Below are 288,358 nucleotides of genomic sequence, written 5' to 3'. Positions count from 1 at the left end.
GTACCATTATACAAGGCACTGGTGAGATCTCATCTGGAATACTGTGTGCAATTCTGGTCTCCCATGTTTAAGAAAGATTAATTCAAGCTGGAACAGGTACAAAGAAAGGCTACTAGGATGATCTGAGGAATGGAAAACCTACCTTATGAGAAGAGACCCAAAGAGCTTGGCTTGATTAGCTTAACCAATAGAAGGTTGAGGGGAGATATGATTGCTCTCTATAAATACATCCGAGGGATAAATACCAGGGAGAGAGAGGAGTTATTAAAGTTAAGCATCAATGTGGACCCCAGAGCAAATGCATATAAACTGGCCATCAACAAGTTTAGGCTTGAAATTAGGTGAAGGTTTCTAATAATCAGAGGAGTGAAGTTCTGGAGCAACCTCCCAAGGGGAGCAGTGGGGGCAAAAACCTAACTGGCTTCAAGAATAAGTTTGATAAGTTTATGGAGGGGATGGTATGATAGGACTGCTTACAATGGCGTGTGGTCCACTGGTGACTGCCTGTAGCAAAAATCCCCAATGGCTGGAGTCAGGACACTAGATGGAGAGGGCTCTGAGTTACTACAGAGAATTCTTTTCCAGATAGCTGCCTGGTGGGTCACATGGTCAGGGTTTAACTGATCACCATATTTGGGGTCAGGAAGGAATTTTCTCCTGGGTCAGACTGGCAGAGACAGTGGGGCAAGGCGTTTGCCTTCTTCTGCAGCGGGGGGCATGGGGTCACTTGCAGATTTAAACTAGTGTAAATGGTGAATTTTCTGTAACTTGATTTTAAACCTTTAAACCATGATTTGAGGACTTCAATAACCGAGCCAGAGGTTAGGGGCATAGGCGCCGACTCCATGGGTGCTCCAGCCCGGAATACCCGTGGGAAAAAATGGTGGGTGCTCAGCCAGATCCCCACCACCACCCACAGTGCCTCCCGCCTGCCGGCAGCCCCACTGATCAGCTGTTCCATGGTGTGCAGGAGGCACTGAGGGGAGGGAGAGGAGTGAGGGCGAGGTGTGCTCGGGGGAGGAACGGGGCGGTAAGAGGCAGGCAGGGGTATGGGGGAAGGGGTGGAGTGGGGCAGGGTGGGCCCGGGAGGAGGCGGTGTGGGGGGTTTGGGGAAGGGGTGGAGTGGGGCAGGGTGGGCCCGGGAGGAGGCGGTGTGGGGGCTTGGGGAAGGGGTGGAGTGGGGGCAGGGGCTGGGGCAGAGCCAGGGGGGTTGAGCATCCTCTGGCACATTAGAAAGTTAGCGTCGCTGGTTATGGGTCTATTACCGGAGTGGGTGGGTGAGGTTCTGTGGCCTGAAATGTGCAGGAGGTCAGACTAGATGGTCATGATGGTCCCTTCTGACTTTAGTAAGAGAATCTGAATAAGAATATACATTACAATTTTCAGTCGAACCAGTGTCCCATAAGTGACTTGCCACAAGATGTCAAAATATGTTAATATTAGAGCTGAGTGGGTCTAATATGTATTTAATTTTCTCTCTTGGTATAGGAAGTAGATACAATGCTCCTGTCAGATATTTCTAAGTTATTATCTGCAAAAACACTAGAGTTTTCAGTTGTTTAAGTAGCCCTTGGAATCATGGATAAAGTTGAGACCCTCCCCCCAAATCTGAAATGGCACCCCTGTGGGCAGGCACAGAATTGCCCACCCCACCTCATGTGTGGCCCCATTGGCCTGACTGGAGCCACCACCACCCCAATATAGAAGTCAAACTGCACCTATGCCTCAGCCCGTCATTAAGGCAGGGATTACCCAGCACAGGAGCTAGCTGCCTGGAGGGCTCTCACTGGTACAGGTCTGGTGCCTGTTAGAAGTGGTTGCAACAGTATATTGTAGATTAAGAGATTAAGAGACTAGCAGAAGCAAATTACATAGTAAGGTCATAACCTTAGTCACCCCCACATAACCTGGGTGAAACTTCTTGTTTTGTAATAACAAGCCCAGTGCTGAAAATGGCATTAGAGAAAAGATAGGCCAAAAGGCTGAGTGGTAAACAAATGAAAGCATTTAGTCCCAGAACCATAGTGGAAGTTATACTGATCCAGGGAAGCTATTCAACAGGGCAGAGTCAGCAGGGGAGAGAGGGCACTTACACCATCTGCAGTTTGACTGTATAATGGCGTAGAAAGGAGGCTAATGCTAGATACAGGGAAAGGCACAAGGTCTGTGAGAGAGGCTAGAACAAATCAATGGAGGATTTTACATAAATTTAAACTGAACCCTAAAACAGATGTGGGGCAGTGGAAGTATTTGCAGATGACATGTGGTCCTTTGGTGATTATTTTAGTTAGTTTGTTTTGGTTTTATTTTAGTGTAAATATACTATGATGTTATAGAGCAGAAACAGTGGCAATACTCATCATATAAACTTCAGGCGGGTGTATTATTACAGAGAAGAACCTCTACCTTCCCTACTTTTGGAAGAGTTCCACTGAATTAAATAGTACACTTGTGCCAGAATATATCCTGAAAAATGTAGGGGTGATATAATCAGGAAAATGACAAGAAATTATAATTAGCACGGTGCCATGGAAACATTTCCATCCTTCTTTTAAATGACTATAAAATATTATAGTCCTGTGACCGCCCATCTCCACTCCATCCAACCCCAGCCTGAACAGAATGGATAATCAAGTTCTCAGTGTTCCAAGAGCACTGCCAAGTGTTTCCTTTTAAATATTCCCAACTGGCTCCTTTTAAAAATATATACAATTAAAAGTAAACCAAGACTTGAATTGCTATAAGGGTCAACGTAATGTTGAAAGGATTATACTAATTGCTTTTACCTTTCTTTTCTCCAGGATGGGGTTCCTCACCAGAGTCCTTCATTTCTACTTAATTTCTTTCTTATTCAATGAGGAGGATGGATTCTTCAATCAAGATTATACTACCTCTGGCTCCAAATTTTCTAACTACTGTACTCCTATTTAAACCTTTCATCTATATCTGAATTACAGGCTCCAAAAACTGCAAGAGTCCTTGATTTCTAACATAACATTATTGAAAAAATAATCAGAAAAGACTTTGAAAGGTTTGGTGCTCTGGAAGTTTTAGACATTTCCTACAATCAGATTCAGGAAATTGAATCTGGTGCCTTTGAGACTCTATTCAACTGTATTTCTGTAAATCTTTCATTTAACAACCAGTTGCATGAAATTCCTTATCTTGCATCTCACCTAAATTCTTACAAATACATGAAACCCCAGATTTTCCACATTATAAATATTTTGAAAGATCATCAGAGACTGCTTTGAAGTCTTCTGTGTCAGCAGAAGGGCTGTAATATTCCAAAGGTTCATCTGGCTTGTTAAATGTTCATTCCAAGTTCAGATGAAGCGTACGGGACTTTCAAAGACTAGATAAAAACATTACTGTGTTTCCACCTTCTATGATATGGCATGCTTTCTGTCGAATGCCAAAATATGGAGTGCAAACTGTAAACTGTCTGAGGAAGATCTGACACGAAAAAATGGATGCCAGTCTTTGCAAAGATCAGCTGGACAGTATTTTAGAGCTGAACATTAGTCACAACAATCTGGAAATTGATCTCTTGTCACTTTTTATCCTTTTTCTTCCAATGGAAAATGTACAGTCTATTGATGCTAGTTACAACAAAATAACAATTAGCAATGTAGATATTGGAAACATTTATCATTTCACATCCAGCAAGCTTTTGTTTTTAAATATCAGTAACAATCCCATAAACAATTTAGATACTATGTGTCTCCCTTCAATAATTGAGATAATTGATTTGTTTTTCACAAGCATAAATCAAATAGCAAAAGTTTTGGTGCAAAATTGTTTGATTAAGAAAAGATATATATTCAGGGAAATCAGTTCATCTATACTACTGATCCAGACAGCTCTGGAACAGTTGTAGACAAAACTGAACCTGGAAGTATACATATTGCTGCAATTTCATATATTAGAAGACAAGAAGGTACACCTATAGAAAGCCTGCCAGAGAAAGTAAATCATTTAGAAATGTCAAACTGTTCTATTGTAGAACTCTCAATAATTTGTCAGTAATGTGCAAGAATTGCTATTTTTAGACCTTAGTAATAACCCCATTTCTAAATTTCCTGACTTATCAACCTCTCTGCAGCATCTGGATTTAAGCAACAGTGACATTAAAATAATACTACCTAGTTTTAAATCTATATCCAATTTAACAGTGTTTAAAATTAAAAATAATAAAATAACAGGTCTTTTTCCTGAATATTTCCCACTAGCTTTAACTGAATGTGATATTAGTAAAAATAAATTTAAAATGTTGTCTTTAAATGAAACTCTGAAGAAAGTTGAATCTCTTAACCTTTCTGGAAATCTAATAACCCAAATAGATCCTACCAGTCCAATTATTTTGCTCACTAGTCTAGACATCAGTCAAAATTTAGTATCAGAGATTTCAGATCGTCTTGGAAAATTTCTTCCAATATTGAAATATTTTAATTTATCTAGGAATAAGATCTCATTTCTACAAAGTAGGTTGCTTCCAGAATCTTTGATTAAGTTAGAAATTAGCAACAATGCCATTACTACAATAGTGGAAGACATTTTGGGGCGTTTGACAAAATTCAATGTTTTAACTGTTCAAGGGAAACATTTTTTCTGTAACTGTGACTTGCACTGGTTTGTGAATACATATATCCATAGACCAAATCTGAGAAAATCTAAGATGCAGCTTTCCACCAGATAAAAGGAGTGCATTGTTCCATTGTTGTTCAAATGACTATTACAGCTTGTACAGCCATATTGTCTATGTCAGTAATAACAGACTTATCTGGCATTTTGATGGACCCTGGAATGGACCCTGGAAAAATGGGCTGGAATTGGTGCATGGTGAAAAGGAAACAAGGCGAAAAGAGGCCAGAAAATAAGTTGTATGATGCCTTCATTTCATACAGTGAAAATGACACAAGTTGGACTAAAGAGAATTTTCTGGAAAAACTAGAAATGAATGGGTTTAAAACATGTTACCATGAGAGAGATTTCAAACTGGGGCATCTGGTACTTGGTAATATTTTCTATTGCATAGAGAATAGCCATAAGGTCCTTTTTGTTCCCCCCCCCCCCCCCAGCTTTGTAAACAGCTGCTGGTGTCAATATGAACTGGATTTTCCTGAACAGCAGGTCCTGAATGAAAATCAAGGTTCTCTCATTATGGTTGTGTTGGAAGACCTCATATCCAACAGTGTGTCACAGAAATTCAGCAAACTCAGAAAACTGTTGAAAAGGAAAACCCATTTAAAATGGAGCCCAGAGGAACACAAAGAGAAAATATTCTGGCACCAGCTCACAGCTGCCTTAAAAACATCCAACGACCCACTTGTTTTGAAAACAGATAATGGACTGACACAAGATATGTACGAGATGGAATGTGACTATTAGAATACATTAAGCTTGTGATGTAACATTTGCAGTCAAATAAGGCATATTTGCATATTTAATTTCAGCAACGCTTTCCATTTACAAAATAGGAATTAAATTTATAAACTGATCAGTCCAATGAGAGATTATTAAGCAGTTTGTGCCATGTACATTCATTTCATCTTGAAAAGAAGCTATCATGTGGAATACCAAGGCTTTGATATTATCAGACAAAGTCATGATTTCCTAGAGTTTGATAGTCTACAATTTTAAACCTCGTCAGTGGGGGTTCAGGAAATATAGTGGACATCACCAAAGAGAAACTTGAGTCATATCATATGCTCTAAATATCTTTTCAAAATCTCTGGTGAACTAGTCAAAAATAATGTGGTTAAAAGGCACAGATGTGGTTAACATTATGGAGATCTAATATTGCTCATGATGAGAAAAGACAGAACAGAAAACAAAGGTCATAACACAACATTCTTGTGATTCAGACTGACCAATGTGTTGCAGTTCAGAAACCAACACATTTGCAATCACTCCCAAACCTGGCAGTGACCACTCTGAAAACTGCTTCTGGAGACAAAAGAAAAAAAAATCACAATAAATAGTATGTAGTAATTGAATAGCACTTCACATCTATGGTTTGCAAAATCCTTTACAGAAGTGAGGACTTTTTAGTGTAAAAGACTCTGTTAATACAAACCATTGGGGAAAGAAATTCCTAGTCCATGTTGTGTTGCAAGCCCTTATTCAATGGCTAAATTATTGGGATATAACAGAGTTTAGATATTACAGTGATGGGTACTATAGAATATCCATTGACAACTAGATGCATGTATGTACAGATACCCCTAAGGTATCTAACCAGACACTCAAGAAAGTACCAAGAAGAAAAAGTCTCTAACCCATGACCATGCAGGCAAGAGAAGGCCAAGAGAGAGCAATGCTCTGCAGCTAATGGAGAAATATTAGTGATGGACAGAGTGACTCAGACTACCTCATCTTAGGGCAGAGACATGGAGAAATTCCAGCTGGCATCAGGGATCAGCACCACATTGTAACTAGGACCAAAAAAGCCTGTAGAAGACACCAAATTAACTCACTGATTTTACATGCTTTTTGTTTTTTAACCTCATCCTTGCCAGATCATGAGTGATCAGGAAAGGAATAAGAAATGCTACTCTTAGGCCTGGTCTACCCTACATAGATAGGTCGACATAAACGACCTTGCACTGATCTAGTTGTGCATGCGTCTATGCTTAAATTGGTCTCCCACTGAAGTAAGCTCTCCATTATGCCGACATAGTAACACTACCTCCCCGAGTGGTGTCGAGCTGTGGCTGATATACTGAGGCTTATGCAGCGCAAATGTAGACAATCCATTACCTATGGAGACCGGAAGCCCCCCACACCCTTTAAAAACCTGATGGGGTCTAAATTAGCTGTTACCACTCAAGAAAGAGATCTTGGAGTCATTGAAGATAGTTCTCTGAAATCATCCACTCAATGTGCCGCGGCAGTCAAAAAAGTGAACAGAATGTGGGAATCATCAAGAAAGGGATAGATAATAAGACAGAAAATATCATATTGCCTCTATATAAATCCATGGTATGCCCACACCTTGAATACTGCGTGCAGATGTGGTCACCCCATCTCAAAAAAGATATATTAGAATTGGAAAAGGTTCAGAAAAGGGCAACAAAAATTATTATGGGTACAGAATAGCTTCCGTATGAGGAGAGATTAATAAGACTGGGACTTTTCAGCTTGGAAAAGAGGCGACTAAGGGGGGATATGATAGAGGTCTACACAATCATGAGTGGTATAGAGAAAGTAAATAAGGAAGTGTTATTTACTCCTTCTCATAATACAAGAACAAGGGGCCCCCAAATGAAATTAATAGGTAGCAGATTTAAAACAAACACAAGAAAGTATTTTTTCACACAACGCACTGTCAGCCTCTGGATCTCCTTGCCAGAGGGTGTTGTGAAAGCCAATACTATAACAGGGTTCAAAAGGGAGCTAGATTGAGTCATGGAAGATAGGTCCACCAATGGCTATTAGCCAGGATGGGCAGGAATGTTGTCCCTAGCCTCTGTTTGCCAGAAGCTTGGATTGGGTGACAGGGCATGGATCACTTGATGATAACCTGTCTGTTCATTCCCTTTGGGGCACCTGCCATTGGCCACTGTCAGAGGACAGGATACTGGGCTTGATGGACCTTTGGTCTGACCCAGTATGGCCATTCTTATATTCTTATGTAGAAACATGTTTTTGTTTCATCTACATTAAAAATTAAATATAACACTGGTTTCAACACCAAGTCAGTAACCTACTGCTGGCAACTGTTCTCAGCTTTGAGTCAATGTTCTAGTGTAGATGGGACTTGCATGCCATTTATTTCTTGCATTTATAAAGCTTGATAGTCCAATGTTTCCATCATGAATGACAGACCTCAAGTAGTCCATAAACGAATGTTGAAGTTGTCCACAGAAAAGACAGCTCTGGTCTATCTGACTAAGTAATTTACATGTGTTTTTTTATAAGACAGCCTCAGTGTTGCTAAAAGCCAGAAGTACTCCTATTGTGAGGCTACTCCACCAGTGGGCATGATTCTCCAATCACTACCAACAGTATAAAATCAGGAGTAATTCTGAGTTATTCAAGAGCAGAAATAGTAACCTTATGTATTAACGACAAGTGAATACAACCAGCCAAATTTAGCCTGGTGTGAGTTATGAGCAGGTACATTGACTCAATGGCAGTTGCTCCTTCTTACCCCTGAGCTGGATTTGAACCATTAGCTTTAGAGTTCTGAGATTTTAAAAGGAAATGGTATTTACATAAGTAATTTTCACAATTATGAGCTATACATTCCCAGCTTTGGAAACTGTCCATTTTCTAACATTTATAATAGCTATTTGCTAAACTCCTCTCAGCTAGGATTTCAACCAAAATGTTCTTGGGCAAGAACATGGAGTGACTTATTTTCAATCGTATTAGCTAGCAAAGTTATAATTAAATAAATTCTGCCTTAATTAAAATCTGTTTGATTAATCAGAAATATTCTGTGGCTACATAGATTTGACTGTGCCCAGGCTTCCAAGAATAGCATCTCTTCTTCTCCCCATCTAGATTTCCTACCTTAGGACTATCTGTTTACACATACCCAGTCTATCCCATTACAACACTACATTCTCTCTGTCCAGGAAAGCAAGTTGGATATGAAACTGCAGCCAGATTAAATAACTAAGTCCCACCAGGGCTGTTCGTATAGCTCCCTCTCTGCTGCAGTTTACACTTCACTGCACTTAAAGTGCTGGGCTGTGTCAGTCTTCAATGGCTTTAGATTTAAAGCTTAGGTTTGGTTCTTAGGTCAAAGGCTCCAAGCTAGATAGATGTGCATGTATTTAAACACTCAATACTGTTTGTGGCTTTCACTGAACCTATGGATTTTCTCATAGTTTCTCTTGCTCTGTCTTTGTAAAGATTCCACCTCAACATGCATACAGACGTCACTGTCATCGATGGATAGAGAACCCAGGACCTTCAGACCTGTGATCTTCAGTTTAGAAATTGCTATCTTAGTTCTACTGTAAAGAGGCCACACATAGCGCTGAAGTGACAAGCCTTCGCTAATAACTTCTTGACCTCATGTACGTACAGTATTTCCAATAATTAGCAAAAAGAACAGGCACGACTGCTACTCTGAATCCAATAATTAGATGACACGTAAGCTTTTATAGTGCAGAAATGAAAAATATATACAGAGAGAGACTATTGCATCAATCACCCTAGTGGGTGAAGAAATTAATCGTTACCACTGGAAGTCAAGACCTGCAAAAACTGCTGCAATATCATAACCTTTTGTAAAATTATAAACTATAATTATGCTCATGTAAACAAGCATAGGTCATCTGGCAGTCACCACTGATTTTGTCCATTACTCCCACAAGCTCCTTTGTGTTTTCGTCCATGCCATCTCATGCATAAAACACCCTGCTCAAACTATTATTGTTAGTGATTTATTTATGGTACTAGGTTCTTTTCAATCAAGTAGGTATGGGCCCTGCCCCTAAGAGCTCACAGTCTAAGGAGACAATGGGGTTAGAGGAAGAAGAGCAACCAACTGCTATTTTTCTTTACCAATAGCTGAGCAGCTATTAGCAGATGGAAAATTAATTCTACATTTCCTCTTATGTGACCATTTCTACTCGGGAGCCCTAAAAGGATTACCAAAGGACCATTTGGTAATAAATATCCAACAATTTGTGATATTTGGTTACTAACTGCATCCCAATACTCTCTAATGACTGGACAAATCCCCTATACATGCATAAAATCTCTTCTTTCACCACAATTTCTCCAGCATTTAGTCCCATTCAATCTATTTATATTTTTAAACCTGACTGGCGTGAGGTACCATTGATGTAGTATCTTAAAAACATTTTCTTTTATTGTGCTACAGCCTGAGGTTGCCTAGAATACTTAGGCCTGGTCTACACTGGGGTGGGGGTGGGGAATTGATCTAAGTGAATAACTTACGTGAAACACTTACGTGAATAACGTAGCTGAAGTCGACGTACTTAGATCTACTCACCGCGGTGTCTTCACTGCGGTGAGTCGACTGCTGCCATTCCCCCGTTGACTCTGCCTGTGCCTCTCGTGGCAGTGGAGTATAGGAGATGACGGGAGAGCGCTCAGGGGTCGATTTATCGTCTCTAGACTAGACGCGATAAATCGACCCCCACTGGGTCGATCACTGCCCGCCGCTCTGGCGGGTAGTATAGACATACCCTTAGTTCACCCTGTTTAATAGGTCTAAACAAAGTATCTGCACTCATTCTTGTTCTTTTTGTATGCCATATATATTCAAACAACATGCTCTGTATTCCCACTAGTGTTTTATCTGGGATACTCACAGAAAGATTTTGAAACAAGAGATCCTTGGCACAATGTTCACTTTGACTGTAACTAGTCTTCCCAACCAAGAAATTATATACTTCCCAAGCACTCCAGATCTTTTTCCATTTGCTGAAGTGTGGTTTGATATTTAAATCGTAGATTTTTAAATCATAGATATTTAAATTCTATGTTGTTTGTAATTTGAATTCCCAGGTACCTCATAGAATTTGTTGCCCGTTTGTATCCAAATGTTTTCTGGAGGAGTGACTTTTCAGCATTTGGCAAATTTATAGCTAGTATTTCAGATTTGGCATAATTTACTTAAATCCAGAAACTTTCCAGTGTTTTAAAAATATCCTTAAAACAAGTTTTTTGCTTTGAATTGGAAGCATACTTAATACCCATTGTTACTACTAACCCTAAGTCCCACCAGGGCTGTTAGTATAGCTCCCAATTGTACCCTTCAACAATATAAATCATCCTTGCTTATTCTTAAATTGATTTTTAATCTGAAAAGGTATGTGTTTAGCAAATCTGCCCACTCCTCTTTTCTTTTGCTGAACCAAAAAATATCTGTTGAAATCAATTACCTTTAACACCTGTAATCTGCCCTTCCTGAAAATGAGTTTCTTGACGTAAAATAGTTTGAGGGTGGATTTTTTTAAAATTCTACCAAGGCTATTTTTCCAATTATTTAGCCCTTTCACATTCAAAGACCTTACTTTAAAAGGAAGAGCCATTGAGAGTAACTATTTAGCTTCCTGAAAAATTTGAAATTACTGTGATTCTTTAGTTGTTTGATGGGAACCTAATAGCTTTCTTTGACAGGGTAACAAGCCTTGTGGATGGGGGAGTGGGGGAAGTGGTAGACATGGTATATCTTGACTTTAATAAGGCTTTTGATACTGTCTCACATGACCTTCTCATAAACAAACTAGGGAAATACAATTTAGATGGAGCTACTATACAGTGGGTGCATAACTGGTTGGAAAACCGTTCTCAGAGAATAGTTATCAGTGGTTCACAGTCAAGCTGGAAGGGCATATTGAGTGGGGTCCCGCAGGGATCAGTTCTGGGTCCTGTTCTGTTCAATATCTTTATCAATGATTTAAATAATGGCATAGAGAGTACACTTATAAAGTTTGCGGACGATACCAAGCTGGGAGGGGTTGCAAGTGCTTTGGAGGATAGGATTAAAATTCAAAATGATCTGGATAAACTGGAGAAATGGTCTGAAGTAAATAGGATAAAATTTAATAAGGACAAATGCAAAGTACTCCACTTAGGAAGGATCAAATCAGTTGCACACATGCAAAATGGGAAATGATGCCTAGGAAGGAGTACTGCATAAAGGGATCTGGGAGGTCATAGTGGATCACAAGCTAAATGAGTCAAAAGTGTAACACTGTTGCAAAAAAAGTGAACATCCTTCTGGGATGTATTAACAGGAGCGTTGTAAGCAAGACACAAGAAATAATTCTTCCACTCTACTACACACTCATAAGGCCTCAATTGGAGTATTGTGTTCAGTTCTGGGGACTACATTTCAGGAAAGAAATTGGAAGTCCAGAGAAGAGCAACAAAAATGATTAAAGATGTAGAAAACATGACCTATGGGGGAAGATTGAAAACATTGGGTTTGTTTAGTCTGGAGAAGAGAAGACTGAGGGGGGACATGATAACAGTTTTCAAGTACATAAAAGGTTGTTATAAGGAGGAGGGCAAAAAAATGTTCTTCTTAACCTCCGAGGATAGGACAAAAGCAATGGGCTTAAATTGCAGCAAGATAGGTTTAGGTTGGACATTAGGAAAAACTTCCTGTCAGCGTAGTTAAGCATTAGAATAAATTGCCTAGGGAGGTGGTGGAATCTCCATCATTGAATATTTTTAAGAGCAGATTAGACAAATAGTTCTCAGGGTTGGTCTAGATAATACTTAGGCCTAACTTGAGTGCACGGGACTGGACTAGAAGACCTCTCAAGGTCCCTTCCCCTACAAGTCTATGAACCTTTTGTTTCTAATTATGTCGCATTCATGATTGTGTGCCTGAATATAGCTTTGTTTCTGTTTGTAAACCTCCATCTATTTCTTGTATTAATCCCCCCCCCCAGCCTCCTCAGTCCCCTCCCCTCTCCTGCATTCCCTTTATTCTAAATCCACAAATGAAATACCACTTTAACATATAAAACAGTCCCCAAATGACTGTGCTTTGTTAAACCGTTAGGCTAACAGAAAACAGATATTATTGATCATCCCAAATTAAGCAAATGTCATACTATTTTCTTGATAACAATAACATAGTTATTGTTCAGCTGTTCATTCCTGATGACTCCCGAGAAGTCCCTTCTGGTTAGCTTTAGATTACTCCTCAGGTATCTGATTTCCCTTATTCACCTTCACTTCTGCCATTGCCATTATGGTATATAAAGTCTTTTGTCTTTTCTTTTCATTTCTTCTTTTTCCTGGGTTTCACCATTTCCCAAGAGTTTTTCAGTAGCTTATCTCTAGTTACTACCTCTGGAGAGATTTCTTGTATGTCTGAGATTTTGATTACTATCATAAGCAACTGGGTTGTATTTTTTCCTTGTTTAAAGTTTCTTACTGTATAATGCTGATTTTGGAAGCTGAATGAGAATTTAAATCGGAATCCCCATTTCTAGCAGCTATCTGCCCTCCTCAGCATTGCTGTAATTTCCTCTAGCTCTCTTCAATTTTTTAAGGTTAGGGCAGAGAGATGATGGAAAATGTGCAGCTTATAGCCTTTGAGTATGAACTTTGAATGCTCTCTGGCTTTTTTCATAATTAAATTTTTCTGTTGCTAATTTCACAATTAGGTCTCTGAGTTTTTTATTATTATTATGAAGCCCAGGCAGGGGGAGCAGTGCCCTGTGCGCTCTCTCCACTTTTACGTCTCCCAGAGAGCTTAGATGTAACAACTCTACAATTAAAGTTTTTACATATCAGATTGGGTTTCCTTCTTCAGCGTTTTCAGGCAGACCCTTAATTCTGATGTTGTTCCTTCTTGATCTGTTTTCCATATTGTCCAATTTAAGCTGTGTCTCTCCCTCTCTGCTCCCTCAGTGCCATGTGGTTCTGTAGCTCTGTTTCTCTCTCACTTGCTTTTCTTAGGCCTGGTCTACACCGGGAAGGGGGGGGGGGGGAATTGATCTAAGTTACGCAACTTCAGCTATCTGAATAACGTAGCTGAAGTCAACGTGCTTAGACCTACTCACCGCGGTGTCTTCACTGCGGTGAGTTGACTGCTGCCGCTCCCCCGTTGACTCTGCCTGTGCCTCTCATGGTGATGGAGTACAGGCGTCGACAGGAGAGCGCTCGGGGGTCGATTTGTTGCATCTAGACTAGACGCGATAAATCGACACCTGCTGGATCGATCACTGCCCACCGATTCAGCAGGTAGTATAGACATACCCTTAGGCCAGTGACTCGCTCTTCCAATTCAGCAACTTCCTTCTTTATTGCAAGAAGCTTGATCGTCAGATCATCTCTCATGCCTTAAACTCAGAGATCATCTCCAGAATGCCTGCTTTGGTTGCCATTTGATTTTCTTCAGCTCTGGCATTTCTGTCTAATTTGGCTGCCATGAGTTCACTTGGAGTCTGAGAGATTTCTCCATGCTGTGAGCCAGAAACAGTCTTCTTAGTGAGTTATCTTTTTAAATTTTCAGAATTCCTTGGAGAATCCATCCTCTGCAACTGTATGGTCTGTTTTTGTGGGGAGTTTAGTAGGTTTGGGAGTGTGGGGGCTGATGGAGGCAAATTGCTTTGCTATCCCCTCAAAGCTCAGGCTTCAGACAGCCATGTTATTTTGGCTCCCTGATAGTCTCCTCTCTAGATCTATTTTTACCATGCAGTCTATGAGAAATTGTCAAATTATAACCACTAGGTAGATGACCAGTAAGGATTTATTTTATAGTTTATAAAATAAATTAATCGACCGAAAATCATCTGGCTGTGCACATATCTGATTAATATTATTGTTTTCCTCCTCCTTTCTCCTATATATTTGTTACAGAGTATCCCATCTCAAACAATAATCAGCATCAGATGCGACAGAGGAAGGTGAAGTAACCCCACAGTAAGGATAATCTGCCCCCCATGAAGGTCTCATCCTAATCCCTAAATCAGAAAATGTTTTAAACCCCAAAGCAGGAGGTTTTATATCCCTTCCAAAATTTCTTGGCATTAACAATTATAACTCTGGGTATTCTTATTACCCATATAAATGTCCAATCCCTCTCTGAATCTTGGTAGAGTCTTGGTCTCAATGACATTATGCAGCTATGAGTTCTCCAGTCTAATTCTGTGTTATAATAAAAGGACATGCCACCTTTCAGTTTCATCTTCTTGTGTTAGCAGACAGGGAGAACAATAGCTCCAGATCTACCTTCTCTAAACCATTCAGTATTTTATATACTTTAATCATGTCCTCTCTTATTCATCTCCATTCTTTTCAATCTCTTAAAGATGCCCCCCTAACCATTCACATGTTGCATCTTGTCTCAGTTAGACTGCCACTTTTATGAAGTAAGCAAGTTTTATTCTGTGTACAGTGTCCAGCATAATGGTGTCCTGATTTGATGGGGCCAGTTAGCTACTACTATAGTACAAATAAATAAGATTACTAGAGATCTTCTTATTTTGTGATCTTCTAATGACTCCTGATACTTAAATTAAGGAATCACTTCAATGAAATTACAGCAACATAATAGATTTTCTATTTACCACATCCATACAGCTCCACAAAATGCTTTGTTATTTAATATTATGTAGGACAACTCAAATTGGACAGTGTTCTTATTGCAATTAAAAGTTCAGAAATGCTACATTTTATTATCTGATACTGCAAACATTTAAAAATATTAGGAATACAAAGTTACATCAGCAGTTAACTTAAGAAAAAACATTATAAAATATTTTTAAAAAATTTCAATCCCTTTCTCACTTTACTCATCACACAAATATTGAATACATTTACTTTTATGAGCAAAGTGATCATAACCCTTAGTCATGTTATGGAGCTCACATGATTCAAAGCAAATACATAATTTGAGGAGCATAAACAAACAAACCACCTTAAAACCTGATCTAACAATCCTTGCACACCCAAAACTCTCACTGACTTCAGAGGGAGGTTTGGATGTACCAGGAATGCAGAACAGGAGATGTGCAAGTGAAGTACATATAGGACCCAATCCTACATCCATTTCTCAGAGTCGGGGCCCAGTACTAATGTCCTTTCTCAAGTAAAGCTTTCATTTAGTGCAATCAGTGTGGTGTTTGAGTGAGAGCTGCAGGATCAAGTTCATAACATCATATCTACCTCAAAAAATTATGGGGCATCATGCTAAGGAGTAATCCAAAGACAGAAAAAAAACAAACGTGAGACATTTTAGTTAGTTATATTTTATCATCACTTTAGCGAGGACCATATTATTCATTCACAGAGAAAAATATCTGGGTAGGGAGAAAAGAACCATTGAAATTATTTCAACTTTACATTTGTTTAGATTGCTTACTGCAAGAAATTATGTCATGTTTAAATTACTGATTATTACACTTTATTTTCTTTAAACTAAGAAAATTGTTCATTAAAGTGACATTCTTCAAAAGAAACACTGTAAAATAGTTTAGTTTCTAAAAAAGCCAGCTAAAACAATTCACATTACTATGAAAGGATGTTTTTCTATTTCTAAATAATAAATCATTTCCCTGGAACCGAACAATGTAATTTTGTTCATTAAAGATGCCAACTTTTTCAAATTTGGGTGGCTAAAATGAAGCACCTAAACTTGTAAGTGGGTTAATTATTTCAGAGCTCCTGAGCTCCTGCTGAAGTCTATAGGAGTTCAGAGTGTTCAGCACTTTTGAAATACAGACCACTTATTTAAGTGACTGACGTTAAGAACACCAATCTGAAAATCTTGGCTGCAGATTTAATAGCAAAAACTTTTTTAAAACTAAAACCATTCTGTTTCAATAGGGATTTCTACAACACATAATACAATAAAACTAATTATCAGCATTATAAAAATATTTAACTTCTATATTTTGTTGCTTATGTAGGGCTGTAGATAAAATGCAGAAGTAGACAAATAATCTGACTTTAAGGTAAATAATTCATCACTAGATTGTTTTAAATGTTTTAGTAGATAAGAAAATCTGAAAAAAGAGTAGTAATATTATGATTACTTGGTAAATCTGTTTTTTCCAGATATTAGTAATTTCTACCCACATTTGATGGCTATGTCAGATTTTAATCTGCCAAATATATAAAGTCATAGACAAAAAACAAACAACAACACTGCTCCTCAGGTAACAGTTTGTAAAGTAGAAAATTACATAGGCTATTGCATTAGCAATAAATGCCAGCACTGTGATATTGCAATAGTCATTTGTATCCTCAAGTGAAACTTATAATTTAGGCATTGCAAGTTAACTTTTATCCGTTGAAAATCATTTCTCCATATACCACTAAAATGGAATTATATGACACCAATGTCTACAATAAAGGTATAACAAAAATTAAGATTACCATATAACAAGGCACAATGCCTCTTGCAAGGATCATTCCAAATATACTGCCATTTATAACTAACCAGGAGTGAAATCCTGATCCCACTGAAGTCAGTGAGAATTTTCCATTGACTTCAATAGAGCCAGGATTTCACATTAGAACCATAGAAAAATTTACTCAGTCTGGCACTTGTTATAGGAATATTATTCATTCTTTCAACTCCTGCAGTAAAACAAACTTTATACTTAAATTATCAAGATAAATCCTTAAGCATCCACCCAATTCACTGGAAACATGGTTTTCTACGTTCTTAAAAATACAGCAAATATATAACAAACCATAATGTTGGCAAAATCTGTTTTCTTTACATACTTTGCCACATGATGTAATTAAACCTACACTTTCAACACTTACAGTGTTCAGCATAAAATTTAGTAACAAAAACACCCTAATATAACTATTCCAAGTACAAATCTAAAATATGCCCTTTTTATTAATGGAAAATCATACAATTTCAAGAAAATATTGTGGAAACAGTATTCTACTGCTTAGTTCAACTCTAAATAAACTGAATATTAACAATAATAGTAATTTATAAATTGGCAACTGTATAGCAAAATCAGATATAATACTATACCTTTGAGTTTAGAATAATCATGAATAAAAACAAACAAGGGGAGACAGACAACCAGATGAAGTGTGGACAAGTTTCTCTGACATCATCCTCCAAGTTAAACAGAGGGGACAGGAATCTGTTTAGCTGAAGTGCTGTCATAATCTTGCACCAAGTCATTAGTGGTATGATAATGCATGGCAATATAGGATTTGGCAAATCCAAAAGTAGACTTTACTGGCTGTAAGCTATTTGGGGTGCTCACTTCCTGGGAAGGGCTGCTGTTATAGATGCTGTAATAAGGTTCAATGCGGGTATTCATGGGGGTTGAGCTGCTCTGTGCATAGTGCTGATGTCCAACAGAAGCCTTGGGACTCAACACACTTTCCTTAGAATGACTAGGACCACAAGCTTGATCCACAAACTTTTTCTGAGGTTTTGGAGACAACATGTATGCCGAATTGGTTTCATGATGGGATGACTTGTTTCTGTTGACTTCCAAGCTCCCTTTGCCCATGGCTCGAAGCCTTGTCTTCTGCTTGCAGCAGAAAAAACCAAAGGCTAAATATTGGAGACACCAAAGGACTCTCCTCCTAAGTCCAGCACTGTTCCGGGAATATATAAAAGGATTTAATCCAGATTTGAAAAAAATGAGGGTAAATCCACACAACTCAAACTGGTAGAGGATGAAACCACCATTACTGGACAGCACATCCTGCACCAAGAAGATCCCCAAGGGGAGACAGCAAACTAAGACAGAGAGGACAATGACCACACATGTCACCACTGCTTTGGAGTCTTTAGCTGTGGACAAATTGACTGCAGACACCAGTTGGAGTCTGGTGGCTGCTGGAGCTGGCAGCTGGCTGAGATTCTTACTGTAGCCATGGGTCTGAACATGCTGCAACTTGTTGTAGTTCTGGTTCATGTACAAAGCAGGCACAGCACACTGCACCCCATCCACCCCTCCTGAAGCAGGAGGTCCAATGAAAGGCTGGGGTCTGGAGGCATCTACTGTGATGATGGGGGGACATTTCCTCACTTGGGCATTTCTCCTCAATGCCTGGGCTATCATGATATAGGAGACTGAGACCACAGCTACACAGCAAATGAAATCACTGACATACAAGTAGAGGATGATCTTCCCTTCGCCACTGATCAGGCTGGACATGGGGAGACAGAGGCGGGATTTACGGGTTCTCAGGGTGGCCAAGGTAGCCAGGGTGAAGCTGGTGGCCCACAAGAGCAAGGTGAGCAGTAGAGTGCAAGGGAAGGAGGCAGTTCGGTTGGGCTGCTTCCCCAGCACCATCCGCAGCCGGTGCAGGGCAATCACAGCCACTGTCTTGAGAGACATGATGATGAAACCAGAGCTGGTGAGGTGGAAAGTGAAGCAGAAAGCATCAGGAACACCATTCATAGAGTTGAAAAACAGGACAAAAGCAAACATGGGGGCAGTTACCCCACAAATGAAGAGGTCGCAGAAGGACAAGTTGAGGATCATAAAGTCAAAGTTAGTCCTGAATTTCCTGAAGGCTGGGTCGAAGAAGGACAAGAAGACAATGAGGTTGCCATAGGACCCCAGGCAGAAGATGATGGCCAGCAGAAAGGTGCAGGTGACCAGCGTGGCTGTGTGGATGATCTCCTGGAGATCCCCCTGGAAAGAGGAAGAGGTGGAATTCCCACTGAGAGAGTGCAGCAGCTGTAGCGAGGTGTTGAAAGGATCCAGGCGCTTTTGTTCAGCCCAGTCCTGCAGCCTGTCTGTCAGATTCATCTTCACAAAAATAAACACACTGCCGCCCCCAAAAGGGGAGTCCAGTGCCTCAACTCAGAGGTTTGGGGCAAGGTGAGTCCATGGTGGATGAAGCCTGTACAGCCAAAGAAAAAAAAGTCAGAGCACAGAGATTAGCCCACAAAAGAGTATGAGTCACTGAATCACAGATGTTAGGAATGAGAGGGACCTAACAGGACACACACCTCATCCCCTTGGAGCTGAGGCAGGGCTTTCCCTAAAGTACAGGAGCCCTCCCAGTCAATAAGGCATTTACAGAGACGGGCCCAGGGCCAGAGACAGACCCCAGTCCCTGCACGCAGGGCAGACCTTCCCCGCCCGGTAAAAGAAGGCAAAGGCCCCAGTCAGAGCCGGCCCCTCCCCCCACCCCCCAGGCTCCCTGGTGAACAGGGCCATGCCCACCCCACAGCACCACAAACACAGCCCCGCTGCCTCCCCCCGCTCCCGCAGCGCGGGTACAGACCCGGAGCCACTGGGGCAGGGGCAGCGCTGCCCCGCTTGCCCCCCCCCCCGGGAAAGGGAGTCGCTGAGCCTAGGGGGGCGCCGGGTCCGGGGGAGGGGGCGGCGCGGCCGGCTCCTGGCGGGTGGCCCCGGACTCCCCAGCCGGGGCCAGGCAGGAGCAGCCGGTAGGATGCACGCAGGGCCCCTGGCGCGCCCGGCACCGCAGCCTCCCTGCTGGCCCCGGCGCTCCCTCCTCCGCAGGTGCCGCGCACCGCTGTGTGCGCCCCACCCCCCTGCCCAGTTGTTTTCTCCTCCCAGATGTGAGCCCCCCCCCCCGCCAGCGGAGCCCGTCTGCGGCCCCCCGGGCGCCGCCATCCGGGCAGCCAGGCGCGGGGACTCGGGGCCGGTTAGCGCCCGCCCCCGCGGAGCCCCCTTACCTCGCTGCTTGCGGCGGCGCTGGCCTGGCCCCGGGCGGTCCGGCTCTCTGGCGAGCGCGGGGCGGGAGTCTTCCCCGGCTGGGCTGGGGGATAGGCGGCTGCTGAAGTCATCGCCGACGTGCGGGAGCGGATCAATCCCCTCACTGCCACCTGCAGCCAGAGCTCGGCCGCGCGCTGCACCCCAAGGCACGCACACACTGCATCCCCACCGCACACTTCAGTGCACAACTGCACCACAACCACATTCTGCACCCACACTGCACCACAACCACACACTGCATGCACACTGCAATGCACACACTGCACCACAACCACATACTGCATCCCCACCGCACCACAACCACATACTGCATCCACCTTGCACCACAACCCCACACTTCACCCCAACACACACTGCAATGCACACACTGTAGTACCCCCACCGCACACTGCAATACACACTGCACCACAACCACACTCCGCACTTCCACTGCACCCCACTACACACTGCACCGCACTGCACCACACATTGTAACACACCCGCACAGTGCAACACCACCACACATTGCGATGCACACTGTACCACAACTATACACGGCACCCCCACGGCATGCGCACACATGCTGCAACACACATACTGCACCATCACCATATATTGCATCACACACTGCACACTACCACATGCATAGTGCACCATCACTATATGCTGCACCACCATTGCACACACACTGCAACACAACTGTGTGTGCATACATGCATGCATACTGCACCCCACAACTGTACCTGCACATATGCATACTGCACCACAACAGTGCACACATTGCAACACAACCACACATTGCAACACCACAGCACACACTGGTACACCCAGTGTGTGTCAACCACACACAGATCTACAAATGCAGCAACCCAGCCTCACAGAGCCACACAGACGTACACTGCCATATACAGAAAGACAACCACACACAGCCCCATCACCCCACAACACAGCCCTGCAACCCAGTAATACAAGAGAGAGGCACTGTCACAAGACACTGTAACATAACCATACAACACACAATTACACACAAACATGAGAGAGGCATCATCATCACACAAAACTACCACACACAGCAGCATAACATACAAATAGTAACACAGAAGAAGCACTGCTACCACACACACAAACACAAACACACAACAAAATACATCTCCCGACCACACAGTGTGTGACAGCAACACACACACACTGCTGGTGACATGGCAATGCATAAAATGCTACAGCAACAAAGTCTTAGAGCCACACACTATGTCAGAGTCATAGCAGCACTCTCTTATCCACATACAAGCCATGACTATACTAGACCCTATGGCTGCCTCCAGACTGGCAATTTTGGGGGAAAGCATGCCTGTCCTGTGGATAGTGAGCTCTGCGTGCTGACACTGTCTCCTTGTTACATGGCTGTACAGCAGCCAAGCAACAAGGGGCCCCAACCCTGGATTGGGAATCCTAGGCACTACTGTAATACAAAATAAAATAATAATAACAGTGAGAGTGCTAGTGTAGGTTGCCTGCTACCATTGGAAGCACGCTGTCATGTAATCCTACAGCTCTAGATGCCATAGTGTTAAAAATGGGCCAGATGACACTACGGATTCCACTGCTGCTACAAACCAGTGAAGAGCTCCGGTCTGAATTTTGTCATTATAGATTCAGCCCTAGCGTAGCCAGGACAAAAGTGTCTTCGCAGTGTTGCCAACTCGGGTGATTTTTTTTCCCAGAGTGATGGGATTTTTCTTAGAACTGGGCTAATCTTGTGATGAGGCAAGACACTCCAGCCCTCTAGCAAATCTGAGCCTGAGTGGCTGCCCATTCCACTTGCCTGCCGCCTGGGAAAATCAGAGTTGCTGAAGGCAGAGCAGTCTCTCCCCCTTCCCCATCCCTAAAGCCACTTGAAGCCATTCACAAAGGGATGGGGAGGGGGAAGAAGGGAGCAAGAGAGTCTGGCAGCTCAGGGCAGCTCCATTTCCTCCTGCCCCCCCCCCCTCATCCTGTGAGCAATAAGGATGGGATGGTGCATCTGCTCCTCCCCCTCTCCATCCCTCTGGGGAGAGGCACAGGGGGTGAAGAGCCCCATGGAGGTCCCCCCCCTCATCCTGGAAAGGGGAGATGGGACCCAACTTGCAGCCCCTCCCCCAGCCCCGGAGAGGAAGATGAAGAACCCTAGGCGGAGCAGAGGTGAGGCTGGGCAGGGTTGAGGTGAGAGCTCTGTCAGCAGAGGCCAAAATCCCCTTACCCAATATATCTGGCAGTGTGGGCAGCACTAATTGTCTCTCACACATGGGATGGGCAGGAGTTGTTCAAAAATCAAAAGACAGACCAAAAACCCCACAATATAGTAATTTAAAAAAATCTCATAAATTTGGGGTCCAATCTCATGACTGTTTGGGGTCCAACTCATAATTTGTGATCTCTTGTGCATGGCAATAGTGAACCTTGACACCTGGTTTCAGCACTGGGCAGCTTCCTAGTCTTGATATAGCTACCATGTCCCAACAACTCAGTGGCACACCAAGAATCAAATACTCTGTTGCCTTGGCATGTGCTACAAATGGAAAGGGGGAAAAGACCTGCTAGGAACAGATTTAAAAATTTTATTAAAGTGAATGTTTAAAATTAAATAGACACAAGTTAAGAGGGAAGGTACTGTACATCTGGGGTCAGGCTTCGGTTATGGGGGGTACAGGTATCGTTTGCAAGGATGAAAAGATACATACATATTAGTACAACTGGCATCTGCTAGGGTGGGTGTGTCACTGCAAAAGGGGCTTTTAGGGGTATGTCTGCAGAAAAAGGTTTGGTCTTAACCTGTGTTAGCTGAGTTGGGTTAAAATAGCAGTGAAGACACAGCAACTCAGCTTTTAACTCAGTTTAGCAGCTCAAGTTAAACCCAATGGGGCAGCTGCTAACCTGAGTTAAAAGCTGAGTTGCTGTGTCCTTGCTGCTATTTGAACGCAAGTTAGCTAACCTGAGTTAAGAATGCACCTCTTCTCAGGGCCGGCTCTAGGTCTTTTGCTGCCCCAAGCAAAAAAAATTTTGGCTGCCCCCCACCCCCTACCAGTGCCCTCTCCCACCCGCACCCCCTGCCGCCCCAGCCCTGGGCTCTCTCTCCCCCCCCACCCGCACCCCCTGCACCCCAGCGCTGGGCTTTCCCTCCCACCCCACCCGCAACCTCTGCCGCCCCAGTCCTGGGCTCTCCACCCCACCTCACCGGCACCCCCTGCCGCCCCAGCCCTGGGCTCCCCCCACCAGTGCTGACTCCACCCACTCCCCGCTCGCCTCCAGCCGGTCTGGCGCTGGCAGGGTCGGGATAAGCAGCGGGGCTTCCGGGCCGTGCCTCAGCCCAGGGTCCCTCCAGCCGGGGCTCCCGCCTCCAGGACTGGCCGGGACCCAGGAGGGCAGAGCTGGGGGGACCGCCCCGGCAGGGAGCTGAGGAGCTGGGGCAGGGCAGCCCCAGATGGAGCGGAGCGCCAGAGAGCGGGACGCAGGCGCCGCACAGCAGCGCCCCGCCCTCTATGGCCCCGCTGCTGCAGCCCCTGGGCGGCTCGGGCCGCTTCGCCCAGCCCCAGCTGCGGCGCTGCAGGGGCGGTCACCCTGTGGCACCTGCAGGCAGCTCCGTGCGCCCCGTGGGGCGGACCCCAACCATAGTGTCCCCTGCTCGGAGCCCGCCTGGCCCAGCCACAAGGTGTGGGCGCTGCTCCCCCGCAGCTAGTGGCGCGAACCGCAGCGGCCCCGGGGCACCCCCAGTGCACGATGTACTGCTGCTGCTGCCAGGGCTGGTTCTAGGCTTTTGCCTCCCGAAGCAAAAAAAAAAAAAAAAGATGGCCGGAATGCCGCCCCTGAAAATGTGCCGCCCCAAGCACGTGCTTGGTTTGCTGGTGCCTAGAGCCGGCCCTGCCTCTTCTGCAGTGCAGACATACCCAAAGTGTCTGCCCAGGATGAGGCTCTGCTGCATGTTTGGGGTTTTAGCCTATAGCAGAGGTGGCCAACCTGTGGCTCCAGAGCCACATGCGGCTCTTCAGAAGTTAATGTGCAGCTCCTTGTATAGGCACCAACTCGCGGGCTGGAGCTACAGGCACCAACTTTCCAATGTGCCGGGAGGTGCTCACTGCTCAACCCCTGGCTCTGCCACAGGCCCTGCCCCCATTCCACCCCTTCCCGCCCCCTCCCCTGAGCCTGCAGTGCTCTCGCTCCTCCCCTGCCCCCCCCCCAAGCCTCCTGCATGCCACAAAACAGCTGATCAGGAGGTGCGGGGAGGGAGGGGGAGGCGCTGATCGGTGGGGCTGCCGTGGGCGGGAGGTGCTGGGAGCAGGGAGGGGTGGGAGCTGATGCGGGGCTGCTGTTGTATTACTGGGGCTCTTTGGCAATGTACATTGGTAAATTCTAGCTCCTTCTCAGGCTCAGGTTGGCCACCCCGGCCAATAGGAATGAACCTATTGGATACCTTCCCTCCAGCCAGGCTGAGTTGGAGGGAAAGGCATGGAAAGTGCTGTATTTTACTGTGTTTAATCTCCAGCCAGCGGAGGGCTCCATAATACAGGTGAACAGGAAAAAGAAATAACAGCCAGGGGTCAGAGGGCAGCAGGCTCAGGAGGATGCCAGCTAATCAGAGGCAGTGTGAGAGCTGGAGCAGCTGGCTAGTGGCTGTAGCCTCAGAGCTGGGACATAGGTACTGGAACTAGGAATGCTGGGGTGCTGCTGAACCTCGTGGCTTGAAGTGGTTTCCTTCATATACAGAGTTTACAATTTGGTTCAATGGCTCTCAGCAGCTTCCCTATACAAATTGTCCAGCACCTCTGAACTGGGAAGAGAAGCAAAGCTGGGACTGATAGGGGCAAGCTGGGTAGGGAAGCAACTTGTTGCTGGCAGTTGTAGTGGCAGCAGCATGCAAGCAGAAGGCATGGGATGGGCAGCAGGAGGAGGAAAGTGTAGAGCAGGGGTTCTCAAACTGGGGGTCTGGAGGTTATTACATGGGGGATCATGAGCTGTCAGCCTCCACCCCAAACCCCCTTTGCCTCCAGCATTTTTAATGGTGTTAAATATATTTTAAAGTGTTTTTAATTTATAAGGGGGGGTTGCACTCAGAGGCTTGCTATGTGAAAGGGGTTACCAGTACAAAAGTTTGAGAGCCACTGGTGTAGAGGGCCCCAATGAGACCCTGTTCCAGTTACAGCCCTGTACTGGGAGCTGGGCTAGGCTAGAAACCATGGGTTGATTTTTTGTTGTAACCGTTGACATCACTGGGGTATTTACACTTCTTCCTTTTGCTAACCCAGCCAAGTAACCCCGTTACTTATTTGAACTATTTGAGTGTCAATGGGGACCCTTGAGAGCTGGAACCTAGAGAGCCTGGTGCTCAGAGCACCTGCAGCACTTGCCTCTGAGCTCATGGTACACAGAGGAGTTAGCAACCCCCTGCAGCAAAGTGGGTGGGCTACACGCTGTCCATTACCATTACTATCTGCAAGTTTCTACATAGCATGATACACTCTCTCTTCTTGCGGACAGGGCTAAGCAGGTTTCTTGCTTGCTTTCTGACAGAAAGTCTCCTGTTGTTTCTAATAGTCTGTGAGAACACTTCTCTAACATTCCTGTGTATTTTGGACACTGGAGTAAAAAAGGTTTCAGAGTAGCACCCGTGTTAGTCTGTATCCGCAAAAAGAACAGGAGTACTTATGGCACCTTAGAGACTAACAAATTTATTTGAGCATAAGCTTTTGTGGGCTACAGCCCACTTCTTTGGATGCATAGAATGGAACATATATTGAGGAGATATATATACACATACAGAGAGCATGAAAAGGTGGGAGTTGTCTTACCAACTCTGAGAGGCCAATTAACTAAGAGAAAAAACTTTTGAAGTGATAATCAAGATAGCCCAGTACAGACAGTTTGATAAGAAGTGTGAAGATACTTACATGGGGAGCAGGGCCAGCTCCAGGCACCAGCTTAACAAGCAGGTGCTTGGGGCGGCCAAGGGAGAGGGGCGGCACCTGCGGCAATTCGGGGGCGGCAGGTCCCTCACTCCCTCTAGGAGCGAAGGACCTGCCGCTGAACTGCTGCCGCCGATTGCCACTTTTTGTTGTTGTTGTTGTTGTTGCTTGGGGTGGCAGAAATGCTGGAGCCGGCCCTGATGGGGAGATAGATTCAATGTTTGTAATGGCTCAGCCATTCCCAGTCTCTATTCAAGCCTAATTTGGTTGTATCTAGTTTGCATATCAATTGAAGTTCAGCAGTTTCTCGTTGGAGTCTGTTTTTGAAGCTTTTCTGTTGCAAAATTGCCACCTTCAGGTCTGTTACTGAGTGACCAGACTGGTTAAAGTGTTCTCCTACTGGTTTTTGAATGTTATGATTCCTGATGTCAGATTTGTGTCCATTTATTCTTTTGCGTAGAGACTGTCCGGTTTGGCCAATGTACATGGCAGAGGGGCATTGCTGGCACATGATGGCATATATCACATTGGTAGATGTGCAGGTGAACGAACCCCTGATGGTATGGCTGATGTGATTAGGTCCTATGAGGATGTCACTTGAATAGATATGTGGACAGAGTTGGCATCGGGCTTTGTTGCAAGGATAGGTTCCTGGGTTAGTGTTTTTGTTCAGTGGTGTGTGGTTGCTGGTGAGTATTTGCTTCAGGTTGGGGGGTTGTCTGTAAGCGAGGACAGGTCTGTCTCCCAAGATCTGTGAGAGTGAGGGATCATCTTTCAGGATAGGTTGTAGATCTTTGGTGATGCGCTGGAGAGGTCTCTTTCCCTTTCAATCTCTTCTCTGTCACTTTGATCAGTTGTTCCCCTCCAGACCTGTACTGCATTGGTTTCCCCCAGTTTCCATCTCTAGTTTGTGTTCCCTGATTGTCAGGCTGACCATATTTTCCCAAAAGGAAAATGGGACACAGCGCGGGGCTGGCCTGAGCCCCCCCTCTTCTCTCCACATGCGGGCCTGGCCCGGGCCCGAGTCCAAGCCACTCTCCTGAGCTCTCCCTCCTGTGTGGGGCTGCCCTGGCCCATGCTGCTCTCCAGAGCTCTCCCTCCCACGTGGAGTTGGCATTGCCAATTGCCCCTCCACATGTTCCTCTGCACCCCACTTTTTTGACAAAACTGTGCATTTGTGCGGTTTTCTCTTGTAACTGATGATCAGTTGGCAAGAGCAAACAGGACAAATGCCCAGTTTTGCAAAAAAAAAAAGTCAGGACAGCCGGCTGGGACAGAGCTTAAAAAAGGGACTGTCCAGGACAAGACGGGATGTACAGTCACCCTACTGATCGTGTACCTGGTGAGAGTCTGGCTCAGGGCTTGCACGATTCACTGTGGTGATGCAGTGTGGCAGTTCTGGCAGGGATCTGTAGCAACTTAGATGTTTGTTTTTGATCTTTTCTTCCCAGTGACTCATATATTGTTGTCTCCATGTCAGCATCATAGCAACAGTCAAACATACAGCCTCACACAGAATGTCTACCTCAGCCACACACAGACACACACACACAGAGTCTCTGTCAAAGATCTCCCGGCTCACACAGAGGGCAGCTCCATAATTCAGGGCTGCTTGTGAGGTTTAATGAGGCATGTGCCATAGAATGCAATGCAGGCTGCATATCAGTTGCCAAGGAAACTCACAGGATGTACATCCTAGAAGTTTTCCTGTGGGGAAAGACGAATCAGTTAAAGCAGCCTGGGGAAGTTTTGCTTGGAGTGAAATCAAAGTCCCAGGCTCATCTGGAGAGTAGAATAATGGCTGGATATTTAGTTTGAAGGCTCATTTGTCCCTGAGCAGTGGTCAGGCTGTGGGAGGACTGCTGAGCATACAACACAATAGCATCTACAGTTCTCAGGCTACATGTTGTGGGTAACAGAACCCTTATTTCTGATTGTAGTTAAGGTTGTGGTTCCTTAGAGCATGACTATTCACACTGATGGGCCAAAGTAACTGGCTAGTTGGGGTTTTGGGGGTTATCACATGCACCAACTCATGAGCACTAAAAAGAGAGGTGAGACCCTCCGCTCATTGTGTTAAAACAATTCTGCTGATGTTTTAAACCAGGATGAGGAGACAATACTGGGCATGCCTGACCTCAGAGCAGCACTTCCCTTTTCCCTTCTCTTTTCTTGTATCCTTAATGTAGGAACTGTTTTTCATAATGGAAGGATACTGTAACAAAGCAGCCTTTGGCGGGACACTATTGAGAGTATCAATTCAGGACAAATTGCTTAGAGCGGGGCAGTCACAGCCCAAGGCTGGGGGTCCTGTGCACACCAAACCAGCCAAACAGAGAGGACTTCGGTTTTACCCCACTGGCTAAAGGTTTATTCATAAAAAGAAAGAAATATAGATGAGAGCTAAAATTGGTCAAAGTAATCAATTACATACAACAATGGCAAAGTTCTTGGTTCAGGCTTGTAGCAGTGATGGAATAAACTGCAGGCTCAAATCAAATCTCTGGAGTACATCCACAGCTTAGATGGGTCATTCAGTCCTTTGTTCAGAGCTTCAGTGTAGCAAAGTTCCTCCAGAGGTAAGAAGCAGGTTTGAAGACAAGATGGAGGGGATGCAGCTGCCTTTTATAGTCTCTTGCCATGCGGCCTGTGCTTCCTTTGTTTCAAACACAAGCTGCCCAGCATATGGCTTGAGAGCCTCAGAGTTCTCTCCATAGGCATGTCCCTACATGCCTTGCTGAATCATAAGGTGTATCTGTCTTCTCTCAATGGGTCAATTGTATAGCTGGTGGTCCTTAATGGGCCATCAAGCAGGCTAGGCAGTGCTGATATCAAACTGTCTGGGGTGTCACCCAGAAGCATAGCACAAGTTTGAAATACAGACAGTATAGAGCCAATACTTATAACTTTAAATACAAAAATGATACATGCATACAGATAGCATAATCATAACCAGCAAATCATAACCTTTTCATAGACACCTTACTTGACCTCCTTTGTAAAAGATTTGGTGCAACTATAGGACCTTGGTTGCAACAATGATCTATACGGTCACAATTTATGTCAATAACGTCACAGATACATTTTCCCAAATTGATTTTTAACCATTTCCTCCTCCTTTTCTTGGGTCACTGAGCCCTAGACTCTAACAGCAGGAAGTTCAACAGGGTACCAGTAGATAAGGTATTGATACAACTTCCAGGCAGCTGAAGGGCTTCAGTCTTGTGCTTTCCAACACACAATGTAGCCTGCTAACTCTTGTTCTGGTGTGGCTCTATTCCGTGTTATTTTAGTGTGGTGTTTCCAGCATACAAGTATCAGTTCTTATTGTATTTGCATGTGATGGTTGAATTCTACTTTCAAGCCTGGCTCAATTTTCTTTTCCTGTTTGGTGTGTCTAGCACACATTTACTTTGTAAAGACCTATAAGAGTTTTATCTGTTTCACCCCAACTTGCAGAGACCAGTTCATTTACTAGAAGAACAGTAATATAACAACATCTAATATTGTTTTCAAAACACTGTACTCAGTATTATTAGAGATCTACTGAGAAGGCTCCTCAGCCCTGTGTAAACAGTTAAAAAAGGATAAGCTGGTAGCAATGAAAATGTAATGGATTTTGCTGTCTGTATAAAGAAGCACTACCCTGTGCTGTGTGGCCACTTGATGGGCTAGTAATTAGAAGCTGTCTCCCCCTTGCAGGCTCTCAGACTCCCTCATTCTGAGGTGGGAATAGAATAGCAAAGTTTGGGGCCAGGATTATCTGACATGTTGGATCCCACATCCTCAAGTGCATACATGCTGGTATACAATCATGGACACACCAATGCTGTCACCAGTGCAGACCACAGAGCTGTCTTGAGAGAGAGAACTTCAGCCTCCAACCTCCCAATAGTTATTGCAGAAAGGGAGGCAAGCTGCTTGTTCCTTTCAAGGCTAGCTATCAGTTTCCATCAAGCTATGTTTTCAGGGCTCTTGTGAGGAAAAAGGCTAGAAATGTCCTTTCTTTAAAAAATGAAAGCAGAAATTGTCTGTTCTATTTCTAGCCGTTCTCACTCTGCTCCACGGCTATTCTCAGATACTCACATGCCTACACAAAGGTGTCCACTCAACACCAGACACCACATCGACAAATCGAGATTGGATTTATTTTAAAAGATATGCTCTAGGAATTATTTTGCAGAAGTTCTATTACCAGTGTTATACAAGAGGTCAGACAAGATAATCACAATTTGTCCCTGGGAATCTATGAATATTCAAATCCATTCACTGGTTCCCCCTGAATTTCCCCCACCCCTGCCAAAATTATCAGAATGATCATGTCTCCAACAGTCACTTTCACCATCTTGAGAAGCAGTCAGGTTGCAAAGGCCATACATGTTCTCTCGTGTAGTCCATCAGTTTGACTATGATGTTTTCATGCTCTCTCTTTTTGTGGATTCTGGAATGATTCTGAAGTCCAAAGTGTGATGCGTATGCTTGTGAGTAGATCGGGCAGACAAAGTCATTGGTGAGCATCTTGGTAGCTACTGCAGTGGTATGATGCTTTTCTCTTGCAGCTAACAATCGATTATTTCTGTCCTCTTCAAAGGCTTGGAAAGCTCTGAGTGTTGTGTGTCGCGATACTAATCTATTTGACACAGCCTTTCCGAGATCATCCAGTTTTATTGTATCAAAGTGTATGATGTTCTTGATGCTGTCCTTGTAGCGCTTTCTGGGGTGGCCTTGATTCCGATTTCCTTGTGCCAATTTTCCATAGAAAATTTTTCTGGGGAGTCAATGTTCAGGGAGCCTAAAGATGTGTACAACCCAGCGTAGTTGGGCTTTTATCAGCATGGCCTCGATGCGTGTGGCATTTGACTTTTGGAGAACCTCATGGCTGGTAATTTTGTCTTGCCAGTGGATCCCCATAATGGCAGAGACTGCATGTGGAAGGCCTCTAGCTGTTCTAAAAAGTTTTAAAATACTTTCATCCCCATGTGTCAAGACCTGAAGAGAAAGTGTTGGAATGGGAACCAGCAGCAGCACATGGAATGCTAACTTCTCCATGAATCTGTTCCATTTTTTCAGATCAATAGTGAGAGGAAAGCCATCTTTTGAATGTCAGTGGGGCTTGTGGTCCAAAGTCACGTAAGTTATGTCTACACTTAGGGCGGCATGTAGAATATGGACACAGCATGCCCCGCTATCATGGGTATAAATAGCAGTGTAGCTGGGGGAGGCACTACTTAGTGAGTCCTGACACGCCTGAACCCTGTGGGTATGTAGCCTACACAGCTCTCTACACACCCAACCAGTGCCTCCGCCGTCTACACTGTTATTTTTAGCAGTATAGTGTCCCACTTCTGGAGTCTTGCCTCACTGCAGTGAAATGCTCTGGAAGGAGAAGACAATGGGGAAAGGCTCCAGCAGCCAGTGCCTTTCCCCGCTGCCTCCCCCATGCTAGAACCTTTCACTACCACATGTAGCTACACACCACAGTGTGGATGCAACCTGCTTTTCACTGTGGTATGTAGCTACATGTACCCTACATGCCTCCACAAGGGTAGACACGGCCTTAGATACGTTTGAAAATAACAACTTCTCATCTTTAACAAAGAATCCATCTCTGCTCTGTGCAGTGTCTTGAGAAAGAGATGTACAAGGGGACTACTTGTGTGAGCAATCACTACTCAGCTTGAATAAAGGTTACAAATTTGGGACCCTGATGTTTGTGAAGTGCTTTGAAAGTCTCAGATGGAAGGTGCTATAGGATTAACTAATTAAGATTATAATTATTAAATAATCAAGATCATAATGATTGTAATTCTATTGAATTAGAAGTGATTCTTTAGTCCTCCAGATTAAAATTCAGCTGGACCCACTGTTTTATTGCTTTTCTGTTTCTAAACAGACCCAGTAAGGAATCCTATAACTTATGTAACTAAAAAACCCAACCAAACTTGTAATGGCTTGGCCATCAGCTGGTTGAAAACATAAGAACAGCTGTGCTGGGTCAGACCAAAGGCCCAGTATCCTGTCTTCCAACAGGGGCCAGTGCCACATGCTTCAGTTTATCAAGTGATCCATCCCATTGTCCAGTCCCAGCTTCCAGCAGTCAGAGGCTTAGGGACACCCAGAGCATGGTATTGCATCCCTGACCATCTTGGCTGATTGCTATTGATGGACATATTCCCTATGAATTTATCTAATTATTTTTTAAACTCAGTAATGCCTTTGGCCTTCACAATATCCCCTGGCAACAAGTTCCACAAGTTGACTGTGTGTTATGGGATGAAGTACTTCCTTATGTTTGTTTTAAACCTGCTGCCTATTATTTTCATTGGGTGATCCCTGGTTCTTCTGTTATGTGAAGGGATAAATAACACTTCCTTATTCACTTTCTCCACATCATCCATATGTTTATAGACCTGTATCATATCCCACCTTAGTCATCTCTTTTCTAAGTTGAACAGCCCCAGTCTTTTTCATTTCTCCTCATATGGAAGCTGCTTCATGCCTCTAATCATTTTTGTTGCCCTATTTCCAATTCTAATATATCTTTTTGAGATGGGGCAACCAGAACTGCATTCAGTATTCAAGGTGTGGGCATAACATGTACAAGGGTATAACATGTACTAGGAGGATGGTGAAGCACTGGAACGGGTTACCTAGGGAGATGGTGGAATCTCCATCCTTAGAGGTTTTTAAGGCCTTGCTTGACAAAGCCCTGGCTAGGATGAATGGTGTTGGTCCTGCTTTAAGCAGGGGGTTGGACTAGATGACCTCCTGAGGTCTTTTCCAACCCTAATCTTCTATGATTCTATAACAAGGATTTATATAGTGTCGTTATGATATCGTCTGTCTTATTATCTATCCCTTTCCTCTGTTGTACATTGAGCAAATGTTTTCAAAGCACTATCCACAATGACTCCAAGATGTCTTTCTTGAGTGGTAACAGCTAATTTAGCCCCCCGCATTTTGTATGTATAAATTGGGATTATGTTTTCCAATATGCATTACTTTGCATTTATCAACAGTGAATTTCATCTGCCATTTTGTTGCCCAGTAGCTCAGTTTTGTGAAATCACTGTGTACCTCTTCACAATCAGCTTTGGACTTAACTATTTTGAGTAAGTTAGTATCGTCTGCAGACTTTGCCACCTCACTGTTTACCCCTTTTTCCAGATCATTTATGAATATGTTGAACAACACTAGTCCCAGTACAGATTCCTGGGGGCACCGCTATTTACCTCTCTCCATTCTGAAAAGGGACCATTTATTCCTACCCTTTGTTTCCTATCTTGTAACCACTTACTGCTCCTCGAGAGGACTTTCTCTCTTATCCCATTACTGCCTACTTTCCTTAAGAGCTTTTGGTGAGGGACCTTGTCAAAGGCTTTCTGAAAGTCCACATACTGTCTACACCCATGTCCACACGTTTGTTGACTCCCTCAAAGAAAACTAATAGATTGGTGAGGCATGATTTCCTTTTACAAAAGCCATGTTGACTCTTCCAACACACTGTGTTCATCTATGTGTCTAATAATTCTATTCTTTACTATAGATTCAACCAATTTGCCTGGTACTGAAGTTTGGCTTTCTGGCCTTTAATTTCTAAGCTTGCCTCTGGAGCCTTTTTAAAAAATCAGAGTTACATTAGCTATCCACCCAGTCATCTGGTACAGAGGCTGATTTAAGTGATAGATGACATACCGCAGGTAGTTGTTCTGCAATTTCATATTTGAGTTCCTTCAGAACTCTTGGGTGAATACCATCTGGTCCTGGTGACTTATTACTGTTTAATTTATCCCAAAACATCCTTTATTGCAGGGGTGGGCAAACTACAGCCCTGGGGGCCACATCCAGTCCTCCAGCCATTTTAATCTGGCCCTCGAGCTCCTGACGGGGAGTGGGGTCTGGGGCTAACCTCGCTCCAGCTCTCTAGCCGGGGAGCGGGATTGGGGATTTGCCCCACTCCACGCGGCTCCAGGAAGCAGCGGCATGTCCCCCCTCCGGCTCCTACACATAGGGGCAGCCAGGGGGCTCCACACGCTGCCCCCACCCCAAGTGCTGATCCTACAGCTCCCATTGGCCGGGAACCACGTGGAGTGGGGCAAATCCCACTGGGGGGACATGCCGCTGCTTCTGGGAGCTGCTTGAGATAAGCGCCAGCCAGAGCCTGTACCGCTGACCCCCTCCCATGCCCCAACCCCCTGCCCCAGCTCTGATCCCCCTCCCGACCCAGCCCGGAGCAACCTCCTGCACCCCCAATGCCTCCTCCCCAGCCCCACCCCAGAGCCCGCACCCCTAGCTGGAGCCCTCACCTCTTCCCCACCCCCCCCGCCGCACCCCAACCCCTGCCCCAGCCCGGAGACCCCTCCTGCACCCTGAGCTCCTCAATTCTGGCCCCACCCCACCCCCCCAGCCAGAGCCCTCACCCCTCCCACACCCCAACCCCCAATTTCGTGAGCATTCATGGCCCGCCATAAAATTTCCATACCCAGATGTGGCCCTCAGGCCAAAAAGTTTGCCCACCCCTGCTCTATTGACACCTCCATCTGGGACAATTCCTCAGATTTGTCACCTAAAAAGAATGTCTCAAGTGTGGGAATCTCCCTCACATCTTCTTAAGTGAAGACCGATGCAAATAATTCACTTAGCTTCTACGCAATGGCCTTGTTTTCCTTGAGGGCTCCTTTAGCACCTGGATTGTCCAGTGGACCCACTGGTTGTTTGGCTGGCTTCCCACTTCTGATATATTTAAACAAAAATTGCTGTTAGTTTTTGTGTCTTTTCCTAGTTGCTCTTCAAATTTTTTTTGTCCTGCTTAATTATTCTTTTACACTTGACTCGCCAGAGTGTATATTCCTCTGTATTTTCCTCAATAGGATTTGACTTCCAATTGTTCAAAGATGTCTTTTTGTCTCTAATGGCCTCTTTTACCCTGCTGGGTTTTTATTTTTTTTATTTTTTTTGGTCCTGTAGGGGCTCAGTGTGGGGGCCCTCCCACTCCGGGTCCTCGGGAGGCCACCCCACCTCACTACGTCACTGATCCATCGGCCACTGTGGGGAACGAAGCGGTCTCCACTCGCAGCTGGGGCCCAGGCCTGTGCTCAGGCTGGGAAGGAAACAAACAGTCAATGAGCCTCAGCCCTGGATCAAGGCGGGGCAGCAAAGAGTCCGAGGCTCAGGTCTGTGTGCAGGCTGAGCGGCAAATAAGCTATCAGTTAGCCCAGGCCCTGGATCAGGCGGGACAGCAAAGAGTCTGAGGCTCAGGCTTCTGGCCTGCGGAAGGGGAGACTGCCACACATGGGTTGGGGTGGCTGGGGGGACGCAGGCCCACCCACTCCACTGTGTCCCGGCCCAGGGCACTACCAGTGACAAAGCACTTTGTCACTGGGTCAGCGGGGATCCACGTCGCAACACGCTGACTCACCCTCTGTCACTGTTGCAGCCAGACAGGGGTCTGCTACCCCGGGCCACTTCCATACTCCCCTTCTTGGTGTACCTGTTGTTTTGAGCAGGGGTCGAGGTTGACGGTGGCTTCCAGGACCATGAGCAAGTCTTTGGGGGTCTGGTCCGTCGGTGGTCCTGACCAGTCATCTTCTCCTCCGGGGTCAGGTCTGATGACGGTCTGGGCTGCCCGGTCCAGTTGTCTGCTTCCTCCAGGTCTGAATCAGCTAGCGGCCCCGGTGGCCCATGCCAGTCCTCTGCTCCCTCGTCACCCTCCGCTGCTTCCCAGCTAGGGAGGCAACAGGAGGCGTCTGGTCTCTCCGGTGGTTGCCTCCCTACTGAGCTTTCTGAGCCGCCTTTTATACTTCCTGCCCCTCCGTCCCACTTCCTGGGGGAGGGGCAACTAGGCTCTGGTTCCTCCCACCAGGGTTCAGTGCAGGGGCCCTCCTACTCCGGGTCCTTGGGAGGCCACCCCACCTCACTACACCACCACCCCACTTAAGTCCAGCTCCCGAGCTTCGGGGCTGGACAGAAAGTCCGCATTAGCATTCTGTTTCCCCACACAGTATCGGATAGTGAAGGCATACTGCTGCAATGTGAGGTACCATCTCATCAGCTGAGCGTTGGTAGTTTTCATGGTACCCAACCACTTTAGGGGCTCATGATCGGTTACACTGCTCTACAGCCAAAATGCTTCTGAAATAAATGTAGTCAAACGTTACTAATTCTGGGTCACTGAGAACGAAAATGATGCTTAAAATTGTTGATTGGCTCTAGTTTTCAAGATATGCTATTGGGTCAGTATATACGACCCTTGACTTGGGAATGGCGGAGGATAAGTGAGTTATAAAGGGAAGGGATCTCAATTTAAACCAGAAATGACTAAAATACATCTTTGACTGGATCTATGAATAAATCTATGACTGGGTTTGGACAGTACTTGCTTTTTAGGCAAAACAATGAATGATGCAATCTGAAGCTGGTATTGCGTCATACATGATATGAATTGCATCATGTTATTCCTAGAAGTCATGGATGATGCAATCATAACGAAGCTTACATCACTCTGCTGAACAAATTGCCCTATATCAGCTCTAGAAATCATACAGTGTCGTGCTCTCTTATTTGTCAGTGTTTGATTTTGTAAAGGGACACATTTCTGTTTAGCCAAAGTGAGCAGAGATGCCTCGTATTTGTGTGACCAGTGCAGATAACTTCTGCTATGTTTGTGGTGAAGTGACTTTTGCATCACAAAAGCGCAGTATAACCACTATGGTTAAGAAAGCCTCTCACCTTTATTTTGGCTGCAAAATTGGAGATCAGGACAAGAGGTGGGCCCCACACATATGCTGCAACACTTGTGCAACAAATCTTCGCCAGTGGTTGAACAGGAAAAGGAAATCTATGCCTTTTGCAGTGCCAATCATTTGGAGAGAGCCAACAGATCATACCAGCAATTGTTACTTCTGCATGGTGCCTCCAGTTGGGAAAGGTGTGTCAAAGAAGAAAAAGTGGACTGTGCATTATCCAAACATTCCATCAGCTATACGCCCAGTACCCCACGGAGAAGGACTGCCGGTTCCTGATGCACCAGAATCATTCTCACTTGAGTCAGACGAGGAAGAGGAAGAGGATGAAACTTCTGGTCCTGAACCATCAATGTCACAGGACCCACATTTTCTCCCATCCTCCTCCTCTGAACCACACCTCATAACACAAGGTGAACTGAATGACCTTGTCAGGGATTTGGAACTACCCAAGAGTAAGGCAGAGCTGTTGGGCTCCAGACTACAGCAGTGGAATCTCCTGGCAGGTGATGTTAGGGTTTCCATGTTCCGTGACCGTCAAAAGGATCTTGTCCCATTCTTCTTCATGGAAGGTGATCTTGTAGCCTGCAACAACATCGATGGTGTGATGGCAGCCCTCAACATCGTTCACGATCCAGATGAGTGGAGACTGTTCATTGATTCATCGAAGACGAGTCTTAAAGCTGTTTTACTGCATAATGGCAATGTTTTGCCATCAATTCCAGTTGGTCATGCAGTCCATATGAAGGAAACCTATGACAACATGAAACACCTTTTGAGGTGCATAAACTATGACCAACATCAGTGGCAGCTTTGTGGCGATTTGAAGGTTGTTGCTCTCTTGCTTGTCTGCAGACTGGATACACAAAGTACTGCTGTTTTCTCTGCGAATGGGATAGTCGTGCAAGAGATTCCCACTACATCAAGAAAGATTGGCCACTCAGACAGTCATTGGAGCCTGGGAGGAAAAGTGTTCAGCATCCACCACTTGTTGAATCAAGGAAGATTTTGTTACCACCCTTACACATCAAGCTGGGTCTGATGAAGAACTTTGTCAAGGCCATTGACAAAACACAAGCAGCTTTCAAGTACCTCCGTGGAAAATTTCCAAGGTTAAGTGAAGCTAAGATAAAGGAAGGTGTCTTTGTTGGTCCTCAGATTCGTGAACTTCTTCGAGATGATGCATTTGACCATGCACTGCGTGGCAAGGAAAAGACGGCCTGGAAAGCCTTCCAGTTAGTGGCAATAAATTTTCTCGGAAACAACAAGGCAGACAACTACAGGTTGTTGGTGGAAAACCTCCTCAAGGCATATAAAAGCCTTGGTTGCAACATGTCACTAAAGATACATTTTTTGCACTCTCATCTAAATTTTTTCCCACCGAACTGCGGAGCAGTGAGCGACGAGCACGGCGAGCGATTTCACCAGGACATTGCAACAATGGAGAAATGCTATCAGGGCAAACAGAGCCCATCAATGCTTGCAGACTATTGCTGGACAGTGACAAGAGATGCTCCATTTAATGAATACAAGAGACAAGCCAAGAAGCGCCGAGTAGACACTGAATAGGACTAAACTATGTACAGAATAGTTTTTTGCCTTTTGTTTCATAATAAATTTTATTTATATAACCCTTTTGCTGATTTTTAAAGTGTTACATAAACAGGACAGGTGAAATATTATCATGTAAAGCAACCATAAACACATGAAAAGACCTAGGTTTACAATTTATGATTAAAACTCTACTATCTACACAATACACATAGACCTAAAATGTAAAAACTTAAATATCTTAGAAACAGTAGCCAATCAGTTGTTTTAATTGTCATATTTGAATTCAGCACATCAAAATACATAATAAATAGCACATTTTATCTCTGAAGCAGACGATTTCTCAAAAATTGTAGACCAGTGTTATCAGAATGAAGGGTTTCCCGAAAAGGTAGTATCTGAGGGCCTCAATCGCCCATTTGATGGTGAGGGCCTCCTTTTCTATAACCGCATAGTGGCATTCTCTGGGGAAGAGCTTCCGGCTAATGTAGAGGACAGGGTGCTCTTCCCCATCCATCTCCTGGGAAAAGACTGCCCATAGCCCCATCTCTGAAGCATCTGTCTGGACCAGGAACTCTTGGTCAAAATCGGGGCTGAATAGTACAGGTTCCCGACACAGGCTCTCCTTGAGGGTTTGGAACACCTCTTCGCATTCCACCAACCATCGTACTCGATGTGGGCTGTCCTTAGTTAAAAGGGCCATGAGGGGAGCCGCGATGGATGCAAACTGGGAGATGAAGCATCGATAGTATCCCACTATGCCCAAAAACTGCCGTACCTGCCGCTTTGTAATTGGCACTGGGCAGGCCTGCAGGGCTTGGACCTTCCCTACGAGGGGCCGTACAAGGCCTTGTCCTAGGATATATCCCAGGTAGGTAGTTTCCTGCCATCCAATCCGACATTTCTTCGGGTTGGCCGTGAGGTCTGCTATCCGAATGGTCCACAGGACTGCCACTACCCAGAGTAAGTGTTCTTCCCAATGGTGACAATAGATAACAATTGTCATCTAGGTAAGCAGCCGCATAGGCTATATGTGGACTCAGGAGGTGATCCATCATGCGCTGAAAGGTAGCCGGGGCCCCACGGAGGCCGAAAGGCATCCGAACAAATTGATACAGTTCCGTCGGAGTGGTGAACGCCATCTTCTCTCTGGAACGCAGGTCCAGGGGGATCTGCCAATACCCTTATGTGAGATCAAGTGTGATGATGTAATTGGCGGTTCCAAGATGGTTGAGGAGCTCATCAATCCAGGGCATTGGATAAGCATCAAACTTCGAGATTACATTTACCTTCCAAAAGTTGATACAGAAGCGATGGCTCCATTCAGGTTTTGGGACCAGTACAATGGGGCTGCGTCACTCACTTAGTGACCGCTCGATGACTCCCAATTCTACCATCGTTTGGGTCTCCTTTTCCACAATCTCTCGCATCTGCCATGGGAGGGGGCGGGTCGCTTCTCAGACCACCTGTCCCGGGTTGTCTGGATTGTGTGCAGTATGACGGTAGTCTGGCCAGGGCACTGAGCTTGTTTCTGCTGATCAGCTGACAGCGTGTCACCCAATTGAGGCTCCTCTGTTTTGTCCAACTCAGACACTTGGGGCCCTAGGGCTGGTTCGGGTGGGTAGGGACTATTAGCAATCCTTCCCGGGCATGCCAGGGTTTCAAGAGGTTCACATGGTACACCTGTTTCTTCTTCCTCTGGTCGGGCTGGTGAACCTCGTAGGTGACAGGCCCCACCTGACAGACAATTTCGTACGGGCCTTGCCTCTGAGCCAGGAGCTTCGACTCTTCTGATGGGAGGAGTAGAAGTTCCCAGTCCCCGAGCGCAAAGCTTCTTGTTCATGCCCTGTGGTTATAGCACCGCTCCTGGATCCCTGGGGCCGCCTGAAGATTTTCTCGGGCGAGGGTCCTGGCTTGGTCAAGCCAGTCTCGCAATTGCAGTACATATTGGAGGAGCCCCTAGGAGGTTGAGGGGGTGTATTCCCAGGCCTCTCTCATCAGATCCAGTACCCTGCAGGGCTGGCGTCTATACAAGAGTTCAAAGGTGGAGAACTTGGTGGACGACTGGGGTACCTCGCGGATGGCCAGGAGCAATGGCGGAAGTAGCTGGTCCCACTGTTGCAGTTCTCTAGGAGGAAATTTCCTCAGCATTGTCTTGAGCGTTCTATTAAAGCGCTCAACGAGAAGCCTTAAAAAATAACATTAGTGCGACAAAGTAGTGTGGGCAACATTTTCAAACAGGGAGACAAAGCTGTTAATAACTTTTCCTGCATGGTGATTCCCCAGGCTGCAAAAGCACTCTGTTTTGCATGGACCTGCTCAGAGCCTGAGAAGCACACAGTGTACAGATTGGCTGAGACAGTGCCTTTCAGGAGTCCCCTCACCAACAGAGGAGGAGGAATCAATACTCCGTAGTCAGATTAAGACAAAGGGTATTTCTACATTTAAAACGCTACAGCTGCGCCGCTGCAATGCTTCCGTGTAGACACTACCCTATGCTGACGGGAGGTCTTCTCCTGTTGGCGTAGGTAATCTACCTCCCCGAAAGTAGCTAGGTCAATGGTAGAATTCTTTTGTCAGCCTAGTGTTCTCTACACTGGGTTTGGTTGGTATAGGTACATCTCTCAGGGGTATGGATTTTTCACACCTCGGAGAGACTTAGCTCTACTGAAGTAAATTCCTAGTGTAGACTAGGTCTAAGAAATGGCTTTACAAATATGAAAAGCAGGAACTTCACTGAGGGCCTGGAAGTCTTTTCGTTGACTTCAAGTGGGCATTGGCCAGGAGCTAACTACTAAGAGAACTGTTCTAAATGAGTGAACTTTTTCAGGTAGTGAGAAAGGGCCAGATTCTGACACATTTACTGACCAGTGCCTCACTCCACCAATAATTCCCCCAACGTCAATGAAACGACTTGTAGAGTAAGGTGCTATCTCATGTAAGGATACCAGAATCTGGCACCAAGACCTCAGTTAAGTACGTGCAATTAAGTACATGCTTGACTTTAAGTGTACGAGTAGTCCCTATGATGAGGTGTTCACCTCCCCTCCCTCCCCCCCAAAGGGATGAAGGTGGCTCAGAAGGAGCTAATTAACCTAGTAGACTGGACCTGGGGGAGACTTAGGCTTGACTGACAAGCACTAATTGAAGCTGGAGCCCATCTGGGCAGGAGCTTGTCTAAAGCCAGGACATGGGAATAGAAGTGGCTACAGCATGGAGGTCTGCAGTCACGCTCTGGACCTGGTGAAGAGAGAAAGAGAAAACCCAGTGGGGGAGTGGAAGCCCTGGGATCTTGACCTAAGGAAGGGTTTACCCACAGGGGTGGTGGAGAAGAAAACCTGCAGAGGGTGGAGTAGGAAGACGGACACGGCAGAGGATTGAGACAGTGCAAGCCTTGGCTGACAATTGTAGGGTCCCTGGGCTGGAACCTGGAGTAGTAGGCGTGCCTGGGTTCCCCTAACAGCCTCTGGAAAAGTGGCACAATCTTGAACGGGAAGACTGCCTGGAATGGCATCCAGACAGCTAGTCCAGTGAAACTTTGTTACCTTGTAAGGGGAAAACTACGTAGTAACCTGGCCATAGGGCTGAGTCACGAAGAGGAAGCACTGTGATTCCTAGAGAGCAAGAGGGGCCACGTCGTGAGCAAGCGAGTGAAGGAAGAAGGCGTCCAAATGGGCAGAGCTAATTCCCAGACACAGCCACTGGGGGATGCCAGAGGAGGGAATAGATCTCTCCCCTCCCACATTACAGTTCCATTGAAGTCAAGTAGTCACATGCTTAAAGCTAAACACACACTTAAGTGCTTCACCGAATTGGGTCCTATGTGAACAAATATTATGATAAAATCAAACCAACCCTCCCCCCGCCCAAAGGTGGAGCATATTTCCAAAATGTGTTCTATATTAATTACACTGTAGTACAGTATTTAAACTTCAGAATACCCTGTAGTGTATTTAATAAAAAGAATGAAATCTCAAATAATATGAAATGTCATTGCAGAATCTGCTATTACATCTTTACTGTGAGCTGGAAATTAGCCAAAGGGTGGATTGGTGAGGGTGCACTTGACAGCATTCAGTATTAATACTTTGCATTTCTTTAGCACTTTTCATGCAAAGATGTCAGAGCACTTTACAAACATGAATGCAATCAGCCTCCCACAACCCCATGAAGAAAGTTCATTATCCAAGGTTACCAATGGAGAAAATGTATCTAGATTGCTTAAAAAAATACCTCAGAAAACTGAATACAGTGTCTCCCCCATCTCTCTGTATCCACCTATTGTTGTCGCTTGTCTTATATGTACATTTTGAGCTCTTCATCTTTTTGTTCTGTTTTGTACAGCGCCTAGCACAGTGGGGTCTTGGTCCATGACCTGGGCTCCTAGGTGTTACCCCAGGACAACTAATAAACACAAATAGTATCTCATCCTTTGAATGCTACATTAATCTACTTGCCATTCACAAAACCTCGTGGTCAGTTTTCAAAGGTCTCTCAATTTTTAGGTGCCCAATTACACACACTGAAATGGGCTTTATTTGCAGGAAATGCTCAGCACCTGCCCTCTGAAAATAGGCCCCCTCAAGGGATCTCAAGTTAGGCATTCAAAAATTACAGCACCGAAAGTCATTAGTCACTGAAAACATATGGCAGTAATACACACTAGATATTAACCAACCTGACTGGACAAGGCAGAGAGGTGCTGTGAAACTGCTGTAGTGCAAGGACTCCTGCTTTATGTATTGGTATTGCATGCATTGTACTGGTTTTGTATGAATTTGTTATCCATCACTGGAAAAAGCCCAGACAAATACATAAAAGCATTGCAGTGCTTGGAATATGCAACAAAACAGCAACACAGTAAAGTTGCACTGACAGTTTGAAAGCTCATCTGAGATACATGTAGATTTATTTTTAAAACATTTCTTTATAAAACCGAGAATACGGCAAATATTTTTGTTCAATAAACTTATGACTCAGTTCACTAGCCTGGCCAATGCACGTACTAGGCTAAATTCTCTTTCAGCTATTTTTCTATTGAAATTAATTATAGGGCTGTTCAGCAATGAGATGTCAGTCTCCTCCCGGAAAGGGCCACTGGCCTAGCCATTGTCATTAAAAGAATGAGAGAATCTTCTGGCCTAGACACTTGTTTCATGTTGCTGTTATCAAGATATGCAGAATGGGGTTGCCCAAAGCATCAGTTGTGTCTTATTGCTTCAGATTATGCTTTTCTCAGCTGTCCTGTCTCTTGTTGATGTTCCTTGATCATGGTTCATTTATCTTCCTTGGGTGAAATCCTGGCCTCACTGAAGGCACTGGGAGTTTTGTCACTGACTTCAATGGAGCCATGATTTCACCCCTTAAGTTTAGCTATAGACCTCAGAGAACACATTATTGTATAATTAAACACAACTGAAAAATCATTCTCTGATCTTTTACTAAATGCAGGAGGGAGTTACTGCAAAGTGATTAATATTGTTCAGTTTGAGTGAGAAACTCTTTCAGAGCCATTTAGCATGCTTGGGGACTAACAGGATGATTCTGATAAATGCAAGACCAGGGGTTGTTTGTGCAAAACTTACAGCAGAGTGTGAATATTTTTGGTGCTGCTCAAATAACTTTTTAAAACATTTCTTCTGCTATTATTCTTACAACAGCATGGAGAAAACAGCTGGGTCACAGGGTAGGGCCCACTATCTGGAGTTAGCAGACCTGGGTTCTGTTTCTGAATGTGCTATTGACTTACTATGTGACCTTTTGTAAGTTATGGAAACCCTCTGTGCCTCAGTTTCCCCATCTGAAAAGTGGAAATGATAACTTGCCCTTCTTTGCAAAGTACTTTAAGATCTAGGGATGGAAAGGTCTGTATAAGTGCTAAATATGATTACTGGTCATATTTTCAAACTTGGGTGCCTACAATCAGGCTCCTGAATTCCCATTTGGGCACCTACATAAATGGGTTGAGAAAAGGCTGCTCAGCACTTTGAAAATCAGGTTATTTATTTTGGGTAGGGGTTTTCCAAAGTGCTTAAGAGCACAAGTCTCATTGACTTCCTTAGTCACTTAGGCATTTCTGAACATCCAGCCCAGAGATGCCAAAATATGGACTTAGGAGCTCAGTTTTAGAAACCGTAGTTAGAAATTTTTTGACCATTAGAGGTGATAGTGAAGGGTTAAAGTTTTGTGAACTGGACACTTTCTCAAAAGGAAAATGTGTTTCGCTAAAGGTAATAAATTAATTAAAATGGAAGATCGCAGAGGAGAGAGATTTTTTTCCAGTACTATAGTTACCAAAATGTAGAAATATACCTCTCTGGGCACAGCGCAAATGTTTCTAGTAGAAGTGTGGCAGCCTTTTAAAAATTTAAGTAGAAGGTTATGTGTTCAAATACTCTTTTTAATATCAGTCACCAAAATAAAACAAGCAGAGCACAGGACTATTGTACATAGACTGCTGAGCTGCTATGAATATTACACAATGTGGCATGCACTAGATAAAAGGGTCATTAGAACTCAGGTCTTGTATTTAGGAAGTGAAGAGATGAATTGAGGCAAAAAGGATCTCCATGGGAACAAGAAACAACACTGCACAATCCTTTTACATTGGCAACCTAAGTCTCTCTCTAGTCCTCCCCTTTTAAAGAGAATGGCTGACAGCAAAATCAATTCATGTCTGTGAGACAGGAAACATGATAGCAATAATTTTTGCAGCATCTTTCATGAGACATTTGGATACAAACTCATTCTTTACAGCATTCTTAGAACATCCCTTGAAAATAAGCGTTTCTAAAATATAACTGTCTTTAATCCTAACATTACTAAACTTCACACAAACCCCCTTTGGTAAACTACTACTCTAAGAAACTCGATCCCCACGGCAGCTTTTCCAATGCAAGGCCAAGTCCTGTGAATATTTTCTGCACAAGGCTGGGTATTATTTTTTAAAATAATTGTAAATATCATTCCTCTTTATAACAGAGTGTGAGTGTTTCACAACTTTACTAAAAGAGCTCTAGACTGGTGCTGAAAAATATAAATGAAAGTGAAGATAAATTAGCTCACCACTTGTAGAATGAAATTAGAATATCAGGGTTGGAAGGGACCTCAGGAGGACATCTAGTCCAACCCCCTGCTCAAAGCAGGACCACTCCCCAACTATTTTTTTTGCCCCAGATCTCCAAATGGCCCCCTCAAGGATTGAACTCACAACCCTGAGTTTAGCAGGCCAATGCTCAAACCACTGAACTATCCCTCCCCGCTAAGAATAGGTATATCTCCATAGATTATATTACGAAAAGGGGAGAGGGGAGTTTTTTTTTTAAATTGATAAACTGCTATGAAAAGATTATTACAGAAGTTTAAATAAACTGGGATTCTATCAGAGAGGCAGTAGAACCAGGCTGAGTTAATTTGGAACCTACATAAGCAAAACAATGACCAATTGCACCTGGAGAAAAGGGATATAGGGGAAAAGTACATGAGAAAAATCTGGGTCTGCATTAGAAAAATCCACTGACATGAGCAGCTCCCTTGGCCATATTGCTGAAACTATAAATGTTATTTCGATCCTAAGTTCTGTCATCTTCATTGAACTGTTCAGCCTCTTGAAGTTTAACATGGCCCAAACTCTACTTCCGTTTATTTATAGTAAGAAAAAAGCTGGGCAGAGTCCTGAGGATCTCTCTTCAGACAGACAGAGACAGCTTCTCTTACTTCTCAGTCTAAGTGGTGCGCTATCTCTGGTAGTATAGTTTGAAATTTGGCAACATCCCTTGACACTGAGTAGACTATGAAGGAGATTGGTGCTCCAGAGAATAACATGCTGCAGTGTGTCCAGTATCCACCTGCCTGAAGTTGAACAGAACTAGGCAGATGAGTAGTGGGCCTCCCAGGCCTATTTCTGAACAAAGGGCCCAGGTGCATTCATATTGAGGGGAAAGTAGGACCTATTCCTTGACCAGGGCTCCCCTGTTGCTTCAGATCTTATCCCTGAAATAAGAGAAATCCCTTCTCTGGTACCTTTTCTGTGGGTAGTGATGAAAGGAGCTCCTGCCTGTGCACAAGGGCTTGTAGTCCTTGAATTTTGCCAGAGGGTGGCATAAATACCTTGGCTTGTCTGTGCTTGTCTGCCTGATAGAGCTGCGTGGGTGAGGTTCTGTGGGCTGCAATGCGCAGGAGGTCAGACTAGATCATGAGGGTCCCTTCTGGCCTTAAAGTCTATGAGCTCTTCCCCAAAAAGGATTCAGCCAGAGAATTCTGAGGCACAGAGGAATTGCTGTCAAGTAATGAGAGTCACTGTCCAAAGTTTTAGAGTTGGTGCCTGGTACTCTAACTTCCATGGCTCTCTCACTGGCTGCATCATAGAGTCTATCACAGACTTCAGAGAGAAATTGTTTATAGCATTGATATGAATTTGACATGATTGCAGATGTGGAGGCTTTTGTGTCATTGCGTCAGAACAATGTGGCTGTAGTGAAACGTGGTTGCCAGGGAGGCTTTAGAGTCCACTTCAAAGTCCCTTTTATCTTCTTTACTGTGGGGTTTTGGGGGAAGAATCCACCTCAGCTGGGATGTTCAAGTCAGGGCAGGCAGGGAGCAGTTGTGGCAGAGAACCTCTTCTGCAGATCCTGAGAGGGTCTCCTTGCAGATGGAGCAATTCAGATTTCTGCTTGCTCTGTTTAGCATGCTCCACCATGGTTGGGAGGAGACATAGAAGGTACTCTGGAGAGCAAAACCCAAGAAACTTCTGTCCCCTAAGGGAGAGCAGAGACCAGGGGAAAAGACGTTGCTTGCTACTGCCTGAACAATCAGCTTTAAAAGCTAGAATGGCAATGAGAAGGTGGGAGCACTGAAACAATCACTCAGAATCTGGCTTAAGTGCAGAAGGGCCATGCCCCACAAACAAGTGAACTGCCTCCAGTATCTGAGAGAAGAGGCACAATCTAAATGTCTCAGACTGGGGGATATGTTGGGATTCAAAGTAATATTATATGGCTGAAATTGGTGGAAGCTAGTTAGAAATATGTTGGTGATTATTAGCTTTGGAATATCTTATTTATCATAGAATCATAGAATATCAGGGTTGGAAGGGACCTCAGGAGGTCATCTAGTCCAACCCCTTGCTCAAAGCAGGACCAATCTAGTTGGGGTTGGTCCTGCTTTGAGCAAGGAGTTGGACTAGATGACTTCCTAAGGTCGCTTCCAACCCTAAGCTTCTTTATGTTGCTTGAGGGAAGCCACAAAAGAAAATTTTAGCAATGAACAAAGATGGTACCCCATGGCCTGGTCTACACTACGACTTTAATTCGGATTTAGCTGCTTTAAATCGAATTAACGCTGGACCCGTCCACACAACGAAGCCATTTAATTCGAATTAAAGAGCCCTTTAATTCGATTTCTGTACTCCTCCTCGACGAGAGGAGTAGCGTCAAAATTGGTATTGTCAATCCGAATTAAGGTTAGTGTGGCCGCAATTCGATGTTATTGGCCTCCAGGAGCTATCCCACAGTGCACCATTGTGACCGCTCTGGACAGCAATCTGAACTCGGATGCGCTGGCCAGGTGGACAGGAAAAGCCCCGGGAACATTTGAATTTCATTTCCTGTTTGAACAGCGTGGAGAGCACAGGTGACCACAGAGAGCTCATCAGCACAGGTAACCATGCAGGCTGATAATCGAAAAAGAGCACCAGCATGGACCGTACAGGAGGTACTGGATTTGATCGCTATATGGGGAGAGGATTCAGTGCTAGCAGAACTTCGTTCGAAAAGACGAAATGCCAAAACAAGGGCATGATGGAGAGAGGCCACAATAGGGACTCAGATCAGTGCCGCGTGAAAGTCAAGGAGCTCAGACAAGCCTATCAAAAAGCAAAGGAGGCAAACGGTCGCTCCGGGTCAGAGCCGCGGACATGCCGCTTCTACGCCGAGCTAAATGCATTTCTAGGGGGGGCCGCCACCACTACCCCACCTCTGACTGTGGATTCCGAGATGGGGATAATCTCATCAGGTACACCTGATGATTCCGCGAAAGGGAAAGAGGAGGAGGAGGAGGACGAGCTGGCAGAGAGCACCCAGCTCTCTGTTCTCCCCAACAGCCAGGATCTGTTTCTCACCCTGACTGAAGTACCCTCCCGAGCCTCCCAAGCCAGTAGCCAAGACCATGACCCCATGGAAGGGACCTCAGGTGAGTTTACCTTTTAAAATATAAAACATGGTTTAAAAGCAAGCATTTTTAATGATTAATTTGCCCTGAGCACTTGGGATGCATTCGCAGCCAGTACAGCTACTGGAAAAGTCTGTTAACATGTCTGGGGATGGAGCGGAAATCCTCCAGGGACATCTCCATGAAGCTCTCCTGGAGGTACTCCAAAAGCCTTGCCACAAGGTTTCTGGGCAGTGCAGCCTTATTCCGTCCTCCATGGTAGGACACTTGACCACGCCATGCTAGTAGCAAGTAATCTGGTATCATTGCATGACAAAGCCTGGCAGCGTATGGTCCCAGTGTTTGCTGGCATTCAAGCAACATCCGTTCTTTATCTTGCTGTGTAATCCTCAGGAGAGTGATATCGCTTAGGGTAACCTGGTTGAAATACGGGAATTTAATTAAGGGGACAGAGGTGGCCGTTCCTACTGGGCTGTTTGCCTGTGGCTGAAAAGAAATCCTTCTCTGCATTTAGCCAAGTGCAAAGGGGGGGGGGGGGAAGGATTGGCCCAGAGCTTTTCGCGTTTTGCTAGCAGGGATCTTCCCTGATACCAGCCACGCGGTGGGGGGAGGGATAAAGCACTCATCCCAGAGAATTCATGGCGGGTTGGGGGGGGTGTTAGTTTGGTTCCTGCAGGGATCTTCCCTGATACCAGCCACGCGGTGGGGGGAGGGATAAAGCACTCATCCCAGACAATTGGATGGTGGGGGGGTGTTAGCTTGTTTTCTGCTGCTGAAGGTTAACAGGAAAACTGCAGCACAACGGGCTTTGCTTGGTATGTGGGAAAGCAGGGCGCAGAAGCCTAAAGACAGTGGCTTACCATGGCAGCATGCAAGCTGAATTCTGTTGCCCGGACCTGCGTCTGTGATCTCTAGCAGCAAAGCCACAGGCACTCAATATTAAGAGGCAAAATGCGACCTTGCACAGAAATCACATGTGCTATGTAATGTGAATAGTATTTGTCACCGTGAAAGAGTATAAGCATTGTTCTGAAAAATGTATCTTTTAAAAAAATTCTCTCCTTTTTTCACTCCCTCCAGCAGCTGCAAATGTTTCAAGCCTCCCTCCTCCTTCCCGAAGGCTATCCCAGATAAGGCGTCGGAAAAAGAAGACGCGAGACGAGATGTTTGCAGAAATCATGCAATCCACCAGGAGTGAAAGAGCTCATCTGAATGAGTGGAAGGAGACGGTTTGCAAGTATAGGAAAGAAGCCAGTGAACATGAGGACAGAAGGGACCAACGTGAGGAGAGGAGAGACGCTCGAGATGAGAGGTGGCGTCAGGAAGATCAGAGGAGGCAGGATGCAACGCTGGGGCTGCTGCGTGAGCAAACAGATATGCTCCGGCGTCTGGTGGAGCTTCAGGAACGGCTGCTGGAGAACAGAGTGCCGCTACATCCCCTGTATAACCCCCCTACCTCCTCACCATGTTCCATAGCCTCCTCACCCAGACGTGTAAGAACACGGGGGGGGGGGGGAGGCTCCGTACACCCTCCCATTCCACCCCAGTGGACAGCCCAAGCAAAAGGCTGCCATTTTTTTAACCTCTTTTTAGTGGGCTTTTCCTTCCCGCTGATCCTCCTCCCAAACCCCACTCAGGTTCTCTCCCTCTTTTTATAATCAATTAATAAAGAATAAATGATTTTTAAACAATAGTGACTTTATTTCCTTTGAAAGCAAGCTGGGGGAAGGGGGAGGGTGGGTTCCTTACAGAGAATGAGTCAATAAAGGGGGCGGGTTTTCATGAAGGATAAACAAACAGAAATTTCACACTGTAGCCTGGCCAGTCATGAAACTGGTTTTCAAAGCTTCCCTAATGCGCAGCGCTTCCTGGTGTGCTCTTCTAATCACCCTGGTGTCTGGCTGCGCATAATCAGCAGCCAGGCGATTTGCCTCAGCCTCCCACCCTGCCATAAAGGTCTCCCCCTTGCTCTCACAGAGATTGTGAAGCACACAGCAAGCAGTAATAACAATGGGGATATTGGTTTGGCTGAGGTCTGAGCGAGTCAGTAAGGATCGCCAGCGACCTTTTAAACGGCCAAATGCACATTCTACCACCATTCTGCACTTGCTCAGCCTGTAGTTGAACAACTCCTGACTCCTGTCCAGGCTGTCTGTGTATGGCTTCATGAGCCATGGCAATAAGGGGTAGGCTGGATCCCCAAGAATAACAATTGGCATTTCAACATCCCCAACGGTTATTTTCTGGTCCGGAAAGTAAGTCCCTTGCTGCAGCCGTTTAAACAGATTGGTGATCCTGAAGACGCGAGCGTCATGAACCCTTCCCGGCCAGCCCACATGGATGTTGGTGAAACGTCCCTTGTGATCCACAAGTGCTTGCAGCACCATTGAAAAGTACCCCTTGCGGTTTATGTAGTGGGTACCCTGTTGCTCCGGTGCCAAGATAGGAATATGGGTTCCATCTATCGCCCCACCACAGTTAGGGAATCCCATTGCAGCAAAGCCATCCACTATGACCTGCACATTTCCCAGAGTCACTACCTTTCGTAGCAGCACCTCCGTGATTGCTTTGGCTACTTGCATCACAGCAGCCCCCACAGTAGATTTGCCCACTCCAAATTGATTACCGACTGACCGGTAGCTGTCTGGCGTTGCAAGCTTCCACAGGGCTATCGCCACTCGCTTCTCAACTGTGAGGGCTGCTCTCATCTTGGTATTCTGGCGCTTCAGGGCAGGGGAAAGCAAGTCACAAAGTTCCATGAAAGTGCCCTTACGCATGCGAAAGTTTCTCAGCCACTGGGAATTGTCCCACACCTGCAACACTATGCGGTCCCACCAGTCTGTGCTTGTTTCCCGGGCCCAGAATCGGCGTTCCAAGCCTATAACCTGGCCCATTAACATCATAATCTCCAAAGCACCAGGGCCCGCGGTCTGAGAGAATTCACAGTCCATGTCCATGTCCTCATCACGCTTGTCGCTGCGCTACAGTTGCCGCCTCCTCCTCCTCGCCTCTTTTTTCTGGTCCTGGGTAAGCATAAACTCCACGAGAACGTGCGAGGTGTTTACAATGTTCATGACTGCGTTCTGGAGCTGAGCGGGATCCATGCTTGCTGCGGTATGGAGTCTGCAGAGTTCACTCAGGAAAAAAGGCGCGAAATGGTTGTCTGCCGTTGCTTTCAGGGAGGGAGGGGGAGGCTGTACCCAGAACCACCTGCGACAATGTTTTTTGCCCCATCATGCACTGGGGTCTCAACCCAGAATTCCAAGAGGGGGTGGAGACTGCAGGAACTATGGGATAGCTATGGGAAAGCTACCCACAATGCAACGCTCTGGAAATCGATGCTAGTACGGTAGCTTGGACGCACACCACCGAATTAATGTGCCTAGTGTGGCCGAATACATTCGAATTTATAAAATTGGTTTCCTAAATTCGAATTATATAAATTCGGATTAATCCCGTAGTGTAGACATACCCCATGAAATGGTTCCATAATCTAATGTTTTGGCAAAACATATTGTAGTTAATCATTGGCTGCGTGTGTGTGTGTTCTTTCTGTGTGCTGTCCCAGCTCTGCGCAGATAGCCGACACAGCAGACCTTGATCAAACTTCCCACAAAGATCACAGACCTGTTTCAGTAGCGAAGGTGCCTGGCCAGGTTTATTGTCAACAAAGCACGGTCCTATAGACACTATAGAACCACTAAGACATGTATGCCTATTACAATGGACCAGCTCAGTGAATGGCAGGACTTTCCAGTCCCCCCTTGGCCAGCCAAAGACACCCCCACTGAGATCTCTCTTTATACACTGATACTACCAAGTTATGTATTGCCCCTCTGACATAATTAGTTACCACCTTTTACCTTGTATATGTTGGTTTGATCAAAACATCTCTATCCATCACCCTGTTACCCTGACTTTATCTTTAAGAGGGGTCAGTGTATCCTTGTATCATCTTCCGGAAGTGTGTTTACACCATAACCTTGTATTAGGGTGTTCTGGTACTACCCTTCTGGAATGTATTTGCATGAGTGTCCTGTGCCTAGTACTTTTTAGGAATGTCTTTGTTTTTGCAATGCCAGCCCTGTTCTTGCCAGGTTCTGTGAACTTGCAAGCAGGCTTGTTTTGTAACAGGGTCTGACTTCTGCTCACAATCTGACTTTTGCTAACTGCTCTATACCAGCAAGGCTTGACCACTACTGTAGTTCAGGCCTCATGTTTTAGGCTCTCTTTGTACTAGACATATCATGCCCCAACCCTAGGACAGAACAAAATTAATCTGAGCCATGGAAGAAATAGTTAAAAGACAAATTTGTTTGCACAATCACAAGCACATTTTTATCCCAGGGAATTTTCAAGTTGAGCAATTTACTACGGATTTGCAGAGCTCACCTATGATGGCCAGTGCTAGTTGCTTATTAGCCACAATACAGTTACTATTATCTTTGAAGCACAGGGTCATATTCTCAGCTCCCTTTTTATCCCAGTTCCATAATCTGGCTACAGTTTGCCATCTGAGAATGGGAACTGATGTAAAGCTGGTGGGTCTGGCTCCTATGTCAATTGCCCTAAACCCAGCATAGGGGGCATAGCAGAGCTCGCTGCTTTCCTACATCAATTCTCAGCTAAGGTGTTGTCCTTTAAATAGCCTAGCTTATTACATGTGCTTTCTACAATCTTTAGTGCTTTCAAAGTTAATTTTTATGCTACTGGAGAGATCTGAATTTCTTTGACTTTAGACAGCTGTCTGACTAGTGAATTCACTGTTGTGAAGGTAAAGCCTTTGGCCCTCGTCTCATCAGAATTCACAAGCTAAGGAGGGTCAGGCATCATTAGCACATCAATGCAAGGACAAAAGAAAACCTAAGGTCCTACTGGAGTAGGGACTGGTCATTCAACAAGTGGCATTCTTCCCTCTGCAGCAGTACCGATTGAATATCTCAAGTAAGGTATTAAGGGAAATTTGATGTTGAGATGCTATTTCCAGGAAATGTCATAAAACAGAGGTTGTTTCCACCTGTGGTTAAGTATTCCTAAAGAACATTTCTCAATAGAATGGTGTTGATCTCAGTATCTTGACCAACTTCCATGTGTGTGATTACCTTGTGCCCACTTAAAATTATACCCACATTTCAAATGAATGCAGTATTATTCACTTGCTGTCTTTAACAGTGATGCTGTGTGATGTTAGAACAGATGCTATGTTCTATCCCTGAGGTAGTGCATTTCAATGATGGGTAAAGAGACTATTGTTTATACACAACATTTTAAAATGGCAACCTACAGGCTGCACTACATAAAAAACCTGAATTCACTTGAATTCCACAATGCATACAGATCTGATACAAAAACCCCATAGAAATTGGAGTAGACAATCCTACATTAGACTCAAAGTAGTGAACTTCTGCTCAAGAAAGACAAAAAATGCAGATGTTACAAACAATCCATTTATTGGGTTTTAAACTAGGTACACAATTGAAATAATTTTGGCACTACGCTATACAGTGGTTACATCTGTGTGCTGACACTTAGTAAATACTGTACTAGGAACACTGCTGTGCTTTAAAATTGTATTGAGTCACTCAATCAGCAGGTAGATATTTCAAAATGTATTGTAGTGTTCCTGTAAGGAAGACTGTACAGGTTGTGTGAAAGATGAAACACAGCAACTTGTGAACTATTTCATTGTAGGAGGTACCTTGCATTCTGTAATCTTATCACATCAAAACATGTGATGTTAGCATTTAGAGATGGCCACAAATGTTGCATTAAAATCCTCATCAGATGTAGTCATGAGATAAATGAAAACTAAAACAAAATAAAATTTCTGCCTTTTAAACAAGGAACGATATTTTGCTAAAGAAAATAATTTAAAAAACACTAATGGCATTTGATTTGATACAAAAGCCAGAAGCACTACAGTATTAACATTGAAGAGTGAATTTTTACAAATTAATCTCACAATGATGTTATGTAAAAGGTTGCAAACTGTACAATGTCTTCCCAAAGCAATGCCTCTACAATTTATACAGTCTTTTACATCTATGTAACACATATTAAACATGTCGTTAAATAGCCAATAGATATCAGTCTCTGAACAAAGTTGCAGGCAAAAAACCAAAACCAAAAACAGAACTTTCACAATCTTAGCAGTCTTCCATTTAAGCAAGGTATGCTTCTCCAAATAGCGACTAATAGTCTTTTTAATGAGAATATTCTGTTAAAAAAATTCAGTGCTTTTACACACTGTACATACTCTTCAGTCTCTGAATTAAAACATTGCTTGATAGCAAAAAATTAATATCTATGGGCTCTATTCATCTGAAAAGATCCACAGCCTTCCACCCTTAGGAAGCTGCAGATGGTCATGGGTTTAAGTTGTGCACCTGGTCAGATTACCTGCTAAAACTTGGCCAGACCATGGAAATTGCCCCACTTTCCATAGTACTGATCTCAGCTGCAGAGGACAGAATGGATATTTACATTTCCATAGAAGGTAAGATTTAAAAGGGTAGTCCAACTCTCAGCTGGATTAAATGGTATAGAGTTTGTCACCTAACGGGGACTTGAATGCAAGCAGTGAAAAAAAATCCTTTGAGAAAAATAGGTTCCTGGCCTCTTGTCATGGGAGTAGGTGGGTTTGAGGTTCATAGGTACCAGCTCCTGCAGGTTGATCAGATAAAAAATGTCAACCCAAACTGGAGCACTTCCCTTAGAATGTTCAGACTTGCAGTCGTGTGTGCGCTGCAAATCCACTGATGTAAAAAATGACTGGGCACATGGAATAAGAAAGAAAAAGGAGGAGATGGGAAGAGATGGGTGGTGTAAGCCAGTGAGTAGAGAGTGAAGGTGGTAAGGTTGTATAATGCAGGCCCATGACATTATGCTTTGAAACAAGTAATGATCTGGCTCCGCAGATGCAGTAATGGAAGAACGCAGGGCTCCCATAGCTACTCCCTGTGGAGTTGTTATTCGTGATGAATAGAGCTCTGTTAGGACCTAATATTTGTATTTAAAAATGGTTTTGATTAGGCATCACGATTTCCAAGACTAAAAGTTCCATACACAATAAATTAGTTTTGAGTTTCCTTTATTTTTGCAGAAATGTTTCTAGGTCCTCATTTTTTCCAAGAAGAACCTGAAATAGAAATAATTAAAAACAAGATTATATCTTCATCCATGTTCTCATGATACTACAGAAAATGATGATTAAAAAATTCCCTTGCAGGCTGACACAGTGGTCCAGTCACGTCACAACACATAGCATTCCCCTGCAAGAGATCAGGGTTCAAATTCAAGTCTGATTCCTTGTTCTGCAGATCAACAAGGACCAGGAACACCGTGAATGTGGTATGCTCAGTCTCAAGGTACCTTGTGTCTCTCTAGTGATGCTCCTCTGACAGAAATGCAGAGGGCAGTTTATGGGCTGAGAAAGTTTGGGAGCAAAGGGAGTGTTGATAAAGCTTCTTTTCTTCTGAAGTCCTAGCCTTTTAGTTTACTTTATTCAAACAAAAATAAGGGAATACACAATAAAGATAAACAGCAGGTCACTAAAAGCGGAGTTTTCAACCAATAGAAGATACCCCACTGAGCACTGATAGTGACTTTGTTTGGAGGGAACGCTTTTCCTTGGATCTAGGACCTTTTCCTTCACTTTGACTGGATGGCTAGAGTGGATATCATAAAATGGCAATGTTTTCTAATTAAACCAAAATAAACACAGCCTTACCTATTTAAGCATAATAGCATGGTGATACTAAGAGGTCTGTAAGGACAAGCAGCTGGTCATCAGTGAACTGCTGTTTGTGCTCCTGCCAGTTGTCATGGTGTGTCCTCCGGAAATTGGACAGTGTTTTCTTTACTGTCATCTGTATAGCAGGCAACAAAAAATTAGATCTGTATTAATTTTTGATATATTTTTAAAACTGTTTCACATCTGTGGAAAGGGGATAACAAATATTCAGATGTAAGAGAGGGTTACTCACCTTGGGCAGGAACTGAGGTTCTTTGAGATGTGAATCCCTGTGGGTGCTCCACTTTAGGTGATTGTGCGCCCTGCGCCTCTAGTCGGAGAATTTCGACAGAAATCTTGGCTGGGCCGCACATGCACTCTCCCTGTCTCGTGCCTACAGCGGCAATTAACTAGTGCTGTGCAGCCCCCTAACCCCCCAGTTCCTTCTCTACCGCAGAGGAATTAATTGGAACTCCGAAGTAGAGGGGAGGAGGATGGGTAGTGGAACACTCACAAGGACAACCATCTCAAAGAACCTGTTACTGCACAAGGTGAGTAACCCTCTCTTCTTCAAGTGGAATCCCTGTGGGTGCGCCACTTTAGGTGACTGTAGAGCAGTTCCCCTCAGGGGAAAAGAGGGAAATCGGAGCTAGGTCTGAATGGATAATAAGACGGTGTGTCCCAGCCGAGTGTCAGAGGCTGAGACCTGATCGATGATGTAGTGTTGAATGAATGTGTAAGGAGATGTCCAAGTAGCTGCATTGCATATGTCGGTAATAGGCACATCGTGCAGGAAGGCAACCGATGTGGCTACTTATCTTGTGGAGTGTGTTCTAACCTTGAGGGGGATTGTAGGTCATGTTGTCATTAACAGAGCTGAATGCAATCTGAAATCCATCTGGAAAGTCTCTGCTTAGAGATGGGTTTGCCTTTGGAGCAGTCCGAGGTGGAGAGGAACAATTTAGGAGTTTTCCTGAATGATTTGGTCTGTTCGAGATAAAAGGCTAGCGCCCTTCTAATGTCCAGGGTGTGGAAAATCGCTTCTTGCCTGTCCTTGTGAGGTTTAGGGAAGAGCGTGAGAAGATGGATAGGCTGATTGATTTGGAAGGAAGAAAGGACTTTAGGCAAAAATTTGGGGTGAGGTCAGAGTGACCTTGTTTTTGAAAAAAACCAAAACAAAACATATAGGGTGGTCCAGCCATAAGAGCAGAAATTTCTCCCATGCGATGGTGACTATGAAGGCCATCTTCATGGAAAGGTGTAGAAGAGAACATGTGGCCAAGGGTTTGAATAGGGCGATTGTGAGAGATCGAAGCACTACAGTCAGATCCTACGGGGGCGCTGGGGCTCTGAGTTCTGGGTAGAGGCTGCACATTCCCTGGAGGAATCTTTTGGTAATTGGGTGAGCAAAGACTGAAACACTGTCCACTTCGTCATGGAATGTTGTAATGGCTGCCAAATGCACCTGCAGTGAACTAACTAAAAGGCCAGATTTCTTCAGGTACAGCATGTAGTCCATTACCACTGGTATGGGAGAGGTGGTGGCGTCGATTTGTTTGTTTAGGCACCACATGTGGAATCTCTTCCATTTATGTAGGTATGTAGCCCGTGCAGTGGGCCGCCTTCTGTTTAGCAGGATGTTTTTAACATCCTCAGAACAAGTTATCTCCTTGCCATGGAACTATTGAGGAGCCAGGATATGAGATGGGGCGACTCCAGGTTTGGATGCAGAGTCTGACCCGCGTCCTAAGAGAGGAGATTTGGAAGAAGTGGAAGGAGACACGGGGGCATGACAACATCGGTTTCAGGTATGGGTACCAGGTTTGTCTGGGTCATACTGGTGCCATCAGGATGACTTTGGCTTGATCGATTCTGATCTTGTTCAGGATGCTGGACAGCAATGGGATGGGAGGAAAAGCATACAGGAGGGGTACATGCCACGGAATGAAAAGTGTGTCACCTGATCCCAGACCCACTCTGGGACTGGACATTTGCTGTTTCGTTTTGTGGCGAATAGGTCTATCGCGAGGAACCCCTATAGTTGCAATGTGATCTGGATCACGCAGGTGTTGATTGCCCACTCGTGGTCATTCGAGAACCTTTGACTTAATGTGTTGGCTGTGATATTCGGAGACTCCGGCAGGTAGGTGGCTGATATGGTGACTTTGTGTTGTATGCACCATGTCTAGAGTTTTATGGCCTCCATACATAGGGAGTGTGATCTTACTCCTCCCTGTTTATTTATGTAGAACATGCAGGCTACATTGTCCATCATGATCTGTATGTTTTTGTCTTTGATCAGAGGCATGAAATGTGCACAGGTATTGCGAATTGCGCGTAATTCCAGTACATTGATGTGGAGTGTTGATTAGGAAGGAGACCATCTTCCCTGTACTGTGAGCTTGCCTAGTTGGGCACCCCACCCCAGTAGAGAGGCATACGTTGTGATTATCAATTCGGGAGGAGGCTGAAGGAAAGAGACACCTGCGCAGATGTTGTGTGGGTGAGTCCACCATTGTAGTGAGTCCTTGACCTTCATTGGCATACTCAGAAGTCTGTTCAAATTGTGTTTGTGTGGTGTGAATACCATCTTGAGCCAACACTGCAAGAGCGCATGTGAATTCTGGCATGTTTCACCACGTATGTGGTCACTGCCATGTGATCTAGTAGCTGAAGACAGGTCCTGGCCAATATCCTTGGGCTGTGCACCAAGGTATTGATGAGGTTCGTTAGAGCGGTGAATCTCTGAAGAGGTAATGATGCTGTTGCTTCTAGAGAATTTAGACGATTAAATCCAGTTTCTGGACTGGCGTTAATGTGGAATTTTGGACGTTTATTTGTAGGCTGAGACTGGTGAAGAGTGACATTGTCTGGTGCGTGACTGTGATGGCTTCTGCCCAAGTGTGAGCCTTGATTAGACAGTCGTCTGAGTAGGGGTAGATCATGACCCCGTGCTTGCGAAGGTGGGCTGCCGCCACAGCAAGGACTTTGGAAAATACTCAGGGGGCTGTGGAGAGGCCAAAGGGTAGTATTGTATATTGGAAATGGCCCTGTCCTAGTACAAACCGAAGAAATTTCCTGTGCATAGGGCGTATAGAAATGGGAAAATATGCATCTTTCAGGTTGAGGGCTGCAAACCAATCCCCTTGTTCCAGTGCTGGAATGATTGTAGCTAACATAACTATCCTGAATGTTGTGTTCTGACGAATTTGTTTAGCTTCCTGAGATCGAGGATGGGTCTCCATCCTCCAGACTTCTTTCGGGTTAAAAAATAATGAGAATAGAATCATAGAACTGGAAGAGACCTCGAGAGGTCTAGTCCAGTCCACTGCACTTGTGGCAGGACTAAGTATTATCTAGACCATTCCTGACAGGTGACCATTCCTGACAGGTAGAAGCCCTTCCCTCTGTGATGTACCAGAACTATCTACTGCGCCCAGTTGTAGGAGATGCTCCTCTTCCTGTCTCAGGAAAGGCTCGTGAGAGGGATACCTGAAGAGGGACAGGATGGAAGGGTAAGTAGGAGGGATGGAGAGGAACTGGAGGGCATAGCCAGGCTTGATGGTTTCCAGTACCCATCTATCGGAAGTGATGGTTCGCCGGTTTGGATAGAACGGTATTAGACGATTGGTAAAGGGATGGTTGGTGGGAGGTAGTGTTGGCAGCAAAAGTTGGGGGGAGGTCTGGTAAGCCCTTGACCAAGCCTTCAAATCTGCTGTTTAGAGGTTGATTGTTGAGATGTGGTGGGTTGGGAGGAGCTTAGTCTGTGTCTGGATGGTCTCTATCTACGCCTCTGGTTATTGTATTGTCTTGGCTGCTGTGTGTACGATGGTCCTTGCCGCCGTGTCAGTAGAGTCCAAAGAGGCTTGGAGGGCAATTCTAGCCAAGAGCGGAAATGAGCGATGTAAACTGCTCTCTTTTGTCCTCTGGTATGTAGTCAATAAAGTCAGAAAATTTGGAATAGTTTGTATGGTCATAATTTGCCATAAGTGCTTCATAATCAGCGATCCGGAAGTGCAGTGTTGCTGATGAATAGGCCTCGTGGCTGAGTAAGTCCAATCTTTTCCCCTCTTTACCATAAGGGGTGGCTCTAGAGTAATGCTGTTTGCCCCGTTTGTTGACTGCATCTATTACCAATGAATTTGTCTGAGGGCGTGTGAATAGAGATTCCATCCTTTTTGAAGGGATGTAATATTGTTTGTCCGCTCTCTTACATGTGGGTGGGATGATAGCAGGGGTCTGCCAGATGTTTGTGGCAGGTTCCATGATTGCTGAGTTAATCTGAAGGGCAATGTTGGAGCAAATGATGTGTGAAATATATCCAAGCGCTTGTGACGCGACTTGGAGATCTCCTCTAGGGTTATCTGGAGTGTCTCTGCTATACTTTTGAAGAGCTCCTGGAAATTCCTGAAATCATCTCCAGCAGTAGGCGTAAGGGGCATAATAGTCTCACCCAGTGACAATGAAGTGCAGGTGGCAGGAGCTGCCTCCTGAACTAAAACGTCTTCCCTTTCCTCAACGCTCTGTTTGGGAGGGGCAGCTGGTGGCACTGTAGACTGTGGTGAAGAGTGCCTATGTACCTCTGTGGTGCCACTTAGGGATCTGGGGTAAAACGGTCTATTATCTGCCCATGGGTCCCAGAATGCCCACTGAAATGGGAAGGGCATAGGTGGGGGCTTCCAGGGGTAAGCATACCACCCGTGAAATTCAGACCTTGGCAGAGGCTAAGGGCGTTCCTGATGTGCGGACTGAACACTGCCTTGCATAAGTGAAGAGTGTTGGGAGGAGAAAACTTCCCATCTTCTTCATCTTCATCCTCCTCGCTAGAGAAAGGAGGAGCGGCTGTAATTGGTGGAGTGAGTGGTAGCAAAAGTACCGAAGAAGTATCGGTACTGAGGAGAGATGATTCTGGTACTGGGGCAATTGTCAGGTCCTTCGGAGCAAGAAACTCTTGAGGCTGTGGTACCGATGAAGGTACCTGTGTGAAAGGTGGTACAGAGAATAGTGGGAGTACCAGGAGGAAAGGAACCGACAGCAAGCATGCTGAGGATGGCGTGGCAATCTGCGGTGCAGTGTCTGTGCTATTGAACATAGGGCCAGCAGGTGGCGCTATTGCCTTTTGTACTGAAAAATTGCTTGGTACTGAGCGCTTTGTCTGTGCTGACGGTGCCAAGGTGGAGGAGGTGGTCTTCTGTCTGCCCTCCTTCTTAGAGCCTGCCTGCTTAGTGACTGCGGCTCTGATGGTACTGGAAATCCCTGCTGACTCAAAGGTACTAAGCCGCGGCATGTTCGGTACCGATGTGGTGGATGGAGCTGGGGAACGTTTCCTCTTTGACGTGGTCTTGGTAGGGGGAGTGTTAGCTCTCCTCTTTCCACGTCCTTTAGGAGATAGGTCCCTTCCTTTCAGGATGGAGGAGGGGGGTCTATCAGAAGCTGCCTGCGATGACAGGGAGGCAGGAGAAGTTTGCGAGCCCGGGTCTGAGGCGGGACGAAGAGACTTCTCCATTAGGATAAGTTTCAGTTTAAGATCCCTCACTTTCCTTGTCCGGGTCTTAAGATTGTGGCAATGGGTGCATTTCTGGGGCACATAAGTTTTCCCCAGGCACCAGACACACTGTGAGTGATCATCAGAAAGCGGAATTGCCTCGTGACAAGAGAGGCAGCGTTTAAAGCCAGGCGACCCTGGCATTCTGAGGAAAAATAATGTCCCTTAAGAGGACGAAAGGAAATTTAAAAAAAAAATCTTTAACGGGGAGAAAAAGAAATAAAGGGTTCTTAACCAACTAACCTAACTACACTAAGCTACTTGACTAATCTAATTCAACTACATCTGAAGTAAAAGCGAGAGAGCGCACTGCTGGAGCTCCAACTCGGACCAAGGGCGGCTGAGAAGGAACTGGTGGGTGAAAGGGCTGCACAGCACTAGTTAATTGCCACTGCAGGCGCGAGACGGCGAGAGTGCATCTGCGGCCCAGCCAGGTACTGCTATTGAAATTCTCTGACTAGAGGCGCAGGGCGCACAATCACCTAAAGTGGAGCTCTCACAGGGACTCCACTTGAAGAAGAACAGGTAGTTCTATATTTTGATGACACCTAAACTAGCATTAGTATACGTTTAGACAATTGGGAAGTCTGGAATGGACCCCCAAAAATTCATCCAGTCCAGATCTGTAAGACTTTAGAATTTACAACTAGTTTTAAATTCTAATATCTCTAGATCAATGTTGTCAAGGCTCTTACGTATGGTGAAACAACCTTTGCTAGTTGTTTTTTTGTTTTGTTTTGCAAACTTTGGAGCCCTATGATACATTCTTATTACTCTTGATCAAAATGGTTTTCTTCCCTCCTCTCAATTTTCAGTCTTGTTGATGCTACTGTAGGGGCTCAGGCTCTACTGGATTTTTCAGTGCTGGACAGACAGATGGTAAAAGGCTTAAACAATAATTTTTGTTCAGTCACATACAACTTGCAAAGTGGGTGGAGATCAAACTTTTAGGGTCACATTCCAGAGATATTTATCTTTATTCCAGCGATATCGTTATTTTGCCTTTGAGGTGCACCAAATGAGATATATTAAATGATAATAGGATCGTCTCCTATTATTATTTAATAGATCTCATTTGGTGCACCTCAAAGGCAAAATAATTATATACACTCTCCAGATTTAATTTTTGTAATCCAGTAAAAGTCAGCCCTAGCAGAACTGGTTAGCTCTTTCCAGGAAATTCCCCTCCATAAAGTTTAAACACTATAGTTAATAACAGTAGTATAGTTGGAGTGCTAGCAACAGCTACAGTAACTCCTCGCTTAACATTGTAGTTATGTTCCTGAAAAATGCGACTTTAAGCAAATGATGTTAAGCGAATCCAATTTCCCCATAAGAATTAATGTAAATAAGGGGGGGTTAGGTTCCAGGGAAATTGTTTTTACCAGACAAAAAACTATATATTATATAGATATACACACAGTATACATTTTAAACAAACAATTTAATACTGTACACAGCAATGATGATTGTGAAGCTTGGTTGAGGTGGTGAAGTCAGAGGGTGGGATATTTCCCAGGGAATGCCTTGCTGCTAAATGATGAACTAGCACTCAGCTGAGCCCTCAAGGGTTAACACATTGTTGTTAATGTAGCCTCTCATCAAGGCAGCACGAACACGAGGGAGGGGAGACAGCACAGCAGACAGAGACAGACACACACCGTGTGTGTGTGTGTGTGTGTGTGTGTGTGTGTGTGTGTGTGTGTGTGTGTGTGTGTGTGTGAGAGAGAGAGAGAGAGAGATGCACACTGCCCCTTTAAGTAAGCTGACCCACTCTTAAGTGCATTGTCTTTTTAAGTGGATCAGGAAGTTGAGACAGCAGCTGCTGCCCCAAGCTCTCTCTGTCTCTCTCTGTCCGTGTCCCCTCCCTGCTCTGTATGGAGAGGGGGTAAAGCAGGGTGCAGGAGCAGGGTGACACCCTGACATTAGCCCCCCTTCCTCCCCTGCGCAGGAAGCAGGAGTCTCTGGGAGGAGCTCCAAGGCAGAGGGCAGGAGCAGCACATGGCAGTGGGGGGAGGGACAGCTGAACTGCCGATTGATAGCCTGCTGGGTGGCTGCAGCACAAGGAACTTAGGAGAGCGGGGAGCTGATAGGGGGGCTGCCGGTCCACCCTGGTTACAAGCCCCCACCAGCTACCTGCAACAGGCTGCTCTTCCTGCAAGCAGTGGACAAAGCAGGCGGCTGCCAAACGACGTTAGAAGGGAGCATTGCACAACTTTAAACGAGCATGTTCCCTAATTGATCAGCAACGTAACAACGAAACAACGTTAACTGGGACGACTTTAAGTGAGGAGTTACTGTACAGGCAAAGATGCTTAAGTATTTCCATTCAAAGCCCCTTTTTTGAGTTGCTCATAAAAGTTTCCAGTACTTTCATCTATCAGGCTGCAATTTTATAGGCCCTGGTGTCTACCCAATGATTTTGTTTGCCTTTTTTTTTTTTTTGTTTAGTTTGTGTAAAAACTCTGTTAGTCATTTTTGAGTACAAGGAGAGTAAGGGAATTTCCCCATTATAAATAAAACTCTCTCAGCTTTCTACTTAATTTATTTTTGGCTCTAGTGTAGAAATGACTGAGGCAGAAATAGAAATATGGCAAGGAATTGGCATGCTTTCATAAGGTGCCTTTGAGTTAAAGCAGGTTTGGATTTAGCAAAGTTATGAACTTTTGAAGAAAAAATGTCACATTGTGACACATATTCCTTCAGTGTCTTTCTTCAGGAAGCTAATGTAAGGATGATAGACATGTTTTAGATTAAACAGAAAAAAATAAATAGAATCAGACTATTTTTACCTCAATAGGCTGAGGATCATTAAGGTGGGCACTGAGGTCCATCAGAAGCTGGGGCATCCAAGTTGGTACATCATAAGGGCTTGACAAAATACATGCACTAAGTCCAAGCACACCAGCATGGCGCTTAACCAAGTCTGCAATGAAAAGACCGTAATATACATGTGGCAGGATACAAATCTCTCAAAGTATGTTTCCATAACACAGCCAGACTTGAAACTTCACTTTCAGTAATTCCAGCTATTTTTAACTTATGAAAAGTACTAAAATAAATACACATTAAACGTAAGTTGTCATGAGCAGTAAAGTGCAACTAACATCCATACTAGGGGAATTCTTAATGTCCACCTCTTCTATCCATTACAGGCTCTTGTGAAGAATCAAAAAGGAGAGGTTATTTACCAGTTCAAGGGCTGCCTCTGCATATCTACACTCAGTGGACTAAAAAATGCCTACATCAGTTTTCTGTAACTTTCTGGTAAACTGTTCCTATTGGGGCTCATGTAAATACAGTCCAATGCCACTGAAAGTTCTAGGGAGGGCAAGCTCTAACTTAGTTCCTTTCTCCGGTGCCTCACAGGTGAAGGTGGATGAGGAGTGTGACTGCTAAGACAACCCTCAAAGAACTACACTTACTGGTAAAATAACCACTTCCTCTTTGACGAGTCTCTGAATACATGTACTTTCATGGAGACTGGTAAGCAGTACACCCTAGGTATAAGAATAAACCACAAAAACCTATTAATCTAGCCATATAACCCTGCTCTGTAGTAGTATATTGTTATTTAACATTTGTACTGTATCAGCACCCAAAATACCTAATTGGGATTGGGACCCCATTGTGTTAGGAGCAATATAAACATACAGGAAAAAAGTCAAATGTATAAACAAAAATATTTTGTCATGATGGTTTATAAACATTTAAGTATTATAAATATTTGCATACACATCAGATCTGTTTCTTTATGTATATTGCTTGAAGATTCCTCCTTAACTGCACGGCCTATTCTAGCCATCTGAGTTGTCTAAGGATGATGTAAATAAAGTAACTGAACCAGTTTTTTAATTTAGAGTTTGCTTCTCTGAGGCAGTGTCTTTACCTGCAGAAGGAATGGTATCCACCACTGTGCCAAGGTCTCGCTTTCTCTTTTTTGGTAGTCTTGTCTTGCAGAGCTGTTCAAAGTGAGTCTGCACAGGGCTATCCATAGTGAGGAAGTTGCACTGTAGCAGACCACTCAGTGTGGTAGCAGCCATTTCTCTCACCTACGAGCAGAAACATCAGCTACATCAATTACTACAGCAAACATTCATGGCTGACTTTTATTACTGCCCTTTGGACTTATCAGTTAGATTACGTTGCCATACTGTGCTTGAGAAAGGTCTTTCAAGTTTTTATCACCTCATCTTAGTAGGCCATTAAATACAATTAGTATATTAAAGTGTCACATATAAAGCAATAACCAATATTCATTTACAATTTTAAAACTGTCTTTACACAGGTAGACAAAATTAGTGATCCACGACTGCAGCAAACAATAAAATTTCAGTGTCAAACTTGTGTTGTAAGCTAAAACAGCAACTGATTTTGAATTTTGAAAAATAGTCATGTGTGATAAATATATAATCCAGAACAATTTATAATAATGCTACTGTGATTTTATAGAAAATATATAAATAATACAAGTATTATAGAGATACCTGCTTTCTCCATTAATGAAATCGGTACACTAAGGTCAGTTTACACAGGGGAAAGTATACCTTTATGCAAAGTGTTTCATTTCTTTCCTTGCTACATATGAAACCTTTATAATCCACAGCATAGGATGAACATCTTGGAGGTGTGCAATTTTAAGAATTTTTATATTCATGATATCCATTATCCTAGTTGAATCTTGGGAAATTTACCAGGCCCCCCTGTATTAAGACTGAATTACCACAATACTCTTCATAATGCTGTAACTCTTGCTGATATTTATAAGCAATGTTGGGTTATTAGGCAATAATATCATGTCAGTAGTGTGCAGTCACTGACTCAGTTCTGTAGCCTTCCAGTATTTATTTTACTGCCTTGAGCCTTGGTCAATCCATCAGTAAACTGGCTTGTAAAAATAGATACGATAGAGACATGCACCGCTCTTTTGTAACTAAGTTACCAAAAGTACAAGCCAAATCAATTTCAACTAATTATCCACAAATTCACAATGCTACTATCTTTTTTATAATTTCACCGGGTTTAATTATATTTGAAGACAATTAAATTACTGTTTGCTTACAAAAACAGCTACGCCTACTCAGTGTTACTACATCACTCCTAACAGGCTATTAAAATCAGTGAAACACACACACAAAATTAATAAATTGTAGAAACACAGGTTCTGCCTTGTCATCTCAAATTTGGTCCTGTCATAATAGGCCCATTGCTATTAAAAACCAAGGTGTATGGGCTGACCATAAGAACATTTTAACATTTAAAAATCTGAAAGCCCAATTAGCTTATTAAAATGTTGGCAGCAGTTGCCTCATTTACTGATAAGTACATACTGTTACACTTACACTAAACAGAACGCACATCTATCTAGAGTACAAACACCTACCAACGCTCTGAATCCAATGTAGCAGATTATAATAAATTATATCCTTGAACATAATGTTCTGAACCTCCACAAAGCAATAAAGTATAGCAGCAAGTGCTGTAATAATTAAACATAGTAAGTTAACAATAGGCTCTTGAGACTTCCTTCTATTTACATTTCCACAGCATATTATTCAAATGTGATCCTTGTTATTAATAGTGTAAAGTATGAAGTGAAATAGTCTGCCAGTACTGTTTATCAGCAATTTATGAGCCTCTTAAGGACTAAGCTATTAAATGAAACATGAAGTGCTAATGCAAGTCCCAGAATAGGTGGAAGCCTGGCTGTAAAGTGAGCAGGCTCACTAGGTAACTAATCATTTACATCACTGTTCACTGTATTAGAATCCATTTTCAATATTGTCAAATCAATCTTACTAATGGTAATATTTTGCTGCAAGAAACACCTAGAAACAAAGTCCTTAAAAATTACATTAATAAGGTATAATTTTATACATATATACTGCAATACCCATTAACATCTCACATAGTTAAGGATTTATAAGCCATCAGGCCTATATGATGATCTAAAAGCTACAGAGTAGAAACATATTCAGTGGAATACTTTCCCATGCATCAGGATTTTCTAACTACACTTTTTTGTAGAGGAGTCAAACTGTAGCAGTTGGCTTTCTTGTTCTAAAAGTAAGTAATAAGTGTTTAATGACATACTGAAAATTAGAACAAAAAATTCAGACCACAATGTAAAGTTTTAGTGAAGTACTCTCAATGCTCTATTTGCTGTAAGAAGCTAGGACACTCAAGTTTCTTAAAAGGGAAATTGTAATAAAAAGATTTTAAGCCGTACATTTCACTATATACTTTTACAGTATATAAAGTACAAAAAAAGAAGCAAAGTATGAAGCTGCCATTTTGACAGTTTCCTAAAGCAGATCAGGACTGAGAAAATTTAAATCCCATTAAAAACACTATAAATTAGATTCAATGTTGTCTTACAGTAAATTATGTACTTTTTATATGTTTTGGTTCATTTAACAGCTGTTTTAACATTGACTCCATGAACAACTAACGAAACATCTTAACCCTTTAAGGGACCATTTACCCAGACTAGATGTTTCAATTTCACAGATTTTAATACCAGAATGGATAAGTTATGAACAAACTAGGCAGCTGCCTAGGGCAGCATATTCTGCCTAGGGAAACCAGGGCCAACCTGATGGCACTGCAACACCGCATGTCAGGTTACAATGCCATTAACTCAAATTTGGCCTAGCTGTCCCTCCGTCCCGATGGAGGTGCGTCTGGGCTCACTGCACACACCCCTACCCCAGTTGAGAACTTCTGTTCTAGGGAATAGGGGATGGCAGACTGAACTTTTGCCTAGGCCGGCAGACTGTCTTGAGAAGTCTTTAAAAATGGACCATGATACTGATCTAGTTTGAAACACAGGCAGTAGAACTCCAAACGCTAATTCACATATCAAGCCTAATTACCTGTGGTTGAACTAAAATCAGTTGAAAATTACAATTAAGGACTTCAAGGGATAGATAATCTACCACATCCCTTGATAAGATGTTCCAGTGGTTCATTGCCCTCACTGAAAAATCTGTGCTGAATTTCCAGGTTTTTTTTTTTTAAGCTAACTTCAGCTTTCTAGTCACTAGATTTTTTTTTTTAAAATACCTTTGTCTGCTAGATTAAAGAATCCAGATATTTTCTCCTTGTAGGTACTTTGAGACCATGATCAAGTCATGTTTAAGCTTCTCTTAAATAAACTATAGACTGAGGTCCTTTAGCTTCTCATTGTAAGTTGTATTTTCCAGACCTCAAATAATTCTTGTAGCTCTTCCCTGAATCCTTTTCAACTTTTCCCAACATCCTTTTTAAGTGTGGACACCAGAAGTGGATATAGTATTTCAGTAGTGGTCTCATCAACGCTACAGGCAATATCACCTCCCTACTTCTACTCTATATTTCTCCAAGGATCCTTCCAAGGATCATGAGCCATGGTATTACACTAGAGTTTATGTTCCTTTGGTCATCTACCATGATACCTAAAAAAGATATGGTGGATGAGGTAATATCTTTTATTGGACCAACTTCTGTTGGTGGAAGGGACAAGCTTTCAAGTTTCACAGAGAGACCATCTCGGGCCTTGTCTGCACTACAGAGTTTTGTCGACGCAAGTTAAGCCGACAATCAAAATGGGTATAATTAAATTGCTTGTGCATGTTCACACTATGCTCCTTCTGTCAGCAGAGTGCATCCACACTTGGTACTGCAGCATCGACAAGGAGAGCAGTGCACGGTCCTACTTGACACCTTCTGCAGCTGGGAGTTGTGGGACGGCGGAGTGGATCGTCTCATGATGCAGTTCTTTCTGTCCCTGCATTCATGGGCTTCCGACTGCATTTTGCGGCATTTTTCAATGGCCTGTTTATTGTGCACCCGCCATCTTTGTGTGAAAGGATGGATCCCGCACCACTCTCTACTGTTGTGGTCACTGTTATGAATACACTGAAGATGGTCATGCAGTATATCATAAGCACCCAATCTGAACAGGAATCAGAGTTGCCTGACCTGCTGTGTGTCATGGAAAGAACCACCACCAGATTACTTCTGGCATTCACGGAGCAGCTGAACACAGTGGACTGTGGAATGCGTCTTTGGCAGACTAAAAAGTACACTCGTGCTGCCTTTAAGGCAGGTTATACCAAAACGAGGAAAACATTCCCATGGTCATAGCAGCCTGCTGATGGTCCATAATATTTGTGAGGCTAAGGGTGAAAAGTTTCCCCCGGAATGGAGCAGACAGATACCAGCGCTATTAGAGGGGCACAACCGGGGGCTATTCGAATCAGGGAGGTTTTGAGGCGATATTTTGATAATGAGCCCTAGTAATGTAAGTCTTTCTATACAGCACTCTGCCATGCTTTGTTAACTTGCTGACTTGCATGAAAATTGTGATGATTCCTGACTGGGATTTGTAGTCAGCAAATGATCACCACTATGTATTATTACCAACAGCAACCACCACATGTCGGAGACAAATAAAGATTGGTTATCTTTCAGAGAGTTTGTTTTTATTAAATACCAATTAACAACACACATGAAAGGCTTGGTGGGAAGGCAGATAACAATGAAGGGCAGTATAGACTTTCATAGCTGTGTGTAAGTCCAGCTATCATTTTGGAAGCTGACCGATGGGGGTGGCATGAATGGGGTACTGAGATGTTCCAGGAAGTTGCAAGGGAGGAGTTTGGGGAGGGCATGGAAAGCAGTTCTGTATCGACTGAGGTGGGAGGGAAGCATGCATGTGTTCTGCCTGGAGAGTGATTAGGGACTTCAACATCTCTGTTTGCTCCTCCATCACTTTTATCATCCACTCCTGGTCCTTTACAATGCACTCCTCACTCTCCTTTCTGTCCTGCCTTTCCATTTTAAATTTTTCCTTCAGGGTCTCTCTCCACTCCCTGCGTTCTCTTTTTATGGCTTCTGAGGATTGAAGCACCTCTTGGATCATGTCCTCCCTGCTCCGCCTTGGTCACTTCCTTATCTGGCAGAGGCGCTCTGCCGATTTGTGAATGTCACATCTGTGTATTGTTTCTTGTGCTTCTACAGAAGTATGATTGTTAGTTCACACACAGCAAAGAATCATTATAGTAAAATACACCTCTCTTAACATATCAATCACTTTCTCACTGTCCCTGGGTGGAGAAGAGGTCCTGGCTCACCATGGTACTAGACAACCCTGTCAACTGTCCCATCTTGTCGTCCAACTCGACCCCCTTGTCCACCACTTTGTCCTTAGGGTTGAGTCTGCTGTCCGCTGTCTCCAGCCCCCCCCCCCCCCCCCCCCCCGTATCCCCAGGTCTCTTGGCAATGAAGGTGGGGTCGCTGCCAAGGTGACACCCGCTCCTTATAGAAGCGGCAGGCCTTCGGTGCAGCACCAGAGCGATGGTTTGCCTCCCTTGCCTTCTGGTACACCTGCCTCAGCTACTTTATCTTCACACAGCACTGATGCGTGTCCCGTTCGTAGCTCTTATCCAACAAGCCACGAGAAATCTGCCCATAGGTATCAAAGTTCCTATGACTGGAGCGGAGCTGGGACTGCACAGCCTCCTCTCCCCACAGTGCCAGCAAATCCAGCAATTCAGGTGTGCTCCAAGCGGGAGAGCATTTGCTTCATGGAGCTGTCCAACACCAAGCAAACAGGAAGTGGAATTTCAAAAATTCCCTGGCCTTTAAAGGGGGAGGGGCGGATGCCTATGTACCTGGGTGTAGGGCAGCAGAGTTCGAACTGCTGATGAGAGTGGTCAGGTTAGGCATTGTGGGATATCTTCTGGAGGTCATTTACAGCGACATAACCAAGTGGGGTATCTACACTGGCACTTTGTTGATGTAACTTTGTCGCAAAAAGTTCTACGCCTCTTGTCAAGGTGGTTTTATTTTGTGGGCAAAACAAGAGAGTTTTGTCAGCAGAAGTAGCACTGTAGTGTGCATACCTCCACTGCTTTGACGACAAAACCTGACTTTTGTCAACAGAACTGTGTAGTATAGACAAAGCCTGGGACATGGGTTTTATGGCCCATTACAACAACTTGCATCTGAAGAAGTGAGGTTCTTACCCACGAAAGCTTATGCTCCCAATACTTCTGTTAGTCTTAAAGGTGCCACAGGACCCTCTGTTGCTTTTTACAGATTCAGACTAACACGGCTACCCCTCTGATACAACAACTTGTAACACACCCTGCTGCCTATGTACCCGCCATTGTCCTGCAACTGCAGAGGTGTTAATTGCCCATTTCATTTTAAGTGGTCATCTACAAAGTGCTTATGCTAAGTCTGTCCCACCTTGCATTTAGCTTGGACATGCTAGATTCCTTTTCCAGATCTGAGGAAGAGCTCTATGAAGCCTGAAAGTTTGTCCCTTCAAGCAACAGAAGTTGGTCCAAAAAAAGATATTACCTCATCCACCTTGTCTCTCTCATGTCCTGGGACCAACACAGCTACCACAAAACTGCAAACATGAGGGCTGGGCTGAGAACTGTGGAAGTGATTCCTGAGGAACCCATCAGAAATACTAGAAATTTAAAAAGTCCATTAAGAGAGAGGCAAAAGAAGTGGCGGGGAAAACCATAAATTTTAGCATTTTTACTTACAATAACCTGAAAATCCATTTCAGAACTAAGAACTTGTCTGTCACGTTTCAGCCCAGAACAGAGAGACAAGGTATACAGACTATTAGAAATGAGGTTCTATACTGAAATCACCTTCTCATTAAACATAACACAATGAAAGCAATGCTATGGTAATTACTGAAACATACTGGAACTTGCCAATTCTTATAGTGAAAAAGCAAGATTACTGCTACAGTAAAGTAAGGTTTCCATGGTAACAACATGATTGCAAAAGATTATTACACAAAATAGCTTTTGCTGATTTCTACCTCAGCAGTTCAAGGACATATGTTTTATCTAATTATTTGCAAATCTATTTAACTATTAAAAGTGAACAGCAATTTTTGTAAATTATGTAAACGTGGGATTATGTGATGAATGCCTTGATTAGTAAGGATAACAAGTTATATAGGCTCACAGCTCTTGTTTAACTGTAATACTATAACATGTAGTGACATCGAAGAGACCTGCTGGAGAATGGAGCCAGTGCACTGGGAGCAGAGGGTTAAAGTGCTGTTCTTTAAATACAAGGTGCAATCTCGCACAATTTGAAATATTAATTCTATATTTATGTTTTAAAAATTACTTGCAATTCACCTTTCACAGCTTAGATTTTCATAATAGTGAGACTTTTGACCCCATTTTAAACAGATTTTACACAAGAGCATCCTCTTGCCCTTCCAGGAAGAGAAACATGTTACATGAAAATGAACTTTTAGTTAGGCATTATGGATAAGTTGTTCTTTGCAAATAAGAGACAGAACGAAGTGGTATTTGGGGACCAGAGGTGAAAGGGCTGAAACATTAACATTTCTCACTATGATTCTGCACTGTAAATTATATATTACACATCACCCATGTGATTTCATAGAACGCTTTTTAATATATCCAATACATTATTGGTATAATGTTAATTTAAAAAGCTTTATTGAGAGGAAGAATTTCACAAATTAGAAGCCCTGCTGATAAACATTTGTGGTTCCCATGAACACTCTTTGTAATGCACCTCACATTCATGCCCACTAGTGCTCTCAAGAGCACACATACATTAAAATCACCATTTGAGTTTGACTTTCTTTGATTTGTGCATCCTGAGCATTAGTAGTTTCCTAGAAGCCAAATTTCTCAACATTTCTAATACACAGAATACTGCTTTGATGGTCAGAATACTTATGGCCTATCTGTTCTCCAATGAGATGCTATGTTTTCTCAAATCAACATCTGGCTTTTAAGCTGGATGCATTTAAGTTACTTAGGAACTTGAAAAAAAACGGTTACTAACTTTCTGTAACTGTTGTTCTTCAAGATGTGTTGCTCATGTCCATTCCAATGTAGGTGTCTACTCGCTCCGAACACCACTGCCGGAAAGTTTTCCCCTCAGTGGTTTCGGTTGGGTTGGCTCTGGTGCCCCCTGGAGTCACACCTCATATTGGTGGTATATAGGGTCCCACCGACCTGCTGCCTCCTCAGTTCCTTCTTGCCAGCTAACTCCAACAAAAGGGTGGGGGGGGAGGGGAGGTTTGGAATGGACATGAGCAACACATCTCGAAGAACAGTAGTTACAGAAGGCTAATAACCGTTTTTTCTAGAGTGCTTGCTCATGTCCATTCCAATGTAGGTGACTCCCAAGCAGCTGCACCAGTGGAAAGTTTGGAGTTCATTGGCACACTGACTGTAACACTGCTTGGCCAAAACCCACATTGTCTTTAGCTTGCTGGGTGATGGCATAGTGGGATGCAAAAGTGTGGACTGACGACTATGTTGCTGCCCTACAGATGTCCTGAATCAGAACTTGGGCCACGAACGCAGCCGATGATGCTTGAGGCTCTTGTAGAAAGGGCTGTCAGTGGAGGAGCTGGGACCTTTGCTAGGTTGTAGCATGTGCGGATACAGGAAGTGATCTACGATGAGATTCTGTGTGCTGAGACTGGCCGGCCTTTCACTCTGCAATGGCTATAAAGAGCTGAGTGGATTTCCAAAAGGGTTTAGTCCTTTCTATGTAAAACGCTAGTGCATGCCTAACATCCAGCACATGGAGTGTCTGTTCCTCCCTGTTAGCATGTGGCTTCTTATAACGAATAGGATAGGAAGATATCCTGGTTACTATGGAATTGTGAGACCACCTTTGGCAGGAAGGTCGCGTGGGGCCGCAGCTGCATCTTGTCCTTGAAAAAGACTGTGTATGGTGGTTCTGAAGTAAGGGCTTGGATCTCTGAGACCCTTCTGGCTGAAGTAATGGTGGCCAGGGAGGACACCTTCCAGAACAGATAGAGCAGAGAGCACATTGCCAGCAGTTCAAATGTAGTAGAACCCCTGACCCCCTTAGCTCCGGTGGAACCTCTTCCACTGCTCCCACCCTTAGAAGCGACTGCACCTTCTGGGCCAGAAGTGGCTTGTGAGAAGGTCCTTGAAGAGGGACGGGAAGGGAGAGTGGGAAGGAGGTGAACAATTGACTTGAAGGGTATATCCCAGTTCTATCGTGCGTAGCACCCAGAGCTTTGAGGTAATGCGGGCCCACGCCTGATAGAAGCACCCCTGTAATCCTAACCGGTCCACAAATATAGGAGAAATCAGATCCACACATTGTCCTGGTACATCCCATCAAAAGTCCTGCTTAGACCCCGCAGATTGTCTCGGGAGGGCGCAGGGAAGGGGGGCGTGGGAGGAGGAAGAGGGAGGCAGGCACCGGGGCAGACTAGGACTGGGACAGAGGACTTCTCTTATAGCCTCTACTCCATCTCCTGCTATAGTCTTGTCTCTGCTGTGGTTGGTAGAAGTGGGCTGCTGATTGGGGCTTAGAGTGCTTCCTGGCAGGAGCCGGTATATGCAACCCCAGGGATTTCAGGGTGGCTCTGGAGTCTTTCAGACTATGCAACTTCAAGTCCATTTGCTCAGAAAAGAGCAACTTGCCTTCAAATGGAAGGTCCTGCACAGTCTGCTGCACCTCACAGGGCAACCCCAAGGATTGAAGCCATGAGCTTCTTCTCATGATCACAGCTGAAGCCATGGATTGGGTTGAAGAGTCTGCCACATCCAAAGCTGCCTGAAGGTGACTTCCTTGCCACCGATTTCCCCTCTAAATTTAGGGCTGAGAACTCGCCTCATGACTCCTGAGGCAAAAGCTCCTTGAATTTCACTATTGCACTCCAGGAGTTGAAATCATATTGGCTCAGGAGGGCTTGCTGAGCTGGAGGCCGCCAGTTGAGTACACCTTCCTGCCAAAAAGGTCTAGTTTTTTGGCATCTTTGGCCTTGGGAGTCGGCCCTTGCTGCTCACGCTCATTTACCACTGAAACAACCAACGAGCCCGGTGGGGCATGTATGTACAGAAATTCGTACCCTTTGGGAGGGACAAAGTACTTTCTCTCCATCCTCTTTGCAGTAGGTTGGAGGAATACAGGAGTCTGCCATAAGGCCTTGATGGGGTCCAAAATGGTATCGTTCCAAGGCAGAGCCACCCACGATGGCCCTGAAGCTGCTAAGATGTCTACCAGGGCATGGAAAGATTCAGAGATCTGCTCCACCGGGATACGCTCCTGAGGAGCTCCTGGTATACCCTGTAGTGGTCCTGGGAAGGCGCCATACTCATACAACTCATTGGGGGAGGAGGAGGAGGATGCCTGTATCGGTAGGGGCCTTGTTCCTTGCCCTCTGCAGTGGCTGGGTCCTGTGGTGCTGGGTTTTGCAGTTCGGTACCATGCTTGGCACCAATGCTTGGTCCTTGCTCCAAGGTAGGTGGTGCGGGAGCTCTTAACTCTGATACAACAGAGTTGGACCTCTGGGACTGTGGACCCTGGACTGGCTGAAAAGTCCAGAGATTCCAGAATGGCCACTATAGTGGCATCTACCACTGCACTGGTGGCCAGGATGTTGGCGGGATACTCTGACTCATCTCAGCCATTGGGTATTGCCGATTGGAGTGGTGTCTGCTCCTGTGGGAGAACGATGCCAGGAGGGAGGTGACTGATGCTGTGACATGGCCGGCTTGCCCTTTGATGGCACCTGGGGTCTCGGTGCTGCAGTGTCCCTCGCCTCTGGTGCTGCTAGTGTTAGCTACCAAATGGTGGGAGGTGGGAGATCATGGTACTGGGACTGACGTTAACTCCCTCACTGTCTCAAACGCCTCCGGTGTGGATGGTAGCGCCAGGGGTGTCGAACTCCAATGACTCACTCTTGGCGGAGAGTCCAAAGGTGCTGGATTCAATGGCGCCCTTCCTGGGCTGGAGTCAACAGTACTTTACGCACCGCTGGTGTCTCCGAATGGCCAGGCACGAGTCGCACTCTGTCAGCATCAATATGCCCTGCAGACCTTGAGGTTGGGGAATGCTCCCAGGCCAGTTTCTCTCTGATTCTTACTCGGCATTGGTGATGGAGAGCAGTGTCGAGAGTCCTGTGCCAGAGTTGTCTTCCTTGGCACTGGAGAGGAGTGTCAATGCTAGGAGTCCCAGCCCATAGTGGAATGGCACTGTATTTCCCTTAGAGACGACAGGGCACTTCATACTGAAGTGAAAGTATTCAGTGTTGGGTCAACATGACTCAGCTCTGAAGGGGGACCAAGCGCTGCCTCTATAAGGAGGAACTTGATTCTAGTGTCCCTGTCCTTCTTCATTCTGGGTCTGAAGCTCTTGCAAATCCTACAACTCTCCTGAACATGAACCTCCCCTAGACACTTGAGGCAGCTGGAATGCAAGTCACTAACCAGCATCGGCTTATGGCAAGACACACAAGCTTGAACCACGGGGACCGAGGCATACCCGGTGCCGGGGAAGGGCTAACCCCGCTAAGCGGGGTCTGCTACTAACTAACTGAAACTCAAGATAAAGAACTATTTATATATAATCAACAAAGTCAACTGTGAGAGGTACTTGCAGGAAAAACGCAAGGACAAGCAGCAGTTCCAGCGACTGTCATGGGCAGTAAGAAGGAACTGAGGGTGTGGACAGGCCCTATATACCAGTGATATGAGGGCGCGACTCCAGGAGGCACCAGAGCTGACAAAACGGATACCACTGAGAGAAAAACTTTCCAGCAGCGGTGCTCGGGGTGAGCATACACCTAATTGGAATGGACATGAGCAAGCACTTGAAGAAGAAAGATTAATTTTGAGTCTGAACATTCAGTCCTTTGACCAGATTTGACTCAGGCCTGGTCTACAATACAAACTTAGGTCGACATAAGCTGTGTTAAGTCGATCTAATAATTTATGTCTACACTACCCAGTCCCTTTCGCCGACCTAAGGGGCCCATAAAATCAACTTCTGTGCTCCACCTCTGTGAGAGGCGTAGTGCTTGATTCGACATCCACGCGTCGACATGGAGATAGCGTAGACACTGCGTTGTGTAATTTGAATGAATTGGCTTCCAGGAGTTAAAGCCCCAGGAACTTTTGAATTTTCATTTCCTGTTTGATCAGCATGGAGAGATCGTGTGGAGAGCTCCTGGAGACTCAAGGCCGCAAATGCACTTCAGCATGGAGTACACAGGGGATGGTGGATCTTATTGCTGTGTGGGAAGAAGAGTCTGTGCAGGCAGAGCTCCGATCCAGCAGAAGAAATGCTAACATCTATGCCAAGATTGCGCGGAGCATGGGAGAGAAGGGCTACACCAGGGAAATGCAGCAGTACTGCGTGAAAATAAAGGAGCTTCGACAAGCGTACCAGAAGTCAAGGGAGATGAACAGTCATTCTAGTTCTTCCCCACAGACATGCTGCTTTTATGAGGAGCTGCACGCGATTCTCAGCAGCGACCCCATCACTACCCCAAAACGCTCCGTGGATACCTCCCAGGAGCCCCACGCGACCTCAAGCAACAACGAGGAGGACATTGTTGACAGGGAAGTGGAGGAGGAGGAGGAGAATGTGAGGCAGGCAAGTGGAGGATCTATTCTCCCTGATGGCCAAGAATGTTTTTAACCCTGGAGCCCATTCCTTCACAGGACCAAATGGCAGAGCATGATACCAGGGAAGGCAACCCTGGTGACTACACATTGCCAATCAAACTGTAGGGGTTACATGCTATTATTTTTTATGTTTAATCTGAACAAAAAAGTAGGTGTAGTGGGTATCGGTGGCCACTCCAGCTATGCAGAGAGTGCTCTCTGAAAAAGACTGTTTGTGTGCAGGGGGATGGCCCGGGAATCCTCCATGGAGATCTCTAGGAAGCTTTCATGGAGGTACTGTACTCTGCAATCCTTTGCAGAAGGTTTCTGGGAAAGGCTGCCTTATTTCATCCACCACGGTAGGACACTTTCCCACGCCACTCCAGTATTAACTCTGCTGGCATCATTGCAGCACACAGCATTGCAGCATAAGGACCAGGTTTGTACCCAGACGATTGCAGCATCTGCTCCCTTGCCACCTCTGTTACCCTCAGGAAAGTGATATCGCATAGGGTCACCGAGGGGAAACGGGGGAAGTTTTCAATGCTAGCCCTTAAGCGCAAACAATTCAACAAGTAATTCACTATCCCTCCTCCCACCCCCTCGGTGAAATCTGGTTCACACAACAATGCTTTCCCAAATGTGCTGTGGTTGTGGTTGGAAGGGATCACCACGTATTGCAAGCAGCATTGGGGGGAAAAAAGGGTGTGTGTGGTGGCTTCCTGTTTGTCTCCCTTCCCCCCGGTGTCGCTTTTGTAAAAAACAAACTATTTGGGGAGCTTTACACTGGTGCCTGTCCTCAAGCACCATCCAGGTTGCTAAGGGAAAGGAGACTTTTCTCAAGTTCGACCCTGTGATCCCAAGGATGTGTCACAAAAGCAGCTGCACAAGACCTCTCGCCCATTCCTCATGGCCGTACTCACCATGGCTAGAGCAGCAAACCGACTCTTGCAAGAGCTAGCAGTTGTGATTACATTGTGGCTTGCAGTGAAGTGTACTGAGGGGTATTTTTTTAATAAAAAAAAATTAACCTTGCACCAGAAACTATGTATGCATTGTCAATACTACCCTTGTGCTTTGCATTCCTTGCAGCTGAAACCTTGTCCATCGGCGCATCCTCCACACCATGACAAAGACTTTCCCAGATTACAAGGCAGAAAAAGAAGACTTGGGAGGACATGTTCAATGAGTTAATGCGCGCCTCTGAGAGTGACAAGACGGAGCTCAGAGCGTGGACGATTACACTGTCTGAGAACCTGGACATGGACAGGGAGGACAGGAGAGCATGCAGGGAACAAGAGTGTGTCACACAGAAAGAGATGCTGCAGATTAAGGAGGAGCAATCAGACATGTTGAGGTTCAAGAAAGGCAGATGGATGCTAGAGTCCCTATGCTGAACTTGCTGCCATCAGCGCCCAGGTCTACATCCTCCTCCCCAAACCGTCCTATGAGGCGGGAGGGGTGGGGAATTCGGTATCCGTGGCACTCAACACCAGGGGAGGGTACAAGGATCAGAAGGCGCCCATTCCCACACCTTTGATTGTTATTGCAGTGCATCTGTAAGCAAGCTTTCCTTGTTTCTCCCCCCCCCCCCCAGTGTTATCAGCCCTTTTGCCCAGGTTATCTTACTTTTCTTAGCTGTCTCTCTGTGTTTGGGTGCATAATAAAACTTAACGGATTGACGAGAAAAAGCTCTTTCTTCATTCAACACACAGTGGTTGGTGGGGGTGGAGTTTACAGGGGAGAAAATGCAATGGATGGGACAGTCTGGTAAGAAACAACATAGATAAGTGTCACATTATTCTGGCTCATTGCTGAAACTGGTTTTCAAAGCCTCATGGAGACGCAAAGCCCCTCGATGTGCTCTTCTTATTGCCCTGGTGTCTGGCTGCTCAAAATTGGCTGCCAGGCAATCTGCCTCAACCCCCACCCCGGCAGAAACTTTTCTCACTTTGTTTCACAGATATTATGGAGCACGTAGCAGGCAGCAATAACAATGGGGATATTGCTTTCACTGAGGTCTAACCTAGTAAGCAAACAACACCAGTGACCTTTAAATGTCCAAAGGCACATTTGATCACCATTCTGTACTTGCTCAGCCTATGGTTGAATCGGTCCTTATCACTGTCCAAGCTGCCTGTGTATGGCTTCATAAGCCATGGGAGTAAGGACTAGGCTGGATCTCCCAGGATCACGATTGGCATTTCAACATCACCAATGGTTATTTTGCAGTCTGGAAAGAAAGTCTCTGCTTGCAATTTTCTGAACAGATCTGTGTTCCTAAAGATAAGTGCGTCATGCACCTTTCCCGACTATCCCATGTTGAAGTCGGTGAAAGCACCCGTGATCCACCAGCTCTTGTAACACCATTGAGAAGTCCCCCTTTCAGCTTATGTACTCTTTGGGAAGGTGGTCTGGCGCCAACATAGGGATATGCATTCTGTCTATCACCCCACCGCGGTTAGGGAACCCCATTGTGGAAAAACGATCCACTAAATCCTGCATGTTGCCCAGAGTCACTATCTTTCTTAGCAGAAGTCTGTTAATGGCCCTGCAAACTTGGATCACAACAGATCACTCGGTAGATTTATCCACTCCAAATTGATGCCCCACTGACTGGTAGCAGTCTGGCATTGCAAGTTTCCACACAGCTATCGCCATTCGCTTCTCCACTGTCAGAGCAACTCTCATTTTAGTATTGCTGCGCTTCAGGGCTGACGAAAGCTCTTCACACAGTTCCTGGAACGTGGCCTTACACAATCGAAAGTTCTGCAGCCACTGCTTGTCTTCCCATAGCTGCATAACAATGCGGCCCCACCAGTCAGTGCTTGTTTCCTGGGTCCAGAAATGGCACTCAATCCTGTCAAGGTGTTGCGTGACTGTCACCAGCAACTGTGAATTGCTCCGCTCTATGTCTTCCAGCAGGGCTGGTTGCGTGGCATCACACTGCTCCGCGTGGCGGCTCCTATATCGGCTATGTAAATACTGCATGATAAGGCGCAAGGTGTTTGTAATGCTCACAACAACAGTGTACAACTGAGCAGGGTCTATGCTTATCGTGCTATGGCATCCGCGCGGGTAACCCAGGCTTGCGAAAAAGGTTTGGTTTGTTTGCCGCTGATTTCAGGGAGGGACGTAAGTGCAGCATGGGAGGCTAATGCCATGTTCCCATAACCAACTGCACCAATGTTTTGGTCTCATAAGGCATTGCAAGCCCAACCCAAAATTCCACTTAGCTATGTACACTGTTGGATAGCTACCCACAGTGCAGCGCTCCGTGCGTTGATACAAACCCTGCTAGTGAGGATGCACTCCACCGACACAATGAGCGTAGTGCTGACACGCAAGATCAACTTGCTTAAATCAGAGGCTCGATGTCAACTTAACTTTGAAGTGTAGACATGGCCTCAGTCCGACTATACTTCTGGAAAATCCTAGTAACACTGATAATTTCTCAAAGACACAAAACTAAAAATTACTTCAATAGTGGTGATAAATGGAAGATATTTAAAGTGTATTTCTACTCTGAAAATAAACTTTATAAAAAGGCCATTGTGAAGTTATGTTTCTATATTTCAGTGGCTTCCATTTAAAAGTAAAAAAATGTTTTTTCTAACAGTCAGTCCTGCAGACTCAACCTAGAATCTGAGTCAGGCTTGGGTTTTTTGTTTTTGTTTTTTAAATTACTCATGCATCACATCAGTAATAACAGTTCTGCAAGACAAATTCTGCCCTCAAATGTGTGCAACTCCATTGTCTTCAAATTATATCTGTGCTACTCTATTGAAGACATTCAGAACTGAGGGCAGAATTTGGTTCTGCAATAGGAACTTACTTCTGATGTATGAGCCTAGACAGAGTCCAGTTCACTTGCTCATAATACTGCAGAGCCAGGATTGCCAACTTAAGTCAAATGTAGTAAAAACTTACTTTTGTCACTATAATCAGCTGATGTGAATGAATACACACAGGTACATCAAGGAGTCCAGTGGCACCTTAAAGACTAACAGATTTATTTGGGCATAAGCTTTCGTAGGTAAAAAACCTCACTTCTTCAGATGCACGAAAGCTTATGCCCAAATAAATCTGTTAGTCTTTAAGGTGCCACCGGACTCCTTGTTGTTTTTGTGGATACAGACTAACACGGCTACCCCCTGATACTACACACAGGAACCACCTGCTGAGTAAGAAAGTGTTATTTTTACATACTCCGATTTTAGAGTAGAAATGCATTTTAAATGTGAAGGCTGGGTTTTCTCCTCATACCCATGATGTCCTTAGTACTGTAATGATACTATCTCTGTTCCAATTGTATTTAAAACAGGACAGAAATCATTGTGAGGCTTGTGCCATTTTATTATTGCTAATGAAAAGCCTTCTGGAATAATTTTGTTTTCCTGTTGAAAGTAGAATTTTTTATAGAATACAAGTCTATACAAGTTAGCATTTTAAATATATATTCAAGAAACTAAACAAATGCATTTTCTATTACTGCTAAATATGGAAAACTTTCTATTCTTTGTATGAAGTTACACAGCAAGAGGCAAGAAACTAGATATATAAAGATAAATATAAAAAAATTCAGTTCTGCTTCTTTTATTCACATTCAATGTCTTTCACTGAAAGTCAAAATACACGGGAATAGGTATAACTTCATTTTTACCTCAAGCTGTTCATCTTCCAAAAGTTTTATAACCAACCATCTTATGTCATTGACTGCTTCTTCATTGTTGAGGAAGATAAAGAGGTTATAAAATACCATAGTTTGGAGGTAGGTCAGTATTGTGTACTTAGCATGCCAAGAACTGCTTCTTGCTGTCTGTAAAGCAACAAAGATTAAACAGTTAGAATTAAAAACAAGGTCATGTAGACAAGCCATTTGATTTACTCTAAATATTGTCATATACCATTACTTAAACCTTTTGTGCTACTGTAGCAAGTTACTCATAAAAGTTGTTTCCCTCCTTACAGTTAGCTTTGTTTTGTTTATGTTCTTTTAAGCTAAATTTCAAAAGCATCTAAATACTTAATATTTGTAGTACTGGATATATAACTGAGAAACTAAATAGATCACTCCTTCTGATTTGTTCATGACCTCAGATACCAGCCTTTTCTAAGTGGCCAAAAAGGTTAGTTATGCTCAACTTTGCATTGCAATTGTCTGTATAGTGGACTTTAACTATGAAAAAAATGCTTGTTACTGACAAAAGATGTAAGCAATGGGTGAAAGTTGAACTAGTACCACCACTTTGACTGCATCCATTGCTTACACCCATTTTCAGCAATGGGTGATTTTTCTAGAGTAGATGAAGGTTGAAAGATTCAAGGAAAAAAATCTATTTGCTCAATTTTTTTTACTTTGTGCATTTGATAGCACTTTGTATACAATCAGTTTCTCCATTTCTCTGTATAGTCTGTTTTCCTTTTCATTTGTGTGGGTCTTTCACAAAGTTATAAGTGGGACAGACATACATTTTAGCAGAAAAATACCATTGTAAAACCACAAAAAATAGGAGGGGGATCCAAGAGAACATGCTGCATTCTGAAACTACATTTTAACTTGTTTTTGAGATAGACGTCATCAACTGGAAATCTGTTCTAAGGCTGCGAGTCTGCCACAGAGATCCCCAGAGCCCTCCCCCAGCACCAGCAGTGCCCCCAGAGCCCCCCAAGATTAAGTCAGGGGTATATAATACAAGTCATGGACACGTCACGGGGCCGTGAATTTTTGTTTATTGCCCGTGACCAGTCCATGACTTTTACTAAAAATACCCATGACTAAATCTTAGCCTTAACTATGTCCCTTTCAAAGTGACATTTTTATTTTAAGTCGACTTATTACTAAACCCTTACTTATTTTTATTTCTTAAAATAAATTTTACACCCCATCTGGGTCAAATAGTTGACAAGTAAAAAAAATAAAACTGGGAACAGAGCTTTTTTGTGATAGTATTCTGTTAAAACAAAATGTGAAACATTCATAACATTCATGTGTTTTCCCCTTACAGGATTTATACTCATAGGAACCTAAATGTAAATTTAATATTTTTCTGCTTAAGATAACTATACTTTCAAACACTGGGTATAATTTTTAGTGAACAAACAATCCTTTCTTTATAAAGAGTTCAATGCTTTATTAGTATGTATTTCTGCTTGGCAAAAACAAACAAACAAACCTGGAAGCTGATACAAAAGCCAATTTACAAAGTTAATTCTGTTCCAGATTATTGTTCCTGATGACCAAACACTAACACGGAATTTATTACAAAGCAAAAGCAGTAAGCAGTCTCATTAGTGCTGCCTTTTTGGCTGGTGTACAGCGAATTACTGTACTGCAATCAAGAGTTTAACTAAGTACTTAAACATTCATCATGATTTTGGTGAGATGTATGCCACTTCAATATAGAAATGAACGAATAAAGTAGTTATACTGGCAACAGTATCACTATACAGACTCAAAGAATATAAGCAACAAATCATTTCAAAAACCGCAGAAGACCTTTGTACATGTAGCACTGTCAGGAAATAAGAAATACTTTGTTTCATAATTGTTAACTCAAGTTACCTTGTATGAATAACAAGCGCAACAGGTTTTAAAGTGATGTGCATTCATTTAAACAACGTAGATCAGACTCACTTGTTTTAGCACCTGGAGTACCAAAGGCACTTGTTGAGGATATAACAATCCCTGAGACATTAGTGATAAACACATCTTAGCATCTCTTTTGAGTTCATCATAGCTATTGTCATTTTCTACTGGTGCAATCTACAAAATAAGAAAACAGAAAGAATTAAATATTTGTTGCTAAAAAAAAAAAAAATCCTGAAAAAAAAAAAAAAGATTAAAACTTCTTTGCATGAAATTAATATGTTATCCAAGGGGGAAAATATTTGTTTTAATAAGTCAGTGGTAAAGATTAAAACTGGGTCAGTCATCAAGGGTCCTATTTACTTCAGTGTGTGTCTAGAAAAAAGTTTAAAATTTCTATATTTTAACATGTACAATTTATCTACCTATAAATGCTCAAGTGGTCTAAATTTGTTAAGTAAGGTAAATGAGTGTCTTTAAGGTGTTAGGCAAAAGTTTGAAAAAATGTTTTTAACATTCCAAGGAAGGATATAAAGTAGATGGCTGTTTAACAGAGTTTTTTCCATACCCAACTAAGTTTCTCTTTCATATCCTCTAAGCCAGTCCAGACACTTGGGTATAATTCCGCCCTGCCAGTAGATAATCACACAAGAACTTTTTGTTCAGGTCACCACCGGTATAAGAAGGGTTTGCTAGCCCACAGAGGTCAGCTGTTGCTGTCTCCAGCAGTAGAGAAGTCCTTTGCGGGTTGATAGAGGAAAGATGAGGAAAAATGGACCTGAGACTACAGAACTCTCTCAGTCTGGGTCACCCACAGTGTGTGGTTTTCCCTTTTAGGCTGTCTGCTGAGAGGTTCAACATGTCCTACTCCCACCTCTAGGAACTCAAACTCCTCAGATACCAGGCTGTTTCCCTCAGAGGCTCTCTCCTTTTCCTTTGTACAAGGTTTGGAATGAAAATAATGGCTGAATTTGAAAACTGCTGGTTGCAGTACCATTGGCTAAACAACAGATGCACTAATAATTCATTTGATTGAGAAAAGATGACAATGTTTTAAAGGTTGTTCTTACATGTGGAGGATATCTTTCACTGAAGATCTCTGACACAGAAGAAGTTATTCACCTTACGCAGTAACGATGATTCTTCGAGACATGTGTCCTTATGGGTGCTCCACTGTAGGTGTGTCTGCGTCCCTGCATTGCTGATTGGAGAACTTTGGTTGCAGTATCCATTGGGTGTGCTGCGCCACGAGCTAGCCAGCATGTGGGGGGTAACTGTCCTCAGTTCCTTCTTTACCATGGAGTCATAACAAGAACGCCGAAGCATAGGGGAGAAGGGCGGGTTGTGGAGCACCCATAGGGGGACACATCTTCGAAGAACCATCATTACTGCACCAGGTGAGTAACTTCTTCAAGTAGTGTCCCTATGGGTGCTCCAGTGCAGGTGACTCCTGAGCAGTACCCCTTTTCGAGGGCTGGGACTTCAGAGTGGGATCAGTTAGAGATGACAAGTACTGTGGAGCCAAACATGGCATCAGAGGCAGAATCCAAAGTGATTGCATAGTGTTCTGCAAGGTGTGGCCTGACGTCCATGTCTCCGCTCTGCAGATTTCTGAGACAGGGACATCCTTGAAAAAAGCAACAAATGAGGAGATCGATCTTGTGGAATATGTCCGGATCAAGTGAGTGAGTGAGTGTGTCAGTCACATTACGAATTTGGTAGCACTGTCTGATGCAATTAGAGACCCACTTACAGAGTCTTTGGGCTGATCCTGCTGAGCTCTTGGATCTTTCCACCACAGAGAGGAAAAGTCATGGGGATTTCCTGAAGGCTTTGTAGAATGCTAGAGCTCTCCTAACATCTAAGGTATGTAGTATAGCCTCCCTTATTGTCTTGGTGAGGCTTGCAGTAGACGATTGTAAGGTGGATTGACTGATTCATGTGAAAAGGGGAGGTTACCTTAGGGATGAATTTTGGATGTGGCCTGAGTGTAACCTTGTCTGGAAAGAATACTGTGTAGGGGGGATGCGCCATCAAAGCTGCTATCTCCCTTATTCTTCTAACTGAGGTAACTGCTATCAGGAAGGCTGTTTTCACTGATAGGTACATTAGCGAACAGGTGGCTGTGACGGGTTCGATCACAGAAACCCCCTTGGGACTGTCACCTGATATGCTGAGACTACCTCTGAGCCCATTTTCTCTGCCAGTTCGGGCCTCCAGAACCCTGCCTTGTTGAGCCAGACATGCCAGTCTGCTCCAACACAGACCCAGGGTCTGAACCACACGCCCCAAAGGTGCAGACTTAATTGAAAACAGCTTAAGAAGTACTCCTGTCTCCAGCACCCGGACCCCCAGCTCCCAATGGGATCCAAACCCCAAATGAATCTGTTTTACTCTGTATAAAGTTTATACAGGGTAAACTCAAATTGTCCGCCCTCTATAACACTGATAGCGAGATATGCACAGCTGTTTGCTCCCCCAGGTATTAATTACTTACTCTGGGTTAATTAATAAGCAAAAGTGATTTTATTAAGCATAAAAAGTAGGATTTAAGTGGTTCCAAGTAATACAGACAGAACAAAGTAAGTTACCAAGCAAAATAAAACAAAACATGTAAATCTAAGCCTAATACATTAAAAAACTGATTACAGATAAAATCTCACCCTCAGAGATGTTCCAATAAGCTTCTTTAACAGACTGGACTCCTTCCTAGTCTGGGCCCAATCCTTTCCCCTGGTACAGTTCTTGTTAGCTCCAGCTCAGGTGGTAACTAGGGAATTTCTCATGACTTGAACCTCCTTTGTTCTGTTCCACCCCTTTATATAGCTTTGGCACAAGTCGGGAATCTTTTGTCTCTCTCGGTCCCCACCCCTCCTTCTAAATGGAAAAGCACCAGCTTTAAGATGGATTCCAGAACCAGGTGACATGGTCACATGTCCTGAGAGACCCCAAGCCTTCATTGCTCCTGGCCTGACTCACAGGAAGGGTTGCAAGTAAACAGAGCCATTTACAACCAATTGTCCTAGTTGATAGGAGCCATCAAGATTCCAAACCACCATTAATGGCCCACACTTTGCATAATTACAATAGGACCTCAGAGTTATATTTCATATTTGTAGTTTCAGATACAAGAATGATACATTTATACAAATAGGATGATAACATTCAGTAGATTATAAGCTTTGTAATGATACCTCACAAGAGACTTTTTGCATGAAGCATATTCTAGTTACATTATATTCACACACACTAGCATATTTTCATAAAATCATATGGAGTGCAACGTCACAGTGGCCATGGGTTCAAAGGGGGGCCTAGTCAGCCCTTTCAGTACCAGGTTTAGGTCCCAAGAGGGGGTAGGAGTCGAGATTGAGGGAAGAAGTTTATTATACCCTTAAGGAACCTTTTAGTGGTTGGGTGCGATTGGGTACCCTTCTATGGGTTGTTGAAAAGCTGTGACAGCTGCTAGATGGACCCTAAGAGAGCTTAGGGACAATACTGACTTTAAGGGTCATGTGGAGGACTTTCTACTGTGTATTAGAACCTCTTGTACTTCCTCTGAGCATCAACTTTCTAGATGCTGGAACCATGCAGGAGCCATGCTTTGAGGCAGAGAATCCCAAAGTAGAGATGTAGGGTACACCCTTTATTTTGCGAGAGGAGATGTAAAATGGTTGGAAGGGAGATTGGAAGGCACATCACGAGCTGTGTCAGGTAAGGTACCAGGTCTGTCTTAGCCAAGTAGGAGTAATCAGGAACATGAGCTTAGTCCCTTTGGCAGTAGAGGAAATAGAGGAAAGGCATAAAGAGTGACAGGGTAGAGTGTTGTAGAGAGGGTAGAAAGGTGAAGTGGATGGAGTACCTGGATTGGACAATCTCTAGGACCCATCTGTTCAATGTTATGCGTTTCCAGGCACTTTGGAACCCTGACAAATGGTGGCCAAATGGGTGCATGGTCGTAGACAGTAGTGGGGAGTGGTCTTGTGGTGCCTCGACCTGCCCATCAAAAGTGGTGCTGAGAGGCAGGGGCTGGGTTGAAGATTGTGGACCAGACGGCTTATGTTTTGGGAATTTTCCCTTTTTTCTTTGTGGCTCATAATGGTGCTGTGATGGGAATTGAGATGAATAAGGTCTGTGTTGGGATTGGGGGCTAAAAGATCTCTTTTGTCCCAGCATGTAGAGTCTCAGCGACCTGAGGGTGGCCCTGGAATCCTTTAAGGTGTGGAGGGAGGTGTTGGTCTCTCAGCGAAGAGCTTCACGTCCTCCACTGTGGTCTGCACCTCCTTCGGGAATACCGATAAGTGGAGCCATGACACCTGTCTCATCACCACAGCAGTGGATCTGGCTGCCATGTCGGCGGCATTGAGGGCCAACTGCAGTGATGTTTTTGCCACCAGTTGTGACTCCTGAATGATGGCCTTGAAGGATTCCCGATGACTCTCTGGCAACTTATCAATAAAGTCATTCAGTTTATTGTAATTTGTGTAATTGTATTTTGCCATGAGTGCCTGGTAATTGGCAATATGAAACTGTAAAGTGGCCGAGGAAAAAACGGTTACCTACCTTTTCGTAACTGTTGTCCTTCGAGATGTGTTGCTCATGTCCATTCCATTCTAGATGTGTGCACACCCACAGTCACAGCTGTCGGAGACTTTTGCCTGAGCGGTATTCGTAGGGTCAGCTGTGGTGCCCTCTGGACTGCCACGCTCATGCGTCAGTATATCAGGTGCTGATGGCCCTTCGCCCTCTTAGTTCCCTCTTGCCGGCAACTCTGACAGAGGGGGCAGGAGGGCGGGTAATGGAATGGACATGAGCAACACATCTCAAAAGAACAACAGTTACGAAAAGGTGGGTTACCATTTTTTCTTCTTAGAGTGCTTGCTCATATCAATTCCATTTCAGGTGACTCACAAGCAGTATCCTCGGAGGTGGGCTTGGAGTTCACAGATGTGCGATTTGTAATACTACTCTACCAAAGTCGGTGTCATCTCGGGCTTGCTGGGTAAGTGCATAGTGAGATGTGAACTTGTGACTGGACAACCAGGTGGCAGCCCTGTAGATATCTGGAATTGGCAAATGGGCCAGGAAGGCCGTCGCCGAGGCTTGCGCTGTAGATGAGTGGGTGATTAGAATCGCTTGTGGAGGCACTTTTGCCTGATCATAGCAAAATCGGTTTGGTCCTTTCGATGTAGAAAGATAGCGCTCTCCTGATGTCCAGGGAGTGCAACCTATATTCCTCCTCAGACTTATGAGGCTTTGGGAAGAAAACTAGCAAAAATATGTCCCGGCTCGTGTGAAACCACCTTGGGCAGGAAAGCCAGATGAGGCTGCAGCTGGACCTTGTCCTTGAAAATTACCAAATAGGGCTGCTCCGAGGTAAGTGCCCTAATCTTGGAGACCCTTCGGGCAGAAGTTATCGCCACCAGGAATGTCACCTTCCAGGAGAGTAGAAGAAGGGAACAGGATGCCAAGGGCTTGAAGAGAGCTCTCATGAGCTGCATGGGCACCAGATTCAGGTCCCACCAAGGGACGGGGTTCCGGACCTGAGGGTAGAGTTGCTCCAGACCTTTCAAGAAATGGACAGTCATGTTATGAGCGAAGACCGACCTGCCCTGGAATGGAGGGTGAAAGGCTGATATGGTGGCCAAGAGGACCTTAACTGATGAAAGGGCTAAGCCCTGGAGCTTGAGATGCATAAGGTAGTCCAAGATTGCCTGTAGTGAGGTCTGTTCAGGCCTAACCATTGGGCCTAGGCCCAGCACGTGAATCATTTCCATTTGGCCAGGTAGGTTGCTCTAGTGGAGGGCTTTCTACTATCCAGTAGGCCCTGCTGGACACGGGTCGAGCACTCCTGCTCTTTAGCATTCAACCATGCAGCAACCAAGCTGTTAGGTACAGCGCTGCTAGATTCGGGTGCAGGAGCCTGCTGTGATTCTGGAATAGGAGATCCAGCCAGAGGGGCAGCTGCAGCGGGGTCATTACCGACAGATCCATCAGCGTGCTGAACCAGTGTTGGCGAGGCCAAGCCAGGGCTATCAGGATAACTTTGGCCTTGTCCTGCTTGATCTTCATGAGGACTCTGTGGGAAAGCGTACATCAGAGCCCCCAACCACGGGAGTAAGAAGGCGTCCAACACCGAGCCCATCGATCCCCTGAAATGAGCAGAACAGGTGGGATTTCCTGTTCTGGTGAGTTGCAAATAAATCCACCTGGGGAAATCTCCACTTTCGGAAGATCCTGCTGACCATTTCGGGGTGGAGTGACCATTCGTGGCGAGATGAGAAGGCTCTGCTGAGGTGATCTGCTAATATGTTCCTGGTACGGGGGAGGTTTGCTGCCACAAGATGAATGGCATGTTGCACACAGAAGTCCCAGAGCCAGAGGGCTTCCTGGCAAAGGGCTGACGACCTGGCTCTCCTGTGCTTGTTGATCTAAAACATCATGGCGGTGGTGTCTGTCAGGACTTGAACCACCTTACCTTGTAAGTGGGACTGAAAAGCCTGACAGGCCAAGCGAACTGCTCTGAGCTCCCTGACATTTATGTGAGGGGAGCGGTTGACCCCCAACCAGCGGCCTTGTGTACTGAGCTTGTCCAGGTGGGCTCCCCAGCCCAGGTCTGAGGTGTTGGAAACCAGAGTTAGCGATGGGGACGGGGCAGGGGTCCGAAGCCAGGAACTGCGCCTCATGATCACTGCTGAGGTTACCACCCTGGTCGCCAAATCGACTGCATCCCATGCCATTTGGGGGGGGGGGGGGAACACCGATCTGCTGTTGTACCCTCCTCAACAAGGGCCCCGAATTCTTGGGACACATCCTGGGGCATGGAGTCCTTAAACTTATGGAGGGAGTCCGATAAATTAAAGCTATATCTCCCCAAAAGAGCCTAGTGGTTTGTGACTCTGAACTCGAGACTGGCCGTTGAATAAATTTTTCTCTCGAAAAGGTCCAGTCTCTTGGCCTCCTTATTTTTGGGGGTGGAACTAGATTGCCCTTACTTGTCTTTCGCGTTGGCCGCAAAAATGACCAATGACCCCCGGGGCGGGTGAGTGTACAAGTATTCGAACCCCTTCGCTGGGATAAAATACTTCTTTTCAGCCCTCTTGAAAGTGGGTGGCTCTGGAGAACAGCGGTCTTCACTCGCCTTCCGGGAGGCTCTCCTGGCTGGCTTGCCCTCGAAGGGAGCCTTTGCCAGGTCCATCGCCCCCTCTGGTGCTGGCTGTGTTGGGAGAGTCCTTTGCTATCTGGGCACTGGGAGGACGTTGACTCCGCCATAAGTCTGGGTCCCCTAGTGCTCCCCAGAGTTGGTGGCGGATCCCTTGGGGGGGCGATATGAGGTCCCCGTGGCTCTGGTGTGGGCAGGCGGCCCGAACACGGCCCTTTCCCCAATGCCCCTTGGTCCTTCTTGCTTGGTGCCAGGTCCCGCTTTTTTAGACTTCTTTTTGGGCACCGATGAAGGGAAGCGGTGCCGGGTAGAGCCTGGTGTGTGTGTGTGTGTGTGTGGGGGGGTGCACTACGCACCAAGGCCGAAGTGCTGGGAGTTTCATCTGGCTGGGGTGGCTCCAAGGCTGGGAAGAGAGCAGCCTCCATGAGGAGGGCCCTCAAACGAATGTCATGCTCTGTGTGTGTCCTGGGACGAAAGTTCTTACAGATACAACACTTTTCTTTTACGTGGGATTCCCCCAGGCACTTCAGACAGCTGCCATGTGAGTCACTAACAGGCATAGGCCTATTACAGTCAGCGCAGGGCTTAAAACCCGGTGACTGGGGCATGCCCCGCCTGGGCAAGGTCCCTACTGGGACCTTAACTTCCTAACTATAGTACATAACAGCTACTTACTAACTAACTAAAATAAACAAAACTATTTACAGCTGTAACCCACAAAGTCAGAAAGGTAAAGAAATTGCTGACCATTTGCAAGGCAAGGGAGAGAGGCGCTCTGACCAACCACCACGGGCGGTAAGAAGGAACTGAGAGGGCGTAGGGCTGGTGGCGCCCAATATACCGATGCATGAGTGTGGCACTCCAGAGGGCGCCACAGCCAATTCTACAGATACCGCTAAGACAAAAGTCTCCAACAACTGTGCACGTAGGCGCGCACACACCTAGAATGGAATTGACATGAGCAAGCACTCGAAGAAGAATACACCTTCCTGCCAAAGAGATCGAGGAGCTTCCAGTCCCTGTCATAAGGTATTGCCCTGGAATTATGTTGTCGGCCACAAGAGATTACGGCATCCACCATGATGGAATTGGGTGGCAGGTGGGAGAAAAAGAACTCTGATTCCTTTGTGAGGACATATTTCTTGTCCGCACTTTTGCAAGTCGGGGCTACCAATGCCAGGGTTTGCCACACATTTTTAGCCAGGTCTAAAATGGCTTCATTGATTGGGAGGGCGCTCTTCAAGGAGGATGAAGAGTGGAAGATACTGACGAGCTGATGGTGTCTTTGACCTCCTCCAGTGGTATGTGGGGGGTATCCGCTACTCTTTTTGCCAGCTCCAGGAACAGATGGTAGTTGTCTGCCATGTACAGTGGTGAAGGCATGACCGCTTCGTCTGGGAAAGAGGAGGACATGGCTGTAGGCGTTACCTTCTCCTCTGTGTCCCCTTCTTGTTCCTGTGTTTCCCGAGGCTCTGAGGCCCTCGAAGCTGTGGCCGAAGGAGCATGCCTGGAGGATTGTTGGGCAATGCTTGAAGCTCATGAGGCAGGCAGTTGTGCTTCCCAAAGGGCCCAGTATGGCCATTTTGGTGGCATGGGGCCTGGTGGAGGTGCCCATTGGTGGCCGTACCAAGATGGTGGTAGTGTCATCTGTGGGTACATTCCTGGATCCTGTTGATAGTGGGTCTCATACGGAGCTTGCGAGGAGTACTGTGAAACCTCCTCAGGCTAATTATCCAACCCCTCACTTGACAGTGGAGGGACATGGCATGATTGTGGGGATATGCCCCATGCTCGGCAAAGGCTCAGCCTTGTGACATTGGTACAGAGGGGCATAGAATTGGGTGTCTGTATCATTCCCAGGTCACTGACCTGGGGAAATTCTGCTGGAACCTATCATCCTGATGTCGGTATAGATGGAGACCTCGTTTGTACCTGTCTCCCTGGTGCTGTGTGGGTTGTTGTCGCTGGTGGTACCAATGTTGACTTGCGTACCAGGAGCATCTTCCTAGGATGTTTGCCCTTGTCGGTATCGAAGATTCGGTGCCTGTGCCCAAACGGTTCATGGGCCTGTCAGCAGTACTGGATAATGATGGTCACCATGAGGCATGGGTGCCGGATTGTGGTATTGGTGCCGGTGGTGCCAAGGATACTGAGCGAGATGGCGAATGCTTTCAGCTATTCCTAGGCTTGCTGAGGGGACGTCCCACTCTCTTTTTTGACTTGTGAGAGGAGTCCCCAGTCTGTTTCTTTGCCCCATTATCTTTCAAAGTCAAAGGTTAAGGGGAAGAATCACGCCTGCCGGAAGGTAGGGGTCAGAGAGTTGCCTCCATAAAGATAATTTTTGGGCAAAGCTCTCTGTCCTTGTGGGACCTCTGCCAGAACGCTTTTGTTGGATATGGCCCTCACTGAGGCAACAGATGCACTGGGAGTGCTTGTCCGCAACCGGGACTGCCTCACTGTAAGTGCGGCACTTCTTTAAGCCCAGAGAGCTTGGCATAGCCTTGTCCAGGGGGGTCCCCGACACCGGGGGTTGACAAAAGAACGAAGTCCTTTCTTCTTCTTCTTTTAGGCAATGGCCAAATAAACAGTAGATGGAGGAAAAGAAACAAAAGAGGCTTCAAAGGAAGCTAAAAATTATCAATTGTAAAAGAGTTAATGATCCACAAATGGACAGCTAAAGCTCTGTCTCTAGCCAGGGCAGTTGAGAAGGAAAGGAAGACTGTTAGCCCCTGAGCTCTGGCTAGCCTTGTGGCACAGTATGAGGTGAGGCAGCACATGTGCTGGCCCAATAGACACTGCTACCAAAGTTCTCTGATCAGCAGTGCAGGGACGCAGACACATCTACAGTGGAGAACCCATAGGGACACTACTCGAAGAACTCCAGGGCTAGCATTGAGTTAGAAGAAAAGTTAAACTGGAAATATTAGCAATATATTTTTGTATCAGTAACCCTTTTGCGTGTTTTGGGGACATATGCTATTTTTAGATAACTAGCTGATCTGACATATTATTAAAGTAAGAATGACTCTTCCCTCAAAGGTAACCTGTACTGTAAACTGAAATGGATGCTATTCTGCCTTGCTAAGTTCTTATGATGGGCCGATACAGAACACAAGGGATCCTGAACTCCCAGTTGATTAAATGAAATGTGAGCGAGAGTGTGTGGTTTTAAAAAAAGGTACAAACTGACAAAATTTGTAACCAAGGATTAAAGTAATAAAAAGTTTGCCTAAGCAAAGTTTCAAATTTTTTCCATTGCCGTAGAACTACAGTAGCCTTTGATCGTAATGTAAATTTGACAGGATTTTTTAAAAAGACTCTTTGTCTAATTTACATTCAGTATGCTGGAATTAATGATGAATCCCTCGTGAATTCTAAATTGAATGAAATTTGCTGTTCTTTTTCATAGCCTTAACAGTTGTGAAAAAGTAACACTTTGTTGCTTTTTGTGAAGAAACTGTTTTCTATTAATTGAATTTGATCTTATAACTATAGGGGCTGTTTCCACCACTGGAGAGAAAAAAATGTGATGATAGTGATATTCCAAGTCTAAAGGTACTTGTGTCTATTCACAGTGACTTATGTCTCCACAGTTAGGACAGAAAATTCTGTTTGATTTGGGGATGTGCAGAAGAAAGAGGGAAAAGGGAACAATTAATAAACCAAGCCACACTTAATTGAGAAAGCAATCAGTTTGCAAATCTGTATTCTTATGATTCAGGATAAGAGCTACTCACTACAGAGAATTACAGACAGGCTGGACAGTATAATCTAGAGAAAGCCTGCTAAGAAAATAAGGTTCCTTACATCAACTTCACATTTTAGGCCGAAAGGCCAACTGCTGTGAAAAGCAAGCTGTCCCATTCTATGCAGTGGTGGTGAAATGAGCTGTCTCAACTTATGGATGGTAGAAGGACTACAGGAGCCCACCAAGACCTACAGAATAATTCCATCTTTGAAAAAGTAAGATTCTCACACCTGCTAACACTATGGTCTTGGAGTAACGGCAGAAAAAAACAGTTTAAGTGACTACACTCTGTAAACTTTTAGAACACTGCAGCTAAACAGCACTGCATAAAGAGTTTCTGAAGTATGAAACTGAATAGTGGTCTGCTGGACACTGCACTACCATCATAGGACCTAATCACATCAGCCACGCCATCAGGGGCTCGTTCACCTGCACATCTACCAACGTGATATATGCCATCATGTGCCAGCAATGCCCCTTTGCCATATACATTGGCCAAACCGGACAGTCTCTACGCAAAAGAATAAATGGACACAAATCTGACATCAGGAATCATAACATTCCAAAACCAGTGGGAGAACACTTCAACCTCTCTAACCACTCAGCGACAGACTTGAAGGTGGCAATTTTGCAACAAAAAAACTTCAAAAACAGACTCCAAAGAGAGACTGCTGAACTTGAATTAATATGCAAATTAGATACAATTAACTTAGGTTTGAACAGAGACTGGGAATGCTGTGGGTCATTACACTAATTGAATCTATTTCCCCATGTTACGTATCCTCACACCTTCTATGGGTCATCTTGATTATCACTTCAAAAGTTTTTTTTCTCCTGCTGATGATAGCTCATCTCAATTGATTGGCCTCTTACAGTTGGTATGGCTACTTCCACCTTTTCATGTTCTCTGTATGTATAAATATCTTCTTGCTGTATGTTCCAGTCTATGCATCCGATGAAGTGGGCTGTAGCCCACGAAAGCTTATGCTCAAATAAATTTGTTAGTCTCTAAGGTGCCACAAGTACTCCTGTTCTTTTTGCACTACTTCCTTTACCAAGTGTCCCCATAATGTCTCCGCATTCAGAAACTCTGGCCAAGTTCTGCCTGTTCATTGTAAGAGCATACACCTGAAAAATATCTGCATCTCTCTGCCACTCTCTCAGCATTTTGAAACAGCTCAGGATTCCTCCATAAGATCAGTCATATATTTCTATGTGCAAGAATGGGAGGATGTATCAGAAAAAGGCTAGAAAAAGGCACATAAGCAAAGGAGGATGTTAGGGCAGAATTTGGCCATCCATATATATGCATAGTTTTCTATTTTAAAAAACATTTAAAAAAATCAATTGTAACATTGTTTTTTATTCATTTATTTTTATAACCTGTTTTTAAACCAAATGTGACTAAAAAGCTCAGTAATTAAAATGGGTACCTTGAAAAACAAAGGTAAGAGTTGGAGTTGTTCTGTGACAGCTGTGGAGAAGGACCGACCTGCACTTGCCATCAACCACTTCAGGACTGTTTATAAAAAGACAGAAATACTTATTGAATAACAAGGTCAACAAGCAAAATGACAAATGTATGGGCCAAATTCACTACTGGCATATCCCACCAGATTTCCACTGAGGTCAGTGAAGTTGCATCAACAGTAAGTTTGGCCCTGTGTTCTTATGTTAGAGCCCGTGAGTTTTCATTAGAATAATTATTATTCAAGATATTGTCATGTAATTTGGACTAAGTTATACATTAACACAGTCCAATCTACAAGAGGTGCAGACACCTCTTTAGTATAAAGCAAATGTAACAAAGGCACATTGTAAGTAAGCCATTTGCAGCACTCAATCATAATTCTGCGCAGCCAAACATATTGTCTGTTTCCACAAGTTAAATTCAGTAACTCACTGGTTTTCAAGAGTTTAATGCCCTGAGTTCGCTCATCTTGTTCACCAACTCCATTCTCTTCCATAACATGGTTCTGAATTTCTTCATCCACTTCCATAAGAGGTTTGAGTTTTTCAAGTATTCGTGTAGTGAACTCATGGACATGAGGAGACTTTGTTGGAGCAGTATTTGGCAAGGAAACATCTATCATGAATATGTAGGTCAAAACACTAAAAATAAATAACAAAGAAACCAGTTAAATGTGTTCAGTGGCTATTTGCTGCATTTTACTAGTTGAAATTTAATACTTTTCTGAAATTTAAAATTTCTTCCTGTAGACCACATAAAATAAATAAAACCAAATGCTATCTGAAACAGAATGCAATATCATTGTGATCCAGATCTTTGCCTCAATTTAAGGCATTACACCATAAGAGTACAATGCACCAAGACAAATAACCTCAGTACACTGAGCTGCTTCACTATATATACACACATCTAAACCTCAGTGAGAACATGAGGAAAACTATGAATTGAGGGCTTAAGAACTGTTTTCACTTAATATGAGAGAGAGAGAGAGAGAGAGAGAATCAAGGGGGGAAAATGCTATGGCTTCTACTTTTAATGAATTCCACATTTGTCATCTTTGACAATGTCTATCTATGGCATTTGGAATCTTATTTGGCGTGTCGGTAACTTGATATCCTGTAGTAGAATTATTTTTCTTATTTCTGACAAACATGCTATTTTGCATACTGTACATGAAAAGATATGCTGTTTACTTATAACTCTTTCCTGAAGGTTGCAAACTGTGTGGACACACAAAATGAATCATACAATAATAAATGGTTAAAAAAAACTGGGCATGTTTAGTCTTGAGAAACAGACTGAGGAGAAACCTGATAACAATCTTCAAATATGTTAAGGGCTGTTCTAAAAAGATGGTGATCAATTGTTCTCCATGTCCATTGAAGGCAGGAAAAGAAATAATCACCATAATCTGCAGCACAGGAGTTTTAAGTAGATATTGGGAAAACTTTCTAATCATAAGGATAGTTAAGCACTGGAATAAGCTTCCAAGGGAAGATGTGGAATCCCTGTGATTGGAGGTTTCTAAGGACAGGTTCGTCAAATACCTGTCATGTATAGTCTAGGACTGTGTATTTGGTTCTGTTTCACCATGTGGAGCTGACTAGATGACCTCTCAAGGTACCTTCCAGCCCTACATTGCTATGATTCTAGATTATTCTATGACTATAAATATTTCTAGAAAAACCCACTCTAGCACATCTGAGACCCATTATTCATTAGTTATAGGTTCTATTTGTTACAATTTAATAGACTTTCACTTAGGAGCCTAGGTGGTTTTGAAAATTTTACCCATTTGGTCTGGCAGGGGTTGGGTACAGTTCATTTGTTTCTAGAGCTTTAGCGCTCTTCCAGTGTGAAAATGAGAGGTCACATGAAATAACAGGATGAGAATCAAGACATCACCTTATGTTTACAAAAAGTGCCTTTTAAATAGCAATTTATGGGTATATTATTTTTTGGAAGGTATTATTTATTTGTATTCTCATAGTACACACATATATTCACATACCTAGGAAGACTGTCACCATCCAAAGAAAATAAATAATACTTGAGTATTCAATGCATATGAACAGAACAAAGAAAGTTCTTCAGAAGAGAACACTAACCTTCCTATTCTTTCTCTGACATTTTTGTAAACCTGGGTGAGTTTAGGTTCCAAGTACTTTAGTAACCTGTGCAACAGCTCTGGTACTCTCCATTCTTGCTGTGCAAGGCCACCTTGCAATACGTAGAGTCGGCTAGAAATTGGAACATGAAGGCTTTAGTTAGGTTTACTGTATTGACAACTGCAACTTATTTTTTCCAAGTCTTGTTTTTAATGATTTACATAAATCCATGAACTACACATACACAAGAGTATAAAAGCTTTTCAATCAGAAAATAAGAGTAACTATTACAATACTGCTGTTATGTCAATACCATAGTTCCACAATAGTTCTGGTTCTCCGACTTATTTAAATCGGCCCCCCTTCTGTGTGTCTGTAGTCATTTATGCCCCTCCCCACCCCCACTACATATATTGCCACCCAACTCTGAAGGCAGAGTGGAGAGCAGCGGCTGCTGGTCAAATGCCCAGCTGTGAAGGCAGCTACATGCCAACAGCAGCACAGAAGTAAGGGTGGCAATGTGAAAAGTGCTATTGACAAATATCACTTTTCACAGCAGACTTAGAAGGGTGCAGCAGTGCAGAATTAAGGGAGGAAATGTGAAAAGTGATATTTGTCAATATCACTGTTAATAGCAGACTTAGCATCCCATTGCCACCCTTCTGTGCTGCTGCCGCCGCCGCTCCAGGGCTGACCTCTTTATCATTGCCTCCCGGGTGTGCACGGCCCTTCTGCATGAGCCCCAGCCACCAGGGGCTGACAGCCAGAGCTCTTTTAAAAAAAAAAGCAGCACACAGCTAGCACCTCCCTTGACACATTCAGGAGATGCGCTCCATAGTTTGAGAATTGCTGTCCTAACTGAATCCAATTAATCATAGTGATGTGCTTTAAGCAATGTTTTCCCCCTCGGGGCCCTACTGTACCCATGGGGAACTAAGGATAGGAGGGGGAGGGGCATGCACAAGGAACTATAACTAAGACAGATTCTTGTGTGGGATGTGCAAGTATAGGATTAGACTCTTGTGCCCTTCCACCTTGCAGTGGCCAATCACAATATACTCTGAGTGAACTTTATCCACATCTCTTACATTTGTTCATGCTTTACCCATCAACTCTAAAGCAGTTTGAAAGTAACATTTTACCATGCATCTACAAATGATCCTCCTTCACCACTCAAAGGAGACTCCAACAACAGCTCAAATAACCAGTGCAGTTTCCGAGGATCTCTGCTCTCCTGATAAAGAAAGTTACAAATCAGTAACTGGAATACAGAGGAATTCGGTGATTCTACTTTAAGCCATTTAAACAGAAAGACAATTAAATATTTGTATTAAATGTTCTTTAGGTTCCTAAGTATGTATTATTACATAAGTGAAGACAGTGTTTTGCTTTTCTCAAAATTAGGGTCCAATCCAAGAAAAATAAAATCAGGATCATAGAGATATATGGCATTCTAATCATGTGTAGTAATACAAATATTTATTACAAATTGCTTGGTAAATTACAGTGATTTTAAAATGGTGTTATTTTAATTTCTATGACATTTTAAAGGATGTAATCTAGTTATGAAAAACTATTAACATTTAGTGTAGAGAAATCTTACTGGATATAAGGTCTGGTCTACACTAGAAAAAAAAGGTTACATACCTTTTCGTAACTGTTGTTCTTCGAGATGTGTTGCTCATGTTCATTCCATTCTAGGTATGTGTGCGTTCATGTGCACAGTCGTCTGAGATTTTTGCCTTAGCAGTATCTGTAGGATCAGCTGTAGTGCCCTCTTAAGTGCTGTGCTCATGTGTTGGTATTTTAGGTGCTGCCAACCCTACACCCTCTCAGTTCCTTCTTGCTGGCAACTCCGACAGAGGGTCAGGAGAGCAGATAATGGAATGGACGTGAGCAATACATCTCAAAGAACAACAGTTACGAAAAGGTAGGTAACCGTTTTTTATTTTTCGAGTGCTTGCTCTTGTCGCTTCCATTCTAGGTGACTCACATGCAGTATCCTCGGAGGTGGGCTTGGAGTTCACAGTCTAGTGACTTGCAGTACTGCTCAACCGAAGTCAGCATTGTCCTAGGCCTGCTGGGTAAATGCGTAATGGGATGTGAACATGTGGACAGATGACCGTCTGAATGCCCTACAGCTGTCCTGGATAGGCACTTGGGCTAGGAAAGCTGCCGAGGAGGCTTGCGCCCTGGTTGAATGGGTGGTTACGATTTTCGGAGGTGATCAGAACAGCAGTGAATACAGGCAGTGATACAAGAAGAAATTTGAGTGGACACTGGATGACCTTTCATCCTGTCGGCCACCGCGACGAACAATTGTGTCGACTTGCGGAATGGCTTGGGTCCTTTCAATGTAGAAGGCTAGCGCCCTCCTAACATCTCGGGAATGCAATCTACGCTCCTCTTCCGACTTATGCGACTTTGGAAAAAAGACAGGTAAGTAAAAGTCCTGGCCCGTATGCAACTGCGAGACCACCTTGGGAAGGAAAGCCAGGTGTGGCCACAGCTGGACCTTGTCTTTGTAGAAGACCGTATAGGGTGGCTCCAAGGTAAGAGCCCTAATCTTGGAGACCCGGTGGGCGGATGTTATCGTAACTAGGAATGCAACCACCCAGGACAGGAGAAGAAGAGAGCAGGAAGCCAGAGGCTCGAAGGGGGGTCCCGTGAGCCAAGATTCAGGTCCCATGGTGGAATGGGGTCCCTGACATGCGAGTAGAGGCGCTTGAGGCCCTTGAGGAACTTGGCAGTCATGTCCTGGGCGAAAACTGACCTACCCTTGAGCAGCAGACGGAAGGCCAAAATAGTGGCCAAGTGGACCTTGACAGATGAAAGGGACAGGCCTTGGAGCTTGAGATGCAGAAGGTAGTCCAGGATCAACCGCAGCAAAGCCTGCTCGGGCCAAATAACTTTATCCAAGGTCCAACAAGCGAACCGCTTCCAGATAGAAAGCCCTCCAGCAGAGCAACCTGTTGCACAACAGGACCTGCTGGACAGAGACCGAGCACTTTTGCTCCTCCGCATTTAACCATGCAGCAGCCACCCCGCCAGGTGCAGCGCCACCAGATTCGGACGCAGAAGACTGCTGTGGTTTTGGGGCAGCAGGTCCGGCCTGAGCGGCAGCTGTAACAGAACAGCCACCAGGAAGTCCAGCAGCATGCCGAACCTAAGCTGGCGCTATGAGGATCGCCTTCACCCTGTCCTGCTTGATTTTCATGAGAACTCTGTGAATCAGTGGCACCGGAGGGAAGGCGTACAACAGAGGAGGACCACAGGAGCAGAAAACTGTCCGACAGGGAGCCTCTGTCAATTCCCAGAATTGAGCAGAAAGCGTGGCATTTCCTGTTCTGCCTGAATGAAACAGATCCACCTGGGGAGTTCCCCACCTCTGGAAGATGAAGCTGGCCAATTCCGGATGGAGGGACCATTTGTGGCGAGACGAGAAGGTCCTGCTGAGGCGATCTGCTAAAGCGGTTCCTGGCCCCGGGGAGGTGTGCCGCTGCGTGATGGATGCCATGTTGTACACAGTAGTTCCAGAGCCTGAGGCCTTCCTGGCAAAGAGCAGACGACCTGGCCCTGCCTTGCTTGTTGATACAAAACATAGCCGCTGTATTGTCCATCAGGACCTGGACCACCTTGCTTTTTATGTGAGGTAGGAAGGCTTGACAGGCCACGCGAACCGCTCTGAGCATCCTGACATTGATGCGTAGGGAGCGTTTGTGACTTGACCAATGACCTTCCATGTTGAGATCTCTCAGGTGGGCTCCCTACGCCAGGTCTGAGGCATCGGAGACAAAGGGTCACCGATGGCGACAGAGCCGCGAAGGGAACCCTCTCTAACACTGATGCAGGATTCTACCACCATGTGAATGACAACAGTACGTAGTCCAGGACCCTGACCACACAGTGCATGCTGTGTCTGTTGGGGACGAGACCAACGCCAGCCATGCCAGTAGGAGCCCGAGGCGGAGCCGTGCATGCCGGACCATGTAAATGCAGGCTGCCATGTGGCCCAACTATCATAGGCACATGTGAGCGGTGGTGAGAGGGTGGGCTTGTATGCACGAGATCAGGTCCGCCATGGCTTGGAACTGAGCTTTGGGGAGGAAGATTCTGGCCTGAGTAGAGTAGAGGACCATTCCAATGAACTCTACACGTTGTACAGGCATTAAGGTCGATTTTTTTCTCATTTTTCATGAGGTTTCATGAGCCTCAGGTCGCAACAGGTGGAGCAAACCAGATTGAGATGCCACCGCATCTGATTCCGGAACCGGCTTTTTACTAGCCAGTTGTCGAGGTACGGATACATTTGCACCCTTCAGCGCCTCAGGTAGGCGGTCACTGGTGCTACGCGCTTTGCAAACACTCTCGGGGCTGACCAGAAACTGAAGGGCAGCGAATTGAAAATGGTAGTGGCCCAACCCAAAACAGAGGACACGCCTGTGCCCCGGGAAAATGGAAATATGCTTCCCTCAAGTCCAGTCTCCCGGATCCAGGGAGGGAATAATGGAGGACAGCGAGACCATGCAAAACTTTAACTTCTTGAGAGACTTGTTGAGGCAGTGCAGGTCCAGAATGGGTCTGAGGCCCCTTTTGCTTTGGGATTAGGAAATAGCGGGACAAGAACCCTTTCCCCCTCATGTCTGGAGGGATCTCCAGGTGTAGGAGGCTCTCAACTTCCTGAAAGAGGAGTTGCTCATGAAACGAGTCCCTAAAGAGGGACGGGGTAGGGGAGTGGGAGGGAGAGTTGGCCACGAACTGCAGGGTTAAGCCTGAAGATATTATGTCAAGCACCCAATGGTCTGAGGTCAGCCGTGACCAGGCTGACTGGAAGGGGTGCAGGAAGTTGAGCAAAGAGCAGGGGGGTGGATTCTGGGGAGTGACTGGGGCGCTGTCCTTGCGTGCATCCTCAAAACACCAGTTTTTGGCTTCCTTGGGCTCTAGAACAACTAGGTTGGGCGAGGAATGGGAAGACGAAGGGTGACACCATTGAAATCCTTTGTCTCTATCCTTCTTCCTGTAGAAGCTGGACTGGGGGACACTCCAGGACCTCGATGGAGGCGGTGGGTGACGGAATGGCTTTCTAGCCTTCTGAGGGGTGTGAAAGCCCAAGAAACGGAGGGTGGCACGTGAGTGTAAGACCATGGAGCCATGCGTCAGTCAGCTCCCTCAAATGGAAGGTCCTGAAGGATACTCTGCATCTCCTGGGACAGCCCAGAGGATTGTAATCACGAGCTGAGCCTCATGACCACCGCGGAGACGATTACCTGATCGCCGAGTCTGTAGCGTCTCAGGTGATCTGGAGGGTGCCTCTCGCCACTGCTTTGCCCTCATCCACCAAGACGGCGAACTCCTGGGCTTGGTCCTTTGGGAGGCCCTCCTTGAACATGCTGATGGAGTCCCACAGGTTGAAGTTGTACCTGCCTAGTTGTACCCTGATGGTTAGACACCTGAAATTGCAGACTGGCGGTCGAATAATTTTTCTTGCCAAACAAGTCCAGCCACTTGGTGTCTTTATTTTTCAGTATGCCACTTGCCGGTCCCTTTTGTTGCCAGCAGACACAACCAGGGATCCCCCCTGGAGGGTGGGTGGCAGGTATTCAACCCCCTTTGCAGGGACATAGTACTTCTCTTCCGCCTTTTGGAGGTAGGCGGGATGGAAGACGGGGGTCTGCCAAATAGACTTGGCAATTTTAAGGACCCCTGGGTGGACGGGCAACGCGACCCAGGCCGGGGTAGAGGAGGGTATAACATTAAAGAGGTCGTCGGACCCCTCTGCTAGCTCCACGACCTCCAAGTAGGTTGGCAGCAACCATTTTGAGCAGGGCCTGGTGCTCCATGACTTCATCGGGGGGGGGGGGGGAGCGCGCTGCTGGTTTGCGAGGGGCCCGCCATTGCTCCGTCCAGAGAAGATGAAGATGACTGCACAGCAGGGGGAGGTGCAGCTTCCCCTTGCTCACCTGGGGATGGCTCCTTGGGTGTCGGTGCCTGCTGTGTCGCCCCCACGTCGGATTCTGCACCGTGCTCCGACTTGGGTGCCGGCTATGCCGGGGCAGCTTGTCCGATGCGGTCTGGGAGGAACGGTGGGAGTACGGGACCGGCATAACAGGTACACCCCACGGGTTCCAGTACTGCCACTGAGCGGGCCATTGCCCCTGCCTCCACACCGCTGCTGGAGGAGCCGCACCGGTCTCATGGGCCGGTGGCAATTTGCCTTTTATAGGCGAGGGGCGGAACTCCCCTTCAGGCTCGGACCATTGCCCTTCCGCTGACCAGGGCGGAGCTGTAGATGCCTGAGTCTGCCAACTGACTCTTGTTGACGATCGGTAAGTACAGGGCGAGGACCAGTGCCTGCCTGAAGAGCAGTACTGGCAAGCCGGAGACCAGTGCCGTGACCGGGAATGATCCTGCACTGGGGGGATCGACACCTGGGAGACCGCCTAGGCCATGGTTATCTGCACTGTGGCGAACTCTGGTGGGAGACCTGACGGCACTATGGGTACCGGGATCAGTGTCACAACTCAGGTGTCCTGTGCCTTGTAGGTGGTGATCTTGGCAGCACGGACCTTTGTCTTCTAACTGGGGACCGAGGCTGCGGTGCCGGGGATACAGTGATGGGGACCGATGTCTGCAGTCCGGGGATCGGGGACGCTCCACTGCTTTAGGGGGCAGTTCCATAACCGGCTTGCCCGTAGATGCTGGGGCATTCGCCAGGTCCATCACCTTGGTTGGTGTCTGCGGTGCCGGTCAGCCTACTTGCTCTTTGGCTGCCGGGCCCGCTTCGGGCAAAGATGACCCTACTAGGGGCCGGAACCTATTACTGCTCCCAGGAGTCGGAGGCGGGTCCCTGGCTGGACTAGGGGGGCCGACTGCAACGGTACTCCCGAGCAGCTCCGGGGCAGGCACGTGGCCTAACACAGGTCCTTTGCCCAAAGCCCCCTTTTTCTGCGGTGCCAATGGGCCTGTCGACTTCAACCACTTCTTAGGCACTGGGGAGGGGGAATGGTGCCGGGCGGGTTCCGGTGCTGTGAGGCGTTGCGCGCCAGTGCCAAGGTGCTGGGATGGAGTCCGACCAAGAGGGCTCCGAGGTAGGATGAAGCGTAGCCTCCATGAGAAGGACCCTCAAGCGGATATCCCGCTCCTTCTGAGTTCGAGGGCGAAAGCTTTTGCAGATCCTGCACATATCCTTTCTGTGGGACTCCCCCAAACACTTTAAACAGCTCTTGTGGGGGTCACTAATGGGCGTCAGCCGGCTGCACAATGAACATGGCTTAAAGCCTGGAGAATGGAGCATGCCCCGCTCCAAGGTGAAGTCCCAGCCGGGACTCTAACTCCTAAACAACTACTTTAACACTTAACTTACAGGTCTAAGTACCTATCAACTGACAACGAAGGAGACAACAATGGACTGTAAGAACCACTAAAGCTCTTGTGATGCAAGACAAGGCGCTCTGACCAACTGTCATGGGCGGTAAGAAGGAACTGAAAGGGCGTAGGGCTGACAGTGATTAATATACCAATGCATGAGCACGGCACTCAAGAGGGAGCTGCATCCGACCCTACGGATACCGCTAAGGCAAAAATCTCAGACGACTGTGCACATGGGCACGCACACACCTAGAATGGAATTGACATGAGCAAGCACTCAAAGAAGAATTAAGTCAGCTTAACTACGTTGCTCAGAGGTGTGAAAAATCCATACCTCTGAGTGGCGGCGTTAAGCAGACCTACCCCCCCTTGTAGAGAGTGCTAGGTTAATGGAAGAATTCTTCTGTCAACCTAGCTACTGCCTCTTGGGGAGGTGGATTACTACACTGTCGGAAGAACCCCCTCCCGTCGTTGAGGACAGCCTCTACACCGGTGGTTCGCAACCTTTCCAGACTACTGTACCCTTTTCAGGAGTCTGATTTGTCTTGCGTACCCCCAAGTTTCACCTCACTTAAAAACTACTTGCTTACAAAATCAGACATAAAAATACAAAAGTGTTCACAGCACACTATTACTGAAAAATTGCTTACTTTCTCATTTTTACCATATCATTATAAAATAAATCAATTGTAATATAAATATTGTGCTTACATTTCAGCGTATAGTATATAGAACAGTATAAAACAAGTCATTGCCTGTATGAAATTTTAGTTTGTACTGAATTTGCTAGTGCGTTTTATGTAGCCTGTTGTAAAACTACGCAAATATCTAGATGAGTTGATGTATCCCCTGGAAGACCTCTCCGTACCCCCAAGGGTACATGTACCCTGGTTGAGAACCACTGCTCTACACTGAAGTGGTGCAGCTATGTTGCTGTAGCATTTCAAGTGTAGACAAGCCCTTAAAGGTCAATAGGCCACCCTATATATGTTAATCTGCATCTATATATTTTCCAGATCCTTTTCAATACGCACGATTAAACTTTGCACTTTTTATTTTATAAACTGAGGACAGTTCTGTGGTCTGAGCTTCAAAAGGAGATCAAGGAAAATTCAGCACTAATGGTAAAAGATTTTACAGTAAGTGCAGAGATTAATGTAATCGACAGCTAGTTCTTACCTAGCTATCACAAAACTAGAAAGCAGATGAAAGTGTGAACTATACTTCCAGAAGAAAAAGCATCCACAATTGTGAATGAGAAAATGTATTTTACTGTTTTCTGTAGGACTTCAAGGATTAGTATGTAATGCAATTTTTAGGTTGTATTTACTACTCTGAATTTAATCCTAATACAATAAATCTAAATATTTTTCTTCATAAAATTCTTGTTTACATATTACCAAAAATGTGTGTGTTCAATTTATTTTAACACGAATAACGAGCAAAGCTAAGAAATATGGAGAACTTACACAGGAAGTTGCTATACATGTTCCCCAATCATTATATGTTTCCACGGTAATATTGGATAAAGCTGTTCGAAGTAGTGGGCACAAAAGCTTCCAAAGTTTCTCTACCTACTCAACAGAAAAGCAAAGGTGAGATTATGGATTTTGCCATGTATGGTTCCTACTTAACTTCTATAACTCCCAACCCCTCAAAGAGAAATTTGCTTCTTACAGTAGCTCAACATTATTCGAATCCTGAAAAAAATTACCAGGAAAGGCAACAATTCAAACTGCCAACATCTCTTTCTACTTTATTTACAGGGTGCTCTGAACTACTGCTCAGTCAAGTTCACACATATGCGGCCTCTTGGGTTATTTCAGTTTAAGTACAATACTACTACAGGATTGCACACTTTGTTGTTTCTGCAGGCTAAGTGCTTTGCGCACACCAGGGACTCTTTGCTTTCATCTAGTCTCTCCCCACGTTCCTTGTGTGCCACCCTCCCATCCCCTTCTATTTCTGCAATCACCCACCCCATCCTCCATGCCGGGTCTCTGTGTGCCCCCCATTCTCACCCCATGTCCTCCCATGCCAAAGGTTCTGTGTGTTCCCCAATCCCTCGTTCCCTCCTGTGCCAGGGGCTCTGTGTTATCCCCATTCACTCCATTCTCTGCACCATTCTTATTCTTTTCTCTCCCTTCCATCTTTTCTCTTTCAGGATGTCTACATTTTAAAACTGTATTGGGAAGATGGGCAGAGCTGAGATGGGGTTTTTGTTACACTGAAAGGTGTTATTGGCTGCCATCAACGAGTTCTTTGATCTATAGACAATTATTTACTCCTGGGAGAATTCTGCACCACTACGCAACGTAGAATTTTGCAGAAATGAATGTTGTGCACACAGATTCATCCCCCCCCAAATGCAGAGATGTTGGCCGCCACTAGGGGCCGCTGGACCTGGCACAGCCCAACTTGCAAACAGAAGACAAGGCCGGGGGAGCGGGAGGGGCCAGAAAGAGAGCCAGAGGATTCCCAGCAGCTGCAGGACTTAGCATGCCCTGAAGGAAGGAGGCGGTGGCATGCAGGAAACGCCGTATAAACCCAGGACCCAGCATCAGGTTGTCTCTGGGCTCCTGCCCCTGGGCTCTGGGGAGTAGGGGGTACATGAGAATGTCTGGGCTGGAGGGGGCCCACAGCTGGGCTCTGGGGTAGGGGATGTGAGTGCCTGGGCTGGGGGGGGGGGGGGGGGGAGGAGGCTGCAGCTGGTCTCTGGAGGGCAGAGGGTGAGTGTCTGGGCTGGGGGGGGGGGGGTGTGGCTGGGCTTTGGGAGGGGAGGTGTGAGTTTATGGGCTGGAGGCCCCCGCAGCTGGCCTCTGGGGGGGTAGGGGATGTGAGTGTCTGGGCCAGGGAGGGCCCCATGGCTGGGCTCTGGGGGAGGGGGGATGAGTATCTGGCCCCCTGGCTGGGCTCTGTGGGGGAGGGGGCAGAGAAACAGGAACTGGGTTGTCGTAGGGGTTTCTTTAACTCTATTTCTAGGGGAATTTTTGTGTGTGTCTGTATTGTTACAAACATACTTGCTGACAGGTATTTTGAAATAAATTACTAAAATAATTGAAACTGGTGTGATTATACAGCTTTATTTTGACAAATTAAATTTGCAGAATTTTAAAACCTTGTGTGCAGAATTTTCAATTTTTTGGTGCAGAATTCCCCCAGGAGTAACAATTACACAGGTGGTTAAAGCTGCTGGGTCTACTAACCAGATGACAGAGGCTCTGTGTATTCCCCCATTTCCACCTTCTGGTTTTCCAATTTTCACCAAAATCAATACAGTTCTGCCCATTGATGCCCAGACTATTCCCTGAGTGAGGTAATATCTTTTATTGGACCAACTTGTGTTGGTGAGTGAGACAAGCTTTCAAGCTAAACAAAGCTCTTTTTCAGGTCCAGACCTCAAAAGCTTGTCGCTCTCATCAACAGAAGTTGGTCCAATAAAAGATATTACCTCACCCACCTTATCTCTCTGATATCCTGGGACAAACACGCTACAACTACACTACACAGAATATTCCCTGAAATTTTAAAATTGATTGAATGTGGCACTCAAAAGTTGTCTAAACCAGTGATACTCAGACCTCAGTGGTTCAGGAGCCAAATTAGCAATCAACATTACCCAAAAGAGTCACAGTAGTGTGAATACACTGTTTCATTTACTATAGTACTATATATTAATATTTAAGCAGTATGCCAGGGGAATTATTTAGTTTATATATATAAATATTATTCTCACAGCAAAATGACTGACCAACTAATATTATTTCATCAACTACAAGTGGTTAATAACATAGCAATAGCATCCCAATTAGTTAACAACTTAGATTGGTTAATAATTAAATCACACAGTGTTTTAATATCACGTGCTGCAAAGAACCGCAGGAGATCCATTAAAGAGCCACTTGTGGCTCAGGTGCCTCAGCCTAAGTACCACTGCTCTAAACAGAGATATGCCACCAAATTAAGTGTAAAGCCTCACAAGCTCAGCCAAACCCCCAAATTCAGATCTGCAAAGTGTTTTGGGAAGCAGTTTGTATGAGGTGCCATAGAGGGGAACTATAACAGCAGCAGCAATACATTGCATTTCCACGTATATTCTGTTCAAAGATCTCAAAGTGCTCACCAAACTTTAGTGAATTAAGCCTCACAATATTTTTGATGTAGGGTAGGGAAGTGTTATTTCCATGAGGAAATTGAGGAAGTCAAATCACTTGCCCAAGGTCATACAGCTAATCCCTGGAAATCACTCAGTGCAAGAGGCAGCAATAGAACCCAGATCTCCTGACTTATAATTGTGAGATATAATTCCTAATGTTTCCAGCTGACATATATAAACTGTAGCAAGTAGTCCCAAGAATGTGATTTGCCATGAGATCAGCCTTCAAGGCAAATCTTCTTCCATTATCTTGTGGATGAAATTATCTTACATTTATTTGGTGCCTTTCATCCCAAAGCACTCTGAAATGTAGTCACCTATGTAAGGAGCAAAATCTAGAATGTATATTTTGTTGAGTACAACATTTCTGAATTAAGAGACTTGAATTACCTTTTCAACAATCTCTTAATTTCTTAAATACTTCAAGACTGTTAACGACTCATTTTCTCTATTACTAGATGGTTTTGAGGTTTGGGTGTACTTCAAGAGGTTTTACTTGTTTAGTACACTTTCTAGAGATTGATCAGTTGATTCAAGATATAACAACTCAATATTCTACATATTGTTTTGGAGCACAAAGGAAAATCCCAACAAATGACAGGGCACTTTTGTAGTCTCCCGTCTCAGATACTTTATTCCAGTGTTTGCAACACAGTACTCTTAATTTTTTTTTAATGCAGTAATAAGCAATGTATGGCTAATTATGTTAAAATTCATTTAAGTCCTTGTCTACATTACAAAATTTCGTTGGCAAAAGTTATGCCGCTTTAATTAAAACCGCTGTTGCATGTCCACACTAGCCCCTTGTGTCAGCAGAGTGCATCCACACTAGCTGCTCTTGCTTTGACACAGAGGGCAGTGCACTGTGGTAGCTATCCCACTATACAACTGGCCACAGGGTGCTTTGGGAAGAGTTGCATTGCCTCATGGGGCAGGTTCAGCATTACAGGATGCAGGTTTCTCAATCCCATCGTTCCCTTCCAGGGGCATCCTGGTAGACTGTCAGTTGCTTTTTCAACTGAAGTATGTAGGTGAGGGAAAGGAGAGTGGTGTGCCTGGGGCAAGGGAGACAGCAGGCTGACCAACCTATCCTGAGGCAGGGGGACACCCCGCCACGTCAGCCCCCGGCTCTGCAACAGTCTTTCCCAAAGCAGCCCACTCTGCCTGCCTGACTATGGTTCTGTGATTCCCTCAGTTCTCTCACAGCCTCCTCAGATGTCCTGGGGAACATTAAAGCAGCACAGCAGTCCTCTCCTCCCCCAGCCCATCCCCACCTTGCTCCCTGCAGCAGCAGTCGGCCTGCCGCTGTGTTCCTAGTGCAGGGCAGAACAGGAGCTTTCCAATGATTTGCTCTTTGTTCCCCAAGTGGAGCAGCACGCTCAGCTGTTAGATATTTCCTGGAGCTTTGAAAGGGGAGGGGCGCGTGCCTGCAGCACAGCAGAGATCAAAACAGTGAGCAGAGTAGTCACGGCAGGCATTGTGGGATACTGGGGAAAGCCAGTTCTGTCAACAAAACAGCAATGTCTACACTGACACTTTATCTTATTGCTTTAACTTTGCTGCAAAAGGTTTTATGTTGAGGTGATTTTGTTTTGCCGCCAAAAGTAGCATTGTAGTGTGTACGCCTCCCCTGTTTTGTAGGCAAAAGGCAGCTTTTGCCGACAAAACTTTGTAGTGTAGACAAGGCCTAACTCTCGATGTGAGACAAAAGTTTAAAGTTAACTTGCAGAAGTGCAGATTCAAATTCTAGGAAACCTAAAAATACATTCAGCACTACAGCAAGATGAATTTTTTTGAAAAATAGCTTATTCACACAAAAATGAAATGTCAGATGACCTATGACTGTGAATTTGACTGATCAATTTCAGCTGGGGAAAAGTTTTTCAGCAAAGAGAGAGTCTGTCCTTTGACACCTTTAGCCCAGTGGTTAGGGACAGGGCCGACCTTAGCGAGGGTGACTGCTCAGGGTGCCTTGGTAGGGTGGCTGTCAAGAGAGTGTCACAATAACAGCCCCCTGCCACTCTGATCCTCACAGCCGCAGCCCACGGTCCACCTCCAGCCTCGCTCTGCCCCCAACCCCTGCACCTCCAATCTGGCCGCCTCCTGCCCAGCTCCTCCCCCAGCTTTGGTCTGCCTCCATCCCCCGCTCCGCCTGCACCCCTGCTTTGCCCTCATCCCTTGCTCTGCCTGCACCTCCACTCCACGTCCTCACGCACTCCCAGCTCTGCCTACAGCACTGGTCCACCCCCATCCCCCGCTCCACTCCCAGCTTTGCCTCCAGCTGGGGCCGGTCCACCTGCACCTCCACTCCACCCCCAGCCGAGCTCCACTCCCCCGCCTCACTAAGGGTGTGATTTAGGTAATGCAGGCCCTGATCAGGGCACTTGGCTGGGATGTGGAAGACCCATGTCTGATGTCTGAACCCCTAATTCTGGAGCAGGGACTGGAACAAAGATCTGCCCCCTCAATGCCCCCACCTTACCTGAGCATCCTAACCACCAGGCTATGGGACTGTTGTTCTTAATCTCTCCCGTTGAAGTTGTTCCACTTTGTAGAAACACTTAAATATTCACTGGGAAGAGAGAGAGAGCAACTCTATAGCCTGATGATTAAGGCAGTCACCTAGGAGGTAGGAGTTGTGGATTTAATTCCCTCCTCTGAATCAGGCACAAAAGATTTGAATCCACATCTACAAAGTGTAACAGCTTCAACAATAGAGAATAAAAGCAACACACCTATAGCTTGGTTGTTAGGATGCTCATCTGAGACATTTGTGGAATCTGAGTTCAAATCCCTGCTCCAGAGTGGATTCAAACCTAGATCTCCCACATCCCAGGCAGTGCCCAAACCACTGGGCTATAGGTTATAAAGGAACAACCTCTGACCCATGAAGTTTGCAGGCCCAAAATGGACTTTTCCAAATTCTGAATTATTTTCAGAACCACACTGAATATTTTCCCCCGACTTTTCCACTTTCTGGCTGAACTGAAAAATCACCCAGCTCTATTCAGCACATTATTTTTCTTTGACATTTTAAAATGCCATTTACTCTGAAAAGTGAAGCTGGTACCTTCTAATTCATGTTTGCTCTGTGTATCCAAAGTTATTTCTGTTTATTTTAACAACAAATAAATCAGTGCTTATTTCAGTATTACTGAACCAACACAGCTAAGATTCAGCGACCTGGATTTTATTCTACCTTGCACATCAATGGCAATGTCTAAAGCTATGTATGAATGTATATATTTATGGAAAAGTTCAAGGCTATGGTTTTGTGCAAGTGTCAATGAGTATAATCAGCAAACTATGTAGTTGCATAGGTGTAAATGAAGTACTTAATCTGGCCTGCAGAATCTTCATTACTGCTGATGATGCATTATATGGAAAGAACATGTTGACTTTCAGATCTCGGACTGAGTTTACAGGGCTGGAAGTTACAAAAAAAATATTTTTTCTTGCATACTGAGCACATTTAAATATGGAAATCACTGAGACCCAATAAACTTGGGATTCTCCAATACTATGTGAAGAGAGTCACTTTTCAGAGTAGAAATGCATTTTTAAGGTAGGGGATGTGAAAGTTAGTTTTTAAGTAATATGCTGAAAGACCTTCAACTTGGTCATTCAGTTGATGAGCACATGCTGATTAAACAACTGGAACCGATTCCTTTACTTTTGCAGATCACTTAAAAATGTTACGTACACACCTTTTCAAATGTCCAGTGTTTAGAGCCTCTTATCAGACCAGCTATAATCTCAGCTACACATCGTTGGGTACTTTCATGAGAGTCTGCTACCAGATGTTCCAAGTGGGGCTTTAGAACTGGCAAGAAGGCATCATCAAAGTTTCTGAATATGCCCTGTTAAACAAGATTACACTTAAAAATGTTTCACTTAAAATATTTTTAACCTTTAACATTGCATGCAATTTATATTAATATTCCCAGGCTAATAAGAGCACCAGCTTGTATTGCTACTGTCACTGAAAAACTAGTAATGTTAATTCTGTATGGAATATTCCTTTTCCTATTTATTGTCCCAAACACCTCAGAATTTGGACCCACCTACTGCTGTAGCAGATACAATATACAAACATGGATAGTACACATACATGATGCATCATTTTGAGTTGCACAAGTTTTTAATTATTTAACCAAATGTATATATATTAACATAGTGTTATTAGTCATAGAATCATAGAATATCAGGGTTGGAAGGGACCTCAGGAGGTCATCTAGTCCAACCCCCTGCTCAAAGCAGGACCAATCCCCAACTAAATCATCCCAGCCAGGGCTTTGTCAAGCCTGACCTTAAAAACCTCTAAGGAAGGAGATTCCACCATCTCCATAGGTAACCCATTCCAGTGCTTCACCACCCTCCTAGTGAAAAAGTTTTTCCTAATATCCAATCTAAACCTCCCCCACTGCAACTTGAGACCATTACTCCTGGTTCTGTCATCTGTTATCACTGAGAACAGTCTAGATCCATCCTCTTTGGAACCCCCTTCAGGTAGTTGAAAGCAGCTATCAAATCCCCCTTATTCTTCTCTTCTGCAGACTAAACAATCCCAGTTCCCTCAGCCTCTCCTCATAAGTCATGTGCTCCAGCCTCCTAATCATTTTTGTTACCCTCCGCTGGACTCTTTCCAATTTCCCCTTTTATAGTGTGGGGTCCAAAATTGGATGCAGTACTCCAGATAAGGCCTCACCAATGCCGAATAGAGGGGAATGATCACGTCTCTTGATCTGCTGACAATGCCCCTACTTATACAGCCCAAACCGCAGTTAGCCTTCTTGGCAACAAGGGCACACTGTTGACTCATATCCAGCTTCTCGTCCACTGTAACCCCTAGGTCCTTTTCTGCAGAACTGCTGCCTAGCCATTCGGTCCCTAGTCTGTAGCAGTATATGGGATTCTTCCGTCCTAAGCGCAGGACTCTGCACTTGTCCTTGTTGAACCTCATCAGATTTCTTTTGGCCCATTCCTCTAATTTGTCTAGGTTCCTCTGTATCCTATCCCTACCCTCCAGCGTATCTACCATTCCTCCCAGTTTAGTGTCATCTGCAAACTTGCTGAGGGTGCAATCCAAGCGATCCTCCAGATCATTAAGGAAGATATTGAACAAAACCAGCCCCAGGATCGACCCTTGGGGCACTCCGCTTGATACCGGCTGCCAACTAGACATGGAGCCATTGATCTTAACAATATTTTTTCCGTAAGAAACATAGAAGATTGAGAAACAAATTTAAAGTTTAAGTATATAGTTAGGTAATGTTTCTCATATGTTCAAAATAGAATTATCCCCAAGTGTATATACCCTCTCTCTATCACCACTATTAGGGAAAAATATATTTGGAGAATTCAGAAGACAGTATACTGAGGTTGGTCATAGTGGTGCTTAGGGCATACCTTCTCTCAACAGTTAATAACAGTGATTACCTGGGTCATTGAATGCAATGCTTTTCACACTGATTTGATAATTATCTATAAAAGGGAAGTAACTTATCCATAAAAATCTAGTTACCTTAAAGAGGCAAAATCTGCGAGGATTAAATTTGTCTTTTCCTTTTCTGTCTTCTAGAGATAGAAACTTTATTAACTGCTCAACAAATTTTGGATCGGAAAAGTGATCATATATGATTTGTTCTGCCTGTAAAAGAAAACAGTGATAAGCCTTAGTTTTAATTCAATTAACTACCACAATGATAAGAGTCTCATTTGGGAGGAAAAAATCTTTCCAAGTCCTTATTCTTATTTTTGTTTTATACTTTTGCCAAATCAGGAGTCAAAATCATGCATGCAGTCTCCATTTCCCCCAAACAAGCATTAGGTCAACATCTTAGTGCCAAGAGGCTTTTACTCCTATAGTGATGTTGGGCCATCTTTCCTTCCACTAACATAATGCCTTCAAAGCAGCCATTTCCAATGGCACTGACTATGGAGCACCAGCTCTGTACTCATGACCACTCTCCTGATCACTTCAAAATCTTTATCATCATTTCATGAATCACTTATTAGAGAAACTATGAGGCACTGACACGGTCGCATTTTTAAGCAAAATGTATCCCAACTAATCTGAAAATTGGGTCCCCTGTATAGCAATTTTCCATAGTATTTTTTAAAATTTATTTTGGTTTCACACATTCAGTCATTTCTCATTTTTATTCTTTCCCCTCAAAGAAGCTCCAATTCAGTAAGGCACTTGAGAATACCCTTACCTTTAAGCATGTGAGTCCAAATTAAGTCAGTGGGATTACTCACGTTTAAAATTGTGTCCACATACTGCATACACCTGGAAGTCAAATTCTATATTCCTATTTTATATGCCTCTACAAATCCAGGCTATGCCTGACTGGAAAGGATTAAAACGTCTCAGAAATATTTTTTTTCATAATGCATATACTGCTGTGAACCCACTACATAATTCTAGGTGCCCCTACTTTTTTTTAAAAAATAGGCACCAACACCATCTATGGTAGAATATTACAAATCTAAATAAAACGACAATGTCATCAGTAATTCAATCAAGTCTCTGCATTCCAAGGGAACTCCACCAGTCCACACCAGCAAGTACATCAAACACCACAATGTGGCAGAGGCATCAAAGGCAACTGATTGACTTTTAGATTATCTGATCTTTGCTCGATATCAGGAGGAGATCAACCACCAAAACTAGCAGACTGGAAGGATCAAGATGATGGTACTGCAAGGCAGCTCTAGGACTCACTAACCTTTCTCAAAAGAGGAAGATTAGAGATGGCACAACAGCTGCAAAAATATATATTTGGTTACATGAATTAAAAACAAATTGTAAGGCTTATTTAGCATGATAATGATAGACTAAGAAACTTTAGTTTCAGATAAGAGTAATGATTGTGAAAGGGCTGGACTGATAGCGTCTGAGGCAGAAATCCTATTTATCTACAGAACAGGAATAGCAGGCCTTCCCACACCATGTTGCCATTATGCATCAATCCTGTTCTGGAAGAGCCACCTTTAGGGTAGAAAGTTCAGTGTCCATACTCGCCTCCTTGCTGACACTATCAACTAGAATCAGTAAAATTGGTAATTAGTAGGGCGGTCAAACGATTAAAAATATTAATCACAATTAATTGCGAGATTAAAATAAATCGTGATTAATTGCAGTTTTAATTTCACTATTAAACAATAACAGAATATCACTTAAATATGGGGGGAAAGCGTGTGTGTGAGAGAGACTGTGTGTGTGTGTTGGGTGAACATGTGAGAGAGAGAAAGCGTGTGTTGGGGGAGTGTGTATGTGGGTGAAAGACAAACTGTGTGTGAGAGAAACAGTGTGTGTGTGTGTTGAGGGATTCTGTGAGAGACAGAGTTTGTGTGTGTTGGGGGAAGTGAGTGTGTTCAGCACAATGTCTTTTTAAGCAGAGCACTCCCCAGGCTGAACGCTTATTCAGACAGCAGCAGCTGCCAGCAGCTCCCACTCCTGACCCAGAGGCTCCCTGTCACCCCACCCCAGCTTAGCAGAGACCGGGTACATGGGCAGGAAGATGGGGACACCCCAACATCACCCTTCCCCACTCTGCACAGCAGACTCCCAGTGCCAAGCACCTTGGGGGTGGGGAGTAGGAGCAGCGGTGGCTGCAGAGCAGAGCAGTGGGGGGAGGAGGGGCACCCCTGCTCCAGAGGCGCCCCAGGTGCCCTGGGCAGTGGCCCAGCCTGCCCACCCGTAAGGCCAGCAGCAGCAGCAGCCAGGCTCCCCGTGTTCCCCGGCCCCAGATCAGCAGCAAACGGGTACACAGGGACACCCAGACATCAGCCCACTCCCCACTCCTCTGCTCTGTGCAGCACGCAGGTTCCCGGTCTGGAGCAGCTTGGCCAGTGGCAGCTCCATGGGGGAGGGAAGGAGGAGGTGGGAGCAGCAGTGGAGCAGGGCGGCAGGAGAAGAGGGCAGGCAGCAGCGCCCCCCCTGAGCATGGCGCCCTGGTGTGTGATTAACACATTAATTTGTTTTGAGTTAACTGCATGCATTAACCATGATTAATTGACAGCCCTAGTAATTAGCCATTCAATGTGGCCATCAACTTATTTCAAACCTTATCTTGATGACTGTTCAGTGCTCTGATGACTTAAGTCACAAATAATCTGTGCTAGTCTTGAAACAGAACAACCCAGACTTTCAAAAGAGCTTAAAAAAAATCCTAGCATGCTTACCTCTAACAACTCCTCTCTCCTCCTCCCAAGCTTTGGTTGTTGCTCAGCAGAAGCATAAACTACCATATTTCTAAATATTAGAGGAAATATATATTAGCATACTTCCCAAATAAATGAAAGAACAGAAAACAATTACGTTAATTCTCTACATTTTATATACTGATATCAAATTAAATGTGTTGACTAGAACACCAAAATCTAAAGCAAATTTCTTCTTTCTTGCCACCACTATTTGGGGTTGGTGACACTTATAGCCTTCTTCCAAAATACATGATTGTACACCAAGCTGTTGTGCAGATTGATCTCTTTGACAGCCGCTGATATCCAGCGTCTTTGGTCTCCCCTTTGGGCATCACAATCCACAATCACTGCAAGAGCCATCCTACTGATATAACACTCTGGTCTCTGTTGGGTATGCCTATACCAATGTATAATAGCCTTCCTAAACTCGTCTTCAGTTGGAGCAACCCACATTAGGCCCTCTTACAACCTCGTTCTGTTCCCTATCATGAAGTGTCCAACCATTGGACCATCCTGACATCTTAAATTTCCATGGTGGAGAGCATACTGATTTCTTTTCTTGTGACTGGATAAGTCTCTCTTCTGTACATTAAGACAGGTCAAATACAGTTTTATACACTTTAACGGCATCTTTTTGTCACAGAGAACTGGAGTCAGCTTCCACCATTTGCACCATACAGCTTTAGTGTAATGCTGGGCATCACTTGAGGGCACTATTGCCAACAACAAGTAATCCTAGGTATTTAAATTGTTTCACTCTTCTAATCTCTCTGCCTGCGATATCCTCTATGGTGAGTCTTTCTCCCTCATTCATGATACCCTCAGTCTTACCGACATTGGCACTAAGCCCTGCCTGCTCAAAACTATGCTGTCACTGTTCAAAACTGGCTTGCCAGGTCTCACAATCTTCCGCACATATTACCAAGTCATCAGCAAACATCATGTTCCAAGGTGGTTCCCTTTGTATATTCTCATCACATCCGTAACAAACTGCAAATAAAAAGGGGCTCAATGCTGACGCTCAGCGTAGGCCAATGTTTACTGGAAATTCTCTACGGTAGCCCCATTTAGTTTTGACTAGAGTAATCATTCCATCATACATATCCTGGTGTTGATGGACATATCTTTCTGGCACACCTCTGTCACAAACTTTTCTCTAATCAGATGAATGTATGCCTGCTTCAAGTCCACAAAGATCATACCCAGTTGCTGTCTCTTTTCTCTGAACTTCTCCATGAGCATTCATAGAGCAAATATGTCACTAATTGTGTCCTTCTCAGCATGAATCCATACTGACCCTTTCACATTTCAACCATTCCATGTACACGCTTTTCAGTAATGTTCTCCTATACTTTCATAGCATGTGACATAAGCTTAATTTGATGACAATCATAAACACCTCTCAAACCTAGTGTTAAAAAAGGGCATTATTGGGGCAAATTTAGACCCCCAATATTTTTGTAATGATTGACTGTAAAACAAGCTGTTACAAAATCCAAGACTAAGAGATGCAATTCCAACAGAAATAGTTAAACAAAAATATTCCCCACAATGTTTGCAGCACACAAAAGCTCACATCACAATTGGCTGGAAACTGATTTGCAATAAACATGGAAATGGAGACTATTTTCATTGTCCACGCCAGGAGAAGTGCAAAAAAAATTTCAGTTTTAATTATAGTTAAGAAAATTCAAAATATTATTTTTGATCTAATAGTGTCCCTTTAACTTCAACAGTATTAGTCAAACTTTCTGTTTTTCTTATACAATTTTGCCCACAGTACACATAATTTAATAGTACTCACTGAGGCCAGGTATAGTATCCCCAGTGTGTTTTCTCCACAAAACAACATGACTCCCAAGCTTGTTTAGTCTTTGGTAAACTTTCACTATCGAAATGCAGCCACTGGTTATCAGGTCTGTCACCAGCCTGAATGCTGGAAGGCTTGGGGACTCCACCTATTTTTAAAGATGAATTAATGTTATATCAGATTTGCTCACAAGCCCATACTTGTTAACATACCCACACGTTTATAATTTACTGTCAGCTTTTTCATGAGAGAGCCATTTCAAGAGTTTGTGTGTCACTTGTAAACATTCCTCCAGATGAAATTTGCCACAGAAGTTTAACAATACCTTTGTACAAACAGGACCTGCTAAACTAGAGTTTTTAGTTCTGTTCTAACTAGAGCTAACTGAGTGGAAATTAAGTGGAATTAGCTAACACAATTGTAAATGCAAATATAGACACTCCATGGCTAGGAACAAGTGTTGTCCTGGATAGGGTTGCTACCTCTGAGATACAAAAACAACAGGACATCCAGGATGATCCTGAGCCCATAAAACTGAACAGCTAGTAGTGTGTACTGAGTACCCTTGCAGACTGCCCGGAACTTCTACATAAAAAAAAAAAAAAAAAAAAGAGATCGATTATCCTTAGTCATGAAGCACATACTTGTGCTTACAATCATATCAGTTAACCAGAGTTACAACACAACCAAGAAGTCTAGTCTAGACAGGACCAATATCTGTAAAGCTTGTTTGGGTGTTTAGTTCAAAAGACAAACATATTTTCTTTCAAATACTTCTTTGATTGCTGCTCATCCTCCAGCAGTTCTGCTTACATTTATCTTCCAGCTTCCAGTTCATTTTCCATATCTTGTTTTTGGGAAGGTTTTGGTCACAGGTGGTGCAATACAGAAAGGGATAAGCATGTAGTTTGAAGTAGGGAGTCAACTTGTTAGCACATCAATTTTTTAAACCAAGAAAATTTGTTACAAAGATACTATTAAATCACAAGATTTACAACTTTAACTAAATGAAGAACAGATTTGATTTTTCCTTCATGTGTGGTGTACTATGAAGCACCATTGAGAGGAGCCAAAACGGCACACTGAAATCCTGTAGTGAAAATGACTTAAACAACACTTGAGCCTATGAGTCTTGTTTAAGGGACAGGTGAAGTTTTCTGCCTGTTCCTATTTGTAATGCATGCATGCACAAAAAGGGAAAGAACTTCCTGAACTCAGGTTTAAAATGTTTACCTTTACAATAACTGAATGTTGGGTTCATAGGACCCATGGAACCAAGAAAAGTCATCTGTCACACTGACAAATACAGAAATAATATAAAAAGAATGTTATTTAATATTTGTTTATACATAGTGTTCATCATAATCTGGATGATAAAAGGAGTAAGGAATGAACAGAAAGCAGAGGCACCTAATGGTATATGCAAGTGTGATCTTGTTCTCATTCGAGTGAATTGCAAGGCTCCCACTGTCTTCAAAGGGAGAAGGATCAGGCCCTGTGTCTATATATAAAATGTGTACACATACACAACCCTCCCTACAACCAGCTGAATAAACTACAAGTACACATCTACTTGTTAGATGTGAATACATTTTGTTTTAAAGATAAGTGAAAAATGTTTTAGTTAGGTTACCCATTTTGTTTATACCACAATAACAGAGAACATGTGTTTTCTATTGGTAAGGTAGGTGGGAAAATATATTTCCTGAAAGCTTCAGGATAAATTTAGGATCTGAAATCTCTTATTAAACACTTACTGACTTCATAAGGGCAGATGGACACCTTTTTGTGGGTTCTCTTCAACTGCTTGAGGATGCCAGCAACAGCTGAGATAGCCATCTAAAAAGGAGAATGAGGATTAATTCATCCATTTCACATTTTCAGTGCAAGGATTTGTCTAGTCATTCACATCATAGTCACTCATTCTCCCAAGTAAATGGTGAATGGCACTCCCTTTAAAGTCAGTCAACATCATCATGTGGCACTTAGTCATACCAGCAGATGAAATTACTTCCTCCACAGCCATCTCAGCCCCCTCATTACAGAGAACACAAGACCTAAATTCCCTCTAAGCTGCACAGCCGCACAGCAGCCCATTAAGCGCCGCGCAGGCGCTCAGGGCTGCAGCGGGGAGAGATGCCTCTCCCTCAGCTCCCGGACCTGCCACAGTGGAGAGAGGCGCCCCTTCCCCAGCCCCAACCCAGCCCAACCCTGGAGCTGCCATGGCGGCAAGAGGCGGGGAGAAGACATTCTCCCCCAGCCCCGGAGCTGCCGGGGGAGATGCGCCTATCCCGCAGCCCCAGCCCTGGAGCTGCTGCAGAGGGGAGAGGCGCCTCTCCCCCCCAGCCCAGGTGCTACTGCGGGGAGAGAGAGCTGCAGGGAGTCCTCTCTCCCTACCATAGCCCTGGGGCAGCCTGCACCCCAAGCCCTGGCCCCACCCCAGAGCCCACACCCCCAGCCGGAGCCCTCACTCCCCCCGCCCCACACCCCAACCCCTTGCCCCTGCCCAGAGACGACTCCTGCATCTCAAACCCCTCATCCCCAGCTGGAGCCCTCACTTCCCCACACCCCAACCCTCTGCCCCAGCCCTGAGCCCCTCATCCCCAGCCCCAGCCCCACCCCAGAGCTCTCACCCCCCAACTCTCTGCCCCAGCCCTGGGCCCCCTCCCACACTCCGAACCCCTGGGCCCCATCCCCGCCACATGAATTTTGTTATGTGGACCAATATGGAGGTGATGTGTCACACATCACCTCCATACTGGTCCACATAACAAAATTCATTCTGCACATGCGTGGGAAAAAATTAGAGGGAACACTGCATGAGACACAGAATTAAACCTCTTTCGCATGGCATGCCACAGCACGAAGCCTGCCATCTAGTTTCCTCTTCTCCCCAACCCCCACAATGCTGAAAGTGTTTCCAAGTCTCACTGACAAGCAGGATAAACAAAATTAATAGTGCAAATTTTTGCTCATCTAAAAGCCCTCAGATCAATTGCCATTGTCATAGGACTCCCAAGATCATATGCAATTTGGGGGATGGACATTTGTGTGTGTAAACAGGGCCCTGCTCCCTAACTGGAGCCTCTAAATAACAAACAACAACAACAAACATTTGATCAGGGATTGGAAAAGCAAGAGAAATTGTAATCAATTTGCCATCTTTACCTTGCGAACCACTATTGCATCGTGGTTGAGACACTGCACAAAGAATCTTATGGCATGGACAGGCAGTACCCTATCATCCCTCAGGAGGAGAGACAGAAAGCCAATGCCTATGTGTTCAAACTTCCAGGGGCTAAAAAACAACATATACAATGAATAGTGGAGTGCTGCATGTAACACTGTTGTCCAAAAAAGGTTATAAAAATATACCTAAAATAAAAAAAAACATCTGTTAAGCAGGTGTATCTAACCACCATAAAACTAATGTTCTATTCTACAACCTCACTATACGGGCCTCAGTCTTATTAAAAGAAGGCCCCTCTACATCACTTGGGGAGAGAAAATGGGCCTTAAAGTTGGTGCAAACTACATCCATGTAAAGGCTCTTTACACTGTTAGACTGGTGTAAAATTACCTTAATGCAACTGAGAATTAGACCTCACATATCTTTATTTAGTTGGTAGTATTTTAAAAATAAATTACCTGGTTAACAGTAATTTAAAAGTACTTGAACTTCATTGCCATCTTTATGCTAGACAAATAATTGAACTCAGAAATTGTTAGGAATGGACAGAGATATTGAAAACAACTACTATTAATTACTATAAGGCTACATTCACGTATAATACAGGCATCAGATGGATGACAGCAATGCAGGATTCCTCATGTTGACCTGATACTTCCCTGTTCAATTGGGAGGGAGAGTTGAACATCCCTACAAATGGCCCTTCTGTCCCTATATCCATGCCAATTGATGTTGATTCTTGTCCATTAGAAGTAGGCCAAGGCCAAATATGTTTCATGTATGAGATGTCAGACAGTACAACTTTCTGATCACTACTGATCTAAACTGCATTTTAACCAGTCCTGTACGGGTAAGGCTGCATATGTTATTTCCAGTCATCTAAGCTATCTATTTTACTGTGCATTTTTTTAATTCAGAAAAACTAGCACAAAAAAAAGTTCAGAGAAAGGCAAACTTACAGATTTCTTTGATTCACACAATTTAACAGCATGCTGATCAAATTTTCATAGTTTCTGAAAAAACAAAAGTAAAATGAGTATATAGACTTGAAGTGTACTGTCAACAACTAGACATCATGGAGAGAAGTGTTTAAAAGAATCTTTATATAAACAAAATAAGGCATTATATTTTCTCTTCATTCGCACAATGGATATAAATAGCACAGACAATGTCTAGTAATTAAATTAACACTGCAAATACTGTGTATATGTCATGTTAATTTTTTGAGAGGAACGGATGGAGGGGAGAGAATCGGTGTTGAGTCAAGGGAGGAATATTACGGTGATTCCTCCACACTGTGTCTTTGTCTAGACTAGGATTTCAAGGTGTGATGTTGGATCATGCTAGTCAGCTAAGTCTAATTAAAACCCTCAAAAACTCGAGTCAAGACATGGCAAGCTATACTTTAGCATATGCTAAAAGGGTTGAGTTTAAGTTTTAACTTGCCTTGACTTGACTAGAAGTTTAGGTTTTGGAGTAAGCTAACTAACGTGATCCAACGTAGTACAGACGCTCCCTGACTTACGCAAGCGTTCCGTAACACCTTGCCTAAGTTGAATTTTGCATAAGTCAGGAACGTATACCCAACAATAAGGGGGGAAAAAAAAGCTTACGGAACTTTTTCCGTAAGTGCGGATTTGCGTAAACTGGATTTGCGTAACCCGGGGAGCATCTGTACCTTTACATTTTTGTTCAGATAAGGCAGCTAGTTTGCCCAGCTGAGTGGCATTTTCTACACTGTGTTTTGGAGGTGTGAAAATCAGGGTACCATGTCCTTAGAATGCACCAGTTGGTCTCTATCTAATTAGATAAAGTTGAATATCATCAAAATATTCAAGTCTCAGTTTTTTACATTACTGATAAGCTCACAAGTTCTGATTCATCTTCACACAGACTAGTAGAAACCAGGAATAACTCCACTGGGGTCAACAGAGTTTCCTGCCTAGAGAAAAGAATCAGGAGTACAGAGCCTCATTTTTTATGTATGTACTTTATAATCTGCCTGGATATACACTATGCTTTGCCATGCCAATAAAAGGTTCTCTATTTTAGATTCTTCAGTATTGTCTGGCCACTTTGCAAAGTGGCCAGATTCTGGCTGTAAATGGCCTATGGACAATTCCCCATGCGAAGGGGAACTTTCTGCTGGTGTGTAAATCCTTGATGATGAGGATTCCTTGCCAGACCCCAGCCCTGGCTTAAAGCCATGCCGGGGGAGGTACAGGACATACTGGGAGTGGGCCAGCGCCAGATGCTGGACCAATGCACAATCAAGAGTTGTAATCAGCTTCCTACTAGCCACTTTTCCCTTGCATCAGGGAGAAATGAGCTCTACAACTGTTTTCTTCTCTTATGTCCCTTCATTTAACAACTCCCTTTTTTACTTAATACTCTTCTAGTACTTTTTAGTGAAAAATTTATGCCACCTATCTCACCCATTCAGAGTCCTCTGTGCCCAACCAGATTTGTTCCAGCCTTCCCCTCTCCAACCCAGCTAATCTTTCCATACTAAGAAATCAAGTCTTTCTCCCTATCCTCTCAAATCAGGGGAAAATCTTGTCTTATCTGTGAATTTCTATTCTAGGGCTCTCCTTGGCAGAAAAAAATTGGATATAATACAATCCCCTCCAAGGAAGGGTCAGACTGTAGAACATGGAATGTCCTAGAATGAAAATTCACAGGTAAGGCCGACTTTTCCCTCTCTCAGTTCCCTCCATGTCAAATAATCTTCCCAGTGGGATGTAGAAAACAGTAAGTCATCCCTAGGGGGAAGGGTTCAATTTACCCATGCAGGATTGAAAAGGAACATAAGAGTTACTAGGGAACCCTGTTCTGTAACACCCTTCCACCAAATGCTGCCTCAGCAAGGATGAGTATGTTGACTACAGTGTTTGAAAAAATGTGGATGGAAGGTCCTGTAGTAGCTTTATAGACCTTCTCGTAAGATGTGTGTGATCTTTCAAAAAAATCATTGCTTTTTCCACAGAGTGAGTAGTACATGGTAATGAGGAGTTGTACCTCAGGCTCCAAATGCCTCCACTATATAAACCTTTATTCTTATGTAGGCTTTTTTCACCTCTAACTTATGAATTTTACTTCCTTAGGATGTTTGGCTTCATCCAGGATAACAATACCACTTCCTATTAAATAAGGAAGATTGCTGTTACATTGGGGACGGAGGTGTGGTTAGTTCACAGAACTACCATGTTTGATATAGCATATAACTGAGACTTCATTGAGAGCACACCAAGCTCCAAAACCTCCTTCGTACCAGGAGGGGGCAAGTAGGCAAAATACTTTCAGGGAGAGGAAGAAGAGACCTACCAACTGTGAAGATGAAAGGCAGTTTTATTAGGATTTGTAGCATGCAGCTCAAGATCATGAAAGGAATCTGTGTTTTGACTGAGGACTGGTAAGAATGGTGGTCCTCAGCCATCTGTTATGTGCTGATGAGGAGAGATTCTCATGGGTTTCTTTACAGTGCAATATGCCTGAAGTCACTGACTTGTCCACATGTCCACTGGTCAGGCTATCTTGTAAAAACACCAGAATATCCTTAGCTTTAGCAGACTTTCCCCTGATGCGTGCCTCTTGTAACATCAACATCTAAACCTCAAGTGATATACAGACATAATCTGTGAATCTCCTCCAAGATGCTAGGAGGATGTTTATCACTTTCTCAGAAAGAATGACTGATTCCTTTCCAGGTGATGGGTTAGGCAGCACTGGATTTTGATTCAGTATCAGCCCCCCATTGCGTGTGTGTGAAGTTTGAGAGGAGGTTCCCATTATGTTTAAATTGGGTCTGAAAACCAAGGCCTGAGAGTTAATGAGAAGGCAGTTACAATTACTGTGGTCTTGCTCCTTCACAATCTGCTTTACCATCTTTACTATCGGGGCAGAGGGGAGAGCATAAAGGAGGCCATTTAGCCCACTTCTGAGATAAGGGGACCACAACCTACACTTTGGTGTCTCTCTTTCTCACATAGCACCTCTTGATATTCCAACTGGACTGGGATGCAAATAGGGCTATCAATAGACTTCCAAACTGGCCTGCAATACACTGAAAGGCTAACTGATCTAGATGGCATTCCCTTGGTTCTTCATGTGTCTTGGTGAGCTGGCCAACACTGACTTTCCTTCTTGGTACAGAACTTTGAGTAACAGAGTAGGGGCTTATGTCCAGGACATGAACAAGGCTACTCCTCTAAATAGTGCTGAACATTTAACTTCTTAGCAACTGTACACAAATACCATGTTTCTGAAGAATCATCTGCTGGAAATGGAAGAGTGAGCTTGATGGTCCATAGTATGAGACAATGCCGGTTTATTTTAATTTACTTTGGGGAAATGATAAATATTATCTCAAGCATCCTTTTTCTGAGTCGTTCACTCCCAGATGAGGGCACACCCTGAAATGCCCCTTAGAGGAAATCTGGGTGAGGGATGTTGCAAGGGGGAATCTTCCCAGACTCAGGAAACCCAAAAATCAAGAGCAGCTTTTGGAGTTGGATTGTTTTCCAACAAATCATGGCCTTATATAGCAAAAGCCTCCTCCTAATGTGCAGGAACCTGCAAGAGCAGCAGCTTCAAAGGGAACACTTGCTGAGATGAGGTAGATTGAAGATTCTCTCACTGGAACAAGGGAGGGACCAATTCCCTTGTCTAAAGCCTCAGTTACTGCTTTGTCTCTATGCTCTCCAAAGAGCTTACCAACAAAACATTTAGAAGGATAATAGCGTTAGCCTGCAATTCCAATCTCTTTGAGTGGAGCCATAGCTGTCTTCCCAACACATATTTGGAAGTTCTGAATGTGCAGCAAACAACAGTCAGGGGAAGCATTAGTTCCATAAAAGCTGCTACGGAAATCTAGTTTAAGGTATATTTTATGTATGGGTTTTTTTGTTTTGTTTTGTTTTTTGGGGTGGGGGTTATCTACCCTCCCAAATGAACACAGAACTGCACAATCAGACTGCAGCTAATAGTCCCAGTGCTGACCTTGCTATATCTAAGTTTAGTCTGAGTAATAACCTTATTCTCATCTGTGGGTTTGCAATGCTCCCTCAGCTGGTATGATGATACCCTTTACTTAGGAGGTTGCAGCAGGCTTCACCTTAGGCAGATTAAGTTCTTTTACTTTTTAGTTACAAATCTTGATAGGGAATTTCCATTCCACCTTAATCACACCTTCATAAACAAGGCAAGAACAATTACACAGACCAATTACAATTGCTATTCAATTTTTACACGAGGGTATTCTGCGCCAAACAATTAAAAATTCTGTGCACAATACTTTAAAATTCTGCAAGTTTTATTTGTCAAATAAATGTGGAGGCTCCAGCATGGTATTGGGGAGTACAGGCCACTGGCTGCACAGAGGTAGGAGATCACTCTGCAGCTCCCCCCCTGGAACATGGCTCAGCAGTGAGGCTGTACCCAACCCTGACACAGCGCAAGGACCGAGCCTGCCCCAGAAACACCCCCAGGGCCCTGCCCCTCTGTGCCAACTGCACCAGGTGTGGACAGGCAGGCTCAGCAAGGCAGGATCCAAGTGTAGTAGAGGGGCTTAGTGTGGGGGGATCCAGGTGTGGGTTGAGAGGATTCTGTGTGGGGCAATCTGGGTACGGGAGGCGATCTGGATGCACAGGGGCTTGTTAGGGGGTTCTGGGTGCAACGGTAATGGGACTCTGCAGGGGGGTCCAGGTGAAGGTGGCTGGGGCTCAGCGGTGCAGGGTCTGGGTGTGTGGGGGGGATAGATCTCGGCAGGGGAGTCTGGGTGTGGGGGGATTCAGTGGGGAGATCCAGATGCTGGGGGAGTGGGGCTCACTGGGGTGGGGATCCAGGTGCAGCTGGTTGCGCTTGGTGGAGTGGGGATCCAGGTGCGGGTAGCTTGTTGGGGTCATCCAGGTGCAGGGGGAGTGGGGCTCTGCAGGGGGGATCTGGGTATGAGGGGATCTGGATGCACAGAGGTTGCCCATATGGGGGAGAAGCTCCCCATACAGTGATCCCTCCCCCTGCAGCTGAGGACAGATGGGTGGGGAGTTTGCAGAGCTTCTTGCTGCCTGTGGAGAAATCTGAGGGTGGGTCTGACCTGGCCCCAGATGCCGTGCAGGGGAAGAGGAAGTCCTGTTCTCCCCAACCCAACCAGGACTAGCAGATGAGCCCGGTGCAGGGTAGGAGCCAGCAGTCGGGTCTTCCCCAGTCCCGCCCCCTGTGCCACAGTGATTTACCTCTCCGCTGGCAGCCCTGGGCACCCAAAACATGACTGCTCTTGTGCTTTCCCTTTGCTTCCCCATCAGAAAGTCATTTTTCTGCAGGGAAGCAAAGAAATCTGCAGGGGACATGAATTCTTCGCATGCACAGTGGCGCAGAATTCCCCCAGGAGTAAACTTTGCGGGGTTTGAGGGTTTTTTGGATTTTTCATTTTCTAAAAACATAAGCACCTGTTAAGTTAGATCTCTGTTCATGCTAAACTCTGGGAAGCTTAGCTGGGCAGCTAGAGAGTGGCGGCTGCTGGCCAGGAGCCCATCTCTGATGGAAGAGCCGCCGCCAGCAGCAGTACAGAAGTAAGGGTGGCATGGTATGGCATTGCCACCCTTACTTCTGCGCTGCTGCTGGCAGGGCACTGCCTTCAGAGCTGGGTGCCTGGCCAGCAGCCACCGCTCTCCGGCCGCCCAGCTCTGAAGGCAGTGCAGAAGAAAGGTGAGCATGGGGTGAGACCAGATTTCACGGTCCGTGAAGCGTTTTTCATGGCTGTGAATTTGGTGATACTCATTGGTATCAAATGTTCAAGGAGCTGCCCACTTTCATGGCAGCTGAGCCCTTGCAGGTAAAACAGCTTGTGGGAAGGGGGATGCTTTGCAGCCTTCTCAACCATCTCTACATGAACCTTACTTACACGCTGGCTGGGAACAGGAATTTCTTCCTTGGGATTACTAAGGGTGTCTCTTACCCGAAGATTCAAGAGGCTCCAGTGAACCTTTCGTGCTTGCTCTGAAAGCTGTGGGAAATGCAACCCTCATTCCTAGGAGAGAGCTGAGGGGAGAGAGGAGCAAGGGGGAGAGGAGTTTGAAAAAAAAAAATTATCCCCAGTTACATGCCACTGATTCTGGCCTCATCTCAGTGAAGGGAGCTTCCATGTGGCCTACTCAACTGTCTCACTGTGGACCTTGCCAACATGCCAGCTGGGAGCTGGGTTCCTGAGGCGTTCTGTCTCCCATTTCTGAGAGGGTTTGTCCTTCAAACCCTCCTCAGAAAGCCAAAAAAAAAAAAAAATGTTGGGACTAGATTTTGAGGTTTTTATCCTCAAAACTGCTAAATCAATGAAGAAACAGAGCATTTAGTTAAAATTTTTTTACAAATCCTGTGACATCTCCGCTACAAAGGGAGTCCTGGAGCCTGCAGTGTGTGCTTCTTGGAGGCATCTTCCTGAGGGGAGAACCTTAGCCCAGGTCCTGAGCAAAGATCTGGTCTGCTCCCAGTTGCCGTGGAGACAGGGAACACTCCGTCATTAAGGTTGTCTGACATGGAGGGACTGGGAAATTGTTTCTATTATTCCAACCCCTCCATACCACACTGCCCCCAAGCCTCCACTCTATATGAATTTCCAAACCAGATGTCAACATCATTGCTTTAAGTCTGATCCATTCCTTCTCTTCTGTCTATTGCAGCAATTATTTCCGGGGGAATTCTAAGCCATTGCGCATGCACATAATTCATGTGGCACACATAATTTTTCCCCCCCACAGAAAATAACTTCTGCCTGAAAGTTGCTGCAGTTATGCCTTTTGGCCACCAGGGGCTGCTGTGGTGCTAGAACAGAGCAGCTGCTCCCAGATAAGGAAGAGAAGAGGCTGCCTTCCTGGCAGTGCCCTGCCGGTGGGGCCAGCTCAGGAGAAAGGAGATATGGGGGGACAGACAAAATGGGGCACAAGGGGCAGCTGGGGGGGGTCACAGACTGGGGTTCATAACTGCTAATGGGGAAGGGCAGACTGGGAGTGGAGGCACAGAGCCACAGGGGGACAGGGGAGGGGCTGCAGGGCCACATGTGGGAAGGAGAGAGAGAGAGAGGACTGGCTGAAAGGGTGCAGGGCCACATGGGGGAAAGGGGTGGCTGAGTAGGGGCACAGGGACACATGGGGATGGGACTGGCTGAGGGGGTGCAGGGACACATGGAGACGGGGTGCAGAGACACATGGGGTGGCTGAATGGGGGTGCAGGGCCACATGGGAATGGGGGTGAGTGGGTGTCTGAGTGGGGTTGGAGGGACACATGGGACGGGGGAAGAGGGTACAAGGACACATAAGGGTGCAGGATCACATGGGGACAGGGGCAGATGTGCCTGACTGAATGGGAGAGGCTAGGGGTCAGCCAGGGTCTGCATGAGGGAGGCTCCCTAACAATCCCTCCCCAGCCCACTCAAGAAACCTGTTCCATACTTCTCACACCCACACCCAACAACCCTCCAGGTTCACTCCCAGCTCCTTCCCTCTCCCTCAACTCCTCCTTTACCCCTGACTCCCCCAAGCCTTCGCACTGCTTCTGAGAGGGGCGGGAAATAAGGTTCTGTATTGTAGTTTAAATGAATTATTCAAAGTTCTGCATTAATATGCCTAGTAAGGAATCTATTTGTCAAAAAACATTTCCTGAATCTTTTTTGTTGTCTGTATTGTTATAGACATACTTGCTGACAACTTTTTTGAAATAAATTACCAAAGTAATTGAAACTGGTGTGATTATATTGTGTTATTTTGATATGCAGAATTTTAAAATATTATGCGCAGAATTTTGTATTTTTTGGCACAGAATTCCCCCAGAAGTAAGCAATATTCCCTAATTACTGTGTTGTCTCATACTCAGGCACACTGCTGCCTTTTCTGTTTCAGCTTCGCTGTTGCTGTTATTGGTGAGCACCCTCTTGAAGACCTCACGGAAGGGGTACACCAACACAAACACAGTTAAAGTGACTGAAAACAAAGCAGTCAAATGCACAAAGTAAAGCAATTGAAAAAAATGTTTTCATTGGTCTGAAGTATTGTTATCTTAATAAGTACTTGTAACTATAACGGATACAAAATATTGAGATGAAGTGCCATTTTGTGAACACACTACTGGAAAGTGCTGAGGCACTATGGTGATGAGAATATGGAATATTCCATTCTATATAGGTTCTCATACAAGCCAATGATGTCCCTTCCAATACAGTTAAGGATTACTGAAAGACAGCTGCAATAAGAAATTAAAAAGATGCAATAATGGAAGGAAAGATGGTTGGAGTTCAGTGTCACTTTTAGGCTAACGTATTAAAAAACAAGATTATGAAGAAGAGATTACTTTTAAACAGCTTCATTTTTGCTAGAGAAAACCTTACACACAGATGTCACAAATAATTATTTCTTATTAGCCTCAAAACTCAGAAGCAAAATAGCACATCCTCTTAGAATATTACATTTAATGTACAATTTTAGATTAAATTTACATCATCGCTCATGAACTGTATATGTTTATCGACTAAAAACTATTATTCACTACAACTTCTGTAGTTACTGAAGTCCACATAGACCAATCTAACTTACTGCAAGGCCTCAGCATTCTTTTCTTTCTGTCGTTGAATTCCTAACTGAATCTCTTCTGAACTAAGCATCATCCCGCTGGCGCTTGGGTTTTTTGCCTTTTGCATTAGAATGGCTATCTCAACACATTTCTCTGGAACCTGTTGAGAGAGAAGGGAAATATCTCTAACTGAATAGCAGCCAAAGAATGTTAGCCATCCTTTTGGAAAAGGAGACTCCCAGAGAGGCAGTCAAATGAAGTGCACATACCGTCCCTTCCACATAGATATGAATAAGCCTCCCTTTATATTTTACAAAATTCCCTAGAGAGGCAATCCAGGTTGCTCCTTTGTTATTTGACAGGAATCGCTGCTCCCAGTAGTCTTGTTATGATAAGATGGAGGAAAATTAAGTAGTTTTAAAATACTGATAGAGCTATGATTACATGTCTATATTTTAAGGCATGGAGTAAACCATGCACAAACTCTGATTTTATGGTTAAACAAAAATGCTAAAATATTTATGGTAATGGTTTCCGTCCCCATGTTTCACTTAGTAAGTAAATTTAGTATAGTGTAAGTTGTTAGACTAACAACAGAACAGATACAACACAAGTACTGACAGTGCAAGCTTCCCCACACTGTCCTGCAAGTGCACAGCAACCTTGATTAGGCGGGACCACACCTGACAAGAGCTAAAAAGATCAGTTATTTTTCATTCCCATTGCATAACTGGCCTCTAAAATTTGGGGGGGGGGGGGGGGGGGGAGGGAGGGGAGCAGTGTCAAATTCTAATAATCTTAAAATGAAATCTATAATATTCCAGTCTTTTAGATATATTTGTCTATATTCCTGCATACTGGAAATCAGAATGAAATCAATATATTAATATTAGTAGTCAAAGCTAACCCAAAACATGTAAAATTTATTAAACGACTGACTTATTTTATCAAATATAAGTCAAACAGCCTCCGAATGTGATATTAGCTTTTAAGTGATTTTTTTGCTTACTGAAAAGTCCAATCCAATTGTTTCATACTGTCTGTGGATCTTTTCTGCTAGGTCATCAAAGAGTCTCACTATAGATGGCTTTTCCAGAGACATAGCTTTGCTAAGTCCAGAGGAAACAATTGCTGGCCAAGTCTGTACAATACAGTCCCAATCATGAAGATTTGCCAGGCATACTCCACTGTGGTTTCCAAGAAGACAATACAAGGCACCCTATAGTAAACAAGAGTTGTAATACTAAAAGTTACATAAAGCAGTCATTCATATAGAATAAAAATTAGTTGCTCTATATTTTACCAATTATTAAATTGTAACACGAACTGAGATTAAACCATCCAGTTTATCACTAATATATACAAAATATTCCACGCAATTCTTGACATATTAAATATTTGTTTTAGTAGTGTGTGCAAGTAGTGCAGACTAAATGGATTTCTCTTTCATAGAATGGTTGTGAGGGAACTATTTCCACAGAACACATTTCAATAACCACAATGAATAAAACACCTGGCCTTTCTACAAACCTATTTATGGTAGTTTAAATTACAAACTTGTGTTTCTTAGGCTTGTCTACACTGCCCTGCAATTCGAACTATGGGTGGTGTGAACAGACGTGTGCATCGAAGTGTTGCGCTGTAACTCCATTGTGTGGACATTGCAGGCACACAAAAAAAGGTTCCTAGTTCGCATTAATGTAATCCTCTTCATACAGGATTACACTAATGGTGCGTACTGCTATTCACACCTCTATAGGCTGAATTGTGGGGCAGTGCAGACATAGTCTTAGCATAACATTTTCTGTTGAACAGCTCTTTGTTCTTCCTTCCTTGCTCGACTAGGGTTGCTAAAAAACTACTGAACTAAGAACAGTCTGCTGAGATTTTATTGCTTTGTACTAATTTTTTCTTTTAATTGGGAAATAAAAGTGAACAGCTATTAGCATAAAGCATTCATAATTCCTGAAGTCCTGATGAAATCAAGTATATTCATGAAGGTGGGGTATGGTATAAAAATATTTTTATGGGCACTTTTTTGGGATGACTGCCTAAGTCACTTTAGGGTTAGCTATTCACGAGTAATTCAACCATCCCAAAGTCATGCTAATAAAATCTTTACACCATACCACATGTATTTTAACCATAAAATTTTTACACACAAACTGGAGACAGATCTGAAATTAAGTAACTGAGATAGTACTTTAAACTGCTGCTGAGTAACATCGTGTCGGTCTGGCCGCAAAAACTCCAAAACCAAAGGAATGACATCTCTGCAACAAAAGTTGTATGTTCCCAGTGCTGTGAAGAATGCTTGCTGAGCTTTATTTCTGACCTGTAGAAAGACAAGCATTACCTCAGATCTTCAAGTACACAAAAGGATATACAAAGCAGTGATATCCAAATTCTCTTCAATTACTAATGTGCAGGTCTTAGGAAGGTGAGTCAGTGCACAGAAATTTAGCCTGTTTTATTTTAAAAGATTAGCAGCAGTGGGCATGGAGGCTCAACTATCCTCGCGATTTCTCCAAATTAGGTTTTAGGCACACTGGGAGTATGGTGTGGAGTAGCTTGTCTTGCCATGGCCCATGATGCATCTGTTCTGTGAACTGAAGACTTTAGTTTCCACAGCTGTCAACCTGGCACATTTTTGAAACACTTAATACAAATGAGATTAAAGTTTAATAAATAACTCAAAAGAGTCTATGGGCCCAATTCTGGTTTTGGATGAGTGTGTGCGGCTGCTATTGACTTTAGCAAGTCTTGAATTCATTGGACAAAACTCACTTTTGCAAATTTCAAAAGTCAGTCAAATTTTGGGCCTAACCAGGACTGGAATTTCCTAACCTGGAAAGAATTATGTGAGTAATTAAATGTTTCATACATTACTGAAGCCTGAAATAAAAAACAAAGATACTGTGACACTGAATTTTACCAAGGAATTAAAAGCTATATTATGTTACATTTCACTGCAAATATCAAGTTGAAAATAAGCTCAATAAATGTAGCGCATGACTGCATTAATTTAGCATAGAAGACATATTCTTACCTGACCATAGGAACTTGTAGACAAACACAGAAGATCCCTGATCATGTCTTGGTGTATATTTTTATATTCACAGCCTTCAACAGTTAGAGTTCTCAGCTAAAGGAAGTAGAAAAATCCCAATTAGAGACAGGCTTTATTGATAATTTTACAAATCTAAGAGAGGAAAGTTACTGTAGAGATTGAGAATGCTTTTAGTTAAATAAGATGTTACAGATTGACATTTCCTAGTATAGTAGTGAGTAAAAATTGGCAGTACAGAAATGTGCATCACCTCATGCTGCAACATGACTCTGTCAATGAGCAAGGCTCGAATATGCTGCTTCTTTCCTCGAAGCTGCAAGGAAAAAATCAGAGTAATTTGGTTCAAATCTCAACACTGACTTTAGCAATGTAAATATGAACTCTCGCCTCTTACATTTTCGATACTCAATATATATATTATCAGCCGATTCTACAGCGAGACATTCTGACTGTTGGGCTTCAGTTATACAAAGGATTTTTAAAAAAAACTTCTGGCACAGTGACAACTGGTGTGAGTGGATATTGATCCATGTCATGTGATGGAGTGAAACTATAACCCTGGCCCATGTCATATATCTGGAGATAAGAAACAATGACCAGTCTCATACAGTACTCTTGTATATCACTTGTTTATTACACAGTGTTAATCATGGCATGAATTTGCTTAGATATTTGTACAACTGCCCTCAACTTTCTTAAGAAAATAGAAATTGCCATATTGAATCAGACCAGTGACCCATCTAGTCTAGTGTTTGGTCTCTGACAATGGCCAGCAAGGTATGCTTTAGAAGGTAGAAGAGAGACTGTATCTATCTACCACAATTACCAGTTCATAATGAAAGATTTTTCCCTAACCCCTCAGCAATTTGAAGCTGGCTTATGCCTCAATACATAAAAGTTTATAGCTCATGCTCAGTTGAACTTAGCATGTGCCCTTCATAACTAACTTTAGTCAAAGAAATCTGGCATTTGTTTATGATCAATTTAAGATGATCTTCTTTGGTATGCTACAGAACATTGCTTGCTCTCATTGTGGTGTTGATTATTTTTGCCCAACATCAACTGATAATCAAGTTCTGCCACATCATCCACATCTTCAAAGATTTGGGACATGAGGCGTGGTATACCTCAGGTGATGAGGCAATCCCAAAGGAAAGTCAGTTAAACATATCTACTAAAAATGGGACTTAAAAGGTGAACAGTTTTGCACTTCCTATCAAGTCAGACCTGCCAAAACCCTTGGCTTGCATGCAAAACTGATAATACTCTTGCATTTTGAAGTCTCAACATCACCTCTTCAACCATTCTCATGGGCTGGTGCTTGCATTTGGTGACAAAGTTTTTTGGGCATGTCGGATAAAAATCAATGGTGTTCTATCTGCAAGGTATCCCAGTACATTAAACATCTTGTTCAGTAAACGATTTTGTTCAGTAAACAACTTATATACCCATTTGATAATAACATTTACAGACTGTTCTTCAACACAAGTCCACATAGTGCAACAGGAAATTCTATTTCAAACTCTATGGGGGAGATCTGTTCTTAGGGCTGGTCTACACTGGGGGGAGGGGGGGGATCGATCTAAGATACGCAACTATGTGAATAGCGTAGCTGAAGTGTAAGTATCTTAGATCGAATTACCTGGGGTCCACACGGCGCGGGATCGACGGCCGTGGCTCCCCCGTCGACTGTGCTATCGCCGCTCGCTCTGGTGGAGTTCCGGAGTCGACGGTGAGTGCGTTCGGGGATCGATATATCGCGTCTTAACGAGACGTGATATATCGATCCCGGATAAATCGATTGCTACCCACCAATACGGCAGGTAGTGAAGACATACCCTTACACAGATACACCAGTTTTGTTTTGCCATTGGGGGTCAGATTGTGCTCACTATATTAAACAGTTTTTAATTTTAACATTAAGCAGTTACCAAACTTTTGGTATTTGTAGCAGTGTTTATGATGCACTCAGTGTCAGAATCTATTTTGACATTCATGGTTTATTTATTGCCAGTACCACAAACCAATCTGTTGCAGAACCTTGCTTTATGACTTTACTAAGAAACCCAACAAAGAAATTTGGACTTGATACACTTTTATACTAGGGCTCCTTTACAAGACTTTGACATAGTAAGAAGGCCTTGCAGTAGGACTAAGATTAACGTGAGAATACATGTATGCCCCTTTACATTGCCAGAGTGATATAAAGAGACATTAGTGCCAAGGAGAATCAGGCCCTTTGTTTCTGCATCAGAGCTATGTTTATGAATGAAATTTGCTTTTGTAATTCCTTACAACTTATTCTGATAATGACCTCTTCTGGAAAACAGTTGCTTTTACTGCATATATGACATAGAGCCCCATGTAAAGGGCACTTTTGCATAGTGTTGTGACTGTCTCCTCATTTAAGCGCAAAAATCTGGTTTCTGCATTTGCTAGAGCAAGGATGTGAAAGTTTCAGAAAATCTCTAGTGAAAATATGGCTTTAGTATCTTAGATGGAACTTCTGATCAATCTAATATCAAGAGGTTAATAGTGTTGCTGCCATTTTGTTACAAACAAAACCCATGTGGAAGATGGGAGACTGCCTATATATAGTGATTTACTGCATCCTTATCTTCCAGTTCAATAGGCAGGATTATGAAGCATTTTTATTTCATTATGCCCTTTAAGAGGCTAAGAAAGTACTCTATTGTTTAGCAAACTTCTTCCCTTTTGTATCTAATGGAGTTTGAAACTAACATGACTCTTTGTTTACATCCTTGTTTGTGTATCAGAATAGGAGATGTTGGCGTAATTTTAAAAATAGAATATTGCACAAATTCCTCTGGGGAACCAGAAGAGATTTTCGGGTGTCCATCTGTACAGCTTATGAATTCTGGGTGATATTATGAAGTTATCCCTATGAAAATGGATTTCTTTTTATTCATCAGCAGGTGAACAGCCGGAAAATGGACATGATTCTGATCCAGACCTTATATTCTGAGTGGTCCCTGACCAGCCAGTCATCTAAGTCAGCTTTCTCAAATGCGGCCACCATGGCCCCATGTGGTCACAACCTCCTGGGCAGTGATGGGGGAGGGGGAGGAGAAGAGTGGCAAAGTAGTGGCCCCTCCCAGTTGCTCCTGGATGCACGACCTTGGTGTTGGTTGCTAGGGTTGCCAGCAGGGGTTGGACCCTGCCCCCCTCCAGAGAAACCTGGGACACAACACTGGTGGAGCAGGCAGGCAGTGAGTTCCCCACCTTCCCTGGGGCAGTGGGACTCAGGCTTTGTGCTTCAGCCCTGCGGAGGTGGGGACAGCAGGGCTGAAGGGCTCCGGGTGCGTGGCAGCAGGCCCCAGGCTCCAGCCACACAGCTTCAGGCTCCATCCCCAGGCACCATCACCCGTCTGTGGGGCTTTGGGATCTGGACACAGGGCTTCAAGCTCCAGCCCCCAAGTATTTTAGGAAAAAATATGAGAGTCACCAAATATGAGCGCCACTCTGAGGCCACCAAAAAATTTGCCCTGAGAACCCCTGATCTAAGTATGGAAACTCCTGGATACTCATCCTTTTCAGATAGGCCACCATCACACGGGACACCACAGAGAACCCATAGGACAAAACCCAGAATTGGTAATGATTGTTGTTCAACACAAACTTCAGGAAGCACTTGTGCGCCGGGTGTATTGCACTGTGAAACTACGTATCCTTGAGGTCAAGGGCAACATACCAGTCTTGCTGATCTAGGGAGGGGATAACTGACGCCAAGGGAGACCATCTTGAACCTGTGTTTCTTGTTATAGGTGTTCAGTGGTCTGAGGTCTAACACTGGATGAAACCCCATCTTTTAGGGACTAAGTAAGTACCCTGTATAGAACTCCTTTCCCTTCTGCTGAGGGGAAACCTCCCGCATAGCATCCAAAACAAGGGACTGCATCTCTTGTCAAAGCAAACATTCGTGGGACAGGTCCCTGAAGAGGGATGGGGAAGAAGGTTGGTTGTGGAGACGGAAGAACTGAATTGTGTAGCCTCTCTGGACCACCTCTGGGGCAGCAATCAGAAAAAGAAAGACAGCAAAGGAAGCTTTTCTATCTAAGCAGGAAGGCGCTCTCCTGAGATACATAGACACAAATGTTCACGGTGAGCCTTCCGGCCCCAGTGAGGATGTGAGTGGTGAGGAGATGCCTGATCTTCCAGTTAGTCAAAGTGCAGGTGACCTGGCAGCTACTGCAGCATCCATATCTCCATCTCAAATGGATGTAACCATGCACATTCCTGAAGAAAAGTGTAGATCAGAGAAGAGTGTGGTGGAGGCGCAAAAAACAGCTGCTGCTGAGTTTAGTTCCTTAAGTCTAGATGATCCAGAATGGTGGACCCACTTTAGCAGTAGCCTGAGGGACTTCCTTGTACTGCTTGTACTGCATGGGCCACAGCAAATGAAAAACTTCATGTTCCCCAAAGACAATGAAAATAGAAGTTTCCATCCAACACATTACTAGCGTGAAATCCCCAATGGTGACAAAGTGGAGAGGCCATGGCTTATGTACTCAAAAACCCAAAATGCTGCATACTGTTTTTGTTACAAGCTCTTCTAGTCTAATGTTCCAGCCACATTGGGTTCTACAGGAACAAAGGACTGGAAAAATATGGCTAGAAATCTGGCATGCCATGAGAAGGCAGCAAATCACCAGAAAGCATTCCATAGGTGGAAGGAGCTTGATATGAGACTAAGGTTAAAGGCCACCATAGATGATCAGCATCAAGAAAAGATTGCATCAGAATCTCTTTACTGGCAAAATGTTCTGAAAAGGCTCACTGCCATTGTGAGAATGCTTGCTACCCAAAACCTAGCACTGCATGGCACTTCAGATCAACTGTATGTGCCAAACAATGGAAACTTCCTTAAAATTGTGGAGCTGATGACTGAGTTTGATGCTGTACTCCAGGAACATCTAAGAAGAGTCACCACCCAAGAAATGTACACACACCACTACCTTGGAAAAACAATTCAAAATGAGATCACACAGTTACTGGCAACAAAAGTCAAACAGAAGATTGTGGCAACATCAACATGTAATATGAAGTCAGCAACATATTACTCTGTTATTCTGGACTGCACACCTGACACCAGCCATACGGAACAAATTATTTTAATGGTGCATTTTGTAACAACAACAACAGAACCTAGTGAAAATGTCCCTGCAATGGTGACTGTCAGAGAGCATTTTCTAGAATTTATTGACACTGATGATACTACAGGAGCTGGTATGACAAATGTGCTTCTTAAAAAGCTGGAAGATACGGGAATTGCAATAGCTGACATGAGAGGTCAGGGCTACGATAATGGTGCCAACATGAGAGGAAAGAACAGAGGAGTGCAGACATGGATCCAAGAGTTAAACCCTCACGGTTTTTTTGTCCCATGCAGTTCTTATTCCATGAACTTGGTGGTCAGTGATGCAGCATCAGCTTCCTGTGAGGCTGCTGAATTTTTTAATGTAATTCAAAGCATCTATGTATTTTTCTCTGCATCAACTCATGGATGGCAGAGGGAAATGGAATCACCAAAAACATACGTAACTTCAAATTTCTGTGTGGCTTAGTGTTGTGGCATGACATATTGTTTGAAATAAATGTTGTAAGCAAGAGACTCAAAGGTGTTGACCTTGATATATCTGGAGCAATGGAACAACTGGACAAAGCAAAGTCATACCTACAGTCTTACCGGTCAGATGAGGGATTTTAAAATGTTCTGAAGAGTGCACAGAAGTTGGCAGAGGAACTTCACACTGAAGCTATTTTCCCACTCATTCAAGAATACAAGAGTCACCGAAGAAGACGACATTTTGATTACGAGGCACGGGATAATCCCATAAGAGACCCCAAACAACAATTCATAGTTGAATTCTTTAACCAGGTGCTAGATTGTGCAATACATTCAGTTGAAGAACGTTTATGCAGCTCAAGGAACACAGCAGTATATTTGGGATGTTGTATGATATTCCAGAACTCCTCACGATACCCGAAGAAGACCTACACCAGCAATGCAGGGCACTAGAGACAGTGTTGCCACATGATGACATGCGCGATATTGATGCAAGTGATTTAGGTGATGAACTGAAAGCCCTTTCAAGATACATTTCAGCAGGATCAACTCCAAAGGCTGTTCTGGAATATATGTGCACAAATAAGATGACCACCCTCTTTCCAAATGCTTTTGTTGCTCTGCGCATACTTCTAACACTTCCTGTAACAGTTGTCAGTAGAGAACGCAGCTTCTCCAACCTGAAGTTAGTAAAAACACATCTACGCTCCACAATGACACCGGAGAGGCTGGTCGGCCTTGCAACCATCTCAATACAGCATGAGCTGGCCCAGACAGTGGACCTTCAGCAGGAAGCAGTTCAAATCTTTGCAACCAAGAGGGCACCGAAAGCACCACTTTGATTATTCAAACAGATAAAAATACCAGTGTTTACTATGCAGATAAGAAAAGTTACATTTGCTGTTCAGGCGTTTGAAAGTTAAGTGTTACTTAAAATTCCATCCAGGACTTCCATCCAGGACATACCACACGATCCATAGTCTACAGCCAACCTCCAAGATACAACTGCATTTGCTCCAATCCCTCAGACAGAGACAAACACCTACAAGATCTCTATCAAGCATTCTTAAAACTACAATACCCACCTGCTGAAGTGAAAAAACAGATTGACATAGCCAGAAGAGTACCCAGAAGTTACCCACTACAGGACAGGTCCAACAAAGAAAATAACAGAACGCCCCTAGCCGTCACCTTCAGCCCCCAACTAAAATCTCTCCAGCGCATTATCAAAGATCTACAACCTATCCTGGAAGACGATCCCTCACTCTCACAGATCTTGGGAGACAGACCAGTCTTCGCTTACAGACAGCCCCCCAACCTGAAGCAAATACTCACCAGCAACCACACACCACACAACAAAAACACTAACTCAGGAACCTATCCTTGCAACAAAGCCCGATGCCAACTCTGTCCACATCTATTCAAGTGACACCATCATAAGACCTAATCACATCAGCCACGCCATCAGGTGCTCGTTCACCTGCACATCTACCAATGTGATATATGCCATCATGTGCCAGCAATGCCCTCCTGCCATGTACATTGGCCAAACCAGACAGTCTCTATGCAAAAGAATAAATGGACACAAATCTGACATCAGGAATCATAACATTCAAAAACCAGTAGGAGAACACTTCAACCTCTCCGGTCACTCAGTAACAGACTTAAAGGTGGCAATTTTGCAACAGAAAAGCTTCAAAAACAGACTCCAACGAGAAACTGTGAACTAGAATTAATTTGCAAAGTAGATACCATTAACTTGGGCTTGAATAGAGACTGGGAGTGGCTGGGTCATTATACAAATTGAATCTATTTCCCCATGTTAAGTATCCTCACACCTTCTTGTCAACTGTCTAAAATGGGCCATCTTGATTATCACTACAAAAGTTTTTTTTCCTCCTGCTGATAATAGCTCGTTTTAATAAATTAGCCTCTTAGACTTGGTATGGCAACTTCCACCTTTTCATGTTCTCTGTATGTATATATATCTTCTTATTATATGTTCCATTCTATGCATGTGATGAAGTGGGCTGTAGCCCATGAAAGCTTATGCTCAAATAAATGTGTTAGTCTCTAAGGGTGTCACAAGTACTCCTGCGGATACAGGCTAACACGGCTGCTACTCTGAAACCTTAAAATTTTTGAACAAGGCATTTTAAGTTGTTAGTTCTCCTTTATTGGGGTAGGTAGCAGAGCAGTACCATGAGAGGAGTAGAACAGGAAGAAGGCAGAATTGAGACCTTTCAAAGTTTTGGCCCAAGCGAGGGGGTTGAGCTCCCTGCCTCAGGTGCCAAAATGTTGTGGGCCAGCCCTGCCACTCTCCCAAGGGCTATCCCAGATGACTTCTCAGAGAGAACATGTAGACAATGGAGACTGCTTGACCAATTTGGACTGCCTGATCCCCATGTCAAAAGATCTTTCCAGCATCATCACTTGGCCACTCCCCCTGCCCAACTCAACACATGGAGGACAAAGACTTTGAACAAGGGAAGGGTGGTCCAGGCCAGGAAAGGGTTTCATCCTGTATATTCAGGTTCTGTAATCTGTTTGTACTATCTGTCAGGGCGAGACACTGCTTGATTCAAATCCTGTTTAGTTTACAGAACTCAAGACTACGAATTTATTTTTATTTCTTAGGCAACCAACTTTGATTTTCACACTTGCTACTTCTAATCACCTAAAATCAATCTTTCTGTAGCTAATAAATCTGTTTTATATTTTACCTAAAACAGTGTGTTTTGTTTGAAGTGCTTGGGAAATCTCAGCTCAGTTTACAAAGGCTAGTGTGTGTCCTCTCCACATTGAGGGAGAGGCGGACTGGGGAATGAACTTACACTGACTAGGCTTCTGACCAGTGCAAGACGGTACAGTTCTGGGGGTGCAAGTCTGAGGAAGTGTGTGTGTGGGGGGGAATTAGCTGGAGCCTCTCTCTTGTTGGTTCACGAGTGGCTGAGAAAGCATTCATGTAACTCAGTTGGGTGTGTCCCTGCCTGTGGATGTCTGTGCAAGTGCAATACCTGCAAGAGGTTTGTGGCTTGATACAGTTTAAGGAGGCGGTGTGGTTCCCCACCTCCCCGGAGAGGGACGAACCCCGATGAACCCTCTCTACACACAGAATCACAGAATGAGAGGGATACCAGAGTCCAGGCTGCACCCCGGGGATCCCGTCATAGGCAATGAATGAGAAGACTGCTAATAAGGAAGGACTTTGATACCCCATCAGGAGGAAACACACAGTGACCTGGCTGGAGGGACAAGTCACAAAGAAGGAGCCCCTGAAGTTGCAGAGAGAGAGAGAGCGGCAGCAGAAGGGGGCCCTGGAACTGGAAAGAGTTAGTCCCTGAGCGGCCGGGAAGAGGCACCACCTGTGGTGAGTGGACCCTATGACAGATCTCATTGCTTCGTCAGTCTTCTTGTGGAAGAGTGAGCAGCCCTCAAGTGGCAGGTCCTCAATAACTGTTTGAAATTCTTCAGATATACCTGCCAAAGCCAGCCAGGAGGAGCGGAGCATTGCAACTGTTGTTGCCATCGCCTTCATGTCCAAAGCTGCCTGCAACGCAGTTCTGGCCACCACATGACCTTTCGCCAGCTAGACTGGAAGTCAGCCCTGCAATCGTGTGGCAGCCTGTCAAACAGCTGTAAGATACAGGCAGCTGATGTGGTTGCATTTTGCCAAGGCCACCTGGTAGTTCAAGATCCTCATCTGGAAGCTCGAAGTGGAGTAGGATTTCTGGCCACCACGTTTTAAGTGCTTCACTGTCTCATCTTTAGAGGTCAATTTCTGGCCGCTCTAACGGGAATGCTCATTGGCCACTGGTACTGGATGCAAATAGAACTCTGTTCGTATCCAGTAGCCAGGACCTGGTACCACCTAGCTGTCCATTTGGATGTCAGTGCCAGTGATGCTGGTGTCTGCCATAAGGCTTTCATGGGCTCCAATAGCCCCTTGTAAATCAGGATCACTATGAGTCCCAGTACCAAGTACAGGATATTGAGGAGTTTGTGTGGCATATCCCACACCACCTGCATAGGTATCTCTAAGGCCACTGATACCAATGTCCCATGAGGTCTTGGAAAATCTTCTAGTCCTCAAGAGTGGCAGCTGACTGTTCTGGAACAAGGGCATCATCTAGAAGAGCTCGTGGCCAGTATTATCTGACCCTTGCACTGGATCTGCTGCACTGGAGCCGCCTACTCCTGGTCGCAGGGATGCTGCAGGGACAGGTCCAGTCTTTGGCACAGGGGTGATTGTTTGCCTCATAAGTGTGGTGAAGAGGCTGGTCCTGGATAGTACTGCAGTCCCCAGGGGGCCCACATGCCAGGATCATATAGCACCAGGCCCCACGATGATTGGTCCCAGTGATCCCAGTACCGGGCTGGGTTGGTTCTGCCCTCCGCCACAGGTACATGCCTCTTATCCCCCAGATGATTGATACTGCTGGGTACCAGGACCTGACCAGGGATGGCTAATGGCTTTCCTTTGAGTCAGAAACAATCCTCTGGGAAGGATGGTGCTCAACCTGTGGGTCTAGGGGGAACCTGACCAGACAGTGGAAGCATCAAAGTCCCTGGGTCCAGAAATCTGGACAGCATCAGGGTGAATGCAGCTCCAGTAGCTGCACAGGTGTCAGCCATGTCAGCATGGCCCAAAGCACTTGATCACCAACAGACTGGTTTAGCAGTAACTGCGCTGGAGCTGGTGGCAATAGAATGACCAGCACTGCAGTCAAGCTTCTACCCGGTACTGGGCTATCTTTTTTTCTGACTACCTCAATAATGAGAAGGCTAAAACAGCCACGACAGCATCAGGTAGGACCTGTATTATGGCTAGGTCCACTCAGCTGGTACGGGCTCTCGTGCTTAGGGAACTATTCCTACGTTTTGAGGCACCCTTAATGTCCAACTGCATGGTAGTCTTATGCAACCTTGAAGTCTGATCCAGGGAGGGTGATGATCTTCACCTCTTCTCCTTAGGAGACTTTTGCGCTCTGAGTCTGATCCATTTCTCTGCTTCCCAGATGAGGAAGCCAGAGGACTGAATGAACATTTTGCTAGTTTTGATGATGAAGCCAGGGCAGATTTCAACAGCCACCAGTCTCCTGAGGATCCAGGTGCCTATAGTTCAGGGTCAGAGATTGGCCTTATTACTGCTTCATGAGGAAAGCAGTAAGACACAGAGTCGGCAGTTCTTAAAGCCCAGGGATTTACCATGGTCAGCCATAGCAGCTGGTAGTGCCAGCAACCACAGGGGGAGAACCCTTTCCCTCCACAGTGTCCTGTAGACCTAACTAAACTGAGACTAACTAAACTGAGACAAAGTGGATATAAATCCTGAAAAGAGTCACTTTGGGGATGAAGAGCAGCTGGCTCTAACCGAATCCAGTTAAAGCAGCAGTGATTGTTGATAGGAAGGGGAATCCTTGAAGAATTAATAAAACTATGTTGAGTGCATTTGCCCCCACCCCCAGTTATCAAGGTAGCATGCAATCTCAGGTTCCTGGTGAATACTTCACTACTCAAAACACAGAAATAGCTGTAGTGGTTGGAAAGGCCTTGGGCGAACTAGGAGACTACATGCTCGAATACAGACTTAACTACTATGTCATAGTTTGGGGCAACTGCACCTGTATTTCCCCTCTGCGGTCCAGCAAAGGAATCCACTCTAGGTTCCCAGCTCCTGAGCAGTAATTTCTATTGGGTCGAGACCTGCATCTCTCTTCCTCTTGACCAGGGTTTTTCCAGGCTGCTCAGTTCCCAGCAAGCCAGACTACCTAGACAGGCCTGCGTCCACACTTTGCTTTCTACTCAGAGGCTATGGTTATAAGTTACCACACTGACCTTTCTAAGCAAGCACATCTATTCTTAAGGTGAAAGCATTACAGAAGAAACATATTAAAAACAATACAAGAACCTATGTGCATGCTAATTAGTTTTTCAGAGATCACCCTCCCTCCAACTCCAGGAGGGGCTCCAATCAGAGTTAATCTTTCAAACCTCACCAAAGGGTTTTTTCTGTGGCTTCAAGTTCATAATAGCCTCAGCTCAGAACAAGCACCCCAATTGTGCAGACCAGCCTGTTTCTTTATACAGATTGGGCCTCTGATCTCCAACCTTTGGGAGCAGGTAATCAGCAGACAATGGTTCTCTCCTCAGGGCATAGCTTCAAAAGGCTGGGTTTCTGCATAACCAGTGGAGGGCATTTGCATTCATCTCCCCCAAGCTACTTCCCAGGAATTCCACTTGACAGGTATTGTCCCAAAAGATCATGATTGTTTGCCGCATTGTTCAATATAGTCCTATGACCGTGCAGGCCCACAATAATACATAATCTTTCCCTTTAATACAATGGACTCCAAAATATTTAATTTTAATTCAATATGGTTTTCCACTGAAACTGCCAAATCTGTCACATACTGCTATCTAACACCTTTGCCACCTCAAAACAATATCGCCTTAAGTTATTTCAGGATGCTCTCTCATGAACTAATGCAAAAGATTAGATGCAACCTACAGATGGTTTAACATGCAGTAGCCACATGCTACTGGTGTGGGTGTCTATGGGGGACTTGACTGACAAGAGCACATTCTCACTAATGATCATGCTGTACATTTGCTGCTGGCCCAATTTAAGATCTTGGTCCTTATCTTTATTGCTTTAAATGTGTGAGGACTTAACTACCTCAAAGATTGCCTTCTCTGCTCTCTACCTCAGCAGCCATGATCAATAATCTAGATTTCACTTTTCATAACATTGGGTAACTCATTTAAACTCTCCATGCCTCAATTTCTCAACCTGTAAAATGTAGATATTAATGTTTACCCACTTTTAAGAAGTGTTTGGAGATCTAACGATGAGAAGTGCTAAATATTATTTAAACAAAGGGAGAGGAGTTTGGTTCCTGTATGCTTCTCAACTTAATTGGCATCTATGGTTCTAACATCATTAGTGCTTCACAAGTGCTAGCAATAGCAGCAACTTAACATCCAAGGACTGTATTATTTCCATGCAGTTAAATCACCAAAATAAAAAATCCCAGCATGTAGTTTCTTAGTGACTAGAAAATTAACATAAAGATCTATCATTAATAGCATTAATATTCAGTATATAAAAAGGGATGTTATGAGGCTTAACTAACATTTGTAGTGCTTTGAAACCTTTCGAAAAAGGGCACTGATTGTAACATAAAAATATTCTAAAGATACATCAGCCCACTGTAACTTATATCAATTTCACTAGGAATGCATGCAGAGTTCCATTAAGACATTAAGGCAAAAAAACAGCCAAAACTAAAACTTAAAAAAAGTTGTTTTTTCCTAACTAAACTATGTAAACAAGATACTGACCCTGTTCTCCATCGATTTCTTCACTAAGTTAAAGCTCTTCCACCGGGAGTCAAACTCATGCTTGTGAGACCCTTGGAATTGTAAGAGATCACCAATGATCTAGAAACAAACGGTTTTACATTATGTAAAACAAGTCAACCCGTTCAAATTAAAATAAAACATATAAAAATTACTATTATACCTTTATGATTAGAAACAAGGACTTGGTATCATCTTCTGAGTTGTCGAGTATATAGTCTACCATTGGAATGGAAACAAAAAGTGTGTTATCTGATATGAAGCTCAGGTCAAAGAGTTAACTACACTCAATGAAATATTTTATCTACTTGTGAAGCTCAAAACTTTGTGGCATTTATGTTGTCATACAATTCATGACAACAGATTTTGCCTCTTTGCTTTGCTCTACAATATTGATATTAGATTTAAAAGCCCAATAAACTGACAACATTTAAAGCAAATCTTTGCATATGAACTAAATACAGGAATGAGAGAGAGAGACAAAAATGTACTTACGCAGCAGTTTCCTTATGACCCTAGCCATGGTTTCTCTGTGGTTCTCTCTCGATACATCTACACAAGATAATAAGAATATTCATTATATATAAAGTATATTCGCTAAGTTACACAGTGTTATAAAATACAGAGAAGCTTAATTGAAAAAAATAATTAATGGAAACTCAGACTGTGACATGCAAAAGCTCAAAAACAGATTAAAGTTTCTTTACATACCTCAAATCATGAGGTATGGGACTCTATAAGGGTGATATAAAAAGACTTTGGAAAAATTATTATATTTTTATATACACACACATACAACTTTAATAGAAACAGTCTTTAGCATCTCTCTGCCAAAGTCATGGGGTACCCCACTCAGTTTTCCACATCACGCTGAAATCCTATGTTGCAGTCACCATCTGTCAGACCAAATACTGGACAGGACATCTTTCAAGTTCATCAACCTTGTTCACTAAATGAGTACAATAATGGTTCTTCAAGCAAAGGGGCAAAAATGGTTTACAGTCCCATGCAGGTTGGGACATGCTTCTGTTCTGCCACTCAGGGTACATCTACACTGCAATAAAAAACCTGCAGCATCGAGTCTCAGAGCCCAGGTCAGTTGACTCAGGCTCGCGGGGCTCAGGCTGCTGAGCTAAAAAGAGTGATGATGTTTGGATTTGGGCTGGAGCCTAGGTTCTGAGACCCAACCCCCTCGCGGGGTGTCGGAGCCCAAACATCTATACTGCAATTTTTATACTGCAACCTGAGTAATGGCTGTGCTACGGGTCTTTTATTGCAGTGTAGACATACCCTTAGGCAGAGTTAGTAGTGGACAAGTGCTTTGCCTAAGATGAGGGAGAGCAAAAATAGGAGTTTGGTTCTGTGCAACGTCAGAGTGGTGCAGAGTGCCCATCATATCACAAGCTCTGAAGAGTACACTGACTGGGGTGGGAAAGAAGAGCAGAATGCTTGAGGGGTGGGACTTTATCCTTCAAGCAATTAAGAAGGGGAGAGATTGGAATTTCTATTCTCTTTGGTTGCTTGGAGGGGAGGGGAGGGGAAAGTAGCACTTTGCCAATCCAGGCAATGGGAATGGTAGAAGGAAGAAAGAGAAAGAACTTCCCATCCCTTCAAGCACTGAGGACAGTGGTTGGAGATAAAGTTTTATTCAAAGAGAGGAGCTCCACCTCTGACAAGAATCTTTCACGTGCCAGGTTAATCCTTTTAGAAGTGCTGCAAGAAGGAGACCTGGGCTCAAATCCCTGTTATACAAGAAGCCTGTAGTGTGACATTGTGCAACTCAGTTTCTCTGCGCCTCAGTTCCTCATCTGTAAAATGCAGATATCAGTACTTCCTATACACATTTCCCTTTACCTTTGTAAGCTCTCCTCAGCCAGGTTAACCTCCATCTCTGGGTTCTGAGAAGCAGACTGTCCTGCTCGCAGCATGCTCTCTCAGTCTGTGTGTGTCTCCTGTCAGGTCTTGCTGACTCCCTAGGCAGCCTCTGACAACTCATTCAACCTCAACCCTTTTCTGTGGTCCTCTAATGATTTGTTATCTTCCTTTTGATGTAAGGCTGAGACTTGTGAAGAGTAAGCCATTCTTAGCCTGGCTGTAGTCAGGTAGAACATATTCCCCAATAAACAGCTTCACCATTGTTTCTTCAAGGCTTCTTATCCGAGTCACCGTTTTACCTCTCCTGCTTGGTTCCTTTAACAACTTCTTTTGATCTAACTCCATAGCATAACCCATCATAAATACACACACGTAGGCATGCACCATATTGAAGAAATAATACAAATATTTCCCAGTTGGTCCCAAGGACCCCTCAAGTGCCTAAGACAGCTAAATACAAGACTTGGCACAAGTCTTGGTGTGACTTGAAGCTGAGAAGCACCCAAATTATGAGACATGAAAAGGAAGAGGTTATGAACTACTGGGCTACATGATAGACACCTATATACTAGCTGCTCTTCTCCCTCACAGCTATGCAATCTCAGAGCTCAGGGTACACATGGCAGAGACTCAGGTCTCACATGCCAATCATTTACTATAAAAAGACAATTAAATGTAACTTTGTTTGTAAGTAGCGTATTCAGTCTGAATATCTGCCCCGTTTAGTAAACTTCTGGAATATTTTTTATGTTTTACTAATATGATAACTAAGGCTTCCGATTTCCCCTTCTGGGAGTCATGGCTTTTTCAATGTGGCCTAAGCGTTGCCAGGCTTTTCTGAAGTCTTCCTTCCATTCTCTGTACCAACTGTTGTAACTGCTACTGGTCCAACTGATCTCAAACTCCACCCCAACTACACACAGATAGACAGGTTCTCTGAAATATACAGGACTGATCACCACCCTAAATAACCAGGACCACAGTGCACTTAGGCACTCAAACAGGACATACTTTGCAGGTGCAGCAACAATAAAAAAGTGTTAGCCAAAGTATAAGTTATACGTATTTCACACCATATCAATATGTATTACACATTATATTAACATTATATAAATGTTAGCACAAAGTCATGCTGAATTGCATTCTGCTCACTCAGGCTGAGGTATATAGCCCACAATATCCTGCACAGCACAATTCTGCACTTCGCATAGACGGATGCAGAACTTGTCAAAACCAAGACACATGAATGCTCTGCCCTGGTACAAGCTTGGGAGGTGCCTTCACAGGCAACTGGTTTTGGAATGTGTCCAAAAACAGAATAAGGAAAAATGATACCGGAAAAATAAGGTACACATTTATTTGGTAAATTTTAGTCCTGGATGATGTACAGAGTGTTTTTAGCTCATAAACAGTAACAATATAAATACAGGCAGTTTTGGGAGCGTATTTCGGAGCACAGCTTCTGTGTAAGGTGAACTACATGCTGTGACTACTTCCAAGAAGGACTGGTAACATATTACCATATATACTCGTCCATAAGCCGAATTTATTTAGTAAAAAAGGGAAGCACCAGAGAAGGGGGTCGGCTTATGAACGGGTATAGAGAGGGAGAGGTGGGGCACAGCCCCTCCCCCCAACAGAGGGAGCAAGGAAAGGCAGCACAGCCAGCAGAGCCAGAAGGGAAGAGGTGGGGCCAGACTCGCTCCACTTCTGGCCACGCTGCTCTCCCTCCAGCCTCCAAAGCAGCTGCAGCTCCGGGGCTGGCAGGCTGCAGCCATGCCGCTCGGCCCCGTCCCCCAGAGCAGGCTGTGGCCACGCTGCTGGAGCACGCTGCGGCCGTGCCGCCCAGCCCAACCCATTGGAACATGCTGCGGCCGCACCGCCCGGTCTGGCCCGCCAGAGCAGGCTGTGACCGCACTTCCCAGCATGCCGGAGCAGCTCTAGCCAGGCCAGAGACATCCTCCCCTGGCCCTCCCCCCGATAAGGTGGGAAGGAATGGGATGGGGAGAGTGAGGGGGGGTCCCGGGCTAAGGGTGGGGTCACGTGGGGGGTGGTCACAGGTTACTCCCCTGACCCCCAGCTTCTCCCCCCCAAAAAATTTCCCCACCAGTTGCTGTCCCGGCCCGTCAGGGTAAGCAGCTGGCACGCCAGAACACTTTGTTTACTTAGGTTTACCTCCATGTCCACAGACGCTAAACCATCTTGGCCTGCCAGTGGCTTATCCTGATGGCCTGGGAGCCAAAGTTTGCTGATCCCTGAATTATAGGGTCAGCTTATGAAAGTCATAAAATTTTTTCCATTTTTACTTATCCATCTTGGGGGGGGTCGGCTTATAAACGAACCAGCTTATGATCAAGTATATACGGTAACTCTTTCCTTTCTATATTGTACTGCTTTGTCTTTAGACTATAAGTTTGGCAAAGCTTGGTTAGTTGGTCTCAAACATTTTTAATAATGAACCACAAATGTAATCAAATCAATTGGCTATGCATTTAACAATAAGAGTATGAAATTAATTATCTCGTGACTTGATTTAACAGAGTTAGGATTGACCTACCATAGTTAACGCCAGTGTAAAGTTTTGTCTCTTCCAAAGACACCAAACTTGGAACCCTGCATAAAGACAAAATACACTGTATTACAAGGTAAGGAAATCTGTCTAACAACATGAGTTTTATTGACAACTAATTTCTACTTACAAAGTAAGGTTCATGCTAGTGGATGACCGAGAAGGCTTAATTTACTAATTTTATTTGTTATTTATCTTTAACATTCTGAAAGCTAGGAATCCATACTGGTCAGGTGGTTTGCCTTTTTTGAGAGAGTGAAAGCCAAGGCAAAGCCACCTTGAGTATAAAATCTTGATCGAGTTCCATTTAACAAGAGTTAGAAATGACTCATTTCTTCTGATGCATGTTCACATCGGCATGACAATGAGGGACAGTGGCACTGATACAGCTATTTATTGGATTAATTGCAGGTGAATCAGATTGCTAGACAGCAGGGAACTGAATAAGAGTCTCAGGAAAGGCTGAATATATAAATTCAATAGCTTATTTTTCCCCACACCTGTGGTCCTTCCTTTAAATAAAGAAAATGGTGTGCCTAGTGCCTAGGCCCAACTGTTAATGCTAGTCTCTGAAGCCCACCACTAATAATAACCATGCCAAGAGAGTACATAATAGTCAGAACAATACATCTACATGACAAGTTTTTTCTTATAAAGAAAAGCTTAACCAAGATAATGATTTGGTTATGACTTGATTCTACTCTACATTTTTAGCTGTGCATTCTTAGTCCTTGTAAGATGTGGTTTTTGCACATGGTTGCATAAATAAAACAGCAGACTGTGACATTGCATGCCAATGTATCTAATGGCAAGACCAAGTCATTAGAATATACATTAAATTTTCTTTCCTGTTTTGTTTCTAAAGCTACATCATAGACACTAAGGGTAAGTGGATTCAAACCCTGAAGGATAAACCACCAGGATACTTTTCAAGGAAATTCAGGAGCTATATAAATACTGCACTAACATGTTGCAAGAACAGTATCACCAAACGGTCCATACTGCTAAATATAATTTTCCTGTAGAATGGAGGATTGTATCATAGAATATCAGGGTTGGAAGGGACCTCAGGAGGTCATCTAGTCCAACCCCCTGCTCAAAGCAGGACCAATTCCCAACTAAATCATCCCAGCCAGGGCTTTGTCAACGGTGGAAATGGTGCAAAAAAAGTTAGAAAACTGAGAAGAGGAACAATATCAGTCTCTTATTGTTATAGATGTTTGCCCACTTGGCAAGAAGTGCTTACACATGTAGCACCAGCATCAGCACACATAGTCCTAACACAATAAAATGAAACAAAGCTCCACATTTAAGTTGGTGGATTGAAAGGTTTACTCGCCAAGACCAGAATTAAGGGTTATATTTACCCTAGAACAATAATTGATATCACTGATACCTAAAACAGAACAGGGAGCTACAATCAATACATTAGGTGAGGTACTGGGGATGTCAACAACAACTGCAGGAAAATCACAACATCCTAAATCCTAAAATAAAGTATTGTAGGTAACAGACTGATTTAATTGTTTTTGTAATGTTCACATCTACACATTAATCTAAATCCCAAATCAATTAAAAAGGAAGACATTTTAGTTCAATTTTAAAAGCTCTCAATTTAACCAAAAAAAAAAAAAAAAGTTTTCACTTTATTTTCCAGTCTGTGCTTCTAAAAGCACTAAATAAGAAGCTTGAAAATAAACACTTTTCCATACTAATAACTTTTCATTTATTTTTCCCTATGAAAAGAACTGATATTAACATGGGTGTTCCAGTTATAATGATTTGTTTGGGTACTAACATTGATTCCCGAGCAGCTCCAACATTAAGGTAAGATAGCCGTTCCCTCTAAAAGAAGATACTGATGGTGCTAGATAGAAAAATCTATTTTTAGAAAAATGCTGGCTAATTAGCATAAATCCTTCTAAAAACAGATGTGTAGATTTCTCTAATAGATATTTCCAATTTGGAAGATATTAACAATATTAAAGAAATGAAGGTTACTTATTTATAACCAGAGTTCTTCAAGATGGCTCTGCATATTCCCACTTATGGGGTACTGCACCACCTATTGGTGTTTAACGGTAGAATATTCTCCAAGCAGTGTCAGAGTGCTCACATTCTTACACCTCCCCTCAGCATCTCCGAACATTTTAGGGTGAGGCTATATAAGGGGGTCCAGAGGCCTCTACCACCTCAATTCCTTACCTCACCAATCCAGAGACACATAACAAGAGGACTCTGAGAAAGAGGGGAAGGTGGGAGGGAAGTGTGAATATGCAGAGCCATCTCAAAGAACTTTGGTTACAAGTAGTGATATTCATTTCTTCTTTGAGTGACTCTGCATACTCCCACTTATGGGTAGTTTGATCAGCAGTGCTGAAAATAATATGGAGGAGGGAACAGAGTCCTAATTGAATAGAGACTAAAACACCGCTTTACTAAATCTAGCATCAGCCCTGGAAGCCAAATCACGAGCATAATATTTACTAAAGCGTGTACAAAACTCCAGGTTGCAGCCCTGCATATTTCTGAAACAAGGACTTGCTTAAGACACTGCCACAGCTCTGGTGGAACAAGTCCATACCATTGTAGGTATAGGAACTCCTGAAAATGTATAACATTCAACAATACATTGTTTAATCCATCTAGAAATAATCTGGGGAGATATGGTATAACCCACAACTGTTAGCACAAAACATGAATAATCTACATGATTTTTGAAAACTTTTAGTCCTACTTAAAGAACATGCAAGAGCACTTCTTGCATCCAAAGTACACCTCTACCCTGATATAATGTGAAATGATATAACACGAATTCGGATAAAAAGCGATAAAGCAGCGCGGGGGGGGGGGAGGGGGCTGCGCACTCCGGCGGATCAAAGCAAGTTCGATATAACGCGGTTTCACCTATAACACGGTAAGATTTTTTGGCTCCCGAGGACAGTGTTATATCGGGGTAGAAGTGTATATAAAACAGATTCCCCCTTATTAGTAAGCAGCTTTGGGGAAAAGACTGGCAAATTAACTGTCTGACTGATATGAAATTCAGAAACTACTTTTGGCAAAGACCTGGGATCAGGCCTAAGAACCACCTTATCTTTATGAAAAGACATAATTGGAGGATCAACTATCAAGGGATTTAATTCACTCACCCTTCCGACTGAAGTTATGGCAATAATGAATGTGGTTGTAAGAGATAAATAATAGTCAGCCAACGGTTCAAAAGGTTGTTTCATGAGTGTAAATAAGACCGAGTTAAGATCCCAAGGAGGGACAGGATTTCTAAAAGGGGGATACATATTAGCTAACTTCATAAACTTCTTACCCATGTTATGCACAAACAGCAATCTGCCATCAACCAAAATACGGTAAGCTGAAAGAACTGCCAAATGAACTTTCAAATACGAGTTAGATAACACCTCAGGTTTTTTGTGCATGAAATATTCTAAAGTACAAGGTATGGAAGCTGAGACAGGACAATCAGATTTTCCCTGCATCCAAGCCACAAATCTGGACCATTTCAAACAACAACATCAGCTGGTAGACAGCTTTCTAGAACTAAGAGGTACATTATACACCGAAGAGGAACATGACTGTTCAAAAGTAATCAGTCAAAATCCGACTGCCCAAGAAATGAGGTAAAGGGACTGAGGATCTGGATGAAGAAATATTGCCCTAGTTGCTGAGATGGAAAATCTGGAGACAGAGGGGAACATATCAATACACTGGTGGACAGTTGAAGCAGATTCATAAACCACTGCTGATGCAGCCAAACCAGGGCAATGAGAATTATCTTTGATCCAGAGAGTGGTAAGGAAGATATATCAGGACAGATCAATGGAAAGGGGAGAAAAAGTATACAGATAGTGGCTTCCCCAGTCCAGAAGGAAAGCATCCAAGATGGATTAACTGTCCCTTCCTGCTCTTGAGCAAAATACATGACATTTAGTGTTGAACCTTAGAGCAAACAGGTTGACATCTTATTGAGCCCAACTGGAAAAGATGCTCTGAATCCACTTATCCTTCAGGGGTCATTAGTGCATTTGAGAACTGTCCCTGGTGAGATGATCTGCAATCACTTATTTTCTCCTGCTAAATGCCACCAAATAAGTGTCATGGAGGGCCACCAAATAAGTGTCATGGAGAATACCCCAGTCCCATAAACTGATTGCTTCTGCACGGAGCTGAGCAGAGAAAGCACCCCCATTTGTTGACATAATACAGACTCGATGAATTATCCGCTACCATTTGCACAACCCTTCCGTGTAAATGAGAGAGAAACAATCTGAGGGCCAGATGAATGGCTCTTAACCCCAACACGCCAGACAGGCTTTCCTGCTATCGAGTCCAATATGGAGACTATGAATAAAATTCTCAGAGTGGGACAGAGATTCAATTTTTTCACATTCAGAACCAGTCCCAGGTCTGAAAAAAGAAAAAAAGAGGTGGTTGTAAAAGCAGTGTGGCCTACTAGATCCTCACAAATAGCAGCATTCAGCCACCAATAGTCCAAATACGGGTAAATACAAATAGCCTGCTTTCACAAATGAGCTGCTACCACAGAGAGGCACTTTGCAAAAAAAATTTAATGCTGTGGACAGACCAAATGGAAGCACCTCGTACTGGAAATGGCATCCTGCCATCATGAAATGAAGGTACTTTCAATGACTGTGTTGTACAGAGATATGAAAATACACGCCCTTTAAATTGAGAGCTGCGAACTAATCCATAGTTGAAAATGAAGGGATTATAGAGCCAGAGTTAACTTACGAGACCGTGTGTCGCTCTGTACCTCAGGGGAACACTCAGCACCCCCACGTTCATCCTTGTAAAATGATTGTGTGGTATCCAATGCAAAGTTTGTCATGTTGGGTGTCTTCGGAAGGCTCATGATGCACTGAGCATGGTTGTTATAGTGATGTTATAGTAATTGTTACAGTAATGTTATAGTAATGTAACAGGTTATAATTTTGTATATGTAGTTATGAGGCTGAAAATGTATCCTCATGGCTTAGAACAGTGTCTCTCAAACTTTTTTTTACTGGTGACCCCTTTCACATAGCAAGCCTCTGAGTGAGACCCCCCCCCTTATAAATTAAAAACTTTTTAATATATTTAACACCATTATAAATGCTGGAGGCAAAGCAGGATTTGGGGTGGAGGTTGACAGCTTGTGACCCCCCCCCCATGGAATAACCTCACGACCCCAAGGGGTCCCAACCCCCAGTTTGAGAACCCCTGGCTTAGAACAAGCCCAGACAAAAATTCTCCAGAAGCAGAGGGGCAATTCACACCTCATCAGGGCATGGATGGGACAAACCCAGCCCAGCCTCACAGGAACAAAGGGCGCTGGCCTAGGCAGCAACAAAAGAATCTGTTAGACTCTCCAGGGAGTCACCCCACTATCTTTGGTCAGTTTGGAACTGCGATGAGGTAATGCTCACCTGACTCAGAAGGGAGGGAGGGGGCGCAAAGCCAAGAGGAAAGAAAGAACATGATAAAAGGGAGAGACATTGGCCATGCTTGCTCTCTCTCTTCCACCTATATCTACAGACACCACACCAAGCAACTGAAGCGCTGATCAAAGGGGAGAGCCTGGCTGAAGAGCAACCAGCCAGCCTGTGGTGAGAAGCATCTAGGTTTGTAAGGACACTGAAAGTGTTAAGATCAGCTTAGAATGCGTTTTGCTTTAATTTCATTTGACCAAATCTGACTTGTTATGTTTTGATTTATAATCACTTAAAATCTATCTTTATAGTTAATAAATCTGTTTGTTTATTCTACCTGAAGCAGTGCATTTGGTTTGAAGCGTGACAGAGACTCCCCTTGGGATAACAAGCCTGGTGCATATCAATTTCTTTGTTAAATTGACGAACTCATATAAGCTTGCAGTGTCCAGCGGGCATAACTGGACACTGTAAGACAGAGGTTCCTATGGTTGTGTCTGGGATTGGAGATATTGGCTAGTGTCATTCGGTTGCACAATCCAAGGAGCAGTTTACATGCCAGCGGCTGTACGTGAACAGTCCAGGAGTGGGGGGTTCTCACAGCAGAGCAGACTAAGGCTGGCTCCCAGAGTCAAGGATTGGAGTGACCTAGCAGATCACCAGTCCAGATTAACACCAGAGGGGAACATCACAGACGGAAACTTGCAAATGTACTTGTTCAGGTTTCTTAAATCTAAAATTGGATGAAACTCCCCCATTCTTTTTCTGCTCCAGAAAGTATCCTGAATAAAGCCCCTTGTCCCTCAGAAGTCTGGATATCTCCTTAATTGCCTCTATCTGTGCACTTCTGAAAGAACAGTCTCATGAGATGGTTCCCAGAAAAGAGAAAGGTAGGGGCAACTGAAAGGGGGTAATTTCTCAAACAGAATGGCATAGCCCTTCTCTGTAATTTCTAAGACCCATTTGTCCAACATAAGAAGATTCTATTTGCTGACAAAATGTGGTCGCCTGTCTCTAAACAGAGGAAGGGGAGGGTCCTCGCTGACTGGTTCAACTCAATTCTCACATCAAATCTGAGGCCTGGTGTTCAACGAAGACAACAGGAAAGGAGCAGATTGCTTAGATTTAGGCCTCAATTTAAAAGACCTCTTTTTGAGCTGGCTCTGGAAGGACATAGCCTACTATTGCTGTTGTTGACATTTTTGATTTGATGAGAAATAAGCCAAGGGAGATTACAAATAATACTGTCTCTGAAAATGGAAAGTAGGAGGTTTCTTCCTAGAAGAAATCAAGCCCAAGAGCGAGCCATCAATCCTGTCTCCTTCAGCTTTTTTCAGAAGCTCATCTGTCTTTTCACTGAAAATACCTCCCCTTCAAAGGAGAGATCTTCCACCTTAATTCTAGTATCCAGAGCCAGAGTAGAGGGAAGCTAAGCATGTTTCCTCAGAGTAACTGCAGAAGCCAATGTTCTATCAGAAGAGTCCGAGGCATCAAATGAAGCCCTGAGAGCATGCTTTGCCATATTCTGACTCTCCACTATGATTGCAATTGCCAATCTTCTTTTGTCATCTGGCAAAACCTGCACAAACAATGACATCTTTTCCTGCAGGTGGAATTGATAGAGGGCCATAACTGCTTGGTAAATTGTGATCCTAATAGCAAGAAAGGAAGAAGAGAATACCTTTCTTCCTAGGGAATCAGTCTTTTTCCCTTCCCTATCAGCAGGAGTGGAATGTGCTTGTCTAGAATTCAAACAGCCACCACCAGAAGCAAATTAGGTATAAGGTATGTGTGAAAATATGAAAACCCTTCCAAAGGCATCTGAAATAATCTGTCTCCTAGACTTGCAGGAGTGGACAGTTTTAGCAGGCTGCAGTAGCCCATCAAGGATTGGAACAACACCCTACTCTTGGAGGTAGCCCTAAGAATGTCAAACACCGGATGGGAGGTTCCCTCCACAGATACTGAAGGTAAGTTCACTGTGGCTACCATCTGATCTAGCAGGTCATGAAACCGTAGAGCACCCTCAGAAGGGGAAGAGACAGAAGCCATTCCGACATGCTTGTCTGGTGACAAATCAGGATCACAGTCTGTGTCCGCACACTCTTGTTCAAAAAGAGGAGATAGCTCCTCATCATCTTCTTCAGATAGAGTATCAGGCACCATTGTCTGAGATGCAGATAGATCCAGTGGAATCGGATTCAAGGATTTCTCTGCTGCCAGACCCTCTAAAGATGAAGCATCACCTCTCTATCCATACCTACAACAACCGAAAAATTACTGTAGTAGCCCTGTATGGAGCCCGGGATTGCCAATTTCCCCAGAAATTGGGATTCCGGAACATACCTGTAGGACGGGGACCCAAACTAGGCATGAACGAGGAGGAAACAAGTTTCTTTATTTATCCTCTAGCCTCCTCTGGATACGGATCAGGCCTCAGATTCACAATGGAACACACTAGAGACAGCAAAGGACCTTCAGGGAGGACAGAAAGAAATAGAGAGAAAGCTCTTTGAGATGATCCTATAGGAGTCTTAGGAGGAGGAGGTACAGACGGATCAAGAGAAAGCATAATAATCTCCCCTGCTCTCCATTTTTCCAATGAAAGTGACACAGACCTCGGAACAGGCAAAACAAGTCTGTTTCTCAAGGTCTTCTGTTTCTCATTTAGATCTGAGGAACGTTCAGACGTCAAATGGTGCACATAAAGCACCAAAGTAAAAATCCTCTTCAGATCAGAAGATGGACCGGAACTGGAGCAGGGGTTGAGCCTGGAGCCAAAGACTTAGATGGTAAAGGATCTGGTGAAATACTCAAATCCTTGAAACTGAAACTGGAACCAGCCTTGATTTTTGGAGCCATAGAGGCCCTGTCAGAATTGAATGGTTCTGACATGTGGAATCCAACTCTGTTAACAGTGGCCATCTTTTCCCAGTATTCTTCTTTGGAACTGACACAGCCAGAGCCAACAGCATGGCTCTCGATTCTGTCACAGGTGGTCTTCCCATCTCCATTAATGGTACCTTTCAAAGACCGGACTGCTTGAGAAGCAGGACCCGGAGCTGGACCTGATGAAGGTTCCAACTGGAACCTTTAAACTGCTCCACCTTGCTGGAAGAACTCAAAGGAACTGAAAATGGCCTCTTAGACATTGGATCCGACGAATGCCTGGATCCAGAGGTTTTAGCCTCAAGTACCTCCTTAAGGAGAAGAACCTGCAAACTGTTCTGCCACTCCTTGCAAGCTCTGGGCATGAAAGTCCAGCAGATGGAACACCCTAAAGGAGAGTGGCCCTCTCCCAAGCACTTGAGGCATGTAATGAGGTTCTCCAACACCAGGAAGACAGCCAGGCATAAAGCACATCTCTTGAATCCCCAGCTTCTTTTTTTGATTTGGTTCCACCATAATCTGGAACTGAGCTACTAACTTAATTATCTATACTTATCACTAAACTACAAACTATGTTAAACAATTAACAAAACACAAAGAATGGATTTATTTGGTGCTGGTCCTGCTTTGAGCAGGGAGTTGGACTAGATGACCTCCTGAGGTCCCTTCCAACCCTAATCTTCTATGATTCCATAAGTGGAAAAAAACAGATCTGAATGGACCAGAGAGGTTCACTTCCATCTTTGGCACATGGTCAGAAGGATGTTAGGCAGTTGAGGGCTCTGTACCCCTTTACATAACTTTCCCTCAGAATGTTCAAAGACACTGAGGATAGCAGGGGGCATGAGAGTGCTCTAACTGGACACTGCTTGGAGAAGGTTCTATTCTTAGGCACCACTAGGCAGTATAATACCCCACAAGTGGGAATATGCATAGACAGTCAAAGAAGAAAGGGAGATTTCTGGTTTCAGCTAGATTAGCAGTGTCCCCAAACAAAAGACAACCCCCTCTCTGATAGGTAAGAAAGTAGTACCAATAACTTGAATCAGTAAAAAAACAAAAACAAAAAACAAAAAACAGATGTTAGGCTATTAGCTTTCTTTAGCACAGTACGTTGGGGATAACGTCAACTATTAAATTAGCTCAATTATAAGAAAAATTATTTCTAAGATATAAAGAAACCTAGTATTAAAATTAATACTTTAGCTGTTTCTCCAGCCACCAATGGACAAAGATAAGTCCATAAGTAGCAACTCTACTCAAGGCAGTAAAAAGGATTAAACTATGATTATATAGGCACAGGAGTTTTTCCTGAACTGGATTTATTTCTTCCATCCCACGGCTTTCAGGCAGAAGTCCGCTGGCAGAAGAACCCATCATTTTCTGCAAACAAGCCATGTTCTGCAGCAACATCTCTAAATTATGAAGCATGGGAAAGGGACATTTTACCCCTCAAGTCTGTCTACTCCACACTTCAGGATCTGGACACCATTAACTATAATCTTAGCTCAGATAGTATCAAATAATCAAGGACTAGATTGGAATACCCTTACTCACACAGTATTATCTTACTGTACAAGCAGTCCCAATAACCTCAGTGAGCCTACTCATGGTGTAAAGTTCTATATTCAAAATGAAGAAAGGTATCATTCTTGTCTTTATTAATACATAGCACTAAAGCTCAGCTACTGAGTCAGCAGCTTTGTTTTAACTATTGAAAAGCAAGCTTTTCTAGTATACACACTATCAGGGGCACATGGCATTTTTGTTATATTTACAGCTGATGCTGAAAAGCAAGATCCCTTCAGACACACTACTTACATAATTAAAAAAAAAAATACTACTTCATTTTATACACAAAACAAGTCACACCACACAACAAAGCTAAATGTTATCTCATGTGTTGTACTCCATTTCATTCCATACTAACTGCATCCAATACACAGGGATTGGCTAAAAGAACCTACACTTTGTGTAGGCTGAAAACATGTAAATCCAAATTAACTGAAGCCATCATGAGTAATTTGTTAGTTTATTCTCCACACTACCAACCCTAAAATCTCCTTTATAAATAGAAAATGTAAGGGTTTTTTTTCTAGTTTGAAAACATTTCACTATGTGCCTTGCCCAATCCTCTATAGATGTTCTATGCCTATCACAGTCCAGTCATCAGATGCAGCTTCAAAAACAAATGCCAGTTGGCTTCACTCCATTCCACCAACTGAATGGAAAGTTTTCCTAAATGCAAATAAGTATCTTGCCATGTTTAGGATTAGATCATGGGCCAAACCAATTATTTTTATGTTTAACATGAGAGTCAAAGTAAACAATTGGAAGGTGAAACAAGGAGAAAACAGGGTTACTCACCGTGGAGTAGTAACTGTTGCCTTTTCTGTGTGCAGCTCCCCCAGCAGAGCTGGGTAGTTTCCTGGAGATGCCAAGAGAGGTTAGCTAGCCCTGCCCCTCATTGTATGACATCACAACCTTACACATTCAAATGAACTGGTCCTCTCTCATCCCTGGCCTTCGGAATGTCTTGAGTGAAAAAGATACTAAAGAAGCTCGTACAACAGTGGTGGCAAAGAGGGAGGAGCGATATATGTCCTAATCAAGCTGTATTTAAATAGGAAAAATGGGGTCTCAGTGAGTAACCCTGTTTTTTGCTTTCCCAGAAGAGCTGCTTAGAGCTACCATAGTAGTACTTAGGCTGTGGAAATGGGAAGCTAGGGAGGAACACAACTGAACAGCAGTGAAAGATGTCTTAACCCTTTAGCACTTGAGAGCATGATAAGTAGACTGTACTGGAAAATTCTGATTTATAGCACCATGAGATTACATAAAAAAGGAAATTAAATTATTTATAATCCCTAACAATGTTACAAAGACCCCATGAGCATAATAGGAGATTGGGTATGTAGAAATGTTATGTACACAAATATCATGTGAGGATAACCATCACACAAAATGTTATATTTCTGCAACCAGGGTATAAACCACACACCACTGAAGATTTTGACTAACTATTCAGGACCCTAACTCACCAGCACTACAGAGATACTAAATCCCTCAGGATTTTTCACTCCGCCACAATACTCCTGTGCTAGATGGGGTGAAAGCTGTCCAGACCACCTCCTTCCATCTTCTAACTGGCCTGGAGTAGAACTCACAAGTCACCCCAGTCCATCAAAGTCAGATCAGTAACTTTTTTTTCCCCTCTTACATTAAAAGACTAAGAAATATGAATAGTCAAAGAGCATTTCTGAAACACTAACTTTACCAGATACGAAGAACATTTCAAAGGGAGAATGTAGCACACACTTGTTTAGGCCAATGATTCATAAAATCCACTATTCTGCCTCTAACATTGGCCTATATCTGGCACTTCACACGAAGAATGGAAAATTCCTCCCTCCTGCAAAAAAGTATGTTTCAGACAAAGGAGAAAGAAAGATGCCTTCCTGTACCCATAGCAATCTGCTTACAGCCTGAAGCCACTTACTTTTATCTCAGCTAGTATAACTTCAAATGGTGGCCATTAATTTATCTACCTCCTTTTTAAACACAGCAACAGTATTCAACTCTGACCTCCTGCAGTCACACATTCTACATGGCAAATACGATGTGCATTAAGCAGCAGTTAATTTCCTTTTATTTATTTTATATTTATCTGTCAGTAATTTTTTCAAACACCATCTGCTTATGTATGAGACAGATTGTGCAATAATATGGTAGGCACTTAAAATGGAGTACCCAGTATTTTGTTTTTACTTAGGAAGGGATTTCAAACACGCCTAAGTGATTTAAATCAGGTGAAAGTCAATGGGTCCCGTGCTCCTAAGTCATGGAACGTGCCTTTCAAAATTCCATTCTTAAAACTATAAGCAAAGGAATTACCTAGTTTTAGAAAAGCAAGTTTAGGAAAGTGAGATTATTATAGGACCTAAACCATTAAAGCCCAAGACCACTAACTAGGTGAGGCACCCTCTTCAGGCCCTTCAGAACAGCAGATACCCAACTCACAAATCAACTGATGCTCCAAGCTACATGTTGGCATCAGTGGACTTTTTTTTTTTTTTTTTTAAATACCCTGTAGTTGAAAGACAGATGCTACTACAGTCATTAAAGGATAACAAGGGATAAAATAAGACAAAAACTGATAAAGTAATCAGACATGGAAAAAAGGCCACGGACTCTGAGCCTACAAAATCAGAGGAACACTTAATACACCTGATTATTACTCCTGGGTGTTAAGAGTATAGTTTGAAATCACTGGGGTGCTTCTATTAACTTGACATTGAGAAAAATAAAACCAGAAACAGAACTAGACAAAAAACTCACAGCAAATTAAGATTACTGAAAATGGGTCAAAACAGTTTTCTCACAGAAAACATTTCAAAACACAAAAAACTCATTTCTAGAAAGAAATGACTTGCAATAACTATAAAAACAGTTTTTTAAGAAACATCTTTTAAACAAGCTAGGATGTTGGTATAATAGAGAGTTTCACCCATCAACAAGCAAAAAGGAATTATGAGTTAATAGGGTCTATGGTAACTCATTCTCATAGGACAGCTATTGGGGAAGAGTACTCCTAAAGTCAGGGAACCAAGAATAGGAATCAATCCTAAACACTTGCAATGCGAGAGGAAAGTCTTATCTGTCCAGCCGAATAAAATATTAGTTTAAAAAACAAGACAAGTGAATTTATTAAGCCCTAAACCAATTTTTCTTTGTAAAAAAGGTTAAGCAGAACTGCTTACAAGTGTTATTTTAAAGATGTCAGTCCTCTAGATAACTACTATTTTTGCACAACAAAGAATTAAAAGTTTATAGTAAGAAAAATTTCTCACATGTAAAACCTGGCAATTGTATATGAAAATAAAGGGTAATTATAACAGGCAATTCTGACCTTCTGTTACAGAGCCTATGACATTTTTATCTGGATGGATGATTTATAATTTTTAGAATTAGTTTTCCATTTTTTACCTTTATTTAATCTAAAAACTTACTTCCTTACACAATTAGACCTTTTCTTTTTTTTAACACTGATAGTTAGAAATATGACTGATTGAATTATATTAATGAAATTTAAGAAAGCATGGCTCAAATTAATTAGCAATACAATAAAAACATAAGAATGGCCATTCTGAGTCAGATCAATGGTCCATCTAACCCAGTATCCTGCCTTCCGACCGTGGCCAATGCCAGATGCTTCAGAAGGAATGAACAGAACATGTAATCATCAAGTGATCCATACCCAATAGAAAAGGTAATTGGAATGTAGAAAAGAAGTGTATTTGATTAATGTAGACCCGGAACAAAGGGAACACATTTGTAAAACAACAGAGATACTAGTGTAGATTAAGGATTGAAGATACCTTCACAAGATTGTAAAATTGTATTAGTAAATAGGCACAATATGAAAAGTGTGTCAACCACAAAGTAAATACCTATAATAGACCCCTAATGTACCACAGAGAGATGTTAAAAGAATACCATAACCTAGGTGTGTCCACCAGGCAAACGAGTAATTATTTCTGGTATGTTTGCTACAGTCACACTTGAGGGTCGACATTAAATCTTAGTCAAAGTTGTTGAAGAAATTAAATGGCAATTTCTGTTGAAATAAAACAGACCTCCAGGTTTGCTTTGAGACAACTTTTGTTTTGTCTCCAAACAAGCTGAACTCCTAAAATCACCAGGTACCATAGGTCCTCATTAGAAGATATCTGGTAAGAAGTAAATCAATCAATATAAGGTTCTTGGTGAAGTCTTCGAGTTTTCTGAGTTAGGTACCATCAGCCTAAAGTGCCCCTTTTCTCATTTTTGCAGCTTAAAAGCCAATAGACCAAAGATAGATTTCTAACAGTAATACTATAATCTAACTGACAGACTTTCCTTTTGTACCTACCTAAAGTTCAGATACTACCTACAGTTCTGAGCATAGAGCTACGGGTTAAATTTTATGAAATATCCAAGTTAAAATAGTTATAAAGTTTAATTGCAGTTAATGTTATTGTTTAAAAATTGTATTAAAGTTGTTTAGTATTAGTAAGACGTTACGGTGCATATACATGCTAATAAGTACAGAAGAAACAGGTTTTAATAACTAAGTATTAAATATTAATCCAGTTGTTTATTGTATTAATCTTGGTTAATGCAGAAGTGTTTGATTTGAAATGGAAGAGAATATTTTAGTATTTGGAATTGGAATGTTGATTTGATAATGAACCCTGGAAGTTGTTTTGTGTAGAACAAAATTGGGGATAAAGTTTCTGATACTTGAGGCTGGAATAAACTCACCTTGCATTAAAGTTAGCTATAAGTAAATGAAAAATAAACTTTAAGCTTCAAGATCAAAGGAACTTAAGAGTATTGTACATATACACACATAACAGATTACAAAACAGATTTATAGCTGTTAAATATTACAAACATTGACAGAAAACAGAATTAGACGATTTAGAATAATTCTGTTGGCACTGTGTTTTCAATTAATAACCAGAATCATGAAATTATAACAAGGATTAAAGAATCAGCTGAAAGATAAAAGCAGCCTCACTCGAAGATCAGATCCTGAGCAAAGAGCTGTGTTGGTCCGGATCCAGACAGCAGCTACCCACTTCCTTTAAAAGCAGTCCTGAAACGTAACCTTCCTCTCACCAAGAGAAGAATACACCTCTACCCCAATATAACGTTGTCCTCGGGAGCCAAAAAATCTTACCGCGTTATAGGTGAAACTGCGTTATATCGAACTTGCTTTGATTCGCCGGCGCGCGCAGCCCCGCTCCCCTGGAGCGCTACTTTACGTTATATCCGAATTCGTGTTATATTGGGCCGCGTTATATCGGGGTAGAGGTGTATTTTTAACCAAGTGGTACTAGTCCCAAATCCTAACCAAAACTATCTTGAGAAAGAGAGACTTTCCTGAAGATTGAAGACACCAACACGCAAGCAAGCAAGACTGCCTTATCCTACCTAAGCAAAGCAATATTTGTCACTCAAATTCCATAGGTAAGCCCTGTACACCAAGGGAGGGCAGGATTTTGGCTCAGGAAAACAGAAGGTACTACTTTTCTAAATGGTTAGAAAAATTGGAATTAAAACCTTTGTTCCATAAACCAGGCCACTGTGCTGATAAGATCTACATTCTAGAGGGAACAGACTTAATAACCCAAGCAACTTCCATAGTTCCAGATAAGAAAAGAAAAGTTGTACTAAATACAAGAAACAAAAATTGTATTTAATAGCGTTAAGATCAGGAAACGTTTACTAGGACGGGGTTTCTACTTAAAATGTAGGTTGATGCAACTACGGTACTCAGGGGGGATGGATTTTTCCAGCCTAATCACCAGTGTAGATACAGCTGAGTTGAAAGAAGAATGCTTCCGTTAACCTATCTACCATCGCTCAGGAAGGTGGTTTTCCTACAGTGATGGAAAAAATCCTTCCTTTGTGTAGACTGAGTCTGCACCAGGGGGTTATGCCAGCATGGGTACGGTGCCATAGCTATGATTCTATAGTCCCCATAGTGTAGACATGGCCTAGGACAGAAATATAACAGAGTCAGAGGTTCTGAGAATTAAGTTTTTCTATGCATTGTTTAATTGCTGTTTTAATAAACACTGTATTTCAGCGCAGAACCTGCTCATCTTTTGGTGTGTTTTAAAACCAAGTTGGCTACCACTGAGCTCTTAAAGTTAAGTTGGTTAATTGCTTAGAATAACATTAATATAAAATCCATATTCATTTTGCTGTATGTTACATACTTTTAAATTGTGATTTGCAGCGTTATATGTGTGGTGATTGGTTATATTGCTATTTGTTTTCTTGTTAAATTGATTTGGAATGCCAATGAATTATTAGCTTCATTGACCATTAATGCCCTTTTGTTTTAACACACTGATATAATTTAATATTAATATTTTTACTTTTGAAACATGTTAGGTTACACACTATGTAATTAATATGGTGTAACCTAAGAGTTATTGGTATCCATTTGGTCTTGTATTGTAATCAATTTTGACTACTGTGTTTAGTTTTAGAAAGTTTAAGTGATTTTAAGAGTTACTATACTGAACTTTCTTCAGTTTACTACTGTGTTTGTGATACTGATTTTCAATCACGGTGTTAAATTTCGCTTGTAACATTTGATTGTCAATTAAAAACATTCATTTAAACAATCAATTTTTCCATTTCTTTACAGAGTTTTTATTTTTTTATAACTCAATTATTTACCTTCTATACTGTGTAAATCATTTGCATATCCTTTACTATTCAGTTAATTTTAGAGGGGTCTTTTTTTCCCTAAATAAATAAGCCTTATTTCAAAGTCACATTTCTTTGTTTATTTGGTTGGCATCCTCTAATACAATGTAGGACCATCTCTTTCTGGGAGCGTCGCAAATTAATGATCAGATAGCTCCATCTGCTGATTTTCTTTTCCCGGAACTAGTCCTAAGAGTAAGTTGGTTAATACTTTTATTTAATCATTTATTGTTTCTCCCAATTGTCAACCTTGATAATTTTTGGTAATTTTAATTTTAAAACTATCCAGTACTCAATAGTTTGAAAACTGCCACTTTAACCTCCACACTACACTTGTTTTTTTGTACCAGTATAGCTACATCAACTTAGTTGCCTTGATGCTGAACTGGTGCAAACCAATAATGTAGACAAAGTGTGCCAGAAAAAGAGTGGCTTGCAATAGTACATTACCCTGTTTCAAACCCTAGTAAGGTGCACCATGCCAAATCACTTTTTACACCAGTGTAGCACCTCTTCACTATAGGTCCGCACCAGATCAGCTATACTGGCACAGAGAATCTCCAGTATAGACAAGCTCTTGAAAGCATTGCAGACAATATTTTTATTCTCTCTGTAAAATGCCATGCACAACTAAGGATCTGTATTAAATATTAGGCAGGCCAGTAGAGGAGTTTAAGTTTGGCCATGATGATGGCCATGCATGTGCTCACCTTAATATGTACATTTTGTGTAGAAGGACTTCTGAACACTGTGATATTACAATAAGGAAGCCACTAAGCCAATTTGTGTATTTAAAAGCATCTTTGCAAAAACTTACACCAAAGTTTTCAGATACAAGTGTTGCAAACAGTCACTGAAGTTTGTATGAAGAACCTACATATGTGGCCTGATCTTCAAAGCTGGTGAAAGGAGCTGAGAGTGCTTAGCGCTGCTGGGGAAAAAATAAAAAAAATCAGGCCACTTCTTTTGGTCCCTCTATCTTGACACGTCCAAGTTTGAAACCTGAAAATGACTTATAGCCTCAGTGACTACAGGCTTTCCAACATATTTAACAATGTGATCGATAATGTTATTTAAAAAAAACAACAACAACAATAATGAACTCAATGCAATTATGACTGAATGAACTTTTCACTGTTCTTGGCAGTTAGCCTAACGTAAGAGTCTTCCTGCACACAATCCAGATGCAGAATTGCAAGGAGAACATGGGCCAGAAGAGACAGCATCAATACTATCTAGTGTGCAGAGCGGTATGTTGCCTCAGCTATTCAGATCATTCTCCTCCCTAAAGGAACCAGACCCTAAAGATGTTACATCTCCAAATTCTGTTGTCTGGTTTTTGTTTTGGGTTCCTTTTTGGTAGGACGTGTTATTCACATAAAATATCCTAGTATATAAGAATGCTTATGATGTAAAAAAAGGCATAGAAATGAAAGCTTATTATTATTTATTAACTTTATGTGCATTCTGGTATACTGCAATACTCTTCATGTCTTTCTCTTCTGGGAACAGATAAATGTATTTTGACATGAAACTAAAACTAAAATGATTCCTGTATTTCTATCAGTCTTCTTCCTTCCCCAGAAGCCTGGATCACATTTAGGATACTAGTGCACAGCATCAATCACTCAGATTTTATAAAGCTATTAATTAAAGTGAAGGGGAGAATTATATGGGCTATTTAGATACAGGAAGGGCTGATTTTGGAGGGCAGACTTCAAGAGCTCTAAGTTAAGCCTTGAAAAGAGATGATTGAGAATTGTCTTAATCATGGTTTTAAAAAGACTCAATGGGATCATACAAGGATCTAGGGATAAAATCTGTTCACATGACAAGGCAAAGGTGTCACCTGAGGTCAACTAAAGGAAAAAAGACTTAGATGAAATGTCAAAAGCAGTCTCTTCATAAGGGTCATCAATATGTGAAATAGGCTGCCAAAAGAGAGAGATAGCATGAAGGAATTTGAGACTTGACAGATGTACAGAATAAACTAGTTATATTTACTGAGTTGTAAAATTCAGACACTGTGATGCAGAGAAATCTGGGATATTTGATTTCTGAGGCCACCAATTGTTTATATATGAACATTTTAAAAATGTATATATTAATTAACAATGCACACTTGTTAAACCAGAACAGGAAAAGGCAAAGCTTCCAAAAATATTGCAACAAACAGTAATTTAAAATTTCACTGGTAGACCAGGCCTCATCTGATTTGAAAGAGGCAAAAAAGCAAATATCTGATAGAAAAAAATCTCCCAGCAGGAACTTACAGTTATTGCCTGTGACAGCATGCAGGGCGTTAACAGGTGAGTCTGCGCTCTGATCATTCTGACACAAATTATCTTCCCCTCAGAGGGCTGATTCGGGCATCAAAATGTACTTAGTTAATCAGGATAGCAGGCTGGGTGAGCTAAAGGATTAATTAGCCCCTCAACTGAGGACTGATAAAAAGACACAGGAAGGAAGTGTAAGGGAAAGAGCAGGGCTAGCTGAGCCCAGAGTCAGAGAGCCCTCCAGGAAGAGAGACCTCTACTCCTCATAGGCCCAGGAAGAAGCACTGAGGATACCAGGGCCATTGTGCGTAATTACTGCTGCACAAAACTGTAAAGGTCTTGGTGGAGGTATCTGAAATAAACAGCATGGTGTGGATATTCAACCAATGGAGTCTGAGCAGGTTTCTGTGATACCAGAGAGCAGGGAAAGAGAACTGCCCTGTTACATTGGCCAACAGTACTAATTCCAAATCAGGAGAGACTAAACAATCAACTGCAATGTAAAGCCAAAAAACAGCCTTTGTCCATTTTCTGACCAACCAGTGTTGGCCTCAACTCACTAAAGATTCTACTGAGGATCTTAACACCTAATAAAAGAAGCTTCCACTTTGATGGTGAATCAAATTAAAGCTTCAATTCTAGAAAACAGAGCAGGGCCTAGGTATTGGGTAGAAGAGACAGTGAACAACTGCTCAACTGAGTTTATTTTTTATATATTTATGTGACCACAGATAAAGAAGTTCCACTCCTGTGGCTATTTGACATCTTGTGGACTAGATTGTGGCTAGTGCGTAATAGTGGGGGGGACCACTTAATAGGTCTTTCTTCCTCTTTCGTGACCCTGTGCAAAAGGCAGCCTCAAACTCAGTCCCTGCACTCCTGGCAAGTGTCTAGTACTGAAACACCTCAAGGAGGGAGGACAGCAACAGCGTGTGGTGGAAGCCATGGCCCCACTATCCTCCCACACTGGCCAATAGAATAGGACCAGGACAATTCCACACCTTCCCAAAGGGTTCTGTAGCTCCCACTCTGGCATGGACTCCCACTCCCAGAGGCTTGCTGTTTGTGTGGAGCGCTCACTCTGCAACCCAGTGCAAGCTCCAGGTGTAAAAGCCAGAATAGAGCCCTACGTGTTGTAAAGAGTTCTTCAGCCTCTTGTGATAATAGAAGGAACACATTTTAACTCATAGTTATATTTAAATTTCCATATTTCAATATTTTTCAAAAGAGAGGAAATGATCCCAACAATAGCACAATGAACATATTTAAAGCCTGAACTAACATGCAACAGGAATAAATTCCTTTACTTTCATAATTATAATTTACTGTAGTGAGAATATATATTTTCTGAAGTCCATAGTATACAGGTGCTGGTAGCCAGGTTCACTTCTGGTCTTACACAGTTGCATGGGTATTCAGTAACCTAATCAGAATGGAACTAATCTGCTCTTTTAATGTAACAAAAGACCTCAAAATTCAATTTCTGACCTTTTCTGAAGTTAACATCCCATTATAAAGACCGTGGGAAGCTCAGAGCCCTGATGGCTTTATTCTTTCAGGTTGTCTGGTAAGAATCTTAACGAGACAGGAGTACACTGGCTTACATTGTACGTGTTTTCTTTGTGATGAGGCAAGATACAAATATTTTAAATGAAAGTCTGAATACTGAACAATGAAGTAATTTTGACAAGAGGGAAACAGCTTGTTTGATCCAGTGTGTGTGTGCATGGGGGAGGGGAAGAGTCACAACCTGAGAGCCAGCAGATCTGCTCTCTATTCCTGACTCTACCACTGTCTCACTATATAATTTTGAACAAGTCACTGAGCCTGTCTGTGCTTCAGTTTCCCCATATGTATAATGGTGACAATGATACAATGCTGATTACCTACCTTCATAAAGCATATTAACATCTATGCATGAAAAGTGTACGTGTTAAGTATTATTTCACATCTTAAATATCTAAGTATTTATATAACCACAAACCTGAAACAATGCATTTTCCTTAGTGGCATTAGATAAGTTTTGTTTTCAAAGAATTCACCGGAAAAAAAAAAAAATCTGTCTTAGAATCCACTGTGCAATAATAAAAATAAGAATAGGAATACTAAATTAAATTAATTAAAAGTATAGTACTAAAAATATATTACTAACAATATTTTAATACCGTATTCATAAACTACATATAACAGAGCTTACTTACAGGTGAGCTATCCTCTCTCCTTTTAGAGGAGGTAGAATGTTCCCCGAACCAATTAGGCAGTTGTGCACTATAGTGAGACACTGCTGTACATCATCTCTGGAAGTCAAAAAAGTTAACATTTAAGTCAAAAATTTTAATGTTAGAAAATTATAAGTGAAGACTATTTATTTTCTTTTTATCAATTTTTTTAATAAAGATGTTTCTTCTTGGGTAATCTTAGAAGCTTCTCCCTATTAGAGGTGCTCTGCAGGCAAGTCATTCATTTCTGATCCTCTAATTCATTAATCTTAAAGACCATTTCATAAAATATCCTTTCATGAAACACCTCCTTTCACAAAGCCCTAACCCTCAACAGTTTAGTTTTCTGAATTATTTATTTTGCACACCATCCTGAAATAGTGAGGGAAATCATCTGCAGCACAAGATGAAGATTCTAATTTAATGCACAGATAATGCTGATTTTTCCAAACCCCAAATATTATCTGAAAATTTTATTTGGTACTATATTCAAAGTCTGTACTGAAACTCACATTTCTATTTTGGGGGGGTGAGGGGGAGAAGAGGAAAATTCACCCCACAGTGAACAGGAGTCAGTGAATGAAAGTTTTCTTCAGTACATAAAATGTTCTATTGCAAAGGGGATCATTTTCCCAGGAAGATTTTTTTTAACAGTGTTAATGTTTTTATATCTCTGTGCTACTGTAGATTTTGAAGAGCAAAATAATTTTTTCCTAACTATTGGTAATGAGTGGCCTCCTAAAATCAAAACTTAGAACGCTTCCATCATATAGGGGACCTGTGTATTACACTGAAAATTTACATTAGTTACAACGTTAGTCCTCTGTCCTTTTATTAAAAAGGCTTGTGATGAGCAGTTTATACATTTTAAAATAATTTCTGGCACTGTTTTTTGAATTCCTAACTAATTTTGGGGGGGAAGTGCTCCTTGATTACAAAATCCTTAGCTATTATGCATTAAATGTGAAGAATCCTTAATGTTTTTAAACACTGATGTCTACATTTGAACTTTTTATTCATCTTCACCTGTATGACTCCATTATAAAGTGCCTGGAAATATTTATATTAAGGAAATTAACTAAGATAGAACACCTCCTCACTGATTTTTGTATATGGCTTAAGCATAAACTGCTAAATATGTACTTTTATTTCCAGGACAAATATCCACAAAAAATGTGATTTCTAGTTCTCGGACGATGGAGTCAAACTATTGGAGTTGGCAACTTTGGGAGAAAAAGGAACTCAAGCAGTAACAAATTTCAAACATCTCTGTACCTGGGTACACAGCACTCATCCAGGATCCATCCCTAACCCTTACCTATCAGCCAACCGCAATACCACTAATGGCCTCTATTGGGTCTGTTGCCCTGTTTTCCTCTCATTTTCTAGTTCAAGCTCTTGAATTTATTTCCCTGCTACTGCTTTTTTCCCCCTCAATATTTACTATTTTAATATTGTGAGAGCACCTATATACCCTGACCAAGACAGAGGTCTCATCATGCTACACACTATATAAACAGATTCAGAGATGGTCCCTGCCCTGAAAAGCTTAAAATATAAATACAAAAGGCAGACACAGGGGGTATATAACCAGAGAAATGGCTTGTAAATCCCATACTAGTGCCGCACTCTGGTTAGCTCCTTTTTAAAATATATGTTTGGCTGTAGAGAGATGATTGAAAGGAGCAGGTAAGAGGCAGCCAATGGTTGTCATGGATATATGAAAATGTGAAAGTCTGCTCACAGAGACAGAGAGCTGGAGGGGCCCCACATGTCTGTCTTCCTGAAGGACACCACTAAAAACTTAGTGCTTACCTTAATCAGAGAATACTACCTATGAGTTATAAAACTATATGTCCATGTACTTTAGTCTTTTAGGAAGAAGCTTAAATTGATACAAAGACCCCTATGTTCAAGGACTTTTACATTGTGATGTTTCTGACCATAGTTCAAAAGAATCTGTCACATATTTAAAGCAAGGGGCTTCCACCAAAATGCCCAGAGTTTTCAGAATTTACAGATGTTTTACAGATCTCAGGAAAAATATTTCAGGAAGTCACATGGCAAAGCATCACCAAGGTGTTTCACTATCCTTTATTTTATTATTTTTTAAATGTTTACAGTGCCTATTACTCCTGGGGGAATTCTGCACCACTGCACACATGCATAATTCATGTGCTGCACATATTTTTATTTTTTTCTGCAGAAAATAGCTTCTGCTGGAAAGTTGTTGGAGTTACGCCTTTTGCTCACCAGAGGGCGCTATGGCGCTAAAACAGAGCAGCCACTCCCAGCCAGCCCCAGCTACCATAGGGAAGAGAAAGAGCCTGCACTGCCTTCTTCACAGCGCCTGTCAGGCCAGGTCAGGAGACAGGGGATATGGGGAGACAGCATAGGGAAGATGGAGCTTCCGGAGTCACAAACAGGGGTTCATAAGGGCTAGTGGGGGAGGACAGACTGGGGCAGGGGCTGAATGGAGGTACAGGGCCACCAGGGGGGACATCGGGACGGGGGAGGGTGCAGGGCCACATGGGGGAAGGGAGATGGCTGAGGGGGTGCAGGGCCACATGGGGATGGGGAGTGGGTGTCTGAATAGAGGTGTAGGGACACATGGGGACTAGGGGTGCAAGGACATGGGACACATGGGAACAGGGGCAGATGTAGCTGACTGAATGGGAGAGGCTAAGGGTCAGCCAGGATCTGCATGGGGAAAGTTCCCTAACAATCCCTCTCCCTCCCCAAACCTGTTCCATTCTTCTCCCACCCATACCTAACAACCCTCCAGGTTCACTCCCAGGCTCCTACCCTCTCCCTCAACTCCTCCATTACCCCTGGCTTCCCCAAGCCTTTGCACTGTTTCTGAGGGGTGTGGGAAATATGGTTCTGTATTGTAGTTTAAATGAATTACTCAAAGTCCTGTCTTAATATGCCTAGTAAGGAATCTATTTGTCAAAAAACTTTCCTGAATCTTTTTTGTTGTCTGTACTGTTACAGACATGCTTGCTGACCGGTATTTTGAAATAAATTACCAAAATAATTGAAACTGGTGTGATTATATGGTGTTATTTTGACCAATAAAATATGCAGAATTTTGCAGAATTTTAAAATATTGTGTGCGGAATTTTTAATATTTTGGTGCAGAATTTCCCCAGAAGTAGCCTATGCAATAGATGCAAGCCTATGAACATAAGCAATGGAAATTGAAGCTACTAATATATATGGATAGAGTCACTTAGGCTACGTCTTCACTACAGGGGGGGGTCGATTTAAGATACGCAAATTCAGCTACGCGAACAGCGTAGCTGAATTCGACGTATCGCAGCCGACTTACCCCGCTGTAGGGACGGTGGCAAAATCGACCTCTGCGGCTTCCCGTCGACGGCGCTTACTCCCACCTTCGCTGGTGGAGTAAGAGCGTCGATTCGGGGATCGATTGTCGCGTCCCGACGGGACGCGATAAATCGATCCCCGAGAGGTCGATTTCTACCCGCCGATTCAGGCGGGTAGTGTAGACCTAGCCTTAGTGTATCCCACATGAAACTACTGACCTGGACATTTCTTGCTTTCCATTTGCATAGTGCTCTAGCTTGGTGAGCTCCGGCTGAAGAAAAGAATCCAGTAAGTAATAGGCAAAGGTTATTTCCTTAGACGAAGGAACATGCCATTGGATATTCAGGTTCCACAAGTCACCTGGTTTACCCCAGTCCTACAAGAACAAAAACAAAAAGCCATTTCCCCTTAGAAAAATGTGAAGCAAAGATTCATTAAAAACTTAAAAGATGTGAATAACATAACTTCTAAATATAAGACTACCCATAAGTAAAAATAACTGCCAGTTCAAGGAGTTAAATTTATACTCAAATCCAGTTGGCAATCCAAGAATAATATGAAATCAGCAACAAATAGCTAAAATATAAAAGATATGCTTGCAAGGAATAACTCACTGACAATTCTGATGTTCTCACTGAAGTAAATTGTTGCCATTTGACACAGTCATTCAATTATAGGTCTCAGATATACAAAATACCCCAAATTCTAACTCTGATTTTTGATCTTTCCATCAGAGGTCACCAAAAGATTAGCCTATTTTATCAGTTTTCAATCACTCACTCTTTTAAAACAATCCTGAAATTTGGTATACTCATTCATTATAAAAAACAAATTTAAAGTTTGACATTCCCATCCCAGATCATCAAAATTCAGTCTAATAATTTACAAAGCTTATTTGAATTCCCCTGTGGTGCAGTAATGTTGTGTCCAGTTTGGAGAAATTAAGGTAATCTGAGGTCACCCATTCTAATTACCCAGATTTTAGCCAAGAAAGTCATCAAATGCAAATAAATGACAGTTATGTTAACATAAAAGAAGGACAGCTGCCAGCTAGTGTGACTTGAGAGAGATTTTGTAGAACCCAAGAGCCCCAGTCGTGGATTAGGTCCCCACTGTGGTAGGCGCTGTATAAACACAGCCCCTGACAACCTAAAACTTAAAGTTCTCTACCTACAGAAGAGATGCACAACAGACAATGACAGCACAAGATTCCTCATATTCAGCTCAATATTTTTCTGGAGAAACCACTGTTAGGAACAAGAGGTTATTTCAGGCTCTATGCTCATTTAGTGTCTGACCTCTTGACCAAGACATTCCAACAAGGGTCCCAAATGCAATGTGGACATGTCCACTGGGGAATCCCATCTTATTTCACATAGAGCAAATAGCCATCATATTATATTATAATTACTTTTAGGTCAGAATGGGTATGTATGTTTAATAAAGAAACCAGTGTCAGCTGAAATCAAGATAAAAACCCTCAAAAGGCTCAGGAATTTGCTACTCAGATTTGGAGGATAGTTCTGCAGTTAAGTTTTCCATTAACACATTTTGGGATGACTCAGCAGATTAGAAGAGCTTTGTGTTGCAGTAACTCATACCTGAGATAGGAAGGGACCTGTTATTTTGTGATTTCTAGACAGAGTTCAGACATGGTACAGAATCAACGTACGTAAACACCTGTCTTTCCTCCAAATTCACAGACACCTGCTGATATCTGCTTATGATGGCAAGAGCTCTAAATCAACTAACTGTCATATCCTTGGCAACTCTTCGCAAACACCCTCTTCATCTCCAGTTCTTGCCTATCTTCATGCAGTTAGTTAAGAATATAATCTTACCATATTACTTCTAAAGCTTTTAGTTTGGTTGACCTCAGAAACAATCAGTAAAGAGGAAAGTTAAGATGACAGGGATTGTCCATTTGTAAAAAAGAGCTTGCTGTTACTTGTCATCTTTGGAAAAATATCCAAGTCTTCCATGGATATTACTTTGTAGAATGACAAGTTAACACAGAAACAAATATTATAAGAAGCATATAATAGATTTTTATGACAATTAGCAGTTGGAATAAAGTGCCTGTTTAGAAAGCATGTGGTATGCATAATTAACTCTGAAATACTGGGTTTTCTCCTCAGTTTCAGGACAAGTATTCAGAATAACAGTTTGTTTTTGTTTTTTGTTTTTTTTGAGGCATGCTTATAATGGAAGTAACAAGTGGTAGAAAGCTACATGACTTGATTTTTATACACATATATACAACAAAACTGCACTAGCTTCCACCAATGAAGATGACATCCACTACAATTTCTGAGTTTTTCAAAAGACAAACTGATTAAGTAAAATGTAATTTTATTGCTAGAAAAGGCTCCCTTAATAATCTGAAAACCAGCTGACAACTTGCTCATTGTTGTATATTAGTATGTCAACGCAAAGAAGACAAAAACCAAAGGCCAGCAAAATATTCAAGTTGCAATTTAATGTTTTGTTACTATTGCTGCATCTATTTATATTTTAACTGAATTTTAAATGTGACAGTGTAATTTCACTGTACATTTATTATTCTGATTATTTTTCTTTAAATAATCGCTCCTCAAATATTTGTCTAATATTTCTCTGTTCTGATCCTTTTATAAAATGGTCTTGTTTCCCAACCACTTTCAACTGGTATAAATGACTAAACAAAGGGCAAGGCAGTGGAAAATCAGGTTTAAAAAAAAACACATGTTCACATTTACTTATTTTGCATACATTTTCCACTGTTCATGAAGTCATACGTCCCATATGTGGGGAAGAGGAACCAGGAAGAGCTATAAGTCTGACTCATCAGATATGGAGGTGAGGTAATGATGCTTTGGGAGACCATATCAAATATGTTAATATTTTCTGGTCTAGACTTTTTATGTTAAAAAAAAAAAAAAAAAAAGAAGAAGAAGGAGGGTTGGTGGAGTGTTGAGGAATCCAAAACTTTGCTGCTCAACTTTAAAGCTAAGAGCAATTTGTACCACTGCATCTCATGATTGTCAGGTCTCAAGTCAGCTCATCATAAATTGCTACATTTAGGCATAATACAAAACTATGATCATCTGCTTTGTTTTACACTATTTAAATATAATAGTGTGAACATCAGCAATACTAAGTGTGCTCCATGTCATTAAGCTATTCAACATAATATTTAGCATTAATCTTTTCAGCTACTAGCATAAGATTATTTCAGTTAATATAGCTACTAAATTGCAATGCAGGTTTCAAAGTTTAAAGCATCTTTCAATTACACTTTCCATAGTCACTGTATTGATAAATCTTGAAATAAAAACAAATAAAATAGAGTAGCATTTTTTTAAAAAGGCTGTCAAATCCTCTAATCCTAAATAAATGAAAATCCTTGCCTTGATAGGAAAGTATTCAGAAAGAGGCTTGTCAAAGCCACCTGGCACACTGCAGTATTCTGTGGGGTAGATAAGTGTAGTAGAACGAAGAAGATGGTGCAGTAGGTTACAAGACAGAATGTAACCCTGCTTACAGGTTAAATGTAGGGTTCGCTGGAGAATCTTCACAAGCTGCTCCCTGTATGGCAGCAACTTCTTTCCATCCACTCGAGTGATCTAATAAAATGGTAGAAACATTCAGAAGTAAACATAACCAATAAAGTTCAAGAGCTGTAGCACAGGATAATAAAGCTAAACACAAGTCCCCAGTACCTGGTATAAAACTCTCTCTTAAAGTGGTGCTCCATTAAATTTGTATAGAAACATCCACTTCTGCTGCTACATGAAACAATATCAACTTGACTACTGCAACAGCAACTCCTGACTCTATGGCCTCCCCAAGTCCCAGTGCTGTCCAACCTCCATCATGTGCAAGATTTCTGCCTTCACCAGTGGATCTTTTCAAGTTTCATTTTAAAATATATATCTTCTCTTGCACAGTTTCATCCCCTGTCCATTACTGGTACTAGAACCAAAGACTTTAAATTTATTTCCCATATAATTAAGACATTCATTTTCTGTAATGTATATCATCTATTACCCACTCTTGCTTAATTCTGCAGTCTTTAGGGAAAAGACTATATGAAATATTACATACAAACTTTAAGTATAATAGTGCAATAGCAAAAATGAACTGCTTTTTTCCTCCCAATGGCACTAAAGTTGAGCCAATGATGGAACAGACATACAAAGAGACAACCAGAATTTAAATTTTAACATTCTTTGCAATACCTCTGACAAAAGCTGAAGGTTCCAGAGTAGCTCCTTATCTAGCTCTTCATCATGCAAGACATCATCATCTAAAGAGAAAAAGTGTTAAGCGCTACTGTTACTATATGGTAGTTAAATGTTCATCTGAAGGTTTGCCAATTTCAAAAGTTAAACCCACTTGAGTATTACAAATCAGCTCAGCAATTCACATCCAGAGTTTTACATTTATGAATGTTTAACCTGCCCCAACCTTCAAATTCATATTTAATTCCCACCCACCAGATGCCAATGCAGTCAGTGTGATTGTCAAGAAGTAAATGCATTTATTTAATACTAACTCAGGAATCAGAGAGTCAAGCCTATTCTTATAAGTGCTTTTATTAAACACAGCAGACGAAAAGTTTGTTTTTATCTCTTGAAATGACTTTTGGAAACCACATTTCTTTAGAATTTGTTTACAAACAGTATCTTTCTACACACATCCTAATAAAAGCACTCTCTTCCCACTTATTCTTTCCCTGTCAGATGACTTTAATTTATAAAAGAAAACAGAATATTCTCCAAAGAGTAGATGCTGATTTTAAAATACCAATTCTAAGTTTTAGATCAGCAATACTCCATCCTGTAGGAGGCTAGTGGAATACAATTTGAAATCTTCTGAACTTACTGATGGTAAGATGAGTTATAACACTGCAGCAATGGGGCACAAAGAGCTTCAGAGATTCCTCAGGGCAGCACTGAAAACATTGTCACAAATAATCAATTTAAACAAGAAGATCTTACGGTGATAAACATGAAGCATAATCAGCATCATCTCAACATTATTTACAACAGAAAAGTAAAGAAATAAGAACAGGACCTTACTCAGCTCTGGCTGTTATTCAACCTAAAACTTTTCGATGGTTGGAGTTTGATTCCATACTTTTAATTCTCAGCAAACACAATGGTATATTTAAAGTGTAATACAAACTGCATCTCAAACTTGCAGTCCTATGGATTTTAAATTATACTCACATACTAATTAACCTGTTACATTTTCATCCCATTACAACTATCAGATTTTAAGCAGGATAATTACAGATAGATTGTAAGAAAAACCTAAATTTCCAGTCACATTTAAAGTTTTCCACAAAAGTAATGCAGGTTCAATAAGCAGTAATAGTCTTGTATGTAAATTAAACTCCCAGTGAAATAAAAGTGCTCTCTTTCTCACTTTTACTGCAGCCCGGCACATGTCAGCAACCATCCGACCAGCAACTCTTGTCTCAAATATATTTGAAACAGCAAAGTTAAAAACTTTTTCCAAGGCAACCTAAGTGGAATACAGAAGAGGAAAATAATTTATCTCATCAACCATCTTTTGAACAGAGCAATGCATTGCAGTACTGCGCATATGAATAGAGTCGATGTATGTGTGCAGCAAATCGTGTCCTCATCGTTATTCTGTAAAATGTTACTGTCAAAAGTGCATGTCAAATAAAAGCAGAAGAAACATGGACCTGGAAAGTCAGAAACAGTTATTCTGCAGAATCATTTTAAATACTCAGAATGCTTGAAAGTTTAATATGGAGAGGTCACCCATTCAATTAGCTTTAGTTATAGATGTTGTGTAGTGGGGGGGGGGGGGGGGGGGGAATGGGGCGGACACGTTTAAAAAAAAAAAAAAGACTTATTGACTGAGAGAAAATCCTGCATGGTTCCTTGCTTGTATGGCATGGCTGGCTTGTTACAGGAAGCTTCTGCAGCCTATGTCAAGTTCAGTGCGTTGGAAGATAAGGATGCTGCAATATGTTTGGGGCAAAGAGCTTCACCGTCTGAGAACATTTTCCCACAAGTAACTTTTACTTTGTTACAACATGAGAAGAAAACAGAAGCTCACAGCAAAGAAATTTTGCTGCAACAGCTACAACTTCAGCTACCACTGAAAATGCTTCAAATAAAGGAAGCTCTTATATTAAGCACAGCAATATTTTTAAGTGTTTGATTTTTTGTAAGGTTGTATTTTCTCATTAATAAAGTCAGGGGTCCGATGACACTGGGGGTAGGAAAAAAACAACACCAAACATAAGTAGTGCCCCAGATGATGCCATATTGGGATACTGCCCTCAATATGGGCAAATATACTCCTCGGGAGGTCCCCCATGGGAATGAAGGCAGCTAGAGGAAATCAAAGACCTATTGCTGGTTAGCAGGGGAAGTCAATATCCAGTTCAGCTTTAGGATGCTTCCAAAAAGACACAGTGAGGACAAAAAGAAGAGCCTTTCATCAAGTAAGCCATAGAACTCTTCAGAGAAGTTTCCCACTCCCTGGTAGGCTCTCACCTATCTCCCTCTCCCTCTTCACAACTTAGTGGCCAAAAACACACATTTTCCTGTCACCATATTGGGTGAAAGGAGCCAGTTCCTGGCAATGGTGCTGGGCCAATTCTGGAGCAGCTGCTTTCCCCGCCTCCACTTTGGCTTTTCAGAAGGTTTGCAAACTGGAGGTTTAGTTCCCATCCCCATATATAAGCTTCTTTACTTTTCCTCACATCCTACAAGCTGGACCCATAGAAGGGGAAGAGCCTCAAACATTTTGTTATGTGACATTTAAAAGAAAAGAGCTTAATTCTGTCACCCATCTGCAGGACAAGTTAGATAAAATGCAGTCCAGCTTGTGGGTGACTAGTCACTATCCAAATAATGAAACAATTAACCCATTCAATTGGAAGATATACAGATTAATACTTTATAACAGCAACACCACTTTGGTTTAATATAAACCTTCTAAAGAAGCCATACACACTACAATATTTCATGAATGGTTGATGAAGCAGCTTAATTTTTGCATGTTAAGTGTCCAAACACACATGAACTGTAATTTAAATATCACAAGGCCAGAGTTTTTACTATAAGATTCAGGGAAGGATTTGCTTATAACACTGGTGGGCAGAGAACCCACAGTAATAGCAATTTCAAACCTCTGGGGAGAGAAGGCGGGTATCTGGGACTTCAGTAGTCACCACTAGCAGATGAAGGGGGAACCTTGCTAAACCAAATTGACCTCTACTATTGTTTTTTTTATCTGTTAGTAAGAGTATTAAGTGTATAGCATACACTTTTTAGCTAAGACTTTTGTACTGGAGCACATCACTGTAGTATCTGACAAAGCAGACATCATGAAGCATTTAGCTCTTCTTTTCCAGGTTCTCATCAGAAGTCCAAATGTGCGGCCATTATCAAGAGAGGAAGACTCATCAAATGTACAAGCACTTTGCTATCATAGAAAGAACAAAACCCTCCTTGTACAAAACTGAAAATGAGCCAAAAGGTAAACGTTTTCTTTTTTCAGTACAAAAGTTCCACATACCTTAAATATCTCTTTTGAACACTGAGTGAGGATTGTACTGAATGTGGAAGAGAGACCTAATTCCACTAAACTCTCTAGATGAGTCATCTTCTCAGTTTCAGTCTCCTCTCTAGTTTGTTCTAGTGTGCTGCTTTCTATGAGTCCAAAACATCTACACAATTGGAAAAAATCAATATTTAGTAAATGAATAAAAAATAATCTTACTTTTAAGATTTTCATGCTGAAGTTAGTCTATACACTTACCTGTCCATAAACTGCAGAACAAAATCTTCAAATTCAGCAGTAGCAGAGCACAATTCTCTCTCCACCTAGAGTTTTCCAATGTAAATAAGAAAGACTGTGAACGTTTAACTATCCTAATTAAATATATATTTATTATTCTATAAATTAATACGTTTTAACAAATACTTTCTAAGTAAGGTTAGCACTTGGACCGACAGACTGAAGAACTTAGTATTGCAGTCCGTTTGATCTACAGTCCAAGTAGGGAGCCACAGTTCAATCTTCTTTATACTGTCCTACCAGCATGCCTGGCCCTGCAATCTGGTGGTTTAACCTCTGAGGGTGAAAGTAGTTCAGTCTCCACAGCCATTAAATCCTTGGCCTCACTGCTATCTCCAACAAGGATGTCAATTAGTGCTAATTGTGATGGTAGATTTTTTTCATGTTATCTGTCCACTAGGAACTCTGGGTGCAAACTCTTGCTATATTTTCGTGAGTGCTGTGATTTTGTGGTATTAAAATTCATCTCTGAATGAGAAGTCTTTGGCAACTCAGAATTTCTGCCTGAGCTGTAATTGATGGTACAGTTCTGAACACAGCCATAAAGGGCCACTGCTCAGATACTAAACTGCAAGTATTGGACAGCAGCTGCCACCAACAGAGGCCGCTGCTACATTTGTAGAATCCATCTGCACCCCAGCTTATACTGTTTGTGTCAAGCATGGGAACAGCAGACTGTGGGGCAAGCAAAGAAGCGGCGGAGGGAGGGGGGAAGCAGAGGGTGGTACAGGGCGAGGAGATGGCTCAGAGGGCAGCTCCTACCCAATCCTCTCCTCTATTCAACACTAAGTGGGGAGAGGAGGGGACACAGAATCAAAGATGAGCGGAAAGTGGGGGAGCACAGCAGAGAACTGTTTCCAGGCATGGGTGCTGGATGGCGGCAGTGTTTAAGGGACGCAGATGGAGCAAGGAGGACAGTGCCCAAACGGAGGGAGGGGGGTAGCAGAGGACAGAGCAAAGAGTTGAGATCAATGCCTGGGGATGGGATGGTTTTGGATAAGGGCCCCACCTACCCACTAGAAGTGAATGGGAAAAGTCCCCCAGTTTATGTGGTGCATTTTAGGATGACCACTGAAATGATCATGCACAAAAAGGGTGATTTCCCCTAAGAGTTCAAAACTGACAAAAAAAAGCAGTGAGGCACTTGCTTGCCTTCCCCCACCCCAGAAAATAGTTTCCATTTTTGGATTTGTGAAGGTGGCAATAGTGGGAACTCAATGTTCAAACTCCTTTCCAAGAGGCTACCAAACAGTCAAATTATTAATTTTAATCAGTACCAAGTTGGGCCAGATTTGGACTAAAAATGAGAGGTGGTATATCTCATTAACAAGTCTTCAGTCATCTACATGCTTTGTTGGATTTATTGTAAACACATTAAAGGGGCACTACCTGTGGTTTTATAAAGCCTAATACTAACAGAAGGCTATGGGTTGTTGTTGTTTTTTTTTGAGTATCAAATACAGTTTGGATTTAAAATATCTCCAAACACTGCAATATTGTACTAATGTATGATAACTGAAAAGTGAAAAGGGATCAATTTTCATTGCTCAGTTCAGTAAACTGAAACAGTGAAACGATTAAGATTTTGAAAATTATTTCTCTTATATTACGCTATTACTAATAGGAAGTATATTGTTTTTAAACTATGCAGGGCAACGTTCTCAGGATGCCCCTCTAAGACTCTTCGTAACACACTTTTACTAGAAGGCCGTTAAATTGTATTCTTGTAGAGAGATCACTATTGTACTACGAGAGTAAGCAGTGCTTTGTAGCTTATATTTTATGTCTAGGAAGCATTCTTACCTCTGTGAGATCATCTCTCTCTTGCAGCACAGATGAACAATCTACCAAAGGCACCAGAGTAGAAAATGTGGCAATAAACTGGAATGTGATCTGTTGGGAGTTGCAAATCCGTCTCAATGCATATTATCAAATTATATATATTAAAAGCTGATGAGACTTTAAACAATCTATGGGATTTAAAGCTTAAGGCATTAATTATTACAGGAAACCTTTACAAACTTTCTGTAAAAAAATGAGAAATTGTTTTTGAAACGTTTATTAATATCTTTAATTCAAAGCAGAAAACTTCTGTACCGGTTACTACCAAAATCAAGTACAGAAAATAATTCCCTTTTCAGTAAGATTGTCTTATTTTGTATAATTCAATTATGGAATTTTAAGGAAGAGAGACTTCCAACCTAAAATGTAAAATATGCATAGTGTGACAAAGCTCTGTCCTTATCTCCGTGGGTCCTGCGTTTCCTGGCAGATTTCGCTAGCCTCAGAGGCTCACTGTGACCCTCCACGTAGCCCTTCTTTTTCTAGAGGCAAGGGTCACAGCCTACTGAGCCATTTTCATCATAAGCCAGCAAGGGAGGTGAGGAGAAGCTACCCTCGCTTGCACAGTCTCTGTTGTCTCCCAGTCTCAGTTATTAATCAGGGGTGAAGGGGGAGGGAGCCCAGATCCATCCTCTACTCCGGCCCAGGAACCCTAATAGTATCAGCTATGGTAGCTGACTTTTTAGAAACAGGACGAGTACAATTCCCTGGGCCCCTTCCCCTCAGCAGCCCCTAATTCCTCAATATCCACTTCACCCTTACCTCAGGGCCTCCTTCCTTGTGCCTGATATGGTTTGTATTGCTCAGTCTCTCCAACAGCACGGCTTCCTCCTACAGCTCCTGACACACGCGTCCACCTAACTAGGAGGCTTTTAACTAGTTTCAGCCAGCCCCTAATTGGCTTCAGGTGTCCCAATAAACCTAGCTGTCCTCCCTGCCTTCTGGAAAGATCTTAATTGGCCCCAAGTATCTTAATTGACCTGGAGCAGCTGCCATTTGCTTATCCTGGTAACAGGGATTTGTTTAGCCTGTGCCTAATATAGCCGTCTCCCACTACTTTACTATAGCCATCTGACCTTGCCCTGTCACAATAGGTATGCTACATTGAAAGATGCACCAAATGTGAAAGTGACATCATTAGGTGTCAAGTATACATTATTTAAATACTTGATCAGCATGAGTCCGTAAGATATGGGCATTTAAGACCTGATCCAATGACCACTGAAGTCAGTGAGAACCTTTCCATTTACTTCAATGAATTTTAGATCAGACCCTTAGGATACGTCCACACTGCAAATTAAGGTGCAATTGTAATGCAGGTAGGGGCACTGTGCTATCTTTAATCTAGTTAGTGCAGGTGATAACAGTAATGAAGATATGACAGCATAGGCTTCAGCATAAGCTAGCCAACCCATTGCAAGCCGCTCCAGCAGCGGCTGGTATGACTGTCCCGGGAGCCAGCTACTTGGGCAGCACTGGGATCAGGCACCTGCAGAAATCACGGAAAGTCACAGAATCCGTGACTTCCACAACCTCCATGACAGACATGGAGCCCTAATTATGGGTGATTTACTAAATGGTTAATCAACTGTTATATTTTTATGGAGGTCAATAAATTGCTTATAATCTGTACATTTTACTGATGCACTGATGGCTATCTATGTACACACACTATTCATAGCTGTAATATGTTTATAACATCTATTAATCATTTATTAATCTTTTATAAATGGAACCTTAATATGAAGAGTGACCTAAAAATCCTTTGGAAACATAAGCTCCATTTACTCGAAGATGAAAATTAAAGAGCCTTCAAAATAATCTTAAATAGGCAGACTGTATTTTATACTTTAGGAAAATCTGCGATTTATATACTTACCATGCATTTACTGAAGTCATTTGGATCCACACCAGGCAATGCTCTCATCAACAGAGGTAGCATGTGTGTTGGACCTTCAGGAAACCACTTGCCCCCAGACACCAGACTACGAGATACTCCAATTACGCAGCTTAAAGTAGCTGTGAGCTGATGAGGTTCTGTCAATGTCTCTAGTGCAGGGTATGTTCTACACATAGTGAAGAAAAAGCCAGATTAAAAACAACTAAAATTTTTAAACTTCTAAAAGAAAAACCATATCTGATGAAATTAGATAAACAATACTATGTCAATTTAAAATGTTCCTTTTAGAAATTATCCAATAGTCCAAAACTTTTGTTGTATTTCACTGCACAGTGAATTTAATAACTCCTTTCTTTTAAAACATGCTCCTCATCTGAACAGAACTGTTCACCACCAGTGTCCCATAGAATTATTGTTGGATAAATTATGGGTGATTCCAGTATATTGTCTGGACTAGATCTAGGGCTATAAAATTAAAAACAAAACAAAAACTAAAGACTGACCATTACAGGTGCTATGGGTCAGTCAAAAAAGCCAATATTATTAAAATACTATCTAGATAAATGGTTCAGGTATATTTAAAATATGAGAGCCTTATGGATTTTAAAAATTATATGTAGGACAAAATCTTGGTCTTTATTGTCTCTAAATATCAAAATTAAATGAAGATTTAAGAACATTTAATAATTTTATATTAACCCGTTAACTGAAGAAAGCCCTGTATTTGAAGACATCTTGCTAAAAATTAAAGCTCACATTTATTACACAAATAAAATATTGGAGTTGAATTTTATCTGTCCTGTGCCTTTTTATATCGGGCATGTTTTTAGCACCCCATATAGTGAGAATTGTGAAATAATTCCTATTATTGTCACGACAGTTCAAGTGCATACTGACTCACCATGTCACATCTGCACTACTTCATTCAAAACACACTAAATTACAAGTCTCAGCTGTGCCTACACAGAACAGAGCACTGCATTAAGTGTATTGAGACAATAGCATTTAGCACTAAGCCTTATTATGCTCCACCACTCAATTATGCAGTCATCCCTAACCCAGAATAAATACATTACCACTGTTGCCTTACTTAGAAGAGCAGTTATGTTATTTTTATATATGTAACAAATGTAGCAAGTAAATAAGTCTATATGTACACTTGACTCGTAAGATATGGAATGTGGGAGGTTAATTTTTCAGACACTGCAAAGTTCAATTATTTTCTCAGGAAGGGGAGGGTGCAATGGTTTTACAATTTTGACCCTTTGGAGGGACATGTTAAGAACAGTAAAGGGGATTATGTTGTTGCCAGTTCATTTGATTTTTATAGTGAATTTCAATTATAGTTGGGGGGCCCAAAGCATTCCAGATGAGTGCTATTTTTGCAGTTTTCTTGTAAAATCAAAGGCAACATCAAAGCAAATTTTTTACTTACCTGTAACAATACAATCTATCATTTGTCAAAGAAAACTGAAAAATCAATATAAGTATGTAATATATTACACACTTTTTGCTACTCAAATAACATTAAATATACTTATTTAAACTTTGGCCCAGATTTTGAGCTGTGACAAAGAGCTCAGCACAGCTCAGGAGTGAGGGGTGCAAAATTGGCTCACAGTTGATCCTGAAACTGTCTGTTGACAGTCTCCATCATAAATTAGAGCAGCCTGAAGGCAATTCTAATTTATGCTAGCTAGCAACAGTCCCAGCCATTCCAGGAGCCAGGGAGCAGTCGAGCACAAAAACTAAAAAGCACTTCCTCCTTCACTTAGCAACACCCCGACTAACCTAGTTGCAGGGATGGGTGTGGTATGCGATCTAATTCAGTAGCTCCCCCAGCCCAAGTACTCCCCTTCATCAAGGAAGTACTTCTGTGGCTCACTATGGCAGCTGGTGGGGCAAGCTCTGAACTTCTATTTGCAGTAACGTTTCTTCATTGTTTCATTATAACTTACTTTTCAAGTACAGGTGGAATTACTAACTCAGGACGCATTAGTGCAAGATTTTGTAGCGCTTGAGCAGCCTCTAGGCTTCCAGTTTTACTAAACATAGCCAAAAGGACAGGTTGAATAATGCATTCTACAAAGTCTGTAACATCTTGATCAGTAAGTTTATGGCTATCAGGCACAGGAGTTAGCCAAGTCTTCTTCTTGTAACGCTCACGATGCAGTCTTCTAACAACACTACTTGGTAACCTTTGAAGCAGTTTCATCAGCTTGTTCTGTTGGATATATAACCAGAGGAAACAATCAATTTCAAGTAATTAGCAGCGAGAATGGACAGTGGCAAAATCCTGATATATCCTTCCTATACCAGGAACTCAAAAATAAGCTGTGTTAAGTTCAGGACAGTTGCTCAAAATGGATAAGAACCGCAGGAATGTAGTAAATCTAAATGTTCAGAATTCACTATGAGAATCCAGTTCCCAGAACTTTACAAGCTACACTGTATTTGTCATTCCTAATCATTTCTATAAACATTTAAAACACATGCTTATATATTTTGTACAATGACTAAATTAGCTCTAGAAAAAACTCAGATAAATGAAGATTACTTACCAGCAATGGAGATCTTCAAGCATATCCTCTGCACAATCACATTTATGGGAATATTCTGGAATATGTAATCCACTCTTGTGATCTTGGAGCTGCTCAGGAATGAGGCAGGCCCCTAGCATGAGTTAGGACAGCCTTGCCACTAACTTGTGGCAGCTACCAGGGGAGAGGCCCTGCACTGCCTGGTAGAGCACCCACTACAATACCTCTAAGCCATCCAAGGATCCTCTGGGGGTCAAGAAACCCAGCTTTAAGGTTGTTATGGGATCTATCCCACTTCATGGACTGTATTTGCAAAGCAGGTTGGGAAAGGCACCTGCCCTTGTGTCCACTATTCACATGGGTCAAGAAATATCTATTCCCAGTGACAAAGAGTTAATGTGAAAAACATCTAGAAAGACTGACTACGTTAACCTGGTCTGTGAACCAAACCTAATTTATGACAGTACTGCTGGAATTCAGTGCAGCGAATTGTTCACCAGTAATATTTGCACCAGAAATATCTGCACCAGTGATATCTGCAATAGTAAATTGCCTTTTAGTAAGCTCCTTTCTGCCCTAACTTACACACAAGCAACTCCCATTCAAGTTGTCTGAAGGCAGAATGGGACCCAATAATTTTTCATATGTTTTTCTAGGATACTTCTAATTAAAAATAATTGTTGGAGATTAAAAATGCTCATTTTATCTCCCAAACGTACTGTGCAGTGATATAGAAAAATCCAGTTCTGTTGAGAACTGTAACATCAACTTTAACTGTGAAAACTGTCTAAATTCAATACTAAATATTAGAACAAAAATAGCATAAAATGTTAAATAGTGGATTTTTAGCTGCGCTTTTAACAAAAGCTCAGTTCATGTTGATTGATCAAAGTTAGATTCCACTATACTTACAAATGTAGGACAACATTGTATCATATTCTCTTAACTAAGAAAGTGTGCTTCAGACACTAGAATCATACTATCAATTATTCCAATATCAGGTTTTACTAGGTGCTTGAAAAACTGACAGACACAATAGAGACTAGCAGCAAGTTTAATTTGACATGTTCATTTTCACATCTTGTACTGTAGACAGTTAAAAAATAATCCATGTTTTCTTAATAGATAGCGATATTTTTCTGGCTCCTTTTCAGTTTAATTTCACCCATCACACTAGTGTTTTCTTGGAAGTTTATTTTCTAAGGTATATACATAGTCCATAGTAATCTATTATAGGATGAAATTGTTTGCATAAAGCAGTATACACTCTTATTAAAAGTGAAGAGCACAGTAGAGAAAAATTCATGATAAAATTATAATCCCACTCCAAATTTAAAATCTTTAGTCTTAAAATAAAAGCATAACAAACTCACCAGCCAGCGACCATTATTTGAAGGATGGTAAAAAGATGCAATGCTATTGAATAATCCAGACAAGTGCTTCTGTACTAGTTTGCTTGGTCCACCCTGTCCAAAACCAAATACATATATATTTAATCTACTTAACAGGAAGAGCATGAAAAAGGACACTGTCGAGGTCAGAAAACAAGTTTAACCTACCCAAAATAGATTCTTCAGCATCATGAGACAAGTTAAAGATCAATATAATATCCTTCCATAACAAAAGCAACATGGTTTAACTAACAAACAATTAACTAAAGTCACTGGGCTTGTTTTTGGTCACAGAAACATTCTATTATCTCTCTATGCTTTTCTTCTGTTCTTGTGAACAGGAAGAGTTTTAAAGTTTGCAAGAATTCCCCTTCTGTCTATTTTTAGAACTATCTTTCTTAAGTATCTTTTTACATATTACAAACGCTATGCAATATTACGGTCTGAGGAAGATGCGTAGGAAAAAGGAAACTGCAATATTCTGGTAACATTTTATTGAAGACAAATTCAATTTACTGTGCAAAGGAGACTGAACTTTTGTTTAGCTTTTAGTGAAGAATGGCCGCGTCACTAAAAATACCCAAGACCAGACATAGGAAGCCTAATAATTAAAAGAAATATACATAGGATTGGAAGGATTAGATTGTTATTGGGTTATATCAGTTTCACCATCAACAAATCAACGAAAAAATATTTCCATGAATGATAATCAAAATTTACAGATAGGTTAAGAAAAAAAAAATACTGCTTGAGAACGTAGAGTTTCGTTTAAGAAAATTTGTTTTGCATACTCTGAAGTGATGTTGACAACTTGTGTTTTACCAGTTATAAAGCTTTAATTTTACTAAATCTCAGTGCCTACTCCCATTAAATAATTATTGTTTGACACCCCCTCCCATAATTTCTCAAAACTGTGAAAATTTAAATAGATAAAAAAATTTAAAATGCTTAAAAATAAACATCAATATTATTGGTCAAAATTATAAAAAAATAAAAATCAAATTTTGCCAAATCTAAATATATATCATTGTAAGTGGGGTGGCTGATTTCTCTTAGAAATTCATATTCAAATTTCTATATATGCTGAGAAAGTTAATAGGATGGATTTTAACCTAGTATTAAAAGCAGCACAGCTATAAGTCAGTAAGAATAAAAAGCAAGTTACTTGAGATTTGAACCTTGTAACGAGGTGGAGTGGCCTCCCTCCAGACTTGAGAGCAAGGGACCACTAATTCCTCCGGTGGACGGAGCCAGACCTGCCCCTCCCCCCCAACCGGAAGTACCAGGGTGGGACTGGAAGTTATAGGAAAGGCCCTGCAGCTCAGTTGAGCAGGAGCCACAGAACAAGATAGACCTCTCCAGTCTGCTGCCACAGCCAAGCCCACGCTGTGCAACGCCTTGCATCCGGAGGAGACTATGTGACACTGCACCCCATATTCTTCCTAGAGATATTATTATACATGATCTGATTATGGCATAATTCTGATGTATTTTATGCAAGATAGGTCATCTGAGATATCATTGAAAAAGTTATGATTTACTGAATATGGTTATCCTATTTGTATGCATGTATCATTTTTGTATCTGAAGTTAGGAATATTGACTATGTATGTGTGTTACAAATGTGAGCACACATGGGGAACTAGACACTAGACAAAGGACTCTCAGTCTAGATGGCTGGCTGGGAAAGGTCCATTCAAGTTAATGAACCATTAGGGATAACAATAGGCCTTAGAAGAAGCTTATTTCGAACCTGGGGTGCCTTCCTGAGGACGCTACAAACAGCCTCCGACTCATGGCTGCTATGACACTACAAGGACATGTGACCATTTCATCTGGTGCTGGACTCCATCTTGGGATATGAGTGTTTTTCTGCTGACTGGAGTGGGAACCAAGCTTTGAAACAAAGGGTTCCTGCCATATGCAAAGGCTATTTAAGGCAGGGGAGTGACATCATCGTGGTTCTTCACTGACTCCCCACCCAAAGAGACTCCTGGAAACACCTGAGGAACTAAGACTGAACTGGGGGAAGTGCTGGACCCAGGCTAAAGGGATTTTTAGCCTGTGAATGGAACACCTGGGGATTCCAAGCTGTAAGCTAGTGCAGCTTGCCCCTTAAGAATCTGCAGCCTGCTTGTATCATCACTTAGGGTGAGGATTTGATATTCTTATCCGATCTAGTTTAGTTTGCGTGTTTTGTTTATTGTTAGGTAATCTGCTTTGTTCTGTTTGCTATCCCTTATAATCACTTAAAATCTATCTTTTGTAGTTAATAAATTTGTTTTTGCTTTGTCTAAAACCAGCATTTACGGGAGTCATAACTCAGGGGCAGAAAGCTGTTGTATATTCCTCTCCACATTGAGGGAGGGGGCAAATTTCATGAACTTACACTATACAGTTCCCTGTGCAGTGCAAGACAGTATAATTTTGGGTTTACACTTCAGAGCGGGTGCTGAGTAGCTGGGAAGTTCCTTAGCAGGACCTTTCCCATGCAGAGCTGATCACAGCATCTGCATGTAACTGCAGCTGGGTGTGCCCCTATCTGTATGTGTGCTGGTGAAAGTGCAGGTTGGTCACAGCAGTACAGTGTAAAGGGAGCCCAGGCTGGTGGTTCAGGGGGGCTCAGTGGTACCCCAGTTCCAGGTGGGGAACCCATCACAACCACTCTTAGAGAGGAGTTGCCAGCACTGCCGTGCACAGTGTACCCTGAGGAGACAGAGAACCCTTGGACTACAGAACCCCCTCTCCAGACTGTGACAGGAAGTAGCCATGGGAAACCAGACTTTAGTCTGATTTAGTTCCCAGAGCAGGGGTCAGCGTGTTGTGGCTGGATAACCCACTGACCCAGTGGCAGAACACTCCACCACTGTTAGGGCCCTGGGCTGGGACCCAGTGGAGTCGTATGGGTCCGGGTCCCTCTACCGCCTCCCCCCCACCAACCCCATCCCAGGGATGGCAGTGTTTGCACCCTAGGCCAGAAGGCCTGTATTTGGTTTGTGGCTTGTCCCCATCAGGAGACGGTGAGCCTTAGACTGTGTGTTTGCTGGCTGCCTTATCTAGGAGGCTTAGGCTAAAGCCTGCTCCCTGCTCTGTCCCACCCAAAGGGCCAGAGGCTTAGACTGTTAATTACTGCCAGTCCCAGCCAGGAGGCTGTGGGCTAAAGACTGCTCACTGCTCTACCCCACCCAAGGGAGCTAGAGCATCAGACTGTTACTGCTTGTTTGCCTCTGCTAGGCAGCTACAGAGCTGTAGACTTCTTACTGCTCAGCCCCACCAGCAGGACCCGAGCCTGAGTGCTGTTGCCTGACACAGCTAGGCGGAGTGACCTGCCTCCCCCTTCAGAGCAAGGGACCACTACAAACCTAAATGTATGCTTCCTGAACAGATATTTCAATTTAGAACAGGGCAGCTACTTAGAATGATTAATTCATTCCATGTAGTAATGTTGGCAGGCTATAGCATAATGCTAGAAACCTTCTTTTTGTAAATGTTATTGTTGGCATTTCTTTACATTATTTGATGAAACAACATAGCTCTATTTCAGTGAATTTCAGCTCCACTTGTAACGTCATCCAAAATTAAATTCATGATTCTTTAATTATCCTTACAGGATGCGAGGTAGACACATGAAAATTTGGACTGTAAACACTGAGCTAAGTTGCAACTCTAGTAACAATAAAACTCTAATGAAACAGACCTGAAGTTTGTTTTATTTCAATACAATGTACTCTGTCCTGCAATGAAGCTATAAAGAATTTATAATATTTTATAGTAACAGACTGGTGACAGAAAACATAGGATTAGGATTCCCCATTGTACTCTAATGGGTGAGGCATTTATGGGGTGGGGGTGGTGGGAGGGGGTAAGGAAGGTTACCTACCTTTCGTAACTGTTGTTACATCTTCGAGATGTGTTGCTCATGTCCATTCCATTCCAGGTGTGCACATGCCCACGTGTCTCCCCGTTGGAGATTTTTGCCTTAGGGCTGGCTGTGGTGCCCTCTAGAGTACCGCACTTATGCCGTGGTATATCAGGTGCTGCCAGCCCTACACCCTCTCTGTTCCTTCTTGCCGACAACTCCAACAGAGGGGCAGGAGGGTGGCTAATGGAATGGACACGAGCAACACAACTCCTCAAAGAACAACAGTTCCGAAAGGTAGGTAACCTTTTTTTCTTCTTCGAGTGCTTGCTGATGTCGATTCCATTCTAGGTGACTCACAAGCAGAATCAATGGAGGTGGGCTTGGAGTTCACAGTCTCGCAGCTTGCAACACTGCTCTGCCAAAGCCAGCATCGTCTCAAGCCTGCTGGGTCGGTGCGTAGTGCGACGCAAATGTGTAGACGGACGACCAGTTTGCAGCCCGACAGATCTCTTGGATTGTCACCCGTGCCAGGAAGGCTGTTGATAACACCTGCACCCTAGCTGGATAAGCCGTCATGATCGCTGGCTGGGGCACCTTTTCCAGCTCATAGCAGTAGCCGATGCAGGTCATGATCCAATACGAGATTCTCTGGGCTGACACTGGGCAACCTTTCATCCTGTCAGCGACAGCAACAAACAACTGTGTTGATTTACGGAATTGCTTTGTTCTATCAATGTAGAATGTCGCACGAGGCTTTGGACAAAGGACTGGTAAGTAAATGTCTTGACCAGTGTGGAACTGGGAGACAACCTTGGGCAGAAAGGCCAGGTGCGAATGCAGCTGGACTTTGTCCTTACAGGCCATATAGGGCAGCTCTGACATGAGCGTCCTGATCTTGGACACCCTATGGGCTGAAGTTACTGTCATGGGATGGGCAAAGACCAACCGGCCCTGAAGAGGAGGGTGGAACGCCGAAATGGCTGCCAGGTATATCTTGATCGAAGATAGTGACAGACCCTTGTGCTTAAGGTACAGTAAATAAACCAGGATGTCCTGCAGCAGGGCCTCTTCCGCACGAATGTGTCGGTCCGAGACCCAACACATGAATCGCTTCCACTTCACCACATACGTAGCCCTGGTGGATGGTTTTCTGTTGCCCAGCAGGACCTGCTGGACACCAGCGGAACACCCCCATTTGTCCGCAATCAACTACGCAGCAGCCAAGCCATCAAGAAGGTCCTGCTGACGCGATCTGCCAGGATGTTCTTGGCTCCAGGCAGGTGGGCAGCTACCAGATGAATGGCATGTTGCACACAAAAGTTCCAGAGGCTGAGCGCTTCCCGACAAAGGGCCCAAGACCTGGCTACGCCCTGCTTGTTGATGTAGTACATCGTGGTGGTATTGTCCATCTGAACCTGCAGCACCCTGCCCGTCAGGTGGAACAAGAATGCCTGGAAGGCCAGGCGAACCGCTTTGAGCTCCATGACATTCAAATGAAGGGCCAGATCGCTGTATAGCCAGCGGCCCTAGGTGTTGAGCTCACCCAGATGGGCTCCCCAGCTCAGGTCAGATGCGTCTGAAACCAGGGTAAGCGACGGAGACGGGGTCACAAAGGGAACCACCTGCAGCACTGACTCTGGATCCAGCCACCAGTCCAAGGACAAGAGAGACGTGGCTTGGCACCATGACCACTCGGTCCAGGACGTATCTGCTGGGGATATAGACCGAGGCCAGCCATGCCTGCAGAGGTCGTAGATGAAGACAGGCATGGCTGACTATGTACGTGCACGTGGCCCATTAGTCATGGGCTGTGGTAAGCGGATGGCTCTTCACGTGGGCAATCAAGTCCAACATGGCCTGGAAGTAAGCTTCTGGAAGAAAGGCCCTCACTCGCGTAGAGTCGAGAACCGCTCCAATAATCTCTATGCGTTGGGCCGGCGTTAACATGGTCTTTTCTGTGTTTATTAACAGGCCCAGTGCGTTGCAGATGAACCGCACCAGGTTGAGGCTCCATCAGACCTGCTCTGGAGACCTGCCCTTGATGAGCCAGTCATCGAGATACGGGAAGATCTGGACCCCCCCCCCCCCCCCCCCACACACACACACATCATAGGTAAGCTGCTACCGGCGCCACACACCTTGTGAGCACCCTGGGGGCCGAAGACAGGCCAAAAGGTAATGCCGTGAACTGGAAGTGACGCCCAGCCACTATGAAATGCAGGAAGCACCTGTGGCCCAGGAATATGGAGACATGAAAGTAAGTGTCCTTCAAGTCAAGAGCAGCGTACTAGGCCCCCGGATCCAGGGAAGGAATGATGAAGGCCAGGGAGACCATGCAGAACTTCAATTTCTTGAGAGACTTGTTAAGACCACGCAGGTCCAGGAGGGGCCTGAGGCCTCCTTTGCCCTTTGGGATTAGGAAGTAGCGAGAGTAGAATCCTCTTGGTTCAATGTCCCGAGGACCCTTCTCCACAGCCCCCAAGCCCAGGAGCTTCTCTACCTCCTGAACGAGGAGTTGCATGTGAGAAGGGTCTCTGAAAAGAGACAGGAAAATGGGGGGGGGGGGGGGCCGGGAAGGAGGGGCAGCCAAGAACTGCAGGGTATAGCCCCAAGCCACTATGTCCAGGACCCAGCAGTCCCACGGTTAGGATCCGGTCGACTGACTGGGGCGTCGCTCTCAAGCGCACTCTCAGAACCAACTCTTCTGGCCCCCTGGGTGTTTGGCTGTCCCAGGCTGGGCTGTCGAGCAGGAGGAAGAAGGGCAACGATTACTAAAACTAGCATCCCTTCTCCTTGTAGGTCCCTGATGAGGCTGCCAGGGTCTTGGCAGTGGCGGTGGCCGGAAGGGCTTCCTGGCTGATTACAGCATGTGCATGCCCAACAAGCGAAGGGTAGCCCTAGTGTCCTTCAACCCGTGCAGCCTGGCATCTGTTTGATCCAAGAACAAACCAACTCCATCAAAGGAGAGGTCCTGGATCGAGGCCTGCAGCTCCTGGGAGAGGCCTACCATCTGGAGCCAGGAACTACATTGCATGACCACCATCAATGTGGCCACCCTTGCTGTCGAGTCTGCCATGTTCCATGCCATTTGCAGGGATCATCTCACCGCCGCCATACCCTCCTCCACCAGAGTGCCAAACTCTTGGGCCAAACCCTGAGGGAAGGATTCCTGGAACTTTTTGAGACTGTCCCAGAGATTAAAATTGTACCGGCCCAGCTGGACCTGATCGTTTGCCACCTGAAATTGCAGGCTGGCAGTAGAATAAATCTTTCTCCCAAATAAATCAAGTTTCTTAGCATCTTTGTTTTTGGGAGTCGAGGAGGTGGGGACCTGCTTGTCTTTTTTTTTGGCTGCAGATACAACCAACCATCAAGCCCGGGGGCGGGTAAGTATAGAAGTATTTGAAACCTTTGGCCGGCACAAAGTACTTTTTCTCGGCCCGTTTCGAGGTGGGCGGGATGGAGGAGGAGGTCTGCCACAAGGCCTTGGCTATATTGAGGACCCCCTCATGCAGGGCGACCCAGGCGGGCGTAGAGGCTGAGAGGACGTTGAAGAGGATGTCCTCCTGCTCCCCCATCTCCTGTACCTCGAGCCCCAAGTGCTCAGCCACACGCTGGAGAAAGGCTTGATGTTACCTGAAGTCATCGGTGGTCTAGCTCTGTAAGGTCCTACGACCGCCTCGTCTGGGGATGACGAGGAAGACTGGACCGCCGGTGGGGGTGCTGTCGTCTTGACCACCATCTGAGAAAGAGGCTTTGGGATGAGCACAGGTTCCTCCGCCCCGACCTCAGAATGGGCTTCCAGTACCGGGTCTGGTGCTCGTGGGGCCACCACCCGATCTTCCGCCATGGCCACCGAGGAGTGCTGCAAAGGAGGCATCGTCACAACCAGTATGCCCCATGCACTCCAATAAGGCCACCATGCTGGCCACTGGTCATGCTGCCATTGCGGTGCCACAGATGAGGGAGTGGGCTCCGGTGCCCAATCAGGCCAATGAGACCTTGGCGATCAGCTGGACTGGCCCTCCATACTGGAGGAACCCTCTTCCAGCAACCAGGGAGGAGCTGTCAACGTCTGCGTTTGTTTGCTGGTCATGGCTATCGGTGATCATTGCCCAGGCATAACTGAAAGGTAGCTATAGCGTGGAGAGTGGTACTGGTGCCAGGGAGACCAGTACTGGGAGGGGGAACATTCCCACCATGCCAGTGATGGGGACCAATGCCTAGAGGATGACCATCAAGAAAGCGAGCGGTGCCGGGAATAGAAAAAGGGGAGCGTTGACCCCATGCTACAGAGTAGCACTGAAAGGATCTGGAAGCTTGCCTGGGCGACCAGCGATGCGATTAGGATCTGCCCCGGGATTCCCGACGCAGCAGCAAAGAGCGACGCCTTCTGTCCGGCAATCAGCGTTGTTCCCCTGTCCCCTGAGGGGTCTTAATGGCAGGCTTGCCCTCTTAGGGAGCCTTAGCAGGGTCCTGAGGCACTGGGGTCATCATCGGAGTAGGTGGAGATCTGTGCTCTCTCTGCGCCGAGGGAGCCTCGGATGACAAAGGTGCAGGCAGGAACGTGGGTACCATACCGCTCCCAGGAATCGGTGATGAACCTTTAAGGGTGCCCCAACCGGAGAGGCACGATCGTGTGGCTCCGGAGCAGTTTGGTGGGCAGGCCTGGGTCCGTTGGTAGATGACCCCTGGGCCTTCTTGCTCGGTGCCAGGCAGTGCTTCTTGGCCTTCCTCTTCGGCACAGGTGATGGTGAACGGTGCCGGGAGGAGCCGGGTGCCAGCGCACGGAGGCTGAGGCACTCGGTGTGACCTGCCTGAATGGCTCAGAAGCCAGGAGGAGGGCAGACCCCATCAGGAGAGCCCTAAGGCGGATGTCCTGCTCTTTCTGGGTGTGGGGGCCAAGAGTTTTTGCAGAACCGGCACCGCTCCTTAACGTGTGACTCCCCCAGGCACTTAAGGCAGCTGCCGTTGGTGTCACTCACAGGCATAGGCCTGCTGCAGTGTGAGAAGGGCTTAAACCCGGGAGACCGAGGCATGCCCCGCCTGGGGCAAAATCCCGCTGGGACGCTAACTACTAACTAACACACACTTAACAAAGGTGCTCTGACTGACCACCCTGGGCGGTAAGAAGGAACTGAGAGGGCATAGCGCTGGCGGCGCCTGATATACCGCGCTCATGCCGCGGTGCTCTAGAGGGTGCCACAGCCCTATGTGTCGTGCTAAGGCAAAAATCTCCGAGGGCCGCACACGTGGGTGCGCGCACACCTAAAATGGAATTGATATGAGCAAGCACTCAAAGAAGAACTAATTTTCTGTAACTAAGGACTTGTATAAATAAAGGACACAATACCCAGCGGGACTGGAAAGTGATAGTAACAATTACCACAACCAGAGCCTCAGAAGACCAAAAAAAGAGCCCAAATCCTTTGCCTAATGGGAGCTCAGGACCCAAGAATGAGAATCCTGTTTGTACAGCATCTCTGAAGAACATCACTGTGGACAAACTTCATGCTTGTACTGGACTTTAAATCAATGAGCTGGCAGCTCATTTCCAAAGTGCCACTTAGAGCAGCCCTGAAATAAGCCTTATGTCCCATATCCCCAACCAACCATAAGGCACTACTTTTAAATAAACATTGGGCAAAGAAAGCCTCAGAAATAAGCATCTGCTGAAGCTGAATACCCAGACACTTTAATCATTTTAGCTACACAGCTGTTCAGAGCTTTTCATTACCAGTTTTTAATATACTATATAAAAAGAATACTAACCATCATGGCTGTGATCCACATTACTGCATGTCCTATATCATAAGCATTTGTTAAGAATCTTGGAACTAAAACTTGACCGCTTCCCACTGGAAGATTCAAACTTCTCAAAATCCTTGTAAATATCTGTTAAAAAAGGTAATATTATTACTTAATACTATTTATAATAAGTTTCTGTACAATACTTTTAATGGGGCAACAGTTCCTGCATGGTTGTTATTAATTTGCTAGCATAAACATCTGAGTAACAAAACATCACATATGCATTTAGTCATTGGCTACTTGTAGTTACTGCAGGTTCCATTCTTAGCAGTGGACATAACAGATACAATTTTAGGTCCCAGCTTCAAGGGGTTACTCGGAGACAAACAGTTTTCACATAAAGCTAAAATACATTTAAATGCATGATTGTAGGAGAACTACCATGATACTAAACACCCAGCAGTCTGAGATTCAAACTGCTGGTACTGGAGAACTAAAATCAGGTTAAAAATTATGCAATAGTCTGGTTATTGTTACAATTTGAACTTCTACCTAGTACAGTATTCCAAATGATTTGTGTGTACTGTAAACAAGAGTGTTTTTCAAGAATTGCTGTGGGGCACTCCAACTGCAACTTCTTTTCAGTTAGAAAAGGTACCATAGACAAGCAAGGAGTTATTTATTTTTATTCCAATATTTTTGTTGATGTTACAGGTTTGAGAGGGAAAATGGGTGCCAGCAGCTTCTTCCATGCGCCTATAGTTTGTGTAGATGGAAGGAAAGTTAGTTTTTAGTGTCCTATCCCCACATACTACTTCTGCACCAGAAGCTTGAGGATGGGGCATAAGAGTCCTTGTATTCATCTCCTTATAGTTGGCAACTAGGTGTTACAGCTAATAATGGAGATTCAAACCATACCAATGTGTTTGGGGAATCTTAGATAAGGCAAAATAGAGAAATGGGAGAACAAAGAAATGTTAAGTTTGAATGAAAAAAATAAAAAACAGGCAAGTATGATTCAAATGCAGTTCCATAACCATAAAAAGGAACATGAAATTAAAGAGAAAATTCTCAACCCACTGGGTTTAATAAATAACAAGATTAATAATGCCCACCACTTTTTTTGATGGAAGCAATACAAAAGAATGAGAGATAGTATAGCAGTCCACAATACAGCAGCAAATACAGCAGGAGAGGCGTTGCGAGGAGAGCATGCGGCCCCAATAACCGTCGGAAATGGCAATGAAAAGGCAGGAGAAAGCATGGAAGCTGCAGGTGTGCTGATGGTAGAATGCCAGCACCGTACGTATGTCCAGGGAATGAAGCATGTGGTGTCTGGAGGAGGTATGTAGTTTGGGGTAGAAGGTGGGGAGATGTATGAATTGATTAAGGTGGAATGGGGATGCCACTTTGGGGAAGAATTTGTGGTGGAAGTGGAGGGAGACATTGTCCTTGTGCAAGACAGTGAAGGGAGGGTCTGCCATCGTGGCCGTCAGTTCACTGACGCTTAGTGCAGAGGTAATGGCCACCAAGAAGATCACCTTCATGGAGAGGTGGGCGAGGGAGCAAGGGGCGAGAGGTTCAAAGGGCGGCTTAGCAAGGATGGAGAGGACCAAGTTAAGGTCCCAGGTAGGGGTCCACTTACGGATCGAGGAAAAGGCATTGAGAAGGCCACGGAGGAAGCAGACAGTAGTTGGGTGAATGAAGACGGAAAAGCAATCCACTGGGGGGGAGAAAGGCACTGAATGCCGCCAGGTGTACATGAATGGAGGAGTGGGAGAGGCTGGAGTACCGGAGGTGAAGGAGGTGGACAGGACAACAGGCATAGAGATAGCGTCCAGGGAATAGCCATAGTCACACATCCAAATGGTGAAGCAGCGCCATTTCACCTGATAGCAAACTCTAGTGGACTGTCACCTGCTGTGTGTAAGGATGTCGTGGATGGAAGCAGAGCAGAGCATGCCGCGTCTATCCGCGAGCTCCATCCAAATACCAGCCCATGAGGTGAAGAGGGCTGGGGTTGGGGTGTCGGATGCGGCCATGGGTTGCGTCAGGAGATTGGGGAGGCGAACTGGGGGGTAGATGGAGAGGAGAAGGAGGTCCGTAAAGCAGTACTGCTGAGGCCAAGTGGGGGCCACAAAGTTGACGGTTGCCTGATCCAACTGTATTTTGTGTAGGACTTGTGGAAACAGGGGAATGGGCGGGAAGGAACAGTGGAAGGAAGGTGGTCCAAGGAAGTAGAAGGGCTTCGCCCTGAGATCCCAGGCCAAGGGCTCCCCTGGAACAGAAGAAAGGAAGTTTGAGATTGTCTGTCGTGGCGAAGAAATCCTAGCGAGGTGTCCCCCACTGGCAAAAAACAGAGTGGAGTGTGGGGTCATGGAGTTCCCACTCGTGGTTGGCATGGAAGGAGCGACTGAGGGTGTCCGCCTGAGAGTTACTCGTGCCAGGAAGATGCACAGCATGGAGAGTGATGTCGTGTTTGAGGCACCAATTCCAGAGGAGGATGGCGTTCGCACAGCGGGAGGGGGAAGGTGCCCCACCCTACTTGTTGACATAGACAACCGTTGCATGTTGTTGGAGAGCAGTTGGACATGGCAGGAGCATTCAGCAGGCTAAGTGAATGGCGCGAAGTTCAAGAATGCTGATGTGCATTCTTGCCTCTCTGGGCGACCAGAAGCCCTGGCTGCGTGTCCGTCCACATGCGTGCCCCAGCTTGCCAGGTAGGCATCAGTGCTGGGGGTGGTGCATGGCACTGGAGGCATGAATGGGATGTCCGCCAGGATGGGTTGTACCACCAAATGAGGGAGGTGAGAACAGAAGTGGGGAGAAGGACCGGTTTGGTGAGAGGGTCACACTGCGGGTTGTAGGTCAAAAGGAGCACTACCCCAGAGGCTAGGGAGCAGGTGACAGTGTCATCGGAGTCCACTGCAGTCTGAAGGGTGACTTTGGCCACCAATTTTCCCTCCTCTATGAGTGACTGAAAATCCTGTTTATATGGGGGAAGGAAGTTGAGAAACAAAGCCAGTTTGGTATAGGAATAGAAGTCGTATTTGGCCACTTGATGGCTGGCAATACATAATTGGAGGTCTGCAGAGCAGTAAACCTTGCGCCTGATGAGGTTGAGTATTTTGGTCACCTGGTCAGGAGGCATGGACCGAAAATGGTGGTGGTGGGCGCGCTCCATGGCCGCCTGGACCACCAGGGAATTCTGAGGTGGGTGCTGGAAATGGAAGTCCATACCCTGGGCTGGCACAAAATAGCGACGCTACGCCCACTTTGGAGTGAGTATGCAGGAAGCCAGTGTGTGCTGGGTGAAGGATGGTGTCGTGGATGGACAAGGCAGTACAAGCAGGGCCAGGAGACTGAAGAATATCAAGGAACTGGTCCTGGGGGTCCTGGATGTCCCCCACGGGAAGGTTGAGGGCAGTGACCATATGGCGAAGGAGGGCCTGATACCGGGCATGATCAATAGGAGGCGAGACGGAGGGAGGAATGAACGCTTCATCAGGCAATGAAAAGGCACCGGTGCGGACCTGCAGGGCCAGTGGAGCGGGAGCGTCTGAAGGAGCATTGTAAATGGTGGTAGTGGATGGAGAGGGCTGACTGAGCATACAACGTTGGTATGGGTCCCAAGCAGCCCAATAGGGGCGGGCTTAGGGGTCGCTAGGAACCGATGGTCCCCTTGGGTAGGCGAACCACAGGTTGGCAAACCTCCATTAAAGTTGGCTGGTAGGGCTGCCCTCTGGGATCCGGGCTGTAAGAACAGACCAGCAAGAAGGCGGGGTTCGTGTCAGAGGACCAGTCCGATTCGGAGGATGGGTCCAGTAGCAGCGGAGCCGTCAGTACCAATGGGACCGGTGGAGCAGCGGGAGGCATTGGAGGGCAGTCCATCAATAGGAGAGGCTCCTCAATCAGGGATGGAGGACCAAGGGCAGCCAGCAGTGCAGGCCGCAGCAGGGACGGCAGCCTCAGCTAAGCTGCAGGTGTCAGCAGGGATAGGCACCCCGGCGTGCGCAGAACAGGACAGGAGACACAAGATGGTCCCGGCGGTGTGGACAGCGGTAGAGGTGAAGGCAGCAGAGCTGTCACCAAGGTCGAGGTTGGTGCCATTGGAGAACGGTGCCGGGACTTATGCTCAGAGTGTGACTTTTGGAAGAGGGGGCCTGATTGTCAGCGTGCGACTTCTCACCCGACTTGGCGTGGCTTGGGGAGGAAATAATGCGCTTGGGGCGATCCCCTTGTGCCCATGTGTGTGCTTCTTATGCACACAATGCTGCTTGGGCAGATGCAGCAGCACCACCAGTGCTGGGCGGGACGGGACAGGAGTGGCGCTGGCCGCCAGTGCTGATCAATAGTCTGATAGACCTGCCAGTGCCGGATCCGGTGGCACACAGGGGCGCATTGCCTCCTCCATAAGGAATTTATGGAGGTGAAGTTCACAAGATTCCCAAGTTCAGGGTGGTAACGAGCGGCAAATAGAGCAATGCACAGCGACGTGTGCCTCGCTGAGGCAGCAGAGGCAGCGTGGATGCTTATCGTTCACAGAGAACAAGGGAAGGCAAGAAGTGCAGTACTTAAACCTGGCTTGCCGGGGCATAGTCCCCTGGCTGGGGAAAGTTCCCACCAAGGGGGAAATTAATTAATCTTTCTTACTAACTAAACTAACTAACTAAGGATGGGGAAACTAGAACAGACAACTACACTAAGAAAGAACTATATACAGGAGATAAAGGAGAAACGCAGTACTGAAAGCAAGCTAAGAGCACCGAAGAACAGGGGTTCCGACTCTGGCCATGCGGTGGCAAGAGGGAACTGGAGAAACGTCAACCCACACAGCGCCTTAAAGCCTCGGATGCGCCACGTGGTTGACGCACGTGCGGGTCAACAGACGCTACTATGAGCAGTTCCGGCTCTGGCGCATGACGCAAATGCGCACCCACAATTGGAATCCACATAGGGACTATCACTCGAAGAAGAACAAGTGTTTATATTACGAGAGAAATGGGATTTAATCTTTTCGTAAGAGACCAAATTTCAGCAATAAAGCACCCAAAATATTGAGGAAACTGATGAAGTTAACATTTACCCTGATGAAGGATTCAAAATTTAAGTGATGATCATTTAGAAGTGAGGAGACTAAGAACATAAGAACGGCCATACTGGGTCAGACCAAAGGTCCATCTAGCCCAGTATCCTGTCTTCTGACAGTGGCCAAGGCCAGGTGTCCCAGAGGGAATGAACAGAACAGGTGATCATCAAGTGATCCATCCCTTGTCGCTCATTCCCCAGTTTCTAGCAAACAGAGGTTAGGAACACCATCTCTGCCCATTCTGGCTAATAGCCATTGATGGACCTATCCTCCATGAACTTATCTAGTTCTTTTTTGAACCCTGTTATAGTCTTGGCCTTCACAACATCCTCTGGCAAGGAGTTCCACAGGTTTACTGCATTGTGTGAAAAATACTTCCTTTTGTTTGTTTTAAACCTGCTGCATATTAATTTCATTTGGTGACCCCTAGTTCTTGTGTTATGAGACTAGTAGCTCTCTGGAGATTTATTTCATGTTTAATATCCAGTGAAAAAAGTTGTGTCTGAATTTCCTAAAATAAATAAAGCAAGCAATATCTAAAAGTATCAGTCACACAATGTCACTTGTTTTCTCAGTAAGAAGGGACAGGTGACTATATGAGCCAGCAGTTAAAGAGACATAAAAATGTTGGCCAAAATACTCTTTCCAACTTTTTGGTATTCTTACAACTTACACTTAGCCTCACAAAGCCATTAATATGATCCTTCTCAATACCAATATGCAATTGGACTATTTCCAAGGAAGCTGGCCAGAATTCTGTAGTGTTTAGACCATTGTGACAACAAAGAAAAAGCAAATATTCCACTATATCATTATTAACTCAAATTTGGAATTGTTTGAAACAAAAATAGCTTTGGACTTTTGAAAATGTGCATGCTACCTCAAAATCTGATCCAAGTTGGCAGAAGCTGGTTTACATCAGAAGATTTTAATATACACCTCTACCCAGATATAACGCTGTCCTCGGGAGCCAAAAAATCTTATTGTGTTATAGGTGAAACCGCGTTATATCGAACTTGCTTTGATCCGCCGGAGTGCGCAGCCCCGCCCCCCGGAGCACTGCTTTACCGTGTTATATCCAAATTCATGTTATATTGGGTCGTGTTATATCGGGGTAGAGGTGTATTAAAATGCTATGAACAGCTTGAAATCAAAAGTCAGAGATTCAGCGCGTATGTGCTGTGCATCAACTAATTCAAAAGGGGTTCCATACTTGGTCTCATTCTTGCAAGTGGGATTACTTGTGCATTTAAAGTTATTCACATGCATAATTGTTTACAGAAGGGTGGTGCAATACAGTAATACCCTTTTGAGTCAACTGATGAAGACTGCCAACTCCCAAAGCTATACACAGAGTTAATTCAGATTTTCAACTGCACATACCTAGCTTGAAAATATGGTTATACAAGGCCAAAACAGAGACTACAGAGAATATTTATGTTTGGTATTGCCTACACTGAAATATATCTTCAGGGTCAGTGTAATATTATTGCAGGGTAAACAATATCACTTGTAAAAATAATAGATATTACCTTTGGTACATATGGATCCCAGTCTATGTACCCTATGTTGTCAGTGGCCAAGCGCGCAAAAAGGTTTACTAGATGCTGGAAAATAAATAAATAAATAAATAAATAAAACAGGTCAATATTCCATAGCATACATTTCTAACAGAAGAACTGTAGGCCCATTTCATGAGTAGCCACAGAGGCAAAATATCAGTTCACTCAGCAAGAGAGATTTTAAGATCACATTCACCAATGTCACACGGAGCATAAATAAGGAAGTGAAAGTAATGGTTAATGTAAATATCTGAGAAATCATTACACTTCCTGCGCTGAGATCCCCACCTCACTTGTTACTTCTTTTAATATTCATGACTAAAATACAAACAAAAACTCCAGCCCCATTTCTCTTTCATATTAGGGATACTGAACTATGGGAATCTGTTATATTGGTGGGATTTCATAGAACTATAAACTATATCACAATAGCCCTTTGCATTCCCATAAGGATTGACTGGTAGTCTGGAAAATGCTAACATTCTAAAGGTTAAAAAGGAAAGCTGCATGAGAGAGCAATTATAAACTGCCCAACAAGCAAAACTGCTGGCTTGTTTACTCAATCAACAGCTTGTTGGGAGTCATGAAATTACCACCTCTTTCCCCCACATTAGAGAAAAGGGAGGGAAAATGGAACTTGATGTGACAGTGTTCAAGTTAAATATTTCAGGTTTATTTATAAGCACATTTCAGCTCTATTTATATACTACTACTCTACAAGATTAGGAAAAGTAAATACTCACCCCCTCCCATTGTGGAAGATTCTGAACGGAAAACCAAAGGCCTATAAATTCATCAAACCAAAGCCTGCAAGAAAATGAAATCAAGCCAGTCATTTCAGCACTGCACCAACCTCTCCTCCTTCATCAGGCACACATTTCATCTCCACTCTACTAGTCAGTTTCAAGCACTTTTTCTCCTGGTCTCTTTTTCACTAATCCAAGTATTTTTCCCCCCCTACTGACTGGCATTGGTGTTAGCTTTGAGCAGGAGGTTGGACTAGATGACCTCTTGAGGTCTCTTCCAACCCTAATCTTCTATGATTCTATGATATGTAAATACACAAAAGCACAAACATTATCTCCCATACCTCTTTAAGGGTTGAATTTGAGTCATTCATCCTGTAGGATGTTTAACCCTTTCTGGTCATGAGTCACAGTACTACATTCAGGAAGGAAAAATCAAATGCACAAGTACTAAATGAGGAACAAATGGCTTGGTGGTAGTACAGCTGAAAAAGATCAGGGAGTTAATAGTAGATCACAAATTGAATATAACCCAACAATGTGATGCAGTTATGAAAAAGACTTGCATAGTTCTGGGGTGTATTAACAGGAGTGTTGGAGATAAGATAAGGGAAGTAATTGTTAGAGGCCCATATAGTTTTTGCAAAGGCAAAATAACAAAATTAAAAAACAAAAAAACAAAAAAAAACCCATAAAAAACCATAAAATGGAAAACTCAACCTGCGGTAGCAGCTCCTGCCTCACGGGGCTGGCTGGGCTCCTGCTCTGGGCATTGCAACCTGGTGCACAGGGTCCACAGCACTTCTCAGGTTTGGCCCAGCCACCTCTCCAACATGACCAGGGGAGGGGAAGAGACCAAAATTGAGTGACTGTCTGAGCCCAGGCAGCCCAGTGGGACAGAAGCAGCAGCAGCAGGGTGAGTGTGGGATGGTCTCACTTGGCAATATCCCACCCGGGCCTCCCCCCGGCCCCTCTCAGGGGCATGACCATCCCCCAAGCCTCCAATCCAGTCACAATGCGTGGAGCTCAGCCCAGCTAGTCCTGCAGGACAGGAGCTGCTGCTGTGGGGTAAGTGCAGGGTGGGTTCACTCTGCAACACCCCCCACCCAGGGAATATCTATGGGGAGATAGGAAAGGAGTTCCTGGGACTAATGGGGGACTTGGGCACTGAGGCTCAATGGGGAAGGGGAAATATTTAAAGGGGGGGCAAGGTTCAGAGGGGAAATTCATCCAGGGGACCTGGGCATACTGGGGCTGGAGGCTGGAGAAGGAAGCAGTGGGGTTTGGGAAAATCTGTGGTGTCACATGGAGTTTGTGTAATTGAGTGGGGATGGAGAAGTGGGGGTTATTTGGGGGTTGCAGTAAATTTACTAATGTGAATGTAATAAAATCCTTCTTCTCAAGCCCATTTAATACATGCACATAGATTTACATCTCTCATATCTGTCCAGTTCTTTATTATCTCAGGCTTCCCAAATTTGTAACTGCCATACCTTTAACTGACTACAGAGGAATCACTTAATTCAGCTTGTTAAGTTTAATGAGGTGAGTGAGTGCATCTTAGAATATGTATGAACTGGAGAAGCCACCATATAGTTCATGTATTCATAAGAAATATTATAGGTGTAACTTAATTAAGGCTACGTTTTAGTATCGGGTATTTTTAGTAAAAGTCATGGTCAGGTCATGGGCAGTAAACAAAAATTCATGTCCCGTGACCTGTCTATGACGTGTACTATATACCCCTGACTAAATGTTGGGTGCTCTGGGGCAGGGGGTGGCCATGGGGTACCGCAGGTGCTCGGGGGGGAGGGGCCACAGCCCATGACCCCCACAGCTGCTGGGGGGGAAGGGGATGTTGGTGGGACTGGCAGGCTCCCTTCCTGGCTCCATGCAGATCGCCAGAAGCGGCGACATGTCTCTCAGCTCCTAGGTAGAGACATGGCCAGGGGGCTCTACGCGCTGCCCCAGCCTTGAGGGCTGGCTCCGCAGCTCCCATTGGCCAGGGGAACCACGGCCAATGGGAGCTGTAGGGGCGGCACTTGCGGGCGGAGACAGTGCGTGGAGCTGCCTGGCCACACCTCCACCTAGGAACATGTCACAAATTCCGGGGAGCTCCCTGAGGTAAGTGCCAACCAGAGCCCTCACCCCCTCCCGCGCCCCAACCCTCTGCCGCAGCCCTGAGCCCCTTTCTTCACCCAAACTCTTGCTGCTGCTGGGGGCGGGGAAGCCGGGTAGCGGGAGGGGGGTGGGGGGCGCGGTGGCCTGAGACTACCCCAGCAGCGGCCCCCAGACCAGCCGTACCAGCTGCTGCAGAAGTCACAGAGGTCCCAGAAAGTCATGGAATCCATGACTTCCATGACAGACTCGCAGCCTTAAACTTAATTTATTTTCTAGCAAAACAAAAAGGTTGTTCTTCTAATGAATCATTCTTCATCTCTTTTTCCACACTATCAATAGCAAGAGCCTCGTCTCTCAGGATTGCAATTTTTATTAAAACCTACAGAAAGGAGGAGAGAAAAGGAAGGAGAAACAACGAAGTAGGAAAGGAAACTTAAGAGTAAGGAGAACTGGAAGGCTTGGAAGTGACTCAAAAAAAAAAAAAAGCTAATTATCTGTAATTCTTGTTCTCTGAAGGCATTTACAGTATAACTGATCCCCGCCCTAAGCCTTCTAGGTAATAATGTGACTCAAATTACCATAACACAAAATTCTAAACCACTGGCTTCTAAGAGGCAGTAATGCATGCCAACTCTGCTGCTGAAACTTCGCTAACCTTAATGTTTCCAATATTCTCTGCTTTCATCGAAAAAGTGGAAAGATTAATAAATGACTGAAGTGTGCTTATTTTACAAGATACACCCCTACCCTGATATAACGCGGTCCTCCGGAGCCAAAAACTCTCACCGCCTTATAGGTGAGAGACCACGTTATATCGGGTTCAGTCTGGTACGGCGTACCTGCAAGAGCCGGTACGCCGTGCCGGACTGGACCGGCTTCCCCGGCGGTGATTTAAAGGGCCCGGTGCTCCAGCTGCTGCGGGGAACCCCGGGCCCTTTAAATCACCGCCAGAGCTCTGGCAGCAGGGCTCGGGCAGGGATTTAAAGGGCCCGGAGCTCCACACAAATTCAGATATAACGCGGTAAAGCAGCGGGGCTCAGGTGGCGCTTTAAAGGGCCCGGGGCTCCCCGCTGCTTTACCGCGTTACATCCGAATTCGTGTTATATCGGGTCACGTTCTATCGGGGTAGAGGTGTCGTTGAAAAATCCAATTCTGAGGTGGCTGAGCGGAGATCAATGTAACACAAAACACCCTCAGAAAGAAAGAATTACAAGAAATTCTCTTATTCAACAGCAGCTGCCTTACAGTAGATCCATACTTTTAGATGTTCAACAACAAAAAAGGATATCACTATAGGTGTAAACACAGAACCATATACAGAGAGCCAGATCAGCAAGGTCTGGAAAAATAAGGTAATATACACCTTGATAACAATAATAGTTAAAAAAAAAAAAAAAAAAAGGACTGTCCTGCATATTCTTCTGGTCAAGATCTGTTCAGAAGCTGGTTGGAGCAACAGCTTTAATATGACCTTGAAGTGGTAGGCTTGAAAAAGCATAGCAATGAGATGTGCAATCCAACAGCCATTTAGATATGACTTCCAGTGACAGCCTGAAACAGCTCTGAGATATGCAAGCTGCCCCAATTTATTTCAGTGACACCTGATGTCACTAAAAGCAAGTTTATCAAATAATCAGAGGCATATCTGTGCCCCTAACTTTCACAATTACCATAACTGTATTCAGAAGTTGGGTAACTGCACATGCGAATTACCTAAATTGCTCTGCCTCATTTCCCACCAGCACTGAGCAATTTCAAACAAAATAGTAATGTTCAGTTATTGAAGTTCAGTTATTATTCCATAAGAGCAATACTCTCCTTCAGTCTTTATGCAAAACTCCCATTGTTAAGCAGTAGATCTGCTGTGGATAGAGGGTAGCGTATGATCCTGAACAACATAGGTGCAGATCACAGACCATAAAAAAATGCAGTATGGCTCTCTTCACAGAATGAATTTGACACCTGTGTGTACTGTGAGCTCCAATCCACTTCAGATAATCTTTTCACATCAAGTTCATGGAGAACAGTTTCCCCAGAAAGTGCCTTCAGTCCTGGGGAGAATGTTGACAGGAAGACTGACTGTTTAAGGGAGAACTCCACCACCACTTTGGGGAAGAATTTAGGATAACCAAATATCATCACACTATCCTTTTAAAACAGGGTGGGGTGGAAGTCAGTAACACCTCAAGCTAACTCACTGAGGTCACTTCTTCCATGTTACAAACATCAAGAAATTCAAGAGGTTTCATCAGTTTTCTAATGACCAACTTAATATCACATGTAACCAAGAAGACCATGTAAGGCCACAGTGGTCAAATAATGGCCACTAAAGGCTGGCCAAAAATTGGCACTCTACAGTGAAGACTTCAATTCAGTGTCCCACCCGAGTAATATATTCATTTGATGCTGTGAGGATATGGATTTCACTGACTTAACAGTGCAGCTGGATAATGAGAGAGTGCTAAAGCACAGATCTGGCACAGTCTATGTTAAAGCAGTTAGCACTAGTGCGAAATCTTGATGCCCACCAGGAACACTTGACCCTGGTTCACTAAAAGCTCACTCCCTTTGGGGGCCAACAGCTATTTGGCCTTGCAGATGGTGTCTGAAAAAGCCAGAGGAAACTAAGCATTCACCGAAGTCTGCAGCCTTGCCAACCAAGGTACATCACTAGATATGCTAAATTTGTATACCATATATACTCGTTCATTAGTCCGTTCGTTTATAAGCCGACCCCCCAAGATGGATAAGTAAAAATAGCAAAAACTGTATGACCCTTTCATAAGCCGATCCTATATTGCAGGGGTTGGAAAACTTTGGCTCCCAGCCCGTCAGGGTAAGCCGCTGGCAGGTCGGGACATTTTGTTTATCTGGAGCGTCTGCAGGCATGGAGCCCCTCAGCTCCCTGTGGCCGCGGTTCGCCGTTCCCAGCCAATGGGAGCTGCGAGACGGGGCGCGCCTTTGGCTGAGAACGGCGAACCGCGGCCACAGGGAGCTGAGGGGCTCCATGCCTGCAGACGCTCCAGGTAAACAAAACGACAATGTATTAGATATTCAATTCAATGATTCCATAGAGCAGGGATCGGCAACCTTTGGCACGCAGCTTGCCAGGGTAAGCACCCTGGCAGGCCGGGCCAGTCTGTTTACCTGCCACGTCTGCAGGTTCGGCCGATCGCGGCTCCCACTGGGGGCGGTTCGCCGCTCCAGGCCAATGGGGGCGGTGGGAAGCGGCGGCCAGCACATCCCTCGGCCCGCGCCGCCATTGGCCTGGAGCGGCGAACTGCGGCCAGTGGGAGCTGCAATCGGCTGAACCTGTGGATGCGGCAGGTAAACAAACCGGCCCGGCCCGCCAGGGTGCTTACCCTGGGGAGCCGCGTGCCAAAGGTTGCCGATCCCTGCCATAGAGTTTAAAATCATCAAATTTTGGTGTAGACCCATTTATAAGCTGACCCCCGGTCTTTGATGCGTCACTTTTTTACCAAAAATATTCGGCTTATGAACGAGTATATATGGTATTTTATGTAAATTCAGAAAAAGGCACTCAAAAAAAAAAAATTGAGTTAAAAGAACTTTTTTTTTTTTTTTAAATAATGGCAACAAGATACCAAGAAGCATGTGGTGTAATGAAGGAAGAGCTGAAAGGACAGAGTAGTGACCCTGGGGAGCTCTTCCCATTTTTCGTATGGAGAAAGAAATGGATGGTTGGAAACATAAGTAACAGCTGGTGTTCTAAAACAAAGGTACCTCCTACTTCCCTGCCCTAGAAGTCAAAGGCTTACAATTTTCAACTATTCTAAGAACTATTTTTGAAGCAGCAAAATTACAACTGTTAGATGCACTCCTAGAATGATGTTCATTACAATGCAATTTCAAAAGACATGAGTACCAGATATACATATTTATCAGAACTGATATATGAATCTACTTGCATGACGCGCAACTTCATAAACCACCGATTAATAGGCAATGCCTTGGCCATGTAACGTAGTATTACCCAACAAAGAATAAAAATAACTTTAAAATTTTGACATATACTTACTTAAAACCTTTATGGTGAAGTTCTGGAGGAAGGGAAGTGGGTAGAAATAATTCAAAATAGGTGATGGCCTTTTGCATGGTAACATCAAACGGGCACATTAAAGGCCGCCATTCATCTAGCATCTCCATGGAGGCATTTTCTGGAAAATACCTAAAAAAGGGAAAGTCTTAATTTGCACTTTATTTATTTTTGCCATGAATTTTAATTTTAAAGCTAAACTGTGCACTGAGATGTTATGGTGTAAGGGCCATATTGTTATAAAGGAAGAGATAAGAACCAGACCAGTAACCCAATAAATCCTCAGCCTCACTCAGCCTTCAAAAAAAAAAAAAAAAAAAAAACAAGTCTGAAGGATGAGATGATTGGAAATATGGATCATTTCTACAAAGCGTGCAACTGTAATAAAATTTCTTACTCTTATTACAACTAAAAAAATCCTCATGATACAGAACTGCTTCAATGTAAAGACTGTGTGAGACCAAACAACTGATATTTACATTGAAGACAGACCTTAATGGAAGTAGAGCTAATGTTCTGATTCCTCCAAATCAAGTGCATCTGGAAGACTAGAATAGCCCTATAACAAATATGGAACTTTTCTAAGAAGGAGCTGCTTACTCATGTAAAATTAGTATTTAGAATTTGTTCCGTAGTAAGAATAGGCATTAGTTTATATTAAAAAGTTATTGCAGATAAAATATGGCTACTTAAAAGCCATGCTACCAATTCCTGCAACCTCACCCATGCAAAATTTAGAGTAAAGAGTTTCCAGAAGTTAAATCAAATTTCACATTTTCATTTTGAAATAAAAACACACATTATACATTAAGTGTAAATTTGATGCTAATAAAAGATGCCAAATTGTCAGCAATGTTCCCTCTAATTTTTCACATCCATGTGCGGAATTAGTTTTGTTTATATGCACCAATATGGAAGTGATGCGTGACACATCACCTTCATACTGGTGCACATAACAAAATTCATGTGATGGGGGTGGGTCTGAGAGGTTCGGAGTGTGGAAGGAGGCTCAGGGCTGGGGCAGAGGGTTGGGGTGTGGGGGGATGAGTGCTCTGGCTGGGGGTGCGGGCTCTGGGGTGGGGTTGGGGATGAGGGGTTTGGGGTGCGGGCTCAGGGCTGGGGCAGACTGTTGGGATGCGGGGGAGGGGGGAGCTCTAGGGTGGGGCCAGGGATGAGGGGTTTGGGGTGCGGGCTCAGGGCTGGGGCAGACTGTTGGGATGCGGGGGAGGTGGGGGCTCTAGGGTGGGGCCAGGGATGAGGGGTTTGGAGTACAGGCTGTCCCGGGGCTGCGGTGGGGAGCGAGGACTCCCCCCCCCCAGCCCTCTCTCACTGCAGCAGCTCGGGCCTTCAGGAGAGGCGCCTCTCCCCAGCCGTGGAAGCTCTGGCATGGCTGGGCCGGGCCGAGGGAGGGGCTCCTCTCCCCTGGCAGTGGCAAGTCCGGGGCAGGTCCCCGCTGGGGCTGGCGGGGAGAGGCACCTCTCCCCACTGCAGCAGGTCGCGCTTTGGCAGGCAGGGAGGGGCACCTCTCCCCTGGCTGCAGCAAGTCTGGGACAGGTCCATACTGGGGCCAGTGGGGAGGGGTGCCTCTCTCCACCGCGGAAGGTCCGCGCTGGGGCCAGCGGGGAGAGGCGCCTCTCCCCACAGCAGCCCTGAGCCCGTGTGGGGCTTAATAGGCAGCTGTACAGCCGTGCAGCTTAGAGGGAACTTAGATTGTCAGCCTTAAAAACCAAATTCCTTCATTTGTCCGAAAAAAAATGGCACTGCACAACCAGCATCAGTGCAGAATTCCCTCACTCTACCCTGCCAAAGCTTCTCAACACCAGCCTGGGGTGATTACCTCTAGATAGCCATTCAAACCTTGGTCTCTCTGCCAGTAATACTTAACAGATGCCAAATGTGGGAATGGTTTTATAATCTGGATCACCTGCTCACAAGAAAGTGAACAATGGATATCAATATTTCACATAGGCCAGAAAAGAGCTACCAGACCTCTCAACTACATTCCTTGTATATCTCAGACTCCTATAAGTCAATTAGTATAGAGCACTATAGAAAACTCTAGACCAGGGTGAGCGCATATGCACTGTGGATAGTGGATATGACTGAGGTGATATGGAAAAAGACAAAATCATGGTTGCAGATTACAAAGATTGGTTTAGGATTTATCTAGCGATATTCTGGCTTTTCTTTTCTTTTTTAATGCTATGTGGCTTTCCACTTAACTTTTTATTAGTTTTCAACTAAGATTTGAGCTTAGAGTAAAAGAGTGTATTTTAAAACACACACACACACACACACACACACACACACTTTGTTTTGACATTGTGCAGAGTGCTGCCCTTAGTTATTGCCCTTTAAAGTGAAATCAAAACATGTTACTATAAAAAACAAACCACAGGAATCTCAGGCTCAAACATGTGGTTGAGGAAACTAAAAAAAAATCTCTCCCAAAAGTAAAAGATCACTCAAATTGATAAAACAGCTGTAGAAAAATGACTAATGAGGATTCAAAATTTATCATTACAATGTTTTACACTCTTCTCCCTCCTCCCACCTGCCCCACTCCCTTCCATAAGTAGGCCCAAAAGTAGGTCTTAACTTTTAACTTAAAAGATTACTCTAAATTGTATCAAGTAAAGCAACAGACCATTCCATTATGATATCAGCTTTCAGGATAGCAGGACTAGGGAAGCAAGAATTTATTAAACTTATTTCTGTTAAGCAGATAACACACACACTTGAAAGATTAAGTTCAACAATATTTCCAGAGAAGAAATAATAGAAACTTGATGTATTTGCATCACTTCAGCTCTAATAAAAAAGTGTATCATGTGGGTTTAAAATGATGAAATAAAATTAGTTCCATAAAACAGGAGGCTTGTCCAGAAAATATATAACAAATGATTTTTCACTAGAACAAAGGCTTTTATCAAATATAAGGTACCAAATATAGTTCAACTTTGAAACTTCAACTATAAATGCTAAATGTTATGTTGGAAAGAGAGAGGGGGGATCAGAAAGCTTACACTTTTAAGAAAATAGCACAGACAGTACAAAGAACCCCCAAGGAGCTAACACATTCCAGAAAAGAAATACTAAAGGCATGTGCTTCAGAAAGATTGGAAAATAGTTAAGAACTTACGGTCGACAGCTTTTCACAAGTGTTTTTAGAACGCTTTCTACAGAACTGAAACAAAAACGAAAAAGAAAATTATATGCTGTACTTGAAATAGACTAATGTAATTACAACAGTCAGTTTATGATTGTTTAAAATCTAAAATGGTATTGATGCAATTAGACACCATCTGTGTACATGCAGTGGCTAATCCTTCTGTTGCATACAGACCTAATCACAAGGATTAAAACTGCCTTAATTTCTGATTCTACTCCTTACTCCTCTCTAGTATTCATTGTACTTCAATCAAGAGTGAAAAATTAGTACCATATTAAACAGTAATATCTTGCATTCTATTATGGACTAACAAGCAGAATCAACATAGTTTTTATATATACTTGAAACCATAATAGAAAAATCACATAAGAATCTGTTAAGTTTTAAGATAGATGAAGAGCAGTATATTTCAGTACATTTCAGACTCCAAATCCTAAACTATTTTTTTAGATTTGGTTTTTGTTTATGCACAATTGAATCTAATGCAGTTGTTGACGTCACTAGGCATCACCCTAGGTAACTTGGGAGGGTGGAAGGCCACTAAGTGTCAATGAAGCCTTCCTGCACTAGGCCTAAGTGAACCAAACTCTATCCTTCCATGTTTAAACTCTAATCAACCTCAAAAGCCAGGTGCAAGTAGAATGTGTAAGCAGCCTGCTATCAGTGGTAAACCCCCTTACTGGTAGCAAGCGGTAATAATGAGGCCTGCATGTTTCTGGCTGAAGGGAAAAAGGACAAGATAACGGTTTAAAGAAGTTACTAACAAGCTAGGCTTATAGCTGCCAAGAATGACTTAACTGCTTAAATGTACTTGCTATTTGCTTAGTAACTGTTACCAGGGAAGGGAGGGGTAAAGGGGGAGGAAGGGAGGGGTAGCGGGGGAAGGGGGGGTGAGGCTTGACTGCAAAAGGTATAAAGGAAAAAAAATTGTTTCTGTTACTGTGCTTGATTTGAGACATGCCAGTCTCCTTGCACCGCTTTGAGATCTCAAATAAACTTTGTTTGCTTCTCCACCTGGTGTGTTTATTGGCGTGAAGCACACCGGGCCACGAACCTTCGCTGTTGCTTTGCCTCGGGCACCCTGTGCTGGCAACAGTTTTGGCGTCCCTGGGTGGGCTCGAGGCTGAAATTTAGCCTTGCCCGGACCCCTCTCGGAGGTCGACAGATTGCGGCGACGACCGATGCCCAGCGCGCACTGGTAACTTTACCGGGGGCCTCGGCGGAGACGTGGTTTGGTCGACCCCAGAGGGCACAACGGTGCAACGCACTCGAGTAGTGGAGAAGCAGCTGCGGGCGACGGTGGGGAACCGGTCCCGTGGATAGGGCGACGGTGCAGAACCGGACCCTTGGATAAGGTAGGAACAGTCCAGTGGGGACTTTATCTGTCTTGACCTGGGGACGCCCAGTGTCTCCCTATGGGGCAGGGACAGAGTACGGCAGGCAGGGCAAGGTGTACACCCTTGGAATGCATTCTGGTGAACTGGAAAGTGTTTGGATCGGATCCGTTGATTAAAAGTAAACTAAAAAGATTCTGTACAGTAAACTGGCCTCAATATCAGCTAGAGGACCAGGAAAGGTGGCCACCGGAGGGATCACTTAATTATAACACGATCCTTCAGTTACTTCTGTTTTGTCAGCAAACTGGTAAATGGAATGAACATATGTATGTACAGTTGTTTATGTTGCTAAGAGATAGGTTAGATATTTTGCAAAAGTGTAATTTGACTCCGACAGGTTCGGTAGTAGCTACTGTTAGTCTCCAGAACCCCCCCCCCCTCCCCCCCCCCCCCCCCCAGCTGTAATGGCAGGTCCGGTGTCCCCTTCGGCTATCACACCCCCACCATATAAAGACAAGGTGTCTCAGGTCCCAGAGATTGCCCCCTCGGTGGAATTTTATCCGTTGATCACGGAGACCATGGTGTCCAGACATGGCTCAGATAGGAATCAGGACACTACTATGCAGGTTTACACTCATGTGCCTTTTAACCCGGTGGACCTAGCAGCCTTTAAGGCACAGGCAGGGGAATTCTCTACAAACCCAAGCAAGTTTATCTCGGTCTTTGAAGGGTGCCTGGCTAGCTGTAAGCCTGACTGTGATGATTGTAATGTCCTTATGCGGACCCTGCTGTCTGAGGTGGAGCGTAATCAGGTTGTGTCTAAAGAAAAGGAAAAGCAGCAAGCGAAAATGATGGTTGCAGCAGTACAGGCCGGTGGCAGGGGAAAATTCCAGGAAAGGGAAGGGGCCGGGGAATGAAAGGCCGTGGGCGTGGGTGCCCTGGCTTACAGGAAAGGCGTCTGGGTCGCAACCAGTGTGCCAGATGCCGAAAGGAGGGACACTGGAAAAATGAGTGCCCCGAAAGGAAAGGTACCCCTATGATGGCAGCGGAGGATCAAGAATAGGGGTGTCAGGGAAGACTGACTATCCTGCCCCTGGAACCCTGAGTAAAAATGCGGGTGGAAGATTCGGACATAGACTTTTTAATAGACTCTGGAGCTGCACAAACTGCCGTAAACCAACCCCTGCAGCTGCCTGTGTCAGAGTCCCTCACTGTGGTGGGTGCCACAGGGAAAGGAACCAAGTGCCCAGTATATGCCCCAGCGGAATGTGCTTTGGGAAACAGAACTCTATTTCACAAACTGGTTTACTGCCCCGATTGTCCAACACTTCTACTGGGACGGGACCTGCTTTGTCGCTTAGGAGCCACCCTACATTTCACCCAAGATGAAATAACCCTCACCTTACCCCCAGAGAATGCCTGGATAATGACCCTTGCAATTGAGCCCTCAGCCTTGCAAGCCCCAGAGTGGAGTCAGTGGGAGGACAAAAGGAAGGTTAAAAAGCAGCTTTGTTGGACAGTGTTGGCCCAGGGATTTAAAAATTCCCCCACCCTTTTTGGCCAGGCCCTGGCCAGAGACTTGGAGGAGTGGGACAATGAGGACAGGGTCCTCCTCCTGCAATATGTGGATGACTTGTTAATTGCCGCTGTGGGTCTCACCCCTTGCCTTAAAGCCACTGTGAGCCTCCTGAACTTTGTTGGACTCTTCAAAAGTGGGTGTGCTCGTCCTGGTTCGTTGCTCCAAAGCTCTGTATAGAAGTTATTTTACTGGAAGGGTGTATAATGGCAATGTGTATGTGTTCATTGTTGGGAAAAGGTGTATAAGTGAAGAGTGGAAGTTTCCTTTGTAAGTTAAAAGAAGCCAAGAAGGAGAGAAGGAAAAAGAACAGAACGAGTTAACTGAGGAAAAAAATATAGCTAGCAAGCTCAGTCCAAAGATAAGGTGCTGGCACCATCCAAGGACATTGTCCACAGCTGCAAAACACTGCCAGGCATTAATGAAATGTGTAAGGTTTCTTTTCTCACAGATAAAAGAAGTGCTAACCAAAGACCCTAGCAGCCCTGCCATTCATTGAAATAAGGAGACTGAGTCTACGTAAAGTCCATCAACGAAAAACTGCTTTGCCTCCACACTGGAAAGGCCCTTTCCAAGTCCTGTTAACCACTAACACCGCTGTGAAGTGCCAAGGACTGCCTACTTGGACCCATGCTTCTCACTGTAAAAAGACAAGGTGAAGTGCTAGTAACCTCTCCCTTGTCCACTGACAGACCTACTGTGCCTTTGGATTTTTCTAAAAAGAAGCAAAACTATTACAGGGTGATGTGCTAGTAACCTCTCCCCTGTATGATGCTAAACCACACTGTTTCAGGAAAAGAGAAGAAGAAACATTTGCTTCATTGAAACCACAAAGTCCAGGAATTCCTGACTACAAAAGACATTAAGAACTGACCCTGGTGAAGAGACAAAGAATTATATGCTGTCAGGGAGGGTCTTACCCAGCTTATGAATAAATATTTTCTAACCTCTGGACTTAGACCCCTGGCCTTCCAGGTACAGGCTGAATGTCTAGTCTGCCAAAAGAACAACCCTCGACCAGGAGTGTCAGTGCCACCAGCCACTCTGGAACCTACCCCAGGCCCGGGGCTGGTTTGGCAAATAGACTTTACTGAGTTCCCCCGGACCCAAGGATTCAGATAACTTCTCGTCTTGGTGGATCGATTCAGCGGATGGCCTGAAGCCTTCCCATGTCGTAACAACACTGCCAAAACGGTGGCTCTGAAATTTGTCAAGGAGATCATTCCCCGCTTCGGACTCCCCCAGTGGATGGAATCTGACAACGGAACACACTTCACATCCCAAGTCGTTCAAAAGATATCGGATGCCCTGCAAATCCCCTGGAAGCTCCACACTCCATGGCGACCACAGGCCAGTGGAGTAGTGGAACGCACAAATCAGACACTTAAGTGGCACCTCTCAAAGGTCTGCCAAGAGGCTTCCCTTAAGTGGCCTGATGCCTTACCCCTTGTTTTGCTCCGCATTCGCGCTCTCCCAAAGGGCAGGTTAGGGCTCAGTCCCTTCGAGATTATGTTTGGAAGGGCATGGCCTATGAACGGTACACCGGTTCTGGCAGTGGAGTGGGAAATGGGGTGTGGCTTTTTCATCTCAGTATATGTGCTCTCTGTCTGCTGTTCTCTGTTCTCTCCACAGGTATACCAGAGATTTGCAGCCTCTCCCGCTGGATGCCCCGATCCACTCCTTGCAGCCAGGTGAATCCGTACTCGTTCGGACCTGGAAGGACGAGCCTCTCCAAGAGAAGTGAAAGGGACCCCACACCGTCCTGCTGGTCTCCCACACAGCAGCAAAGGTCGAGGGACACAAGAACTGGATTCATCACTCTCATCTGAAGGCAGTGCCCGCTCCTGAACGGTGGACCGTCCAGCCTACGGAAAAGGACTACCAGCGACGACCTGGGACTTAAACTGTTTTAAAAAAAACAATAAGATCTGCTGGGAATGCCCTGTGGTCTCTTTGGACAGTCGCAGCGCACTCCCTGCGAAAACTCTAAGCGTTGGTTGTGTTTACTCTCACAGGGCCGGCCTAACCTGGTGGCCTGGTCCCTTTTGTTTTTAATCTGCCTACTATTGGTAATTGTTATTTTGTGGGTATTTGGGGAATTGTAATTGTTAGGCCTTAGGGTCACCTGCCCAGCATGAGTTCAGGTCCAGGGTCTGCCACAGTGGTACTCTTTGCCATAGGGACACTCCTTTCGTTACCTCCCGTTTCCCCCAGGCACATGTGGGATGGAAAGGAATCCCTACTAACTTGGAAACAAACACCTATGAGTCCCTGAAGATTTGCTTTGCCCAAGAGTTTAACCTCTCTAACTGCTGAGTATGCTCCCAAATCCCGCACCACGCAGTAGGGTTACCCTGGAGGGTAGTTCCCCAAAATTGGTCAAATATCTGCTGGGGATGGTTCAGTAGGGGAAGAAATACCTCGGGTACCTCCTTGTCGCAAAACTGTACCATTGAATCCCAGTATGCATTAAGGGACAACCCCTGGCCGCCCCAGGCAGCGTAAATCTTTGTATGCCACCTCAAAGCCCATTAAGAAAGAAGACAGGTTGGGTATAATCCTCCTCCCATCCTATGGGGTGGGACGGCTAACCCAATTTTATCGTAGGCTCTCTGTGTTTCTCACCAAGTATGCCCATAAGACCTTAGCCATAAAAAAGAGCCTTAACTCAAAGCTATACCAGCTCTGGTTGCTGTCCCTGCAAAACAGACAGGCCTTAGATTATGTTTTAGCCTCCCAGGGCGGGGTGTGTGCCCTTATTGGAAGTGAATGTTGTACTTATGTCCCAGAAAACTCACAGGACTTTAACAAGCACGTCCTGTCGGCCGAACAGGCTTTCGAGCAGTGGAAGGCCCAGGAAGGGGAACCCACGGGTTTCGATTCCCTTTGGAGTTGGTTGCCCGACCTAGGAGGACTGGGGGGGTGGCCTTGTGCGTCTCCCCCTCACCGGTGTGGTACTGTGCCTGGTCACCCTCCTCCTGATTGCTTGTTTTAAGATGCTCCTCCGTAAGCTCTGTGCCCCCCGTTCCCCAAAAACCCCGGCATACCCTCTCATTGAAAACCCCAGCTTCATAGCACTCAATCATATCTTGTCCACAGAATATGAGAAAACTCAGCCAAAGGCTTGTTGAGTATTCTCAAAGGAGGGAGTTGCTGACGTCACTAGGCATCACCCTAGGTAACTTGGGAGGGTGGAAGGCCACTAAGTGTCAATGAAGCCTTCCTGCACTAGGCCTAAGTGAACCAAACTCTATCCTTCCATGTTTAAACTCTAATCAACCTCAAAAGCCAGGTGCAAGTGGAATGTGTAAGCAGCCTGCTATCAGTGGTAACCCCCCTTACTGGTAGCAAGCGGTAATAATGAGGCCTGCATGTTTCTGGCTGAAGGGAAAAAGGACAAGATAACGGTTTAAAGAAGTTACTAACAAGCTAGGCTTATAGCTGCCAAGAATGACTTAACTGCTTAAATGTACTTGCTATTTGCTTAGTAACTGTTACCAGGGAAGGGAGGGGTAAAGGGGGAGGAAGGGAGGGGTAGCGGGGGAAGGGGGGGTGAGGCTTGACTGCAAAAGGTATAAAGGAAAAAAAATTGTTTCTGTTACTGTGCTTGATTTGAGACATGCCAGTCTCCTTGCACCGCTTTGAGATCTCAAATAAACTTTGTTTGCTTCTCCACCTGGTGTGTTTATTGGCGCGAAGCACACCGGGCCAGGAACCTTCGCTGTTGCTTTGCCTCGGGCACCCTGTGCTGGCAACACATTTGTATACATTCCTAACCAAACAAAAGAAATGAATTAACTGTAACTCACTAGTTATTTCTACAGCTTCCCTGACACTTAGCAACAGCTGACTGAACAAGTTTTCCTAGCTATGGGTAACATTGTTTTTATTAGAGTAACAATGACGGTTTTTAATAGCAATTTTCACATCAAGCTTCACGTGTAACATCTAGTTTTGTCAAACCTTTTTTTAAAATTGAAGCAAAATAGTAAATGCTTTCAAAAAGATGAAGAAGGGAGAATCATGCATCAATGGCACTACGACAGGAAATCTATTTTCACTTTTTACATGGCTTTGTAATTAACGTTTAATTTCACTAAATACAATAGTAGACAGTTGCTAGATTGCATTTTGGTCAGAGGCCATTCTCTGAATAAAAATATTCTATGAAGTCAGAACATCATTGTATTGTACATGTAGTTTACCAACTGCTTAAAAGTAAAACAAATACTGCATCCCTACCCTCACGATACCAAAAAATAAGAGAGAAAAGTGGAGCCTTGCTCAGGATAAAGAGAAGACTGATCAGTGTCCACTAAAAGGTCTGATGTCCAGCTAAAATACCTTCTGTGCTCTCCATATAAACACTATACTGTACATCTGAGAAGTCCTACACAAAGGAAACAAGACTCCACTTAAATTCACAGAAAAGAATACAAAATGGATAAAGCACTTTTTCACAGTGAAGCCTTTGAGGTATCTACAGTCCTGCAACACTACCTCTGAGTTCAGTGCAAATCAGCAGTTTTTTTCACCCTCTCCCCAGCAACAGGAATGCATTTCAAGCAGCACTCTGTAGAAGACAGAATTTTGCAGATTTTATCCAGAACTGACAAATTGCCAGAGTCCATAAACGTCCCTGCAAGGTAAGCTGGTGACTTACTAAACTGTTTCTAATAGCCACAAGAAAAAGAAGAGACCAACCACCTCTTGCAAATAATGGAATAAAGTCAAATTGTCAAATTCTGCTAATACACAAAGACTTTGGATTGAAGTGCCACTGCACTTGAAGAATCAAATCGCTGGAAAACAGTCAGGTTTCATTATATTAGATGACAGGAGTTCCACCAGGCAACAAAGAAGGCCTAGATCAGCAGCACTCCTGGATAATTTTATACTAAGCTGTTGAAGATTGACATTAAAGATTATTCACAGTGTGGAAAAATACCACCACATTGCACTCAAGCAAAGGAATTGCAATGGAGAATTTGGAGGCTGGAAAAGGGAAGTGGGGAGAAGAGGAGATGAGACTCATCTACTGATGCCAGAAATCACAGACCTGTCTTGCTGGCCCACAAGTTTTACATCAGATCTTAAGTAAGGATGGGTGAAGATTTTAATCTTATAATCATAGCTTTACAACTCAGGCTAAAAAGAATGAACTAGAGGACAGCAGGGAGACACGAGCTTCGGTGCAGCCGGGCTCCTAGCGGGGAGCCAGGACTCCAGGAGCAGCCTGGCTTCAAGCAGGGAGACTGGGCAGCAGCCTGGCTGGGAGCAGGGAACCGAGAGCACAGGGGGCAGCCCGGCTCAGAGTGGGAAGCCTGAGCAGCGGTCCAGCTGGGAGTGGAGAGGACTTTCTTGTGAATTTCACAACTGCAGCATGGAGCCATGAAATTGATAAAAAACAACAGCCAACAGCTAATGTAAATGACACAGTGTCTACAGGGACACTGCGTTGCCCTAACTATATCAACATAAGCCCTACGCCTTTCATGGAGGTGGAGTTATGTTGATGTAGTAGGGCACTTGCATCAGCGGGAGCAAGGCTGTAGCATGTAAACTGACATAAGTTAGGTCAACATAAGCTGCCTTACGTCAACTAAACTGTATAACGGACACCAGGGCAAAGTCTCTGTAATGAAGACTTAAGGAATAACTTCCCGGGGAAGTTTCTTTCTAACTCTTCTTAATAGTTGGCTGATGTCCTGAAGCATGAAGGTTTATATCCTTTATAAATATCCCATATAAAGTTAACTGTGGATATTACCCATATAAATCTATGATCATTTTTTAAATCCTATTAAACTTTGATTTTTTTAACCAGTCCTTCTCTCCTTCCTCATTACAAAAAGTGGACAGACTTGCTTATTATTAGCCGTCTTGTAACGTATCTACCTTTAAAAAGAAAAGCCCGGTAAAGCCCTATCCCTGGGCATGTTTTAAGTACTATAGGGTTTATTTTCTTTTTGTGGAAAAGGATATATGATCTCTCTAACCTGTCATATCTAACTTTTGTATACTCTTCCAAGACTGAGTGTACATTTGTTTAAAAATAAAAGGAATTAGTTAAAAGCCTGATACTATTGTCTATATTTCACTAATTATCAAAAAACAGTGAAATACACTGCAAAGTAGGGAAATATAGCCTAGATGAACCTACTATAAGGTGGATGCCCAAATGGTTTGACAACAGTACTCAAAGAGTAGTTATCAATAGTTCAGAGTCAAGCTGGAAGAGCATGTTGAATGGGGTCCCACAGGGATCTGTTCTGGGTCCAGTTCTAGTCAATATTTTCATAAATGATTTGGATAATGGGATAGAGAGTATACTTATTACGTTTTCAGACAATACCAAGTTGGGAGGGGTTGCAAGTGCTTTGGGAGGACAGTGTTAGAATTCAAAATGATCTTGACAAACTGGAGAAATGGTCTGAAATAAACAGGATAAAATTCAATAAAGACAAATGCAAAGTACTACACTTAGAAAGGATTACACACATATAAAATGGGAAGTTACTATGTAGGAAGGAGTACTGCAGAAAAGGATCTAGGGGCTATAGTGAATCACAAAGTAAATGAGTCGACAATATAATATTATTGCAAAAAAAAGCCAATGTCCATTCTGGGATGTATTAGCAGGGCGTTGTAAACAAGACTCAAGAAGTAATTCTTCCACTCTACTGAGCACTGATAAGGCTTCAATGGGAGTACTGCATCCAGTTCTCAGCACCACACTTCAGGAAAGATGTGGACAACTAGAGAAAGTCCAGAGGAGAGCAACAAACATGACTTAAGGTCTAGAAAACATGACCTACAAGGAGAGATTGAAAAACCTGGGTTTGTTTAGTCTGGAGAAGAGAAGATTGAGGGGGAACATAAGTCTTTAAGTATGTAAAAGGTTATAAAAAGGAGGGTGATAAATTCTTCTCCTTATCCACTGAGGACCAGACAAGGAGTAATGGGCTTAAATTGCAGCAAAGTGGATTTAGGTAAGATATTAGCAAAAACTTCCTAACTGTAAGGGTAGTTAAGTACTAGAACAAATTACCTAGGGAGGTTGTGAAATCTCCATCACTGGCTAACCCAAGGGTGGCCAAACTGCAACTCGCGGGCCGCATGCGGCTCTTTTACAGTTAAAGTGCAGCTCACGGAGCCCCCCAGGCTCTCCCCATTCTTCACCTGCCAGACTGGGCGGGGGAGAGGCTTAGCACCTCTGCCCTGCAGCAGGGTGATAGGGCTAGGGGCTTCTGCCAGAAATGACTCGTGCCTGCTGAGAGTGGAAGACATGTGCCCCCTCCCAACAGCTTGAGTCATGCCCCCCCCAGGCACACACACCCTCTTACCTTCAGTGGTCCCTCCCTGCAGCTCCCAGGTATTAGCTCCCCATGCAAAGGTAGCAGCAAAGAGCTGGGAGCTGCAGGGAGAGGCTGCTGCTTTAGCTCCATGGGGAGAGGCAGCAGCAAAAGCAGCAGCTCTCCCTGCAGCTCTCAGCTTTTGCTGCTGCCTCTCCCCATGGCCACAGCTCCCAGCTTGCCGGCTCCAGCAGCTGCCGTGAAGGAAGGAGGCTGGTGGCACCACAAACAAAAATAATCTGGGAGGACGTATGACCCCCATGTGCTCCCCCCACGTCCCCTTCAGCTTCTGCCCAGTGGGAGGGGGGTCTTGGGGCTTCAGGCCTGCGGGGCGTGCCTGCCGGGGCTTGGGGCTTCAGGCCTGCGAGGCACGCCTGCCGGGGCTCGGGGCTTCAGGCCTGAGGGCCGTGCCGGCCGGGGCTCGGGGCTTCAGGCCTGTGGGGCTGAAGCCCTGACCCTAGGCAGGTGCCTCCCATGGGGCTGAAGCCCCAAGCCCCAGCAGGCACGCTCTGGCTCTCAAACTTCTGAAGATTGTCAGATGTGTCTCAGACTGTCAGTAAGTTTGGCCACCCCTGGTCTAACCCAGCGGTTTTCAAACTTTTTTTCTAGCAACCCAGTTGAAGAAAATTGTTGATGTCCGCGACCCAACGGAGCTTGGGATGAGGGGTTTGGGAGGGGCTCAGGGCTGGGGAAAAGGATTGGGGTGCAGGGATGAGGGCTGCGGGGTGGGGCCAGGAATGAGGGGGTTGGGGTGCAGGAAGGGTTTGGGGGGGACTCAGGGCTGGGGCAGGGGATTGGGGTGCAGTGTTGGGGCACTGGTTTACCTCGGGCGGCTCCCAGTCAGCTTCCGGGGCGCAGTGTGGTGTCAGAACAGGTAGGGACTAGCCTGCATTAGCCAGGCAGCACCACCAATGGGACTTTTAACGGCCCAGTCGGCGGTGCTGACCAGAGCCACCACGAGCAAGTGCCTTACATTCCGCTACCCAGTACTGGGTCGGGACCCACAGTCTGAAAACCACTGGTCTAACCTGTTCTTAAAAACCTACAAACACCTGTCAGGGATGGTCTAGATCAGTGGTTCTCAACCAGGGATCCAGGGCCCCTTGGGGGGCCGTGAACAGGTTTTAGGAGGGCCACCACGCAAGGCGGGCATTAGACTCTCTAGTGCGAAGGGCAGAAAGCCAAAGCCCCACCGCAAGGGACTGCAGCCCAGGATGCTGAGCCCCACCACCCAAGGCTGAGGCTGAAGCCTAAGCAACTTAGCTTTGCTGTGCCCCCTGTGATGTGGGGCCCGAGCAATTGCCCTGCTTCCTACCCCTAACATCTGCCCTGGCTTTTATACGCAGAATAACAGTTGCTGTGACACAGGTAGGCCGTGGAGTTTTTATTGTATGTTGGGGAGGGCCTCAGAAAGAAAAAGGTTGAGAACCCCTGGTCTAGATAATACTTAGTCTTGCCTCAGTGCAGGAGACTGAACTAGATGACCTATCAAGGTCCCTTCCAGTCCTACATTTCTATGATTCCTCAGAGTAAGTAATACTGTACTGAAATTTCTTTCTGAAGGTTATTTGTATTTTATACTTACATAAGTACAAATGATTTCTACATTTTTATAACCTGTTTTAAAATATAATTTTCACTGACAAAAATCCATAGAAGACAAAATTGTCAGGCTGCTAGGCGCATTTGTTTCATACTGCCTTTTCTACTTTATTTTTCTCCTTAATGTAGTTTCTGGAACCACTATCCTTGCTCTCAACCACTTTCCACCAACTTCAATGTTTTGTAGTAAAGTTAAATTCATTTAAGAGACATGCATTTCTAAAGCTATGTAAATACACATTTTGTCCGTATTCCAAGTAATAATTATTCAAACATTTAAATCACCTAATGTTGTACCCTTTGATGTTTGTTGGTTAAAATAATTAGCAGATAGCCATTTTTCTCAGCCACGTCACACATAGTATATTTTTCCACAATTAGAAAGGTTTAAATACAGTGCGACATTCTCATAAATAGTGGTGTAATGTTAACATTGGTTTTCCAATACAATTATTTATGCAGAAAGTTACACCTGTGTGACAAGTGTTACAGTCTAACAGAACATGCAGAAGATAACACATCGGCCAGAGCTGAACAAAAAAACATTATCCTTACCACCTATGTAAAACATTAAGCACAAATGTTTTAGGTGAAGACAAGCCTGGTCGATATGAACTGAATGTAAAAAAGAAAGATGTAAAACATGACATGGAAAACAACAGTTCTATCAACAAATATAGTGTAAGAGTAACTCTAAAGGCAGAAAATATTTAAATGATCCTGGCAATATTTAAATAATTATCCCTTTATATACAGCAAAAGGAATTCACTCAAATTTGAAAATTTCAACAATGTTGCAAAAACACCATATGAGAACACATCGCACTGCATAGTAAACAGGATGCCATAAACTTCAAATCTAGTCAATTAAAAGCAAAAGTCGATATATCACCTCCATTTGGAATCCTCCTTCCAATTTTTGTGCCTTTACGGCCCACCGCCCCTCCAATTTTTCTCTCCCCGGTTATTGTGTGGGTTTTTCACACAGCAAAGTAAAAACTTGACTCAAAGGGGCAAATTGCATATAGTCAGTTTCACTAGGTGTTGGTAAATCCATAACTAATTATATTTTTTCCTCTGACTTTTTAAATATAGTAATCCTTTAGGTATTACTTGAAAAAACAGTAGATAAACAATTTTCAGAGAGAAGGCCAATAATTATATATAGTCTGAAAAAAAATATTCTATCAGAAGATCTCAGAGGGAAGTCTTCCCTAATATAATTACACCAATAATTTGGTTGTTTTCTCTTCATGACACACAGATCATAGGCAGGGTTCTTTTCTAAATTTATGGAAAAGTGTGTGTCATTTACAACTATCACTGATCAAAAAACTTGTTTTTTCCCGTGAAAAATTTCAAATGAGAATTTTTAACTCAAAAATGGAAAGATTTCAGTTGAAACTGCAGTTTTTATTTCAATTTGGTTTTCAAAAACTATTTTTTTGTCAAAAAGCTCTGAATTTTTGTTTTTCCTCCTTCCTCCCCCTCATTTCTTTTATTCCGCCCCCCCCCCCTTTTTTTTTGGCCACTGAGTGCAATAAAATTATTATAATCTAGGGCTTTTCCTTCACTTTTTCCTCTCCATTTCCTTTTTGCACTCTAACTTTTCAAAAGTTGAGATTAGTGTTTCCCATAAAAAAAATGGGGTTTCCACAACTTTAGCAGCACCTTCCTGAAAAATTTCAACTAACTCTACTCTACTTGTATGAATAGGCAATAATGGAAATTGGATAGAGAAAAATCAAGAAAATGTAACATAGGGACCTTTGAACCTTTATCTGAAAAAGAAGAATGGAAAGTTCAATAGGTAGCCAAAGATGGAGCTGTAAAGTTTGTGCACACTGCATGGCTGCAAAATAGGCAACAAGTTTATGATAGGACAGAGAGGTTAAAATGATCTGTATAGGCAGTGGATTGATAAATACCAACTGTGCTGTATATTTAATGTAAATACACAGACCTCTGTATGGGTGAGGTCCAAATTTCAGGATTTGTGTATACATGAATTGAGAATGGTTTGCAAGTTTTGAGTGCAGATACCAAGAAAACATTACCTATTAATGTCCTCTATAACCAGACTTCACACAGCGCATATTTGCTTTATGAAAAAGCAATGTGCAATTTAGACGTTTTCAAGTTTTTTTCCCCCCTAAAAATAAAATAATTTGTTTTCTAAAACTTTTAACTTTGTAGAACAATTGCATTTGCCCACAGTATTGCATTAGCATTTTTGATGTATAAATGAATGTATAATCTTCCCCAATGAAAAACATTTTGTTTCTGTGTGTGTGACACAGGCATTTTACATGTAAGTTTCATATTTTGTGTCTGTGTAAGAGAGACGCTTTTTTTCTAACTCTTGTTGTGAGATGGAATTAAACAAAGGACATTTCATTAAAAAAAATGTATCACTGAAGTTTATTAGACTGTGGTTTATTTTCCCAATGGAAGTAGTTGAAGACGCATCACTTGACATACTTAAAACTGAACTTTATCAAGTACATGAAAAATAAAGAAATATCATAACAAATAATTATTCACTGTCAGAGGGATGTGCAAGATGATGTGTCTTTTTTTTACCCTTTATTTCCATTAATGTATAAAAAGTCTAGATATACATTTGTTCATTTACTGTATATCAAGATCTAAATATTAAAAAATAATCTTCAACCACATTGTCAGTGTTCTAAAGACCCCTTTAACCAAAGCAATTACTTCAATAAACTACAATAAAATAAAACTTACTTAGGAAACCAATTTAATCCAAGGTGTTCTGTTTTGGAATACAATATCCTCTCCAACATTTCATAAAGTGGTCTCCATGGTAACTCCAAATCATCTCTTGAAAGAAGTTCTTTTTTCCTAATTTAAGAAATGAAGTGCACTTTGGGATTAAACATTGTCCTTACCAGCACTCATCATACATTAGAATACCTAAAAACTGAACAGCAGAAAGTTATTTGAACATATATTTATTTGTCTTTTTTCCACATTATTGTTGCTAATGACATGTCAAACACTATTCACTTACAAGCATTCTTTCTGGGATTCAAGACATCCATAATGTCTCTACAAAAAAATTGCCAAGTGCAGTTATATACTCATTAATAAGTACTTTCAATGACATGTGACACACGCATCCCTTAATAGTTCCTCTTAAACTTTAGTTCTGAGACCATATTATTTTGGAGCTCTCCATCTTCTTATAGGATTTCTATATCAAGAAAAACAAAACTAACATATGATATTTAGCTCTTTGATCAATATTGAAATCAAGCCTCAAAGGGACCATTTTTCTCAAATTTCCCTCCATTATCAAAGATCTGTGCAGGGTAAGAGGAAGTGAAGTAATTTGTATGGGGAAAAACTATGCAGTTAACTATACTGTAGGTCAAGGATCAAATGTTCTATTTATGGATGTAAATATTTAATTAGAAGAATGTCAGCAAAATGTACTTACTTTAACAGGTTTATCAACAGACGTGCAAATCCTTGCATCATGCTGATCTCCAGCTTTGGAATTGTTACTAACTCGTACAACAACTTGATAAAAAGCACATGATCTTCTTTGCTGAATTTTCTCCCATATAGTCGGATATACCTAGAAGCAAAACATGAGTCAGTGTTGTGCGCTGAGCATATTCATCCTACCAAAGAACTGAGCCAGACCCCATCTAGGAACCTTACCGTGCAACCATGGAGGACCAAAGTAAAAACTACCCAAAAGTTTTAGCAGTAAGCACAAAGTCTGGTCAATATGCTAGGCAAAGAAAGAAGATCCTGATGCAGGCAACTAGCTGTGGAAAGAAAGGAACTGAGGACCACATGACCCTTGGGCAGACCCAGAGTGGGCTCTGCTGAAGCACTAACCATGGAATGCAGGGGTTCAATGAGAACAATCAAGGCAGCAACAGCCTGCCAGAAACTTGCCTCCCTGGATTCTGGAGGGACTGCTGGGTTCAGGGAGAACAGGAGTTCCTGGGAGACGAGAAGGGGCTTCTCTGGGCTCGGGGAAGCAGAAGCCACTGGGCTCAGGGAGGGATGAGGGTATTGCTGGGTTGAGGCCACCTCACAGCCAGGCCAGTCCCTGCCTTTTGTAGCTGGGCAGGCTCCCAGAGCCAGGAGCTTCCTCTTCCAGGAAGACCCCATTGGGAACAGGCTGGGCCCTGGTTAGGGGTGGCAGTTCCTACAGACACACCCCTGACCCAGCTGTGCTGTGTCCCCATGGCTGGTAGTGGAGCAGGTACTGCAGACTGAAGCACTGCCAGGAGGCTCTCACAGGGACTTCATCAGCTGCCACCTCACTGGCTGCTACCCACAGCACAACAAGGCCTGAGTGGTCCAGAGCCCTGTCACCAACCTGGACACCCTGTTGGGGAGCTCTAATATCCCTGACAGATTAAGTACCCCAACCCATCCCCCTGACCTCTCCTTGTAGGCCTACCATGTGGGCCCATTCCCCCATCCATCTCTTGCTGGCCTACCCCGTCCTCCTAACCCTTCACACAGATCCATCCCTCCTCCCACACCATGTCCCTGCTCCCCATCCTCTGCAATCCCACACACTTGCATCAGAAGCCATCTCCCAGTCTCTGCAGGGCCAGTGTTGGCCCTTGCTGCAAGGGAGGGAAGTGAGAGGGTTCGTAAGACCGGTAGGTGCTGTGTCTCTGGCAGGTGGTACTCTGCCTGGGGCCTGGCCTAGTGCTTTGAGTGGGTTCCCTGTGGGGAGGATCTGGCTGCCACATGATTTTGTGCTCACTCATCACCTACACCCCCCAAATAAGGCCACCCAGCCAGACACAGCTGTTTGCAGAACTGCTAAGCAGGAGCCCCAAACACACTTGAACCCAGTGTGGGCATGTGGGACTGGCTGGGCTACTGGGGAGTTTTCCAGATGGTGCCAGGGCCCCTGTCTGGGCACCCATACCATGGTACTAGGGCTGAGGGTGAGGTACATGGTGAGGTTACACAGCCGAGGGGCAGGCACAGGGTAAGGCAAGCATGGGATGCTTACACAGCCAGGGAGGTGGGAATGGCGGGAGCAAGACAGAGCACATGGGGAGAGGTTAGCATCACGGGGGGTTGGGTGAGTCTGGGGGACCTGCATAGTCAGAGTGGCTTTGTGGTGCCATACTGTTATTTGAATGCTGTGACCAAAGTTAAAGGCTGGTGCAGGGACGGGGCCTAGGGCCAGGATAAGCCCTGCCAGCCTGCCATGTCACCCACTGTTCTGGCATGGGAGCTGGCCCCAGCAGGGTAATGGGAGCCAACACCCAAGCCAGGCCTACGCCACGTCAGGCACCTGGTCTGGTGTTCACATGCTAAACAGACTTGCTGCCTTTCAGGGGAGATCTCCCTCAGGCCTTGTCCGTGCTGGCCATTGCGTGATGCTGCCATTGTCCCATGGCACTAGAGATGGGTGGGCAGCCAGGCGAGCAGCCATGCGAGCAGCCAGGCGAGCCATTACTGCCAATTTCTCTCTTATGCCAGTGAGGGTGACCCTGCTGTCGTGTATAACTGGAGGGAGGTGAGGGAGGGAAGAACTAGCAAGTGTCCCCATACAGTGAATCTCTGCCCCCCAGTGATCATTTCTGCTGGGCTCCAGCACTATAACATTTAGCACTGCATCACTGCCTGTCTCCCCTATGTTTTTACAGTAAGACAGCTAATGCATGTTAGTTATCTCATCTCATTGTAAAAAACAAACAAAAAACCCACATATCTAACAAAAAACTTTGAAGGTACTGCTAATGTCATCAGGGGGAAAAAATACATTTTTAAAACTGTAAACTATATATTAACAGAATCTTATCAAGTCACCTCTGACACTGCTAGAAGGAATGCTTCTAGATTTAACGTTTAAGTAATCCTATGGGTATCACTCTAACAAGAGCATGAAATTTATAGTTAAGGTTGAAATGAGGGGTGAAATCCCAGACCCAATTAAGTTAATAGCAAAAGTCCCATTGATTTCAATAGGGGCAGGACTTTACCCCCACAACTTTCTATTTAATTTTCCCTATTTAAGTAGGTATTGCAGCATTGTCTGGATGCATCTTGGAGGTGAATGCCTGGCTGCAAAGACGATGTCGCCAGGAGAGCTTCGGCTTCCTTGACCACAGGATGCTGTTCCAGGAAGAAGAAGTGCTAAGCAGAAATGGGGTCCACCAATTGAGGAAGGGGAAGAGCGTATCTGGATACAGACTGGCTAACCTAGTGAGGAAGGCTTTAAACTAGGTTCGAAGGGGGCAGGTGACCAAAGCGCACAGGTAAGTCAAAAACATGGAGATCTGGGAGAAGGGTCAGAATTTGTGGGGAGCAAGGGCTGTTATAGCAGGGATAAAGGAGAGACAAGTGGGGGGAGCGGGAAACAAATCAGTACCTTAGATACTAATGCAAGAAGTATGGGGAATAAGCAAGAAGAACTCGAAATGCTAGTAAATAAAACAGCACTATGACAGTTGGCATCACAGAATAATACACATGACTGGAATATTGGTATAGAAGGATACAGCTTGCTCAGGAAGGACAGGCAGGGAAAAAAGGGAAGAGGTGTTACCTTATATATTAAAAATGTATACACTTGGACTGAGGTTGAGATGGAAATAGGAGACAGACTTGTTGAAAGTCTCTGGGTAAGGGGTAAAAAACAAGGGTGATGTCATGGGAGGGGTCTACTACAGACCACCTAACCAGGAAAAAGAGTTGGATGAGGCTTTTTTTAAGCAAATAACGAAATCATCCAAAGCATAGGACTTGGTAGTGATGGGGGACTTCAACTACTCAGACAGCTGTTGGGAAAATAACACAGCAAGGCACAGATTATCCAACAAGTTCTTGGAATGTATTGGAGACAATTTTTTATTTCAGAAGGTGGAGAAAGCTACTAGGAGAGAGGTTGTTCTAGATTTCATTTTGACAAATAGGGAGGAACTAGTTGAGAATTTGAAAGTGGAAGACAGTTTGGGTGAAAGTGATCATGAAATGGTAGAGTTCATGTTTCTAAGGCTATGTCTACACTACCCCCCCCCCCCCAGATCGACGCTCTGGGGATCGATGCACCGGGGTCAATTTAGCGGGTCTAGTGAAGAGCCGCCATATCGACCGCAAATCGCTCTCCAGTCGACCCCAGTACTCTACCCCGAACGAGAACAGTAAGGTAAGTTGACGTGAGAGTGTGTCCCGTGAACCCAGCGTAGTGTGGACCCTGCGGTAAGTCGACTTAAGCTACGTCGACTCCAGCTACCTTATTCACATAGTGGGAGTTGCATAGCTTAGGTCGACTTACTGCGGTACTGTAGACATAGCCTTAGGAATGGTAGGAGGGGGAAGAGCAAAATAAACACAATGGATTTCAAGAGGCAGACTTCAGCAAACTCAGGGAGTTGGTAGGTAAGATCCCATGGGAAGCAAGTCTAAGGGAAAAAACAATTGAAGACAGTTGGCAGTTTTTCAAAGAGACATTATTAAGGGCACAAGAGCAAACTATCCCACTGTGTACGAAAGATAGGAAGTATGGCAAGAGACCACTCTGGCTTACCCAGGAGCTCTTCAATTATCTAAAAATCAACAAAGAGTCCTACAAAAAGTGGAAACTAGGTCAAATTACAAAGGATGAATATAAACAACTAACACAAGTATGTAGGGACAAAATTAGAAAGGCCAAGGCACAAAACAAGAACTAGCTAGAGACATAAAGGGTAACAAGAAAACATTCTACAAATACATTAGAACCAAGAAGAAGACTAAGAACAGGGTAGGCCCATTACTCAATGGGGTGGGGGGAAATAATAACAGAAAAAGTGGAAATGGCAGAGGTGCTTAATGACTTTGTTTCAGTTTTCACCAAGAAGGCTGGTGGTGATTGGACATCTAACATAATGAATGTCAGTGAAAATGAGGTAGGATAAGAGGCAAAAATAGGAAAAGAACAAGTTAACAATTACTTAGGCAAGTTAGATGTCTTCAAGTCACCAAGGCCTGATGAAATGCATCCTAGAATACTCAAGGAGCTGACTAAGGAGATACCTGAGCCGTTAGCGATTATCTTTGAAAAGTCATGGAAGACGGGAGAGATTCCAGAAGACTGGAAAAGGGCAAATATAGTGCCAATCTATAAAAAGGGAAATAAAGACAACCTGGGGAATTACAGACCAGTCAGCTGAACTTCTGTACCCAGAAAGATAATGGAGCAAATAATTAAGCAATCAATTTGCACACATCTAGACTATAATAAGGTGATAAGTAACAGTCAGCATGGATTTGTCAAAAACAAATCTTGTTAAACCTGATAGCTTTCTTTGAAAGGGTAACAAGCCTTGTGGATGGGGGGAAGCGGTAGACGTGGTATATCTTAACTTTAGTAAAGCTTTTGATACTATCTCACATGACCTTCTCATAAACAAACTAGGGAAATGCAACTTAGATTGAGCTACTATAAGGTGGGTGCAAAACTGGTTGGAAAACCGTTCCCAGAGAGTAGTTATCAGTGGTTCACAGTCATGCTGGAAGGACATAATGAGTGGGGTCCCGCAGGGATCAGTTCTGGGTCTGGTTCTGTTCAATATCTTCATCAATGATTTAAATAATGGCATAGAGAGCACACACAAAGTTTGTGGACAATACCAAGCTGGGAGGGGTTGCAAGTGCTTTGGAGGATAGGATTATAATTCAAAATGATCTGGACAAACTGGAGAAATGGTCTGAAGTAAAGAGGATGAAATTCAATAAGGACAAATGCAAAGTACTCCATTTAGGAAGGAACAATCAGTTGCACACATACAAAATGGGAAATGACTGCCTAGGAAGGAGTACTGCGGAAAGGTGGACCGAGACTGTAGCATACTCCCTCTCTTGCAGGCCAACAACCAATTCTATGCTAGCTTTCCCAAAGAAACTTGCAAAAGAAAGTTCCACAGAACACTATCAGCCACATTTGAAGTCTTTAAGTTGAGTAATTTACAGACATGGTTAAGCTGTTTGTGATATTCCCCCGGGGAAAGTTTCTGAGTCTATAAGCTTATTCATTACCAAGGCAAAAATGAAATAGTTCTTCATAAGTATCTTGTTAAGTAAGTTACCTCCACCAAGTATGCTTTCACAATATTTGAGGAGCCAGTATGCATGCATGTGGCAAGGTAGGAAAAGGAAGGAGAGAGGGGAATAAACTCCAGACACAGCGGAATCCCTCCACGTGCCATCAATTCTAACATTATATTACTCAGTTTCAAATCACTCAGGTTTTTGGCATGGCAAGCTATACAAGCGTTGTTGTCACATTGTATTAGAGAGAGAGATCTCTCAGGTCTGCTAATCAGAAGTTGCTAAGATCCACCCAGTTTATGCCTTCACACTGTGCTTGAGATTTGGATTCCCCGAGTCCATATGTCATTAATGTCCTTTCCTGATCCAATGGTAGGCTGCTACATAGTACAATGTTATCTCTGCTGTCTCTCTCGTGCTCATAGGATTAGGAACAATTTTTCCCTCATCGCTTTTTGATAAGAAGTTTTAGAGATTTCCTCAAGTTACTATGAATTCTTTCTTCCACACCCTCATATTTTGGATACCGGAGTATAAAGTGCCCTCTGGCTCAATCCTTCTGTCGCAATAGTTGCATAATTACTCCTCTCTAGACTTGGTCTGTGTCTTGCACCTTCCAATTTCCATCTCTAGATTACAATTATTGAGACCGCATTTGGCAAGAATCTGCCACAGATTTTTCACATATCACTGTAGTGAAATAGTCTGCTAATGATAGTTCTATGCAGGGATCTGTAGCAGTTTAGTTTGTTGCTGATTTTGATTTGTTATTCTCAGCGATATATTGCTGTTTTTTATGCTGGTCTAGCATCTTGAGCATTTTTTTTGCTTACACGAATGGGGGTTGTTAGCCCTGCAAGAGATAACTGTACAGGACCAGATCATGTTTTCATATGGATTTCAGTTTTGATCCGCTAGTGCTTTGCAGTAAAGGAAGTGTTGCCACTGTAGCTAAGATTGCATCAGAAGCTGTATGTGAACTATGCTGTGTCTATTGCAGCATCACCATACATCTGTCATTGCACAAAACTTCGCTTGATCTCCTTGCTGCACACAAGCTTTTATAAAGCTGCCTTTGGCTAACCTAGAAGTGACCTTTAAAATGTTTTTTAAGAAAAGATTACTTGGTAACACAGAAGTCTCCCTCCATCTTCCTCACAATAATTTGGTAGCTAAACAGGACTCTTATCCTTTTCCCCTCCCACCACCAGCGAAACACAAACATAGGTACTGCGGAGGCATCATGGTAGGTATCTATATCTCCAGCAACATGGACTCATCTTGCCTACACACAGACATTCCATCAGTTAATCTAAAATAGGTTTAAAAAAGCAATTTAAACCATAAAAGCCTCTGTGTGGCTACACTTCTGATTTAATCCTAGTAAGGGCTTGTCTACACTTGAAACATTACAGCAGCACAGCTGCAGCTGTGCCACTGTAGTGCTTCAGTGTAAAAAATAACTACACCAACAGGAAGGGTTCTCCCACTGGCATAGGTAATCCACCTCCCTGAGAGGCAGTAGCTGGGTCAACAAAAGAACTCTTCCATCAACCTACACACAGGGACTTAAATTGGCTTAACTACATCAGGTAGTTGGGTCGATCTAATTTTTTACTGTAGACCAGGCTTAATTTTACTAACAAGCAAAACTGATACAAATCTGGTTTAAACCAAATTACATATCCACACAGGAGTTTGCACCAGTTTAACTAAAAAGAGATTTAAAAGCACAACTTTAGTTAAACTGTGTGTGTAGATAGACCAGGCCTCCCTCCAATCCCTCCTTGAAGGGAATGATGCTACAAAGCAAGATTGAGGACAAAAGGAGGGCCTGAGTTTAGTGGGCCGCCACACCCAAAAACTTGGGTGGGCAAAAAGGAGAAATATTGTTCAACAGAAGTTAAGCCTTGCTAATCTCCTTCTATAGTAACAAAAGCATCTATAGCAAGCTTTATAAGTAAAGAGCTGCCTCAACAAATATCTACCACACGTAATGTCTTAAGGCCAATCTACTTCATAAAAATAAACCATTTTTGGAGGAACAACTTGAAGTTTAATCAGTTTTAAAGACTGATTTAAAAGTAATTTCAAGGTACACCTGTCAATTTGTGGTATTAGACATATTTTCCTTTTTTTTTAAATTCTCTCCTGTTGAGAAGATCCACACATACAGAGGAAGATGCCTATTTAGTGAAAGAGTGAGACTGAATTTGAAAGTACTTATGTATAGTCAAAGTAAACAAACTGGAAAAAAATATATATTTTTCTCTAATCTTTCAGTTATAGTAATTTTAGGTTTCACTCAAAAGTAGATTTCTTAGTTGCCAGCATCCCTTTAAATGTGACTGTGGTCTCTACATTACACATATTTTCTCTAGTAACAAACTACTGCAGTTTCAACTTTCTAAACTGATATCTTTACCTGCACTATTGCTCTATTTCTCTCCTTGTCCAAGGAATTAAGTCTGCCTTTGGCAGCAGAAACTCACATGATTTAGAACATGACTTATGACATTAAGCAAATATTCTTTCCTCTTAAAATAGCCTAGTCTCATTTCAGTGGGAAAATGTCATATCTCATAAATAATCCATTCAACTGTGTGTGTAAGCAAGAACAAGAGAGTTATATCGACTGTATTGTGTCAAAAAAAAATCGGATACCAAAGATCACAAGTTTAATATAAATATGTTAAATTGTTCAAAAAAGGTTTGAAAAACCTTCTTGCCCACTCACCAATAGCGGAAGGGAAAATTTCCTGGGAGTGCGGGGGCACCCGCCATCAATTTATGCAAAATTTAAGCTTTTATTTAAATAAGTTATTTTCAGCCATAAGAGCTATGAGTGCATTTGGATCACATTTGGAAAGTTAAAAGATGCAGTGATGCCCACAACTTGAAAAATCCGCTCACCCAGGTTTGTAGAAGCTAATGCTTCATTAAAATAAAAAAATCTAAAAAAGTATGTGGTTTTTATGGTTGCAAAGAAAACCTTCCAAACGTGAACCAATGCAGTGAATCAAGTCCACGGAGAGAGAGCTCCAAGGACAAACAGGCAGGTAGACAAGGTGGGAGGAGAGTTTGAATACCATAACATCAGTTTAGCTTGGGGGTAGCCCAGCATTAATTGGTGTATTTAGGGGGAATGAGCAGCAAGATTTTTTGGGAGCACAGAATTCAGCTAGCAAGAGACAAGGTCTTCAGGCTTACCCTATTCTTTTGCTAGTCAGAAGGAAGGCGAGTGTGTCAGGGTTCCCTCCCCACTCTAAACTCTAGGGTACAGATGTGGGGTCCTGCATGAAAGACCCCCTAAGCTTATTTCTACCAGCTTAGGATAAAAACTTCCCCAAGGCAAAAATTCTTCCTTGCTCTTGGACGATATGCTGCCACCACCAAGTGAATTAGACACATGATAATAAGTGAATATACTGTAACTGGAATAGTTTTATAAAAACATGATAATAAGTGAACATAATGTAACTGGAATATGCTTCATGCAAAAGGTCTCTTGTAAGGTATCATTACAAAGCTTATAATCTACTGAGTGTGATCATCCTGTTTGTATAAATGTACAACCCTTGTATCTAAAACTAGAAATATGAAATACAACTCTGAGAGCCTATTGTAATTATGCAAAGTGTGGGCAATTAATGGTGGTTTGGAATCTTGATGACTCCCATTAACCAGGTCCATTGTCTGCAGATGGCTGTGTTTACCTGTGAGTCTTCCTGTATGTGTGTGTGCTAGCAAGTGGGTAATGAAGTCTTGCAGTGACATGTGATCATGTCACTTGAACTGGAATCCATCTTTAACCTGGTGCTTTTCCAGTGGGGGGGGGGGGCGGTGAAAACCCAGAGGGACAAAGGGTTCCCATCTTATGCAAAAGATATATAAAGGGGTGGAACAGAACAAAGAGGAGAGAGAAGAGCCATCATGAAGAATCCCCTAGCTATCACCTGAGCTGGAACAAGAGCTGTAACAGGGGAAAGAATTGTGCCCAGGCCTGGAAGGTGTCCAGTCTGAGAAAAAAAACTTACTGAAGCATTTCTGAGGGTGAGATTATCTGTATTCAGTTTGATTAGACATAGATTTGCACATTTTATTTTATTTTACTTGGTGACTTACTTTGTTCTGTCTGTTACTACTTGAAACCACTTAAATCCTACTTTCTGTATTTAATAAAATCACTTTTTCCTTATTAATTAACTCAGAGTATGTATTAATACCTGGGGGAGCAAACAACCGTGCATATCTCTCTATCAGTGTTATAGAGGGCGAACAATTTATGAGTTTGCCCTGCATAAGCTTTATACAGGGTAAAATGGATTTATTTGGGTTTAGACCCCATGGGGAGTTGGGCATCTGAGTGCTAAAGACAAGCACACTTCTGTGAGCTGTTTTCAGGTAAACCTGCAGCTTTGGGGCAAGTAATTCAGACCCTGGATCTTTGTTGGAGCAGACGGGAGTGTCTGGCTCAGCAAGACAGGGTGCTGGAGTCCTTAGCTGGCAGGGAAAACAGGAGCAGAGGTTGTTTTGGTACATTAGGTGGCAGCTCCCAAGGGGGTTTCTGTGATCCAACCCGTCACACCCTCCCCACTCTAAACTTTAGGGTACAGATGTGGGGTCCCACATGAAAGACCCCCTAAGCTTATTTCTACCAGCTTAGGATAAAAACTTCCCCAAGGCACAAATTCTTCCTTGCCCTTGGACGATATGCTGTCACCACCAAGTGAATTAGACAAAGATTCAGGAAAAGGACCACTTGGAGTTCCTGTTTCCCCAAAATATCCCCCCAAGTCCCTTCACCCCCTTTCCTGGGAAGGCTTGAGAGTAACTAAGGTGAGCACAGACCAGACCCTGTCCAATCAGATTCTTAAAAAACAGAACTTTATTACAAAGAAAAGTAAAAGAAGCACCTCTGTAAAATCACGATGGAAGGTAATTTATAGGGTAATCAGATTCAAAACACAGAGTATTTCCCCTCTAGGCAAAACTTTTAAGTTACAAAAACAGGGATAAACCTCCCTCTTAGCACAGGGAAAATTCACAAGTTAAAACAAAAGATAATCTAACACATTTCCTTGCTATTACTTACTATTTCTGTAATATTAGATGCTTAGTTCAGATATGGCTTAGGGAGATGTATTTTTCCTGCCCTAGTTCTTCGCTGACCCGGAGAGAACGCAAAGGAACACAAAACAAAAACCTTCCCCCACAGATTTGAAAGTATCTTCTCCCCCTATTGGTCCTTTTGGTTAGGTGCCAACCAGGTTATTTGAGCTTCTTAACCCTTTACAGGTAAAGGAGGGATTAACCCTTTACAGGGTAAGGAGGGATTTTATGCTACCCTTAGCTGTATGGTTAGGACAGAGTGGCTGAAGGTACTAGTGGATTTCAGCATGGTGAGTAGACTTAGTCCTTGGACTAGCAAGTATTGAGAACATATTTCAAGCCCTTGTGATGTTTTCCTGAGTCTGCATTCAGTTCCAGTTTCTCTGCTGCTGTTACTCATAACTAAGGCTGCGAGTTTGTCACGGAGGTCACGGATTCCGTGACTTTCCATGACCTCCGTGATTTCTGCAGCCGCCAGTGCACCTTGCTCAGGGGCAGCTCAGGCAGCCCCTGCTCCAGGCGCACTGACCGCAGCTGGGGCAGTCTCGGGCCCCAGCGCCCTCTTCCCCACACCCCCAGCAGCTGCAGAGTTTGGGTGTGGGAGGGGACAGGGGGTTGGGGCACGTGATGATGTGAAGCAGGCTCTGGGCGGCGCTTACCTGGGGGGCTCCCCGGAAGTGGCGACATCCCCCTCACTCAGCTGCTAGGCAGAGGCATGGCCAGGCAGCTCTGCTGGTTGCCTCCACCCAGAGCGCTGGCTTCGCAGCTCCCATTGGCCGGGACCACTGCCACTGGGAGCTGTGGGGGCGGTGCCAGCAGGTGGAGGCAGTCTGCAGAGCTGCCTGGCCACTTCTCCACCTAGCACCTGAGAGTCCCCCAAATAAGCGCCACCCAGAGCCCGCCTCACCCAGTCCCATGCCCCAACCCCACCCTCACCCAAACTCTGCTGCTGAAGGGTGGGGGAGACATGGAGCCAGGTAGGGAGCCTGCCGCCAGCGTCCCCCCAGCACCAGCAGGGGTCCTGGGCTGCGCACCACCACCTGTGCGCGCCCCACCCCCCGTTTTATTCACTGGTATTTTTAGTAAGTCATGGACAGGTCACAGGCCGTGACTTTTACTAAAAATACCTGTGACTAAAATGTAGCCTTACTCATAACTTTACCAAGCAGCAACAGTGTGAAATTATTACACTAGTCAGTTTTGCTGCTGTTATATAGAAATCTGTGAATAGCTGTGAAACTGTCATTAATCATGTCAGTTTCATGCAGCTGCTGCTTTTGGAAGGTCACAAGAGCTAGGAAACAGTGGAAGGGGAGCTAGAAGGGTGTGACGCTTCAAATGTATGGGATACCTACTATCCAGAGGCTAATACAAAAGATGGAGTCCCAAAGCACAGTCCAAAGACAACAACATGGTAGAAATGCCATTTGAGGGCAGTGAGGCTGGGCTTCTCACTTAGGCATTACCACCGGGCCTGTCTTTCATATTTACTACTATAGTATAGCTTTAGTCCCACTACTGGCAGATAGCCGCTAAAAAATTTCAAACCCTGTCTTTAGGTTTAGATTACGAAAAAAGGAAATTCTAACTAAAAAAATTTGTACTAGCAAAACCCATAGAACAGTCTCTACTGTGACCTTCTATAGGTTGCACAAGTATAAATTGCTACTAATACAAGGAACATGTTTTTCTTCCTTGTTAGTGCTCCAGCTATTCTGATTCTAGTGGTTTCTTGAGAAATACCAATAGCATTTTCTATTTCTGGTGTCTATTTGATGAAGCATATGATAAAGATTCGCTCTGAAAAATGATTTTGGGGGAAGTGTTTTTATTACATTTGGTAAAAGTTTAATAAGAGTCAGTTGATTTGATGCTACATAAACACTAATGACACAGCAGGGTTTCATCCTACTATCAGAAAAGTGCCAGATCTTATACTATTTGTTGGATGGACAAAATACTTGGGTGTATGAGGGATCCTGCAATAGCCTCACATCAACCTATAATTGTGCACAAACATCTTTGAAAATGTGAGAGTGTAGCATCCAGAGAAATCTTTAAAGAGGCATCGGTTATTGGTGTAAAGGTTCAAACAGCAAACTAGGTATCCTGACTTCTGGGTTCTGTTTCTAACACGGATTCATTCTGTGCCCTTGGGCAATTTTAAACTCTCTGCTGCTGTCTTCCATCTGCCAAGTAAAATGGACATACCACCACTTTCCTCAAAGAGGCATTGGTAGGGAGATTAATTTTCGTTTGTAAACCAAATTGAGGTTTATGGATGGAAGCATACCTCACAAGTGCTCTGTATTCTGCAGAACACTCTGGATTTTGAGTTTGTTTGTTTTTTAAAAGAACATAGCCCCACTGGTCTGACTGAATCAAAACAGCTCCAAAACTATGGGGATGCAAGAGTGCGGACAGCAGGAAGCAGAGAGAAGCAACCACTGCCTTTTTCATAGGAGAAAAGGGGAAGGGAAGAGCAAAGCTGCTGTTCCTTTAAGGGTGGTCAGGCAGGGAAAGCAGTGCTGGAACTGCTGCTGTTTTTGTGTTCATGGGAGAGGAGCTGGGGTACATAGAGCAAACTGGTCCAGGTTCAGGAGGAGGTGGAAGCCAAAAGTTTCCTGTGGCATCTAGGAGAGCAGCACAGCAGCAGGGCTTTTCAAGGAAATAGGAGGGCAGCAATAATGAACTTTGAGAGGGGAGGCACTGAGGACAATTGAAGCTGGATACAGCTGCCTCCTCTGCCCATGCTCTCAGTTCTGCTCCACTGCACACACCACTAAGGCCTGGTCTACAGTACATGGTTAGGTCCACATAAGCTGCCTTGCATCAACCTGGCTATGGAAATGTAGTCACTGAAATTTGGCTGCCGCTGACGTAAGTGCCTCCCTACGCCCATTTAGTAACACCGCCTCCCCAAGCACCGTAGAGTCACAGTCGATATAATTAGGTCAACACAGTGTCAATGTAGACATTGCGCTGCTTATGCCGACTATTACTGGCCTTCAGAAGTCATCTCACAGTACCCCCCACTGATAATATAATCAACACAAGCGCTCTTGGTGAGGACATGCACCACCAATACAAGGAGCTAAGTGTGCACACACACGCAAGCGATTTAATAACTGCAGTGGTTCTATGTCGACATAAGTTAGGTCAACATAATGTTGTAGTGTAGACATGGCCTGAGAGAAGACAGATCCCTCTGAGGTGTCTCAGAGCTTCTGTAGAATATTTGGTTTGCTGTTCAGAAACTCCAGTTTCAGTTGAAGAACAGTTCTACCTCCCATGGTGGGAGGGCAGCCTGTACTATGGATGTCCTTGCCCATTCCCAGGGCTCCATGATCAGAACTAAGGTCATGAGGGTTTCTTTCCTCTCCCCACCCAAACCCAAGCTACTGCTTGTGCTTCAGACTTCTCCATTAAGTTTATTTTTTTTAAAGAACAATCAACACTACCACCTTCTTTCATCCTTCAAGATTAAGCGAGAACTGTATGCTTTTCTAGTCCCTGACTACAGATTTGTGGTCCCCGCTACACACATTTAATGTTTCAGGGGTTGAGCTGTAGGTAAATATGCAAACTATTCCTGAAAGAGAATTAAATAAAAGCTACCACAAATTAACTCTTCCACAATTACCTGCAACATTAGTGTTAACAGGTACCATGACTTGTGTCTCCCCACCAGCTCTCAAATCTCAAGAGATGTACAAACACTGTACTAGGCAAATTAGTTCACTGTTCTGTCATTACATACTCCATTAACTATATTAATGAAGATTAAAATATACCACCACAAGTTGTGTGCTTAGCACAATTAGGAGTCCTATTTCTGGAAGGACTTTGGTGTAGAGCAATCAATGTCTTCTACTTTTATTAGCAAGTCAGTTAAGACTAAGGGAAATAGTTCCTCCTTGGTCTACCATCTCATACTGGCTTTTTAACTAGAGATGGGGTGCACCCAACTCTGTATTGTATCCCTTTATACCATAGTTATAAGTCTCTCTGTCATTTGGTCACCAGTTTAGCAAATTGTGCCTTGAGTACTTGGTCTTTGAGAGCTAGAACTGTCTATTCCATGAACATACATGTGCCACTTGACAGTTCTTCTTTAGTCTGCGAAATGAGCTGGTTATCCACCCATTTTGAACAATTTGCTGCTGGCCTTCTCCTCTATTTGGTCTTCCCAAACTCCACCCAGGTTTTTACTCATTGACTACTTATTTCCCCAAGTACTTACTGAACTTCCGTTGGTTGTGGTCTGTTTCTAAACTCCCATTTCTATTTATTTGTTGTTAGCTAATTCACTTAATCATCTTGTTCCTGAACTCCCATGCAGACAGAGAGCCCCCTTTTATACCTAGTTGAGTTAGGCAGAAACAACAAAAACTGCTGGTTTCTCTACCTGTTTTAACAATATCTTTATTAATCATAGCCACCCAGCTCCTCTGCTGCAATTCAACTCATTAAGCCTGCAGAATCACCTCAGCTCATTGCCCATAAATAGTCACTCCACAAATTTAAATGAATTCTCTTAAATTTCTCAATAATGGAGTCAAAAATTAGGGAAAGAGGACTTTATTGTGTTAGAACTAGGGCTGTTGATTAATGGCAGTTAACTCGTGATTAACAAAAAAAATTAATTGTGATTAATTGCAGTTTTAATCAACAGAATACCATTGAAATTTATTAAATATTTGTGGATTTTTTCTACATTTTCAAATATATTGGTTTCAATTACACACAGAATTCAAAGTGTACACTAACTTTATATTACTATTTTTGATTATCATTTTTACAGTGCAAATATTTGTAAACAAAAGAAATATTATTTTTCAATTCACCTCATACAGACGCTCCCCGAGTTACGTAAACTCGACGTACGCAAATCTGAGCTTACGGAAAAAGTTCCGTAAGACAGAAATAGGAGGGGGGTTTTTTTGGCGTAATGGTCGGAGATACGTTTCCGACTTGCGCAAAATTCGAGTTATGCAAGACATTCCAGAACAGAACGCTTGCGTAAATAGGGGAGCATCTGTACAAGTACTGTAGTGCAATCTCTTTATTGTGAAAGTGCACTGGTCACTTTATATTCTTTTTATTACAAATATTTGCACTGTAAAAATGATAAATAAAAAAAACTCTGAAAAAAGAAATAGTATTTTTCAATTCACCTCATACCAGTACTGTAGTGCAATCTCTTTATCATGAAAGTGCAACTTACAAATGCAGATTTCTTTTTGTTACATAACTGCACTCAAAAACAAAACAATGCAAAACTTTAGCGCCTACAAATCCACTCAGTCCTATTTCTCGTTCAGACAATCGCTTAGACAAACAAGTTTGTTTACATTTACGGGAGATAATGCTGCCCACTTCTTATTTACAATGTCACCAGAAACTGAGAACAGGCATTCACATGGGACTTTTGTAGCCAGCATTGCAAGGTATTTACATGCCAGATATGCTAAACAGTCGTATGCCCCTTCATGCTTCGGCAACCATTGCAGAGGATATGCTTCCATGCTGATGACGCTCGTTAAAAAAAATGTTAATTACATTTCTGACTGAACTCCTTGGGGAAGGATTGTATGTCTCTGGCTCTATTTTACCCGCATTCTGCCATATATTTCATATAATAGTAGTCTCGGATGATGACTCAGCACATATTGTTCATTTTAAGAACGCTTTCACTGCAGATTTGACAAAACGCAAAGGAAGTACCAATGTGAGATTTCTAAAGATAGTTAAAGCCCTTGATCCAAGATTTAAGAATCTGAAGTGCCTTCCAAAATCTGAGATGGATGAGGTATGGGGCATTCTTTCAGAAGTCTTAAAAGAGCAACACTCTGATGCGGAAACTACAGAACCCGAACCACCAAAAAAGAAAATCAAGCTTCTGCCTGTGGCGTCTGACTCAGATGATGAAAATTAACGTGTCAGGCCACACTGCTTTGGATTGTTATCGAGCAGAACCCGTCATCACCATGGACGCATGTCCTCTAGAATGGTGGCTGAAGCATGCAGGGACATATTAATCTTTAGCGCATCTGGCATGTAAATATCTTGCAACGCCAGCTACAACAGTGCCACGCAAACATCTGTTCTCACTTTCAGGTGACATTGTGAACAAGAAGTGGGCAGCATTATCTCCTGCAAATATAAACAAACTTGTTTGTCTGAGTGATTCACTGAACAAGAAATAGGACTGAGTGGACTTGTAGGCGCTAACGTTTAATATTGTTTTATTTTTGAATGCAGGTTTTTTTGTACATAATTCTACATTTGCAAGTTCAACTTTCATGTTAAAGAGATTGCACTACAGTACTTGTATTAGGTGAATTGAAAAATACTATTTCTTTTGCTTTTTACAGTGCAAATATTTGTATTCAAAAATAAATATAAAGTGAGCACTGTACACTTTGTATTCTGTGTTTTAATTGAAATCAATATATTTGAAAATGTAGAAAACATCCAAAAATATTTAAATAAATGGTATTCTATTATTGTTTAATCGCGCAATTAATTTTTTTAGTTGCTTGACATCCTAGTTAGAACACTTTGATGGCCAAACCATCTTTAGGGAATTAATTAATTAAGTCATGAAAACTCTGGGGTGTTAGCGTATGAATAACTCTGCAGGGATTGGTATAACTGAATCCAAAACCTTGAAGAGCTATTTCTTCTTTTTAAGAATTGATAGCAGAAATAGGGGAAATAGTCCCAGGCACCTTACCTCTGTACTGGTGTCTTCAGAGAAGCACTGATTATCTGTTCTATCACTTCTTCACTTCCCATATTGCCACCAGGAAGATAGCAGTGATCAATGGAAGCGAAGAGAAGAGGCTAGCCTCTCCCTTGCAATCAGAGGATATAATCAAGGCCATCAAGGACGAGTCCGGGCAAGACCCCCAGTCCTGATGGCCTACCAATAAAATTCCATCAAAATACCAAAGAACTGGCTCCTAAGCTGTTATAATTTATGAAGATGCCCTAAAGAATGGTACGTTACTTCCTACTATGAGGGAAGCCATAATTACTGTACTACTTAAACCAAGTAACGATGTGCAAAATTGTACTAGCTATAAATCCATCTCTTTAATCCAGGCGTTCTCAAACTTCATTGCACCGTGACCCCCTTCTGACAACAAAAATTATTACACAACCCCAGGAGGGAGGACCAAATCTTGAACCCACCCAATGCCTGCTGCCTCAGGCAGGGGGACCAAAGTCTGAGCCCCACCACCCCAGGGGGAGCCAAAGCCCCAGGGCTTCAGCCCCAGGTGGGGGGCCTGTAACCTGAGCCCCATCACCCAGGGCTGAAGCCACCCCGGCCCCAGGTGGTGGGGCTTACGCTTCGGCTTCAGCCCCAGACCCTGGCAAGTCTAATGCCAGCCCTGGTGACCCCATTAAAATGGGGTTGAGACCCACAGTTTGAGAACTGCTGCTTTAATCAATACTAATATAAATATACACCTCTACCTCGATATAACGCTGTCCTCGGGAGCCAAAAAATCTTACCGCGTTATAGGTGAAACCGTGTTATATTGAACTTGCTTTGATCCACCGGAGTGTGCAGCCGCGCCCCCCCCCCCCCCCGGGACACTGCTTTACCGTGTTATATCCAAATTCGTGTTATATCGGGTCGCGTTATATCGACGTAGCGGTGTACTTTCGAAACTATTGGCTAAGGTGCCTGAAAAAGTAATGAGTGATATGGTTCATCCCAACCAAGTGGGATTTACTAATAAAAGGCACGGTTCTGATAACACACGTCAGTTGATCAATGTAATGGCATTCCACTAACATTCTAGAAATTCCCATGCAAGCATTTCACTCGATGCAGAGAAAGATTTTGACAGTGAACTGGAAATATCTGTTTCTTACCCTGGATAAGTTTGGGTTGGGGAAATCCTTTATTTCATGCATAAAGCTGTCATATTCCAATCCCAACTTTTACATCCTGACAAATAGCACAATACCCCCATTCTTTGATCTGTTTCAAGGAAATAAACAGGGATGCCCTCTCTCCCCTATCATTTTCAACTTAGCATTAGAACCATTTACAAGACTAATTAGGGAACACTAAGGTATTTAATGGATCAAATCAGGGTCTCAGGAGACAAAAATCCTTCTCTCCTAATATATTAAAAAAAATTCAGGTCAATCAATATCCTACAAACAATAGATAACGTTGCAAATTCTCTGGCTACAAGATAAATTGGGATACATCAGAAACAATGAAGATCCATTGGATTTAGCTGGAAGTGGCTCTTCTATAGGGACATTTAGATGGCAGCAGAAAAACCTCAGATAGCTTGGCATCCTATTCCCTACGAAAATTAAAAACACAGTGAAGGTTAACCTAGCTCTATTAATCATGCAGTTATCAAACGATTTAAATAGATGGCAGGCACTACCTCTCACCCTTTGGGGGGAAAATGATCATTAAAATGAATGCCCTTCCCAGGTTCCTTTTCATTCTGACCTCCTTCCTACTCCATACTCCTCCCTTTTATTTTATTCAAATCGAAATCATGTTCAGGTCCTTCTTGTGGGGTGCTGGTAACAAACTCAGAATCTCCTTATAAGGATTACAATTTTCTGTCAAAACAAGTGGTTTCAGGTTTCCCAGCTTTAAAGTTTATCGTCAGGCAACAATTTTTAGCCAACCAGCACAGTGGCTCATTCCCTCAAGCTGTAGAGGCCTGAACTGACTCCACATGGAAGCAGAAGTGGTTGCTCCTTTACTCTTTAACAAAGCGCTGCAGTCGGATTATTACCGGATTCCCTAAAGAACAACTAACAACTATTGTGGCAACCAGAAATACTTGGCATACATCTATTAAATTTAAAAGTCACCCCCTTCTGCATACCAGGGCCTCTATCTGGAATAACTCAAAACTCTGTAAAGCAGGCAACCCCATCATTTGACCAGACGGGATTAGGGAAGGGATTTTGACCATCACTCAATTTATTGAAAATGATACCTTCCTCCCTTCTACAGTATTAAAAGAAAGGTTCAATCTAGAGACTAAGAAGGAGTGGCAATATATCCAACTTAAACATGCTATCTCCTGTCTGCTTGGCTCCAAAGCCTGTGCTACCCCTGACCCACCTAAAATGCTTTAATTTCTTAAAATATTACCCAGATTGCCAAGACCTATGGCAACATTATATGCACACTTGGCTGGAAAATTTGAATTAAACATGGATTGCCTAAAAGAGAAATGGGAAGGGGAACTAGGCAAATTCTTCTCTGCTAACCAACAGAAATTAATTTTAGCCAATACTCCAAACTGTTCCTTGGACATCTGTTTTAAGATTAATCCAGCAGAAAATTGTATGGATGATGCACTGGACCATTCTCCGACTGTTCAAAACAGGTGCTGCTAAAACAGACAAATGTTGGCACTATGATTCAGCAGGTGCTATCTTAACCCATACACTCTGGGAATGCTCCTATACCCGTATGTTTTGGGCAGAACTTAACTGGAGAGTGATTTTTTTTCATATCAAATAAAATTGTGTTACAAGCTAAACATGTAATCTTAAAGCTAATAGATGTTAATTGGAAGCTGAATAAATCTGAAAGACTTCAGCTAAGCAGAGCACTAATAATTGCTAAAAGACTCGTACTACATAAGAATTACCATACTGGGTCAGACCAAAGGTCTATCTAGCCCAGTATCTTGTCTTCCGACAGTGGCCAATGCCAGGTGCTTCAGAGGGAATGAACAGAACTGGTCTAAAAAAATAGAAGTCTAAAAAGTGACCAACAATTGAAGACTGGAGCACAGACATCATAAGTTTGGCACCCATGGAAAAGAACTGTATACCATAACAGAAATACCTAAGAAAAATTCTCAGAGATATTGGATGCTCTCCTGGAAGTATCTGAATGATCCTATTAAATGTATCCCTCCCTCCCTCCCCCCCGCCCGCTCACTTCCCCCTCCTCTCGCCCCACTTCCTTCCCTCCCAATCTCTATTCCCCTCCTCTGAACTTTGCTTCTATTCTTTATCTTAATTTTTCTTTAATTAGCTGGATTTTTATAAACTAATTAGGTTTGTAAATTGTGTTAATACAAATAACTGATTTATATTTTAACCATTCATATTTATTATATGATTAAATGTTTCAAGTATGGGTCAGGTTAGATAGCAAATGGTTAATATATTATGGAGAAGTTTATGTATATTTTATATTTTTTTTGGTATATTTTTGTAAAATGTAATAAGTTAATAGGAAAACAAATTTAAAATTTTTATTAAAGTGAATGTTTAAAATGAAATATACACGAGTTAAGAGGGGAGGTACTGTACATCTGGGGTCAGGCTTGGGTTATGAGGGATTACAGGGATCAGTTGCAAGGATGAAGAGATACATACACATCACATAACCGGCATAGACCCAGATTGGGGTGCAAGAGTTTTTAAAGTGTCAGTGGATAAGTGGGCTTGGGTACGCCACCCATGGAATGAATATAGAGTCCAAGTCAGTATCAGTGTAGCAGATAAGTACATGGGTGGGGTGCGTCCCTTGATCCATCAGGGAAGGAAGTGGGTTATTTCCCTGGTCAGCGGTCTCGGTTACTCAGTGTGGTATTGACAGTGTTCTGTAATGTGTTCCGTATAAATGTCTCTGGACCACCTGATGGCGTCGGACACCATGAGCTGTCTCATGAGCCGGGCATAGCATCGACCGACTCCGCACGCTCTCAGAACCGGCTCGTTGTGGGGGTCCCACGAGCCCAGGGCTCCCACGATCAGGGTGTGTATCTGGACCTCGTAGCCCTGGGCTCTCAGGGTCTCGGCCAGCAGGGTGTACTTCAACGCCTTCCGTGCTCGGGCCTCGTGGAGGGCCGGTGACCGGTTTTCAAAAGGCACCATGACGTCTACGATGAGGACCTTCTTCCTTTCTGCGTCCATCATGACGATGTCGGGTCGTAGTCTGCTGTCTGTCCCGGGGATGGCGGAGTCGAGGGTGATCTTCCCCAGGGATGGCGGGATGGCTTTAACCAGCCGGTTCTGGATGGCGTTGTGGCAGTGCCGCCAGGCTCCGGAGTGCTGTTTGCATCCACACAGGACGTGGGGCAGGTTCTCGTTTGCGTAGCCGCACTTCCTGCGGCGCTTGTCCAGGTTGCCGTGGCGGATGGCTCCATTGAGGGGGACGTAGTTCAGTCGGGCCCTGTGGACGAACCGCCAGTCGGCGAACCTGGTGAAGCTGCCCCCGGGGAGGAAGTGGTTGCTGGCGTCCCACTTGCTGGATACCTCAAACACCTTGCCCTGGTCCCGCTTCCGCTTGAGGTTCTCGGCGTAGTGGCAGCGGATGGTGTCCTTCAGGGTCCTTTCCAGCATAGCTCTGGCGGTCGGGGTGACTATGGTGTGGTCTGGGGTCTTTAAGCGTGGTACCAGTATTCCCAGCTCCCGGCGCTCCTTGCACCACTTCCAGCAGCAGCCGATCCTCTTACCCAGGCGTCTTGAGGCATTGCGGGCGCAGGACCAGAGGGAGGACAGGTCTCCCCGCTCTTTTCCGAACTCAGCCTCCAGGGAGCCGCTGAGGTAGGTGGCAATGTCCTGCTCGGAGGGGGCCCTGGCGATGCATTTCCTGACCACGGCCCGTACGGCTTCCTGTGCAATGCTCCTCACCGTCGGGTCTGGGTACGTCAGGAGGCGGAAGGCGTGGGTCATCACCGCCACGTCGCACAGGTCACCCATCCGCGGTACGTTGGCGCCGCCCTGCCTGTGGGAAACGTAGATGATGTCCATGCTGGCCCTGTGGGGAAGGTATTGAGGGCGTTGACCTTTTGCCAGGGGGCGAGCAGGGAGGAGTCGATTTGGGCCGCGTCTCGCAGGATCTCCGCGATGGTGTCTTCGGGGGTCTGTCGGACATGGACTCCTGTGGGTGTGCCGAGGTGTTGGTATACTTCTCCCTCTTCGAGGGAGGCCATGGGCTCGCCCTGGACCAGGAATCGTGATGGCCGGACCAGCGCCCTGGCGCTACCGTCGACGTGGAGGGAGGCGCACTTTTGGGGGTTGAAGCGGAGGCCCATCCACTCGGCGGCTTGGCTGGTGACGTCAAGCATTTGCTGGAGGCTTTCCGAGCTGTCGGCGACCAGGGCCAGATCATCCGCGTAGGCCAGAATGCTGATTTTCTTGCCGTGCAGGTCGAAGCCGGTCGGGCCGCTGGAGATGGCTCGGATGAGCAGTTCCATGGCCAGGTTGAAGATGATGGGGCTGAGGGGGCATCCTTGTTTCACGCCGCAGTGGATGGGGATGGCGTCCGTCTCTCCGTCCGAGGCGCGGATGGTGGTGGTGCAGTCCTTGTAGAGGTCCCGGAGGATCTCGATGAAGGTTTCTGGCATTCCGAACTCTCCCAAGGTGGCAAAGATGTGATGGTTGGGTATGGACCCGAAGGCGTTGGTCAGGTTGAGCCATGCTACGGTGCACTGCCTCTTGGACCTCCTGGCTTCCTTACATTCCATATTATCCACTACGGACAGCACACCAAAGCTCATTTATTCCAGTCTGACTGTGTGTGCTTAGATTTACCTCTTGTTGGCGTCTTTTGAGCAATTACAAAAACATTCTGCAGGACACCTCCCTGGAGAGAGCTTACTATGCACAATTTTGGCAAACAGAAGTGCTTCCTTCTATATACGGAGAAGAATATATAGCATTTCAACAGGTTGACACTGAGAGACTTGGGGGGAGGGAACAGGTGAATCAATAAAAGCCATAATATTTCCTTTTGAGCTTTATGTCCAAAGAAAACAACAATGTACTTAAAAAAACACCACTAAAGGAAAAGCAATTAAAGGATATAATTTGGTTAGGCCTCAAGAAAACCAAATTTCATTCCGCATCTTTTCAGGAAGACTGTATTGTGTTCAGCAATTTGTGTTTTTGTTTATATCCATGGAAAATTCAAGTTTTCCATTATTTATGATCACGCCAGTGGCCAGAAACCATCACCAGCCAATCAACATCCCTTTGAGTCCTGCGGTGGGATAGTGGGTTAGCCTGCATTTCATTCACCTCCTTCCCTCTCTGTGGTTAGGGAAACACACCTGGAAATCCTGGTTTGATTTAAGCCAATGACAAGACTTCACCCTTGCTATCTGGCAGGGGGAGGAAGAAAAATAGGGAGAAGCTCTAGAGCAGTGGTTTTTAACCTGGGGTTCCCCCAACCCCTGGGGGTGCAAGATGCCCTTTCTGGGGGTGCGAGATATGCCAGATTTTTTTAGAAGGTAAATCATCGAAAACACAAATTAAGCACAGGCACGTAAGTACAACTACTTTGTTTCATCAAACCTATGTATTTATTAACATTATACATTTCTTAACGATTACTGAAATATACAAACAAAAAAATTATTTTCAAGTTTTTAAGCTAATTGTAGTGAAATTACCTCGCTACAAAATACAGCGTACCTCCACGTTGCGGGGTATTTCTTGACGCATGTGCAGATGATGATGTGGCAGCGCCGTGGCTTTGTTTGAATTCAGTTAGCCGCTATCTCTTTCATTCTATAGTTATGATATATCTAGGTGTAAAGAACTGACCTACTTCAACGATTTTTTATAAGGGGTGCAAGAACATATTTTGAGAACCAAAGGGGTGCAGGCTGCAGTAAAGGTTAAGAACCACTGCACTAGAATCTTCCTTGAAAACTTAGCCTGAAGGTTCAACAGATGAAACAATTTTGGACTTCTAGAAGGAGGAGTTGGAGTCAGAAAGATGAGAAAGTAACTGAGGCACTAGGAATCTGAGAAAAAGGATAGCAGCTGGTCGGGATGGAGAGTCAGTGTCTTTGTTAACACTCATGGCATTATAACATAATAGAAAGACATTGACTAATTTCAGAAAATGTAACAGCGGTTTGTCAGAACTAAATGCTGTTCCTTTAAGAAACAGAAGGGGAAGAGAGTATAAGAATACACAAGTCTCCAGAGCATAAGCATATCACTATGCACAGGAAGCAGAACTAGACAATGAAATGGCTTCTGTTTTTACAGCTTCAAAAAGACTTCTTTATGTAAGTGGAGAAAAAAAACAGATTTTTAAGCTTCTAAATCATTCGTCTTCTAATGACGTCTAATCATTCGTCAAACTAATCCAACTGTGCATCAAGACACTAAAATACTCCCTCCTTTGAAGGGGCTGAGCAACCTGCCTTCAGCAGCACTCCAAGATTAAGGAAGCCAACACTAGTAACATCAACATGAAATTTTTAAAGCTTTCAAAGCACCCTAAAAATTGTCTCCACAGAAGGAACACAGTATTACAGTTAATAAGGAGAGTGTGTATGCAGGGTATCCCACAGGATTCTTGGGAATCCACATTTGAGAATGTGTATTTATTCACATGCAAGAAATATTAATGTGGAATTAAGGTAGTAGGCACTCAGTACTGCCCTATTCTCCTTGTGCCCTTCCAGGACATTTGAGTTTAATTTCCAAAACTGAAATATTGGAGAACCAGGAAATGTTCAAGTTAAAGTCCCCTGTAATGAAGGTTAACATTATGTGAAACAAATAGGCAGCTCTGGACAACCATAAAATACTGAGTTATGTGACACTTCCCACCCAACCTTAACTGCCCCCATTCGATTCCTGCTTTAAGGAATCAGTGACATCACAGGACCTTACTCCTCCCTATGCCCTTGCCAGCCATTTGCAAGTATTCCCCAGATCAATGGTGCTGCACAGTGAAGGTCCACTGGACTGGACTGTATGATAAGGGGTTCTGATTTGGAGTTTAGTTGGGCACTGAAAACGGCAGGGTTACTTTTCCCATTCTTATTGCCATCCCCATGCAGGCAGAGTTAACTTTTACCCCTCACATAGTACAGTGTCACCGTAGCTCTCAAAGACCAAATTTTTTTAAAAAGAGTGTCCGTATTCCTATGTGGTGTATACTAGTCCCTCATTTTACAGTTCGAGTACATGGCTTCCTCATTTTTATTTTTAGAAAATGTACTGTACTATCAAATAAACATTCTAAACTGTACCAGAAAATTATCTGTACAGTAACTCCTCACTTAAAGTTGTCCCGGTTAACGTTGTTTCATTGTTACGTTGCTGATCAATTAGGGAACATGCTCATTTAAAGTTGTGTAAAGCTCTCTTCTAACGCCGTTTGGCAGCCGCCTGCTTTGTCTACTGCTTGCAGGAAGAGCAGCCTGTTGCAGCCAGCTGGTGGGGGCTTGGAACCAGGATGGACCAGCAGCCCCCTATCAGCTCCCCCTCCCCTAAGTTCCCTGTGCAGCAGCTGCCTGCAGTTCAGCTGTGTCCCTCCCCCCACTGCCATGTGCTGCTCCTGCCCTCTGCCTTGGATCTGCTCCCCGAGACTCCTGCTTGCTGTGCGGGGCGTTGGGAGGAAAAGGAGGGCTAATGTCAGGGTGTCCCCCTCCCCCCTGCTCCTGCACCCCACTTACCCCATCTTCCATAGAGCAGGGGGGACAGACCAGGACTCAGGACAGAGGGAGCTTGCAGCAGCTGCCTCAGCAAGCTGATCTAATTAACAAGGCAGTGTACTTAAGGGAAATGCGCATATCTCCCTCCATTCCTGCTGCCTTGTGTAGAGAGAGAGTTAACCCTTGAGGGCTCAGCCAATTGCTAGTTCATCATTTAGCAGTAAGGGAAATATCCTACCCACTGACTCCTACAGCTCAACCAAGTTTCACAATCATCATCACTGTGTACCAGTATTAAATTGTTTGTTTAAAACTTATAGTGTGTGTGTGTGTGTGTGTGTGTGTGTGTGTGTGTGTGTGTGTGTGTGTGTGTGTGTGTGTGTGGTCTTTTGTCTAGTGAAAAAAATTTCCCTGGAACCTAACCCCCTTATTTACATTAATTCTTATGGGGAAATTGGATTCACTTAACATCGTTTTGCTTAAAGTCGCATTTTTCAGGAACATAACTACAATGTTAAGTGAGGAGTTACTGTATTAGAGAAAGGTGGTTAAGACTGAGAACTGCTGCCATGGTTAAGACTGAGAACTGCTTTCACTTATAAATTTAGGAATTTTTCTAAAATCCTCCAAGGTTTCCAATACAAATTTTTCATGTGTAGTAGAGGATAGTTTTCTGTCCAAATCCACAGGGATCCATAAAAGCAGTTTTTGAAATACGAGATGCAAAAATAAAGTGCTAGTCATGGGTTTGTAAACCATTTAAACTACCTTCATTTTTTAAAATTCTTCTTGTGTACCTTTGAGTCCCAACTTTTGCCCAGGAAAAACATGTGATTTTTTCACAGACAGAATAGGGAGTAAAGGCAAAGCTTGTAATGAAATAGTGATTGCAACCATACAGATAGATCTCCTACTGAGTGGATTTACATTCATTTTAATTTTGTGCAACCTGTAATTCAAAAACAGCTGAATCACATTTTTCATGCATTGGCATCTGCCTGCATTCTGCAACAAATCTGTTGCTACTAACAACAATAATTACCTTAGCTACACAAAACTAAGTTGCTAGGAACAAATCTTGGTCCTTTTGCTCCAAAAATATAGGCATCTACCTCTACTAAGGGATAAAGTTATAAAAAGACCCTTCCTAAGCTGCCCCAGCCACCAGAGAATAAACTGTTTGTCATAACAATTACAATAAGAACTTTAATAACTTTGTTTAATTTAATTACAATCTATATTCATTAAATAAAGAATATGCACAATGAGATATTACAATGTGGAAAAACTGATGTGATACTAGCAAAAAAAATTTGAGCTAGAAAGACACTAGTCAAAATTTTTAGATCAGGATAATTTTGTGATGACTTCACTTTAAAAAAGTGTTCTCAAATGGACTATAAACTTTTCAAAAAGATTCTCTTTTGCTTTCAGAATAAACCTGGAAATTTTCAGGACAAATTAATTTGCTAGCCAAAGTTGGAAGGGCATTAAAAATAGAAGTTTATAATGGAACCTAGTCACAAATGTATACCCCAATCCTTCAAACAGAAGTATAATTTTACTTATATTAGTCCCATTGAAGTTAATGGGACTCACATGAGTAAAGTAATTGCAGGATTCATGTCTTAATGGAAGAGAGAATTCTCTCTCTTTAAAGGTTGTGTACATGGTACAATTAAAGAGTCCATTTACTTCACTGGAAATTTTGAGTGTACAAGGAATACAAATACATCTAAAAAGTGACCTGAAAGGCATTTTACCTGATGAGATCTGATTTCAGCATTTTGTGTTCCTTCTAAACAACTGATGACATCATGGACATCTGAAACAGCTGCATTTCCAAAACTACCCTGTGTATTAGTGATGTTCTCAGTTGTTGCAATATGCAGTAAACAAGATCCAAGATGCAGTTGTCAGCAAGAACTGAAGTAGTAGCTGATTTTCAACTATTTCAATTGAAAATGTATTTAGGTCTGATCTTGTACTCCTTGTGTACCCCAAACACTATATACACACAAACACTTAAAAACATGTGTATAATAATACATATAAAATATTTAATATGTCTGTATGTAGTAAGTGCATATATATTTTTTATTTACTGTTCGTGCATCTTTTGTTTTCTGGAGAGTTAATTGCTTTATGAAATAGTATGAGAATACAACATTTTAAATTTGGACATCTGCAATAAAACTAAACAATAATTTTACCACTCTGAAGATTCTGAGTTTTTGTCTGGTTTTGGTTATAGAAAAGTAAGTTCATACAGAAAACCAGTGTGTAACTTATGTAGGACAGCTGGAGAGGGAATAAAGAGTTAACCGCCACTTCTCCCCCAGTATTTTTTTAAGCAAACATGTGTTCCAATATCGCTGCAATACATTATAGTACTACAGAAATCTTGGGATTAACTAAAGGGCATTTTTTACCCCTTCAGTAGAGAGAACCTAGCTGCATCACACACACAATGAATTCTATCTTCAAAGAGGAGGTGGCAAAACATACTAGTCCAGTCCCTTTTCTGATTCACAGAGCAGCACAGAAATTATTCTAGATGGAGTGCACTTACTGCCCTACTGACTAAACTGTTACAGTAGTTGCAGTTTACAGTATGATTAAATTAAATTTTTAAATTAAATTAGTGGAGATATCCTATCTCCTAGAACTGGAAGGGACCTTGAAAGGTCATTGAGTCCAGCCCCCTGCCTTCACTAGCAGGACCAAGTACTGATTTTTGCCCCAGATCCCTAAGTGGCCCCCTCAAGGATTGAACTCACAACCCTGGGTTTAGCAGGCCAATGCTCAAACCACTGAGCTCCCCCCCCCCCCCCCCGATATCTAATGGTTAGTTCAACATACACACTGTCAAACTGCAAAGAGCCTAACTCCAGCAGATGAGCTGCCAAAGTCACCCTACCTTCAGAGGCAGTCCTTCCTGTAAGCCACTGACAAATGCCATAACATGTTTTGACAGCATTAGCATATGAACCTCTGCCATAAGACTACAAACAACAGGCATCACTGTAAACTGTATGAGTTAGCAGATGGCTACGGGAAAAACAGTATCAATCAAGTTCAAAATGTCTCATAATGCAGTCATGTGAGTCATTTTGCACCTACAAATGTAATGCTATCCAAGAATACTATTTGGTAAACACAAGGTCACTTGCACAGACATTAGTCAAAACCAGATTTTTAATTACCACATATGTATTAAATTCCCAACAAGTGTTCAAAAATACTATTTTGCCTTTTTTTAATTACATAGGTGAAGAGCCACTTTACAATAAATTTAGGAACCACACTACCAAATGCAGTCGTCACAGATCTCTAAGAAACTGACTTACTCATTAGTCTCCATTATGTAGCAAATGTCATTGCTGTAGAGATGCAGAGTGCTTAGCAAAGACAGAATGTTATTCATATAGATGTGATACACTAATTAGAGGACTGCAGCAGTCACCATATAAAAATGGCATCATATACATGGCCAGGCAGAACAACAGATCATTCGAAAATATGAAACTGGCTATGTTTTTTAAAATGTACTTACACATTTCTATAATGCCCAAAACACCTCCAACTTTCATCTACTCCAGAAAATTTTAGAAAAAATTCCCACCGGTGTTACCACCAGACCCATCATTAGCACCAGCGGGAGCCCTAATATAGACAAGGCTCTGGCAGCTCTGTTTTTAACCATTGTAGGGCTTTGTTAACACAGTGGCAAAAATGCTAGTAAATGCCAGAACCTAATCTATGCTAATGCTCCCACCAGTAAAGAACCAGGGGGAGCACTGATGCAATTTTTGTTAATGGACTGTTTTATAATACTTAAATACTGCACCTACAAATGTGTTTGCTGCGGAGAAGGGACTGTTAAATTTCAGTTTTGAAATTATGCCCTTTTGGAAAGGCAGCACTTCAGTACTTTTGGTGTTCATGAGATACACTGATTTGAAAGCACTGGAAACTGAATTTCAACAGTGTAGCTACAATATGGCTAACAGAAGGGCAAGCTGACCCAGAAAGCTCTGCCACCTCTGGGTGGAAAGGCATATGTTTCATTTCCATGCCCATTCAGACCTTGGACTGTGAATAACAAAAAATGGCCCCGGTTTTGATGTGTGTGTATCCAGTAGCATAACTGGACTGAACCCATAAACTCATTTTATGTAATCCAAACATCCATTACTTGGTAACAATAGCTTTTTGTCATCATACACCCAGGATAAATTAATATGGGATTTTTTCCAAAAGCACCTAAGGCTGACATTTTCAAGAGACTAAGGGAATTAGACACTTAAACCCTCTTGAATTTCTAGTGGATTTGGGTCCCTAACTCTTTTGGGAACGTTGAAAATCCCAGCCTGAGGCACCTTTTGAAACTCATTAACTGTGGGTCCAAAGGATAAAATCTCTTCAAACTTGTTTCCCTCTCAATACTGCAAAATGGTTACAAATTGAATCAATTTCTTTAACAAGGAAAAGGTGAGAGAGGAAGCAGATTTTCACATCAGGCACTTAAATATATAAAATTAATAGTTTCCCAGTAGACAAAGATGCCTTTGCCAATGAAACATCCCTCTTTGCCCTTACTTCTTATTCCAAAGCACACTTTGACTTTTTGTATCATTCATGGTGACACAACATTAGATACATCTGCAGAGACAAAGAGTATTTTGTGCCAGAGAAGAGATTGAGGTTAAGCTCAACAAGTTACTAACTGGGTCTGTTACGTATTCCAGAGTCTAATTCAGTTTCCCTGAAACATAACCTCTCTTTGGAAAGTAGAACTACTGCCCTATCACAGTCTACTCTCCCCACAAAGTATACACAGATGTGCAAGAAGAAACCACTGAACAAAAACCTGTGTGCTACTTTTGGCAGCAATGTCTAGTACAAACTTATTCCCAGGAGAGATGGAGCAGTCATGTACAGTTTCTGGCTAAATAACTGAAGGCTTAGTGAGTAACTACCTTCATTAAAGCCAATAAAATCCTTCTTCCACAGAGACTAACAGGCTAAGCAGCCTTGAAATGGGAGTCTAGTCTCTATTGTAATATGAGCCTACAGTGGAAATTGCACCAGTTGGGGAGGCAGCAGCAGAAGCTCCCCAGCTTCCCCCAAACAAGAGCAGCAGCTCCCAGAGGCACCAGCATCAGTCCCAGCTACTTTAAAGATAGGGTTTAACCTGCAACAATCTAAAACCTGGCTCCAGTCCCAGCTCCTGCTGGTGTCACCTTTATAAATAGCCCCAGACAAAGGTCCCACTGGCTCGTGGGGGCAGAGGGGGATGAGGGCTGGAGTTTAATGGACACAGGACAGACTCATTGTGCAGAGGTTGGGGGCCTCTGCACTGTCACATGCTAAAGAAGAGGGTCTCCGCTCACAGCCTGAGCTGCTTTCACTGACCTCCCTTCACAGCCTGCAGACTGCTTGGCCCACGGGGACTTCCCCCCACATTAATGTTGAGCAAAAACTCTGGGGAAATAAAGGGATAGAGGGCAAAAGGCACCCACACCAGTTGGGTACACACATACGGGCGACAGTTACAGAGGACAGCGAGGCAAACACACACTAGGGGGCAGGTTACAGAGAGAAACCTGGCACCCACACGTGCGCATACACACACACACACACACACGGAGGCGCAGGGTTAGAGGACAGCCAGGTACACACACATTGGGGTGGGAGTAATAAAAGGCGGGTGCACACCACCAGTGTGTGTGTGTGTGTGTGTGTGTAAATAGACGATAAGTACACACACCCAAGGGGAGGAGTATTGAGGGCAGGTACACCCCCACCCGCTGGGGGGTGTTACTGAGAGTGGGTACACACCCACGGGGAGGAGTATGGAGGACCAGTACACAACTGCAGGAAGGGTTAAGAAGGGTGGGTGCACATAATCCCCAGGGAAGGTACCAAGGGAGGGTGTGTACACGCACGTGACCAAAGGCAAGAGAGATACCAGGGACAGACGTACATACATACCCACACACACCCTCGGGGAGGGCAGAGATACCAAGGGTAGGTGTGCCCCCTGGGGGTGGGAGGATACCAAAGGTGGGTGTGTACACACACACGCACACACCCTGCGGGTGCCAATGGCGCATGTACACTCACGCCTCAGGGGCAACGATAGCATGTGTAAAAACACACACACACCCCAGGGCACTGATGGCATGTGAACACACATCCGTGCACCAGGGAAGGGGGGACAACACACCAATGGCACGTATACACACACATGTGCATGCCGGGGGGACCAATGGCACATGTACGTACAAACACACACACCAGGGCTACCGATGGCACGTGTACATACAAACTGACACACCAAGAGTACCAATGGTGTATGTACATGCAGGCATGCATGGACCAGGGTACCAATGGCATGTGTACATGCACTCACCAGGGGTACCGATGGCGGGTGTACATGCAGGCACTGGGGTACCAGGCACCGATGGCAGGGGTGCGTGTACACACACACACACCCATACCCCGGGGGGCACCGACGGCAGGTGTGAGTACACCCACACCCATACCCCGGGGGGCACCGACGGCAGGTGTGAGTACACCCACACCCATACCCCGGGGGGCACCGACGGCAGGTGTGAGTTCACACACACACCTGCCGTCGGTGCCCCCGGGTATAGGTGTGTGTATGTATACACACCCATACCCCGGGACACCGACGGCAGCACACACACACCCATACCCCAGGGGCACTGACGACGGATGCGTGTACACACTCGCAGACACCCGTACCCCGGGGGCACCGACGGCTGGTGTGTACACACACAACCACACCGACCCCGCAGCCCTACGGCCGAGCGGGGCGGCCGCTCTTCCAATCCCAGCTGCCCCGGTCCGGCTTGCCCTCGGCGCCCCGCAGGGAGGCACTGCCTCGGCCCTGCCGGCGGACTCACGTGGAGAGTTTCCTGGTCCAGAAGAGCCCCCCGGGCCACAGCTCCTGCAGCTGCACGGCCCGGCCCAGGTTGCCTTTGATCTGGGCCAGCAGGCGGCTCGCCTCGGCCTCCAGCCGGTCCCCGTACGGCAGCAGCTTGTTGTAGGCGATCTCCTTCTGCGGCACGAAGCCCGGCGCCTCCCCGGGCGGCCCGCTCCCGCTCCCGGCCATGGCTGCCGCCGGCGCCGTCCCCCGCTGCTGCCGCCGCCCTCTGCGCCCGGCTCCGTCCTAACGAGTCACACAGCGGCTCCTGGTGACGAAGCAACCAACCGAGCGAACGGCCGCCTCCCGCTCGGGCCAGGTCACTTCCGGCGGGGGGAGCGGAAGGGGGAGGTGGAGACGGGGGGCTGAGATAGCCAGGGGCCGGGGCAGGGAACTGTGGGGGCAGATACTCGGGGAGGGAGGAGTGGGAGAGGCACTTTAGGAGCTTTGGGGGCCTTGGGGCAGGCACTCTGGGGCCTGAGAGGGGCAGGGGAGAGTGGGGCAGGCACTGGGAGCCGAGGGAAGTCAGGGGCGGCACTCTGGGGGTCGGGGAGTGTGATAGGGAGATGTCAAGGATTTGAGGAAGGAGGTTGGGAAGAGGTAGAGCTGAAAGGAGCTCTGGAGGGAGAGGCAGAGTTGGGTATCTGAAGGGGTGCCAGGAGTAGAGGCTGAGACAAGTGTGGTGGGGATTGTGCTGGAGAAGGACAAGAGAGAAGGGGCTGAGTCACTGGCTGCCTAGCAGTGCTGACCTGCCCTAGAGCTCTGTCCGGTTTGGATTCATTCAAGTCGCTCTGGCTTGTTAGGAAGGATTTCGCTGGGCATTTAAATGAGGCCATTTAAAATTTCACTTAAAAAGAAATCTTCATGCAAATTGTCCCACCCTGACAGCCCTTGACACAGAGTGTGGGAGAGGAATACTCATTCCTGCTTCTGTGGCATCCACGCAAATATGGTATTAATGACAGTGTAAAACTGTTACCCTCATCTTCGTGGCAAGTGAGGCAAAAGATAATTTTCCTAATTACAAGCTGTAGTGACATTTTGTGCCAGAGCTGAAGGGAACAAGGAGATGGAATTTTGACTGAATTATCAAAGTATCTTTTTAAGAGATTTTAATTCCAACCAATCTAAAGAGACAACTAAAAATGAAATATGCTAATTTGAGGACAATCTTGCTATTGAAGAAATCAGCATCAGACATTGTAGGACTGCAGGATCCATTCACAGTCTGTAGTAAATATAGAGAGAGAGAGAGCGCTGTGCAGTTGTCTTAACTAAGATTAAATGCCCAAGAGGTGTAATCACCTAAAATGTGACTGCGCTAGTAGTGGTGGGATTTCACCAGTGTAAGAATCAATAGTGCTATACAGCCACACTAATTATCCCATTTTGGGTGGATTTGTACCCCATGCTTACACATAGCACTTTAATCAACAATTGCAATTTCATGACCCTCTAGGTATCTGGTCTACAAGTTCTCAGCACAGCTCCCTGAAGCAATGGCTTGTGGGACATTCCAAAAGGCTTCTGTGTGCTCAAGGGAATTGTGGGAAAAGGGGGAAGCATCCATGTAAGTACCTAAATTAGACTGATTTTCAGAAATGTCAAGTGCCTGTAACTCCGACTGATGTTCAAAATCCACTTTTTGTGGCTTCGTGGTTTACCAAAAAGCAATTTAGCAAGTTTACCCTGATGTGAGGGCCAAAGTCACATTTGTCCTCCAACTTCTGTGAAATTGTTGGGGTTCAAAGGGAAATTAAATATTGGTGTTTACCAGAAAGTATGAATTTTAAATAGGAATTGGGCATCCAGATCCATTAGGCATCTTTGACTTATAGTGTCCTCGGGCTATTCACTGACAATGCAAAAATCCTGGCCAACAGTTCATACTGTAATAATTCACAACCTCACAGGAGATTTTTCTGACAGACTTTGATCAAGTCCCCCTAAATAAAAGAGGTTGAAATAATTTTGTTTTTTATTAAGAAAAAATAAAAAGCAAGTCTGGCATTAGGAGACACTAGTACAAAATGGGTTGGATTAGACATTGATCTGCTGTGATAGGTGTTGTCACAGCGTAAACTGGTCCTTTCAGGGTAGTTGGGCTCAGCCTTACTTTTCCCAGGTGATGGATTTGGGCTGGTGGTTGGTCAGGTGACCAATCATCATGGGGAATGGGGGTGCTTCCTATAAGAGGAAGCCTGCTAAGTTAGAAGGGAAAATCAAATAAAATTCATTTTAAAATAGTTTCTTTAGGAGGCACTGGTCTAGTAAAGAGCTGGAGAAGGTCTTTCCAAAGCGAGAGGCCTGGAGTGGGACCAGCTGAGATCTCTTGTTCAAAGGTACTGAGAGAGAGTAAGAGAGAGAGAGATGGTCCTTGCAGTTCTGATACAAAGGTAGTTGAAGGAACCCTAATACAAATGGAATTAGGAGGCCTTGAGAAAGGGTTGATCCAAGAGGAGGTAGCATAGCCTGAACAGGATAGTATGAACAGTTGAAGGAGTTGACATTCACGCTTGCTTAGGGGCATGGGCTTGGGGTTCCAGCTAGGGTATGAGGAGACAGTCCCATTTCTGTTGTCAATAGAGCAAATGGGCTGCTGAGCCCAAGGGGGAGTCTAGAAAAGTACCTATATAGACCACTGAGGACAAAAGCATTGTATGGACTTGAGGTTTGATCCAGATGTCCTAAGGGGACACCTAGTATGAATTTATTGGATGTCAGTCTTATTTTGTGGGACTTCTGGTTCCATTTCTCCCTGTTTCCCTTCCTTCCCCCCTGCCCTGAAGTAGGGGTGGACTTCCTAATTTGGCTGGAGAGCTAACTCTACAAGAAACATGAGAATGGCCTATCCAAGAGTGGCAGATTGAAGCGCTAGAAGACCTGCAGAGAATGAGACAGTGAGTTAACTAGAGTGAAGAAATTGAGGCAGCAGTAGGGGTCTAATGTCAGATCAAGTAAGATTCTGTTACAGAGGTCCCATTTAATTATTATCTTCTTCAGTCATTAAAGTGGAGTTCAAATGGTGCCTGATTCTGCCACTGATTTAACGAGTGTAGTTTGAAGCCTATGTTGAGTGTATGACAAAAGTAACTGTTAGCTGTTACAGCTAGTTGTCTCCTAAATATATACCTCTACCCTGATATAACGCACCCCGATATAACACGAATTCAGATATAACACGGTAAAGCAGTGCTCCGGGGGGGCGAGGCTGCGTACTCAGGTGGATCAAAGCAAGTTCGATATAGTGCAGTTTCACCTATAACACGGTAAGATTTTTTGGCTCCCAAGGACAGTGTTATATCGGGGTAGAGGTATAATTAATTGAAATTCCTTTCAAGAATTACATAATTACCAGGCAGCAACTGCAAACTGATTAGATTTAAAGCTACTACTAAAGGTAAATTCAGTTTTCTGATCTTTACATTTGTACTAGTTCTGCTTATAAAGGAAAATGGCTGGGTCTGAATGCTGAAACAATGAGCAACAATTGTATAGCTATTGATACTGGAAGAAATGCAATAGACAACCTTAATTAAACATAAAATAAACAAAGACTATGATACTCAGAGATTGCTGTTTAATTTTCCAAAAGAAAAAAATCACACCGAATCCCTTCCTGACTCTTTCAGCGTTGTAAATTTATATTTACTAACACTCCACAATAATAAAACAAATAGGCGCAGCAAGAAATGGTGTGCGTCATGTTCACATATGTATCTGTGACCAAAGAGGAAAACTCTACTGGTTTGGCAAGGTCAAAAAAATCAATGCAGGCGCTGTTAGTTTCTTTTAGAGAGAACTACAGACCTATCAGTACTGTCACACTTTTCAAAGCATGCCTGTTGCTATAATCATAAGTATATAGGTCAACACTTTCAGACATGAGTGCCTAAAAGTAGGCATCTAAATCCATATTTATGGAAGTTCAGGGTGCTCAGCACCTCTGAAAATCAGACCACTTTATTAGGTGCTTAAATTATAGGTGGAACTGATAACAATGGCTACAGTTCAGACTACCTAACACTTTCTATTATAAGACCATCTTTTCAGTTGCTTATAACTTTTCCAACTTTAACCATTTGGGCTGAAATTTTCCATGCTTATTTTCTGCCTTAAGAGAATTTCTTTTAAAAAGCTTCAGTAAAAATGGCTTGTCCACTTCAGGGAATGAGATGAGGATAAAAAATATTTTTGCCACTTTTAAAATAAATTTTCAACCATTTATTTGAAGAGCTCTAGTGCCTCTGGGGCTTTGGGAGGGCGGGGGGAAGTGGGATCAGAAGTATCCCCACATGAGGCAGTCCTGTGCTTAAAGGTGTGGTTTCTACCAGAAAGAGCAGAAGAGACTGATACTAAACAAACCAAGTGATTTATTTCTTTTCATTATTAAAAATACTTAATTATTAAAATTTGCTTCTCTTTAGTCATGGTATGTCTACTTAGTAAAAACCTCCTGTGACTAAAATAATGTGTGTGGTGGGGAGTCACATCTCTGAACTGGCATTAAGAGAAAATTAATATTCCATCTACCATTCCTTGTTTCTCTGGCTTGTAAGTTGTAGTAATTTTTGGTAGAAAATGGGTTGGTGTTCACTATATTAACACATTCCTTTCTCTCACACAAGATCTTGATTCTATTCAGTAAAGGCCAGTATTACCTATAGACATCAGCCAACTCATCATACACATTACTACAAAACAAGTGGTAAGCCTTGTCTATTCTAGAAAAATAACACACTGCTGAAAAAGGAAGACAGCAAAGGATGCAGCTGAATACCATGGTGCTAACACAGTATCGCTGCAAGTTTAGACAAAGACAAATGGTGTTCCATACTCATTCAGAAACTGAAGTTAAAAGCTGCATTCTAATGTTTAAGTATGAATCTAGTTAAAATGTAATTAGGTATTTTAAGAACTCTTTGAAGTTGAAAAATTAAAATGGTTCCTTTGTGTCCCTCTACCCAATTTTGATACTCTCCTTAGGAAACCCAAAACCGTAAGCCACTGATACCTGTCTGCTTCAGCAAGAGCGAGTTTTGCTGGGGCTTAAACTGTGTCAGCTTTTTGCCCCACCAGTCTGTCCACCTCATCAGCAAACTTGAGATTTTGCCCATCTTCAGCTTACCTTGCAAGTAACATACAGTGAACCCTAGTTCCTGAATTCCCCAGAGATGTATCTCTGCAGTGTCCAGTCCCTCTCACTGGACACTCACAGAAATTGTTTGCTGCCTCCAAAGAGGCAATGCACACATCAGCCTGTTAAGTTAGCTGAGGATGAACTCTTGACTTCAGTATAGCAGCACTGAGATGGTTTACATAAAACTAAGAATGTTTATTAATAAAGAACATAGATTTAAGTGATACTAAGCAAGAGTAAAAGAGACAGATATGGTTACAAACAAAACAAAGTAAAACATGCTTTCTAGTGTCCAAGACTTAACTTTAGCAAGCTACTATCTTTGCCTAAACAGCTTTCTCACTTATATAAAGTTACCAACATCTCCAGCGCTTCTAGCAAGAGGATCCAATGTTCACAGAATTAGAGGTGCTGTCCCTTTTGTTCCCGAAGTGATGAGTAACTAAAATGTCTTTTTGCTCCCCTTATATTTCCCAAAGTTCACTGTCTTTGCTTCAAGAGTCAGAAAGATCCCCTGGGGGTTCAGACTTCAGTGCCCCCCCTCATCACTGTGCTCACCAAGATGTTTCCTCCACCACTCATTAGTTTGATTTCTTTGTTTACCTTATATGTAAATTTACTTTCATTGTCCTCTGCCTGTGATCAAGCCAGGCAGCCAGGTAATTCCACATTCCTTTGTCTATGGCAAGCTTGGTTTATTCACTGCCGTCAAAAAATATTAAGAACATATTTCCAGCATACATACGTAACTCTTTGAACATACATCACACAATGATATTCTTGGTCAGTGTGTCACCAGTTTTTATGATACCTTACAAAACATTGGCTAAATATTCTGACAAGTGTGTTGAGTGTGTTAGGCCTGATATGAGTTACAGTATAGAGGGCCTTCTGCCAGTTGGCACTGAGGGACTTGGTTTCACACCAATTAAATTACATAATACGACAATCAGGAATATAGGTAGATTGTGACTGGTTTATGCAAGAAGCAGTTTTCAGCGCAAGATAGTGTTTATGACATTTGAAAACTAGACATGATTTACTCTCAATGTTTGGATTTGAACTATAGTTTTGATTACATTTTTGCTATTGGCAGGTATTTTCAAGTTAATTTTAAAATTGTATGCTGTTACTTCAATCAACAATATCACTCTACATAGCTGTCTTTGAAACTAGAATTAAACATTATTTTATCTATTGTACATCAACATACAAAACATTGCTAGCACCAAAACATAGAAATCCTGGTACAAATTAATTTGCCTTCTTGGCACTCACAAATGTGATCAATATTTTTCAGAAAACTTGAAATAGGTAAAAAAGCAGTTTTAGACAACAATAATTCTAATTCCATTTCCATATGAGCGCACACTGTTTTGCACAGTCTATCCATTTTAAATACATTGATTAATTAACTGTTAGAATTGTTTGGTTTTTACCTCCTTTCCAAAAAGGAAATAATTTTAACCTTTTTTCCCTAGTGTGCTGACACTAAACTGTTTAAAAAAGCAAACTGATACATTCTACAGAAATGTTTTACAGAGTCAAAAATAAATCCATGCTTCAGGTTTGTAATATGTCTGGCTGCAGTTGGCACGTAAAAGCACATTTGGTTCCTGAGTCATATGATGGCTAGTATTCCGAGCTGAGGATCCATCTGCACCGCTTGCATCAACAGCTCTTATTAAGTGGGAGGAATATCAATTGAGAGCACTTTAAATACGGTGCCACCTGTCATCTTTGGCTTTAAATCTTGAGAACAAATGATGAATCCAAGTTAAGTGTTTTAGCTGTGAAGGAAATGCAGTCCCTTCATTCATGAGAAATTTCAAATTTTACCATTGGCTTATGTCACATCACCCACTGTTCACACATTCCTTTGTTGAATGACTTGCTGCCTTAGATCAACTAACAGTAGCATTGTCAACACCCTGTATTTAGGAAACTTGTCCCTGAGCCTAAAACATGACTATGATCTCAATCTGAAGCAACCAGCTTTCCCCACAGAGAATTTTTGTCCAGTGTCCAATCTCCCTTTCTAGAATAAGGTAAATGTGAAAATTGGCGATAGGTAAACTACTAAATATTTGGCAATTTGGATAAGTACCCTAAAATATGTGGGCTTATTGTATATGAACCACCAGGCCTCCTCTGACTGGTAATCTGACTACTGTACCTCAGAAGTCCCTCTCCAAAAAAAAAAAAAAAAAAAACAAGGCACAAGAGAGTATTTTGCTTTTTGATGCTCTCAAAATAGTTGGCCCCCAGAGTTTCCACCATTCCTTTCCCCTCCACCAATATAGAAAAAAATATATCACAAATCAAGAGCTCCAACAATCATTTATAACAAGGTGTAAATTTAAGCAGTATACCAGTCTATCCCTGTGTGGACACTCATTCCATTAGATGCACCTTTCTTCAATTTAGCTTATATCATTTGGGAAGGGGTTCGAACTAAACCAAAAAAAGCCACTCATTCTGGAATAAGAATTTCCACTGATGGGGTTATTCCTATATAACTGGTAGAACTTTCCTTTGTAAACAAGGCTGAAAGCATGCATGTCACACTGCCATCCTCAGCTTCACACTCTTGCTGGTTCTGTTTATCTGAGTTTGCTGAAGATTAAATTTGACAAGAACTCTGATTAAATAAAATAGATCACAAGATTCTCCTCAATTTCAATCCCTTCCCAGCTAACTGGAGTTAATGGGAGTGGAGAAATGACACTGACATATCAAGTACAGATCTACATCCACTACACCTAGAAAACAAGACCAAAGTCATTGCTGGTGTAACTCCACTGAAATCAATTGTTACATCAGGATTTAATTTGTCTCTCCAAATTCTGGGTTTTTTTTTAATAGACTTCCTGACTATTAGCTGTGATTTAAAAAGTGAAATTCTCTCAGAAGATAGATCAGAACTGGATTCTGATACTGTGCTTGCTCACTCTCTCCATTCATGAATCTCCCAGAGACGTCACTGGGAAATTTTTGTGCCTGGAGAGACAAAATATGGGAGCTGAGCCCCACTAGGTGAGTTTTGCAGCTGAATTTTTGCCAAATAACTGCTGCCACCACCGAATTGTAGGGGCTGATTTCAAAAATCACATATGTTTCTCTGATATAAAATAAGCCTCCAAGTTTAGGGAAAGAGGTGTCACATTTTTTAGCTTTTCAGCACGGAGAGGTTGGTTGCCTTTATGTCCCATCCACTTGCCAGACAGAAAGCAGCTGCAGGAAAGCATGTGATGGAAAGGACCTTGCCAAGGCCAATTCTAGGGATTCTGCTGTGCTAGGAAATCCAGGAAATATAGTCACTACTCAGCCTGCTGTCACTCACATAAAAAATGATAATTAAATATTTTGCTGTTTCATGCAACTGCACTTTTTTGCCAATAAAGTAGAACTGGTTGTGGACCTGTTCAACCTTAATTGCATGGCTAACTACAGCTCTTCTATGTCTCGCTCTCGCTCTCTCTATCCACCCCCCACAAGCAATGTATGTATTTGCCAGACCTTTACAGGCAGTTCTCACTTCCCTGGTTTGTGTATTTGCTCATCTTCCAACTACCTACAATAGGACTCCTTTAGCACTTCAGTAAAAAAGCTCCAACTACCTTCCAGGAGGATTATTTACAGACAGCAGCTAACTTGAAACTATTAAAGGCCAAATTGTGAAATCCTTGATATTAGGGCTGTCAAGCGATTAAAAACAGTAATCGCGATTAATCGCGCTGTTAAATAATAATAGAATACCATTTATTTAAATATTTTTGGATGTTTTCTACATTTTCAAATATATTGATTTCACTTACAACACAGAATACAAAGTGTACAGTGCTCACTTTATATTTATTTTTGATTACAAATATTTACACTGTAAAAAACGAAAGAAATAGTATTTTTCAATTCACCTAATACAAGGACTGTAGTGCAATCTCTTTTTCATTAAATATCTACATATGTAGAATTATATACAAAAAATAACTGCATTTAAAAACAAAACAATGTAAAACTTTCAGAGCCTTCAAGTGCACTCAGTCCTACTTCTTGTTCAGCCATTCGCTAAGACAATCAAATTTGTTTACATTGCAGGAGATAATGCTGCCCACTTCTTATTTACAATGTCACCTGAAAATGAGAACTGGCATTCACATGGCACTGTTATATCTGGCGTCACAAGATACTTACATGCCAGATGCGGTAAAGATTCATGTATCCCTTCATGTATCAACCACCATTCCTGAGGACATGCGTCCATGCTGATGACGAGTTCTGCTCAATAACGATCCAAAACAGAATCATGCCACCAGCAGAAGGTTGATTTTCTTTTTTGGTGGTTCGGGTTCTGTAGTTTCTGCATCGGAGTATTGCTCTTTTAAGACTTCTAAAAGCATGTTCCACACCTCATCCCTCTCAGATTTTGGAAGGCACTTCAGATTCTTAAACCTTGGGTCAAGTACTGTAGCTATCTTTAGAAATCTCACATTGGTACCTTCTTTGCATTTTGTCAAATCTGCAGTGAAAGTGTTCTTAAAATGAACAACATGTGCTGTGTCATCATCCGAGATTGCAATAACATGAAATATATGGCAGAATGCGGGTAAAACAGAGAAGGAGACATACAATTCTCCCCCAAGGAGTTCAGTCACAAATTATTTAACACATTTTTTTTAAACGAGTGTCATCAGCATGGAAGCATGTCCTCTGGAATGGTGGCCAAAGCATGAAGGGGCGTACAAATGTTTAGCATATCTGGCATGTAAATACCTTGCAATGCTGGCTACAAATGTGCAATGCGAATGCCTGTTCTCATTTTCAGGTGATATTGTAAATAAGAAGCGGGCAGCATATCTTCTGTAAATGTAAACAAACTTGTTTTTCTTAGCGATTGGCTGAACAAGAAGTAGGACTGAGTGGACTTGTTGGCTCTAAAGTTTTACATTGTTTTGTTTTTGAGTGCAGTTATGTAACAAAAAGAAATCTGCATTTGTAAGTTGCACTTTCATGATAAAGAGATTGCACTACAGTACTGGTATGAGGTGAATTGAAAAATACTATTTCTTTTTTCAGAGTTTTTTTTATTTATCATTTTTACAGTGCAAATATTTGTAATAAAAAGAATATAAAGTGACCAGTGTACACTTTGTATTCTGTGTTGTAATTAAAATCAATATATTTGAAAATGTAGAAAACATATCCAAAATATTTAATAAATTTCATTTGATATTCTATTGTTTAACAGTGCTATTGAAACTGCGATTAATCGCTGTGACGGGGTGTATCGGCCCCGCACTGGTACGGAGGGGGTTAATCCTTCCCTCCTAGCAGAGGAAGCCCCATCCTTGAGGTTCTGCTGGGCATACTCCACCTGGAACTCTGGTATAAAAGCCTGCAGAACTGCTCAGTCAGGGCTGACTGCCGAGGAGGAAGGACACTCGTCAGGGGCTCCATCCCAGGAGCTGTTACAGCCCTTACCTACAAGAGCTGAAGAGCCAGAAACCTGGACCAGAGGCCTGCCACTACCGGAACCCCAGGGAGTGTCTGGTGCTGAGGAGCCTGGAGACCCTGATACCATATTGCTGCAGGAGAGCCAGTAGGAAGTGACCCAGGGAAGGTGAGGGAGTGGTACCTCCCACCCTTGTGAGGTCAGTGTGTTTCAGTAGGATTCCCCGCTGACCCTGTGGCGGACTGCTCCACCGCTGTCAGGGCCCTGGGTCGGAGCCTGGTGGAATTGGGTGGGCCTGTGCCCCCCTACCGGGGGCTGCCACCCCCTTGTGACGGCCCCCAGGCACCAGACACTAGGCCCCCTGTTTTGCCTCCAAAGAGGGCTGTATTGACTCTGGCCACTAGGCCATGCTATCCCACTAGAGGAGGAGAATTAGGTGGACTCTGGCCATTGGGCTGCACTGCCCTAGGGGCACATTGAATGGACTCCAGCCACTAGGCCGCATTACCCCACTCGGGAAGAGGCAGTAGACGGACCCTGGCTATTGGGCAACACTGTGCTGACTGCCGGCGGGGGTGTGTGTGTTTAGAAAACGGACGTAGGCTTAGAGAGGCGGGGTTACCTCCTGCCTCCCTGACTTAATGGGTCGACGAGATACAAAGCCCGCCACAATCGCGATTAACTTTTTGAGTTAATCGAGTGAGTTAACTGCAATTAATCAGCAGCCCTACTTGATATAGATACATACAAAGATATAACTAATCCATCACGTCATCATGTTGCAGAAGCAGTGCTGAGCTAGAAAGCTTCTTCTTAATATTGCGTGGTGGGTGCTGTTTTCTTGCTTGTGGAACTAAGAGAAACAGGTAGCTGAGTTGAGTACTGAGAGCATAAGAATGCCTAATAGTAAGAGTGTAGGACTAAAAGTATAAAAAGAAAGTAACCATTCAAGTGTAGAGGAGTTTACACTCATTTCATAGTCTCACTGAAGGTTGAAAACATGTCTCTTTCAGGGGGTTGGCTGACTTTGAATATCAGCTGCTGTTATTTTTAATTGGCTCAACCCTGTTGTGGGCTGGCCTTAGTAGCACCTTCAGTTCATGAATAGGGAATCTGCTTAATGCACATGCAGCAAGGTTGTAATTGCTTCTGTCCTTGTGGTGGGAAACTCTCAGAACATCTTGAAAGATAGAGTTTAACTCTTTCTTTTATTCAGTCCATTTTCTGCGATATCCCTTTAGTTCCATCAGGGTTCAATAGGAGTTGAAATTCTGTTTCAAATGAGTCCAAACACACCTGTTTTCTATAAAGGTCCTTCAGCTCTCAAAATAGTCTTTTTAAACTCAAAAAGATTTTGAAAGTCTTTACACTTAAAGAAGCTATCATCTTTTTTCTTTTTAGTAATCTTTGGAAAGTTCTTCTTGTCTTGCTGAGTTTGGTGAGGTGTTGCTTAGGCATTGCCAGATAACTAATGAATTTCAATATTTTTACACTCAAATATCTTCTTACATTAGTAACCAGTTTAGAATCAAATGATCTTGCTATAGTTGGACATCAAACATCTTACTATTCATATAACAATGAGGCAATTCTTATATGAATGCTTTCATTTAGATACAGAATATTTGCAAATATCCATCTCAAAAGAAGCTATACCATTGTAAGCATTTGAGGGACAACAAAAGCTTTCACATTTAAGTGGAAACATGAATTAGAAGTGTCAAGAAAACATTCCTTGACCAAAAATGTTCCCCTTAACCTTTGAAGAATGAAGACTTTAGAGGGTTTATCAGTTTCAATAAGGATATTTCCAGAATTCTTCGCGTGGGTTTAAACTAGTGGTTTTTCTCTTTGCTAAGAGAGGAGGGGTAAAAAAATCCCACTTTTAAGACTTTATATTAGTTGATAGCTCTGATAGCATAAGAACATAAGAATAGCCGAACTGGGTCAGAACAAAGGTCCATCCAGCCCAGTATCCTGTCTACTGACAGTGGCCAATGCCAGGTGCCCCAGAGGGAGTGAACCTAACAGGTAATGATCAAGTGATCTCTCTCCTGCCGTCCATCACCACCCTCTGACAAACAGAGACTAGGGACACCATTCCTTAACCATCCTGGCTAATAGCCAGAAATGGACTTAACCTCCATGAATTTATCTAGTTCTCTTTTAAACCCTGTTATAGTCCTAGCCTTCACAACCTCCTCAGGCAAGGAGTTCCACAAGTTGACTGTGCGCTGTGTGAAGAAGAACTTCCTTTTATTTGTTTTAAACCTGCTGCCCATTCATTTCATTTGGTGGCCCCTAGTTCTTAGATTATGGGAACAAGTAAATAACTTTTCCTTATTCACTTTCTTTCTCCACACCACTCATGATTTTATATACTTCTATCATATCCCCCCTTAGTCTCCTCTTTTCCAAGCTGAAAAGTCCTAGCCTCTTTAATCTCTCCTCATATGGGACCCATTCCAAACCCCTAATCATTTTAGTTGCCCTTCTCTGAACCTTTTCTAATGCCAGTATATCTTTTTTGAGATGAGCAGACCACATCTGTATGCAGTATTCGAGATGTGGGCGTGCCATGGATGTATATAAGGGCAATAAGATATTCTCCGTCTTATTCTCTATCCCCTTTTTAATGATTCCTAACATCCTGTTTGCTTTTTTGACTGCCACTGCACACTGCATGGATGTCTTCAGAGAACTATCCACGATGACGCCAAGATCTTTTTCCTGATTAGTTGTAGCTAAATTAGCCTCCATCATGTTGTACGTATAGTTGGGGTTATTTTTTCCAATGTGCATTACTTTACTTTTATCCACATTAAATTTCATTTGCCATTTTGTTGCCCAATCACTTAGTTTTGTGAGATCTTTTGGAAGTTCTTCACAGTCTGCTTTGGTCTTAACTATTTTGAGCAGTTTAGTATCATCTGCAAACTTTGCCACCTCACTGTTTACCCCTTTCTCCAGATCATTTATGAGTAAGTTGAATAGGATTGGTCCTAGGACTGACCCTTGGGGAACACCACTAGTTACCCCTCTCCATTCTGGAAATTTACCATTTATTCCTACCTTTTGTTCCCTGTCTTTTAACCAGTTCTCAATCCATGAAACGATTTTCCCTCTTATCCCATGAAAACTTAATTTACGTAAGAGCCTTTGGTGAGGGACCTTGTCAAAGGCTTTCTGGAAATCTAAGTACACTATGTCCACTGGATCCCCCTTGTCCACATGTTTGTTGACCCCTTCAAAGAACTCTAATAGATTAATAAGACATGATTTCCCTTTACAGAAACCATGTTGACTTTTGCCCATCAATTTATGTTCTTCTATGTGTCTGACAATTTTATTCTTTATGATTGTTTCAACTAATTTGCCCGGTACTGACGTTAGACTTACCGGTCTGTAATTGCCGGGACCACCTCTAGAGCCCTTTTTAAATATTGGCGTTACATTAGCTATCTTCCAGTCATTGGGTACAGAAGCCGATTTAAAGGACAGGTTAGAAACCATACTTAGTAGTTCCACAATTTCACATTTGAGTTCTTTCAGAACTCTTGGGTGAATGCCATCTGGTCCCGGTGACTTGTTACTGTTAAGTTTATCAATTAATTCCAAAACCTCCTCTAGTGACACCTCAATCTGTGACAATTCCTCAGATTTGTCACCTACAAAAGCCGGCTCAGGTTTGGGAATCTCCCCAACATCCTCAGCCTTGAAGACTGAAGCAAAGAATTCATTTAGTTTCTCCGCAATGACTTTATCGTCTTTAAGTGCTCCTTTTGTATCTCGATCGTCCAGGGGCCCTACTGGTTGTTTAGCAGGCTTCCTGCTTCTGATGTACTTAAAAAACATGTTATTACTTTTGAGTTTTTGGCTAGCTGTTCTTCAAACTCCTTTTTGGCTTTTCTTATTACATTTTTACACTTAATTTGGCAGTGTTTATGCTTCTTTCTGTTTACCTCACTAGAATATCTTAAGCATCACTCCTCTTTAAAGTATCCTGAAAAAAACAGCCTCACATTCTTTTCCACAACAAGGACTCTTTCTAAAACATAAATATCTTACAGAGTCTGTTTTCTTGAGATAAAGACCATATCTGTACCAAACTTGTGTCTTATAGAAGAGGGATGTGTCCTGTTCTTTGATAAAAACAGTTTTGTTGGTTTGTGTGCCTTTTGATCAAATGGTTTCTAGATTTGCCGTACATTTACCATTTGCCATCAAAGGCTCTTAGTTATTGTGCTTTGTGTAGTATATTTAATAACACTTAGATATATCTTCTAAAACATAGTATAGAAAAAATAGTATAGAATGTTAAAGGAAAATAAAACTTATAAAGCTGCATTTCAGTGTCATCTTCTTTGACACTTTTGGTCCTTTTCACTGGCTGACAGAAAGCAGATTTCCTAAAAGTTTTCCTTAACTGAACATTTAATCATATTAAATGAGCAACTAAAACATAATAATATTCTCCAAACATCATGTGTATGAAAATAATTATAAGAATCCCTTAAAATTCAGTAACAGCACAGGTAAGTTTTGTAATAACCTAACATTATAATAGCAAATTATAATTTAATTAATAATCATCTGCATTGAGATTTATCCCCCATACAACCTATAAAGAGAATCAGTGTCTAAAGAAGATTCTGATATATTTATTCCCAAATCTCCGCCTATCCAGACTCTATTATGATGATAGTTTGCAGTAAACAAACCAATTTCCATTTTACATCTTGCAAGATTTGTAATATAAGCAATCCTATATTTTATGGGCTATCTACTCAAACTCCAGTTGGCAAAAACAGACTTGGTGACTCAATGAATAGTTATGGGTTTGATAAGTCTGAAGGCTTTTGTTACATATATGAATGATAAGCACCTGGGAGAAGCATAGAAAGCTTTATCAAGCTGTTTAAAATCCTCCATTCATTTAGTGCTAAAATGTTAGCCCTGTTCTTTTTGTGTAGCTGGGCCACCTGGACTGTGTTGTACCTGGGCATATTAACAATCTAACTGTGCACAGATGATTTACCAGAAGAGATGATTTGGGCATGTAGCAGGGAACCTGAGTACTTAATATGGCTGCTTCAAATCGGGAATTTTTAAATGTGAAGATGAGTTTTCAAAACATGGCCTGCTCTGAGGACTCAGGCTGCCAGGGCATTGTCACTCTAGCTCCATGCTCAACCATTGGGCTTTTCATAAACCAGCTTTTCACATGAAGCTATGATACCAACACTTTTGCCAAATGCCACAACACCCCTTTTCTACTCTGGACCAAAAGCATTTATTAAGCCAAGAAGTGTTTATGTGGTGACCAGTAGGTAATAGGAACATCCACATAGACCCAGCAAATGTGCAAAAATAACAGGAGTACTTGTGGCACCTTAGAGACTAACAAATTTATTAGAGCATAAGCTTTCGTGGGCTACAACCCACTTCTTCGGATGCACTTCTTCAGCTGGCTAAAGAAGGAGCCTCTCCACCCCCCCAGGACACTTGAAAGAAACTGAAACAAAAGACAGAGACTACAGGGGTTGTGAGAGATTGCTGGACCCAGGCTAAAGGGAGATTAGCCTGTAAAAGGGAGCATTCTGGAACTGGTGAGGAACTTATCTGTATTTAGTTTGATTAGGCATAGATTTGCGCATTTTATTTTATTTTGCTTGGTGACTTACTTTGTTCTGTCTGTTACTACTTGGAACCACTTAAATCCTACTGTCTGTATTTAATAAAATCACGTTTTATTTAGTAATTTACTCAGAGTGTGTATTAATACCTGAGGGAGCAAACAACTGTGCATATCTCTCTATCAGTGTTATAGAGGGCGAACAATTTATGAGTTTGCCCTGCATAAGCTTTATGCAGGGTAAAACGGATTTATCTGGGTTTAGACCCCATTGGGAGTTGGGCATCTGAGTGCTAAAGACAAGTACACTCCTGTGAGCTGTTTTTGGGTAAACTCGCAGCTTTGGGACAAGTGATTCAGACCCTGAGTCTTTGTTAGAGCAGACTGGAGTGTCTGGCTCAGCAAGACAGGGTGCTGGAGCCCTGAGCTGGCAGGGAAAACAGAAGCAGGGGTAGTCTTTGCACATTAGGTGGCAGCTCCCAAGGGGGTTTCTATGCATCTGAAGAAGTGGGTTGTAGCCCACGAAAGCTTATGCTCTAATAAATTTGTTAGTCTCTAAGGTGCCACAAGTACTCCTGTTATTTTTGCGGATACAGACTAACACGGCTGCTACTCTGAAACCTAGCAAATGTGCAGAACATCAAAAATACAAATAATTATCAGATTGGTCAATCCCCCACCTCACTATGCCTGCTCAGATTAGGTGAAAGGGAAATATTGCAGAAAAGGAATATACAGCAAATAAGGGGCTATTGCAGCAAACTTTCACCCTAAAATGCAACATATAATCTAAACACGTAAGATCACATTGGGAACTATCATTTTCCATCCATACTCCAGACTGATCCAAAGAACACCGGCCATGATTTTAAAAAATGGGTTCCTAAAGTTAGGCCCCTAAGTCCATATTTAGTTCACGGGAATTGCAGAGTACTTGTCACTTTGTATAATAAAGCCATTTGTTTAGGTGATCAAACATGGATTGCCCATGACCCAGTGCAGCATGGTCCTTGTCTGCTGAGATGAGGTTCCTTTTGCTGAATTTACTGAAGAAGAGGCTGCTCTCATACAGTGTTATGGGGACATTCAGATGACTAGCAAACCTGAGAGGTAATCATTCCAAATAGGCCCAGGGACACATAGCACACTTTAAGTAGCACAGGGGTAATAAAAATAACCTTGTGAAGGATACACCATGCACTTTCTTCCATGACAATGTCACAAAGGATGACTGTAGAATCTGCAGCAGCCTTTCTAGACCCTCTCAGATAATTGCTAGGCCAGACACTGCAATACACTCTGCTCCTTTTCATTCACCCACCTGTGTTGGTAGACACAGGTACAGTACATGGACTAGTGAAGATATTTGCTTCCCTCATGAGCTCCAGTTCCACCCTCACTTAAAATTGCAGTGGGAATGTGGGAGGCAGAATGTAATTACTTGAACTGGAACTTGGCTAGAACACTAGCATCACCACTTCATTTAGCAAGTGCTTTAAGATTGCTGATGGTCACAAGTAGTCTGCACTTCCGTTTAACACCTCATGTGAAAGATGGCACCTCCAGCAGCACAGTGCCCCTACACACCATGCTGGGACGTGGGTTCCATTCAAATACTGCCCCAGTTGACAGTACTCAGTTCCTGAAGTCAGATAGGGTCACAGGATAAGGTGGTATGACTGCAGACTAGGAAAATGTTTTGGGGTATTCAGTTGTACACCAGGGAGTTTGAGGTCTACAAAACAGGTCAAATGGGGCTGGAGAGTACAAGGCCCATCGGAGAAGGACTTTTACATATATCTATAGGTATATCATAGGGCCATATCTTGCATGTTTTTTTCATTTGAGTGAGGGATGGGTGCATAAAAAGAAAAACATAGCTTATGTTTTAGAAAAAATGCGTGTGTGTAACAGGGCATAGCAGGGCCCCCTTTGCTCCTGCCTCTGCTCTGCTCCAAAAACCACTCAGAGACCTTCTGGCTCAGCAATCACCAGTGCAGTTTATTTACAGCGTGAAATCCCACTACCTTCTCACCGTATACAGCATGGGAGTTTCAGTCTGAAGGACTTCCCAACCTTTGTAGCCAGGAAAGAAGAGCTTCTTTTCTCTAGTTTCCCCCCTTTCTGTCTGCCTTCCCTGGCTTCCTTCCTCTGAGGCTTTTATGCAGCCCCAGGCTAATCAGTCTGGCAGCTGTTTCCCCCTTTCCAATCAGGCACAGGTTTCTCTAGGTAGCTCCAATATAACCCCCTTGATTTGAGCTGGCATGACAGAGGGCTGGCTCAGGAGTCCCAGCCCAGGACCCTGTCACAGTGTGTCAGGCCATACCCTATGTTCACCCTTTTACAGGGCTATGATAAATTTTGTACAAAGTATGCCTTGTGAGGTATCATTTGAAAACTCATAATTTGCTGATCATTATTGTCCTGGTAAAATATGTGTGGCAACATTGCATATACAGTTATCAGATTCCTCTGTATGGTATTCCTAAGACGTGTTCTAAATCCGGTGGAGCAGCCACAAACCAGTTCCCCAGAGACAAAAGCTGACATCTCAGCCAGGTGTCAACAAAATCAAATGGATCATCACCTGGTTAAGTGGCTGTTCTTTGGTAGGAAAGAGGATGTGAGCAAAAATCTACATCTTGACAAAGAAACAGCTGGGGACTCCCGTCCACACAGATTTTCCATCTCCTGATCCTCAGCTGGAGATGATTCTCAAAGAAGAGAAAGAACTGTAAGAAGGGGATGCAGATGCCCCAGATTATCTCTCCCTTTCTCTCTATCCACGGCATCCATAACACCTGAAGAACAAAGGAAACAGCTTTGGACTGGGGGAGGGATCCTGACTGAAAGAATTTCAGCCACAAAGACTGCTGAAACATGTGGTGAGAGAGACTTTGCTTTGAATTCACTTAGTAAGTTAGGTATTAGTTGCATTTTATTTTTTATTGTAACCAGTTCTGACTTTATGCCTCATTACTGGTAATCATTTAAAATCTACCTTTCTGTAGTTAATAAATTTGTTTTACTGATTTATCTAAACTAGTGTGTTTAGACTGAAGTGTTTGGAAAACTTCATTTGGGATAACAGGATTTGTTCATATTTTCTGTTAATAAAATGATGGACTTTATATGAGCTTGTATTGTCTAGGAAAGGACTTGCAGTACAAGATGTACATTTCTGGAGAAAGTCTTGGACTGGGAATTTGCTGGTGTTACTCTGCAGTGTAATTCGTGAGTGACTGGCTATAGCACTCATACAATATAACTGGGAGTAACTTACATGCTGGAGGCTGTGTGTGGGTAGGCCAGGAGTAGCAGTTATCACAGCAAAGCAATGTAAAAGGCACCCCAGGTTGAAGAACTGAGGGGACACAGCTG

At 43.6% G+C, this 288,358-nt stretch overlaps 2 protein-coding genes and 1 pseudogene across 2 annotated transcripts; 1 reads left to right on the top strand and 2 right to left on the bottom strand.

Annotated features, from left to right (window-relative positions):
• Positions 1–2,802: 2,802 nt before the first annotated feature.
• On the top strand, positions 2,803–5,391 carry LOC135876306 (toll-like receptor 2; annotated as a pseudogene).
• A 12,155-nt stretch (positions 5,392–17,546) lies between these two features.
• GPR75 (G protein-coupled receptor 75) lies at positions 17,547–19,199 on the bottom strand. Its single transcript, XM_065402139.1, has one exon. The coding sequence runs from the start codon at positions 19,197–19,199 to the stop codon at positions 17,547–17,549; it is 1,653 nt and encodes a 550-aa protein (XP_065258211.1).
• Positions 19,200–55,580: 36,381 nt separating this feature from the next.
• PSME4 (proteasome activator subunit 4) lies at positions 55,581–268,817 on the bottom strand. The gene is made up of 47 exons (XM_065400759.1): positions 268,731–268,817; positions 235,677–235,817; positions 234,962–235,078; positions 220,314–220,358; positions 217,154–217,303; positions 210,991–211,054; positions 210,218–210,292; positions 203,618–203,740; positions 193,966–194,058; positions 192,011–192,276; positions 190,032–190,218; positions 188,114–188,203; positions 186,272–186,336; positions 186,029–186,179; positions 183,893–183,991; positions 183,347–183,416; positions 182,701–182,768; positions 181,870–182,085; positions 178,699–178,856; positions 175,133–175,228; positions 154,040–154,095; positions 150,103–150,159; positions 149,771–149,826; positions 149,590–149,688; positions 136,909–136,971; positions 136,638–136,733; positions 135,792–135,923; positions 134,598–134,807; positions 133,612–133,748; positions 124,996–125,049; positions 124,015–124,144; positions 122,604–122,685; positions 120,841–120,994; positions 119,016–119,085; positions 116,350–116,475; positions 114,533–114,685; positions 108,139–108,243; positions 100,444–100,535; positions 99,302–99,433; positions 97,626–97,834; positions 97,156–97,241; positions 84,861–84,989; positions 82,887–83,042; positions 65,674–65,836; positions 64,577–64,710; positions 56,237–56,375; positions 55,581–55,645 (listed from the first exon to the last, which is right to left on the bottom strand). Exons 2-46 carry the CDS (start codon positions 235,715–235,717, stop codon positions 56,241–56,243), a joined length of 5,190 nt encoding a protein of 1,729 aa, XP_065256831.1. The 5' UTR covers positions 235,718–235,817; positions 268,731–268,817; the 3' UTR covers positions 55,581–55,645; positions 56,237–56,240.
• Positions 268,818–288,358: the final 19,541 nt, after the last annotated feature.

The sequence above is a fragment of the Emys orbicularis genome, chromosome 3, assembly GCF_028017835.1.
Source record: "Emys orbicularis isolate rEmyOrb1 chromosome 3, rEmyOrb1.hap1, whole genome shotgun sequence".
NCBI lineage: Eukaryota > Metazoa > Chordata > Testudines > Emydidae > Emys > Emys orbicularis.
The sequence above is the reverse complement of the archived record's forward strand: the minus strand, read 5'-3'. Positions and strand labels throughout refer to the sequence as shown.

What these genes read in the sequence shown, in the direction of transcription:
- GPR75 (XM_065402139.1), bottom strand. Translation starts at nt 19,199, where the DNA reads ATGAATCTGACAGACAGGCTGCAGGACTGGGCTGAACAAAAGCGCCTG.
- PSME4 (XM_065400759.1), bottom strand. Translation starts at nt 235,717, where the DNA reads ATGATGCAAGGATTTGCACGTCTGTTGATAAACCTGTTAAA. An exon ending in CCTTGTTTCTAATCATAAAG is followed by an intron (nt 149,689 to 149,770) that starts GTATAATAGTAA and finishes GTTTGTTTCTAG; the next exon opens with ATCATTGGTGATCTCTTACA. An exon ending in TCTTACCTTTGTTTTTCAAG is followed by an intron (nt 84,990 to 97,155) that starts GTACCCATTTTA and finishes CTTATTTTGTAG; the next exon opens with ATTGCACCAGTAGAAAATGA.